General features: G+C 45.5%; 5 protein-coding genes across 16 annotated transcripts in view; 3 read left to right on the top strand and 2 right to left on the bottom strand.

The window, feature by feature from the left end:
* Positions 1-7,801: 7,801 nt before the first annotated feature.
* Positions 7,802-36,643, top strand: CNGA3 (cyclic nucleotide gated channel subunit alpha 3). The gene is made up of 9 exons (XM_046663501.1): positions 7,802-7,902; positions 17,015-17,128; positions 19,360-19,539; positions 22,700-22,750; positions 28,139-28,141; positions 29,010-29,078; positions 30,389-30,496; positions 32,579-32,685; positions 35,150-36,643. The coding sequence occupies exons 1-9, from the start codon at positions 7,802-7,804 to the stop codon at positions 36,553-36,555; spliced, it is 2,139 nt and encodes a 712-aa protein (XP_046519457.1). The 3' UTR covers positions 36,556-36,643.
* A 61,665-nt stretch (positions 36,644-98,308) lies between these two features.
* Positions 98,309-230,814, top strand: INPP4A (inositol polyphosphate-4-phosphatase type I A). 10 transcript variants are annotated; one of them, XM_046660889.1, is made up of 26 exons: positions 98,309-98,553; positions 168,397-168,467; positions 169,411-169,619; positions 170,281-170,325; positions 176,720-176,838; positions 179,102-179,218; positions 179,502-179,581; positions 181,201-181,312; positions 182,193-182,283; positions 182,738-182,885; positions 185,706-185,836; positions 187,991-188,095; positions 188,625-188,733; positions 191,010-191,027; positions 193,664-193,847; positions 195,126-195,344; positions 196,474-196,612; positions 200,399-200,431; positions 204,911-205,083; positions 206,131-206,254; positions 207,767-207,893; positions 208,190-208,330; positions 210,693-210,790; positions 214,939-215,051; positions 218,735-218,889; positions 228,104-230,814. In XM_046660889.1, exons 3-26 carry the CDS (start codon positions 169,514-169,516, stop codon positions 228,234-228,236), a joined length of 2,820 nt encoding a protein of 939 aa, XP_046516845.1. In that variant the 5' UTR covers positions 98,309-98,553; positions 168,397-168,467; positions 169,411-169,513; the 3' UTR covers positions 228,237-230,814. The 10 variants fall into 10 exon arrangements, with proteins under 10 accessions (XP_046516845.1, XP_046516841.1, XP_046516843.1 ...); XM_046660885.1 differs by having other exon boundaries at positions 196,474-196,729; XM_046660887.1 differs by lacking the exon at positions 228,104-230,814 and adding an exon at positions 223,096-228,097.
* Positions 230,815-235,240: 4,426 nt separating this feature from the next.
* Positions 235,241-244,311, bottom strand: LOC124238868 (cytochrome c oxidase assembly factor 5). Its single transcript, XM_046660060.1, has 3 exons — positions 244,128-244,311; positions 238,293-238,376; positions 235,241-235,727 (listed from the first exon to the last, which is right to left on the bottom strand). Exons 1-3 carry the CDS (start codon positions 244,224-244,226, stop codon positions 235,686-235,688), a joined length of 225 nt encoding a protein of 74 aa, XP_046516016.1. The 5' UTR covers positions 244,227-244,311; the 3' UTR covers positions 235,241-235,685.
* A 74-nt stretch (positions 244,312-244,385) lies between these two features.
* Positions 244,386-264,384, top strand: UNC50 (unc-50 inner nuclear membrane RNA binding protein). Of its 2 annotated transcripts, XM_046662375.1 has the most exons (7): positions 244,386-244,523; positions 245,620-245,903; positions 247,156-247,276; positions 262,055-262,194; positions 262,283-262,384; positions 262,887-262,927; positions 264,039-264,188. In XM_046662375.1, exons 2-7 carry the CDS (start codon positions 245,624-245,626, stop codon positions 264,051-264,053), a joined length of 699 nt encoding a protein of 232 aa, XP_046518331.1. In that variant the 5' UTR covers positions 244,386-244,523; positions 245,620-245,623; the 3' UTR covers positions 264,054-264,188. The 2 variants fall into 2 exon arrangements, with proteins under 2 accessions (XP_046518331.1, XP_046518330.1); XM_046662374.1 differs by lacking the exon at positions 262,887-262,927 and having other exon boundaries at positions 264,039-264,384.
* A 13,383-nt stretch (positions 264,385-277,767) lies between these two features.
* MGAT4A (alpha-1,3-mannosyl-glycoprotein 4-beta-N-acetylglucosaminyltransferase A) overlaps positions 277,768-287,132 on the bottom strand; it is a 112,351-nt gene continuing 102,986 nt past the window's right edge. Inside the window, exons 12-13 of one of the 2 annotated variants that reach the window (XM_046662373.1) lie at positions 279,623-279,735; positions 277,768-279,492 (exon numbers count right to left, since the gene is read on the bottom strand). In XM_046662373.1, the coding sequence (XP_046518329.1) occupies positions 279,466-279,492; positions 279,623-279,735 (140 nt within the window). In that variant the 3' untranslated portion in view covers positions 277,768-279,465. The remainder of the gene's footprint in view (positions 279,493-279,622; positions 279,736-287,132) is intronic. The other variant, XM_046662372.1, reaches the window with a different exon arrangement.

Genomic DNA, 287,132 nt, shown 5'->3' with positions numbered 1-287,132 from the left:
TAAGAGTGGACCTCTTTGTCTTGTTTCTGATCTTAGGGGGAAAGCTTTCAGTCTTTTCACCATTAAGTATCATGTTAGCTGTAGTTTTGTCATAGATGCCCTTTATTAGGTTGAGGAAGTTCCCTTTTAGTCCTAGTTTGTTGATTGTTTTTATCATGAAACCATGCTGAGTTCTGTCAATTGCTTCCGTGTCCACTGAGATGATCGTGTGGTTTTCACCCTTTGTTCTAATTAATATGGTGTATTACACTGATTGACTTTAGATGTTACAATAACCTTGCATTCCTTGAAAAAATATCACTTGGTCATGGTGTAAAATCCTTTCTATACCTTGCTGGATTTGGTTTGTTAGTATTTTGTTGGGGATCTTTGCATATTAATATAATTTTCAAAGTGCTCTCTCACATAAGTTCTGGTATTCCAGTAGTTTTTACTTATATTGTACCATGTCCAGAGAATATTAACATTATATAGTTTTTTCCTTTCCCATTTTTTAATCTCAGGAGTATTTTCATTTCCTCCACATAGGATCACATTCACACACAAAATATGAGAGGACCATCAGGTACAACATTTGCACTGTAGAATTTTGTCCCATCGTGGAACTTCTGGAATGGAAGGACCTTTAACTATTAGTTGGACCTTCATTTTCAACTTTGTTCCACAGAGTTCCCTAGGGTGTTCTGTACACGTTTTAAGGGAGTTTTTTAAATATATATTTAAATATCTGAAAAACCCAAATAAAGACAGCATTGACACATATCCCATACCACACATTAATCATCAAAATTAACTTGTGTCTCACTGAATCTCTTTATAAAAGTTATCAAATGCACTTAAATAAAATATACAAGTAAATGTTTTATGCATTGGGTTTCTGTGGAAGATTTCATTTGCAATAAGTCCATGTCCATCATTGGATGAAGAAACTCAAGTGCTGGTTCACTTGCCCAAATTGGAGGCTGAGCTGAGAAGAGAATCCAGCTCTTCTTTTTCTCACTACAGTGCCCTCGACCACCCATATTGTCTTTCCAATGTTGTTTGTCTCAAACAAAAGATATTTTACTCAGGGTTTTCCCCGTACATAAGCCTAGGATGGCTTGAAAACACACAACCGTCACCAGTGGGCATAGTTATGCCTGTTTTGCTCCTTGTGTTTGCTCTGTGAGCTGCCTCTCAGCTCTTGGAGTGATTAAGTGACTTAGAGTTGAATATTTTCCCTCTACCTTGCAGTGCTCAGATGGGACAGGGGAAGAAGGGAAAGGCGATTAGAAGTGGGTTTTAGAAAAAAGTTCCAAGGCATGTGGACCTTATGGGAGTTATTGACTTATCTTTAGAGTTTAATTTGACAAAGTGAACCTGTCCAACCTCATATGTACTGAGAATTTGTTGAGTGCTTTTGCCCAGAGTGATGCTGTGAAAGTTGAGTTGTGGAGGACAGAAATGGAAGAAACCCAGAGAGATATTCCTTCTGAGAAGATCAAAGACCCCAAAGTGGTAAAACTGATTCGTTTCAGCAGCAGAAAATGGAGGCCTGGGTCAAGCATGCCTGTCCATCAAGACAGGGGGCTCTCCGGAGCCGGCCCAGTAGCTGAGTGGTTGGGTTTGTGCGCTCTGCTTCGGCAGCCCAGTGTTTCTCTGGTTCGGATCCTGGGCACGGACATGGGCACTGCTCTTCAGGCCACGGTGAGGCGGTGTCCCACATGCCACAACTAGAAGGACCCACAACTAAAGAAAAAAAATTATATATATATACACACACACACACACACACACACACACACAACTATGTACTGGGAGGATTTGGGGGAGAAAAAGCAGGAAAAAAAATAAATAAAATAAAAAATTTAAAAAGACAGGAGGCTCTCCCCTAGTTGGGGTTTCGGTTTGTTTGGCATGGCTTTGTGTCCAGACTTGGTGCCTCACTAATGGGACCTGCCAGCCCCTGGCTGAATAGGCGTCATAACCAAGGACAGTGATAATTCAGAAAGGCCTCCAGTGGGCTTGAGGAGCATGCATATTGGGCTGTAGGCACCTCTTTGTTGCCTAAGCTACATTCAGGGCTCAGAAAATGATAATGTTTCAAATGACCCAAATTGAACCAGGACTGGTTTTCATGTTTAAGCCATAATAAAAAAAGAAGATAGAGCATAGACAATACTCTTTTTAGTATAAAGAGTTAGTCATCATGAGTGGGACCAAAACTTTTTTCCAGAAGCACATTTTAGTTTAGAGCAAATGGCTTCACATATTTTGATCTTCTTTGTTGTCACTTGCTCTCTCCCTCATAAATTCTCCATTTTGAAGCAGGATAGAAATGTTCACTGTGACTCATTCATGGGAGCGTTGTGGAGGTCAGATGAGTTAACACACATTTAAAGCTATTAGAACAGTACCAGGCAAAGAGTAAATGCTCAGTGATTATACTGTTGTTATTATCAGTATCATCATTACAATTACCTGTCCCTCCTCCATTTATGCCACCTACTTTTTATTGCCTGCCATTTGTATATGCTGGGTGTTTGGGAGGATAAAATATTTTTTAAGTGGAAGGAAATGCTTCTTGCCTTCAAGGCTTTTGGAGTTAATAAAGGAATGAGAAAAGTACAAGAATAACTGGAATGTAGGTGAGCTGTGATAGAGTCCTGGTCTTCCTAGGTGTCCAAGCCAAGAATAATGAGATAGGGTTAAAGACATGCACCAGAGCACAAAAATCACAATTAAATCCTGGAAGGTGCTACATGGCCAATGCGTGCTAAATGTTGAATAATGTTAAAGAAAAACTGTGATTGCTCCTCACCTGGGAAGCCTCCTCTGACCTCAGTAGCCCCTGAGGCAGAGTTAGTCCGCCACTATCCACATTGCTCCCCATCATGCCTCTAACTGTGTTTCAGCACCTCTCTATCCTACCCACTGTTTATGTGCCTGGTTTCCCCATGCAATTTTGTGCTTTCAAAGGCAGGGACCTAGCTCCTTCATCTTCATAATCCTCAGGGCCAGGTACAATATCTGCGACATTGAAGGAGCCAATAAGTGTGTCGGGCAGAAGAAAACATATTGGATTTAGTAATGTTGTAAAGAAAATGAGAATTGTCTGATATGGTATGTTCTTAATTCCCCAATCAAGCCCTAGGAAACACACACTCATCTGGGAGATGCTCATAAACCACTCCTCTCCTCCCGCCAGGGTCCACTTCAAAGTCACCCTGCTAGTTGGCAGGATGCATCTTCTGCCTGTGCTTGAAAATTAAAATTATATTTGTGCATTTCTAATTTCCTGCAGTGAGTGTGATAAACAAAACACACACAACGTGGACTTCAGGGTCAGACAGACCCAAGCCTCCGTTTCCTCATCTGCAAAATCAACATCACTATTACCTCTTGGGATTCCTGAGGATTAGCAAGTAATGGATATGAAAATGCCTCATACTCAGGGGGCCCTGGCTGGACGGCGGTTTTCATTTTCAACAGAGCCTCAGGATGGCTGATTGTAACTTCATAGTCTCATTTGTTAGTTCTCCTAGAGTTTATGGGGGCGAGGAGATGTAGAAACGCATAGGACAGTAAGGGAATCTTTTAGGATGTCATGACTTAAAAACTTAAAGGGAAAGAATTAAATGTTTATCCGGCCTCTCCTGTATGAACTGCACCACTGAGCAGCCAAATAATAAGTAAAATTTTCTTTTTTAAGAACATTTCAGCTAACTGATGAAGAAGGAATGATAGACTACCAACTGTTTGCAGCTCCTAATGAATTCATGGATCTAGGCAATGATCATCAATGGCTGTGAAAATCACCCAAAGAAATATTCTTGCAAAAAAAAATTGAACAACAACAAAAAATTGAACCCAAATTTGACCAATTCTCTGAGTACAACTGCCAATTCACAGGAAACACTGTAGAGTTGGAACCGGCAAAAATCCCCATTATGGGAAACTATAGTACAAACAATTATGTTTCTTACACAAAGAGAAAGAAGAGAAATGCACAGAAAATTTTAGATGAAAAAATACCAATGAGATACATCAACCAATCAGAATATATGGAACTTATTTGGATCCTGATTTTTTTAAGCAATTTTTTAAAAAAGACACTCGTGACATTTATGAAACGACTGGGGAAAAAAGATTTATGACTTATCTTAAACTAATGTTTCCCTTTAATCGTGTACATTTTGCCCTGTACTACCCAACATCATTCTCCTGGATTAAGAACACATAATTCACAAGGAAATTAGATTTACTTCTAACTCTGGATGAGCCTGGGTCAAGAGCACACGTGGCTCTCTTACCATGTATCTAAATATCTAAAAAATGTTCTCTAAACTGAGGTAATCCCCTCCCCCACCAAAAAACAGAAACTTGGACAAGGGCATGTGGCAGGCAGGCTATTTGGGGAGCGATTCCAAGGAGGAGTAGAGGCCTTGGAAGAAAGAACAAGGGAAGAAGGGAAAACTACCCCAACTGTACATTGTCAAACTGATCGCCACTCTGGGCAACTGTCTTGACCCTTGATCCTTGATCCCTAGGGCTTCTCCAAAAGACCATGTAGAATGTGCCTCCGAATTATCTTTGTGAGAAATAGAAGAGGGAAACAGTTACTCATGGTTCCTAGATTCCGTTAGTCAAGGGTTGCCCATGGTAGGTTAACTCCCAGCATTTCTAGGTATGTATGTGTGTCAGATTGGCTGACATGGTCCCAGCAGGTGCTCCCTGGGGGAAGCAGGGAAGCTCCAGGGAAGAAGGTGGACAATCCACAGTGTAGCTGAGGCAAGGTGCTACTGGGCTACCCAGGATGCAGCTGGTTACCATAGTAACAGCTGGACTGAAGGATGGGCAGGAAGGATGTGAGGTAGAGGGCAAGAGATGCCCATTACAGATCCCGAGCCGGCACATTGCTAAGTCAAACATACCCTATCTTCCTATCTTGCACATCACTTCCACAAAGACTTGGAGACCAGGTTCAAATTGAGACTTCTCAGCCCACTTTGAGTTCGACCTCCGAACGTGATGGCATCAGGAGATTTGATCTCTCCTCCCCGACCCGTGACCCTTCTCTGCCTAGCCCTGGGTCTACCTCATGTCATAGGGGCGTTTCACACATGCATGTGGACAACCTGCCTACACCTCCAAGTTCCATTCACCCCTCCCTCACAAACAGCTGCTCCTGGGCCACGTGAGGCCTAGAGGAGTGCACACTAGGGCCACTCTCAGGAACACACGCCTGTGAAGAGGCCTAGGCAGGCTCTAGAACCAATCCAGAGCCTCCTGGGCAGAGAACTGGGGGTCCTGGGCACTCAGAGCATAGTCTAGAGCAGGGGGCAGGGTTCTGGGTGGGCATATACCTTTGGCCTCATGAGTTTCTCAATCCGTTGTGAGGGATGTGGCTGGAGGAGGGCCAGAGTGTGGCCCATTAAAGCACGGGGGCCCCAGGCAGAGAGGGACCACTCCTGCTCAGGCCAAAAGGCAGTGCCAGTTCTTTGCCACCTGTTCACTTTAGATCATAGGCCACGGAGTCAGACAGATCTTTGTCAAGCTTACTACTCACCTGTTCAGTTTCTTCAGTTGCAAAAGGGAAGGTTGTGAGGATTAAAAGAGAAACTATTCCACAAACAGCTGCCCCGTGCCTGGCATACAGTGGCCCTTCACAGGAGGCAGGTCTGTGAGGGGCCAGAAGTGCTGCCTCTGTACAATGATCTGGGGCCAGGTTTTGTGCCCAGGGTGGAGGTATGACCAAAGAGACTGAAGGAAGGGGCACAGGTTGGAGACAATGAACTTTTTCTCTATCTGGTGCAATTTTCCTGGAAATGTACAAAGAAGAGCAATTTGATAGTTTTTCCACACAGTCCCAAAACTTCTTTAAAGCTTGTTGCAGATCCCGCTGGTCTGTGAGCTCCTTAAGTACAGACTGCATATTGTTCTCTGATAAAACCCTACCTCTTTGCTCATTGCCTGGCACTATTATGGTAAGTGCTCTCTAAAAAAGTGTAGGATGGATGATTTCAAATTGGGTTTATTGCTTTTAATGGAAGACTGTCATTGACTCTCAAGTTGGCTCTCAAGTTTCCATGGACATCTCAGACTGGAATCATTCTCTTCCTCCAACCTGCTCCTCCTCCCAGTTCCCTGCCTCAGTGCGTGGCACGACCACCTACCCAAGCCAGCAGTCAAGACATCATGCTCAGCACCTCCCGCTTCATCATCCCTTATACCTGATCAATTACCATGTCCTGGAGATTCTCTCCATTTGGTAGTTTTTTAATGTATCTGATTCACTATCACAAACCTAGTTCAGGCAACTATTCTCTCTCCCTTGAAATACTGCAGCAACATTTTAGTGCTCACTTCACACCCATTCAGGTTCCCTGGATATGTCCTCCTCAGTGCAGCCAGGGTGGCCTTTACACATCTGATCACATCCCTCCTGGGCTCAGGGTAGAGCCCAAGCCCCTTGGCACAGCCTGCAGGATCCTCTGGTATCCATCATCTGCCCCACTAGCCTGTAAGATCCTTGAGAACAGTCTTTGTCTTATATTTCTTTGTATCTCCTATAATCAACCAGAAACTCACTAACTGTTACATAAATAAAATTTTTAAAAATCAAAACCATTTTTGACCTACTGAGAAAATTGTAAAATTTAAATCATAGACTTGTACTATCAAACCTCAGATGAAGCAGGACCTGATGATCCAGGGCAGCCACTGAGTAACTCCTGGTGAGCTGATCTTGGTGAGCAGGAACCATACCTACTTGGTTGCTTGGGTTCAGGGCTCTAGGCCCCTTGCATTGACCTTCCTTTGGATGTGAAATTAATTTAGTCCTGGAGTGAGTCACTGGGCTATTTCTAGGACTCACCATCTTTCTCTGGAGTCGTCTCTGCTGACATCTGACACATTTACGCCATGTGGCTGCTCGACGCAACCTGTGCTTGTCTGTTGCAGAGAATCCATCCTCAGGGATTTATCTCCTACCGGGAAGATTTTGATAGGAAATCATTGAACTGGCCAGTCTTTGCTTTCGTTAAACGAGCCCCGCACTCGCATCAGCTTTCTTTTCTCATCAATCACAGGGGCCCCTTCTAACGTTTGCTGAGGGCAAAGGATTCGTGGTCTGATTTCTAGCACAGGGAGCATGCCATCAACAGGTTTTACCTATTTCTTTGGCTGGACAAACTGCTTAACACCTCTGAGTCTCAACTTGGTCATCTTTAAATGGAATAAAAATCATAATTATCTAATGAGGTTATTGTGAGGATTATGAGATGAAATGTGTATTGGGTTTAACATTGCATTGTAAAGGTTCTATGAATGCCAAGTATTATTCGTTTTTGTATGCTTTGTTTTAAAACAGGATTTGGGGAGCTACTAAAACATGCAAAATTATAAGATAAAAATAAGTAAGTGAGAAAACCAGAGTGACAAGGGACATTGCGTCATTCCAGAGAATCATGAGGATTTTAGCTTTCTTACATAGGGTACCAATTTGACCTTTCAGTCATTCGTTGGCTGGATCAGCACTTACTTTGAGCAGCTCTTCGGCATGGCAGCCTATACAAAGGAGGAAAGGACCTTGTTTGTGTTTCAGCCTGGGACGAAGAGCCCAGAGACACCCAACTAAAACACAGTGTGGCAAGAACTGTGAGAGAAGTTGGAGGAGGGCATGTGTGCAGGGCTTGCCTGGGGGAGTAGCCCTTGCATACAGCAAGCTGGGTTTGCAGCTACTTCCCTGTCCTCACGACATGTCTGCTTTGCATTCATGTTTCAGCAACCACTTTGTGGCTGAATGTGACAAACCAAGAAGATGGCCAAGATTAACACCCAGTACTCCCACCCCTCCCCAGCCCACTCTGCAGTAAGCACCACGGACAGAGATCTTGATCACGTTGAAAATGGCCTCAGCAGGTAAGATGGGCTTTTCATTTTACACCTGGAACAAGTTATTCCCATAGCTGATCCCGACTGTGGGGGAAAGAAAGCCTTTGGAGGGCGAGGGCTATTCACAATGCTCCTGCTAACTGCATTTTTCATCTCACTTAATCTGCACAACCCACACTGAAGCAGTTTTTATTCTCCTTTTAGAGATCTGGAAACATGAGGCTAAAAAGTTACATAACTTCTGGAAGGTGACAAATTGAAGATTCAAATGCAGCAGATTAAATTCTACTGCAAAGATTTTAAAGTGCCACACTGTCCCATGTATACATCAGACATTTATTGGACTTTCTCTGAGTGTGTTCTGCGCACTAGGGACGTAGTACAAACCAGACGTCCTGTCTCTCACTTCCAGGGGAAGATTGGGATTCGTGCCATGCTCATGGGCCTGTAGGCAGTGCCATGCCTTGCCAGCAGAGCCATCAGCCCCATCAATGACATGCCAACACAGGCAGCTGTCTGGAAATCTGGGTTCTGATTCTAGCCCTGTTCCTAACTTACTAGTAGACCTGAGAAAACTCACTTAACCTCTCCATGCCCCAGTGTCTTCGACTGCAAAAAATGGAGCAGCATTCTTTTCCAAGCTCCTGGCATAATAGTGAGTGAATGGGAGAGGACCTATTTGGTGCAAATGGACTTAGGTTTTATGTTTCTTAAGTTCTCAGTGAGTTGATTGAGTTGAACCATAGGAAACTTTATTTCCAATAATTATGTTATTTTTGTCTTACATACATAACACTGAAATCCTCTCCCTCCCATGATAGCTGCATATTATCTGATGGCTGAAAAATGCAATGACAGTCCCTCAGTCCCCACATCCCTATCACTGGACCCTCCTCCATCATTTCTCCTCATTCGCTTGTTACGTCACTTCATCTCTCAGATGCACATTTGTTTTTGTTTTTGCTCTGTCTCGGTTCTTGGTCCCAGCTCCTTAGCAAACTCTGCTAATAAGTGATGGACAACAATTTCCGAAGAGATTAAATCCCTATTATTGCAAACTTATACAGCCTTGGACCCCACCTTCTGGGATTCGGGCAAAGGAAAGAAAAGCTCAAAGCATCCCAACAGATATTTATTCCCTCCAGCCATTTTAACTTGGTGCTGGGGCCCCGGGAAATTTGATATGGCTCAGAGGTATCAGAAATTCCCACCCTACTAACATCTCTCTCTCCTAACGGGCCTACTGTCAATACCGTGTCCCACTGCCAGGGACTTGCTCCTTCAGGTTAAGGCATTGCCCCTTATTTAAAAGGAAAAAAACACTATTATGACAGCTATCTGCTATGAAAACTTTGGTATGCATTAGTAGTTTCTTTCCCACATCAGAGCTAATAAAACCCCTTGAACGGGAGGCTTCAAAGAGGGTTGGGGTGGAGGGGAGAAAAGGCCCAAGCTTGGACGTATCAGTAAAGTCAGTCTCTCTGAGCAGAATTGGGCTCCTGAGATCTCGGGCCCAATGGGAGTAGGACAGAGGCTGGCAGGATCAGAGAGAACTTGAAGCAAAATGGAACTTTGCGCCATTGCTTCCTTTTGCTTCAATGGGGCATGACCCAAGCATCTCACGGAGCTTCCAGACTCCCTGCAGCAGAGAAGGCAGCAACGGGGTTTCAATCCGACTCCTTCCAGTGAGGTGCTCAAGAGGAGAAGGCAGCCCAGTTGGTGGGCTGGGGCTCCTCCCCAGAACTCCTGCTTGATCAGACAAGGCTGAGACAAGACCCCAGCCCAGCTGACTTGTCCTGGCTCTGCCTCAGCCAGCGACCTACACACCCAGGCTGACTTGTGGGCTCTTCAAGAGAGCTCACGAGGTCTCTTGGAAGACTCTTTGCAAAATGAATTGCTAGCTCATTAAGCCACACAGACACCTAGCCGTGGGCATCTAGCTTCCAGGAGACTCTCTGTGGGCTCACACTGGTTCATGCACACTCAGGAGGTCAGTCAACCACACGATCAGGGACTCTGAATTGATGCCCTTTGACAATGCTATTTGCTGTCTTGGAGGGTGAGAAAATGCCCTCACTTCTCCTTTCTATCCCCTACTTCCTGAGCAGAGTGATGACTAACAGCACAGGCTCAGGGTGAGAATGCCTGGGTTCGAACCCTGACTCTGCAACTGACCAGGTCCCAAAAGTTGTTCAACCACTCCAAGCCTCTCCGAGTTTTCTCATCTGCCGAATGTACTAGTGCTGACCTCAGAGGCTTATAGGGAGGTTAAAGAGGTTAGAGCTCTTGGCACAGCCCCTGCCATGTAATAAGTGTCAATCACCACTCACTGTCAGTCTTGGTATTGATTCCTCTCCTGTGGGCCTTCTCTGGTCACCCAGGCGGGAAGATGTCTCCTCCTCCTTTGACCTCAGGTAGCCCCAGCTATCTCAACATCTGGAACTGGCCATTTTCTCCCTGTGTCCAAAACATGCTTTCTCAGCCTGACCACCAGCCAAGTCTCACCAAGCCTCAGTTGGGGCCTTGCCTGACCATTCACATAGTGAAAGCTTGTTGACAGATTAATGCAGAATCCTGTGGAAACACTACAGAGATTTCACAAGCAGAGTGAGAAAGAATGCTTCCTTCATGAGAGAGATGTGCTTTATCTTATGGAGGCAGGAGTGGGTGAAGAGATGGAAGTTTCCAGAATGGGTTCCTTAGCGTCACCAAGGATTGAGAATGCGTGTTCAGGCTGGGGATGGAGCAGCCACAGGCCGGGAGGCTGGGTCCAGGCCCCTCCTCTGCTTCCCAGCACAGCCCAGCATCTGTCTATTCACCAACTAGTTTTCCCTGTGAGATTTATTAGAAAGAAGGACTCTGGCACATACATATCAAACTTTAAAGTTTCCAATCACTGTTTTAGAGGAGGAAATGGTTTTTGAACAAACCATAGATCTTTGCCTTAAAATTCCAATCCTTTTAGAAAGCTCTTGGGAGAAATAATTGAGAATGTGTGTCCTTAAATATCAATCACTTTTTATTTATTGAAGAACAGCCTCAAGCAGTTGTGCTGGGAACCTGTGTGTTGGTGTGGCCCTTTGCTGAGTGCCCCAAGAGGGAGGAGCTACCATGTCCCCAGCCCCAAGGCATCCCTGCCCCCCAGGGCTTTCACCAAATTGGACATCCAGGTTTTTGTTTCTCTTTTTAAATTATTGGTATCATTTTCCTAGTGAAGAGTCATAGGAAAGGATGAAAATGTCTCATACAAACAAAGAATTGTTTACACCCTGAAAATACCAGAAATAAAAATGTCTTGCATTTTTCCTTTCTATTTAGATCTGTTCAGTTGACTCAATTATTTAAGAGTTGTCTGGCATATTTTTGAAGATAATGCAATAGAGAGAGACTTGAGAATCTGCTACAGAGAATTGCAGCTAGGACCCAGGGCACCCCACATCCCAGAGTAATCTCCTGGTGGAGCTATTTTGGGTGAGATTTGCGGCATAGGGATTTGTGTCCTGCAGAAGAGAAGCATACTTCTTCTTACTACTACTCCCTTCTTCATACTACTCCCTGAGCAGAGCCCAAAGCAATTATTGCCAAAGAAAACCACTTTCAGCCTGCTTCCCCAGGACCCAAGACAAAAGCGCACTGACTTCAGCGCCCTGGCCACATGTGGCCAATGGCAATGTACGCCAATCATTCAAGTCCCTCAGGACTTGGGAGGAGGAAAAGAAAAATAAGGTATCTATTCCCCACACTTGTTCTAGAAGGTCACTTCTGTTTACCCTCATGTCCCCAAAGTCACCAGAGGAAGACACCAGCTGCTCCACAGAGTGCAAAGTTAATTACCACTTCCCATTCTGATGAGAACCTCTGTCCTCTCCCAATGACAGGAGAAACCTTACCTTGTGGACATGAACTCCTCTTCATAAATAAACTTAGAAGATGAGCATTACAAGTCGAAAATTACCTTGTCTTTCAAAAAAGTCTCTTCATTGTGTTGCACTAGTTGCTCTTGTTCTTGGTAATTGCCACTCCCCGGGCTTCTTCTTGCAAAGGCCTCCTCACCACCCAGAATCAAAGGGGGCTCGAAAGTGGGAGGGCAGCTTCAGGGCTGTCCTGGCCTGACCTGCGCATCTCACAGAGACCAAGGCCCTGGCGAGTCTTTGCCCCAGCCCCTCAGCCAACTCTGGGCAGCACAGGGCCTGGCCTGCCGTCTCTCCTGCCCCTGTGTTTCCCTGAGAGGTTCTAGATCCCCATTCTTGCATTGATTGCCAAAAGTTCCTCCTTTTTTCAGTAGTGCCTGTGTGTTCTTGGGGACTCAGAATGTCACCTCAGACACTCAGTTCCTCTCCTCTCTTCCCATCTCCCCCTTCATCTGCTTGGTAAAATCAGTTTCCCTGAGGAGTAGCTAATTGGATTTACTATTTAAATACCCATGGGCATTTAACGAGGGTAAAGACTGGTAGTGGGTAAGATTCGGTGCTCTCATTGCAGTGACCTGGGTTCATTTCCCCATCACCACACCACCTGTCTGTCGATTATCATCGTGCGGTGGCTGCGTGTTGCTGTGATGCTGAAAGCTATGCCAGTATTTCAGATACCAACAGGGTCACCCATGGTGGGCAGGTTTCAGCAGAGCTTCCAGACTAAGACAGCCTAGGAAGAAGAACCTGGCCACCCACTTCCAAAAAAATTAGCCACAAAAACCCTGTGAATAGCAGTGAAGCCTTGTCTGATACAGTGCTGGATGGCGCAGAAAGACTGGGTAGGGTTCCCTCTGCTGTACACAGGGTCGCTAGGAGCTGGAATCGACTCAAGGGCACTAACAACAACAAGGACTCTGGAGCAAGAAGAAGGACATCGATCTGGTAGAATTTCAGGCATCCACAAACAAGTGGAGAGATGCTCGTGGAAGAAAAGTCGCCCCTGAGTCCTTTGAACTGACGTCATATAAGGCTCTCCCTATTCAGCAAAATGTGCCTTTCTGGGCTTGGGTCTTTAAACAATACTTAAATAAATATGTAATCAACAATTTTTTCTTTTTCCCTTTTTGAAGACCAGGAAACTTAAACTCAGGGAGGGTAAGAGACCAGCCCAGAGAACACCTAGCTAATAGGTGCTGGGGTACAGATTTGAACAAACCAGGCCTCCCAGCTCCCTACTCTACCGCCTTCTCCTCCAGTGGGCTTCGTAGATCCAGCCCGCCTGTGGCAGCTCTCACTACTGCCCGTGGCAGGCCTGCTTTGGGATCCAGGGTGAGTTTTGCTCCCCTGGCCTGCCCACCAGCTCTGATGTCACGGGCGTTGATTCCTTTGCTGCTAATGCAAATAAATCTGGTCTCAGGATATGCCCTCATGTAACTAACAGAAAGCAGGCTAGGCAGAAATGCTGAGACGACGGCTTGGTGTCTAGAGTTCCGTGAGGAGCTACTGGTGGGAAAGAACACCTCTATCCTCGGGATTGCCTCCAGATATTCCGGCACACATGCTGTGACAGAGCGCCAGTCCAGCTGCCAGTTGCTTCCCACATACAACGGCTAGGATCCAGGGACTGTCCCCCTGCCTCCTCCTCCTATAACTGACCCACATGCCTTGGAACATGCATTCCACCTTTATAGTACAGGCATGTGCCACGCAACGATGTTTCAGGCAATAATGAACCACAGATATGGTTGTGGTCCCGTAAGATCAGTACCATACAGCCTAGGTGTGTAGCAGGCTATACCATCTAGGTTTGTGTAAGTACGGTAGGAGAGGAAGAGATTTTCCTGTACCCTTCTAGGTTCTTCTGGCTGGTCTAGGAATTAAATGATACAAGACAGATTAACAGGAGAAAAACAAGAGTTTAATGACATATATATATGGGAGAAACCCAGGAAAACCAAGCTCACCAAAATGGCCAAAGCCCTCACCTTAAATATCATCCTCAGCTGAAGACAAGAGGAGATGATGGGGGTGGGGAGAGTCAGGGACTTCAAAAGGAAGGAAGGTAATTCGTAGGCTGGTGAAAAGGAGCAAACATTTGGAAAACAAGCACTTGTTTGGCCACACAGAAACAAGAGAACACAGAGGGGAGCCCAACAAACAGGCTTTTCTAGATTCCTCCCTGTCTGCCACCTCGTTCATGTTATGCCAAGGTGAGAGCTCATTTCCTGAGACAGGAGCTTTTATCAGAATTCTTTTAGGCAGTTAAGGGGGATGTAACAAGAAAAACTTTCTGAGTCTTTTGTTTCTTAAAAATAATCAGCCTAAAATAATCTTCATGTTAAAGAGGCACTTTTTTTTTTTTTTTGAGGAAGATTAGCCCTGAGCTACCATCCACCACCAATTCTCTTCTTTTTTTCCCTGCTGAGGAAGATTGGCCTGAGCTAACATCCATACCCATCTTCTTCTACTTTATCTGTGGGACGCCTGCCACAGCATGGCTTGAGAAGCTGTGCCATGTCTACACCTGGGATCCAAAGCAGTGAACCCCGGGCTGCAGAAGCGGAGCATGCGAACTTAACCACTGCACCACTGGGCCGGCCCCAAAGAAGCACATTTTGAGGTGGCAAATTTTGTTCCCCTTCAGTAGGCTTTATGATGCTTGCACAACGAAAAAAATCACCTAACGATGAGTTTCTCAGAACATATCCCATTGTTGGGTGACGCGTGACTGTACACAATATTAGAAGGCCAGGGGATTGTAGCTTCCTGAGTGTGGCAGGGCCTCTGCCAGGGTCTCTTATATGTAAGATGATGAGATGTAAGTGGTCTCTTATGGGATTAGAGGAAAAATTCAGTTAGGTGGTTTGGAAATAAAGAGCCATGCCCACATAGTGCGGCCAAGGGGAGCAGAACCATGTCTCCAGTGGCATGAAACATGACTCAGTCCTCAGCCATGTCCTATTCAACTGTAGCTTTAATTGGTGCCATACATGAAAATACAGAGGGCAGCTTCACGGAGTAGATGAAAGCAGGCTTTGAAATGGGACAGAATGACATTCTAATCTCAACTTTGCCACTTGGCTGTGTGACCTTGGCAAAGTTACTTAACCTCTCTGAACCTCGTTTTCCTCTCTTATAGGGTTATTGTGTTGATTAAGTGATAAAATACATGTGACGACATACAATAAGCAGTCAATAAATGGTATGCGGTTTGTGCACTGCATTTGTGAATGAGATGAGTCAGGAGGAAAGGCTAGTAAGATGCCACTGCATACTGAGGGTCCCAAAACATCAAGTGACTCACATGAATGTTTACCTCCAACAAATCAATTATACATGCACGAGATAGGGCCTTCTGGCGTAGCAGCAGCCCATGTTATAAAACTTTGGGTTTTGGCTGGTGGTCACTGGAGATGGAGCCACCAAAAGCACACGAACCCGCAAACTACAAAGACTACTGGCTTGGGCTCCAGTAAGAGCAGGGTGGTCTCGGTCTCCCTGTCTAGTCAGTCAAGAATGCAGAACCTGCTCACAGGAGCATGACCATGATGGGGAAGAGAATGGAACCTGCAGAAGAATGGCTGGGTGAGCTGGGGTCTCTAGCCTGGAAAACCAGCTGCGGCACAGGTATGAGAGCTGTCCCATCATTGAAGGCAGTCATGGAGAAGATGAAGTTGCCTGATTCCATAGGGTTCCAGAAGAAAAAGTGGCACTGATATGGGGAGGCTGAGGGTGGAAGAGCCTGGTGGCAGTCGGGGCTGTGCAAAGATGGCCTGGATGGGCCACAGGATGGTAGTGAGCTCCCCGCTGCTGGAGATGCAGGGATGTTGTAAGAAGGAGGAGGCTGCAGCTCACTGGCTGGGGTTCAGGACCGCCTTCTAATCACTCACTGGGGAGAGACGGAGCCTTTCCCTGGCATTAATTCTTGCCTGCTTCTTGCCACCTTGTTAAGAAGGCTGATTAGGCTGGATCGGTCACGTGATAGACTTAATTTGTCTTGCCTGGGCTCTTCAAGATTCGTAGAATGAAGTGCAAGTTTCTGGAGGCCAATGCCTGGAAGACTTTTAATCAGGCCAATCAAACTTTAACTCTATGATGTTTAAAAGAAAGGGAAAGAAAGGAAAATATGCCCAAACACTTTGGCTTATCCAGGCGATTCAACCCACGCCAGGCTCTGCGGAGCTGACTGGCGCTCACCTTGAGTTGTGAGCACCTGTCCAATGTGTGCTCGTGCTTCTCACCCTGAATTGCACAGGTGAGGTCACCAGCCCAGTCACCTCTGCATCACAGGGGACAGAGGTTAGGGTGTGGTATAAGGACACAATAGAGAGGCTGGCCCGTGGCGCAGTGATTAAGTTTGTGCGCTCCACTTTGGTGGCCCAGGTTCATGAGTTCAGATCCCAGGCACAGATCTACATCACTCATCAGGCCATCGTTTCGGTGACCCACATACAAAAGAAAAAATAGAGGAGGACTGGCACAAATATTAGCTCAGGGCTAATCTTCCTCAAACAAAAAAAAGGAAGATTGGCAACAGACGTTATCTGAGAGCGAATCTTCTATACCAAAAAAAAATAAAAGGACACAGTAGAAATGGATTTTCATTTGAAAGCACTGTACAAATGCCCATGGCGGGCTGGGTCAATTCCACACAATCTTCCAGGACCCTCTGCTTAATCAGTAGGCTCCTGACGAGGCTGCCTGGCCAGCAGGCCAATAACTGCCCAGGTCATGTGACTGCAGCGCACAAAGTGGAGGGCAAGCTAAGGAAGGCCTCTTGAAGGAGGCGACACTGATCTTGCCTTCAAAGGTAGAATTTCGGTATGCAGAGGTGTACTTAAACCCAAATCCATGTTCTGGACTCACTGTATGGAAATAGCTGCTATGGCTCTGGATGGCAGGCACTGGGACCCCCCCCCGCCGGTGCTCTGAAGAGGACCATTCGCTGCTGCCTTGCTCCCTCTCCCCCAGCCCATGGGCAGTAGCTGGGCATGAGCCACCTTCCTCAGTCAGGCTTACTATAAAGGAAAGGCCACATTTATCCTAAAAGCCGGGATCTGCTGGATCCTACTGGAGAATGAATGGAAGTGGGAGCCCCCAGGTTGGGGATCTGTGAAGGCGGCTTTCCTCATTAAGCAGGGCATCTGGCATTCTCATTTCTGAGTGTGTCCAGGAGGTAGATGAGCTTGAAATCAATTTAGCTTGCTGCATATTTGATTTCCTAGGACCCACTCGCCATGCCAGGAGACATCGTCAGAACTGCAGCAAGGGATTGCCATGGAGACCAGAGGACTGGCTGAACCCAGGAGACTCTCCTCCACTGGCCACGGGCCTTCCAGGTAACTCACCATTCTGGGCCCTCACCTTGGGAAGCGGGAGACTGAGGCAGAAACCAGGTAGACACGTCTCAGGGAGAAATGGTGGGTACAGTGGGGTTGAAGATTGAGAGAAGAAAGGGGCAGGAGAAGAGTGGTCAGAAATCTATCTGTCAGTAATTTCCTCTTGGGTCAGGTGTTCTGAGCTCAGAAAAGTTTAAGAAAAACTGCATTTATCTGAAATTGCTTTAATAAAAAGTGATATTGAGGTCTGGCTCAATTCTGGAAGAATTCAGAAAAAAAGCCAACCAGGGAAGTTTCAGAAAAGAATTCAGAAAAAAGACCAGCCAGACGTGGGAGACCATCGGGTGGACCACAGTGGCACGCAGAAGACAATAGTGACACTGTCCCAAAGAGCCTCCGGTGGTCCTCACTCCTGCATGCACCATAGCATGCACCCTTGCAAAAGCATTGGGAAGATTAACTAGGCTCTGTCTGCCTTCTGATGACAGCTGCACGCCGCCTTCCGTAGCTCTGCCACCTCGAGGAAGTCTCTGCACCTCTTCAAGTCTCATTTAGAAACGCGTCCAACAGTGCCTACCCCTCAGGCGGCTGGGAGGGCTGCGTCAGAGCCCAGGGCCGACTCACAACAGGTGCTCAACACAACAGGGCTCATGATTTCCTTCCACCAAATTTTTTTACCAATGCCATAGTCATTTTACATAGTCATCTGTTCTATGGTTTTTGATTAAGGTTATTGCAAAATATTAATTTATCTATTTATTCTTCATATTTTTCACTGTGGAGGATGCTACCATTATTTATTTCACTAGTCTCATTACAGCTGGGCATTTATGTGATTTCCAGTGTTTTTGTCTTACAATGCTGTCTTAAGGTTCTTTGCAGGGAAGAGAATGCCTTCAAACCAGCTCAAGTTAAAGGGCCCAGGGCAGGGCTTGTAGAAGCTAAGATACAGGCCACCTCATGGAAAGGGAGCCAGTGGGGCTCATGATGGGGAGCTGGGAAGGTAGCTGCCTTCTCCCTCTCATTTTCTCACAGAGTTTCATGGTCTTTGCACTTTTTTTCTGCATGTCTTCTCTGTTTCTGGCTTTCTCTACTCACGCATCAGCAGGCACAAGCTGAAAATGACCTTTGCCATATGACCTTGAGTTGAAACGCCCAACTCCATCTTGGAGTGGCTCTAGTTCAGAGGTTTGAGTGACTCCCTGCGAGTCAGGTGACCATCCCTGAGCCTGTTGGCTGAGGCTGGAGCAGGGAGTATGACTGTGGTTCCACATCCTCAGCAGAGGGAGGATGGGGGGGTGGGGCGCATCCGGAGCAGACAGCTTGGGCTGGGCAGCCACCCCATGTATGCCTGCAGCATCGGCTCTAAGCATCTCTGTGCATGGGAAGTTTTCCTGCTTCAATTTATTCTCTTTGGCTAAGGTCACGGTAGTGTGACTAGGGTCAAAGTGTGTAACAATTCATGACATTGTTCCAGGTTACTCAGAACTGATTTTATTGGGGACGGGGCGTCCACTGAGGATGCCACATCAGGGAAACCAGGCCCCGAGATACAGGGTCAAGTCTCTCTTCCGTTCCCCTCGGGCAGAGGCAGGGATGGCAGGAGGCAGGGCTGAGGGAAGCCTTCCCACAAAAGCTGGAGCTAAGACGAGCTCTGGGGACAAGGCCTGCGGGGTCTCAGAGCTTGAGGCCTTGGTGGGGTCTGGCTCTGGGAGAGGGGTCAGGGCAAGCTGCAGAGGAACTTCTGTACAGGTCTAGGGGGAAAACGAGAATTTGTATGAGAAACAGTAAGACAAGGGTTGGGGAAAGAATCTAAATTGTATCCGGGTGCTTGTGCATTTAAACCCCGCTCTAAATTTCCTACCATTTGGAAATGCATTTTTACTCTTCCTATGCTTCCTGGTCATAACAGAGCCCTACACGGGGCAAAGAGGATGGACAGGCAGGAAAGCTGGCTAATGCCCTGTTTGAAGGATCGTGCCTTTGGTAGGGTCAAGATGTTAAAAGGACAAAGCCATAAAGAAGACAATGTCTCTTTTCAGAGAAGCTCGGTCTCAGGCCGCAGGTGACAGAGGAGAAGGGAATAATGGTCCGGCAGAGGGGAGGTGCAAACCTGAGCCCCCAGGGCCCCAGGACCATGTCCTGCTGGTCATCTCTGCTTCTGCTCGGACCCTTGAGGAGAGGGTTTCCATCTCCTTCTCTGTGCCCACTGGCTGTCTGTGCCCTTCCAGATTGTCTCACCTTATCATCTCGCTGCGCGCCTGGGTCTCCAGGCACTTACACCGCCAAGACGGGAGACCTGACTCTTTTCTGGAGCGTTTTGGTGGAGCCGAGCTCAAGGAGGTGTCCAGTAGAGAAAGCAATGCCCAGTCCAACGTGAGCAGCCAGGAGCCACGGAACAGAGGGAGAAGGTAAGAAACCAAAAAGGAGCAAGAGCTGCCTGCACCAGACAGGGCGGGGCAGGAAGCATTTGCCTGCTCTGTGCAGCCCCGATCCACCACACCCGAGGGTGACCCTGGAGCCCCACCCCCTCAGCAGTTCCTTGAAGAAGAAATCTGTCTTGGAGGAGCAGCCACACTCTAACAGTCCCTGTCCAGATCCAAGAAGCCCTGACGGAGAGGAGACCCTTTAACCAGAGCCCCCAGCCTCATTCTACCACTGACCCCGTCCTACATGGAGCTCCCTGGAATTAGTGTTCTCAGAAACCATCTGGGGATACTGGCTTCACCAGTCCGTTAGACCAGGAGCCTCAAGGAGTATCTAAATGGAATCCACAATTTTATGCCTAGGGATATGTGCATTTTTTTGGGAAGAAGGTCAGAATTTTCAAGGGGAATCATCCAGGTCCCAGATCAGGTTAAGAACTATGGGGGGCGTTGGATGGGGGATGGCGAGAGTGTTTGCTTTTTGGTAAGAGAAGGATCTGCAGAGCAAGGATTCTGAGCATCTTCTTGCATGGCCCCCCTGCCCGACTGGGAGCTTGTGGCTGATGCCCTCGGCACAGAGAGGTAGAGAAATTGGCAGGTGCTGGACTGACACCTCCCAGGACCCGCCCCACACACACCCCACACACAGAGCTGCGGCCTCCCCCTTCTTGTTCTTGAGAAGTCTCCCCACCCAGTGGTCAGCCGGGAGACTGCTGGGCCACCACAGGTTGAATCAGTTGTCTCTGAGCAGCCGAGGTCTCTTCAGGACGGTCAGGGCAGGTGGAAGGGACGAGGAGGGGAAGCGAGGCCTCTCTTTAGCCTCACAAAGTCCTCTTAGCGAGGACTTTGGCTCAGAATCTGCTTTCTGAAAAAGGGGGTTTAAAAAGATCCTGCGGCCGAATTCCGTAGGTAATGCCAAGATTTACAAGACGTAAAGATGAAAATAAGCAGGAGTGTGGCAGAACAGACGGTCTCTATAGAATTTGCTAGAGAAAATGCCATCTGTCTTTGTGTCAAAGAGCAGAAGAAGGACTCAGGTGTAGGCATCTGGGCCCCTGGGGAGTGAAGGTCCTGACACCTCAGAGGAAACAAGATGGATCTTCCTGAAGCTTCCATCTTGCTTCCATATTTGTATGTGTATACGTATGTGGGGGGAGCATATTTTTATTAAGGTTATGAATTAGATTGCAAAATGTACAGGCGTATTTAAGAAAATACGAGACTTCAAGGAGATTTCTTGCTGGTGGCCACATTAGGAGACCCCCGTTTAGTCTTCTTTGCAGGGGAAAGGTGTGAGAGCTGCTGGCTGAGCTCCGAGGGTCCCCTGGAACAGCATTCTCAGGCTCACATTTTCACACAAGCTTCGGCTACAAACCCTCAGACTCCCTGGGCTGCGGGAAAGGGACCGTGGAGGGCCTGGGTGCCGGCTTGGACATGTGCAGGGTCATCCCAGGTTCCCAGGGCCAGACATCCCAGACGGTGAGGGAGCTCCATGACTGTAAAGCCTGTGTGCTGTTCACTACTGAGCCAGGAAGATGGGGAGATGGCAGCTAAAGAAAAAGAGAAGATGGAGAGAGAGGGGCAGGAGGAGAAAGAGGAGGGGCGGAGGAGAAAGAGGTTTGCTAGCAAGCCAGCCAGACTGGTTCAGTCCTCTTGGGAAAGCAGAGACTTCCTTGGCTTAATTGATCAAATTCTCCTCTCCACAACCTTAGACTAATGGAAATGAACATTAGATTCTTTGTTTCCCGGTGTGATCAGATGAGCAGAGGCTTGAGCTAGGACCCCGTCGGGGCAGCCCTGACTATACCACAGATGCCTGGCCACTCACTGGAAGGTTCAGAGTGAGTAGATGAATGCAGTGGTGCAGAATAATAGCTGATCAATCAGGGAGGCCTCCTTAGGGAGGAAGACTTTGAATTTTCCAGGCCAAGTCCCTTGGCAATGCAAAATGCGTGCAGAGATGGGCCTTAGTTCTCCTGTGGGTTTTGCCTTATGAGATTATGGGCACAGAAGCGTGGTAAACGTGGGCCACTGCACCCCAGGAGCTAAACTTTCCTTCGCGATCTCCCAGGGGTTTGATTCCTCGAGGGCTTTCCGATGATCAGAACCAATCCTGAAACACGCAGTTGGAGCCACGTGCTGGTCGGGGAGAGGGAGGCTAGCGCAGGGCGAGCAGAAGGAGCAAAATGGCATTTGGCGAGATGTTCAGCATCGTGGAAGAGGGGCCCTGAGAGTCGGGCTTGCGTGTCACTGGCCACTAGCTTTGGTCCCCAGGGTCTCCAATGAGCGGTCTGCAGTGACCACAGACAAGCAAGCCACCGCCCAGCTCTGTGAGGACAAGCTGGATTTCTGACACCAGCTGTGTCAAAAACGTGTACCGGCAGTTGAACACCTGGAGATAATACTCTTTCCTATAGAGCACCATGGGGTACTGAGCGACTCAGCTTTAAATACATGTCCAGTTGGGTGCAAAACTAGCCCCCACCTTCTAGCCAATTCTCCCACAGATCAGGTGGCAGGGCCTGAAGTTTTAGGATTAACATGGGGGCAGGGGACACAGCGAGGACAGACTAAACACTGGGACAGTTCTGCCCATGGTCTATGTTTTGCTTTGCAAATTGGAAGCCGCTGCTGTGATCGAGTTTCCAGGGAGCCACCCTTGGAGAGCCAAGCCTCTACAGATGAGGTAGCAAGTTGTCGCGGCTGCCGAATGTGTCCGTTCTGGCAGGGAAGGCCCTCGACGTGCTTCACCAGAGAGCACCCACAGGGCAGGTTCCACAGGGGGTCCATTTCTGTGCCCCTCATAGAGCCTGGCACGCTGCCCGGCGTATGGTTAAACTGAAGGAAATCGAGCGGAATTCGAGGCCAGGAGGCAGGATGGGATTCCAGCGGTTAATCCCTGTTTATTCAGAAGCCTCTGTTTAGCCAAGCGTTCATCCTCTCTCCCCTACAGCTTTTACCACAGCTAACTAGTCACAGAAAATTTTGCCCCTGACAATAACAACACCCTCTGTTCTTCAAGCTGTGTGCAAAGGCCCAGGAGACAGGGGGTGGGGGCCCCAGAGTAGTCACCTGGGGGCAAATGGTCCCCACGATCCGAACTGAGTTCAGACTCCCATGCTGCGTTCTCTCCGCCTCCCTGCAGCGGCTGGCCCCTGGCCAGAAACAATGTCAACTCCAGCAACAACTCAGAGAAGTGAGTACCTCTGCTCGCCGCAGGGCCCCGCTTGCCTCCCCCGTCTCTGTGGCCACCCTCCTCCCCATGGAAGCCCCAGCTTTGCCTCCCTCCTTAAGTGCTCCTGCTTCCCACCCACCCAAACACCACTAGATTAAGCTAGAATCCTGTTCCTTTTATTGGAAATCTGTCCCCATGGACAAACAGGGGGAAGGGACCTGCTCTGTATGACTTCTTTGGGCAAGTCATTTTATCTCTTTGTCTCTGATTATTCTTATCTATAAAGCAAAGGGTTGGATCGGATAAATGTTTTAAGTTTTAACACCCTCTACTGCTAGATATTCCACAGTGGCAAACTGGGGTTCCTTTACAGAGCAGTGGGTCTTCTCCTTCTGATGAGAATGCATTTTCTGTTCTACAACCTCAAGCTCCCGTGTGCCAGTGAAATGCCCTTGTCTTAAGGCCAATTTGGGCCAATTTGAAGGGTATAATCGGGGCAGTGGAAAAAGGAAATTTAAATATTTCCAGAGATTAGCCTTCTGAAATCGTGACGCGCTGTAATTGTTTTCCATCACCAGATGCTGAACCGGCAGATCAGTTTGACGTGTGATTCTGACAAGCGCCACCCAAGAGCCCAGGGAGGGCGTGTGCATGTGTGTGTGAGCATATACGTGTGTTAGCGTGTGTGCGTGTGTGCACTGTTCTCCAGTCTCCCTTTATGGAACACCGTGGGGGTCTCATGAGAGGTCTCATCTTAGAGAGAAATCCCTCAATATCCACAAGAAGCACCAATTTCTTGACTTCCAATTGAAAGAGAAACGTGCCAGGGCTTTTTCTTGTTATTTCCCTTTGTTCTTCTGATAGAACTTTTTTCCATTTCCTTCCATGAACCTCTGTTGCATTTTGTTTACATAAATTTGGACATCAAATTCAGAGACCTAAATGCCAGCAATCAAGAAAAATGATTTAACTACAAAATAATGGTTATTGCACTATGTGTTGGATGTAAAGCCAAACCTGATATTGAAACCCTGGTGCTGAGTCTCAAAATCAGCAAAGGCTCAGGGTGCTGGAAACCACCGGTGGAGGTCCTGTGGGTCTCTAGGCTTCTCTGTCCTGAGGCTGGGCTGTGGGCAAGGATGGAGGCGAACGGTGTTGGTTGCACCAGGCTCTTATAAATCCTTTCAGATGAGCTCATATCATGGGTCCATACTGCAGCCAAGGACCGAGGGACAAAATGGGAGGCTGTCCCAAAACGGGGCCACCTGGACACAGAAGATACGGAAATAATTCTTATGGACACCCTCCTCCATTCTTCCACCACATTTCTGGCATTTTCACTTGGTCTCATGGGTCCTGAACAATTTCTCCCTGCTGGATCAAACTATTCCTAGCCAAAAGCAGCATCATTTCACAGCTCTGAGTAGGTCTTTTGGGGCAGTGCTGGATGGATCTGAGGACGCAGCTGGATGGCACTGGGTCTTTCCTAGGCCCTCAGCAGGTTGGTAGCCAGAGGAAAGGCCAAGACCTGGATAAATCCTGGACCAAAAGCCCTGGGCAAGGGTGGCTGAGCCTGGTGTCATTAAACTCCCAGCAGGGCTAAATGTGCCGACAAGCTTGTGGGCAGTGCCCTCTGCCGGTGCCTTGACATTAAGACCAGAGGCAGGAAGCAGACTTCAGGGGTCAGACCCCAGTAGACTCAAGACGTCAGAGGATGGGTGACTGTCCTTACTCTTCTCATTTAACGATTTTAATAACTTCTTATTGTTACTCAATTTATTAATACACTCATTGTCAAAAACTTTTAAAACACAGAAAAGCACCCATGAGCATACACCCACAAAAAGTGCACTTCATGTTAACAGTAGAATTCCATCATCAGAGACAACCCCTCTTAATGTGTTGGCAAATATCCCAAGTTTTTTCTAGGTATATATACTAGACAGATAGATAGATAGATAGATAGATAGATAGATAGATAGACAGACAGATAGAAAAATAGATAGAATGTATTTAATATAGATCCTGGTTAAGAACATTTGTATCCCAACTTGGCCACCTAAGAGCTTTGTGACCTGGGCAAATTACCTGACCTGTCTGTGCATCAGTTTCCTGACTTGTAAGACAGGGCTTGGAATGGTGTCTTAGTTACAGGGCTGTGTGAAGACTAAATGTGTTAATATATGTAACATGCTTAGAACAGTGCCTGGTGCATAGTAAGTGCTCAACAAATATTGACCAGTGTGGCAAGCAGAATAATTTCAGCCCCCTCCCCCAAAGATGCCTATGTCGTAACCCCTGGACCTGTGAATAGATACCTTATATGGCAAAGGGGACTTTGTAAATGTGATTAAATTTAAGGACCTTGAGATGGGGCGATTATCCTGGATTATCAAGGTGGGCCCAAGGTCATCACATGAGTCCTTAAAAGCAGAAGCGGGAGGTGGAGGAGCGGGTGAGACACATGAGACGGAAGAAGGAGGAGGAGACATTCGCAGTGTGAGAAGGACTCAGCCCATCGCTGCTGCCTTCGGAGGAAAGGGGGCACGAGCCAAGGAATGCAGCAGCCTCCAAAAGCTGGGAAAAGCCTCCACTCACAGCCAGCAGGAAAACAGGGACCTTGGTCTTCAGCTTCAAGGAACTGAGTTCTGCCAACAGGCCAAACGAGCAGGAGACAGATTCTCCCCAGAGGCTCCAGAAAGGAGTGCAGTCTGGTGACGCCTTGATTTTCGCCCAGTCAGACTCATACCAGACTTCTGATCTCCAGAACTGTACGATAAAAAAGTGGGGTTGTTTTAGGCCCCTAGGTCTGTGGTATTTGTTATGGCAGCTATAGAAAACTAATAACAGAGCTTTTGATGCCAGAAGTGGGGGCTGCTGTGACAAATACCTAAAAATGCGGACGTGGCTTTGGAATTGATCACTAGGAAGAAGGTAGAAGAATTTTAAGGAATGTAATTTTTTAAAGTCTAGATTGCTTTGAACAGGTTGTTAGAAGAAATATGGATGTTAAAACTCTGCCAATGAGGGCTCAGAAGGAAATGAGGAGCACTACAGAGAGAACCTAAATTGCCTGAATACCTAATACCTAAATGGTCATAAATGGACTGTCGGCAGAAACCTGCACTTTGAGGATGCTGCTGGTGAGGGCTCAGAAGGAAATGAGGAGCAGGCTGTTGGGAACCAGAGGAAAGGAGAGTCTTGTTTTGTGACGGCAAACCACTTAGCAGAATTGTGCCTGCAGGTGTGTGGGAAGCAGAACCTGTGTGCCATGAACGTCAATATTTAGCTGAGGATATTTCCAAGCAAAGCATTGAAGGCGGAGACAGGTTTCTTCCTGCTGCTTGTGGTAAAATTGAGAGGACAGAGATAAATTGAGGGAAGAACTGTAGAATGAAAAAGAAACAGGACTTGATGGTTTTGGAAATCTCAGTTTACTCAAGTGACAAAAGATACTAGATTTTAAAAACTCACTGTCAGGAGACCCGAGGGTATGGCTGAACAACCTTTTGCTAATAGCTCAGATAGATCAGAAGGTCGAGCACTGAGTCACACCAAAGACTCTCGGAAGAGACTGAGGGTGTGGCGCATAGCTCCCCGCAGCCATCCCAGCTCGAGCCAAAAACAGAGATGAGATTTTTCAGAAAGATCTGTGGATGAGTCTCTGGTCTAGCAGAGAGCATCCTCCTGGTGTACATGACTCACAAAGTTCTGGAAGATTTTATACCAGCACAAACACTGGCAGCTTGGACCTGAAGGGACAGAAACAGTACAAAATGAAGGAATATTACTGGACCCCCTAAATTCTAGATGCGGGAAACAAGCTAATAAGACCACTCAGCTACAAACTATCTCTCATGAGAAAGGGTGCTTACCTCTCATGAAAAAGAGAGCATGACCCAGAGGACAGAGGCGTAAACCACAGAGGAGCATTCTCAAGCCTTGAAAAGTAATGGTGATCACCCTGCTGGATTTCAAAATTGCTTGGGACCAGTGACTCCTTTTGTCCTTCCATCTTCTGCCTTTTTGAGCTAGACTATCTAGCTCTGTTATCTCTGCCTGCCCTTCCATTGTATTTTGGGAGCAAGTGATTTGTTTCTTTAGTGTCACAAGTCCACAGGTGGAGAGGACTCGTGCCCCAGGTGATTCACACCCCGAGCCTCACCCATACTGATTCAGATGTTGAGATTTGGGACTTTTGAGCTGATGAGACTTAGATGATATTTTTGGATGCTGAGTTGATCTATAATGGGATGAGACTTCGGGAGATCTTGGAGTGGGAGTGAATGCATTTTGCACATGGAATGCATGTAAATCTTTGAGGGCCAAAGGACAGACTGTAGTAGGTAGAATAATGGCTCCCCAAGATACCCATGATCTAATGCCCACATCCTGTGACTATGTTACCTTACACGGCAAAAGGGACTTTGTACTAGGCATTAAGTTTAAGCACCTTGAGGTGGGGAGAGTACCCTGGATGATCAAGGTGGGGCCCAATCTAATCACATGCATCCTTTAAAGTGGAGAACCTCTCCCAGCTGCAGAGAACCAGAGAGATGTCATCTTGAACCTGCTGTTGCTGGCTTTGGAGAGGGGGGTCGGGTACCGTGAACCAAAGATGGAGCAGCCTCTAAGCGCTGGGAATGCCCTCAGCTTACAGCCAGCAAGAAAATGAGGATATTGGTCCTATAATCACAAGGAATCGAATTCTGCCAACAATTCAAGTGAGCAGGAAATAGATTCCCCCCAGAGTCTTCAGAAAGGGTCACAGCCCTGCCGACACCATGACCTTAGTCTGGCAAGACCCAGACCAGACTTCTGAACTACAGATCTGCAAGATGATAAATTTGGGTCGCTTTAGGCCGCTAAATTCGTGGTAATTTGTTCTGGCAGCAATAGAAAACTAATACAGCTATTATTATGAACTCTTTTGTAGTCTGCTTTTTTTTTTTAAAGATTAGCCCTGAGCTAACATCTGTTGCCAATCTTTTTTTTGTCTTCTTCTTCTCCCCAAAGCGCCCCAGTACATAGTTGTGTATTTCAGTTGTAGGTCCTTCTAGTTCTGCTATGTGGGACGCCGCCTCGGCATGACTTGATGAGTGGTGCCATGTCTGCGCCCCAGATCCAAACCAGCGAAACCCTGGGCCACCGAAGCAGAGCACGTCAACTTAACCACTCAGCCACAGGGCCGACCCCCTGCAGTCTGCTCTTTAACTTCGTGAAATATTAGGAAAATTTTCCCATGTCACTTAATATTCTCCCGCAATACCATTTCAAGTGGTCTCATCAGATTCCATCATTGATGATGAAGGTTGGGTGATTAGGCTGCTTACACTTTTTGACTATTAGACAGAATGGTAGTGATTCTTCTCGATGCGTGTTCACACACGTCTTGGATTATTTCCTGAGGAAGTTCTGGGTAAATCATATTGGTCCTGTTCAACAAGGGTTTAATTTGCAGACACTTATTTCTCAGCCCGCGCCTTCCTCTGGGATGTGGAATAGAGGAATCCGAGGGGCCCGCGATGATTCCAGTGGATGCCCCATCGGGCAGACTGGGTCTTTTACCTTTCACCTTGGTCTCCTCAACTGTTCCCTGGGCAATGATGCCTGCTTGCAGAACTACTATAACTGTTAACGATAACCTTTAGAACCATGCCTAGCCCACGAAAGACATGCAATAAAGAAGACGAAGCAGGGCCAAGCCACATGCTGAGGAGACACTGCACCTGGGGACCTTCCTGCAGATGTGGGCGGGAGGGGCGCTGTTCCACCTACCGCCTCACAGTCCGCCAAGGGCCAGGTTTTCATTTGATCCACAACAAACAACAGGCCACACCTTTCCCTCAGATCTGACGGCTTTACATGTGACTTCCAAAGCTCCAAGTGACTTCTCCGCCCTAAATGTGTGGTTTGGGGTTTATTTCCCTTTACCTCAAAATGTCTCCCGTCTCCAGCTGTCTGTGAGTTCCTAGGGGCTCATGAACATAGGTCAGGAACGGTAGAACGTTAGACTTGACCCCTGTGCATGTATACCTCAGTGTATACAGCGTGTGCTTCCGGGGGTGGCTTACCTCACTCCAGGAATAGAAATTATAATTATAACAAAGATATTATTATAATTATAATGTTGAAATAAATAACCTCATTTCATCCCAGCGTGCTGGAAACGTCCTTTCCTACACCACCCCCTCTCCTCCATGTTACCATAGCCTGCCCTCTCCACTTGGTAGTGTCCTTGGCATATGAAAATTGCTAAATGTCACCCTGTATCATCCAGTGACAAGGCGAAAAAGGAGGAGAAAGAGAAAAAGGAAGAGAAAAAGGAAAACTGCCCCAAGCAAGAGGAGTAAGTACTGAGAAAAGCTGCCTCCAAAGGGGGGGTTCAGAGGTCACCGCAGGCCTGCCGCTCCCGGGGCCCAGGGCTGGGGAGTCTGAAGGCCATGCGGCTCAGTCAGAGGGGGCTGCTTGGGGCTGTGGAAGAGGAGCCGGCCCCGGCAGGAGTCAGGCGTCCTGAAATCACGTGAGGGGCCTGTTCTACAGGAAGAGTCCTGCCCCAGCTCTGGGAGCCCAAAGGGGGCTGACAGGTAGACCAAGTGAGCAATTCGGGGCTGTCCCCGTGGACCTGCCCCGTGTCCTCTCCCCAGGTATTCTGTTTGTCCACACAAGCGGCCGTCCACACAGTTGGGGTAAGTTGAGGCCTCCTGGGCACTAGAAAACTCTATTCACGAACTTTAATCCAAACCCCATGGTGATGAGCGTCAGGAACATTCCAAAGCCCTGTCAGTGAGCAGTTGATCTGTCACTCACTGAGTTGAGGCGAAGGCAGGAAGGCGCCCCAGGGTCTCCTCTGGGGCATAGGAGCAGCCCGGCAGGCCTGGGCCAGCATGTGGGGGCTGTGGAGTGGAGGAGGAGAACATGGACGCAGAGAAAAAGAAGACTCTCCCGGACAGCCTGTAAACTGTAATCCTCAGAAAATCCTGAAAATAAAACCGGAAGGCACCCTGAGCTGCTCCTTCCATTCACTGTTGGCCCGTGTAACCTAGATGAGTCCCAGCTTGGTGGTTTTGATGGACAGGCAGGATCCAAATGCCTGGAAATGAGTCTCTAGAATGTCTGCACAGATGCAGTGAGCCAGATGGAGAGCGTTCCCAAGGGAATGCCCCAGGGCTCCCAAATTCAGCCCAGAGAGGGGCAGCCTCAGAACCCCCCTAGGGCAATGTTAAAATGCACATTTCCAGGCCCCAGCCCTGGATGGTGGTCCAGGTGGGCCCTGGGAAATGGCATTTTCACAAAGCTCCCCCAGACAGTTCCCACATCACGATGCTGCATGTTTGTTCTCAGCATCCTGAAGGGCATGGAGGACACCCCAGGACACAGGGGAGTGACATCACCATGATTTTATAGTCGACTGCGGCTTCCTGGGGAGCTGAGCAAGGAGGGAAGGAGCAGAGTCTGCCCTGTTCCCAGCCTGTCTTCCCATAAAGGGACACCCTGTGTGACCTCTTGAGACTGACAGGACACTGTCCTTGGACTGCCATCTCTTGAGCTTCAGCCTGCAATTGCCCCAGGGTCTCTAAGCTAGGCCAGGTCTCTAAGACCCTCCAATGCTGTGGTCTTCCAACACACTGCACCGTTTGTGTGTCTCCGTGTTTCCAGAAAGAAGAAGGAACCCATTGTGGTGGACCCCTCCAGCAACGTGTACTACCACTGGCTGACTGCCATTGCCCTGCCCGTCTTCTATAACTGGTGTCTGCTCGTGTGCAGGTATGGGTGTGGGGTGGGGCCTCCAGCCTGGGAGGGGCAGCGAGGGAGGGGCGGGGAGTGAGGGCAGACAGCCCTCCAGACTGAGCTCTGAGTCCCACTCAGGAGGCTGGACTTCTGGTCCCCTCACAATCACCATCCAGCTATATGTGCCTCGGTTTCTCCATTTGTAAGGAGGATCTAAAAGAGGACCATTAGAGTTCTCTGAAGCACTGATGGGGACTGTGCTTGAGATCAACAGAGGGTCCTGGCACCTTGGAGCCCTGTTAATCCAGTTGTAGGAGGAAGATTCAGGAGCGAGTTGCTGCTCCTCGAGGGGAAGTGGGTGGGGGTTGGGGCATTCCTGAGCAGGGGAGGGCGCTGATCTCTGATCGTAAGCTGGGCTTTGGGCTTTCCCAAGCAAGATGCAGTTCCGGTGTGCAGGGCGAGCCGCTGCTGCTTTGTGAGGTTAGATGTGGGCTTTGGGAAGTTCCTGGGCAAGTGTGTACTTCTGGGATGAGGCCAAGCTGTTGCTCTTGTGGGGATAAGTGGCAGCTCTGGAACTTTCCTGAGCAAGCTGCAGGACGGGGATGCAGGGCGAGCCGCTGCTGTCTGGGCACGCGGGGGTTTCTGGGCATTTCTGAGAAAGTCTACAGGAGAGGCATGGAGGGCGCCTTGTTTCTCCTCTAATGTGGCAGGCGGGGGTCTGGCTGGCATTTCTGAGCAAGGTGCGGGCGGGGATGCAGGGACAAGACGCCGCGTTTCTGAGAGTAAGCAGGGGGCCGTGGGGTATATGTGCTCTTCCCAGGGTGGCCGGGGCTGTGGGAAGTTCCTGAGCCAGCGGTTCAGGAACAGAGGGGCAAGGTGCTGCTCCTCTGGAGGTACACAGGAGCCTTCGGGGCTTTTCTAAGCAAGCTTCAGGGTGGGATAAGGGGTGAGCTGCTACTCTCTGAGAGTAAGCAAGGGGTTGGGGGCCTTCCTAGCGGGCCTGTGGGACCAGGATGAGGGTGAGCTGCTGCTCTTCTGAGGGTAGATGTGGCGGTGCAGGGGAGGCAGGGGGCTTGGGTGCATTCCTAAGCAAGCCTGCAGGACAGGTAGGACTATTTCCGGGGGTGAGCAGGGGCTTTGCGACTTTGCTGAGCATGTTGTAGGACCACAACGTGATGCCGGCCAGAGGTGCTGCTCTGTGAGGGTAAGCGGTGCCTTTGGGGCTTTCCTGAGCCCGACTGCAAGATAAGGCTGCAGGGGAGGCCCGCTGTTCTGAGAGCAGATGGTGGGCTCTGGGGCGATCCTGAGCCAGCCCGCAAGACGAAGCTGCTGCTCTTGAGGCTGAGCGGTGGGTCTGGAGGCCCCGGATCCTGCTGCACGTCAGGGATGCAGCGGAGACGTGCACTGCTGTCTCAGTGTGAGCAGGGCTCTCCGGATCGTCTGGGCCAGGGGTGATCCCTTGCTCTCCTGAGGGTAAGTTGGGGTGGGGAGTGAGAAAGAGGAGAAGTTGGGGCCTTTCCTAGCACACCTGCAGGAGGGGACACACAGGCAAGCTGCTGCTTTTGGAGTGTCAGCTGTGTGGCTGCAGGGACCTGTTGCTGCTCTGAAGGGGCAGCAGGGGACTTTGCGGTTGCTGAGCAAGCTGCAGGATGGGGACACAGGAGCAACTGCTACTCTTTTGGGGCTGAGAGGGGTCTTTGAGGGTATTGCCTTTATGAGGAATAGCGAGGATAAAGATCTAGGAGGTAGAAAATATTTACTGGCTTGTTCAGTTGTTAATCTCTCAGAAATTCTTATATTTTCGTTGGCGTTTGATCCCAGAAAGGGCAAGTCCTGAGCCTCTTCACCTGACTCCATCGGTGAGGCCTAGAAAGTTTGCCACTCCCGGGGTCTCAGAGCTTACCGCTGAGAGGCCACAGGGCCCCGTCTTTGGGGTTGATCCCAGCTCTCTGTGACCTTGGGACAGAAAAGCTCTTCAGAGCCTGGAGTGATGACACGGGGTACAAACCCTGCAGCAGGGCTGCCACCAGGATGGACCAACCCACTGTGTGCAGCACAGAGCAGGGGCCACATTGGTCCCTGTCCCTGACATGCCTGCTCCTTCCCGCACTTGTTTAGGGCCTGTTTTGATGAGCTTCAGTCTGACCACCTGATGCTGTGGCTGGTCCTGGACTACTCAGCAGATGTCCTGTATGGCTTGGATGTGCTGGTGAGAGCCCGGACAGGTGAGTGTGCTCCAGGCCTGGGGACTACTCTGGGCCGGCCCACAGACCACACAGAGTGCATCAGGAGGGGGACCAGGGGCACATTCAGGGAGATCCAGAACAGTAGGGTGGACATTACCTACCCTGGACCAGGAGAGGCCAGGCAGGTCTGAGGAACCCCCAACAGTGAGCGTGGGTGGTGCCACAATAACCCCTTGGATGAGACCCTAAGCAAGGGTTAGGACACCTGGGTCTCTGCTGTCCCAACTAGTTGTGTGACGTTGAACAAGTCGAGCTGTCTCTCTGGGCCTCATCTGTATCAACTTTGAAATAAGAAGGCGGCCAACCCGTCATCTCAAAGGACCCCTCCAGCTGTGACTCTTGGACATGGCAGGAAGCAGGAGGGAGAGCTGGCTCAGCCTTGGAGTTCCTCTTCTTGGACAGTCAGTGGATCCGGGACATATTACTCTGTGGCTGCAGAGGAGTTTTAATATATGGAGAACTAAAATTTGAAGCAGGGCCTAGGCAAATGACGACTTTCTTTCGGTGACCTCCGGTTGTAAGTAGGGGCTGAAACCCCACCCATGCCTTAGGCTCCAAGCTCTGCACCCTTGAGGCACCTTTTTCAAATTTGCTCAGAGACATCACATAAGCTGGTGGAGGCCATGCTTGTCACTTCCGAGATTTTTGAACTAAAAACCATGCCATGGTTGTCGATATAAACACCACCAGATCACAGCAAGAAACCTCGGTGTGACTGCACAGTGTACGAAGCATTTCAAGCACGTCTTCTTTTCTCGTTAGAACTGCTGCAGGAGACGAGAGGTGCTGGCGTGATTATCTCCATCTTGCTGATTTAGAAATTGAGGCTCAGAGACACTGAATGACTTGCCCAAAGTCCACAGTCACTACCCAGCAGGACCAGACTGGCACCCCATCTGCTTCCATGTTAGTGCCCAGCATCATCACTTAAAGACCTCAGGCACACAGCTTGAGGCTTGCATAGGTGACTGAGCCAGTCCTGGTGGTCAGCCACTCCATGGTCACATAAGCCCACTGAGACAGAAAAGCCCCGTGAGTGGCCGGACTCATTCGGCCAACTGTCCCTGTTTCAACCAAGCTTCAGTGGGACAGGTCACCCTCACTCCGGCATTGACTCCACCCCTTCTTGTGCTTGGGTACTGTCCTTGGCAACTTAAGATTCAACAGGAAGCCAGGGAAGCGGGGAGGGGGGGCGAGGGGGCAGGTGGGCATAGAAACCAAGTGGTCATGGATGATCCTTCAATGGGAAAAGTTGTCAGAGTTAGAGAAGACGTAGTAAAGAAGTATCGAGGAGTTCCAAGGCACAAGATGTACCACATAATGATCTAGGCACTCAATTAACACAGTGTATGCAAAGAATGATAGAGGGCCTGGGAGCCAAGAGGGAGGGTGTCCCTAACATGTGACAACAAACTTGATGTTTGCTTTTCACAGATGGAGCAGTCCTATCTCAGTCTAACCCTCAAAGTGTGGCCCTGGGCCAGCACATCACTTGCATTTTGTTAGAAGTGCCCCAGACCCATGGAACCAGAGTTTGGGGATGGGCCTGGCACTTGGTGGTTTACAGAACCCTCAGGATGATTCTGATGCTTATCAAAATTTAAAAAGCATTCATATATTATTTTCTCTACTTTTGTGCATATTTGAAAATATTTTAGAAAAAGAATGCAAGTCATGGTCTACTTGATTGATTTCACCAGTACAAATGCCTCACAGCTTCCAATGGCCAGCCCATCTCCAGGCAGGCGGGTCCCAGGGGGTGGGTCCCAGGCTTCATGTGTTTTAAAGGCCCCCTGGTTGACAGTAATGTGCAACCAGGAAGGAGAACAACTGTGCTCTTGGGCAATGTTTTACAAAAACGGGTCATGCTCCATTAGTGACTGGGCAAATCAATTTGACAGGCCATGACCTGTGTTTTTAAGATTTTTATTGTTAATGTTTTCAAACTTGCACAGAATCATAGAGAGTAGTATTATGCATCCCCACGTCCCCTCATCTAGCTCGACTGTTATCAACATTTTGCTAATCTTGTTTCATCTCTCACCCACCATCTGTTGGTGGCTGGAGTATTTTAAGGCAAATCTCAGACAGTAACCACTTAGTGTGTATCTCTAACTTTAAAGGACACATTTTTTAAATATAACTTCCATTTATCTTTTAAAACTTAATAATCATTCTTTGCTATCATTGAATAACCAACCCACAATTAATTTTACCCAATTGATCTATATTTTTAATCAAATAAAATAGATTAGAACATCGTAGAATAGAAAGTAACCAAGTGCATTTCCTGTAGTAATGGTAAATGTGGTTTTTGAAAATTGTTTCTGTTATATATGTATAACTACGTCTTCTGTAGTCACAAGGTAAGATATCTTTCTGTGGACCACGGTCAAAAAAAGGCAGACCCTGTTGCCCAAGTGACCTCCATCTTTTTCTTTAGGCTTCCTCGAGCAGGGCTTGATGGTCAAGGACACCAAGAGGCTGTGGAAGCATTACACAAAGACCTTGCAATTCAAGCTGGACATGTTGTCCCTGGTCCCCACGGACCTGGCTTATTTTAAGCTCGGCATGAACTATCCAGAACTGAGGTTCAACCGCCTACTGAAGTTTGCCCGGCTCTTTGAATTCTTTGACCGCACGGAGACGAGGACCAACTACCCCAATGTGTTCAGGATTGGGAACTTGGTCTTGTATATCCTCATCATCATCCATTGGAATGCCTGCATCTACTTTGCCATTTCCAAGTTTATTGGTTTCGGGACAGATTCCTGGGTTTATCCAAACATTTCAAAACCTGAGAATGCACGGCTCTCCAGGAAGTACATTTACAGTCTCTATTGGTCCACCTTGACCCTGACCACCATCGGTGAGACCCCACCCCCTGTGAAAGATGAGGAGTATCTCTTTGTGGTCGTAGACTTCCTGGTAGGTGTCCTGATTTTTGCTACCATTGTGGGCAATGTGGGCTCCATGATCTCAAACATGAATGCTTCACGGGCCGAGTTCCAGGCCAAGATTGACTCCATCAAGCAGTACATGCAGTTCCGCAAGGTGACCAAGGACTTGGAGACACGGGTTATCCGGTGGTTTGACTACCTGTGGGCCAACAGGAAGACGGTGGATGAGAAAGAGGTGCTCAAGAGCCTCCCAGACAAGCTGAAGGCCGAGATCGCCATCAATGTGCACCTGGACACTCTGAAGAAAGTCCGCATCTTCCAGGACTGCGAGGCGGGGCTGCTGGTGGAACTGGTGCTGAAGCTGCGACCCACAGTGTTCAGCCCTGGGGATTATATCTGCAAGAAGGGGGACATTGGGAGGGAGATGTACATCATCAAGGAGGGCAAACTGGCTGTGGTGGCCGACGATGGGATCACCCAGTTCGTGGTCCTCAGTGATGGGAGTTACTTTGGGGAGATCAGCATCTTAAACATCAAGGGGAGCAAATCAGGGAACCGCAGGACGGCCAACATCAGGAGCATTGGTTACTCAGACCTGTTCTGCCTTTCCAAGGATGATCTGATGGAAGCTCTCACTGAATACCCTGATGCCAAGAAGGCCCTGGAGGAGAAGGGACGACAGATCCTGATGAAGGACAACCTGATTGACGAGGAACTGGCCAAGGCCGGGGCGGACCCCAAGGACATCGAGGAGAAGGTGGAGCACCTGGAGTCCTCCCTGGACATCCTGCAGACCAGGTTTGCACGGCTCCTGGCCGAGTACAACTCCACCCAGATGAGAGTGAAGCAGCGTCTCAGCCAACTGGAAAGCCAGGTGAAGATCTGTGGGACAGATGTCGCATCCGATGGGGAAGCTCCTGGGGATGCTACAAAAACAGAGGCCAAATAACAGTAACAATGCAGATGTCTGTCTTCTGTCTCCCACGGTCCTGTCAGTGGGATGCTCTGTGGCCGCAGGTAGACAACACGGGACGTGGCCAGGGTTGATTTCCAGCTCTCCTTACCCTTTGCAAGCTGTGTGGCCTCAGGAGAGAGGCTCAGTTTCCTCATCTGGAAAACAGGACTCATTACCAGCTAGGTGCCAGGCTGTTGTGAGGTCCACATGAAACACTGAGTGACACAGGGCTTCTTAAAGTATGAGGTGTCCCCAACCCAAACATAGGCAAGGGTGTACACAGAACTCTTATTTTTTTATCCACAAGGATTTCTTAGACTTTTGGACTTCATTTTCTCGTAAATGGAATATTGTAGTCACCCTCCGCCTCCCACACGTCACCCCACCTCCTCTGATAAGGGAGACATATCAGAAGCTGACAATACAACGTCGTCACTCAAATTCAACCTTATATGAGACAGTTTGGAGCATCTTTCTGAATCTGGTATCTCCCCAGGTGCTCTTTAGGACCCCAGAAACTCTGGCCTTTGGTCGTTCTGTGACAAGTACAAGGGATAAAGCGAGGCCACCCCATTTGAGGTCACGCCACGTCTGTGGAGCAAATCCAGACTCCCTGCCCTCCAGCCCCTCTGAAGCCAGAGTGTGTTTCACGGAAAAGAGCATCTCGGTTAGGAAAGAGACCCCTCCTTCTCATCGGCCAAAGAGATTCGGAGACAGCCTGTCTCCCGGTCCAGGGACAGGGCCTCTGGGGCGGCCTGTTCTGGCTGCGGGAGGAGAGCTGTGCTCCAGGTGAGCCCTTCAGGTTGGAGGTTGGAATGGGGTCCTAAGCCAAACAAAGCTGACGACCAGAACTTTTAGAAGACAAGACTCTGAGGCCGTGTCTTTGCAAACTGCCCCTCCACCCCCAAAGAGGAAGCCCCACCCTCCCTTGGAATTACATCCCCAGACGAAGCTCTTAGCTAGCCAGAAGCGTGCAGAGTACAGAAACTAGCTTTCTTTTTTGTAACCCAGTAAATAGAATTCCATTAGCATTTTACAAGACATTTATATATTCAGGTTCTATGATTGTGAATTATGACCTCAATGGTCTATCCTTTGCTTAAATACACACTGTAAATTACCCAAAAATGAATCATTTTCCTGATGCAGAGAAGCCATATGTGCAGGGTTTCCCCTTCTCTTCTCTTCAATCTCTCTCCTTCCTTCCTTTCCTTCTTTTCGTCCTCCTCTTCCTCTTTCTTTTTCTTTTCTCTTCTTCTGGGACAAAATGGCCCACTTTGCTCCAGCAGCTTTGAAGTCTCTGTGGTCTGATGTCATGATCCATGTAACCGGACCCTAGTATAGTTCATGTGAAAGGTGCTGCACTTTCAAGCATGTGTTTTGGGTTCATATGAATCTCTTCTGGTTTTTATTATGGATCATTTGGCCATTTTAATTTTTTTAGGTGAATTTAAGAGGTCTCTTAAAGGAAGGTGTGATCCAAGCTCACATCAACTGCAAAATGTAACTAGTGATGTATTCTCAAAATGCACATATTTTAAAAGCCTTAACTATTAATTATGCCTATATTCATATTTGCACAGGAAAAATAAAGACCTACATTAAAAAAACATTGACTGACTCCTGCTTCAGATTTTGTCAAAGGGAAGGTTCAGTCCTGGGTATGTTACTAGGCCAATGAAGCTGGCTTCCCTAGAAAGAGCAGGCGCTGGTGAACAGGACACGGCATGTGCCCCGTGTGGGGATATGCACAGCCAGAAGCAGGTAAGAAAATGTAACCGAAGCTGCAACATTAGTCAAGAGTAACGAAGTCAAAGCATTCAAATATATAAGAAGTGTATCCCAGCACGATGCTAAGTTTTCTGGCACCATTTGTCCAGGCAGTTCAGGAAGGCATGGTGGGCTGGAGGCGGGGGGCAGCCTGGGTAAGCGTGTCCCAGCTTCTTCCACTGCTTATGCCCAAAGAGTTTGGGTGGGAAGTTAGAATGTGGGCTTTGGGGAGTCAGGCCTCTTCTGGTTCAAGTCACAACCCTGCCATTCAGACAAGTTATTTTACCTCTTTAGGCCTTACTTTCCTCACTCGAAAAATGGCAATGATACTGCCCAACTCACAGAGTTGTTGCGAATAAACTTTTAAATAACACAATATAATGGGGATGGCCTGTTAAACTACCCAGGTGCAGAAAACATCACATTATTTTCCTAGAGTAATAAATGAATACAATTTCCTCTAGTCAGCCTCCAGCTGCCAAGATGGCTGGAAGCTGAGTCTCAGGTTGGTTTTTTTCATGACTCCTATTCACCGTCTTGGAATCTGAGACAGGGTTTGTGGTCTCCCAGCCATTGTGGCTGGAGGTCGCCCCTCCCACTGGACCAGGTTCAACCGTGGGAGACAGCTTCTCTTTGCACCTTTTTCAGGAATCTAAGCTCAGGGAAGTCTGTGTGTGTGTATGTCTCTGTGTGTGTCTGTATGTGTGTGTGTCTCAGGAGAGAGAGTTCCTGAAACAGGAAAATGTTGGTGAGTCCATTTGAGGTACACACTGATTCAGGTTCCCTAGCAGAACTCCAAGGAGATGGGATGTGGCAAGACCTCAGATGAGAGGGCTGGAGCTCTGGGGAACCCAGCCAGGCAAAGATTCCAGTGCCTCAGGCTTGTAAAGTCCCAAAGCTGCCAGACCTCAAGGAACCACACAGAGTTGGATAAAGTGTACCTTGGCAGTAACCAGTATAGTGTCTGAAAATACTTGTAATTCAACTGAAGCATCAAGAGAGAAGCTTGCTCCATCTTCCTGAGTGTTGGCCCTCGCAGATCTGATGCTACCAACTATCAAAGTGAAACAATGCCAGGGATCTGTTATTGCCTTATCAGCAAACTCTGGTTTATAAAATCCATCAGGATTTTATCAAATAGAAGCCAGGGCAGCTTCCTTCTCTGGGTCTTGGCGCCATTAGTAATACCCTGAGGAAGGAGAGGTGAAATGCAAACAGTGATGAACAATATGGAGAATAAAAACGCTTCTCTAAAGTGCAGAGAGTGATTTTGTCTAGTAATGTTGAAGATGCTTGTACCTATGACCTAGGAACCCTGCTTCTGGCTCCACATTATAGAAAAGCCTTTACATACATGTACCCAGAGACATGTACAAATATTGACTGCAGCTTTGTTTTTAATATAAAAGAAGGAAATAACCTAAATATGAGAATATGAGGACAAATATATAATATGGTAGGTAATTCACCAAAAAGAATTTAATACAGGGAATTGATCACATGGGCTGGATGGAGGGCTGAAAGAGCAGAAGTGGAGCACTGAGGTTGTCCAGAGAGAGTAACTGCAGGAAGGAACCATTGCCCCTAGGGCTGGGGGAACACAAGGGAAGGGATGCTCAGAGGACAGCCCCTCAGAGCTGGAGCCCAGAGCTCTGAGGAGGGGTTGCTGGCTGTTATGGGTAATTTAGGGGCTCAGAGGAGTTTGGCAAAGATGGAGATTTGGACATTATCTGAAGAGGAGCATTGCAGGGGAGTCTCATAGGAAGTCCCAAAGGAAGTCTGGAATCAACTGCCACTGCCAGGATAATCTGTGGCTGCTAGGGCTATATAACCAGGACAGTAGGCAAACAGGAAAAAGGAAGTCCCTTCTCCCCTCCCCTTGCCTTACCATCTTCCTCAATTGCCTCCTAGTAGAGAGTTCTAGAAAAGTGAGGGCAGAGAGTAGGACTTTGGACTTGACCAACAGAATGTCTTCCACAGACTTGAGGCCCTACCTTAGATGAACTTGGAATAAGTGGTGAAGACCGAGTGTCTAAATTAATGACCCTCTCTCCAGTGATTGATATCTGAAAGTCTACTGTCAAAGCTTCCTTGCTTGTCTGGAAGCTTTTTCCTTTTGAGAATGCAGAAATCTCTGAGAAAAGACAGGATGGGGATGAGGGAAAGTATCACTCATCAGCACCTCCTGTGTGCCAGGCTGCTTTTCATACTAAAATATAAACTTCCTCAGTTAGTATCACACCTATTGGGGAAAGCTTTTCACTTTCTTTAGGCATTTGTTCTTTGAACATAATTAACTTCATTTATTAATTGATTTTTTTTTAATGTACGCCTACTCTGTGGAAAGAAAAGAGCTTATGAATTTCTTTCCTAAAAAACATTTATGAGAATGGCTAAATCCGAGAAACTGACAACGCCAAGTGTTGTCAAGGATGTGAAGTAACCAGAACTCCCATTCGTTGCTGAATGGATGCCAGTTCATGCATTGGTATGCAAAATGGTACAGCTACTTTGGAAGACAATTTGGTATATTTTACAAGGTTAAAAATACACTTAATATATCATCCAGCAATCACGTTCTTAGGTATTTACCCAAGAAAATTACAAACCTATATTCACACAAAAACCTGATTATAAATGTTTATATCAGATTTATTCATAATCACCAAAAACCTGGAAACAATCCTGATGCCATTCAATAGGTGAATGGATAGAAAAACAGTGGCACATCTGCACATTGGAATACTATCCAGCAATGAAAATGAACAAGCTATTGATTCATACAAAAGGATTCCATTCATGTGACAGACTGGAAAAGGCAAAATTATAAGGATGGAAAACAGATCAGCGGCTGTCACAGGTTGAGGGAGGGTGGAGTGGTTGATTACAAAGGGGACATACAGGGGAAGTTTTAGAATGATGGAACTGATTTGTGTGGTACTGGGAATAATGGGTGGATGACTCTGCATTTGTCCAAACTCACAGACATGTACATCAGAAAAGGTGAAATTTAACTTGTGCAAATTTTAAAATATCAACCAGGATATGGGACAATCCCAGGATGGAAAGGAGATTGTGACTGATGAATTTAACTGTATTAAATATATGACATATGGGGCCAGCCTGGTGGCATAATGTGCTCCACTTCAGCTGCCTGGGGTTTACAGGATAGGATCCCAGGTGCTGACCTACATACCACTCATAAACCCATGCTGTGGTGGCAACCCACATAAAAAATAGAGGAAGATTGGCACAGATGTTAGCTCAGGGACAATCTTCCTCAAGCAAAAAGAGGAAGATTAGCAACAGATGTTAACTCAGGGCAAATCTTCCTCACCAAAAAAGACCCCAAAAAACAGCACATTTCTAAATAACACGTGGGTCAAAGAATAAATCTCAAGAGAAATTTAAAAATGTACTGAACTAAATAAAAATGACAACAACCTGTGGGCTGCAGAGAAAGCAGCATATAGAGGGAAATTTATGGCATTGAATTCATTTATTAGAAAAGAAGAAAGAACTAAAATCAATCATCTAAGCTTCCACCTTAGGAAACTAGAAAAAGAAGATAAAATTAAATCCAAAGTAAGCAGAAGAAAGGAAATAATAAAAAATAGAGCAGAAATCAATGAAATAGAAAAGAAAAAAATCAACAGAGAAAATCAATGAGACTAAAAGCTGGTTATTTGAAAAGATCAATAAAATCAATAAGCCTCTAGCCAGGTTATCAGTTTTTGCCTCCTTTCTTGAATGAATCAGTCTCATTTCATTTTCACAGCAATGGAGAAACTCTATTAGAAAGACTCATAGAACTTCAGTAAAATGCCTCAGGCCACAGGACTCTGAAGAAGCACAACACAAGCTTTAGAACTCGTATTCTTGACATTACACTGATAGACTCCGCAAAGCAAGCAGGAGTGTTAGAGATCCCTATTTCTATCTTTTACATCTTCTGTAAATAAACGGAACTCTTTAGCATAAATGTTAGTCCTTGTGTGTTCCCAAATAGTGTAACAGGAACTTTCTTGTGAGCCAAAATTTGAACTTACTTCCCATATCTGAGGAATAATTCACTCTGAAACTTAAGGTAAAGCAGTACTTGCATCCTTTTACAGAATACTCAGTATTTAGATAATTGCTTCTCCAGTCTTCCTTGCAGCCAAGCCTGCAGATATATGATCTAGAAAAAATCTGTAGATATATGATCTAGGCTTAGCCAATCAGGCTCATCTATCCTGATTTGTACGAGGAGGTTGTGATGAAATGAAGCAGTAATAAGAAGTTCTCTGGTGGAAGGGTATGCACGGCAACATCACCCATTTTCCATGGGCAGGGGTGGCAGCTGGACCAATATTGGCCTGCAGTGTTTCTTGCTGGCATCAGCAGTGCGTTCTCTGTTCAGTGGTTGGTGAGGTAGCATTAGTTCATCACTGCTCTTTCCATGGCATCATTTTGGCCCTGGTGCTGCCTACTTTGCCTCTTATTTTTCTTGTCTAGCTCCCTAGTCTTTTTGGAGTTTCTGAGAGTTTCAACAAATTCATTTCTTTGCTTAAATTTGCCAGAGGAGATTGTAGGCACCAGGCACTTAGGGAAGTCGAGAGGATCACCAGCTCTGGCTTGATGAGTGCTGAAAATAGTGACAAGTGAGCTGTTATGGTGCTATGAGATTCTCACAGGCATGTTTTGGGTCAGGGGGTATGTGAGAAATCTCTGCAGTGGGTAAACACCTAACCTCAACTGTCATGTGTGGAATAAGTGCCACTTATTGTCACTGCAGCCTTAGTAAAATAAGAAGGCAGGAGGAATTCAAGGAGTGTGGGATATCTCCCTCGCTACAGTTGTGGACATGGTAAAAAGAGATTCACAGTGAAATTCCTTAATTATCAGCATGAGGCTTATCCTGAAATCCCAAAGTCCAGAACCCTCAAAGCACAATTTCCACTGATCCTTTGCTGCCAGCTAAGGCAGCCGCTCATTTTATAACCCATGAAGCTGCTTCTGCTGTGCTTTGAAGGCTCTTGAATGATATGTGATGCATGACAGAATGTCACCTCTGAACGATTTCTTGCAATTTATGCTCCTACAATCAGGAGGAAGGCAAAACGCTTGGCAAGACTCTTTGGATTTTGTAAGAAATATTTACTACATTTAAGAGTAAATGTGATCTCTCTGATTTTCTGGGTGACCTCAAAGGCTGCCAGCTTTGAGGAAACCTGAGAAATCTAAAATTGGTGGTGAAGAAAGAAGTAATACATATGGGTTAAAACCCTCAGACAAGAACAAAAGAAGATCCAAGGTCCATGTTGAAGGTGTAGGTCCAAATTCCAGCTGAAGGTCATGTCCAAAAAGCTAGATAAATGCAAGTATGTCAAGGTTCAAATCCAGGTCCAGATGCAAAGTCAAGGTCCAACACGTGTGAACAAAATCAGATCTATGTTGGAGTCAAATGTCCAAATCCAAGGTCCACAACTGAGGGTAGCCATCCATGTCCAAAGTATATATATAAGTTCCAAGGAATAAATAGAAGGTCCATGTCCTGGTCCAGGTCCAAGGTTCAGTTCCAATTCCAGGGTCATGTACAAGGAACTAGACAAATTCAGGTTGGACAGACTCACCTTGAATCTGGAGCTAGAGCTGACCTTGGACATAGGTGTTGGACCAGAACCATGGATCTTGGACCATGGACCTGGACTTTGGACTTTGATGTTGGATCTGGACCTAAGACCTGGATTTGACCTGGAACTTGGACCTGATTCTTAGAAATGGATCTTGGACCTTGGATCTGAACCACTCAATTCAGATCTATACCTTGAACCTGGACTCCGGATGTGGACCTGGATATTGGGCCTGGAAATGGACTTTGATAGCGGAAGAGGCTCTTAGATTTTGTTTCTAAACCTTGGATCTAGGCATTGAACCTGGTATTCAGACCCAGACTTGCAAGTTGGATCTGGCTTGTAGATTTGGACCTCGGCTAGTCCTTATCCTTGGACCTTGACCTGGACCTTAGATATGGACTTGGACTTTAGACTGGACAACAGACCACAAACAGAGACCTAGATTTTTCCAGGATCTTTGACCTCAACTGAGACCTGGTGCTTGGTCATGGACGTAGACCTAAAACCTCAAGCTTGGACCTCAGATCTGGACCCTGAACCTCAGATCAGGACATGGCTGTGTATATAGATCTGTATACCAGGATCTAGATCCTGAATCTTGACCAGGGACCAAGACTACAGATGTGGACCTTGAACCTGGATCCTGACCTCGTGCTAGACATTGAACCTGGGACTTGGGCTTGAAATTAGACCGGGAAGCTGGACCTGGACCAGGAGCTGGTCTTGATAACTGTACCTGGGAACTATGCCTTGAAGCTGGACCTCTCATCTCAGATGAGGAACTAGACCTGACCTTGGTCATAAATGTTGTATCAGGACATGGACATTGAGCCTAACCTTGGAATTATATTTTCCTAGTTTTTTGGTCAGGACACTGAGATGGAATTTAGACTTTTCACTTTGCACTTCACTCAGAACCTGGACCTGGATCTTTGATATGAATTCGGACATTGGACCTCAACAGTAAGCTTCAGTAGTTGACCTGGATTTGTCCATGATGCTGAACCTAACCTCAGTCTTCAATCTTGGCCGTCAGCACAGTGCCTGGACCTTCGCTCTGGAGCTTGGACCTGGACCTTGGACTTAGACCTGGACCTAATCCTGGATATTCATTTGACTAGGACCTTGGACCTGGATTTGACCTACCACTTAAATCTGGCAGTAGACTTTTCTTTGGACATTATTCTGGACCTAAACCTAGGAACTGTACCTTAGAATTTGGACCTCGTTCTCTCAAATCTGACCTACCCTTTGTCCCTCAACCTTGAATGTGAGCCTGGTTGTAACACGGACCTCAAAAACAGTTATGGGCCTTGGACAAAACCCTGGACTTGGACACTGGAAGTAAACCTTGGCCCTTGCACCTGAACTTTGAGCCTGAACTTTGAACCTGAAACTCAGACATAGGCCTAGACCTTGGACCTCACCTTTGGACTAAACCTCAGATCTCAACCTGGTCGTTGGCGTTGGATGTTGATCTTGTCTTTGAACTTAGACTTGGACTTGAAAAATAGACATCAGGCCTCGGCCATGAATTTAGATTGGTCCTGAATCTTGGATCTGATCTCAGACCTGGTTTTAGTTATGGACCCGAACCTTGGTACATGGACCTCAAATCTGAACCCTAGACCTCAGTTCTGGACCTAAACACAGACTTTGAACCTGCACTTGGAACTTGGAGCTCCGTGTTTGATCTGGATTTGTCCAGGAGCTTGCAGTTCACTAGACCGAGGGCAAAGGTCAGGATAGAAGAAAGCTAACTAATTATTCATTGTTATAATAACATTTTCTTTATCTAACCTGATAAGAGAATGTGGATTCCAGATGGAGAATAATCAGGTATTTAAAACGTCAGTCCATTTCAGGGTTCTGGGTTCTGGGCATTGATTTTTGTCCCCAGTGTTATATTATGAAAAATTTCAAATATGCAGCAAAATAGAAGTAATTCTACAGTTGAACACCAATATACCCCCCCCCCCCATCTAGATTCTACCATTTACATTTTGGTGTATTTATTTTATCACATGACTATCCAGCTATCCCTTCATCTATCCATCCATTAATCTACCTATTTTTTGATGTATTTCAAAGTAAATTGCTGCCATCGGTACACTACCCCAAATACTTCAACATGCATATCGTTCAAGTTCTGTTAACAGTTTTTTTCTTTCAAGGCAAAATGCATGTGTGAACTATGAAATGCAAAAATATTAAGATATGTCCTCTGAGTTTTGGTAAGTGCATACCCTGCAACACACCCTTATCAAGGTGTAGAACATTACCAACACTCCAGAAAGTTCCTCATACTCCTCTCTAGTCAATCCACCTTCCATCCTCAGAGGCAACCACCATTCTGATTTTTTTCACCATAGATTATTGGGTTTTTAAAAATCTAACACAGGTTATGTGTTGACCTTTCCTAACAAATGGAGCGAGCCTATATGTCAGTGGTTAGGGCTGTGAGTGGCTTTTGGTAAATGGTGGGGGGAAGTGAGACCTCAGGATAGGTCAAACCCTGACAGTTCATCAAGGGTATCCTGCATTTGCAGATGGAAAACCTAGGATTGAGGAATGGAGTCTCGCTTATGACCATAAAGCATTAATTTGCCATCACAGACAGAGAACTGGGATTTCCCAGACCCAGGCTCTAATCAGTTGAGCTAATGGCAATAGACTTGGAGATGTGCAGTAACACTCCCCGGCACTGTCTTGTGTCTGGCACAATACCAGATGCTCTGCATTTCTCTTATATTCAACTCTTGGAGGCAAATGGTAGAATCCCATTCTACAGCCTTGGAAACCAAAACTCAGAAAAGTTAAATGTCACATCTAGTGTCAAATCAATTGAGATGGAGGACAAAGCACCAAACACTGGAGTTGAGTTGGCCCATACAAATTATCTGTGATCGCAGGATAAACATTTATTACTATATATTTTGTGACCAATTTTGGATCCATGCAATTTTGTCTAGCAGGGTAGCAGAATAGACAAAAGTGAACTTAAATGTAGCTCAATGAAAACCTAAACAAACGACTGCCTCGCAATATCTTAATGCTTTACTGAGGATAATCATAGCGTAGAACATAGAAGTTTGTCTTAAATTTTAATCTGATTCTGGGTCTGGTTCTCTCCCTAACCTCTAAGTACTTCTGTATGTATTTTTTAAGAACAAGAACATTGTCCTCCATAACCACAGGACAGCTATCAAAAGCAGGAGGTTTCACACTGATGTAATACTTTTATCTAACCTTCAGTGTGTGTTCACATTTCTCTCATAGTCCCAATAAGCCATCCTCTTTCCCCGTCCAGGATCCAATCCAGGATCACAAACTGCACTTACTGTCACATCTCCTTAGCTTCCTTTAATCTGGAACAGTTAGTTCCTTGATCTTTTTTGGTCTTTTGCTCCTTTGACAATTTTGAAGCCAATTCTTTTGTAGAATCTTCCTCAATTTGGGTCTGTCAGATGTTCCACATATTTAGATTTAGGTTGTGCATTTTGGGCCCTAGGATTTAAATAATTAAAGATTGAGCATCAAATTGGGCTCTGAGCACCCTAACAAGAAGAGGAAGAAGGCAAACATTATAAGTTTCATGGCTCCAATTATCAAAACCAAGGAAACATGCCATTCTTCTTTCACACATTTAGCATTTTTATCCACATTGTCTGATTCTCCTCAGAAAAGTTTTTTAGTGCCCACTCAGACCAGCAATCTGAAAAAGCAAATTCTCCCCACTCTTGCCAGTAATGAACATGGTCACTCTTTTTTTTTTTAATTGAGATCACATTGGTTTATAACACTATATAAATGATCATTATATTTCAACTTCTTTATAGAGTGCATCGTGTTCACCACCAAAAGTCTAGTTGCCATCTATGACCATACACATGTGCCCCTTTACCCCTTCTGCTCTCCCCGACTCCCTCCACCTCTGGTAATCACCAATCTGTTCTCCATATCTGTGTATTGTTTGTTTGTTTATCTTCCATATAGAAGTAAAGTCATATAATAATTGTGTTTCTCCATCTGACTTATCTCACTTAGCATAATACCCTCAAGGTCCATCCACGTGGTCACAAATGACAAGATTTCATCTTTTTTATGGCTGAGTAGTACTCCATTGTATATGTATATACCACATCTTCTTTATCCACTCATCTATTGATGGGCATTTACATTGTTTCCAAGTCTTTGAGATTGTGGATAATGCTGCAATGAACATGGGGTGCGTATAGCTTTTTTAATTAGTGTTTTCATGTTTTTGGATAAAGACCCAGAAGATGAATAGCTGGGTCATATGGTACTTCTATTTTTAATTTTTTGAGAAATCTCCATACTGTTTTCCATAGCAGCTGCACCAATTTACATTCCCACCAGCAGTGTATGAGGAGGGTTCCTTTTTCTCTGCGTCCTCTCCAACACTTGTTATTTCTTGTCTTCTTAATAATAGCCACTCTGATTATGTGAGGAGATATCTCATTGTAGTTCTAACTTGCATTTCCCTAATAATTAGTGATGTTGAACATCTTTTTATGTACCTGTTGACCATCTGTACACCTTCTTTGGGAAAATGTCTGTTTATACCCTCTGCCCATTTTTTTATCTGGTTGTTTGTTTTTTTTGTTGTTGAGTTGTATGAGTTCTTTATATATTTTGCATATCAACCCCTTATCAAATATATGATTTACAAATATTTTCTTCCAGTTGGTGGGTTGCCATTTTGCTTTAGTGATGGTGTCTTTTGCTGTGCAGAAGATTTTTAGTTTGAATGTAGTACCATTTGTTTATTCTAGGAGACATGATATTCAAAAAGATATTGTTAAGACCAATGTAGAAAATCATACTGCCTATGTTTTCTTCTAGGATTTTCATGGTTTCAGGTCTTACATTCAAGTCTTTAATTCATTTTGAGTTAATTTTGGGATATGGTGTAAGATAATGGCCTACTTTCATTCTTTTGCATGTGGCTGTCCAGTTTTCCCAACACCGTTTATTGGAGAGACCTCTTTTTCTCCATTGTACACTCTTGGCTCCTTTGTTGAAAATTAGCTGTCTGTAGATGTGTGATTTTACTTCTGGGGTCTCAGTTCTGTTCCATTGATCTGTGTGTCTGTTTTTATGCCAGTACCATGCTGTTTTAATTACTATAGCTTTGTAGTATATTTTGAAATCAGGAGTGTGATACCTCCAGCTTTGTTCTTTTTTCTCAGGATTGCTTTGGCTGTTGGAGGTCTTTTGTTGTTCCATATAAATTCTAGGATTTTTTGCTCTATTTCCATGAAAAATGTCTTTAGGATTCTGAGGATTAAAGACACACAGGGGGCTGGCCCAGTGGTGTAGCGGTTAAGTTTGCATGTTCAACTTTGGTGGCCTGGGGTTCTCAGGTTCGGATCCTGGGTGCAGACATGGCACCACTTGGCAACCAATGCTGTGGCAGGTGTCCCCCATATAAAGTAGAGGAATATGGGCATGGATGTGAGCATAGGGCCAGTCTTCCTCAGCAAAAAGAGGAGGATTGGCAACAAATGTTAGCTCAAGGCTAATCTTCCTCAAAAAAAAGAAGAAAAAAATTTTAAAAAAAGGATTTGAGAGAAAGTGATAGACATAGAGGCAAGCAATGAAGACTTAGTATGTTAGTAAGAACCCCCAAAGAAGTAATTCAAAACTCTGACCTAAAACAAACAGTAAAACCTATAATTTAAGGAAAGTTTCCTGAAATAAAAGTCAGCTTGAATTGTGTATTGAAAAAGCATCCTGTATCCTAGCAAAGTTGACCCAGAAAGCGGCACTGAGACATGTTCTAGGAAATCTTATGGACTTTAAAGGAAAAGAAAAAATATTTTAGGCACTCAGGCAAAAAGACAAAGTCACCTATAAGGGAGGAAGAGAATCAGGGAGGACTTTTAGAAAATAGTACTTGATGCTAGAAGAAAATGGAGTACACATGTAATATATTCAAAAAAGAAAATTTGAGCCATGAATTTTATATCCAGACAAACTGAGCTTGAGGTATAAAGCCCACAGATGAACAGTTACAAACATGCGAGAACTCAAATAATATTGTTTCCATGAGCCTTTCTTGAGTAACCTACAAAACTACAACCTTTGGAAGATCAAAAAGACTGGGAAGATATTGACATCAGGACTGTCCATTGAAAAATCTCAGAAGCAAAGACAACTCAGTAGCACGGGGACCCATAACTCCCAGATCGTGATCTCTAAGTACAATTTCACATTTAAAGAAACCAAGATGAACCTAGAACATTTATTTTTGCCAGAATGTAAGGGAGCTATCAAAGACTACTGGGGTTATGTCAGTAGGACGTAGGAGCCAACCTGAATGCACTTCCACTGGCCAAAGAGAGAATTTGAGCATCAAAAAGTAGCCGCAAATATTTGAACTAAATCAAATTCATTTATTAACATCTGTGAGTTGGTAAGAATACTAAAAAATAACTCATTAGTCACCATTGCAGTTCAACATTCTGAAAACTGTCGAAGCAAAAGAATCAAGCACTTATCCTGACTTTTCCATAAAAATCATAATTCAGAGTAACCCAAACAGTGAGAAAGGAAGGTTCTTGTTTATAGAAGAATTTCAACTGAAAAATATCCCCTCATGAAATATTGGATCCAGTCAATGACATAAAATGGATGTCAAAACTACTAGTTGAAAAGTTGATGAGGAACTTTATCATGGAAGGATCAGGCTGACAAAGCTGAATTCAGTGATCCCTCTTCACATCACTAAAGGGGAGCAATTGGGCATTGTGTGCCCCTTCATTTATTTAACAAAACGTACACACCACCAGCTTCGAAACATTTTTACCAAAAATGAAAGGAAGGAAAGAAAGAAGGAAGGGAGGAAGTAGAGGAGTGAGGGGGAGGAAGGGAAAAAGAGAGAGACGGCGAGGAAAGAGAGAGGGAGAGAGAGAGAGAAAGGAAGGAAGGAAGAAAGAAAAAGAAGGAAAGAAATATAAATAAGCCTCTAATCAAAGGACCAATTTATGAAGGACAGAAGAACAAGACAAAACACACCACAAGGACACAATTGGCTAAATCCATAATATGAGATGTTCTATAGAAAAAATGGCCCGCTTCCCTTAACAAATAAATGGCATAAAACAGAAAAAGAGGTGAATGGTTGTAGATTAAAAGACTTAAGAGTAAAAAACAGCAAAAGCCCACTCTGTTTAACTCAAGTTACAGGAACCACTGAAAGTATTTATTGGATAAATTTTCAGAAGAAAACCAGAACAAAGTCACGGTTAATTTGGATTTGACATGAATGGATCACTCCAGAGAAACAGTTCCCCTCTGTGTGGCTTATCCTGAGAAGGGTCACACCATACCAGCCGCAGAGTGAAGGGGTGGGGGGAGCGGAGCGAGGGGAGGGCAACATTCTTAGTTGCCGTTTCTTCTCTCCCCATGGTCGTCACTGCTTGTCCTAGGTCAGGGATGTCCCTTGCTATCCATCATTGTCTTTTAACCCCACAGCTGTGTGTGACTTCTTCACCTCAACTAACAAAAGCCAGTCTGTACAACAGACTGCATTAGTCTGCCTGCTAAATTTTACAGAAAATAAACTTTGGGCTCATAGAACTTCTCCCCAGTGTACAGAGCCAGAAGCTACTCTGTAGAAAATTCTTCCAGCCACCAGACATCGAAAACTATAAGCAGTTCTCATGAACATCTAGTCATGTGGAACATATGTCAGGAATACACTTGATAGTGCAATGAGTGCAATTTTGAGTACATCACAGTAGTTTTTTTATGAGAATCACAGGAAATTAATTGGAATTCCTGTTTTTGGAATGTCACAAACCTGGAGGACCAGTAGCAGGTACAGCTATGCTCATTCACATAAGAAATAAACTTGGTAGAAGCTTCCTCAAATTTGATGGCAATCCTAAAAATGTACATGAATTTACTGATAACAAGTTGTATTCCACTAAAAGAAAACTTTCGGGAATATCACTTGTGAAAAAACACAATTTGGATTCAGTCATGCTACAGAAAATACAAAATTGCCTCTTTTTTTTCTTTTCTTTTTTTTTTTTTAATTAATGTTATGATAGATTACAACCTTGTGAGATTTCAGCTGTACATTTTTGTTAGTCATGTTGTGGGTACACCACTTCCCCCTTTGTGCCCTCCCCCCACCCCCCCTTTTCCCTGGTAACCACCAATCAGATCTCCTTATCAATATACTAACTTCCACCTATGAGTGGAGTCATATAGAGTTCGTCTTTCTCTGACTGGCTTATTTCGCTTAACATAATACCCTCGAGGTCCATCCACGTTGCTGTGAATGGGCCAATTTTGTCTTTTTGTATGGCTGAGTAGTATTCCATTGTGTATATATACCACATCTTCTTTATCCAATCATCAGTTTCTGGGCATGTAGGTTGGTTCCACGTCTTGGCTATTGTAAATAATGCTGCGATGAACATAGGGGTGCAAGGTTTCTTGGGATTTCTGATTTCAGGTTCTTAGGATAGATACCCAGTAATGGGATGGCTGGGTCATAGGGTATTTCTATTTTTAACCTTTTGAGAAATCTCCTTACTGTTTTCCATAGTGGCTGTACCAGTTTGCATTCCCACCAACAGTGTATGAGGGTTCCTTTTTCTCCTCAACCTCTCCAACATTTGTCGCTCTTGGTTTTGGATGTTTTTGCCAATCTAACGGGTGTAAGGTGATATCTTAGTGTAGTTTTGATTTGCATTTCCCTGATGATTAGCGATGATGAACATCTTTTCATGTGTCTCTTGGCCATATTCATATCTTCTTTTGAGAAATGTCTGTTCATGTCCTCTGCCCATTTTTTGATCGGGTTGTTTGTTTTCTTGTTGTTAAGCAGTGTGAGTTCTTTGTATATTATGGAGATTAACCCTTTGTCTGATAAGTGGCTTGTAAATATTTTTTCCCAATTAGTGAGCTGTTTTTTTGTTTCAATCCTGTTTTCCCTTGCCTTGAAGAAGCTCTTTAGTCTGATGAAGTCCCATTTGTTTATTCTTTCTATTGTTTCCCTCAACTGAGGACTTATAGTGTCCGAAAAGATTCTTTTGAAACTGATGTCAAAGAGTGTACTGCCTATATTCTCTTCCAGAAGACTTATTGTTTCAGGCCTAATCTTTAGGTCTTTGATCCATTTTGAGTTTATTTTGGTGTGTGGTGAAAAAGAATGGTCAATTTTCAATCTTTTGCATGTGGCTGTCCAGTTTTCCCAGCACCATTTGTTGAAGAGACTTTCTTTTCTCCATTGTAGGCCCTCTGCTCCTTTGTCGAAGATTAGCTGTCCATAGATGTGTGTCTTCTTTTCTTTTTTAAAGTTATTCATGTTTTATCTTCTTTTTCTCCCCAAAGCCCCCGGTACATAGTTGCATATTTTCAGTTGTGGGTCCTTTGAGTTATGGCATGTGGGACGCCACCTCAGTGTGGCCTGATGAGCGGTGCCGTGTCCGTGCCCAGGATCCCAACCAGTGAAACCCTGGGCCGCTGAAGCAGAGTGTGTGAGCTTAACCACTCGGCCACGGGGCCAGCCCTCAAAATTGCCTTTCTCTTCTATCAAAAATCATAATATGGAGGGGCTGGCCCCGTGGCCGAGTGGTTAAGCTCGCGCTCTCTGCTGCAGGCGGCCCAGTGTTTCGTTGGTTCGAATCCTGGGTGCGGACATGGCACTGCTCATCAGACCACGCTGAGGCAGCGTCCCACATGCCACAACTAGAAGAACCCACAACGAAGAATACACAACTATGTACCGGGGGGCTTTGGGGAGAAAAAGGAAAAAATAAAATCTTTAAAAAAAAAATCATAATATGGATTGTTGCTATGTGAAGAAGTGATCAGAGTAGACAGCCAAAAATATGTAGCCAACATATTGTATCATCCAGTTGACTAATAAAATATTATGGTATTGTTCTGGATTTTGTGATGTTTGTGGAATTTTTCATTTGCACTATGTCGCGATTTTTCTCATTCTAAATAAATATTTTCTTTTGTTCAAAGTTTTGAATTTGTAATTTGGTGTCCTTTTATTAAAGACCCTTCTCCCATGTATAAGATTGAGCGTCTCCCCCACCCCCGAATCCTGGATCCTGCTCTGATCGCTAGCACGTTCTTCTGTGGTTTCTCACAGTGAATTTATTGTAATGAAATTAGAAGGTGAGTTTCCCATGGTGCATTTAAATGCTTGGGCCAGGTGTCTAGAAATGAAAACTAAGTGTCAGGCAGGTGTCTGTGTTGGGATCACCACTTGGATTTGGTGGTTTTAAATGCTGGTGCAAGTGAGAAGTTATACCACAGAATGCAGTAAAAGGTGATCTTAACATTGCTAACCGGCATCTTGAATTTAGTGGGTGGAGACTGAATAAGTTAATAAACAGTGAAAGCTTGCCCTGGCTGACTGACAATAATGGTAACCAGGGCACGGAAGCTGGAGAATGCCCTTAACCAGTCACACACAAGGAAAAACTCCATTCTGAGCTAAGAAGAGGCTGGATATCTGGGTGGAATGTAAGCACCAGGACCCGTGAACACGGGGATGCTGAGCCAAGATTTTATTGAAATTTCATTTCAATAAATAAACTCCCATTTTTTAAATTAAGATTCCATTTTTCCTTGGCACATCCTCCCTGAAATAAGACAGTCATTATAGAAGAGATAGCTTCGGAGAGGTTCTGGACCCTCAGCTCTACGCCTGCACTGAGTGAGTGTGAGCACATGGTCACAGCAATGAGGTTAGTCTGGGTGAGGCCTGGCCAGGAACACGAGGGCATTCTGCCACCACATGTACCCGCCACCACAGGGCCCTTCTGCTGAGAGAGTGAGGAGAAAGCAGCCTTCCAAAAGCCTGTCCAGGGATTCTCAAAGCCATGTTCCCACAGACCATATTTGTAAGCTACATTAGTATTTTTCTCTGAAATTTAGGAAGGGTAGTCTTTTGCCAATTAACAGAAAAAAAGTAATAGCCTTCTTTTTAAACTTTCCCTCCATAAAGATTCCTGAAACTTCTGCTCCCTGGTATCACTTGTCAGCTATTAGCAGCAAAAATGCATTAACTAATAGTAAATCATATTAATAAAGGTAATGCTAGCCACTGTGATAAATAAACTCCCAAAGTTTGGTGGCTTGATGCCATATACCTTTCTTCCTCTGTACCAGTGCAATGTGGCTGCTCCCAGCTGGCAGGGACCCAAGCACTGTCCATCTTTAGGGTCTGCCCTCTCCTCGGGTTTCAGAGCTCTGAAGCCTGCAGATGGAGCAAGGGAGATGCAGAAGTTACCTCTGCCTCATAATCACCTCGGCCTAGAAGAGACACACATCACTTCTGTTGGTGAAAACCTGTCACCTCTAGATGCGAGGGGGAGTGGGGAGGGGAAGTGGAAACTCTGATCCTTGACCAGGCAGTTCCTTCCCCATGACATCTCTATACTCTGGAAATGGAGCACAAACTTTTCATAGATATAGAGTTGTCCCTGCAAACTAAACTTAGCTGAAAAAAACCTCAGAATTTATGTAGTTCAGCTACTGTCTTTTATGTCCTCATGCTTGCTCTTGAATTTGACAATATTTTGTATACATATAATAGAGTCAGTCCTATTTCCTGCTGGCTAAACATGCCAGGGAAACAGGGTCACTCTGTATGTAAGGGCTGAGTAAGGAGAAAGTCAAGTGCAGTCAAAAGGAAATCTCTTGCAATGCCCACTGCCTATAGTCTAGAACTATCTGTTTGCTCCAGTATAGCCAGTATGCCCATCGGTGGGGCAGATTGCTCACTTTTTGGCTGGGAACCAGAGCAAGGAGTTGGCTTGTTTTTAGTGGCTATGTTCAGGGCTGGCACATATGGTTGCTTCAGGTTTGCACTGCTCAAAATTGTCCCTTCTAAAGGAGCATCCTGCCTTGTCACTGTCATGGATTTTTGTATTCATTTTGACTGTTTTCCAGCAGATGGCAGTAGAGGGTGTTGTTCTAATATAGTCAGCGTAGTATGACAATTCTCCAACAGGGGGAGATAAAGAGTCGTGTCTGGACAGTGCGGCTGTGTATCTTTCTCTTTCACATGACAGGGGAGAGGTGGGTTAAGCAATTTTTTGACTTCAGTGTTGCAACATACTTGGCAGCAATGTTTTACTGGATTCATTTCTGAGTTCTTTAGTATATATTTACATACAAAATCAGTTAGCCAATATCAGTTGCCAGTGGAGAATGTAGCTTCTCCTTAGAGATTTACAGTGTCACAAGAAAAACTGGCAAATGCAGTGGTCATTTTTATAGAAAAAGATAATGAGACACATAAGCGTTAAAACTATCAGAGACTTTCATTTTCACAAAAGCGATGTATCTATTTTATTAAAAAATTAACATATCAGTGATTTTGAGATCCTGTGACAACTCAAAATTTCTATTTTTATGTTTGATAATTTGTCTCATATAATTTTAAAGAATGACTTTATGTTTGCTATAATTGTTCATATTGCCAAATAAAAAATCTACTAACTGAAAAAAAAAAGTGTTTGCCTGGACCTGAGGTGTCGAATGTCAGTGAGGTGAGCTGCTCACGCTCTGAGATGCTCTGGCATCTCTGCTCACTTCAGCAGCAGAGTGGTGAGCAGAGTCTCCCACACGGGTCAGATTGCTTCCTCCCCTTCAGCCAAACTCAGACAGTTGGATTTGCAGAAGTTAAATGAGCAAATGGTACAGCTCTACCATGTTTCAGGATGCTTTGTCAGCAAAGAGTACTGTGTTCAGGGCTCTGGAGCCTCTGTGGGGGCTTAATGTTGCTGCCAACAGGGTGACATCAGGGCTATTGCATCTCTCTGCACCTGAGGTGGGGCCAGGAATGTGGGGTCAGCCAGTTTCCAAGGCCGCTCCACCTCTGCCTTTCTCTGATCCTGCCAGGAGGAAAGAGGAGGACAGTGGCCCTTGTGTTTTATAGATGACTCTGGTGGCCACTGGCCCTTTGACTAGTGCTGCCCTGGCAATTAAAATGGACCCAAGAACAGTAAAAACAGTTCATGATGGAAGGAAACAGCAGTTGTAAGTGGCTGGTTCTAAGTTATTACTGTCATGGGTTGTGCAGTCATTGCCTAGGGCAGGGCAGCTCCTCTTTGTGTTGGAAGCATCACACTGAGGACATTGGCATCGGGCCCCCGTCCCCACACCCCAACACTAAATGCCATTAGTGACTGACGTCACCTTGACAAGCCAGTAGCTTTTCCACATACTTCCCAGAGCCCCCCAGGGAGGGGGCTGGTTGAGAGCCACTGAAATTTATTCTAATTTCAGAAATTAATTAGGCTTTTTAAAAATTCATTTTTGGGGAAAGTTCTATTTGCCTCTACATTTTAAGTTAGACACATGTTGTATAATATAGAGTGCTGTCCTTGTAATTCATTTTCATTTTCTACAAGCCATTCAATAATTTTGGTCAAATGTACTTAAAAGTAATACCATTTTCAATTTAAAGCTCTCTATTTAGACAGGTTGCTCACTGTTAGATCAACGCCCACTTATTTTGAGCAAAAGGCAAATCCACAGGTTTAGGAGTGGGTGAGAAGAAAGGAGGAAAAGCTGCAGAGGGAGCCCCATGTCTAGCCTCCCTTCCCCTCCCCTTGTGCCTGCCTGGGCCAAGCTTTGCTCCACGCCCTCCTAACTTACAGCCCTGATGGCACCCCTACCACCTCCATCTGAGGAGATGAGGTTGCCTATCTTCCCAAGCCTGACAAATGGGTGCTGGCAGGGGCAGTCGTGGACAGTGCAGAGGAGATGGCCTGATTGCAGCAGAGAGCTATCTGATGGAACTTTGGTTTTGTTTTCTTAAGGAAATGTTGTTATAATATCCATTAAACAGAAATCTGTAGGCTCCCTGCAAACTTTATCCCCATTTGCAACACTGATTCTATAGGGGAAAAATGCAACTCCAATTCTAAACAACTTTGCAAACTAATTGTTCTTTTTGGCAACTCCTTTTATAGGATTTATTTTTATTTGGGGCAGTGAAAAAGAAGACTATAATGAATGACTCCTTTTTCTCCCCTATTAGTCAGAGGAAACACTGATATCTATGCAGACATCAGTTTTGCAGTGTACTCGGGAACAGCTTACATGTTTTTAATGAATGCATGATCCTACTTTTACTGCGACCTGGGAATTTACATTTGTATGCAATTTCTTGGGTGAGTCATGAGTTTTTCTGGTCTGTTCTTTGCACTCAGAAGCATGCATTAGCATATCCTCAATAATTGTGGAGAGGGAAGTCATCCCACTTGTCCCTCTGCCACCTTTACTACTTCCTCACCTAATAAAAGTCCAGCACCCTTCCACACTGTGATTCAGGACCCCTTCCTCCAATGCCTTTCTGGATCAGTTTTTAACTCAGACCTGAGCCGGAGCTCAGTGCTGCTCATTGAAAGGGCTACTAAATTAAGCTCCAGTTAAAGAGTGAAAAGGGGCTGCTGCCTGCATTGCGCTGAGGCTGTTGGCTTTCTGGATCCTCATCTCCTCTGCGGATAAGAGATGCTGGGACTACGGACATAACTTACTGAAAGCTCAGCATCCTTATTAAGATAACACCTTTATTTCAGGCTACCACCATCATTCATTCATCTATTCATGCATTCTACATCCTATAGCCAGCCCTGGTGGTCTAGTGGTTAAGATTCAGTGCTTTCACCACTGCCCCCAGGGTTCATTTCCTGGTCAGGGAACCACACCATCTGCCTATCATCAGTTGTCATACAGTGGCAGCTGCATGTTGCTGTGATGCTGAAAGCTATGCCACTGGTATTTCAAATACCAGCAGGGTCACCCATGGTGGACAGTTTTCAGCAGAGCTGACAGACTATGAAGAAGGACCTGGCCATCCACTTTGAAAAAAAATTTGGCCATGAAAATCCTGTGATTAGCAGCAGAGGATTGTCTGATATAGTGCCGTACGGTGAGGGGACAGTGCTAAAAACTGGGCAGGGTTCCGCTCTGCTGTACAGGGAGTCGCTGGGAGTCAGAATCAACGAGACGGCACTAACAGAACTTCTTATATTGCTAGAACATAAATGTTGGGAGCGGTTTGAGACAAAGTAGGAGAGACAGACCAGAGCTGACCCCCTCATTTCATGGTACATTTTCCTTCTTCCATCATCCTTCTCCCTGGCATGGGACAGGAAGTCATCCCATTGCCAACTTTATCTCCTAAAGATATTTGCTAAGGCGTTTGCACTTTACCCGTGGCAAGAAAGAGACACTGTAGGGTTCTGAGCTGCCTCTTAAATAGACCACTCTGTTGTGGGAGTTGGATTTGAAGGTCCAGGATACCAGTTGGGAGGCCTTAGCAGTGGTCCAGGTAGGGGAGAAGGCAGGCTGAACAGTGGAGAGGTGAAGATAGAGTCAAGACACATTTAAGTGGCCAAATAGTAGGCTTTTAAAGCCTGGGAGCATCAATCTTTTTAAAGCGTAGAAGAAAGAAGACACACTTACAAAACCTTCAGCGAACTGAGGCGTGCAAGTGGTCGCGGTGTGGTCAAAGTCAAGGAGATGGAGATCGAAGGAGGAGGGTGTGATCAACGATGTCACGATCTGGCAAGTGTTGAAAAGTGTGCATTGGATTTGGTGATGAGGAGGACGGTGGTGACCTCGGCGAGTTCTCAGGTGCTCAATCTCATTCTCTCTTGCATTCCATAAGAGGTAGGTGTGATTGGAAAAGAGTGGAAATATACACGCACTAAACCCTTAACATTACTGTCTCACGGGAGAGTTGTGAATGATCTTTATCTTTGCCCTTCTTCGCTTATCTGTACTTCCAATTTTTTTTAAACCACAGCATGTATTACTTTTGTTATTAAATTATTTATGAAAAAAGAGAGAAAAGACACGAAGGAGGCATAACCTGGTGCCAGGGGCTCCCAGAACCTTTGGTGAACATCTCTAGTCCTCCAAGCCATCTTGGCCAGAGAGGACCCTGCATGTCTAATATTCCCGATTCTCTCACTTTTGTTTTAATGCTTGGCTTTAAGATTGCATTTGCTAAACTTCATCATGAACACAAAGACTAGATAAGCAAGTAAACATGAATGAAACCATTCCAATTTAAATGATGGAGTGTTATTATTTGTTTCTATACACAGGCATTTCATGATGAATAAATTTTACAGGACCACAACAAAGCAAGATCTTTTACCAAAAAAAAAAAAAATCCATGCCCATGGCATTGCACTTCAAAAGTTGCCTGTCCCCAGCACAAGACAGTTATACAGAAACCAGGCGTTGTAACTGCAGTAATTGCTATACGGTGGCACCTGCAGTCAACAAGAATCTGATGTCAGTGAGCTTGAGTGTAACCATGTAACGTTGGAGCTCACTGGCTCCTCAAGCTGGGCAATGATGCTTTAGATATCAAAGATAAGCTTCCCTTAAAAAATGAAGCATCTGTCTTGAAAGAGTGGGATATGAAAATTCAAAGCTCTTTTGACAGCTCCTTTGGAATAATTTGAGCTCTGTTTCACTAAAACAATGATTTTAAGATGAAAATTTCAAGATGGTCTTTGTAAATTTTGTAAATTTCAGATATATTTTCAAGTATTAAAGCTAAATTTTGATTAATATGTTAATAGACATCTTATATTCCCAATGAAATTGCCTAAAATTAGCCAGCTATGAATGACACATTATGAGTCATTTGGGTAACATTTCTCCGGGGGGCTGGTATAGCTGCGAAAGCAAGCGGACACTCTTACCCAGCTCATCATGGAAGCTGGCAGCAGTGGTTAACCCAAGACCAGACGAAAAGTCTGCTTTGACAGAATGATTTCCTTCTTCCATCCGTTTCCAAATGGTTTGCAAGATCCATACTGTTAATAGAAATCAGTGTTCACGGATTTGGTGGCAATGTTGGACTCTCTCATGGTGTAAGCACAGCCCATATCTTCCCTAAAGGCATTAGAGAAGAGAAATCTTGTGTGATTGTTGTGTACAAAGTTTAGGTTAATAATCAGGGGAGGGAGGGATCCAGAGGGCGCTTCTTCCAGTACTCAGAGTGGTTTTCCAGGGAAGGAGAAGGCTGAGCTATGCACACATCCCCGGCCAGAGGATACGCCGAGCAGAGAACACGCTTCAGCGACAAACAGGTAAGAGTGGGAGGGAACAGCTCTTCTCTGCAAACGTCAGCTTTCAGGGCTGGCAGCAAGGTATGGTCTGGTCTTTTTAGCACACTGCAGTAACTGAGCCAAGATGCCAAAGTAAGAATGTGGTTGACATCATTTGTAGGATTTAAGATCCAATAACAATAACAAATAAGCACTTAGGTGTTTGTCCCTCTTGGTGGGTGGGATGGCTTTTGATGACGACGGTAATGGCCACAAATGTCTTCCCTCCTACCTAGTCTCTATGGTGAGGTGGTGAGGGCTCACCAGTGCCGTGGTCCCCTCTGCCTCCCTTGCCGTTAGGCTGACCAGGTGACCAGTCCTGGCCAGAGATGTGTGAGTGAAAGTGGTGTAAATGTCCAAGTGTGCCCGCCCCATGCTCTCCTCCTCATCTTCAGTGACTGTGCAGGCCTCACATTGGATTTCCAAGCCATTGCTACAGCCCTCAAGACTGTGATATGGGTGAGAAATAAAACTTCACATACAAAGCCAATTACATTTAGTGTTTATTTGTTTATTTTATGACATCTGTCTTTGAATAAGGAGGGAAGCATTTTCCTTCCTGTGCCCGTCACTAGGGGTTATATTTCTATATATATCGTTTCCAAACATTCTTCCAGAGCTGTGATGCTCCTGAGGGTGCCTGTCCTCATCCCCAGGCTCCTGCAGTGCCACTCTCCCATTTCTGCACAGAAGGCCCTGGATCCAGAGGTCCATCATTTATGGCTACCTGCAAGACAGCCAAGGGTGAACTCAGTTAGGGGAGAGATTTAGGGAAGAGGAAGTGGCAGGGGTTGGGGAGACTGTAATTACTCCCATTTTCAAATGGGGAACTGAGTCTTAGCAGGATGACGTTACTCATCCAGAGCATACAGCTTTGAAGCCAGGCAGCGATTCTGGAAGCCATGTATTTAACCATTATGCTAAACTGTGTTTCAGGAGTTGGGTCATCCCAACAAGTTCAAGGAGAATGTGTCCAAATGCTTTTCTTGTAAATTTACTATGATTCTGTGGAAAATATTTTTTTTTTATTGAGTTATTGATAGGTTACCATCTTGTGAAATTTCAATTGTACATTAATGTTTGTCAGTCATGTTGTAGGTGCACCACTTCACCCTTTGTGCCCACCCCCCACCCCACCTTTCCCCTGGTATCCACTAAACTGTTCTTGGTCCATAGTTTTAAATTCCTCATATGAGTGGAGTCATACACAGATTATCTTTCTCTTGCTGGCTTATTTCACTTAACATAATTCTCTCAAGGTCCATCCATGTTATTGCAAATGGAATGATTTTGTTCTGTTTTGCAGCTGAGTAGTATTCCATTGTATATATGTACCACATCTTCTTTATCCATTCGTCTGTTGATGGGCACTTAGGTTGCTACCACATCTTGGCTATTGTAAACAGTGCTGCAATAAACATTGGGGTGCACAGGACTTTTGGGATTGCTGACTTCAGGCCTGTGGAAAATATTTTTATTCAAATTGTGGGTTGCAATGCATTTTTGCGTCATGAAATCAACCTAATGAAATATTTTTTTTTTTTTTTTTAGTGAGGAAGCTTGTCCCTGAGCTAACATTTGTGTCACTCTTCCTCTATTTTGCATGTGGGACGCCGCCACAGTATGGTTTGATGAGCAGTGTCCAGGTCCACACCCATGATCTGAGCTGGCAAACCCCGGGCTGCCAAAGCAGAGCGCACAAACTTAACCACTATTCCACCAGGCCAGCCCCTAATGACAAATTTTAAAGTAATATAATAGAAAATAGCAGACTGCATTGGCACCATTCATAGAGTTATTGCTCCATAAAATTTGTATTTGTTCAACCCATATATCATGTGTTTGATTGAGATGTAAAACTCAATGCCTTGCTACAAAATTAACAGTCTAAAAGCACACAAGAATTAGGCCTTAAGTGTTTGTGAAGTTAATGGAACAAAAAAAATGTTACATTTGTGGATAACCTGTGACCCTCAATGGGTCAGCCCTCAAAAATGCCCCACTTTATCTTTATCTCAAAAGCACGAGGTGAGCAAGGGGGCTTTATTTACCCTGTCAAGAAAGGCATGAATGCCAGTGTGCCCCCTGGCAACCAGCTCCGCTCCAGCCCTCCAGCACACAAGGCCGCAGCATTCCCCCCCACACACCTGGCTCATTCCCAGGAAACTGGCAATATCAGAAGCAGGAGTCACCCCTTCTGAGCAACCCATCCCAAAGGCCTCCCTTACGTTGATCCTCAGTGTGCCAAGAAATGCTTCCATCTTTCCAAGGGCCAACCACATCTTCCCCCTTCCCTCCCACACTCAGGGGATCTGCTGTCCACTATCTCCTCTCACTTCTGTCTGGTCTCAGCTATGCTTTGGACCAGATGTTCCATTTTAGCTGGAGAATAGAATATTACATGACACCCTTTTAAAGGAAAGCAAAGCAGAGTGAATAAGAAATGAAATACAACTCACATTGAATAAGCAATTTGACATTTGTGTGATATTACAGCACTGTTTCTCAGACCTTAACATGAGTGCAAATCACCTGGGCATCTTGTTAAATGCAGATTCTGACTCAATAGGTCTGGGTGGCACCTGAGATTCTTCATTTCTAACAAGTTCCCTAGTGATGCTAATGCTGCTGGTCCACAAAACACACTTTGAGTAGCAAAGGCCAGTCTACACAATGGCTGGCGCAGAGAAGGCACTCCAAAGTATTTGCTAAACTGAATTATATTGCAAGAGAAGTTGGGTTTTATGGCAGGCTCATCTGCAAGAGCAAGTGTGATAAGGCAAAGCAATCAATTAGTCCAGTGGTTTGAAACCCCGGCTGCACATTAAAATCACCCAGGGAGGCTTTCAAAAATCCCAATGCTTGGGCCCCTCCCTCAGATATTCTGATTTAACTGGTCTTGGGTGGAGCCTGACAATCACGATTTTTAGAAACTCTCCAGGTGATCCTAATATGCAGTCAGGTTAAAGAATTCCTGAAAAGAAAACTTTGTTGAGTTCCTGCTATGTGTGCACTGAGTGAGGCACTGGACATACAGAGCTGAGTGAGACGAGGTCCCTGCCCTCAGGGGACTTTTCAACTAAGAGGGGAAATAGGTCTATGTGTGACTATCATGCAAAAGGTGCTATAGTATATTGATATAAACTGTTTTGGGAAAACAGATGAGGGAGGAACTGATTCAGTCTGGAGGAAATGGGAGGAAAAAACGACAGCAACCAAGAGGTAATGATGTTTGTGTCTTAAAGGATGAGCAGAGATTTCCCAGGCAGACAAGGGAAGTAGCTGTCCCAAACCTCTGTTCGTCCCCATTATTAACAATGGAGAGATGACATTTGGCCAGGACACATCGTCCCAAAATCTGGACCAGGTGCCTACTGTTGCTTATGAGATTTATGAGGAAGATCTATGCTCAGAGAGGGGCAATCCGACGCATGTTCTTTCTTTTTACCAACTGGGGATATTTGGAAGGCCATGTGTAAGCTGTCAGCATATGTACACAGTCAGAGTGCAGTCAGGAAAACAGCCCCCACCAAATACTCAATAGAAGGAATTTAACAGAGGAACTAGTTATATAGTAAAGTTGCTGAAAGTCCAAACAGGGAACCAGAAGGCAACCCAGAGGTTAGCAACAGCAGGAAGCGCAAAAGCTGAAGGGTTTCAAAGAGGTAGTGGAATTACCAGAACCCAGGGGTCAGAGTTGTCTAAAGGGAGCTAGAAACACAGCAGGACCCCGCAGAGGGAGCTGACTGACCAAGGAGATGCAGCCACTGCCAATGATGCAAAGATGACACCCACTGGTGGAGGGGGATGGGGATGCCATTTCCTTTCTCCCCCTCCCCAGTCTCCTGATAATGCCTGCCATTGGCCAAACTTAGTCAGACGTCAGTTGGCAAAGGAGTCTAGGAGATGTAGTTTTCAGGGGTTAATGCCTGAAGGGTGGGGAGTGAATCTAGGTGCTTATAGGCTTAAATGATATATTCTGGACTCCTAGTCCAAGACCTGCACCTAAAACAGGCTGAACAGCCTCCTTGTTCCTTTCCCTTACACACAAAATTTTATCCTGGCCTAGAGCAGAGCTGCTCAAATGGGGTACTGGAGACAGTTCCCTGACAGGGCCTAGGGAGGCCAGAATCCCCGAGCAGTTTACCTCTAGCTGCAAGTGGCTTTTTTCATTTACCCCAGGGTCCTAGAAAAATATATGTTGTCTGTGTGCCATGGAGCAAAAATATTTCAGGAGCAATGCTATAGGAAATAGCAAAGAAAGAGAAGTGTTGGAGGAAGCCCACACCTAGAAAAAGAAGGTTCTTTTCCTAGAGCAGAGGCCCACCATGAGGGGCTCCACAATGAGGCAGTCCCAGACTCATCCAATTGTACTGCAAGGAGAGAAGCACACAAAGGAGGGAACCAATACCAAGAAGGAGAAATATGATAAAAATCCCTTTTCTTCACATAATCCTGCAGATGGAAGACTTAAAATGAGATCAAAAGTTCTCCTGGCTTCAGGTTTTGGAAGAAGTAACAGGACACTGTAGAATGTCCTACATCTTAAGCAGCTGTTCCTCTCAGTTCCTACATGCAAAGAAACAGAAAAGTGACCCATACACAGGGAGAACAAACCAGCCAATGGAAACTGCCTAGGAGAGGGCCCAGAATGGATTTAACAGACAAAGACTTCAAAGCTATCACTATAAATATATTCAAAGTACTAAAGGAAACCACGCTTAAAGAGATAAAAAGAGATTACGACAATGTTTCATGAAATAAAGAATATCAATAAAGAGACAGAAGTTACAAAAAAGAACCAAATAAAAAATACAGTAACTGACATGAAAGATTTACTATATGGGCTCAACTATAGATATGAACTTGCAGGAGAAAGAATCAGCAAACTTTAAAATAGATCGATCGAGATCATGCAGTCCAAAGGACAGAGAGAACAAATAATGAACAAAAATAAATAGAGACTCTGAGAAATAAAGGACACCATTAAATACATCAACATACACTTAATGGGAGTAACAGAAAGAGAGGGGAGAAAGAAAGGAGCAGAAAAGTGTCTACACATCCAAGAAGATTAACCAATTCCAACAAGATAAATGCAGAGATCCATACACAAACATGCCAGTGTAAAAATACTAAAAACAAAAGACAAAGGGAAAATCTTGAAAGCAGCAAGAGAAAATGACTTGTCACATACATGGAAACCCCAATAAGATAAACAGCTGACTTCTCATCATATATGATGGAGGACAGGAGGCAGTGAGTTAGCATATTCAAATTACTTGAAGAAACAAACTGTCAACAAGAATCTTATATCCAGCAAAACTATCTTTCAAAAATGAAGGCAAAATAAAGACATTCTCAGATAAACAAAAGCAGAGAATTCATTGCTAGAATAACTGCCCTACAAAAAACTACTAAAGCAGTTCTTCAAGCTGAAAACAATAAATACAGTAATTCAAATCTACATAGAGTGCCCATAAAGTGCCAGTAAATACATACTATTAAAGACAATATAAATGCATATTTCTTCTCCTGTCTTCTATTAACTTATTTAAAAAGCTCTTGTATAAAATAGTATGCATATTATTGCATCATTAGCCCTATACCACGTAAAAATGTAACGTATTTGCCAAAGCAGCAAAAATAAGGTGCATAGGAACAAAGCTGTATTGGACTAAGAAAATGACATCAGTAACTCAAATCCACAGGAAGAAATAAAGTGATCTAGAAATGGCAGATTAAAAGGTTAACATGACAAATGCTATAGAAATGTACTTGCTCTCCTTTCTTCAGTTAGCTTATTTAACAGATATAAAATTACATAAGACAATAATTATAAAAATGAAGTGTTGCAGTGTTGGGTTTGTAATATATATTCCTGTATGAGGGGAAGGAAGACTACAGCTATATAGGAGTAACAATTCTATATCACTATATCTGCAGAATAGAGCAGATAGAATAGAACAGAATAGATATATCTATAGAATAGAATATCTCTATTCAATATCTCACTGGAGTTAAGTTAGTATAGATCTGAAGTAGATTCTGATAACTTAAGCTACATTGGTGAGTGCTAAACCAGTAAGAAAATAACTCAAAAAGATATAGTGAAAAAATCATTACAGGAATTAAAATAATGTACTAGAAAATATTAACTTAATGCAGAAGAAAGCAATAAAAGAACAAAGAAAACACCAGACATAAGAAAACAAAAATAAAAACAGCAGGAAATAATCCAGCTATATCAATAAAAACATTAAATATGAATGGATTAAACAATCCAATCATAAGGCTGAGATTATCAGTCTGCATTTTTTAAAAAAGTCCAGCTATATGTTGCAGACAGGAGACACACCCAAAGCAAGAAGAAGGAAGGAAATAATAAAGATGAGAACAGAAATTAAGGAGGTAAGTTGTAGAAAAACAACAGAGAAAAATCAATGAAAATAAAAGTTGGTTCTTTGAAATGATCAACAAAATTGATATACCTTTAGCTAGACAGACCAAGAAAAAAAAGAGATAAAACTCAAATTACTAAAATCAATAATGAAAGAAGAGATATTACTAATGACCTTAGAGAAACAAAAAGAATTAAAAGAAATACTGTGCACAAATGCATGCCAACAAATCAAACAACTTTGATGAAATGAACACATTCCTTGAATGACACAAACTACCAAAGCTGACTCAAGAAGAAATAGAAAATCTGAATATATCTATAATAAGTAAAGACATTGAATTGGTAATTTTAAAATTACTCCCAAACAAACATCCAGGCATAACTTACATCACTGGTGAATTCCATCAACATTTAAGGATGAATTAATACCATTTATTTATAATTTCTTTCAAAAATAGGAGAGAAGTTAACACATCCCAAGTCAGTCTATGAGGCCTGTGTTATCCTGATATCAAAGCCATACAAAGACATAAAAAGAAAAAAATCTGTGCACCGATATCTCTTGTGAGTATACATATAAAAATCTTCAACAAAATACCACCAAACCAAATCCAACAATATATAAAAAGAATTATGAACTATGACCAAGTAGAGTTAACCCCAGGAATGCAAGGATGGCTTTACATCAGAAAAAAATTAATATAATACATTCTATCAACAGAATAAGGACAAAAACCACATGATCATCCCAATATCATTTGACAAAATTCAATATCCTTGACAATAAAAACACTCAAAAACCAGGACTGGAAGGAAACTTCCTCAACCTGATAAAGGGCATCTACAAAAAAATCTACACCTAACATTATACTTACTGGTGAAACTCTAAAGATTTCTCTGCTAAGATCAGAAATAAGAAAAAAATGTCCAGTCTTACCGCTTCTACCCAACATGGTACTGGAGCTTCTAGCCAGCACAGATAGGCAAAAACATAAATAAAAGGCATCCAGATTGGAAAGGAAGAAAGAAGTCTCTGTAGACAGATGACATGATCTTGTGTGTAAAAAACTCTAGGGAATTCAGTAAAAATCTATAAGAACTAACAAAAGCATTCAGCAATGTTTCAGGATACAAGGTCAATATATAAAAATTGACTGTATTTCTATGCAATGCGAATGAACAAACAGGAAATGAAATTAAGAAAAAAGTTCCTCTTACAGTAGTACAAAAAGACTAAAATAGGTGCCAGACCAGTAGTGCAGCAGTTAAGTTCACATGTTCCGCTTTGGAGGCCCGGGGTTCACTGGTTCGGATCCCGGGTGTGGACATGGCACCGCTTGGCAAGCCATGCTGTGGCAGGCGTCCCACATATAAAGTAGAGGAAGATGGGTACGGGTGTTAGCTCAGGGCCAGTCTTCCTCAGCAAAAAGAGGAGGATTGGCAGCAGATGTTAGCTCAAGGCTAATCTTCCTCAAAAAAAAAAAAAAAGAGTAAAATAGGAATGCATTTAACAAAAAAAAAGTGCAAAGGTCATATTCTGAAAACTAGAAAACATTATTAAAGAAATTAAAGAATACCCAAGTAATTGGAAAGACATCCCATGTTCATGGATCAAAAGACTTAATTTTTTAGATGGTAATATTCCCTGGATTTATCTACAGATTCAACACATTTCTTAACAAAATTCTACCCAGATTCCTTGAAGAATTTAATAAGATGATCCCAAAGTTCACTTGGAAATTCAAGGGACCCAGAAAAACCAATGCAATCTTTTTTTTATATATAACATTTTTAATGCTATCTCTGGTTTTTGGTAAGGAAGATTGGCCCTGAGCTAACATCTGTTGCCAATCTTCCTCTTTTTTTTTCCCTCTCCAAAGCCCCAGTACGTAGCTGTATATCCTAGTTGTAGATCATTCTAGTTCTTCTTTGTGGGGTACCAACACAGCAGGGCTTGATGAGCAGTGGGTAGGTCCACACTCAGGATCCAAACCAGTGAACCCCAGGCCACTGAAGTGGAGCATACAAACTTAACCACTCTGCCACGGGGCTGGCCCCCACCAATGCAATCTTGAAAATAAAGAACAAAGTTGGAGGACTCACAATTCCTAATTTCAATTTACTACAAAGATAATAGTAGTCAAGACAGTGTGATACTAGAACAGGGGTAGACACATAGAACAATGAAATAGAACTGAGAGTCTAGACATCAGCCCTCACATTTACAGTCAACTGACTTTTGGCAAGGGTGCTAAAGCAATTCAACAGAGGAAAGGCTAGTCTGTTAAACAAATGGTACTAGGACAATTGGCTATGAAGAATAAAGTTCTCCCCCTACCTCATACAATATATAAAAATTAGTTCAAAATGGATCAAATACCTCAATATGAGAGTTAAAACTATAAAACTCTTAGAAAAACACATGGGAAAAAAATCTTTGTGATCTTGGAGTAGGCAATGGTCTTTTAGATATGACACCAAAAGCACAACCAACAGCAAAAAAAAAAAAAAAAAGATAATTTTGACAGTAGCAAAATTCAAAACTTTTGTTCTTCAAAGACACCATCAAGAAACTGACAAAGCAAATCACAGAACAGGAGAAAAAATTTGCAAATCATATCTGACAAGGGACCTATATCCAGAATATATAAAGAACCCTTATAACTCAATAATAAAATGACAAATTATTAAATAATGGGCAAATAAATAATGGATCTGAGTAGATATTTCTCCAAAGAAGATAGACAAATGCCCAATAAGCGCATGAAAAGATGTGCAATATCACTAGTCGTAAGGGAAATGCAAATCAAAACCACAATAAGATACCACATCATACCCACAAGAATGGCTATAAATAAAAAAAAGAAAAGAAATTAACAGGTGCTGGCAAGGATGTGGTGAAATTGGAAAACTCTGACACTGCTAGTAAGAATGTAAATTGGTACAGCAGATTAGAAAATAGTACGGCAGTTCCCCAAAAGGCTGAACATAGAGTTACATATTACCCAGAAATTTCACTCCTAGGTAGATAGCCCCAAATAATTAGAATTTATGTTCATTTGACAGCTCGTACATGAATGATCATAGCAGCATTTTTCGTATAGCCAAAGAGCAGAAATAACCCAAATGTCCATCAACTGATCAATGGATAGATAAAATGTGATATATCCATACAATGAAATACTTTTTAGCAACAAAAAGGAATACCATGAATCTTGAAAACATTATGTCAAGTCAAAGAAGCTAGTACAAAGGATCACTTACTGTATGATTCTATTTATTTGAAATAGCAAAAATATGCAAATCTACAGAGATAGGAAGTAGACTAGTGGTAGCCTAGGGCTGGACAGGATCAGAGTTTGGGAGATGACGACTAAGAGATAATAGTGACTTGTTGGGAAGATGAAAATATTCTAAAATTGATTATGACGATGGTTGCATAACTCTGTGAATATTCTAAAAGCCATTGAATTGTACACTTTTTATTTATTTATTGTTTTGTGAGGACAACTGGCCCTGAGCTAACATCTGTTGCCAATCTTCCTCTTTTTGCTTGAGGAAGATTATCACTGAGCTAACATCTGTGCCAATTTTCCTCTATTTTATGTGGGATGCCACCACAGTGTGGCTTGACAAGCAGTGCTGGGTCCATGCCTGGGATCTGAACCTGCGAACCCCAGGCAGCCGAAGCAAAGCATGGAAACTTAACCACTATGCCACCAGGCCAGCCTGAATTGTACACTTTAAACAAGTGAATTTTATGGTAAATGAATTGTATCTCAATAAAGGTAAAAATAGCAATGAGGAAATGGAGACACACTCGAGATCTGGTAACTTATTTGAAAGATGCAAAGAACCAAGAAGGGACAAGACTGATATTTAAACCCAGGCAGCCTGGCTCCAGAGGGTCTTTGCTCTTAAGTGCTACTCAATGCTGTCCCTTTACAAAATTGAGAAAACAATCCCCACTTCTTTAGGTTTTTATTAGGCTTGAATAAGAAAAAGTAAGTAACACACGCAGTACCGTGCCTGGCCCAAGGTCAGTGTTCAGAAATGTTAGTTCCCCTCCATCTATTACACTCTCATTTAATCAAGGATGGAATACAGCAGTAGCAAGATGCCAAAAGAAGACATTGCTTGGAGAAAGAGAGAAAACAGGGAGAAGGAAAGGCAGTAGGGGGATTATTTCCCCATTTTTTCCATGGGACAGCAATAAAGGGAGAGAAGGTCACTCTGTGAAGAGGCTCATCATGCTGTGTGTGGGTCTGTCAGGGTCCATTATAGCTCATCAAAGATGTTAAGATCCAGCAGAATTCATCAAGATCCACCATGATCCATCAGGATGCAACATGATTCAACAGGGTGTATTATTAATATATGTCAAGATAAAGATGCTGCTCTATTTTGCAAAGCCAGTGTATAGTTTTAAAGCAGTCACCCTTCTTCAACTCCACATAAGGATACAGAGTTGCAATGGGATAGAAGTGTACAATATATGTACAGATAAAGGTCTCCAAATTATGTACAGATAGTGATTGGAGACTGCATCATGAGGCATCTCCCAAGTCTCCATCCTTCAGCCAAGTCCCATTAGACTCTTTAACAAATGTTGCTTGAATAAATGCACTCTGCTCAGTGTGATAGAATAGTGAGTACCCAATTTCACATAGCATGTGTCGGTCCTTAAAAATATATACCTAGGCCTACATGCCCAGAAACTGATGATTGGATAAAGAAGATGTGGTATATATACACAATGGAATACGACTCAGCCATAAAAAAAGACAAAATTGGCCCATTCACAACAACGTGGATGGACCTCGAGGGTATTATGTTAAGCGAAACAAGCCAGTCAGAGAAAGACGAACTCTATATGACTCCACTCATAGGTGGAAGTTAGTATATTGATAAGGAGATCTGATCGGTGGTTACCAGGGAAAAGGGGGGGTGGGGGGAGGGCACAGAGGGGGATGTGGTGTACCCACAACATGACTAACAAAAATGTACAACTGAAATCTCACAAGGTTGTAATCTATCATAACATTAATAAAATATATATATATATACCTAGGATACGATTCAGCATTCTACTCCTAGGTATTACTCAGCAATAAAAGGAAAGTATATGTCTATATAGATATTTCTACAGAAATATTCATAGAAGTTTTATTATTAACAGACAAAAACTGGAAGCAACCCAAATATCCATCAACAGGTGAATGGATAAAAAATTGTGGTATACCCACACAACAAAAAATTACTAAGCAATAAAAAAGAATGAACTACTGATACATTCAACAACATGGATATGTCTCAAAATATTATTCTGAGTGAAAGAAATCAGGCAAAAAAGAGTACCCACTGTATTTGTATGATTTCATTTACATAAAACTCAAAAAAATACAAACCAATTTATTGTGACAGAAAGCAAATCAGTGCTTGCATGGGGAAGTGGTGAGGAGAGGCAAAAAGTAGAGATTATAAAGGAGCCTGAGGAAAATTTTAGGGGTGATAGATTGGCTCACTGTGTTGATTGTGCATCTCTAAGATCCACATCTCTAAGAATAAGATTGTACACTGGTCATTTACACTTATGGTCAGGTCCATCTCTCTCTTAAAAAGAATGCTCCTGTCCTCTCCAATACCCAAGACCCTGTAACTTTCTATGTCATTTCCAATCAAAGAAGAAAGAAGCTACAGTAGGTCCCCCTTATCCATGGGGGATATGTTCCAGGACCCCCAGTGGATGGCTGAAACCATGGATAGTACTGAACCCTACATATACGGTGTCTTTTCCTGTACATACCTACCTATGATAAAGTTCAATTTACAAATTAGGCACAGTAACAGATTAACAATAACTAATAATAAGATAGAAGTTATAACAACATACTGTAATAAAAGTTACTGTAGATCTCAGCAAGCTCAGCATATGAGTTTTTCTTTCCTTATTAAGGAAAGAACTTTATGAACTTAACTTTATCAAGGAAAGTCAAGAACTTTCACCTTTTCACTTAAAGGAAGCACTTTATGGCTTCTCTTTGGCAAATTGCCAGCATATCTACTCTTGCGCTTTGGGGCCATTATTAAGTAAAACAAGGGTCACTTGAACACAAGCATTGTAAAACTGCAGCAGTTGATCTGATAACCAAGAGGGCTACTAAATAACTAATGGGTGGGTGGCATATACATTGTGGATATGATGGACAAAGGGATGATTCACGTCCTGGGCAGGACGGAGTGGGACAGCACAAGATTTCATCATGCTACTCAGAATGGCATGCAATTGAAAACTTATGAGTTGTTTATTTCTAGAATTTTCCATTTAATATTTTTGGACCATGGTTGACCGTGGGTAACTGAAACCACGGAAAGTACAGAGACTAGAGACTAGACAATGACACCCCAATAGACAACCAGATGTACTGAGCCTCCTAATAGAATTACACAGTACTAGGGAGTTCCACTTCTGGAACAACAATGTGAGAAGCTCTGCTGACCCACTACCCAGTGAACGTGGTGATTATTATCTTTAAAAATTAATAATTGTCTCTGGAAGTTGTTCTAAGGGCATAAAGCAAATGAAAAAACATTTATTCAAGAAATCTATTAACACTTAATAAGAACAGCAGAGTCTGTGACATTTGAACTATTGCCCACTCCTTCTCCACCTCCTCCCTACCCAGTGTGATGGAAAATCCACTCCAGGTGGGTACAGCCAAGAAAACAGAGTGCCCTCTCTCCCCTTATCCCAGGAGAGGACTGTGGTATCTTCCAAAGAGGGCCAGGATGTCAGCATTTCTTGTCACACTTCCTACGTGCTTCAGAGATTAAATTCTGGGCAAACTGAGGGACTCTCTTCTTATGTCCCATCCCTACTCATGAAGCAGAGGCTCTATCTTAGGCACAACGTGCTGAAAATATTGGGCCCTTAATTACCCCTGCCTCAGTTCATTAGTAGGGTGGAGTTTCCACCCTGGGAGAGGCAAACGAGAAGAAGAGAGGCTGTCACTCACCACTCATCTCTGAAAACAGGTGTGCCATGCAGGTGTGTGAAACACAAACAGGTGTGAAAACACTCAGAGAAAAATGTACCACTGTCCCCATCCTAAGCTCTGGAGCCTTGGCTCAGATATTTTGCCCAGGGGGAGAGGCAGGCTTTCAAACACTGCTCCAAAGCTCTTTTGAAAGAAACAAGCTTTATTAGAAACAGAATACTGGGAAGTTCAAACCTAATAGTCATGCTCAGAAACAATGGAGGTTTGGTGGAAAACAAGAGGAGATTGGTATAGTTTCATTTGTAATATAACTTAAACTGCAGGACAGCTAGTTTACCATCAAGAATCAATAAATACAGCTACGAAGAACCCTCCTGGGATTGGAATAAATCTCAAACACTAACTATAAACTGAAAAACTATCCCTGTAAAAAAGCCCAAATTTAATCAGATTTGTCTGTGAAGCAATTTATGCCCCAGAACTTTATTGAAAACAATACAGTAGTACCCAGAGTTCCTACAATATATTACCTAAAATGTCCACTTTCCAGCAAAAATATCATAAAAATACAAAGAAACAGGAAAGTGTGACCCATACATAGGAGAAATGCAAGCAATGGAAACTGCCTGTGTGAGAGACCACACATTGCATTTAACAAACACTTCAAAGTAGCCATTATAAATATGTTCAAAGAAATTTTTTAAAACATGCTTAAAGAACTAAAGGAAGTATGATGACAATGTTTCGTCAAATACAGAATATCAGTAAAGAGATTGAAATTATAAAAAAAGAACCGAATGGAAATTCTAGAGTAGAAAACTATAATAATTGCCATGAAAGATTCACTAGAGGAGCTCAACATCGGATTTGAATTCGCAGAAGAAAGAATAATCTAACTTGAAGATAGATCAATAGAGATCATGCAGTCCACAGAATAGAGAGAAAAAAACATAAGGAAAATTGAAAAAAGCCTTGGAGAAATATGGGACGCCATTAAGCAAACCAACATATGCTTAACAGGAGTAACAGAAGAAGAGGAGAGAGAGAGAGACATAAAAAAGGATGACTGTAAATTTCCCAAATTTGATGAAAAATGTTAATTTACACATCCAAGGACTAACCGACTCCAGTAGTATAAACACAAAGAGATCCACACTCAAACACACAGTAAAAATGCTGAAAACCAAAAACAAGGAGAAAATCTTACAAGCAGCAAGAGAAGAATGACTTGTCACAGAAAAAGGAACTCCCATAACACTAATGACCAACTTACCCTCAGAAGTAATGGAGGACAGAAAGCAGTGGAATAACGTATTCAAAGTGCTCAAAGAAAACACCTGTCAACTAGGAATTCTGTATTCAGTAAAACTATCTTTCAAAAACAAAGGTGAAATAAAATTCTCAGATAAACAAAAACTGAGACAATTCATTACGAGCAGAACTACCTTACAGGAAATCCTGGAGAAAGTTCTTCAGGCTGAAAGTTAGTGACCCTAGGCAGGAAATCAAATTCACATGTATGAACAAAGAGTAACAGTAAAGGCAATTAGCTCAAAAAACTAATTAATTAGTATAAATAAAAGTAGATTCTGATATTTTAACATGTGTATGGTAAGAACTACAACATCCAATAAGGGAAACACTCAACAAAATATAGTGAAAAAAATCATTAAAGAAATCAAAATGTTATATTAAAATATTCACTTAACACAAAAAAAGCAATAAAGGAAAAACAGAGGAACAAATACAACATGAGACATACAGAAAACAAAAAGTAAAATAGAGCAGACATCAACTACATGAATATATAAAAACATTAAATATGAATGGATTAAACAATTCTACCCAAAGTCAAAGATTGTCAGATCCAACTATATGCTGTCTGCAGGAGACATACCTTAGATTCAAAAATACAAATAGATCGACAGTGAAAGAAATGAAAGAAGCCACTCATAAAAGACCACCTATTATATGAGTCCATTTATATGAAATGTCCAGAATAGGACAATCTATAAGACAGAAAGAGATTAGTAGTTGCCCAGGGCTGGGTGGGATGGAGGCCTTTGGGGTGATAGTTAAAGGGTACAAGGTTGCTTTGTGGGGTGATGAAATGTTCTAAAATTGATAATGGTGCTGGATGCACAACTCTGTGAATATACTAAAAGCCATTAAATCATACACTTCAAATGAGTGAATTGTATGGTGTGTGAATTATATCTCAATAAAGTTTTACAAAAAAATCTATTAAGGAAATTGAGTCAATAATTAATAACATTCTAAAAAAGAAAGCCCCAACTCAGACAGTTTCACTAGTGGATTCTACCAAACACTTAAGAAGGAAATAAGACCAATTCTCTATAATCTCTTCCAGAAAATAGAAGCAGACTAACCACTCCCAACTCATTCTATGAAGCTAGCATTCCCCCAATACTAAAACCAGATGAAGACAGTATAAGACAGGAAAATTATAGACCAATATCTCTCAGGAAAATATAGGCAAAATATAGGAAATATTATCAATTTAAATCCAACAATGTAGAAAAAGAATAATACACCACTACCAAGTGAGGTTTATCCCAGATATGCAAAGCGGATTATAAAATTAATTAATGTAACCCATCACATGAAAGATAAAAAAGAAAAACCATGTGATCAAACCAATTGATTCAGAAAAAGTATTTGGAAAAAATCCAACACTCATTCATGATAAAGACTCTCAGCAAACTAGGAACTTCCTTAATGTGAAAGAACATCTACAAAAACCCTACAGCTAGCCTACATCATAACATCAATCAATTATGAGAAAGTGGGTGCTATCTCCTAAGATTGGGTACAAGACAAAGATGTCCCCTCTCATTGCTCCTATTAATATTGTACTGGAAGTCCTACCTAGTGAAATAAGACAAGAAAAGGAAATAAAATGCTATACAAATGGGAAAGAAGAAAGAAAACTGTCTTTATTCACAGGTGACATGATTGCCTATGTAAAAAATTCCAGAGAACTGAAAAATAAGACTCCTGGAACTACTGAGCATTTATAGCATGGTTGCTGGATACAAGATTCATTTACAAAAGTCAGTTGCTTTCCCGTGCACCAGCAGCAAGCAGTTGGAATCCAAAGTTAAAAGCACAATACCGTTTACATTAGAACCAACAAAGAGAGAAATACTCAGGGATAAATCTAACAAAATAAGTACCGAATCTATATGTAGAAAACTACAAAACTATGCTGAAAGAAATCAAAGAAAACCTAAATAAACAGAGAGAAATATTCACGTTCATGGACTGGAAGACTCGATATAGTTAAATCGTCAGTTCCTCCCTCCTTTATCTACAGATTCGAAACAATCACAATCAAAATTCCAGCAAGGTATTTTGTGGATATTGACAAACTTATTTTAAATTTTATATGGAAAGGCAAAAGACCCACTATAAGCCAGACAATGCTGAAGAAGAAAGTTGGAAAACTGGCCTTACCCAACTTTGAGACTTACTATAAAGCTCAATAATTAAGACAGTGTGGCATTGGTGAATGAATAGACAAATAGGTCAATGGAACAGAATAGAGAGCCCAGAAATAGACTGACACAGATATAATCAATTGTTCTTTGACAAGAGTAGAGACAATTCAGTGGAGAAAGGATAGTCTTTTCAACATATGGTGTTGGAACAATCGGACATCTATATGAAACAAATGAATATAGACACAGACCTTAATACCATTCACAAAGGTGAGCTAAAAATGGTTCATGAGACCTAAACATAAAATGTAAAACTATAAAATTGCTAGAAAATAACATTGGGGAAAATCTAGGTGACCTTGAGTTTGGGGCTGCAACACCAAAAGTGTGATTCATGAAAGAAAAAAATGATATGGTGGACTTTAAGACTTCTGCTCTGCAAAAGGCAGTGCTTAGAGAATAAAAAGACAAAAAGTGGAGGACACTCAAATGCATATTGCTAAGTGAGAGAAGCCAGTCTAAAAAGGTTACATACTGTATAATCCCAAATATATGACCTTCTGGAAAAGACAAAACTATACAGACAGTAGAAAGATCTGTGGTTGCCAGGGGCTGGAGGGAGGGGTGCAAGGATGAACAAGTGAAGCAAAGGGTATTTTAAAGCAATGAGCTTATTCTGTATGATACTGTAATGGCGGATATATGACATTACGCACTTGTCAAAACCTATGTCACTTTACAACACAAAGAGTAAACTTTAATGTGTGCAAATTTAAATAATAATTTAGGATGTCAAGGGATACATACAAATAATTTAATTAAGTAATAAATGGGGGTGAAGAGATAAATGTCCAGTGCAGAAGAATTCTGAATAAATTATGTAGATACTCTGCCCTCAAGGAAGTGGAGCATAAGTCCTCACTCAAGTGCGGGCTGCACATAGTATCTTCCTTACAAAGAATATAGTATAGAAAGGGAGAAAAAGAGTAGCTTTACAGTAGAGAAACCTGACAAACACTACTTCAGCCAGGCCATCCAAGGTAACATCAATAGTCATAAATCACGTTGATTGTACATACCCTTGATATGATGTAATGAAAATGACACTTTTGTGGTCTTCCTCCCTCAAACCTATAACCTCAGTCTAATCTTGAGGAAAATATCAAATTCCAATAGAAAGACATCCTACAATATGCCTGACCAGTACTCCTCAAAACTGTTGAAGTTATCAAAAATAAGGAAAGTCTGAAAAAATGTCACAGTCAAGAGGAGCCTAAGGAGACAAGAAAACAAAATGTAGTGTGGTGTCTGGATGGAATCCTGGAAGAGACAAAAAGATATTGGGTGAAAACTAAGGAAATCTGAATAAATTATGGTTTTTAGTTAATAGTAGTGTATCAATAGTGCTTCATGAATTGTGACAAATGTGTCATGTTACTGTAAGATGTTAATAACAGGGGACACTGTGCAGAAGTATAAGATAACTCTCTGTTTTATCTGTTCAATTTTTCAGTAAACCTAAAACTATTTTATAAAATAAAGTCTGCTAAAATTGTAATTGACCAGTTATGAGCTGGGAACATAATAAATGTGTTTTGAGAATTGTTCTAAACACAAAGATTGGAAATGTTGTTATTTTCAAGCTTGACTCTTCAACCAAAGGGCGCCATTTGTACATCCTTTGTGAATATTATGAAGGCCACTGATGGGACTGAAACAATCGATAACACAGAGCCTGGTGAGAAAATTTGTATCTGGAAAGTTTAGGTTAAAACACTCATTTATTTTATTCAATCTTTCCTATCTGGTTTTAAAATAAAGTAAATTGTGTCTGACTCCTTGGAGAAGAAATGCTTCATTTGCGCTGCTTCACTGAAGCAATAATCCCAAAACCTTAATAACCTACATCAAGCAGAGCTTGATGCAAAGCCTTGAATTATGTTGCCAGGGCTCTTTGGTTCCATCTCTTGACTGTTTTTCTCTGTTTCCTGGCTTCGTTTTCAGGCTGGCTCTCTCTAAATAATGGGAAAGAGGCCAGTGTTGGCCAAAAGCACACATCCTTAAGATCCGTGATCCAAAAAGAAGAGAGAGAAGTTCCTTTTCTGGGGTCCAGTGGTCAAATCCCACAAAACGACTGTTGTCTTCCTTGGGTCACCTGCCCTTCCATTGGATCAGTCCCTGTGGAAAAAGGGATGAGGCCCTGTGATCAGCCAGGCCGGGGCCATATGCCTGTCCCCATTGCACTGTTACTGATAACTCCCATCAGAATCACCTTGGAATGAATGATGGGTCTCTCCTTAAAAAGAAAAAGGAATTCAGAGCAAGCAGAAACAATTGATGTTCACTGCTGAAAGCAAAAGTGAAAAACAGGCAATGCTTGAAAAAAGTTTGGAAATGGTAATTACATTTATTCTGATTACTTATTACAGTAGAGGAAAAAATACGAATCCAAGTTTCCAACTTATTTTCAGTATTGAAGAATAATAAACTACAGCTTTTATATCCTTTCAGAGTTCCTTGGAGTCAAAGATATCAAGATATTCTGTACCCCACTTAACGATGTGAGAATTCCACACTGCCACTGGTCATTGTTGTGGAATATCATGAGGTCTATTGTATGTAGCACTTTTCACTGGGAAAGGGAAAAAAAATGGATGTAACTATTGCATATCTATTTAAATGCTCCAACTTTTATTAAAAGTAACATTGATAAAAATCTTTCTACAATATATTTTGTAACTGTGTAGGAAAGCGTTAACTCAGTAGGCTTGGTTGCTCAACCCTTGCACGTTCCAAAGAAGGGCCTGTTTCCATGACTGGTTCTTGGCTGGCTTCTGGAAACTAAGCTCTTGGAATGTTCTGACCAATAACACTATTTTGCATGCCTAAGTCCTTTAGCCAGGCTCTATCAGTTTGCTCAGTTTATACTAACAACGTGATTTAAAGTGAGTACCTGATTTCCCTCGAGGGATCTGGACTTCAGTAACTAAGGTTAGTCACGCAGGTGCTGTGTGCCTGCATGAATGACCTCTAATATAAACCCTGGACAAACAGGCTTATGTGAGCTTTTCCTGCTTGGCAACAGTTTACACGTTGTCACATGTCGTTGCTGGAGGGATTAAGTCCATCCTGTGCCACTCCATTGAGAATGGACTTTTGGAAGCTTGTGGATGATCTCCTCTGGACCTGGTCCCATATGATTTTTCCCTTTGCTGATTTTACTCTGTATCCTTTCACTGCAATAAACTAATCTTGAGTATAACACCTCCTGGGCCCTGTGGGTCCTTCTACTGAATTATGGAGTTTCAGGATGGTCTTGGGGATCCCCAAACACAATAATACCCTATTTACTTTTTAAAATAACAGCTTTATTGAGATATAATTCACATACCAGAAAATTCGCCCTTTTAAAGTGTACAATTCAATGGTTTTTAGTATATGGAGAGAATTGTGCAACCATCACCACTATCTAAATCCAGAATATTTTCATCATCCCCAAAAGACTCCTTTACCCATTAGCAGACACTCCCCATTCTCCCCTCCTCCAGTCCCTGGAAACTACATTTTTACCTTTGTCTCTGTGGATTTGCTTATTCTGACATGTTATGTAAACAGAATCACAGAATGTGTGGCCTTTCATGACTGGCTTCTTTCATTTAGCATGTTAGCAAGGCTTATCCCTGTATAGCATGTATCAGCACTTCATTCCTTTTTCTTGTAAATAATATTCCACATTTTATTTCTCCATTCATTAACTGACAGATTTTGGGTTGTTTCTACTTTTTGGCTATCATGAATAATGCTGCTACAAACAATTACGTGAAAGTTCTTTCCCAAATATGTTTTCAACACTCTTGGTTATATACCTAGGTGTGGAGTTGATGGGCATATGGTAACTCTTTGTTTAACAGTCTTGAAAATTGTTAAAGTGGCTGCTCCATTTTACAAAACTATCAGCAATGTGTGAGTGTTCCAATTTACCACAATTTTACCAATACTTGTTATCGTCTGACGTTTTGGTTGTTCTAAACAAATGAAAGCATTTTTTTATTGAGTTCATAATAGTTGACATCATTGTGAAATTTCAGTTGTACGTTATTTCTTGTCTGTCACCACATAAGTGTTCCCTTTCACCCCCTGTGCCCACCTCCACCCCCTTTACCCTGCTGTTTTCTTTGTCCATGTGTTTGTTTATATTCCACATATGAGTGAAATCATATTGCATTTGTCTTTCTCAGTCTGGCTTATTTCTCTTCGCATAATTCCCTCCAGGTCCATCCATGTCATTGCAAATGGGATGATTTTTTCTGTTTTTACGGCTGAGTAGTATTCCATTGTATATATATATACCACATCTTCTTTATCCAGTCATCCGTTGATGGGCATTTGGATTGTTTCCATGTCTGGGCTATTGTGAATAGTGCTGAAATGAACATGGGGTACATATGCTACTTTGGATTGTTGATTTCAAGTTGTTTGGGTAGATACCCAGTAGTGGGATAGTTAGATCATATGGTATTTCTATTTTTAGTTTGTTGAAGGAATCTCCATATTGTTTTCCATAGTGGCCGCACCAGTTTGCATTCCCACCAGCAGGGTATGAGGGTTCCCTTTTCTCCACACTCTCTCCAACATTTGTTATTTTTGATCTTAGTGATTATAGCCATTTTAACAGGCTTGAGGTGGTATCTTAGTGTAGTTTTGATTTGCATTTCTCTGATGATTTATGATGTTGAACATCTTTTATGTGCTTACTTGCCATCTGTATATCTTCTTTGGAAAAATGTGTGTTCATATCCTCTGCCCATTTTTTGATCAGCTGCTTGGTTTTTTATTGTTCAGTTGTGTGAATTCCTTATATATTATGAAGATTAACCCCTTGTCGGATATATGATTTGCAAATGTTTTCTCCCAATTGCTGGGTTGTCTTTTTGTTTTGATCGTAGTTTCTTTTGCCTTGCAGAAGCTCCTTAGTCTGATGAAGTCCCACTTGTTTACTTTTAATTTTATTTCCCTTGTCTGAGAAGACATGGTATATGAAAAGATCCTTTTAAGTTCAATGTCAAAGAGTGTACTGCCTACGTTATCTTCCAGGAGTTTTATGGTTTCAGGACTTATCTTCAAGTCTTTGATCTATTTTAGGTTTCTTTTTGTGTATGGCATGAGATAATGGTCTACTTTCGTTCTTTTGCATGTGGCTGTCCAGTTTTCCCAACACCACTTATTGAAGAGACAACTTTTCTCCATTGTATGTTCTTGGTACCTTTGTTGAAGATTAGCTGTATGTAGATGTGCAGTTTTATTTCTGGGCTTTCAGTTCTCTTCCATTGATCTGGGGCCTGTTTTTGCACCAGTACCACACTGTTTTGTTTACTGTGGCTTTGTAGTACATTTTGAAATCAGGGATTGTGATGCCTCCAGCTTTGTTCTTTTTTCTCAGGATTGCTTTAGCAATTTGGAGGCTTTGGTTGCCCTGTATAAATTTTAGGATTCTTTGTTCTATTTCTGTGAAGAGTGTCATTGGGATTCTGATTGGGATTGCATTTAATCTGTAGATTGCTTTGGGTAGTATGAACATTTTAACTATGTTTATTCTTCCAATCCCTGTGCATGGAGTCTCTTTATGTCATCATCTGTTTCTTTCAATAATGTCTTATAGTTTTCATTGTATAAGTCCTTCACCTCCTTGGTTAAATGCATTCCTAGATACTTTATTCTTTGTGTTGCAATTGTAAATGGAATTGTATTCTTGAGTTCTCTTTCTGTAAGTTTGTTATTAGAGTACAGAAATGTAACTGATTTTTGTAAGTTGATTTTGTACCCTGCAAATTTACTGTAGTTGTTCATTATTTCTAACAGTTTTCCAGTGGATTCTTTAGGGTTTTCTGTATATAAGATCATGTCGTCTGCAAACAGAAAGAGTTTTACTTCTTCACTCCCTATTTGGATTCCTTTTATTCCTTTCTCTCGCTTAATTGCTCTGGCGAAAACCTCCAGTACTATGTTGAATAAGAGTGGTGAGAGTGGGCATCCTTGTCTTGTTCCTGTTCTCAGAGGGATGGTGTTCAGATTTTGCCCATTGAGTATGATGTTGGCTGCGGGTTTGTCATACATGGTCTTTATTATGTTGAGGTAATTTCCTTCTATCCCCATTTTGTTAAGAGTTTTTATCATAAATGGCTGTTGGATCTTGTCAAATGCTTTCTCTGCATCTATTGAGATGATCATGTGATTTTTATTCCTCATTTTGTAAATGTGATGTATCACATTGGTGAACCATCCCTGAGTCCCTGGTATAAATCCCACTTGATCATGGTGTATGATCTTTTTGATGTATTGCTGTATTCGGGTTGCCAATACTTTGTTGAGGATTTTTGCATCTATGTTCATCAGCGATATTGGCCTGTAGTTTTCCTTTTTTGTGTTGTCCTTGTCAGGCTTTGGTATCAGAGTGATGTTGGCCTTGTAGAATGTGTTAGGAAGCATTCCATCTTTCCTAATTTTTTGGGATAGCTTGAGAAGGAGAGGTATTAAATATTCTCTGAAAGTTTGATAGAATTCTCCAGGGAAGTCATCTGGTCCTGGGCTTTCATTTTTGGGGATGTTTTTGATTACTGTTTCAATCTCTTCACTTGTGATTGGTCTACTCAGATTATCTAGTTCTTCTTGATTCAGCTTTGGGAGGTTGTAAGAGTCTACAAATTTATCCATTTCCTCTAGATTGTGCATTTTGTGGGGCATATAGTTTTTTGTAGTATTCTCTTATAATCTGTTGTATTTCTGTCATATCTGTTGTTGTTTCTCCTCTTTCATTTCTAATTTTATTTATCTGGGCTTTCTCTCTTTTTTTCTTTGTGGATCTGGCTACGGGTTTCTCAATTTTGTTTATCTTCTCAAAGAACCAGCTGTTTGCTTCATTGATCCTTTCTATTGCCTTTTTTGGTTTCAATAGCCTTTATTTCTGTTCTGATTTTTATTATTTCTCTCCTGTTGTCTTTAGGCTTTGTTCGTCCTTCTTTTTCTAATTCAGTTAGGTGTATTCTGAGATTGCTTATTTGGGATTTTTCTTGTTTGTTAAGGAGAGCCTGCATTATGATGAACTTCCCTCTTAATATGGCTTTTGCTGCATCCCATATGAGTTGGTATGGTATGTTTCCATTTTCACTTGCCTCCAGATATTTTTTGATTTCTCCTTTAATTTCTTCAATGATCCATTGGTTGTTCAATAGCATGTTGTTTAGTCTCCACATCTTTGTCCCTTTCTCAGCTTTTTTCTTGTAATTATTTTCTAGTTTCATGTCATTGTGATCGGAAAAGATGCTTGTTATTATTTCAACCTTCTTAAATTTATAGAGGCTTGCCTTGTTTCCCAACATACGGTCTATCCTTGAGAATGTTTCATGTGCACTTGAGAAGAATGTGTATTCTGCTGTTTTTGGATGGAGTGTTGTATATATGTCTATTGAATCCAACTGGTCTAGCTTTTCATTTAACTCCACTGTTTCCTTGTTGATTTTCTGTGTGGATGTTGCCTGCAGCCGCAAAGGGCAGGAAATGACAGGTACTGCCAAGGCTACTTGGTTGTTTAAGCAATCAAAGTTTATTGATAAAGGGAGACAAAACAAGGAGCAGGGATAAAGGGGAACAACAAATCAGTACTTACAACATCCACACCACAATCAGCTGGGGAAGTCCCAATAGTTTGTATGGCAGGTGGGAGTGCTGATTGTCTGGGTCTGAGGCAAAGTGTCCTTTCCTCAGTGAGACTTCCAATTATTCTATGCCTGTGACTCCCTTTTATCCTACGGTTTCTCTGGGTTCTGACTCAGGATTTCAGACATTTTAATATTTTGAGTTACTTCTTCTTGTTCCCACAGATGGGGTGTTTTTATATTTTTTGTTCCCACAGATGGGCTTTTTCTAAAGTCCTGTCAGGTGCCCATTGGGGTGGCCAGCCCAGACAAGGAACATGACGCAGGACGTATTTTTTGTAACTTGTGCCTTAGAGTCAAGGCCGAAGTGGCCATCTTTGGCCCCCAGTCCAGACACATTCCTTTGTGTGGAGCCCAGGCCCAGCGTCCTTGGAAGGTTGGGGGGGGGGGTGGTCAATGAACTCTGTACACTGGATGATCTATCCATTGAAATGAGTAGAGTGTTGAGGTTCCCTATTATTATTGTGTTATTATTAACACCTTCTTTTGGTGTGTTAATAGTTGCTTTACGTACTTGGGTGCTTCTGCGTTGGGTGCATAGATATTTATAAGTGTTATGTCTTTTTGGTGGAGTATCCGTTTAATCATTATATACTGCCCCTCTTTGTCTCTCTTTACCTGTCTTTTCTTGAAGTCTACTTTGTCTGATGTAAGTATTGTGACACCTGCTTTCTTTTGTTTGCCATTAGCTTGGAGTATCGTCTTCCATCCCTTCACTCTGAGCCTGTGTTTGTCATTGGAGCTGAGATGTGTTTCCTGGAGGCAGCATATTGTTGGGTCTTGTTCTTTAATCCATCTCACCACTCTGTGTCTTTTTATTGGAGAATTCAATCCACTTATGTTTAGGGTGATTATTGATATATGAGGGCTTAATGCTGCCATTTTATCACTCGTTTTCTTGTTCTTCTGCATTTCCTTTGTTTCTCATCTTGCGTACTTTGGTCTACCAATTGAGTTATGTAGTTATTTATGTTGCGTTTCTTTGTTTTCTCCTTATTTATTATTGGTGTCTCTGTTCTGCTTTTTTGTTTAGTGGTTACCATGAGGTTTGTGTTCAAAATCTCATAGATAAGATATCCTACTTTCTGATGGTCTCTTATTTCCTTATACTAAACCAATTCAGTCCCTTTCCTCTTCCCATCCTAAGCTGTTTTTCTCACATCTTATTCCATCTTGTGTTGTGAGTTTGTGATTACGATAACAAGATTATCTTTGTTTTTGGCGTTTTCCTTCTCTTTATTTTTAATGCTATTCTTGAGTATTTGCTAACCTGTTCTGATGTATAGCTACAATTTTCTGATTTTTGTCTACCTATTTATCTCCTTATTCTGTGCTTTGTAACCCCTTTATCCTTTTTTTTTTTTTTTTTTTTTAGGTATGAGGGTCTTCTTGAGGATTCTTGTAGGGGCTGTGTTGTGGCTACAAACTCCCTTAGCTTTTGTTTGTCTGGGAAAGATTTTATTTCTCCATCATATATGAAGGATATTTTCACTGGATAGAGTATTCTTGGCTGAAAGTTTTTATCCTTCAAAGATCTGAATATGTCATTCCAGTCTCTCGCAGCCTGTAAGGTTTCTCCAGAGAAATCCACTGAAAGCCTGTTAGGGGTTCCTTTGTAGGTTACTTTTCTTCTGCCTTGCTGCCCTTAGTATTTTTCTTCGTCATTCACTTTTGCAAGTTTCACTACTATATACCTTGCAGTAGATTTTTTTACATTGACCTATTTAGGAGATCTAGTAGCTTATTCCACGTGGATTTCCACCTCCTTCCCTAGCTTTGGGAAGTTCTCTGCTATTATTTGTTTGAACAAGCTTTCTGCTCCATTCTCCTTCTCTTCTCCCTCTTGCATACTTATAATTCTTATGTTGCATTTCCTAATTGAGTTGTATATTTCTCAGAGATTTTCTTCATTTCTTTTTAGTCTTAGTTCTTTCTCCTCCTCTGTCTGGAGCATTTCAACATGTCTATCCTTGATTATGCTAATTCGCTCCTCTATCATGTCCAGTCGAACATTCAGGGAATCCACGTTTTGTTTATCTCTTCCGTTGTGTCTTTTGTCTCCAATATTTCTGATTGATTCTTCTTCATAGTTTCAATTTCTTTTGTGAAGTAGCTCCTGAGCTCGTTGAAATGTTTCTCTACATTCTCTTTTAACTTGTTTTGTTTTTTTATGGTAGCTATTTTGAATTTTCAGTCATTTAGATTACATATTTCTGTGTCCTCTGGACTGATTTCTGGGTACTTGTCATTTTCTCTCTGGTCTGGAGATTTAATATAATTTTTGATACCGTTAGAGAGCATGGCTGTGTTTTTGTTCATTGCGGTTTTTGTTCATTGGTCACAGTTACCGCCTATTGCCACTGGATGGAGGTCAAGAGCCGCGTATTCTGAGCCCTCTGCATTCCACTGAGATCCCAGGTACTGGAGCTGGGGCTGGGCAGGAGGCGGTGGGGCTGGGGGGAGCTGGGGGGGGGGGGGCACTTTCTTCTTCATGCTCTAGGGGTTGTCTCTGCCCTTGCTATTTGCTCTCCTGGGGCGTTGGCTTGATGAGGTCACACATTTCTTAGCTTTCACCTGGGCAGGGGCTTTCCCCTAGTCTGCAAGAGCCCTCGGGGATCTTTGATGTTCCCTCAAATGTCCCCTCACCCATTCCTTCCATCTCAGAGGCCACCTGAAGTCCCAGATCTCAGTCTTTTGAGGAGGAAACAAAGTTTTCTCTTACCTTGTTCCACCTCCTCTGAGGGGGGCTCTAGCCTCTGCTTTCCATCATATGGCTGCATGGGTCTCCCAGATATCTTTTGTGTTTTTGGATGTCCTTTGTTGGAGTATGAATGTCTTTTTCATTGTATGGTGGAGGGGAGAGATCACTGGGAAAGCTCACTCTGCCATGATGCTCACACCACTTTCACTTGTCTGACTTTTTAAATCTTAGTCATCCCAGAGGGTGTGAAGTGGTACCTCACTGTGATTTTGATTTGCATTTCCCTAATGACTAATGATGTTGGACACGTTTTCATGTGCTTATTGGCCATTTTAATATCTTCTTTGGAGAAACATCTGTTTAGATCTTTGGTCCATTTTTCAGTTGGGTTATTTGTCATTTTATTGTTGAGTTGTAAATGTCCTTTATATATTGTGGATACAAGTTCCTTAAATATATATGATTTCTTAATGTTTTTTCCATTCTGTAGGTTGTCTTTTCACTTTCTTGATGGCACTCTTTGGAGCATAAAAGGTTTCAATTTTGGTGAAGTTTGATTTATCTCTTTTTTGTTGTTGTTGCTTATACTTTTGGTGTCACATCTAAGGAGTCATTCCACAAGCCAAGCTCAGAGAGATTTATTCCTATGTTTTCTTCTGATAATTTTACAGTATTAAATTTTACTTTTAAGTCTGTCATCCATTTTGAGTTAATTTTTGTATATGACGTGAAGTAAGGGTCTGATGGTATTCTTTTGCCTGTGTGTATCCAACCAACTCAGGACTATTTGTTTCATAGACTATTCTTTCCCCAACTGAATTGTTTTGCTATCAATAAAATCAATAAATTATAAACGTAAGGGTTTATTTCTGGACTCTCAATTCTATTCTATTCATCTTCTTATCTATCCTTATTCCAGTATACCACACTATCTTGACTATGTAGCTTTATAGTAAGTTTTGAAATCAGTCAGGATAAATCCTCCAACTTTGTTCTTTTTCAAGATTGTTTTGGCTATTCTGGGTCCCTTCTATTTCCACATACATTTTAGATTAGCTTATCAATTTCTGAAAAGAAGTCAGCTGGAATTCTGATAGGGATTGTGTTGAATTGTAGATAAATTTAGGGGAATGTTACCATCCTACAAGTATTAAGTCTTCTGATCCATGAGCACGAGATGTCTTTTCATTGATTTATGTTTTCTTTAATTTCTATGAACAATGTTTCGGATTTTCAGCATGCAAGTCTTGGACTTCTTTTATTAAATATATTCCTAAGCATTTTATTCTTTTTGATGCTGTTATAAATGGAGTTGTTTTCTTAAATTTCATGTTTGGATTGTTCATTGTTAGTGTATGAAAATATTGATCTTTTATCCTGCATCTTTGTTGAACCAGTTTATTCTAATTCTTTTAATGGATGCCTTAGGCTTTTTTATATACAGGATATGTTACCTGCAAATAGAGGTAGTTTTACTTCTTCCTTTTCATCTGGATGTCTTTGTTTTTTCCTTGCATACTTGCCTTAGTTAGGACCTCCAGTACAGAATTGCATGGAAGCAACAAGAGGGAGCATCCTTGTCTGGTTCTCAGTCTTAAGGGTAAAACATTCAGTCTTTTATCAAGTAAAATGTTAGCTGTGGGTTTTCAAAAACATTCTTTGTCAGTTTGAGGAAGTTCTCTTCTAGTTCTAATTTGTTGAGTTTTGTCAAATTGTTTTTCTGCATCTAATGAGATAATCATGAGGTTCTTGTCTTTTATTAATATGGTATATTACCTTAATTGGTTGTTAAAATAACCTTATATTCCTGGGATAAATCCCACTTAGTCGTGGCATATAACCTTTTCCATAAGTTACTAGATTCAGCACACTAGTATCTTTTTTGGAGGATTTTCATCTGTATCTTCATAAGGGATATTGGTCTGTAGTTTTGTTTTATTCTGATTTCTATGTCTGGTTTTGGTATCTGAGTAATACAGGCCTCATAAAAAGAGTCTGGAAGAGTTTCTTCCTCTTCTGATTTTTCTAAGAGTTTTTAAGGACACTTTATTTTATTTTATTTTATTTTATTTTTTTATTCTTTTTTGAGGAAGATTAGCCCTGAGCTAACATCTGCTACCAATCCTCCTCTTTTTGCTGAGGAAGACTGGCCCTGAGCTAACATCCCTGCCCATCTTCCTCTACTTCATATGTGGGACGCCTGCCACAGCATGGCTTGCCAAGTGGTGCCATGTCTGCACCTGGGATCTGAACTGGCGAACCCCGGGCTGCTGAAGTGGAATGTGTGCACTTAACCACTGCGCCTCCCAGTCGGCCCCCTAAGGACTCTTTAAATATTTGTTAAAATTCATTAGTAAAGACATCTGGGCCTGAGGATTTTTTTTAATGGAATGTTTTAAATTTATTAATTCAATTTTTTATTGCTGTAGGTCTATTTTCTATTTCCTTGGAGTTTGTTTCATTTGCTTGTTTCTTTCCAGGAATTTCTCCATTTCATCTAAACTCATAGAGTTTATTGAAATAAAGTTGTTCAGAGTTTTCCTTTATAGTCCTTGTTATTTATACTAGGTCAGTAGTGATGTCTCCTCTCTCATTCCTAATTTTAGTAATTTGAACCTTCTCTCTCTCTCTTTCTTGGCAAATCTAGCTAAAGGTTTGTTAAAATTGTTAATATTTTCAAAGAACCAACTTTTGGTTTTATTGCTTTTTCTCTAACTGGTTTTCTATTCCATATTTCATTTGTTTCCACTCTAATCTTTATTATTTCCTTCCTTCTGCTTCTTTTAATTTATTTTTCTAGTTTCTTAAGAAGGAAGGTTAGGTTACTAATTTTAGGTCTTTGTTCTTTTTTAATATAGGTGTTTCTAGCCATAAACGTTCCTCTAAGCACTGCTTTAACTGCATCCCAAAAGTTTTGGCATGTTGAGCTTTCATTTTAATTTTTCTCAAAATATTTTCTCCCTTCTCTTTTGAGTTATTCTTTGACCCTTTTGGTTATTGAAGGTTCTGTTGTTTAATTTCCACCTACTTGTCATTTCCTTCTGTTGCTGAATTCTATTTTTAATACCATTGTGGTCAGGGAACTTACTTTGTATGATTTCAATCCTTTTTAATTTGTTGAGACTTTTTTATGGTCTCCCATATATTCTATCCTGGAGAAGCCTTCATGTATAATTGAGCAGTATGTATGTGTGTTCTGACATTGTTGGGCAGAGAGTTCTATAGATATCTGTTAAGTCTAGTTGGTTTATAGTGTCGTTCAAGTCTTCTATTTCCTTCTTAATCTTCTGCCTCATTGTTTTATCCATTATTCAAAGTGGAGTATTGTCATCTTCAACTACTACTCTTACGTTGTCCACTTCTTACTTATTCTGTCAGTTTTGCCTCATGTATTTTGGGTCTCTCTTCTGGAAGCATTATCTTTATAATTATTATATCTTCCATATGGATTCACCCTCTTATAAAATGTCCTCATTTGTCTGTAGTAATAGTTTTTTGTTTCAAAGTTTGTTTCGTCTAATGTTAGAATAACTCCCCACCCCCACCGTGCACTCTGATGGTAACTGTTTCCATGGTATACTTTGTCCATCATTTTACCTTCAACCTATTTATACTTCTGAATTTTAAGTTTGTTTCTGTAGACAGTACACAGATGGATCATGTTTTGTTTTTTTAATCCATCTGCCAATCTCTGCCTTTTAATTGGAGTCTTTAATTTATTTACAGTTAATAAAATTTGCAATAAGGTAGGACTTATGTTTGCCATTTTGCTATTTGTTTTCTATATATCTTATGTCCTTTTTGTTTCTCTCTTCCTCTATCATTGCTTTCTTTTGTGGTAAATAAATATGTTCTAGTATACTATTTTAGTTCCTTTCTTTCTTTTAATATCTATCTCTATCTCTATCTCTGTCTACACTTAGTGTTTGTCCTGGGAATTACACTTATCACCTTAATTCAAAACAATCTAGTTTGTGTTAATATTAACTTAATTTCAGTGGTATATGCAAACTTTTCTCCAATTAAGCTGTTTTCTCCCCACTCCTTTGTACTATCGTTGAATACATATCTTTTATACATTGTGATCCTATCAACACAGATTTATATTGATAGTTTTTGTAGCTGTCTTTTAAATCAGAGAGGAGAAGAAAACCTTTTTAAATCAGAAAATATTTTTTTAAATCAGAAAAGAAGAAAAAATTACAAACTGATTTTTACCTTTGTATTTACCTTTATTTTTTATTTCTTTGTGTGAATTTTAGTTACTCTCTAGTGTCCTTTCACTTGAGCCTGAAGGACTCCCATTACTATTTCTTATAGGGTGGGTTTGCTAGCAAAGGATTGTCTCAGTTTTTTGTTTATTTGGGAATATCTTAATTTCTCCTTCATTTTTGAAACTGAGTTTTGCTGAATACAGAATTCTAGGTTTATAGCCTTTTTCTTTTGGTACTTTGAATATGTCATCTTACTGCCTTCTGGACTCCATGGTTTCTGGTGAGAAAACAGCTGTTAATTTTGTTGAGGAGCCCTTATACATGATGAGTTGCTTCTTGCTTGGTGCTTTCAAGATTCTCTCGATCTTTGGCTTTTGATTGTAATGTGTCTAGGTGTGAATCTCTTTGAGTTTACCCTAGTTGGAATTTATTGAACTTCTCTGATGTGGAGATTAGCACTTTTCATCAAATTTGGAAGTTTTAGCCATTACTTCTTCAAATATTTTTTCTGTACCTTTCTCACTTCCCTCCTTCTGGGACTTTCATTATGTATATGTTGATATGCTAGATGGTGTCCCACAGATCACAGAGGCTCTGTTCACATTTCTTCGTTCTTTTTCCTTTATGTTCCTTAGACTAGGCAATATCGATTGACCTGTCTTCAAGCACTAATTCTTTCTTCTGCCAGCTCAGTCCTGCTGTTGCACCCCTCTAACAGATTTTTCATTTTAGTTATTATACCTTTTAATTGTAGGATTTCTGTTTGGTTCTTTTTTTTTATAATTCCTATCTCTTTATTGATATTCTCTTTTCGGTGCTTTCATATTTTCTTTTAATTTTTGCTGTACGGCTTTGTTTGGTTCTTTGAACATATTTTAGTTCATGAACATATTTATAATAAGTGAATTAAAGTCTTTGTCTGCTAAGTCCAACATTTGTGTTTTCTCATGGATATTCTATTGACTACCCTTTAGCCTGTGTTCTTTCCTATTTCTGTATGTGTCTCATAGTTTTTTGTTTAAAACTGGACATTTTAAACAATAGAATGTGGCAATTCTGGAAATCATATTTCCCTCTACCCCAGGGTGTTGTTGCTTTTTGTTAGTTTAGTGACTCTCTTGGAATAATTCAGTAAAGTCTGTATCCTCTGTCATTTTTAGCCACTGAAGTTCTTCCTTGGTTAACTTAATGATTTGCTCAAGATTAGACAAAGATAATCGCAAATGCTGGAACCAGTATGTCTTCCCGTCTTTGTGGGGGGGTTCTGTGTGTATTTCGAGGCATGTCGTCAATGCTCAGGCAGGCAGTTTACAACTCTGCCTTAGCCTTCACTTGCTTGCTCAAAGCCTCAGGGTCAGCCAGAAGTGAGGGATTATGGCCTTCTCAAGTCTTTCCTGAGTGTTTGCACAGTTGTTCACATGTGTGTGTCCTTTACATTTTCAGAAATATGTCAGATCTTTCCAAAGACCCTCTATGGACATCTATTCCTCATTATTTCCTGTTAAGCTATTTGGTCAGCATTTTCTTAGCTCCAAATGGTGTCACCACCTGAGGCAGCTGCAGTGTTAAACAACTGTTGCTTATAGCTTTCACCAAATACCCTGGGGATAGGGCCATTTGCACAGAGTAAGCTCTGAGTCAGGTCAATTAAAGACAAGCCCTGAGAAAGGAGCTTTTCCAGTGAATTGCCAGACCAGTCAAATAGTGACAAAGTCTCTGGTGGTAGGTCTCACTGACATGCTCCAAATCTTTTTTGCTCCTCCAGTGGCTGCTAGGCTGCTGGTCTTCACAACTACTATGGCAGTAGGGCTATTGGTTTTCAAAGTTACGTATATTCTCCAATGAAAACACGTACACATATAAATAAATCATGTTTAATGGCCCAAAAAGAAATTCTCATGTAGGTTATTTCTAGTCCCCAAATTAACTCTGCTCAGCTCTTAGTTATCATATGTAGTCACGTGTCACTTACTGATGGGGATATGTTCTGAGAAACGTGTCGTTAGGTGATTTTGTCATTGTGTGCACATCATAGAGTGTACTTACACAAACCTAGACAGTCTAGCCCACTACATGCCTAGGCTCTATGGTATAGCCTATTGCTCCTAGGCTACAAACCTGCTCAGCAAGTTACTGTACCAAATACTGTAGGCAATTGTAACACAATGGTAAGTTCTGTGTACCTAAGCATATCTAAAGATAGAAAGGGTGCAGGAAAAATACAGTATAAAAGATGAAAAGTGGTACACCTGTATAGGGCACTTGCCATGAATGGAACTTGCAGGACTGGAAGTTACTCTGGGTGAGTCAGTGAGTGTGAAAGCCTAGGACATCACTGTACACCATGACAGACTTTATAAACACTGTACACTTAGGCTATGCTAAATTTGTAAAACAAGATTTTTCTTCTTTCAATAATAAATTAACCTCAGCTTATTGTAACTTGATAAACTTTTTAATTTTTTAAAACTTTTTGACTCTTTTGTAATAATACTTAGCTTAAAACACAAACACATTGTATGGTTGCACAAAAATATCTTATTTCTTTATATCCTTATTCTATAAGCTTTTACCTATTTTAAAATTTTTTATTTTTATTTTATACTTTTTAAACTTTTTTATTAAATACTAAGACACAAACATGCACATTAGCCTAGGCCTACACAGAATCAGGATCACCAATATCACTGTCTTCCACCTCTGCATCTTTTATTAAAAAATTATTTTATTGAGGTCATATTGGCTTATAATGTTATATAAATTTCAGGTGTATGTTATTATATTTCAGTTTCTGTGTAGGCTGCATTGTGTTCACTACCAACAGTTGAGTTTTTATCTGTCACCAGGGAGGTTTCATCCATATCGAATATTTGCTCTGACAAGTGATTTTCCTCCACAACCAGCATATGTAGAGTTTCCAAAAATGCTTCAGCTGCCGTCACATCAGCACTCGCAGACTCACCGCTCACTTTCACATGATGTAATGAGCAATGATTCTTGAATTGTTTAAGCCACCCAGAGCCGCAGTAAATTCAACATCGTAGTAGGGTCCAGTCTTTTCTTTCAACATCACTAACTTTTTGCCCTGGCCGTGATCGTCATAGCACTGAGAGGGGTACACTTCTGTGTCTGGTCTTCAATCCAGGTCATTAGAAGTTTCTCCATGTCTGATGGCCCTTCTCTAATTTTTGTTGTTCTTGTTGCCTTCAATAAAGCAGATCCTTTAACAGCTTCTATCACTTTGTTCTTGTTCTTCAGGATCACAGCTATGGTGGACCGGGGCATGCCTGACTGGAGAGCAATAACCATCACTGATCTTCTATCTCCAGGGTCCTTAATCATTTTTAATTTTGTTACCAGGTCAATCACTCGATGTGGCCTCTTACTAGTGACATTAGCAGTGGATTTTTTATGCTTAGGAGCCATGATGAACAGAACACTAGATTAAATCAAGCACAAGAGAAAATGATGCAATCGAGAAACAGTAAATATGAGATGTATGAGGCTGCTGCTAGTGTAACACAGCATACTGTTTTACGGTAAACTTTTTTTATAAGTAGAAAGAGTACATTCTAAAACAGTGATAAAAAGTATGGTATAGTAAATACATAAACCAGTAACAGTCTTTTATCATCATTAAGTATTACATACTGTACATAATTGTATGTGCTACGCTTTTATATGATGGCAGCATGGTAGGTTTGTTTACATCAGTATCACCACAAACACGTGAGTAATGTCTCGTGCTAGGACATTAGGATGGCTATGGCGTCGCTAGGCCATAGGAATTTTTCAGCTCCATTTTAATCTTATGGGACTACTGTCATATATGCAGTTCTGTTGTTGACCAAAACATCGTTTTGTGGCTCATGACTGTATAGATTACCTAAATCAGCTTACTCAGTGTACATAGATTAACTAGGTCTGCTTGTTTATCAGAATCTCCTGGAAAGCTTGTTAAAATATAGATTATTGGTGTCATTTTCAGAGTTTCTGATTCAGCAGGTCTGGCACAGGGCCTGGGAATTTGCATTTCTAGCAAGTTCTGAGAGGATGTTCATGCTGCTGTTTGGGACCCCGTGCTGAGAGCTTCTATGGGGATACCTTTCCCCCAGCACACTTCTAGGATACTTTCTTCTATCATGCTGGGATGCTTACGGAGTACACAGCACCACGTTTACTAGCAAACTTGGCCCCCTTTGCTCTTGATGTTTGCTCTAGAGCGGAACTGGGCTCCCATTCCTTGCCACACTGAAAATGTGATTAATCTTTTAAGACTATCCTGATTTACACAGCAGTCAAGTGACAAATGTTATTGGACGCCTGACCCTCATTCAGTGTTTGTTACTATGCTAAAGGAATGAATCGTTGAAATTAGACTGATGTCTATTTTTAAATGTTTGTGAATTTAAATTTGTTTCTTTTTTTAAAGCTAATGATTTAAAAACTCTCTTGGCTTGATTAAAGCTAGCATAGCCATAAAATGTATTGTCTGAACACTTTTGAGAGTGAACAGGGCCGCAACCAATAATTTTGCTGGATAAAAGATATAAATTTGGGCTGTCTCAGGTACACCATGTATATTGTTCATCTTAAAATTTTGGAAAATAAAATATAAAAATATTTTTGCATTTCCACAAGTTTGTTTGATTTCCTTGGCGTTAAGTTTATGCTATGGTTAAAGTTCTGCCAATATCTCTTTCCATTTATCTGACGAAATAATAAAAAGTGTTTCGTTAATAAATTACTTTTCAGAGGATAAATAAACTAAAAAGTCAGAAATTGAACTTTAAAAATAATTTTATATTTGCTTATTGTTATTCCAGACTATTGTCTGCATTTGGTTTTTGGTGACACGGGGGAGGTTCAGATCTAATTCTAAATGAGATCAGAGAATTCTTGTTTAATTTTCATTTCTAACAGGTTAATAGCTTTTCTTTTTTAAAGCAAATTATAAATGCTTGTTTTTATACCTGAGGGATGTGACCTCTGACCTAGAAGTGTTCTGGCATATTGAATTAAAGTAGTTTTCATTTAAGAATTTTTAAGGAGAAATTTTTTTCTGATAAAATTTAACGTAATCAAGACAAATGTTTATATTCAGTCCAGTATTTACCCTTGCTTAAGCAGAAATATTAAGGTTTAAAGTCATATTAAAGTGAAAAATTTCTTCCAAAACTTCTGACGACTGTATTTTTTTTTTTCCTATGGAAAAACAGAACTTTGGAGGAGAAGCGTAAGCAGCTGATATTGGGTGAAGGTCTACAAATGTATATCTATCCAATCTGCCAGCTTAGGTATGGAAGGATGTCAGCAGCTTCTCTCTCCTTTTTGCTCATCTGTATTTTCAAAGCACGACTTTAACTGGGCTTGTTTCTGGGCTGAACGTTCAGTTTCCTAAGCGTCTCCCAGGGACTGCGTATATTTGCATCACGGAAAGCGCGCTGACCCTGGGGACAAACGGCCTGGTCGCGGCTCTTCCATGGAACCTTCTTCCCCAGGGGTGTGTCAGGGCCTCAGCAGCCTCAGTTTGCCTGATAGGCGAAAGCGCAGACGACTGAGCTCGAGCTGACAGTCGGCTCTTGCGGGAGCCCGGGAGTGGAAGCCCGCACCACCAGCCCGACAGCCCGGGAGGCGGAGCCACGGAGTGGGGGCGGGCCCGGGGCGGGCGCTCAAGGAGCGCGCATGCGCGGCGAGGGGCCGTGGCCGGGGCGGGGCTGCGCGGGGCCTCTGGAGCGGGAGCGGCGGCGGCGGCGGTGGCGAGGTTGGGGCTGCGGCGCGGGCGGCGGGTTCGCGGCCGGGGCGGGCGCCGCGGGCCGGAGCAGGAGGACCAGCACCTGGAGCCGGGGCGCAGTCCGCGGCTTCGGCACCAAGCGGCAGCTCGGCTGAGGCGGGGCGCGGGCACGCGGCCCGGCAGGACCGAGGACGGCGGGGCGGCAGGGCGCGGGCGCCGCGGGCCGGGGTGCGCCAGGTGGGTGAGCCGGGCCGGGCCGGGGGTGACGCGGCGGCTGCGGGAGCGAGGGACCGGGATGCACCCGGGCGGGGCGGGGCTCGGCGCGCATCCCAACACCCGGTGCGCCCGACGGGGACGGCGCCCGCGGTTGTCATGGAAATCGCACAGCCTAGCGGTTCACCTGCGGTTGCGTCTTTGGGGAACAGTCCGACCCTGGCCGACCCCCAGCAAGACGAAGACGCGGGCGGGCTCGGGCTGAGGGTTGTGCAGAGCTGGAACGGGTGGCAGCGAGCCGGGATGCTGGACGCGGCGCCCAGAGGCCGGGTCTTGGCGCCTGCTTGGTGCGTCTTGGGGGCTGGATGTAGGCACTCCAGACGGTGGAGGCCTCGCTGTGTTTCGGCTGCAAACATAACCGGGTTAAAAAAAACCCGTGCATCTCGGTGTAGGAAATCTGGTCTCCATTCTCTCAACTCTTCCCTTTTCTGCCGGCCCATAGCGCCAGACGATATTCCTGGCATCTTTGCTTTTTGTGTATATTTTTTTCTGGCTTTGCTACTCCATTAATTGAGGCCTGAGAAATTTGCAGAGATCTGTGACCGTCTGTGGAAAAACCAATTATGCATGTGTCGGCCATAGAAGACTGAAACACTCAAAATGTCAAGCGTAAATTTATGTCTCTGTGGGCGAACGGAACGGTGATGGCTTGGCTTTCCCTCCCCCTTGTCGCCTGCCCTCTGGCATTACATAATGATGTGTTCCTCCTGCCCCGAGTTGATCCGTAATGACAGATCATGAAAATATTCCTCTGGGTAAGAAAAAAGTATAGGCAGTTGTAAAGCCCATCTTCTTGTCTTTTGCTTTGAGATGGAGTGTTTTATGTTGGCAGGCTGCTTAAGAGTAGAATTTGATTTGTCACCTGCCCCTTAGGGCATCTAAACCAAGGGAATAGGGGGTGGGGTGGCAGTTTGAATGTTGCAGTGAAATTCTGCCTGATTCATCTCTGTTCACAGTGGGTTGTGTGGACAGTGGGCAAGCCAGTGGGTTTGGGGACAGAACAGGCTGACTTGGGTGTGAATCCTGGATCTGCCACTTGCTCACACTGGTTCTCAGTTTTCTCATCTCTGAAAGGGGAGAACAGAACCTACTTTGCTGAGTTTGTTTTGGAATCTTGATGCTCTTGGCATTGGTAAATGTGCACAGAATAACTGTAATTCTGATTTTTCTTTGGTTGAAAACAGTCTTTCTTAACAGGGATTTTGTCTTTGGACCTAGGCTAGGGCTTTTGTCTTTGGGGTTCTTTGCTGAAATGTTTGCTCCTGGACGATTCAGTTCATTGGTTTCTTTGAAGCAAGGTGAATGATGGTGCCCACGTGGGAAGGTCACATGGTGGTTCTCTTGGATGTTTGGTGTCAGAATACCATGATGCTGTGCAGGGGTGGCGTTGCTGTGAATGGAACCCCACAAGGCCTTGTTCCCTGAGGGGTCTCGTAGACGCGCCTCTGTAGCAACAAGCCAAAGTTACTGGGAGGGTTTGCCCTGAAGACAGGGGCTAAACGAATGGATGCCAGACAAATTCACAGAGAAAGGAGGGCTGTATTTCTGCTGAGCTCAGCAATGGAATTAGTGGTACTATTTGTACTAGCTAATTTACTTATCTAACTGTTTTTCATTAGGCTTATGCTGTCTCAGAGTGTTTATCTGCTCAGGTACAAGTCCTGTCTCCCAATTAGACTCGAAGTCCAGGGTAGACTTTGTAGTTTATTTCATTGTTTTGGAAACTAGATATTTTGTCCAATTGCCATTAAACTGAATATTGATACTTTTTAAAAGTCACTTTAATAAAAGGATGAAATAAAATAATATACACGAAAGGTTGTTGTAAACTTCGAAGCACCAGAGAGGTGGGATGTATATGACAGAGAGGACTACTGACCCTGCAAGTCCCTTCAGCCACCTGCCTACCTGGGAGCATTCTCTATGGCAGGCAAATCTGCAAATGCCCCAGAGGAATGGAGTGGGAAGGCAGGTGGGACCAACCGATCCCCACCTCGTGGCTTTAACATCGCAGGAATCCAGTAAGACAGAGTGGAGGGGAGACTTTGCATCAAAATTATTTTATTCTGGTTTCTTATGAAAAACTCCTTTGTGGATTACATAGTCCAGAAGAATCCCCATAGCATCATCACCTACTCATGGTGTCAGGATGCTTTGGCTTTCTTGGAGGAAAAAATAGCACAAATCTGCAGTGAAGAAAGCTTGATTTTGTTGTTGCTTTTTTTGTGGGACTTGATTAATGAGCTGGTCTTGAGAGAACCTTCAAAGCAGCTTTTTCCAGTGTCCTGGAACAAAAGCTCTGTGAGGAGAACGTATTCTTGGGAGACCAGTTTTTTTCTTTTTTTGAGGAAGATTACCCCTGAGCTAACTGCTGCCAATCCTCCTCTTTTTGCTGGGGAAAACTGGCCCAGAGCTAACATCCATGCCCATCTTCCTCTACTTTATATGTGGGACACCTGCCACAGCATGGCTTACCAAGTGGTGCCATGTCCGCACCCTGGATCTGAACCGGCGAACCCCAGGCGGCAGAATGTGTGCCCTTAAGCGCTGCACCACTGGGCCGGCCCCAAGGGGAGACCAATATTAACACCAGGGCAGGCCTGCTTCATTTTGACTCTCTGTGCTTTTAAGGAAAATGCCATAATGAACCTAATCCCCAGGAATTTACCTGTATTTCTTTACATATGCACTCTTTGCTCTGTTTAAATTTTTTTAATATTTTTTCAGATTCACTGAAAAGCTGCAAGAATAATCCAAAGAATTCCCAGATACCCTTTACCCAGATTCTCCAAATGTTGACATTTCCTGCATTTGCCTTATCCTTTTCTCATATTTGTGTGTGTGTGATTACCTTTTTCTGAACTGTTTAATGGTAAGTTGCAGACTTGATGCCCTTTTACCTCTAAATACTTTGTGTATTTCCAATAAACAAGGGCATTCTCTTACTTAACAACAGTACAATTATTAAAAATCAGGAAATTAAATGTTGCTACACCTCGATTATTTGATCTCTTGCCAGTAGCCCCAGTAATGTCCTTTAGAGCAAAAAAATAGCTAAGATTATGTGTTGCATTAAGTTGTCCTGTCCCTTTAGTCTCCTTTAATCTGGAAGAGTTTATGAGTCTTTCTTTGTATTTCATGACCTCGACGTTTTGAAGACTTCTGCCTGATTTTTGGATAATGGCCCTCAACTTGAGGTTGCCTGCATTTTCCTCCTGGTTTGGTTCACATCATGTGCCTTTGGCAGGAGTAGCCCAGCAGTGATGCTGCAGGCTCGTTGGTGAGTGCCCTCAGGGGCGGCATATGCTGTCAGTTAGTCTGTTCGCTGGGCTTGTTAACTTTGATCACATGATTAAGGCGGTGTCTGCCAGGTTCACTCCCAGAAAAGTTACCATTTTTCCTTTTGTAGTTAACGTGTGTCGCATAGTAAGGTAACTTGAGACTATGTAAATATACGTTACTCCTCATACCTTCACCCACTAGTTTTAGAATCCATCGATGATTCTTACCTGAATGGGCTATTATGATAATTGACAGGTGGTGATTTTCTAATTCTATACTTCTTTCCACACTTACCAGTTGGAACTGTACTGAAAGGAAGAACTTCTCTTTCTCCCGTATTTATTCTTTGATTTGCTTCTCTACACTCATGAATTTCCTGTTTTATGCATATAGATGATAGTCTGTTACTCTCACTCTTTGCTTTGTTGCTTATATTGTCCCACATGGGTCCTGCAGGAGCCCCATCAGGCTATCTCTTATGTCCTTTTGACATGTCCTTCTCATTCTTTGAGGACTTCTTTACTTTCTGGCACAAAACCTTCAAGATTCAGCTTGTACTTTCCAGCCCTGCAATCAGCCATTTCTCCAAAGAGTCCTAGTTCCATTTAGTGGAGAATGGTATTTAAAAACCAAGATCTGGGTGCTGGGTGTGCTCATTGCTACTGAGATGACGTTGCTTCTATGCCTTTTCAGTGGACGTATGCTCTCATTGTAAGCATAAATGTAGACACATTATACGAAATTTTCTCTGATTTGCTTTCTAAATTTAATGCTGTGTCCTGGAGACCTATATGTACTGACATGAAAAGTTTGCCTTTTTTGGGTATGTATTCCAGAGTATGGGTGTACCGTAATTTATTTAACTATCCTTCATCGATGGGCATCTAGGTTGTTTTCAATTCTCTGCTCTAAAAATAGTGGGAAATCTGTGACTTATGTCATTGTTTACACTCACAAATATTTCAGTCTTCTACATCCATAGAAGTAGAATTTCTGGGCCAGAGAGTAATTTTAAACAAATAGCTTCGCCAAATTGCCCCCCACTTCCAAGAGGCTTTATCAGTTTGTACTCCTTCCATTAGTGTGTGAAACTGTCTATCCCTTTAACTTGGCCAACACTGAAGAGTATACATCTTGTTAATTTTTGGCACATTAATGGATAAAGAAGACATTATTGTTTTAATTACATTTCACAAATTACCAAAAATATTGAAAACCTTTTCTTGCTAGTTTGTATTTTAGCCTCTGAATTATCTGTTCATATCCTTTGCCCATTTTTTCTTATTAGGTTGTTTTTCTTTATCTTACTGGATTGTGGAAGTTGCTATAACTTTGGACATTTATTCTTGGCAGACTTAGAAGTCTCTTTTAAGTGTGATGCATTTTTCATCCTAAAGACAAGGAAACTAACATTTTCTGAGCACCCCCTGCATTCCAGGCCGCTGGCCAAGTGTCCAGATGCATCCTCTGCAAGGTCTTGTGAGGAGGGGAGTTGTGGGATGGAGGAGGAAGCTGAGGTCAGGCGTGGTTAAGGCATCCACCCAGGGGGGTTGTCAGAGGTGGAACTGGCATTCAGACCCAGGTCTGTCTGAATCTAGTGCCATTTCCATTAAATCACATAGCTTCCTTCACACGATTTTAAAATACATGCTTTACTTTATGTATCAATGTAACTATGAAAAATAATTACCTAGAGTCCTCAATATCAACTCTTTCTGTTTTTAGTATTTTGATTTATAGGTAAGGAACTTTTGTATTCGGCTCTTTTTGTTGAGCATACACATTTCTCAAGGCTATTTATTTTGTTCCTGGAACTATTGTGGACTCTGGAGCCAAACTCCCTGTGAGCCTCCAACTAGCTGTGTGGCTTTGGACAAGTAGCTTAATCTTTCTGTGCCTCGGTTTTCTTATCTGTAAAACTGGGCTCATGGCAGTAGTTACCTCAGAGGCTTGTTGGGAGGTTAAATGAATTAATGCATGTCAAGGCTTGGAATGGCACCTGGTACCTGCTGAGCACTCTGGGAGGTGAGCCTTTATGATGAGTTCGCTTGTAGAGCACGTGTGGGCAGTGTGGAACTTTGAATTAGAGCAGCGTTATCTCTGTGGGTTTAATCTTTTAACCATCCCTTTTGTCATCACTTGGCTGGGACATGGGAAACCAAGGCCCCTAGGAGCTGTGCGCTCATCTCCTCCTTGTGGTCTCTGCACACACCTTGCTCATGCCCTATAACGTGCCTGCCAGCCCGCCCAGCTGGCCCTTGTGTTTGCCCACAGCCCCTAACCTGGGGCAGGTGAGACCCTGCAGGCCTTTCAATATGGAGTCTGTTCAGTGAGGTTCACCGGGTGAAGGCCTTGGAAGCAGGAAGTGTCCAGTAGGGGAGGGTCATGCTATGGTGATAAAGATGAGGTGTCCATTTTCTGGAATAGAGTCAGGAAGACAGAGGGGTGTCCTCTGGCCTCCAGAAGGAGGGGAGGGTGCCTCTTGAGGAGGAAAGCGTTCAGCTCCTCTCAGTGCCCTTCCTGGGCCCCTCTCTGAGCCTCCCCTCAGATACCTAGTAATTCTCCCCACCTCACAGTGCCCCTTGGCGCCCTCCTGTTGCAGTTACAAGGCAGGATTCTGAGGTCTCCTGAAAACTCCCTGCCTCCCTTCCTGCTCCCTGTCCTCACGCCTCCACTATAGCCCCCGTACAGCTGCTCTTAGAGCCACTGTCAGATAAAATTAATTCACTCTTGGATGTGGAGCACCCTTCCTTCCCTCTCCTGTGTTGCTTGCATTTCAAATGGTGCATTCTCTAACCCATTAATTAGAGTTTTCAAGAAGGATGACCTAGGTGTGCAAATTCTGGAAGTGTGAAGGAAATACATTTAGGCAGGTGGGTGTTTGTGGAGAAGAGGGTCCTATGGACACAGGGATGCCCAGTTCAAGAGTCTCCCTGGATTATGGGATGTGTCAGTTGGGGTGGTTTGGGTTGCCAAGTAAACAATAAGGACATTCATCATCTCACAGAAGTGGAGTTCTGCTCTATCAACAGTTTCACAGTTTCATGAGGATCTAGATTCTTCTCCCCTCTCCAGCCATCACTGCTGGTTTCATCCCGGGGTCAGCCGCCTCGTGATTATGAGTGGTCCTCAGGGTCAGTGGACCTGCATGTTCCCTGCTCCTGTCCATCCCCGGCCACAGTGTCTACCAGTCCTCCCTCTGGTCTGTGGGAGCAGGGAGGATCCTGTGGCCTCCCCTGGACCAAGAGCTCGACGCTGTGAGAGTGCTGTGTGCTGATTGACCTGAGTGCTCCCCCACGTGTGACAGCATTGATGTCACCTGAGACTTGCTAGGACCACAGTCTCAGGCCCCACCCTGACCTGCTGAGTTAGAATCTCTGGGTTGGGGCCCAGCAGGCTGGTTTTTAACCAGCTCTCCAGGTGATTCTGATACCAGGCAAGTTTGAGAGTTGCTCTCTTAGTCTAATCCAGACCCTTCTCCCCCAACTCCCCCCAGCTGGAGATGGGGCTGGCTTTTCCTGAATCGAGAGAGGATAGTTCCTGGAATAGGGAGAAGGGAAAGTGAATGTGGGGTGCTCAGTGCACACTGTGAACTGAGGGGTCTGGGAAGTGTTTAAGGAGCCTGTGGACACCTTTGCTCTGCTTGGCTACCCCTGTCCTGTGCCCCAGCTGAGTTCCCCAGCCCCACTGCCTGCAGCCTCTCCAGCTCCTCTGAGTGTGCCCCGCATCCTCCCTGCAGGACTCGGTGCTAGAGGAAGCAGCACTGATGACACCGCAGCCCCAGGTTTCATCTCTGGTCCACTGGGCCGGGTGGCCCTTATGACTCACCTTCTGAGGCCATCCCGAAGTGTGTTCAGCTGTGTGGGGTTTGCATACTCTGCTACTCCTTGCTCAATTAGAAACCGTTGAGAGCAGTACAGTTACCGGGGCTTGGCAGATATTTAAGGAATTGGCCTGGAGACAGCCTGAGGGACTACTTTTAAGGGCAGTTTGTAGTTCTCTCTGGCTTTGCCCCGTATGACCTGCTTTACTGTCCCCTTTGGCAAGTACAGCTCCAGCTTTATGTTTGGGTGAAGTCAAATAGCCACCTCCAAGGGGTAATTTGTGAGATCAAAGTAGCCCACTGTTCCAGAGTTTTCCTGGAACTAGTGAGCTGAGGTATTTCTAGATTTTCTTGACTTTGCAGGGTTTTAAGGGTCTTGATACATAAAAATGATGTTTAGAAACAGTCTCACGCTGAACTCTCTACCATATCAGTGCTAACTGCTGAGTTGGAGACAGCCTGAAGGGTCCAGAACAGTGTTTTTCCAACGGCAGTGGTTTGTGAAATCAATTTGAGGTTGTAACAAGCATTTAACATTTTTTTTGAAATAAAATAGAAAATATACAAGTATATTTCCTACAGGAAGGCTTAGCATTTTTTGGTAAAACTTAGTCATCTGCATGTGGTATACGTTTGGGTATTGTCACAATGTGATGGTTTCTTACTGTGGGTTTTGGTAAAGATGTGTCAAACCCAAGGGTTGAGCAGAGGGAGGAGGGGGCACACGGGCACACTGGACATGTATACACACCCGGGGACTTTTCCAGGGGAGAGGCCTGTGGCTGTGTCAGAACCTCGCGGGCCTGTCACTTGCCGTAGGTGGAGAACCAGTGATCTAAAGTGAGAGAGGCCTTTTAGCAGTGTGGGCCAGCAGGCATGGAGCCGGAGCCCACGAGGACAGCAAGAAAACGGTCCAAACCTTGTGGTCTTGCTCTGGTTTGTTGTCTGTGGTATTTGACCACCTGGGCCAGATCTTCCTGAAGATATTGGGGGTCCTTATCATGGCCACTCTGAGAGATGGGGTGGCAATGGCAAGGAGTGTGTCGATTTGTCAGAAGTTTAAAATTTAACTCCAGATGCTTGACCCATCCTTCTCCTCATAGGGTGGGTCATATATGTCTGCCTACAGAGAGAGAGAGAGAGAGAGAGACAGACAGACAGACAGAGGGGTATCTGGATCCGCCATTGTTGCTTGTGGTTCTTCCCTGCAATCCTGTGTGGCTTAACTATAATAGGACAACTCCTAAGTCACCTTTGGGCGACTTTGGGACAGGTGTGGTATGCATTACTTAGTGCAGGTGTTAGTCTGGTTTGTGTCACAAAGCGTATGCATTAATGGCTTTGGGGTGTCTGTGTCTGTTTTTTGGGGGTGGGGGTAAGTTGGATTGTGGGAAGCAAAAGTGCTGGACATGAACCTGAGTCAACGTTCTCATCTGTAACATGGGTAAAGTGCCCGGCTCAAGGAGGGTTGTGTGGATTAAATAACATAAGCCAGAGAGGTCTGTGAACTGTGGTGCTCTGGACCAGCACAGGTGGGAAGTTACCGTCTCGCAAGAGACTCAGTGTCTCCTCACTGGACTTGATAGTCTTGATGATTCCGTTTTCCCAAGGTGCCCCTATTGAAAAATGTACTCTAAAGGCTGAAGTACATCCCATCTCTGACTCCTGGCCAGGGCACCTTAGAGGGGAAATATTGCAGAAGAAGGAGGTTGTGAGAGGCAAGGGACCGCCAGCAAAGGTCAGAGAAGGATGTGGGTAGAGGGGGAGAGGGAAGTGGGAGGGGTCTGGGCTCAGAAACTTTAAGTTGGGCAGTCACTGGCCCAGCTAAGTCTTCTACTGACACTTTTTTTTAAAGCGCTTAAAAACTTGTGATTGTATGTGGTGGAATGTTGAGTATTTTCACATTTCTTATTCATTGCTTTTCCTGTGTTCTGCGTGTACAGATGTCAAACAAAATGATCACGTTACATTTAGAGTGATAATCAAATGGCTGATAAAATGGAATAATTGACAGAGCCCAATTAAGGTTGGGCTATCAGCAAAGAAATGTCAAGATACCCCAGAATCTTCCTGACGTCGTTACTCCTCTGGTTTGGAAGAGGAGAGAGACGTGGGTGAATGGATCGGCGTTAGGGAAAAATCTTGCTGGTAGACAGTGGTCTCCTCAGGTTGAAGAGAAGGGCATGTTTGGATTTTGCCCACCAACTTGCTGGCAACTTGGTGGAGTCATGCCCGAATCTCACCTCCTTCCTCGTTCATCCAGTGAAGGTGGGTCCCTTCTTTCCCCCTCCCTCGGCCCCCAATCCGACATGGAAGTGGAGTTGTGATCGTGCCTGTGGGCTGCGTGGGTAAAGTGTTGCATGTTCTTGATTTAGCCGGCACTGGGGTGAGACACACACACACACACAGTGTCTGGTTAGGGAAGTGCTGCTTTAGTCTGTGGCCTTGGAAATCAAACTCCTGCCTCTTGACTCTTTCACTTTCTCTCCCTCTGCAGTGATTCAGCAGTAGCTTTCTAGAGTAAAGCAGCTTAGTGTCAGAGACCCTGGAGTACCCCAGAGATGGCCATGGAGAAGTTACCAAACTCCTCCTGGTCCCAGGAGCGTCCAGCGCCTTTCCCTGGCTCCTCCATCCTGCGTCATGTCCCCACATCCTTCCTCCTGCGCCATTTGCAAACAGCCCCCCAGAACAACTACAGGTTTCACATTGAAGCCCAGATCCTTGTTGTTCTCCCACGGACTGATGGAGACCACTTTACTCCCTGATATTTCCCCCTGATAATTTTTTCACATTTGTTGTCTGGTTCAGGTTTGGACTGTCTCTTTGTTGCAGCATGGCATCCTTCCCTGACTTTTCCATCTACCTCTCTTTGACCTCCTTTTGCTCTATATTTGAGTTATTTTATTTCCTATTAGCCACTCTTGATCTTCTACATAAAGGGTGCATGGCTTTAAAGTTATTAGTTAAAGCATAAACTGATTAAAAAGAAAAAAAAAGAAAGCGCTTCAGGTGGAGACAACTCCATGAGTGCTGTCCCTTCAGGAAGAACCCTGGACGTGTTTCAGGGCTCCCGCCGTTGCCAGAAGCTTTCACCTTCTTCATTTGCGTGTCCTTCTCCATGAAACGTTACAGAGCTCACGAGAACAGAAACTGGCTTACTCAGTAGTTCAAATAGTCCTCCAACTTGTCGGCATGCTACCAGCGATTGCCCAAGACACATGTTTTGTGGTTATCATTAGAGGTGCCTTCGAGGTGTATGGTATTTGCAGTAACTTTATTGGAGGGAGGAAGATCTTTGCATTTTGAGTTAACTTAATTATTTAATCATTCTTTAATTAGTCAAATATCTTTACCAAGCTGGGTATTAACCTTGTTGGTCGAAGAGAGAAGAAGAGCCAGCCAGATGGATTGTGAAGCAGCGAGGGGCCTTTTGCGGGTTGGTTGACCGGCTCAGACAGAAAGGATGCTTCTTTGATAGCAGTACCACTCCTGTACTGACTTGGTTGTTAAGAAGCATCCAGGTTTTAAAGTTATCTCCATCCGTTTCTAACCTGGATGACATTGGCTTTTGTACTGGGGGCTTGACCATTGGGCTGTGTGCCCGTGTGTGCCTGGGATCTGATGCTCTCAGGGCATCGGGGCCACATCTGTCCGGTGTGCAGGTCCATATTCCTTACAACAGCTAGCACAGCCTCAGCCCCTTTTCTAGCAGAGTGTTCTAAGCTGGTAATGGAATGGACTCACTTCAAACAGGAGTAGATGAGATAGGATCAAATTTCAGGGCAGTAATCGCTGTGTTATTTCTTGGAAGTGGGCATCACAGGATCTGACCAGTGTTACATTCCCACAGGTTGGCCGTTTTTAAACTGTTAAGGATTGTACCAGTGTTTGTCATGGCAACTAGCTGCCCATGGCTGAGCCTGTGAACCTTATTTAATGGACTAACTGTAATGAATAAAAACAGGGGCTATTTTTACCTCATAACCTAGATTTGTCTGCACTGAATATGCAAGCCAACCTATTAAATGTTGGGGATAGTAAACGGGAATTCAGTATATTAAGGCTTTTTGAGGTTGCTACCCAGATAGACCTAGAAATAGGATTGGTTAGCTTTTTTAGGATTATAAATGTTGATTAGATTAGGGAGGCACTGTTTTATAAAATAATTCTGCAACAGAATGAAACTATGCTTATCATTTCTTGTAAGAATGTGCTCACCTTAGCCTGGAGCCCAGGGTAAATTTGAGAATGCTTTATTTAAAGGTCTCTTTCTGGAAAAATGGGACTGTAAATGTACTTACATCTAGAATAGTATCCTTCCTTATTTGTAGCTCTCAGCACTCCAAGATGGTGACATTCTCCACCGTTGGATATAAGTGGGGAATGGTAGAATTGTTAGGGTTAACATTTGGCTGTGTATAACAGAAAAAATCTGAAGGAAAAGAGGCTTAGTCAAGAGGGCATTTCTTTCTCTTTCATGTCCTGGGGTCCAGAGGTGGGTGGTCAGAGCTCGTGCCCTGCCATCCTGAGAGTGAGGCCCCCAGGGGCATACATCTAGGATGGCAGCTAGAGGTGCAGCCAACTCTTGCGCCTTCCAGACACCAGGCTGGAGGAGGGTAAACTTCCTGCGAACTCCTCATCAGACTTTGTCCTTGTATCTTGTTGGCAAGAATTGAACCCTGTCTACACCTAGCTGCAAGGGAGGTAGACAGCCCCGTGCCAACTAGGGTCAGCGTCCTGGGCCTATTACTAAGGAGGAAGAGGAGAATGGACATTGGAGGCAACTTGCTGTGTCTTTCCTGCAAGTTATCTTTTTTGGAAGAATAGTTTTTTTGCTTCTTGGGAAAATGTTGGGGATATTTTCGGGGGAGACTGTAGGCATGGGCAGCTAACTAAGAACTGGCGGGCTTGTGACCTCTCTCACTTCCGCATGTGCCTTCATACTCGAGCCTCAAAGAGGTCTCTTGATCCCTTTGTGTCTTACTTTTCTCATTTAAAGAATAGAGATGGTAGAATTTCTATCTAAATTCTCAGGGCCAGGGCTGCTTCCCACCAGTAGGCCCCTCGTGTTTCTGGGCTCATGTTGTGCCCTGGAGGGAAGGGCTGACTGGCTGGGGAGGATCCCAGGCCAAGTGCGAGATCCAGGCGAGCATCCGCGGATGAGATGCCCTGAGTGGGGAGGGGTCTGGCCTGGAGGGGCCCAGGAGAAAGCAGACAGGCTTCTTCCCACTGTAGTCTCAGGGCCTGGCTCATCCCTCCTCACCCTGAGCCCACCACAGACGGGCCCCTTCCCCTGAGTGTGGGGAGGGCTGGCCTCACCAGCTGGATTAAGGGCTACCCCTGGGCCTGTTTGTGTGTGTGTCCTGCCTCTTCCCCTCTCATCCTGCTTCGCCTTTCAGAAGGGTGATCCCAAGAGCCTGCTCTCTGTTGGGTGAAAGGGATCTAATAACCAGTTTTCTGTAGGTGTCAATGAAAGTGAATGTGTCCTTTTTGAGGCATGTGCCTTTTCAGAAGGATATATGTGTTAGCAATTCCTAAACTCAAAAGAAAGTGTCAGTGATGACGTCAGGCCCAGGAACAGGCATGGATGGGAGAGTTTGGGGCCCTCCTCGTGCCTGCCAACCATGGGGCATAAGCATTTGTCTGCTGCACATCTGGGTGAAGATGGCCGGGCCAGCTGCTCCCGGCACCTTCCCTCCACCTCAGCTCAGTGCACATGCGCACATCCACCAGTCACACCTCTCACGTGTGCTCACACACCAGTCATGGGCTTGCACACTCCATTTACATGTGCACTTACACCTGCCACTTGCACATGTGATGCACACCTTTTGTGTACACACAGCCCACCCCCTGCCCCCAACAAGGCAGTAGCCCCAGGAAGTGGAGCTCCCTGGAGGAGCCACGCTTTGCTTCCTGGCTGGCTGGAATCCCTGGGATTTATGGGTGTAGACATGCGTGTATCCAAGAGCCTTTACAGAGAAACACTCCCTGAATTCTTGCATTTGAAAGAAGAATATTTCTGATTATGTTTTCAAAACTAATGATGAAAATTTGCTTATCTGTATTAACAATTTTTCCTAGCCTTTAAAAATGTTTACCCTCACATTTTACAAAAGCAAGGGTTGTGAAATGGCTCTTTCTCCCCTTCTCTGCCCTGGGAGTGGCTCCTGCAGGCAGTGAGTGAACACTGCATCTTTCCTTGTGTCCCACCGTGAATCCTTACTGCCTGAACTGGTGATTAACTTCCACATTGTTTTGCTATCCAATTTCTCAGTTAAAAATTTTTTTTTTCATGTTTGAGAGTGAAATATTTTACTTAAGGGAGGTGACCACCAAGCTTTGTAGAAATCCCTTCCCTCCGCCTTCATGGGCGTGCTGGTCCCTGTCATTTGGGACTTGCCTTCCTGTTCCGTGGGGGCCGGGGCCAGGGGTCGGGGGGTGTCTGGCCCCAGTGAACCAGATGCTGCACGTGTTTTTCACAGGGAACAGTGACTGTTGGGACACCCTAACTATGCAGTGTGAATGCAGAAACTGAGGCCCTGGCAGGAGGGAAGTGTTCTGATTTTCCTGTCTCAGCTCCACTCTTAAAGGGGCAGGCACCATCCACGGAGGACGGCAGGGGAGAGAAGTGAGGGAAAGGCAGATGTTCTCGAGCACACTTGTGTAGCCACTGTGGGGCTTGCCAGGGACATAGCAGGCGCTGGGGAAACGTCTGAGTTTAAGGCCCAGAGACACCTGAAATTCAGGGGCTGGAGCCTCCCTGGGGCACAGAATATGGTCCTAGGTCAGCATCATGTAGTGCTCAGGCAGGGCTTTGTCCCTGGGGAATGATGCTCACTGTGAGGCGAGGTGGACTGCGCAGATCTGGACAGTCCCAGAAGAAGGAGTTACGCTGACTGGGTGGACCTGGGTCAGGTGCTCGCCCCTAAACCAGAAGTGCTGATGCTGGGCAACTCGGCACTCTGGTTGCCTGGCCTGGGTCTCTTGACCACCCCCCAAGCTGAGTGGGCTGAGAGAGGGTGGGTGGCACAGTTCCCCTGATGGTGTGCAGGGAGCTGTTGTTAGGAGGAAGGGGGTGAGTGCTGGGCAGCCAAAAGGAGAAACAGCATCAAAGTAAAATAATCTACTCTGGGCACGCTGCAGGGCTGGGGTGTGGAGTGCTGAGTAGCTGGCTCATCTGCACCCTGTGCAAGGCCCCCTCACCCTCTCCTTGGGGTATAGGTCCTTGACAATAACTCCTTAAAGATCTGGAGGAATCGCTTAAAAAGTTAAATTCTGCTTTACTGTGTTTTACGGGGAACATCATGTCCCACAGTGGCATTCACAAATGTGAAGATTGTTCTCTGGGGACATGCCCAGTGGACATAACAGATCTGGGGTGTTGTAAGACTTGTGTCCTTCAGGACAGGGACAATAGCTCAGTTTTCTTTGCATCTCCAGAGCATCCCATAGTGCCTGGCACAAAATAGGTATATAATCAACGTTTGTTGAGTGAATGGATGAACAACCCATTACATCATTGTTGAAAGTACAAAAAAAACTCCTCGGTGCCTCTTTGGGAAGATAGACTGTTTCCTGGAGGTCAGGTTGGGGTTCAGTCTAACTTAGGAGAGGTAGGTGAGACCAGAGCCCATGGCACAGCTGTCAACCCAGTAAGTTCTCAGGGTGAAACCAAACCCATCAGCTAGTCCCCCTGCACCTGTTGTGTCCTCGCTGCGCAGAGGTGTTCTGTGTCCTTGGCACACAAGCTCTCTCGTCCGGCTGGTGGAGCCTACGGGCTGCCTCTGTCCCTCTGGGAAGAAGGCGCCTCACCTTAGGCCTTGGTCATCTTGGATTATTTTCTTTCTGAGTTTAATCAGCCTGAAAGAATAATTTTTCCGTGCACACGGGGTTTTAAATGTGGTATCATAGGTACTAAAAGATAAAGAGAAACCGGGTAGCATGGGGGCGCACAGGAAACGTGGCCTCCTCCTCTCATAGGTCTTGGGGGCCATCACAGGGCTTCGTTCGTGGGTGAGTTACATGTCAAGATGGGGTGATGGCTCAAGCTGGGGAGTTTCAACAGAGAAGTGTGGGGAGGACTGGGGGTGACGTGTCAAGGGGCAGGGCCAGCTCACTGAGGGGCTCAAGGGGCCCTTTCCAGGTTTGGGACTCCATTCGTCCCACATACGAGCTTCTTCAGACTTTCTCAGACCTTTCTGTTCTGTTTTGCTTGTATCAATATTATTATTTTAAATGACAAAAGCAACTCTATTGTCTTAATGGTTTGAGGATAGCCTTTCTTAGGTTGTAATAGTTCTTGTAACCGGATCTGTGCCCTAACCAGGTTTGTAGGCCGAGATTGCTTCCTGATCTCTCTTCAGGGTTGGCCCAGCAGATGTGGGCACCACAGCTCACTGAGCCCTGCTTGGCAGTGCGTCCTGGTGCAGGGTGGCTGAAATGCCAACCTCAGGTGGGGTGTCCCCAGAGCCTGCAGTGGTGGCAGTGAAGCCCTGTCTGTGAAATAGAAATGAAACCAGCACTGGGGAAGAATATTCTAAACCACCTGTGAAAACTAGGCTAACTATGAGAAAGAGGAAGAGTTGGGGTGTGAAGAACTCCAGATATAAGGTTTCCTAGAAACGGATATTAATTGTCTCAGGGCCCTCGCCCCACAGGGAAACAGCTGAGGGGGAAGTTTCGATTGGCCCCACTTTCTCCACAGTCACGCTCTCCCCGTGACCTCATGGGGTCTCTGTGTAGTGGGTGGAGTGCAGACGTGAAACACAGTCAAGCCTGGTGGCCAGTTGCTGGGGTGGGGGAGGTTGGTGGTGAGAGATGATGGGGACAGGGCTTGGCTTGTGATTCTGCTAAAGCACGCTCCGTCTCTAAGATGCTGTGACTCCGGAACTTGGAACATACACTTCACTGTGCTGTATAACGTGATGTAGTCAGGGAGGAAAATATAGGAGCCAAGTTAGAGAAGAGGGACGTGAGGGGCAGAGAGCAAGGGGTGCTGGTGGTGGCGAGGTGGTGCAGGTTATTGCCAGCAACCAGCGTGGCCCTGTCCTCAACTCCCTCCCCTGCTGGGGTGACACTGCCCCAGAGAAGGGCCTCTTTAAATCCCCCCATCCTCTTATAAGTGGCTCTGCACTAGTGTCACTTGGTGGGAGTCCTTGAAACCTGCCTGTACTTAGCTTGAGTTGATAAATTTGATAGCATTTTATGTTATGTTTTATAATAGGCATACATTTTCATGGTTCAGAAATTATAGGGTACAGCAGGATATATGGTAAAGTCTGCCTCCTGCCGCATCCCCCGGCCACCCAGATCCCCTCCCTGGAGACAGCAGCACCATGTGCTTCTCATGTGTTCTTCCCAAGATACTCCGTGTCTGTGCCAGCAAGTATGTATGTGTACACAATAACTTTTTGTTATCCCCTGGTATCATGCTCCACGTTCACTGCGCCCCTTGCCTTCTCCCCTTACTGTGTCTGGTGCTCATTGCACATCGGAACGTAAAGAGTTCCTCTCTTTTGCCCAGCTGCACCGCACCCCACTGCCAGGCTGTACTGTGGATTCTTTCACCGGCCCTCTCGGTGCTTGGGAGGCCCTTTCCAGGCTGTGCTTGGCACTAATGTGTTAACTCTTGGAAGGAGGCTGCACCCTCTGTGCTCTGAGGTGTGGACTGAGTGTCGCCCTGGCTGCAAGGAGACCGTGGGTTTCCATGATGTTTGGAAGTTCCTCCCCGTTTATTTCAATGCTCATCTGGCCTCTAACTTTTTCTTTGGGGAGTGGACAGCAGTTAGTGAATGGTTAGATATTGTTTGTAAAATATGCTTTAATGTATTACCTTCTAGTTATGCACAGACCTTTTAAACTAACGCATAGCATCCTTGTTAAGGCCACCTTTGACCCCAGCTTCAAGAATAGTGGCTCCAAGGGTCTTTCATCTGCCTGGCCCACCGTGGGGTGAGCTTCAGGTGCTACAGATGGTTCTGGAGGAACGTCTCAGACAGCCAGGACTAGGAATGCACAGTGCTTGCAGACTCAAGTCGATTTCCAGCTGTGATGCTGTCTGGCTGAGGCTGGTTCTGGCCATGTCCTCCTGGCGCGTCAGCCGCTCCCACCATCGAGCTGTGCATCTGAGAGGGAAGGGAACAGCCTGGACACGGGCATTGTAAGTGTGTTTCGGAGTCATGTTGGATGGTCATCTTCAGCTTCTAAATCTGCACATGGGCCTGGTAGTTTATCGCAAGAGAAGTGACTGCGGGGTTACCTCACACGTTGGCGTTGTGGAGGCCAAGGTCGTCTGTGAGGCCCCACCTTCAGGCCCGGCAGGGGGAGTTGTGGTGGGCTCCTCGGAGCACACCTGCTGGTTGCGTTCCCTCCTGTAGGAGATTTCAGGCACAGGGGGAGTGACTGTTGCCACGCTGGCCCCGGGGTGCACTGGAGAGCAGGACTTGACGCTGACCGCCCGAGAGACCTCACAGCTGTGTGTGAGACTGCGTACAGGCCGTGCGGGTTTAGCAGGACAGGTCTGAGCCGGGAGGCCTCCGTGGGGAGTGAAGGGCTGGCAGATGTTAGACGTTAGCCCCCTGGGGTCTGCTGCGCCGTGCCAGTGGCCCAGGAGCACTGAGGTGGCTCTTCCTTCTGGCCGTGGCTCCCTCCAGACACACCGCTGCCCTCTGCCTGGGAGTGGCTGTCAGCCAGCTCAGGGCGCAAGTCGCCACTGAGGGAACCCAGCCCTTGTAGGTCAGAGGAGCATGGGTGCAAAGAAGACAGCTCAGAGGGCCTACAGATGGCTGCTTTCAGGAAGTGAACAGGCTTCTTCTTTTTGTTCGTTTTTTTTCTCTCAGATACTCTTGAGGTTTTGAGGCTCCGCCCGGAGCCGTTTGTGGCTGAGGGCTGCTTGGCCCGGTGAGAGGGATGGTCTTCAAATCTGGTGCAGGCCTGAGTCAGGGTGGCGGGACCCTTGAGGGCAGCACAACCCCGGCTCTGAGAGTGAATGGGGGCTGATGGGAGGGCAGAGGTCACGGTCACAGGGCCTCATCTGCGCAGAGCCCAGAGGAAGCTGAGGCCAAGGAGTCTGTACGAGGGAGGCTGCCAACAGTGGAGGAAGTGGACTTATTGCACATTGTGTTTCAACATCGGGACTCAGCCCTCAAGAAGGAAAACCGAGAGTGGGGTGCATGGAGCAAGGGCTGCACAAATGAAAGAGGGGAGCAGAGGGCCAGATGTTAACCTCCCCATCTTTTGCTTCCCCAGCGGCCCTTGCCCCGTGTTGGCCCTGTCGGGGCAGAGTTCTCAGGCCCCACATCATGGTCGTGAACTTGGCTCCACCCCTCCTGTGGCAGCTGCAGGGCGTGTGGCTGCGAGAAGTGCTCTTGCTGTGTTTGTTGAAGGGAAGGTGGCCCTGGTCACAGCTCATTGCGCCTGAGGTCGGGAGGGTCACCTTATGAAATATCTGAGTTAATTGTACTGGGTGTTTAAGACAAATAAATACCTGTGGCAAAATTATATTTATGTAGAATGAGCTAAGAGTCCCTGGGAAGCCTTGGAAACTCCCTTTGGGATGGAATCAGGTGAGACAATATAGGTGAAGGATAATTTACATGTAAGCAGGATAATTACAGTATAAGGCTGTAGCTCTTCACACAGCTGGTGAGGACTGGCTGGTGGTCCAGGGAGGGTGGCAGGAACTATTCTTCACTGATGGAGATTTCTTGAATTCCTACTGTGTGCCAGGCGCCATGCTGATTGCTTCATAGCACTTCCCATTTAATCCCCTCTATTAGTTTCCCAGGGCTGCTGTAACACGTTCTTACCGGCTTAGTGGCTTAAAACAGCAGAAATTTGTTCTCTCACAGTTCTGGAGGCTAGAAGTCCAAAATGAGTATCACAGGGCCAAAATCAAGGTCTCAGCAGGGCCATGCTCCCTCCCATAGCTGTAGGGGACAATCCATTCCTTGCCTTGGTCATCTGCTGGTGGCAGTTGGCATTCCTTGGCTCATGGCCCCCTGCTTCATCTTCAGTGCCAGCTGGGTAGCATCTTCTCTGTGACTCTGCTTCCCTCTGCTTCTGTGACATTGCCTTCTTTTTTATCTGAAATCTCCCTCAGCCTCCTTCGTATAAGGACACTTATGAATGGATTTAGGGCCTACCCTTATAATCCAGGATAATCTCCCTCAAGATTCTTGACTTAATCTCATCTGCAAAGTCTGTGCCATACAAATAATATTCATAGGGCCAGAAATTAGAACATGGACATCTTCTAGGGGCCATTGCTTGACCTGTCACATGCCACAGCAGCCTCACCAGGACGTACAGTGGACAGCGTGAGGAAGTCGAGGCTGGAGAGGCTGAGCGGCTATTGGGCGGCCATGAGCTTTTCCTCTCTGGATTCTGCAGTAGGGGCCATTTTGTGATGTTGCTGGACATGCACTCAATGAACAGATAAGCCCCTAGCATTTTCCTGTGTCATTAACGTTGGTTTGAAAAAACAAGGGCTTTGGGGTCAGGCGCCAAGGCTGCACCTTGCTAGGGACACGTTTGTTGAATGAGTGAATTCGTTTCTCTGAGGCTGGGTGGCTTCATTCTCCTCATCTGTACATTGACAATAGAACAGCCTGTGGGCCTGGTAAAAATTAGATGATATCACGTGGGTGAAATGGCCCAGCATGGGTGGCCCAGCAAGGGTCTGTGTGCTGTGTGAGTTTCCAGTCCCAACCAAGGAGAACTGAACAAGGACAGGTGACATATAGGATGGATGGTGTTAATACCTAGTGCATTGGGAGGTATGCACGTAGTTGACTCATTGATGTGACAAACGTTTGTCAAATGCCTACTTGTACCAGGCAGTCTAGTAGGCCAGAGGAAAGGAGTAGCAACAAGACATACTGTTCCTTCCCTGGGCATGGGAGTCAGAGGACAGAAGTGAAAAATCAGTTCACAGTGGTGGAACAGGAGAAATAGTCTTAAAATATGAATATGAATAGATGTGCGTATATTACAGATTCATTTATATTTATATATTATAAATTTATGTATTATAAATAACCTGATGAAAATTCATAGTATCCATATTTCCTGTTTGATATCTTCAGCTTATCCCTTTTGTCTCACCCCCCTCAGTTACTGGTCGCAGGTCCCTGAGACCCTGCAGTGGCTGGTTGTAGGTCTCTGAAGTCCCCAGTTTCTGGCTTTTAGGTCCCTGAAGGAGCTAACTAGGCCCAGTTATCTCCTTGCCCGGGGAGTGGAGCTGGCTTCCTACCTCCTCTCTATTGAGCTCCCCTCTGGTTGGGGCATGTGGTTCCTCCTGGTGCAGCCCCAACTTCTGCACAGCCGTCCAACCGACAGCCACTTGGCCTTTGGGCTCTGGTCTCCATCTGATTACCTGGCTCCCTGTCCAGGCCCTGCCTGCCCACCTTGCTCAGTCATCTGTCACTCCATCTCCCACAAGTCTTGCTCCCATCTCTCCCCACAGCTCCTTAGGAAGGGACCTTTCCTTGTTATTTCTTAAGCCAACCCTTCTGAGCACTCTGTGCGCCAGGGCCTGTTGGCTCGGAAAGGGCGATGCACGTCCCCTGGCACCCACTGCTGTGAGCTGCCACGCTTGTGGAGCCTCGCTGAGGGAGAGTTACTGTGCTCTGCCTCAGTGCCACCACTTTGTTTAGTCCTCTGAGCACCCAGAATGATAACGTGTCCGTCCTCGCATTTTACAGAGGAGAGAACTGGGGCAGAGAGAAGTTAGGTCACCCAGCTGGTCAGTGGCAGAGCAGGATTCACAGGTCTTTCTGTCCACAAAGCCACTCGCGGTTATACCACGTAGGCCTTTCCCAGTGATAGACCAGCCACCAAGCTCAGAGGACTGACTGGGGTGCCAACAGGCTGAGGGTATCCATCTGTGTTCTTTTGGATGGGGACCCACAGGTTTATTTCCATCTCTCTCTCTTTAATACTTGTCTCACCCTTGTGTGTATTCTGACAGTCCTCGAGTGACCACCCAGGCTCTGGACTCCGAGTTTCTCACACCACAGCGAGGGGAGGGCGTTACCTCGTTTCCCCTGGGATGCCTGCTGCCTGTGCCACACCTCCCACCGCACCTCCCCCCGCTCCGTCTCTTTACTGCTCACCACACTGTTAACTTGGTCTCTCCACCTCTTTACCTCCTTTCCCTGTCTCTGTTACCAGTTAAGCCTGAGAACCTGACAGCAATGTTAGTGACACCCCCCACGTGGGGCAACAGGTATAGTGACGAGCCAGTAGCATCAGTGTCCTCCATCCTTGGAAGTGAGCAGAAGTCTCTTCTCCATGGCCTGAGTTCTGTGTGCTTGATATAAGGCTTCTTTCCCTCAAGGAACAGAGTTTTTGCATGTACCCCCCGCACGTGCACTCACATTTGATTTTCTTGTTATGTAGGTGCACGTGCAAAAACACTCGATTTTCTTGTGTTCTAATAACATTTTATTTTTTTAAGTCGGCAAAAGAACAAGTGAGTTGAATAGGCATTTGGCTATTAGCTTGGAAACTTAAATACCATCTCAATGGTAATTTGACATGAAATAAACATTCTGTAGGTTCTAAATAACTTATAAATGGGCTTTTGGAGTGTAGACTATTGGTTGAAGCTCCCATAAGTTCAGCCTCATTTCTGTGGAATTCCAGGACTGAGTTTTAAAATTATTCATCGATGGTTGTGCTTTGTTTATTTCCAGTGCGCTGAGACAATGGACTCATTTAACACATGACAATGCTAAGTAAGTGGAAAAATAGTAAAATGTTGAGGTTTTACAGTAAGGAGGTGAGAGCCTTAGACACCCCAGTTTTGATGTCTCAGTAAAGGAAACCGAACATTTAAAGGTGCCGTCAGGGAGGAGTAATAAAGGAAGCACAGGGAATAAAACCCACACCAGAGTCAATACTGTGTAGTGTGAGGCTGGTGGCTCACGTTTCTGATCCTAAGACCTGCGGCATTTCCTTTTTGATGGTCTTGGGCCTGAACTCAGTGAGACTTCAGTTTTCGAAGGAGAAACAGCACACTGTTTGGGTGGTGAAGGGTCGAAGCCTGTAACGCTTCAGGGTTTGCAGGGGGTGAAGTCACCTCAGTTCAGACCAGACGCAGAGCTCACGCCTGGACGCTGAGGGCTGGAGAGACCTCACGTCACCACACGCCTGTCACGGGGAACTCCCTCCCTGGGAGGCTTGGTGGATGCCTCTTGAGGTCGTTGCTGAGGTGGCAGAGAAGGAGTCAACCCTGGCAGAACGAATGTGGACAGCCTGGGAATGGAATTGCTGGGGGCCGGGATCAGAGAAGGGAGCAGGGCAGTGCTGCAGCTTCCTCCTCTGGCTGCGCTTAGAATCACCTGGGGGCTTTTGGAAACCCTGGAAGCTTGCTTTCCACCCTTCTACCCGCACTCAGGGCCAGTGAAGTGATGTGGGGGTGGGGCCAGCATTGGCATTTGTCACCTTTTCCACTAGGTGGTTCTAGGGTGCAGTTGAGGTGGGGAATGCTGGGCCCTCAAGGTTCAGAGCTTGGGCTTCTGAACTCAGCTGACCTGTTTTGACTCCCCACATGGCTGTGTTGAGCTAGTCTCGTAAATGCTGACCCTCAGTCCTCTCCATTTCTCAGAGGCTGTGAAGATGAAATGAGGTGATGGACAGAGGTGCAGTGTCCTCTGCTGGGCACCGAGGAAGGCTCTCGTGGCAATAGTGCTGATTATTACTGATGTGAAAGGGCTGGTGGCAGATGGCCTCCTTGGCCCCTCTCTCTTCATGGCCTCACTTGGTGAAACCACAGCCCTGGTTATAGCCACTTCTCAGCGCAGTGGCACGAGGCTGGAGGAGAACATGCAGCCACACTGACAAGTCTCTAAATTCACAGCGTAGGTCATGGGTGGGACCACTTGGCACTCAGAGCATATTTCTCTCCTGTCCTAGACCAGGGGCCAGCTTTTTTGTAAAGGGCCAGATAGTTAATATTTTAGGCCTCGTGGGGCATGCAGGCTCTGTCACAGCACTATTCAACACTGCTGTTGTAGCGCGAAAGCAGTCATAGACAATAAATGACAAATGGACGTGGCTGTGTTCCAATAAGTTTATTTTACAAAAACAAATGGTGGGCAGGATTTGGCCCTTTGCTGATTCCTGTCCTAGACTATTATTTTACTTTTTTTCCTCTTGTCTCCACCTACCCCACCCCACTGCTGGCCTTGCTTCCAATTTACTGAGAAAACAGGCAACCTGGCAAGAACTTCTGTAGCCCCACTGGCCAGCATCTGCCCCATTCGCTTGGCCTCTAAGGCCTGCCTCTTGTACACTGTATCCATCCTCTCGGTGCTCAGTCCCCAGGCTTCATCTTAGGTGGCCCGTCAGCATCATTTCTTCAATCCCTCATCCTTGAAACATTCTCCCTTCAGCTCCCAGGACCCCTCACTTGGGGTCGCCCTCCTATTTCACTCAGTCTCCTTGGCTGGTTTCTCTTCCACTCCTCGATGTCACCAGGGCCCAGTCCTGGGACCTCTTCTCTTCTCCCTTCTTTGGTGGTGTCGTCCATTCTGGTGCTTTGTTTCCCGTTGGTAAGCTGGCAACTCTTAAATATACTTCTCCAGTCCAGACTTCTCCCCTGGACTCCAGGCCCAGATGTCCACTGCCTTCCTGACAGGAAGCATGTGCAAAACCAGCCTCATGCTCGCCCCCCTCCCCCGCTGCTCCTTCCTCTCCTCCGTGAATGACCACACGCTCCTGTTGCTTAGGTGTTCTCTGAAACCTCGAGTCGTCCTTGACAGCTCTTCGCTTCTCGTATCGTCTCTGTCAGGAAGTGCAGCTGGCTCCATCTGCAGAGCACACGCACTTCTCCTTTCCGAGCGCCCTCACCTTTTGCTCCATTACTGTACTGTCTGTAGTCACCTGCCCCCTGCTGCTGCCCTTGCCCCTGGCCAGTCTGTTTCTAGCACAGCAGCCAGAGGAGCTTTTCAGAGCAAAATCAGACCAGCTCACTCCTCTGCTCAGAACCCTCCAGAGGCTTCTCATGTGTGTAAAGCAGTGGTCCTGAGGTCCCACGTCGCATCGCCCCCTCCACCACCTCGTCTCCTCCTACTCTCCCGACTCTGGCCTCAGGCTGACTGCCCTGGCCTGCCCTTCTGCCTGGCATCTCTTGCCTCAGACACCCACATGGCTTACTTGTTCTCATAGCTTCTTTGGGTCTTTGCTCCAATGTCACCTTCTTAGTAAAGCCCATCCTGACAACTGTATTTAAAATTGTGAGTCCCCTGCCTCTCTCCAGCTTTGCCCAGCAGTCTCTGCCCTGGTGGCTTGGGTGCTCTCCCTGGGTGCTTTAGAACCGTGGTGTTGGCATAGGATGGCACCCTCATGAGGTCCTGTGCCCAGGCAGCTGTTTCCAGATCCCCTTCAACAGGATGTGGCCGTGTTTGCAGCAGACGTCCTGTGAGTGGCCCGGATGGGTCAGAGCTGCTGACCGTGGGTGCCTCCCACAGCCAAGTGTCCCCCGTGGTGATGGGGGACAGCTGTGGGGAAGCTATGCTTTCTTCTTGAGAAGAGAGGCTACTTTTTCGTTAAGAGCTTAGGATTTTTAGCCACAAAGCCTTCTTAATGGCATCATTTATGAATATCATGTTCATCTTAGGTATATAAAGGGGTAACGTGTGGACTGAGGCTGTGAGGTGTTAACCCATCAGGTAGGACCAGCATCAGACCAGCTGTTGCACATAGGATATGTGGCTTCCAAGAAAACTTTCCCCGATTTTTTCTTTTTTCTTTCCTTTTCATTTCTTGAGGTTTCAGAGTAGTACTTTCCACCTTGTCGCATCTCTGGATTTTAAGGAGCCCAGCTCTGGACCAGGTGGTGTGGCTGGGGAGAGCTGGCCTTTGGGGGCTGACTAAGCACAGGTGTGCCCCACCCCAGGCACCTCCTGACCTCGTGACCTACAATCCCAGGCGCTTCCTGCCCTCCTGTCCCCCTGTCCCGGGCACCTCTTGATTGGAGCCCTGCATGGCTCTAACCTCCCACTGCGTGGAGGGGAGCGCCGAGGTTCACCTGCTGCTGGCTCTGAGCTCTTAGGGAGCTGACAGCATCCTTGGGTGAGTCTGTGTCCCTGAGTGGACGGCTTCTTCCTCCCCTTCATCGGGAGGCTGGACTGGAACTGGACCCCAGAACCTTAGCACGCTGCCCCTCGGCCCTGTGCAGGGAGGTTAGAGGGGCGTTTGTCCCTTCTTGCCCAGGACTTAAGGAGCAGGAAGAGGAAGAAGTACGATTCCAGGGCCAAGGAGGAAGCTGTGGCGAGCTGGGTGGTCCCTTCCCTGGGAATTGCCTCTGGTCAGGCATGGTTCAGGGCCGTGCTGCAGAAGGAGCTAAAAGATATTTCCAGAGAAACCCTCACTGGCCTTTGAACAGGTTTCAACATGGGTTTCATTTTTGCTACAACCGACTCAATCTGAAACCAGATCGATTTAGTCTCAGAAACCAGAAGGATTTGGGCAAACATTTGATCTGAGCTCACATTAAAACAGTTTTTACCATAGGCGTTAGATGTGTACGTGTGTATGCGTGTGCTCACGTGTCTGTATGTGTCTGTGGCTCCACTGTGTATGGCCAACATGAATGACATCCTGACCTGAGTCCTCTGAAAAACACATTTCATTATTTTGCATTCATTCCACGTAGGAGAAAAGAATACATGATCCTGTCGGGTTAAAAAAATATTTGAGTTTTGAAAAGCTTTTTTCCCTCTTTAAACTTGGGAGAGTCACTAAGTTATCAGGGGAAAATGTGGAATTAAAATATATAACAGGTGGGAGTGTGTTTTTTTTCTTAACTTAGATTGAAGATTTCTATGGTATCATATCACGTGTGGAATATTTCTGTTGGGCCATCTGAGAAGTTGAACTCCTGTGGATGAAGGCTAGACGCTTTTGCACGTAAGGCCTGCGATGCCGCCGCGTCTCAGAGGCTGGCAGCCTCAGGCCGAGCTTCCGGAACCAGAGACAGAGCTCAGTGTTTGTTTGCTTACGGGGACTGTGAAGTTTTGAAATGCTTAGTCCGGTGGTCCACAAGCTTTTGTTTTTAGTTGAAGCTTCCCAAGATGTTGTTGACCCTGTTAGTGGCTTTGCCCCAGATCCCTGGCCTCTGGGAGTGCCCAAGAACCCCAGCGTGACTGAAGTCATAGACAGCAGTGTGGAGAGCAGCTCATGGATCTGGGATTCCACCCCATCCGGGCAGACTGCTGGAGGGTCCGGGTGGGCTGTGGGCTCATCTAAGCAGGAACCATCTTGGGCGACTTTGAAAGGGTGGGGTAGTTCCGCTGACTGTGGTGTTGGTAGTGGGCTTGTATCTGAGTCCTCTTTCTGGCCTCAGGAGTGTGTGGGAACCAAGAGTATGATTGGGCTGTGGTTGCTCCAGCAAGGCCCCTTTTTTGATCTCCTCTGTGGTTCCATTTTCTTTTTATCTCCATCGGCCAAGCCCATTTCTGGAGGTGATGAGTGCACGCCACGGGGTGGGGTCCTTGTGGAAGGGAGGAGGATGCAAGGTGCATGACTGGACTTGAACCCAGCCCCTCCGAACAGATTCCTCAGAGCATCTCCAGAGTGGAAGAGTCAGTGGTGTGAGCATACACAGATGGCAGCACCCAGAGCCTGATTCCTCCTGCAGGTGCTCACTGCTGTCTAGCATGCCAGGCTCTGCCCCCAGCACCGCTGGGTAATGTGGGGAGGATGGGAGTGGAGTGAAACTCCTTTGAGGAGCTTCCCGGTGGAGAAGCCGACCCAAAATGGGAGAGAGGAATACTGGCAAGTGTCCAGGGCACCAGGCCGTCTTGCACAGAACCTGATGCAGACGTCTGTCTCCCTCCTCCAGCTCCTTCTGCCGAGGTGCCCTCTCCCTTGTGTGGCCATTTCTCCCCCTCCCCTGCAGACGGTGACTTCCTGAGGGAGAGGCCACAGCAGACTTCTGTGTCACCTCCTCCGGCCCTGGCCCACACCTCACTAGTGGTCTGTGGTAGGCCTGGAAACCCTGAGCCCTCAGCGTAAGGCATCTGCAGAGAGGCAGGTGGTTAGGGATCTGAGGTACTCGTGTTGCAGAAGTGGGGACTGAGGGCCAGACAGGGCAAGTTCCTTGCACAGAGCCTCACAGCTTAGCAAGGCTCTGGAGCTGATTATCCAGCCCAGACTCCCAGCCTCCCTCTCTCCATGACATGTTCCTTGCTGCTACACTGAGCCGCTCTTCTGCTGGCCACAGAGTGGGATGGAGGGAGGGCATTGTAGGTGCAGTGTAGAGAGAGTGACAGCCAAGTTGTTGGCTCCTGCCTCCCCCGTATTCTCTGGGTGCCAGCTGTGACAGGCTGCATTAGGACCCTGAGGTGTGGTGAGTGCCCTCACCTGGACTGGGCGGTGGCCATAGGGCTGGTTGCTGCCCAGTGAGCCTTGGTGAGTTGGTGGGTGCCTGTGACAATTGCAGGATGGAATGCCCTCACTCCTGGCCCGCTGACCTTCCTGCCTTCCCCGTGTTCATCCACTCATTCTTCCTTCCTCTGTGCGTCCCAGATCCTGGAGGTGCACTAGCTCCCATCTGCGCAGTGGACGGGGTGCTCTTTGTCCAGTCCAGCTGCCCCTGGGGGCAGAGGGGTGTGGAGTTTACTTGTTTCTCAGAAGCTGGAAGTGGCGCTTTTGTTAAATGCCTGTCCAAGGTCACGCAGCATGAAAAAGCTTATCTGGGCCTTAAATTATCTGGACTTCCCAGTTCGCCAGGGTGTTGCATGAAAACGTGTTTGAGAGTTAATACGTTTTTGTGCCTCCTCCCAGAGGTAGTCTGTCTGTCACATGCAGACATGTGTGTCTATATCCTCTTCCTTCTCAAGTGTGCCTTAGCTTAACTAGGCTTATTTGGAAAGCCATACACATAGGGTGATGACATCACTTGTGGTTTTATTTTAGTCTCCCATTATTTCCCTTTTTGTATCAATAGTATCTAATATCACCTTGTTGGCCTCAAGATCACCCTGCTGCCTGCTGGGTGGGTTTGGCATCTGTGGCGCAAGTGAGGGCTGCCTCCTGGCCTTCTGGGTGCTTACCGAGTTCTGTGGCAGGTTCTGTTTTTTGAGCAGGATGCCTACACAAAAGGATGTTTGTGTGTTGTGTTCTTTGTAACATGGAAATGCGTTAGAGATTGAAGTGCTTTGTGCTCTGAAGAGCCTGGGCTGAGATGAGCCCTGACTGGTCCATCTGACTTTTACTCCACAGACATCATGTTGAGGCCACAGTGGATGCATGGCCTGCCCAGGGTCTCCTGGCTGGTGAGTGACAGACACTACTCAAACCAGCCTCCTGACCTCAGGTGCTGCCCTTCTTGTGCTGTGAGGCTGGGGAGGCTGTAGACCCACTTCCACCAGGCCACCATCACCCCCACTGTTTGCCATTTCCCTGACAGGTGACAGCACCTCTTTGCACATTGCCATTGGCATCAGCCAAAGTGACATGCAGGAAAATCAGTTTCATTATGTTACAGTCATGGCTTAAAAAAACATCTATTTCATTGATAAAAGGTACTTGCAAATAATTTTTCTTATGTACTGAACCCATCTGGGGCACTGTGGATACAAAATTTATGTTTTTCTATTATTTAATCCTTTAATAAAAGCTTATTTGGGGCTCCTTCAATAGGTCAGCTTTGTGCTCAGGGCGGAAGGATTAAAGATGAAGATGACTCAGTCCCTTAAAGAGCTCAGGGGAGACAAGGATTTACAGTGTATTAAAGGTTTTTTCTTTATGGCTGTAGACAGGGCTGTGTCACAGAGAGTAGAGGGTATTTATTTCTGGCTGGGAGAAGCTTCACAGAGGAATTGCTATTTAAATTGGTCATGAAGCATGAGTAGGAATTGTCAGGCCAAGCCTACAGGACAAGAACAGGAAGGGCATTCCAGGCGAAGGGGACAGCCTGAGCAGAGGCTTGGAGAGTGCACATTGAGAGTCTTAAAGAGACAGCCTGTGGCTGTGGTACCTAGTAAGCTCGGGAGAGGTGAATGGGCGGGCAGGTGCCCGCTGGGTGAAGGACTTTGGACTGCATCCTGTTCGTGCTGAGAAAGCCATGGAAGGGATCAAAGCCAGGGAGTGAGCCATCAGATTTCCGGGTTCCAGAGAGCCTGCTAGAACCCCGTGGCTGCGGTTCCAGTACCACAGTCGTCTCTCTCCCAGCTGTTGAAACTCAACTCTTGTTCAGCCAGGATGCTGGATGAGGTAGACAAGGGAGGCTAGGCCTTGGATGAAGCAAAGTCACAGGTAACACAAAAGGGGTCAAAATATAGTACAAGACGAGTTTAATCTGATTAAAATTACATGTAAAAGTGAGCAGCACATTCAGCTTATACAGGTGTATTGTTGTTGTACTTTGAGCCACAATATTACATTGCATGATGAGAAATGGTCATAATGGCCTGTCCTTGGCTGTGGCAGACGGGGCTGTGTATGGGACAGAGGGGGAGCCCAGCAGCCTGGGGTAGGGGCTCAGGGAAGAGCGGGGCAGCACTCCCCGTGGTGGGGAAGGACAGGCCTCTGTATAGGACCCTGTGCGTCCTCCGTGGTTCCCACTGATTCCAAATCACAGTATGGAGTGTGGTTATAATGGTTTTTATTTTTTCCCACACATGCACTATCTTCTCATTGCTTACCAAGGCTAATCCACAAATGTTTAATCCACCCACAGGTAGTCAAGATCTGATGGCAGAATCTTACTAAAATCAACTCCACATAGCTTTGTGGTAACCAGCCTTCTTTGCAATGAGATTTTGCTCACATTTCTCTCCTTAATAAAATGAGTCAGACTTGCCACTTGAAATTTTTTTTAATCTCAAAACTTTTAAAAGAATTTAACCAGAATGGGTGCAGAGGATAACGAAGATTCATATCGTAGAAACTCTTAAAGTATGAGTTTTGGTAGTTCCTAGAATGTGAATTTTGCTTATTCAGTGCCAGCTAACCCCAAGTTTCAGGTCAGGCTTTGCTAGGACACACACGCTGGTGCTAACTGCACGGAGCTCCAGGGTTCTGTATAAACTAGCGCCTGGCTGGATTCTCAGTCAGTCTAAACACAGCTCCCCAGTGAGTGGAGATTGCCCTGCTGGCCTGCCCACAGGAGGTTCAGAACAGGCACCGTCTGCAGCTGGGTTGGACCCTGGGCTCTGAGGACAAGCCCTCCCCCTCCCTTCTCCTCTCTGTCCGCTCCGGTCTAATCTAGTCCCCAACCCTGGGGTCAGCGTAGCCCTCTCCACAGTGGCCCAGCTCAGGGAGTGTGTGTGGGGAGGAAGCTGCTGCAGGAGGAGCTCGGTTGAAGGTGGGCTCCTGGGACCTCTCCCTGTTCCAGAGGAGAGGGGGCCCAGCTCTGGCTGTGTTTCTGGCTACCGGCCAGTTTCCCTCCTGCACCATCCCCCCCTGGGAATGGCCAGCGTTGCCTTGCCGCCCTTTCTGACTTCCACAGATGCTCATAGGGCTCTCTGGCTCCCTCTTCTCCTAGCCAGGTTTTTAATGGGTACTTTTAATAGATTTATTGACCTTCATCAAGGCCTTATTTCCTGTTGTAAGCTTTCCATGTTCTCTGGGTACTCAGAGCCCCTCCCCTGCTGTCCTTGATCTCAGCCTGGCCTGAGTGCTTCCAGAACCTTGTTTCTGAATGGATGGAAGAGTCCCAGGGCCTTGGGAGTGTCGGATGGGCTTGGTAGCAGTGATGGTAATGATAGCAGCAGACACGTAGCATTTCTGTGTGCCTTGTCCAGTTTACAGGGATGAAATCGTCTAGTCCTCGCAACAACCCGAGGAGGTGGATGAGTGTTAGGCCCATTTCACAGGGGGAAACTGAGAAGAAGGTTGAGCGAGTTACCCCTAGTTACGCGTAACCTGGTGAGTGGCAGAGCCAGGATTGGAACACAGATGGTCTGGCTCTAGGCTGTGCTCCTGACTGTGAAGCTGTGCGCCTTCTAGGGACAGGAGGCATGCTGTGCTGCTCCACCTGCCAGCCCGATGACTCCCTGACTGCCCACATCAGCACTCTGTGACCCTTTCTCCTGAGCAGGTGCGGTGGCACATCATGGTCGTCCTGCCTGGATTGGGGAAGCCACGGCCCCAGCAGTGTCCCAGTTCTCAGCGAGTGACTGGGCCTCATTTCCAAATTCCAGGGGCATCTTTGCTATAGCCTTTCTCCGTCTGAGGTACTGGACAGGGTGTCCCAGATCACAGCCTAACAAGAGAGGATTAACCAAAGCCTCCATGTTAGTGAGTCTCAGGCCGTTTTGGCTGGCCATCACCTCTCCCTGCCCTGTCTCTCCAGGATAGAACTTCGGTCTTGTGAGAACTGCCCTCCCTTTATGAAAGAGAATAAGACCATGGTAGTCACAGTCCCTCTGTTAGCGACTGCCCTTCTTCAGTCCAGAGTTTAGGAGTCTGATGAGTGGGGACTCTCTCCCTCCACCCCCACCCGCCTCGCGCCTCTCCCTGCCTGGTGCCTATTTCATTGAGGAGTGCCCCTCCTACCTCAGGGACCACAGTTGGGTGAGGGAGGTGAGGCTGAGGGCCCCTCTGACTTGGAGGACCTGGCCCCACAGTGGGATGAGAGCTGTGTAGGAGAGATCAGAAGTAGACAGAGTGTGAGTCAGGGGGACTCGAGCAGCCATTTTAGCTCTTGTGGTCTCAGACTCCTGGTCCTTAAAATGGGGCTGGAGTGGGAGGAGGTTAACCACCACCCACCGCCCTGCGGCTCCTCACCTTCTGTGATTACACGGTCCTCGTCTTCTAAACTCTGGGTCTATTTTGTGGCCCATTTAGGAGCTGCCTTTGATCTTCCTAAAATAGGATGTGCTATTTTGGACGTTGCTGTTTGTGAGAGGGATGTGTGTTTAAAGCTAAAATAGGGTGTCCTTTTTAATTTGTGGGTGTTTCCTTTTCCTGTCTCAGGCACACTGTGTTTAAGTGGTAGTGTGCTCCCTCCCACCCAAGAGGAGAGCCTCAGGCCGGCCCGAACACTCAGCTTGGGCTTGGGGCAGGCCTCCCTCCTCATGGCGTGCGAGGAGGCCTCCTGCTCACTCAGCCCCCAGGACTCATCCACGTCCTTGTCCACTGATCTGAGAACCGGGTCATTTACTCAAGAGCCTAAAGGATGCCAGGCACAGGCGGCTGAGAACCTTCCTTACAGTTGAGCCACTGAGTGGTTTTCTGCCAGGCTGTGCTGCAGTTGGAGTCAGAGTGGGGAGGGGGCAGACCACAGCCTTGCACCAAACGGCTGTGGTCTCTCTCCTGGCCTTTTTGATGGTCGCCGATGTGGCTGTGAAGAGGGTACCTACTCCAGTAGGGAGGGTGAGAGGTTGGGATGGGACTGCTGAGGAAGGTGCAGGTGTCTGTCCTTGCTTACTCTGCATTCACTTCTGCTGTCACGGAATGTGGATGTGGCCCACACCCTTGTCTTTCTGTTACAGCACTAGTTTTCAGTTTATAGAAAAAAAGAGGTCTGATTTTTCATGGATTGTTAGGACTTAGTTGGAAACAGTTGTGTAAAGCTTCAGGCATCTTTCTAAGACAGTAGGCTAGACACAGCTTCTTCAACTTCAGCATCTAAGAATCACCTGGAGGGCTGGATGCAGGCACATTAGTGGGCTCCACCCCCAGGGAGTCAGCTTTTATAGGTTGGGCACTTCCTACAAGCTCCCAGGTGATGCTGATGCTGATGCTGCTGGTCCATGGACCACACTTTGCATCATCCTGGAGCACTTGTCCCTGTTCCACCCCCCACTTAAGCTATTAGCTTATTTTTATCACTTTCCAAAAACTGGGCTACTTCTTTTAGTGCTAATTGATAGCACCTCTAATTCTAGGACCATAGGGAGGGTTCCTGCCCCCACTCTAATTGGCAGTGGTTCTGATGGAGGAGACAGAATCTGCTGTGCTCTGGGGAGGGTCTCCTCCTACGTGTGCCTGGTGAGATGTCCCAAGGCTGCCCCACCAAGATGAGTCGAGCAAGGTGTCTTAGAAGCCAGTAGCCCAGCTGTTTCACCATAATAATTACACGCCAGTTCTAGTTTATAGAGGCCTTAGAGATGAATGGTCTGGCTGGTGACATCTCTGCATGAGGATCACTGGTCTGAACCAGCTTGTCCCAGCCACGGCCACCAGTTGTGATCCTGCTATTTGTGAATCGATAGTGTGTGCTGCAGCAGGCTCTCCTCAAGTGTGCCAGGAGGCACAGAACCCGCTTGTAGCCTGGAGTCCACAGTGTCTGTGATGCAGGCAGTGTGGCCGAGCGGCAGGAAACCACATGGACAGGCAGCTTGGGAGGATGAGGTCCCAGCTGGTTTACCTTGTCTGATACATAAAACATCTGTCCTGCTCCAGCTTCTCTGAAACAAATAACGGTTGCAAATGGAATTTGGGGTACAAAGGATAACAACAGACTTGTTCACTGCCCCCCTTCCCCAAGGGACGGTAGCTTATAAAGAAGACTGAGCCCCGCCAAGTCTCCTTGGTTCCTGGTTGGCTGCTTGGGTTAAGCTGTTCCAACGTGATGGTATTTGGAGCCTTGGGTACCTGGCCCTTGGCTGGGTGCTTCCTCAGGGTCTTCCTTGGGTTGTACCTGGTTCTAAAACTGCTCCCCCAAACCAGGCATCCCTAGAAAGCCTCTCCCAGGGGTGCTTTTATCTTCTCCAGGCCTTGGAAATCCACCCCAGACAGCCAGGTGGAGTGGGGAGCTGCCCCCAGGAAGTCTTGCCTGAGGTTGGCTCTTCCAGCTGGAGCTGTGGGGCTTCCACATCCAGCCAAGCTACCCTTCTAGCCACTGCCCGCCCTCCTGCCCCCTCTGCCTCTGCTGAAGCAGAAACCTCTTTTTTCTCTTTCTGCAGGGTACCTGGTGGAGCCCCTGGAGAGGTCCTGGCTCTCTCACTGTCTTGGCAGGTAGAGAACTCAGCAGGTGAGAGGTCAGCTCACCTGCTGGGCCTTGTGCCAGGTGTTTTTCAGGGAGCAGTTGATGAATCCCCAGCCACCTGACCAGGTAGCTGTTTTTCGTTTCCAGTTGCAGAGGAGGGAAAGGAAGCTCCGACAGAGATCAGGTGACTTGCTCAGGTTTTATCAGGTGTCCTGTCACATGTTCTCATAGCTCGGTGTAGTTTTGCTGTAGGAAGGATCACCTGCCTCTTACCTGTTAGGAACCTCCTATCTGACTGTGGTCCCCTGCACCGTCAGTTCTGGAGAGCAGCAGCTGCGTCTGGGCTCACTCTCTTTTGACTCTGGCCTCTCGCGTGGTCCCAGGCTTTAGAGGGATCTCGGGTGCTGGAGAGTAAATGACCCAGGTGACCAGTCAGCTCCTGTGTGTTTGCATACTTGGCCCCTCACTCCTGGCCAGCAGCCTCGCCAGGCAGAATGTGCCTCATCTCCAGCCTCCTGAGTGGCTGGCAACTTCAGGGCCTCCAGGGCACTAAGTCTTCAACCAGCCTGCCTTGTGGTCAGCTGTGGCCCCTGGAGCCCGTGTGTCTGTCTCCCTAGCCAAACTCCCCTGCTCGGGCCTGTGTAAGGGGAGTGGTGGGTGCAACCACTACACACCTGAGACCCTTCCAGTCCTAGAATGAGGACTGATGTGACATGTGCCCCATCCTCACGTGCCGGTCAGGCCTCAGCTGCATGGGGAGTCTTGGCAGCCAGCCTTTGCAGCGGGAGGCACACACCACCAGTGTGCAGGTGAGGAAACTGAGGCCCAAAGAGAGGAAAGGAGTGCCTGGGAATGGACCTTGGGTTACACAGGTGTGCTGCTAGTTCACCTGTTAATTACCCTTCAACTCCAAAACTCTTTGGTGGTGGGGGTCCTAACAAAACAACTTAAGCAGAGTACCTCTGAACTTTTCCTGCATCTGACGCCTCCATCCCGAGGGCTTGGATGTCGCTGAGTGTCGTTCACTGTAAGCCTCGCCCCATAGAGAGGCCAGGGAGAGGGGTGTGAACAGGAGCGGTTGGAGAGCTTCTGGGGACCTGGTGTGACCCTCTGAATCGGGTGAAGACTTCTTCTGAAAATATTCTAGAGGGAAAGAAACTGTGTGCCTTTCCCTAAAGCCTTGAAGGGTCTTGTGTACCAGTTCCAGCTTTGCACTTGGCACGTTTGAAATGTACCACTCTTAGCCCTGGAACCCTTGCTCATTCATGGTCATTTATTCTGATTGCCAGCACCCACTGGATGACAACGTGGCGTGGCGAGGCAAGGGTGCTCTTTTCTTTAGGGAGCTGCATTTGGCTTAAGATTGCCATGTGTTTTGCCTGTCTGAAGTGGTTTTAGGTATAAAGATTCAATGACACAATTCGCCTGTAATTTAATGTCACATTTCTCATATGAAATAATCTTACTACACTGAGCCTCAGTAGCAGGTTTATGGGGAGACTTTATCATACCTCCAGGTGATCCAGCGTAAGCTGGCAGGCTTGTGTGAGGGGATAATTCTAGGCACTTGGCTGTCAGGCAAATTGTGCCTTGAGGAATCTGGGGAAGATGAGGGAAGCCACGGCAGCTGCTAAGTGTGATGCTGGCTGGACTTGAGTGTCTGGTAGCCAGTCTTCAGGGTGCACCCCTTCCCCCCCACCTCTGGGCTGGGCTTCTGTTCTCTGGTGAGAGGCTTTGTCATCAGCACTTTTCCTCTCTTTTGCACTTTATTACGAGTCTGTCACACTGGAGTTGGTGTGATAGCCGTTCCTGGCTTAATAGCTCAACACTGTGTACTTTAAAAACTGGGAAGTTTAAAAGCAGAAGCAGTGTTCAAGAAAGTGGCACAGCAGGCGATGTGAAGAGACCTGTGTTCTGGTCCCTTTCCTCCCTGCCTTTACACCTGTAACTCCCACATTATCACATTTTGGGGAAAGCCTTTGGAGACCTGGGTGAAACCACCCCCAAGAGGGGCAGCAGGTTAAATCGCTTCTTCTGACTGTCTTGGCCAGGTGGGGTTTACCTTATTAGTGCAAGTCACAGGAGGGCCTTGAAGAATGTCAAGGGTCAGTCACGCCTGGTCCAGGGTATGAGGGTCCCACAAGGAGGGCACCCTGGTGGGGGTTAAAAGTGAAAGTGGGCACCTCTGGACAGGTGTAACCAGCTCTCCTGGAAGCTAGAAAGGAGCCGGCTGTGGGCAGCTGAGAGGTGGCCCCTCCGCTTGTCACTCCTGCCTGAATGGAGGTGTCTCCCCAGTGGGCCTGTCACAGAGGATGCTGGTGACCATCAAGTAAGTCAGTGCTGACTGTGGGCAGGTGTGGTCGACATCCGGGGACCAGGGATGTGATCCAAAATGATAGGTGCATACCCCTCCCATTTGAAAGAAACACATGGCTCTGATCTAAGCTTTAAAAAATTTTAAATTATACTTACATTGCTTTTTTGAGAAGAAAAATGAAAAGACAAGTGAAAATATAATACAGATAATGACTTTTGGGTATACTTTATTATAATAAAAGTATTTGTTACGTGATTCTTTATGTGGAAAACCATAGGAAGAAGAATACAGTGAATGCCCACTCAGCTGAAGACATTTTCATTCCCAGTACAACTGAAACTACATCTGCCCCCAACCTCTCCCTGAGATTACCATCATTCTGAATTTATGTTGTGTTTCCACCCACTTAATTCTTTCCACTTTGTGACCGAGTCTTCACAGATTTTTGTCCTGGGGCTTGGGAAGCAAGCACTGCTTATTAATTCTCATTTTCAGTCTTGTGATGCTTCTGGTCAGAAAAAGCTGTTTCTTGAAATTGGGCTGGTGGCTGCCCAGCTGCCCTAGGTGGTACGAGAATGGTCAGGTTCAGGGTGGAGCCTGCTCTGATGGATTATGCTCCCTCCCTTTCTCAACCTGCCTGCCCTGCCATTGTGAAGGCATGCAGGTGGGCCTGCGCCTGTCCTGGCTCCCAGTGCAGAGCACAGGCTAGTCTGTGTTGCCCTTTGCTGCAAACTTGGCTTCATTTAGAAAGGTTCTTGCTGCCAGTGAGCATCCCTGTGGTCTCTGCTTCAAGCACCTCGTCATTAACATTGCTCTTGAGCCCTGCCTTGAAGATAGCAGCCTGGACTGGTTCTCTGTCCCCCCTTCTTCCGACCTGTCCTGCCTTCCTGTCAGCTGCTCTGCTCCCATCAGTGGTGGGACAGGGAGTGCTCTGCTCTATGGCCGTCCAGGGTCTGGTGAACAAATGGGCTATGCTTGGTAGATGGATTGTGTTTATATTCAGCCCTGTGAAGTCTTCTCTTGCCTGGAGCCGAGCGTTTTGCATAAGAAGCTCTTGCTCCAACACTGCCGCCCATCCCTTGCCCCCGCCACAGATGCCTCTTTACCTCCTCTTGTTGACTGAAACGTAGCTGATTCTCCCAGGAGAGCCAGAGGCCTCAAAGTGGAGTAGGGTCCTTTCTCTGTGCATGCTACATCTCTTCCCAGAGGTAGGCTCTGGAGTCCCTTCCTACTTGACCCATGACTGTGCTGTCCTCTCCACCTCCTGTCACTGCCCTCTGTCACTTCAGGTTACCCTGGTCTCCAGAGAGGACTGGGCATCTGCCTCTGATGTCCCGTCACCTCCTGACAACTCCCATGTCTGCAGGGACGTCTAGCATCACCAAGCCCATGACCTTCAGCTTCTCTCTCCTGGCCATTCCTGAAACTGCCCCCCTAGGTTGCCCACCCCTGGAACCCAGCCTTCTGAACTCTCACCTCCCGTCCTGCTGTGTAGCTGGTTCTTGGCTTCCTCTTTTCTCTCTGTCCGTCATGTCCACTGGAACTTCATGTCCATTGGCCCCGTGGTATCGGGATGACCAAGCTCCGGTCATTGCCCTAAGAGCCCAGAGACTGGAACGTGACAGTTTTCATGTGACTAGCGTGATGGAGGAGATGAGTGCAGAGCACTGTGAGAGACTTGGGGAGGCGGTGAGGTATTCGAGGCAGCCTCTGGAAGGAGAGCTCTTCCCCAGCAGAGTCTGGAGGCACGTGGAGAGAGGAGTTAGCCCTGGGAGCGAGGTGGGAAGGGAGTTACAGGGAGGCTGGGAACTCAGCGTGAAGGTACTAAACAGCCTAACGGGGGTACCTTTTTCCAGTTATTACAGTTTTGCATACTTATTGTAAAGGGTATAGAAAAACATGGTCCTGTAGATAAAGAAGAATATCATGCTACACCCACTGCCAGTGTTAACCTTTTAATATGTTTTTGTCTGATGTCTTCCACTTTGTGTGTGTGTTTGCTTCTGTGTGTTTATCTTGGCAGATCTTAGAATTTTACTCTTTCACCTGTCAAGTTGTTATAAACTCAGTCATTTCCATTTCAAATATCTACGTGGTATTTCACCATATGACTGAACCATAATTTACTGTTTTCCTGACAGGCATTTAGGCTGCTATTAAGTCTTGCAGTTTATGGTATAAAATACATTATGGCATAAGTAATGCTTCAGTGAACGTCCTTGTCTGAGATCCTGCCAGAGGGCAGTGACTTCAGGCTTCTAGTCTCGGCGTGACTGGCCTCTTGGAGCAAATGTTCCTCTGCCACCCCCACCACACAGTGGCCGAGCAAACTCCAGCTGCTGTGCATCTGCTTTGTGGGTGGCTGGCTGGGCCGAAATGAGTGTGACCTCATTGCACTCAGAGGTCCAGGCTTCGTGCTAATGGAGACTGTCCCGACCAGGACCACGACCACACAAGGTCCTTATGGCTTTGCTGGTCCGTGGCTGCTTAGGGGCTGAAGAAAGAGCCGTGTGTTATCTTCTTTGTAAGACATATTTTAGATTAAAATTAAAAAAAAAGAAACATGCACATAAAGATGTTGATGCAGTCTTTAAAATATGATAGTCATGCAGCCTAGCAATAGCATGAAATATGTTTACAATCTAACATTCAAGTGAAAAAGCAGGATCCTACATCTTTTGTGCCCATTGCTCTTATCTATGTAAAATATGCCAATAAAAAGACCCGATTTTAGTTAAGGTGTTGTTATGAGTGGGGTTTCCCTCCTTTATTTCCTGAGCTTGCCTTAAGGGAACGATGGTAATAATTTTTCTTTTGAGAGTGTCTCTGCTTACTGTCCTTGGCTGACTGCAGGGTCAGCTTCCTTGCAAGCCCCTGGGGTGGGTCCTGGGGTGACTTGGCTGCTGGGCAGCCGGCTGTGTCTGGTTGTCCCCCTACACTGAGGGCCGGCTGTTGCCTCGGGGCCATGGTGCAGCTCTTCTGGTGATGGAACCCAATTGCGGCTTCCTTTATTTTGTTGATTTCAGAGTATAACTATCTTATTAATTTGAAAGTATTTTGATTTTTAAATGACACTTTTGGGAAATATTTTCATTCATCAACCTTTGAATGGTTAATCCAGAGTTTTGTTGTTATAATAATAGAATACTCTTTTCTTGAGGTAAATCTATAACTGAGCAAATAGAATTCTATTGGAAACACTTCGTCTAAAGTACTGAAACGTGTTCTTTGCTAACCACCTAAATTTCATTATTTCTCTTCTTTGTAAAAATTACTTAGGTTTTCTTGAAAGGGTTACTGCTTATTGAAACAAGGGGAGGGAGGCCTCCTGATGAGAAAGTTAAATTAGAAACAGGACTGTTTGACAGTTTTGAATCACAACCTCAGTGGGAGATTTGCCACAGGCCCTCACAACGGACCACGACAGAAGAGTCCCAGGGCCCCTGGCAGGTGGTTCCTCTGCCCTGATTCCTCCTTGCAGTGGAAGGCTCAGTTCTAGCGTTTTCTTTTTTCCTGGGTATCTTCATGGGGTACCGTAACTGCGTTGACTGATTTATGTTGTCTCCGAGAGTCTTGTTAATAAATTAGGCTGTTTTATGGAAACGCACGTATGTTGTGCTCTGAGAATCAGATGTGTCCCAGTGACGCTTTGTGAAGCAGCAGAGGTGCTGTGAACTCCTATGGGTCCTGAAAGTCTAGGAAGTTTGAACAATCTTCTTCCCAGTCCAGGCTAGTGCTTCTGTGTTCTCTTGTCTTCTCTCCTCCTGTGGCTTTTTTCCCTGCTCTTGGTTGTCTTCTGAAAGAGGAAACCCTTCAGCCTTTCCTGCCTTTCTCATCAGCCCGAGCATTCCCTCCCTCTCAAGCAGTAGTGCATCTCAGTGGCCTAAAGAGGTGTGGAAACCATTGGATTCGCAGGGGAGCCAGAAGAAGGGAGACCCGGATTGGCGGGCAGGAGCCCCCCAGAGTTGACCAGAGGCGCTGCAGTTGGGGGTGGGCAATGCAGGCCCAGCTCAGAGAGCTTTTAGATCACGGGGCTGGATTCCTGCAGATGAGTTATGTCAGAGGAGTCTAGGAATAAAGTCAGTTCTTAGAAGGCTGGTTGCATGAAGGGCAAGGCAGCTGCTTCTCAGATGTCTGATTGCTCTACTTCTGATGGCCTGTGCCCAGAGGGAACTGTCGTGTGTGAGGAATTTATGTGCCTTGACCTGAAACAGTTTTATAGTGACCTCAGCCAACGGCGGGAGGTAGGCAAGGGGAGACTGGAAGCAGATGCCCCGGCTAGCCCTCAGATGTACATTGACTGGCTCTGATGGAGGTCAGAGATAGCTAAGGGATAGGTTACCATCCTTGCTCTAAAAAAAAAAAAGAGGAAAGGCTAGTTGATTCAGAGCTAAGATTATTTTTTAAAATCAACTTTTTTGCTTTAGAGCAGTTTTAGATTTACAGAAAAGTTGCAAAGATAATACAGGGTTCCTCTATTGCCCCACCCCCACCATATTGTTAACATCTTGCATTACCATAGTACATTGTGGTACATTAGTTACAACTAATGAACCAACACTGATACATTATTATTGACTAAACTCTACATTTTATTTAGATTTCCTTAGTTTTTTACCTAATGTCCTTTTTCTATCCCAGGATCCTATCCAGGACATTGCATTGCACTTACTCGGTTTTTTCTCGTTAGGGTCCTCTTGGTTGTGAGAGTTTCTCAGACTTTCTTTGTTTTTGATGACCTCGACAGTTTTGAGGAGAAACGTTCAGGTATTTGTAGCATGCCCTTCATTTTGGCTTTGTCTGATGTTTTTCTCATGATTAAACTGAGGTTATGGGTTTTTGGGAGGAAGACTACAGAGATGAAGGGCCCTTCTGGTCACATCATAGCAGAGTACATACTGTGAACATGACTTATCGCTGCTGATGTTGACCTTGACCTTGACCACTTGGCTGAGGTCCTGTTTGTCAGTTCTCTACAGTTACTCTCCCCACCTCCTCCGTATGTTCTCTTCTGTGGGCAGCCCCCACCTGAGGGGTGGGAGTGGTTCTCCCCCTTTGACGGGACAGGGGTATCCTCATAAATTATTTGAAATTCTTGTATATGGGAGATTTGTCTCTTCTTTATTTATTTATTCAGTCATTTATTTATATCAGTGTGGACTCATGGATACTTATTTTGTACTTTGGGTTATAATTCAGTACCAGGTTATTTATTTTATTGCTCAAATTGTTCCAGCTTTGGCCATTGGAAGCTCTTTCAGTTGGCTCCCGTGTGCTTTTGACATCCCTCCATTATTATGGGTTTTTGGGTTGGTTTTTCTCAGCACATCTTTTGTTTTTGGCGCTACAAGATGCTCCAGGTTCGCCTTGTATATTTCCTGCCCCAGCCTGAGAATCAGCCGTTTCTCCAAAGAGTTCTTATCCCTTTTATTGGAGAACAGTATTAGAAACCAAGCTCTGGGTACTCAGTGGCTAATGTTATTATAATTTCAATTTCTGTGTACTCAATGAGCAAGAAAAGCAAAACATATTAAGTAGCAATTCTTGCAAGAAATAACTGAAAATCTCTCTGCGTTTACCAGCTATGCCCCCTTCTTGGGCTGCACAGACACAGAGTTGTAGTTGTAAACCTGGTATGCACATCCTTCTGAGTTCTGTTTCTGAAATCGTCTCTGTAGTGATGATGTCTTTGTGCACAGGCTCTCACTTCGACTCTGAAGTCATGTTCTCTCTTACCAGCTCCTGGTGGAGATACAGAAAGTAGGTCTTGAATGAATGATTCCAGCTCCCTGAGTCCTGTACTGGCTCTTGGTCAAAAGCGATAAAGTCTAACCCAAGAAAAGAACCAGATGGAAGAAAAATTTTAGACAGATGATAAGCTGTGTTGACAGGAAGCACAGCCGGAGCTCCTTAGAGGGGTTACTTGAGGCTGGGGTTCAGGGAGAGGACTAGGAGATGGGTGGGAGCCAGCTCCTGCAGACCGGGTGGGGGTGGGGAGTGCTGCAGGAATCGTAATGTGGAAGTTACAAGTGCAGGGGACTGAATGAAAGCCTTGCACCCCGACCTAAGACTCTGGACCCTTGCCTTCAAGTGAGTGCACACATTTGTCTACGTGGGTGTGCGAGTATGTAAGTGATGTGGTCTTTTGGCTCTCAGCCTCACTGGGAGGCCAGTTCAGAGCCTGTTGCCTTAGCCTTGTGTGGGGTGGCAGGGGATGATGGAAGCAGAGGAGTCTCAGTGGAAGAGGGGGCAGAACTCAGTGACTGATCTTTGGTCGGTGGTTGGAAAGCAGTATCAGATATGTGTGCACTTCTGAGAATGGTGGGGCCTCAAAAGGAGAGAATCCAGGAGAAGCCCGTTCTGAAGATAATGTGGTCTCAAGTTTCAGTGGGTGCCTGGAGTCCAGGGCTGATGGCTAGTTGACTTGGAAATGCTGGCTTTGCCTTCAAGAGAGTCCTTAGTACCAAGGGAGAGGAATGAAGGCATCATCTGTTGGATGGCTTAGTGGATAAAATTGGCAAGGTGCAGGAAAATAGAGGTACACACTGAGGGCCAAGCCTGGCCTGCAAGCTGTCCCTGTCCCTGCATTTGTCCTCAGTGTTGGCAAAGAGAGATACACCTATCATGCTGAATGACTCCCATGGGCATTGGGATGCTGAAGGTCCAAGTGGGAGCTGTCATTTACACACACCATGTGTTGGCACCGTTGGTACCGAGTGGTTTAGGGCTTTTTTTTTAATTGAAGTCTAATTGACGTACAGTATTATATTAGTTTCAAGCATACAGCATACTGATGGACGTTTATATATATTACGAAGTGATCACCACGATGAGTCTAGTAATCGTCTGTCACCATATAAAGGTATTACGATCTTATTGACTATATTCCCTATGTTGTACATTACATCCTCATGACTTATGTATTTTATAACTGGAAGTTTGTCCCTCTTACCCCTTCACTTGTGCTCATCCTCCCCACTCCCCTCCCCTCTGGTGACCACCAGTTTGTGTTTATATCTATGAGTTTGTTTCTGTTTTGTTTGTTTCGTTTTTTAGATTCCACATGTAAGTGAGATCATACTGAGTTTATAGCCTGTTATCTTGGGGATTCTGGACCACTGTGATGGAACCCCGAGGTGCCCCAATCCTTTGACAGTCTCATTCTGAGGGAGACTTGGCCTTAATGTTGCCTTCTTGGCAGGGAAAACTCTGTTCCTCCCTTTCCTGAGGCTGAGAGGATGGACAGGAATGTGCCCCCCCTGTATCTATGGGTGTGCAATTTGTTTCTGGGAGGGGGATGGTGTGGGGGCATCTTTAACTATTTGGTCTGAGTTTTTGTCTTTGAATGGCATGTATTTTGTGGAGGGTTTTTACATCCTCCCCCTATGCAGTGGCCAAATTCTATCTGTCTCTTCCATTTCTGCTGTGTGGGATTAACATCTTCATAGAATCCATGTGCATGTAGAGTGATGTGGACAACCTAGAAAGGCTCGGGGTGATGGAGTTTATCCAGAACTCTGTGTGACCTCATAAGGTCTAGTTGCTGGGACTTAGGTGGGGCCTGTGGTGACAGAAGTGCTCTCATTCTGGGCGTTGTCACTAGGACTTATTGATGGGTTGGATATGGGGGACGGGGGAACTGATAGAGGAAGCAAGGAAAACTGTGTTTTTGGCGTGAACAACCTGGAGAAAGGTGATGCTGTTTGCTGAGATGGATAAGACTAGAGGTGGAGCAGGAGGGAAACCAAGAGCAGCATTGACAATCCCAGAAAGTGGGGAATGTCCTCTTGAAAGGCTGGGTTTTTCTGCTGGTCGTCTTCTGATCACGCTGCTCATCACCTAAAAAGAGAGAAGATGGTTTCAGAAACAGTACCTGGCTCTGGAGAATGGAGTCCCATGCGAAGATGAAGATGCCCATGGGGGAGGGACTGCGTTCATCCTGTGATGATCTTCTCATTTGGGCCTTAGGGAGGTACCCCAAGTCACTGCACCTGTGGTGTCATGGTTAATGTGGAGGCAGAGCCTGGGGTTTTGGACAAGGAAGTATACTACAGTGGTTAGATGTGAGATACTTCTGGAGGTATTTGTGGTCTGGTTTGGTTCTGACCCCTTTGTTGTCCTCGTGGGGATGCCTTCCTCCCTTTCCTTCTGTTTGAAACTAGGACTCCGAATCTCCTTGTCCTAGAATTGCCATTAACCTGTGACACCAGGGCCTCCCAGTAAACGAGGTGGGAATTTGGAGTGGCCCACCTCCTATCCATGTTGGCGACAGCCAGGTGAGGGGTGGAGAGTTTGTGCCTGCATCTGGCCAAATGACACTTTGAGTTGAAATATTCAGTCCTTTGGTTATCACAATAGATTATGAAGGGTTTGTTTGTTTTCCAAAATTATTTTACAGTACGTGGACTCTTTCTGCTTAGAACAGAATGAAAGACTTTCCAAAAACGGAAGCATTTTAATGTTGACTTCTTAATTTAAGAAAATTACAGTGGGGGAAAAATAAAGTTGCATTTCTTTGTAGTGATGGAACAAAAAACTCAAAACCCAAACTGGGTCAGATAGATAATAGTAGGAACAATAAGTTCCGTCTGTATCTAATTACAGCTGAGACCCAGTTAATCAAAAACAAATTGTATTTCCAAAAGGGAGTGGGAGGTGAGCTGTGTGCACTTCCTGGGTATTTTCACATTGTGGGTAGTAACGTAGTCAGATGGTGGACTTTTTAAGTTTGGGGTAGGTCTCTGCCTTCCTGAAAGCACACTAAGGCAGGAGGGTCTCTGAGCAGCAGCCTGGACTGTGTGGGGAGGGGCCTGGAACAGGTAAACCGAGTGCCTTTGAGCCCCTTGGGGCCTCATCCTGTGGGTGTTCTCTTTGAAGCCTTCACACGCTCTCATCTGGATGGTTTGGTTTCCAAGCCCCCAGGCAGGGAGAAGCAGCACATTTCAGTCGACAAGAACATTGAAGGCTGATGACTTGATTGCAGGTGAAGAGAGTGAAACTGTCCTAATGAGTAGATGTAACAACAGAAAAGCAGCAGCAAGCCCAGTGCGTTGAATGTAGACACGAGTGGCCCTGTGCATCCCAATAGAAGGCACCTTTGTCTACAGTCACATGCCTGAGTCGTGTTCATCATCTTCCTCCTGTTTCAGACAGGAAAGGGAGGCCCCCAGGGAAGTGACTGATTGACTGTCAGGGGCATGCAAGTTAGGGACAGGATTGGATCTGTGTTATGGGTCTCCTGTTCAAACTAGTCCTTAAAATCAGGGAAGAGTTTTCTTCTAGTCAGAATGCTTTTCTTCCAGCGTGGTTTGCTTTTTAAAAGCTGCCACCTGAGTGATATCTCACTGGCCTGAAGCAGCCGCCAGAGATTTCCCTCCTGGAACAGGAGTTGGCCCTGTTGGTATGGTGTCTCTGGGGGGCAGTACATCAGGCCCTTTATCACTCGTTCCCATCTTACTCCCAGAGTCTGTCCTGCCCTCATCGCTGGGAGGAGATCTCGGAGGGATGTGACAGCAGGGATCTGGATCCCTGTGCTACTGAGTGGCCCTTCAGGGATGACTCCTTTGGTGCGTTCATGATGGTGGGCACAGTCAGGTCCTAGGGGAAATTCAGGCAGGGGCTGACTCTGAAAGGCTGCCCGTGGGGCCTGATGGGAAACCCTGGGACCTTCTGGCATCAGTTTGATATCTGGAGGGACCCATAGGGGAAAGAGAGTCCAGTGAGGCCCCCTGTCCAGAATAACAGCAGTTTGCTAAGTCCTAACTTTGGGCTTTTGTAGGTTATTGAGGATCCCTGTTTTATAGATGAGGAGTCTGCACTGGAGGGTGTCCAGGGGTCAGTCCTGTTCTCAGCTCCTCCATGGCAGAGCCATCGTTGGATCCACTCCACCCCGCTCACTGCCCGTCAGGTGGAGATGGTTGGCTGGTGTATTCACATTCCCAGCCCCCTCCTTGATTTGGATTCTGAGAATGCTGTCTGCTACCCTTGGGGAGTGGGCAGCGCTTAACTTCCAGGAATGCTCTGACAGCTCCCCTCTCCCAGGCCTGGGTACCCCAAGCTGGTTGTTTTCTGGGATGGATCAGCACTGCATTTCTTTTGGATGTTGATTGGAACCCTCATGGCCTTCTTAGCTGAGTGGCCGAGAAGGATATGGGCCCCATATGTGTGGAGGGCACTGCTTGAGGGGAATTTATTTACACACTAGTCTTCTTACTCTGACTTCCTGCTGATCTGATCTGTGATCACACACCTCTCATGCATGGTAATGTTCCCTCACATTTTACAAATTACTTGCTTATCAGGATGTACATTTGGGTGACCATTATTTTTAACAAAAATAATGTGTTTTTAAAGGCATGGCTTAGTTCCTGCTGGAGGCAACTTTCTTCATATTGTGTAGAATTCATATTCTGCTGGTTAATGCCAGCTTTCCTAACATGGGATATTAGACTGAAAGGAACTTGCATATAATGTTTTGTTGATTGTTAGAAATTAAGGGGGCCTGCTCTGTGGCCGAGTGGTTAAGTTTGCGTGCTCCACTTGGCGGCCCAGGGTTCGGATCCTGGGCACGGACATGGCACCGCTCGTCAGGCCACGTTGAGGCGGCGTCCCACATCCACAACTAGAAGGACCTGCAACTAAGATATACAACTGTGTACGGAGGGGTTTGGGGAGGAAAAAAAAAAGATTGGCAACAGTTGTTAGCCCACGTGCCAATCTTTAAAAAAAAAGAAATTAAGTATAAATTTTATTGGCATCCACTTCTGGAATGGTAGTATTAGGAGCTCCGCAGACCTGCTCCTCAGCAAAACAACAATAATTGGTGAAAATTGTTTTAAGAAAACAATCAATTAAAGTATCTGGCAATTGTCCTATGGGCATACAGCAAATGAAGAAACGTTTAGGAAATCTACTAAATCTCAGTAACAACAGCAAGGATCTGTGATACTTGAGCCGTCATCCACTCTTTCCCTCTCTCTCCCCTCACCCCCTGACCAGCTCAGCATGACAGAAGTTATACTGTGGCCAGGCGTGGCCACGAAGCTGTGGTTCCCTCTCCCCCAAGTTTTCATCAAGAGCTACGGTATCTCCCTGGGAAGGGTGAGCTGCCAGCATTCCTCGTTCCCCCAGCTCTGTTGCACAGGCTGAATTGCAGGAAAGTGTAGCCAGTGCTGCTCACAGGGTGAGGCTCTACACCAAGCTGAGAATACTGGGGCCCCAGCTGCCTTCTGTCATGCCAGTTTGCTCGTAGGGTGGGGGTTCCATCCCAGGAGAGAAAGCCAAGAAGACCAGAGGCTACTGTCCCCACCCAGCACTCTATTCATAAAGCAGGGGTATCTGAGAGAAGTGGGTCACTGTCCTTGATCCCAGCTCCAGGGCAGTGACTCAGATTTTGCCAAGGAGGCGAGGTAGGCCATGACTAGAAAGAATGTGGGGAAGTTCAAACCTAAGGGTGCTCTCAGAAACAAGGAGATTTGGGTGGTAAGCAATTAACAAAGGCTGGTAGTTCCATGAGAGCAACAGTTGAAATTTTAGGCAACAGACAGCTAAGAAGAGCCCTTCTGGGGTCAGAACAAACCTCAAACACTGACATCAAAAATTTCCCCTCTGTAAAGGCCTGTATTTAATTGGATTGGGCTGTGGAGCAATTGCTGTCCCAGGGTATTGTCAAAAACAATAGAGCAGTCAACCAGCAATTCATGGAGCCTAACAGCTGGGTGTGATAACATCAGAGGCAGGCAGCCGAACAGAGAGACTGGGGAAGAGGCAAAGACAGCCCTGATAAAGCCATCATCCTCCCAAGGAGACTGTGCACGCCCAAGGCAGTGCACTGTGAGGAGCAGTGCCAGAGGCTGCTCACTGCAGGGGGTGGTGGGGGGTAGACTTCACTAAGTGAGTCCAGCCCATTCACTGAAGAAATAAGCAAACAAAAACAAGCCCTAGGTGGGAGGGGATCAGTATTCAGAGCTGCTACAGTATATCATCTAAAAGGTCGAGTTTTCAACAAAAAAGGGTAAGACATACAAAGAAATGGGAAAGTGTGATGGGATTAAAAAAAAAAAATAAAGCAACAGAAGCTGCCTGGAAGAGGGCCCAGATGTTGGATTTAACAGGCAAAGACATCAAAGCAGCCATTATATATATATTCAAAGAGCTAAAGGAAATCATGCTTAAAGAAGTAAAGACAGGTATGATGACAATATCTGATCAATTACAGAAAAAAGCAATAAAGTATGAAAATGAACCAATTGGAAATTCTGGGGTTGAAAAGTAAAGTAACTAAAATGAAGAATTCACTAGAGGGCCCACAACGGTAGATATTAACTAGCAGAAGATAGAATCAGTCAACTGAAGGACAGAGTGATAGAAATTATGCAGTTCAGATGACAGGGAGAAAAAAATAATGAAAATGAACAGAGTCTCAGAGAAATGTGTGATATCATTAAGCATACCATCATTCACATAACACAGGTACCGGAAGGAGAGGAGAGAGAAAGGAGCAGAAAAAGTATTAGAAGAAATAATGGCCAAAAACTTCCCAAATTGGATGAAAAACAATCTACATATCTAAGAAACACAATGAACTCCAACGAGTATAAACATAAAGAAGTCCACACCCAGGAACATCATGGTAAAAATTTTGAAAGATAGAGAGAAAACCTTGAAAGCAGTGAGAGGAAGATGACTCAGGTTGTACTGGGTAATCCCAATAAGGTTAACAGCTGACTTGTCGTTGGAAATAGTGGAAACCAGAAGGCAGTGGGATGACATAGTCTAAGTCAAGGAAGAGAAAAAAACCAAGGATTTTATATCCAACAAAGCTATCGCAAAAATGAAGGTGAAATAAAGACATTTTCAAATTAAAACAACAACAACAGAATTTGTTGTCAGCAGACCTGCCTTGCACGACATACAAAGGAACTTCTTCAGGCTGAAAGCAAATGACCACAGATAGTGGCTCAAATCCATATGAGAAGATAAAGAGTGCCAGTAAAGGTGATTATGTAGTTATAAAAGACAGTGTCAATGCATATTTCCCCCTTTCTTAAGTGATTTAAAAGGCAATTTTATAATATGTATATAATTATATTGTTGGGCCTGTAACATTTATAAAAGTAATGTATTTGACAATAACAGCATAAAGGAGGCAAATGGGAGCAAAGCTATATTGGAAAAGAGAAAGGAAATTACACTGCATGGTAACTCAGATCCACAGGACAAAATGAAGAGAACCAGAAATAGTAAATAGGAAGGTTTACAAACTCTGGCAACATATACTTGCTTTCCTTTCTTCTCTCAGCTTCTTTAAAAATGTGAAGTTATATACAGTAATAATAGCAATATATTTTGGGGTTTGTAGTATGGATAGATGTAATGTGTATAATAATAGTTGAACAAAAAGGAAGATGAAATAAAACTATATAGGAGTAATGTTCCCATATCTCACTGGAATTTTGTGAGTAAAGGATTAAAGGTTACACTAGAAAATATTCACTTAATGCAGAGGAAAGCAGTAAGTGAGATAGAGAGGAAAAAAATGACAGAGACGTCAGTGCTCTTGCCACCTTCAAATGGTTTTTATTATAAGGGTATAAACTAAATATTAGAGTTTGACTGTGTTTAATTCTACTTGAAAAGAAATTTCATCAGCCTTCTTTGGGTAGAGCCCTCAGCTGTCTCCTGTTTATTCTGAGTCTTTTTGTCAAAGGTGTTATTTTAAATGCTGTATTCCGAGCATGCCCAGGGCTGACCTGGCGGTTGTAAAGATAAAGGGAGCAGCTGCAGAGTGAGAAGAAGCTTGGGACCCAGAGTTTACTCTGGGGTTGGAGTGTCCTGGCTCTGCTGCTGTCTGCTTTGTGACCTCAAGCTGGTCCGTTTCCAGCTCTGACACTGAGTGTCAAATGGTCACCCGAGCACTCGGTGAGACAGTGACTGCAGTGCTTGTCCAAGCTCATCCTTTCCCCCTGCCCCCAGCAGGTCATGTGTGGGAAGGGGAGAGAGGGGACTCAGGTCCTCTGCCTCTGTGATGACACTGTGCCCTCTGCAAGCAGAAAGGGGAGGGCTGCTTTGCCACCTCTGGGCCTTGACTTCCTACTGGCAGCACCCACCAACTCAGATGCTGGACTGATGCAGTGCATTAGATTAGAGGATGTCAGGTATGGTCTGTAAGGCAGGTGGTTATGGACCTAATTGTGTCCTCCCCCGCCCCCCCCACCCCCAATTCGCGTGTTGAAGTCCTAACCTCCAATGTATTAACCCCCAATGACTGCATTTGGAGATAGCATCTCTAAAGAGGTAATTAAGGTTAAACAAGGTCATAAGGGTAGGGCCATAATCCAATAGGACTGGTGTTCTTATAAGAAGAAGAGAGGCCGGCCCCATGGCTGAGTGGTTAAGTTTACTCGCTCTGCTTCAGTGGCCCTGGGTTCACCCGTTCGGATCCTGGGTGTAGACCTATGCACCGCTCATCAAGCCATGCTGCGGTGGCATCCCAGATAGAAGAACTAGAATGACCTACAATTAGGATATACAACTATGTACTGGGACTTTGGGGAGAAAATAAATAAAAGAGGAAGACTGGCAACAGATGTTAGCTCAGAGCCAGTCTTCCTCACCAAAAAGCATACTTTAAAAAAGAAAGAAAAAAGAAAAGAGACACCAGGGAGGAGTGCACGGAGAAAAGATCCTGTGAGGCACAGTGAGAAGGCGGCCGTCTGCATGCCAAGGAGAGAGGCCACGGGAGAAACCCAACCTGCTGGCGCCTTGATCTTGGACTTCAGTCTCCAGACCTGTCAGAAAACAGATTTCTGTTGTTTAAGTCCCTCCAGGCTGTGGAATTTCATCACGGCAGCCTAAGCAGACTAATACACATGTCTGATGTGGGATCTCAACGTTCTCCTTGATCCCTGCCATCATTACTGCCAATTCTGCCTCACTGAGGAACTGGGAAAGCAGTCCCACTCCACATTATAGACGTGCAAGCACGCACGATAATTACAAATAAAAAGACTGTTTTGGAAATTGTCTTCTCTCTGCCTCCCTTCAGATCTATTTCATGATCAGCCTGTCGACAGAAGCCGTCTGAATGGTGATGTCAACCTGCCGAAGGGGTCTACGGTCTGGGTGGTGCACACAGCGATGCACTAGAACAGGGTTGCATGGCCACAGTTATCCCAGAAATGCCAGGTTTGCACTGGATTTTGATCCTGTCCCTGTTTTTCTTCCTAAAACAGTGGTGGTGGATAACCAAATGGTATTTTTAGAACTGCCTTGCAGTTTCTCTGTGTAAACCTTTCCTCTGATACATGGTTTAATCCTCACATTCAGCCTCGTTTAAGATTTGCAGAGTGCTATATTTACTTGACTTTCATTGAAGTTTCAGGGCTTTTCAGAATGCTGCTCCAAGAAATCTGATGAATACTGAACTCTAGAATTTATGCCTTACAAGGCTTAAATACTGATATGTTTGTAGGCTTTCTCATGACTTATTTTCCTCCTTTTTTTTCTAGACTATCTAGGGCAAAGCAGCTAAAAACTCCCTTGGAATTGGTGTCAGGAAGTTGTTTTTTTTTCATTAGTAAACTTTATTTTTTAGAGTACTTTTAGATTCATACCAAAATGGAGCAGAAAGGACAGCGAGTTCCCATGTACCCCTCAGAATGTCTTGTGATTGTGCCCTTGTAACCTTTCAAGGACGGAGGGGAGGATTCTCCTTTTTAGAGAAGTAATAAGTTTCTCAGCTGAATTGACAGCCTTCATTGATCAGATGGATGGTGAGGGGGTCACGCTGCCCACCTCAGTCTGTGTCTTGGGTGAGCTTGGGCCTGGCTCTGAGCAGAGAGTCACTGTGTCTAGGAGATGTCATTGGCAGGCCCAGATCTAATTCCTGGGGAAGACTTCCCGCTGCTCACAGCCTCAGGCTGTGTCATTCTCTGGGAAGAATGTGTAATTTAAAGATTTAAATTCTAACTCCTGCCTTTTCAAGACATTGTTGGCTTTGTATCTCATTGACCCTTAGCAAGGCCTAGCGTCACTTAATTTTAACTCAGTAACTTGTCATCTACAAAGCCTTCACACACACTCTTTCTTAATTGAGATTTGCAGCAAACTTCTAAGGTGGGCACTTCTTCCCCACTTCGTGACCCAGGACTTGGGCTCAGAGTCGTGCTGTTTGGTGGTTAGGGGTGGAGATGGGGTTCTCCATGCACTCTGCTCCAGGCCTGGTGTCTCCTGAAGGGGGCATGTCTGCCACTGGGGGGTAGATGTAAGCCTTACATCTGAAGAGTTAGATCTATACTTAAATCTTTAGTTCAACATATTATGCGTAGTAAATTTAAGTGAAAACATTTATTTAAAGGAAAACCTATCAACAGCAGTACCAGTTCATGGTAGAAGTCATGACCCCTGAGTGCCTGCCATTCAGGAAAAAATGTAGTGTCTGCGCTAACTCTGCAAGATGGCCAGAGTGGAAGTCACAGGCTTGCTGTCTGTGCAGCCTTGCTATTGTCCACAGACTGATTTGGGGTCAGATGGCCCTCTTCTCTGAACCTTGCCATCCTCACTGAGACTGGGAGTGATGCTTTCCCTGTGGCTGGGGCAGCCTTTGTGGTGAGGAGCAAATGACAGGGAGGAATACACACAATTCAGACCATTTTGGGCATCCCACCAGTGTAGCATAGTAGATCGGGGGTGAGGGGTGGGGAGGGGGCCGTATCCGGGAGAGGGGGGACACCCAAGTGCCCAGAGTTTGTGATTCGCTTGAGATCTGATAGGTGAATTAAACCCGGAAGCCAACCAAGAGCCCAAGGGCTCTGACTCTGCGTTAGTTGGGTTTCCATGACATTTCTCTGCCTCTCATTTGTGGTTGATGAATGTGCTGATGCACCAGGTACTGCTTAACTGAGCGATGCTGGGAGAGCTTTCAGCTGCATTGCTCTTATGAGCTTTGGCCCAATGCAGGATGTCTCGGCCTGATCCAGAACTTCATTTGTCTTCATATATCGTGCTTGCTTTCTTCCTGTATAGTATTCTGGAGAGAGGTGAATGTGTTCACACTTGCCTGATGGGTATGCATCTGGCCCCTTCAAGAACGTAGTCCTCACTGAACCCTGGTGATGGTGAGGCGGGCTCGGCGAGCTGAGGAGTTGAAAGAAAGATTTCTTGGACTCTCAAGGTCTGGTAGCAGTAGTCTTCTTTTATTCAGAGAATAGCATGGAGACAGGACCCATGGGCAGTGAAGGGCTGCAAGCATGGGGACAGGACCCATGGGCAATGAAGAGCTGCAGTGTGTTGAGGGTTAGGGCTAAATTTATAAGGTGTGGGTATGTGACTTATTTTTACTAGACGAAGGAAAGATCATGTAAAAAGTCATTAAAATGGTATCAGTGCAGCTGGGGTCTGGTTATTGTGTAGTCGTATAACTTGAGATATGAATCGTGTCATATAGACTGGCATGCAGGCCAGGACACCTTGAGCTTCTCTCCCTGGGGCAGCCTTGATCCACATCAGTGGGGCCGAATGATAGTTCTGGGGGTGTTAGATGATACATATCTGGGACTGGCTGAGTTCTCCAGAGGACGTTCCGTCTGGTGGAGGCCTGCCACTCTGGCTCTCCCGTTAGTGTCCTGGCCTGCACGGAAGGAGGCAGGGCCTGGAGTGGGCTGGTAACGGGGGCCTTGAGGTGGCTTGGAGGAGGTAGCTGCTACATGCTCCCTTCCAGTTTTTAGTTTTTCTACGGATTTCTTCTAGTAGAAAATGGGAAAAGTTTTGAAAAATGAATTATTTAAAATTTTATTTTATTTTTTGAAAGGTGAATTTTGAAGGCATACTTTCCCTGATCTCTTTATTACCCAGCTGCCAAGAATGTTAAAGAGATGTGAAAGCACAGTAGAGATTTTAATTAGTTTTCACTGTCACTGCTCTTGGTGATGGTGATTTTACATGTGTTATGTGACAGGGAGATGCTTTATGGGGGCCTTTGTTCTCAACGTGTTCTCTATGTTTTCAGAACTCATCTGAAAATTTTGGAGAAAAATAAATAACGGCAAAAGTACCTCTTGACATTTTTCTTATAGTTACACAGATATCCCAACTCGTTAGCATTCTTTTTCTAAATGAAAGCACAACTGGCTTAGGCATCTTTCTGGAGCAAGGCCACAGTGAAAGAAAGGGAAGATGGTTCTGGCAGTTTTTCGTGAGCGGTCCCTACTGCACAGGTTAGAGTGAGGTCGTCTGGGAAAGCCCACTTAAAGGTGAAGGAGGGCCCTGGTGTTGAGGTATTTGCTGATAGATCTGAAATTGCTTGGCCTCTTGAATTACCAAGTGGTTTTAGTTCACTTTGTGGTTGTCAGCATTGCTGGGTTTTATTTTTTATTTGCAGAATTGAATAGTGCTTCCTTCAGAGCTAGTGAGCATGTCCTGACTTTAGGTTTAGTTGTGCTGGTGACAAAATGACCTTTGGAACCCCCAGGAGACCTGCCGGGACCAAGAGAGTTGTCCTTTATGAGTTGGTTGTAGATGCTGTCTGTCTGTTCTGTGGTGGGTGCCTTCCCGGCCCAGCATTACGAGGCCTCAGCTGGTTTGTATCAAGTAAGCAAGAGGTTTGTTTTCGAAAGCCCAGTAGGAGAGTTGAAGGGAGTACCAAGACTTTTCAGATTTATTTGAACAATCAAAGTTCTAGAGAGTTCTTCATTGCCTACTAGCTGAAGCCCAGCTCTGTGGTCTGGTATCAGTGGTTACCCAGCATTGACCCTGTGCTGGCTCTCCAGCCCATTCTCTCTGTCCCTTAGAACACTGGGCTTCCCTGTTCCATGAATTAATTGTCCCTGAGCATGCCTGTACCTTTTGAAGTCACATCTGTCCACACTACATCTAGATCATCTTTGGCCAGATTTAAGGTTTCTTCCTCCCCTCCCTTATAGCCTGGGGCATGTGTTCCATTTTGTCTTGGTGTTGTCTTGTCTGAATGTTTTACTTCATTGTTATGCTGTTGGGTCCTTTCAGGCAGGGACCACTTCTGACTCACCTGTGCATCCCCTGTAAGTACTTGACTTGGCACCTGTTGAACAGATGGTTGAACAACTACAATTCCAGTTCCCATGTTCCCATGAACACTCTTGCAGGGCATTGGGCCAGGCTTGCCAGCTAAGGACAGAAACACCCCCAGAGCTGTTCTCTGTCCTCTGTGCCTCGTCCCTCCAATGTTGGCCTGGTCTTCCCAGTTGGTTGGGGAGAGGTGCCATGGCAGATGTTGCTGTTAAGTGTGAGGACACTGAGTGTCAGATAGTGCCTCTCCCTGCCTAGTTGAGCTCCCTCACTTGCAGCACTGCTGGGCAGCTTTGAGCACCGTCTGAAGAGATACATGGGCCTCAGAATCACTCTAGTGACTCTCTTTTTAAATTGCTTTTCTTGGGTTTTCATCATTCCTGGCACTGTCAGCTTTGCAATAAGAGCTGTGTGTGGTCAGGCTACCATGGGAGAGGCCCCTGGAAGGCCTCCTGTGAGGGTTCTCTTTGCCCTGATCAGGAGGACACTCCAGACCACCCTGTGAGAGGCTACCTGTGAAGGGGAAACACTGATTAGTGGTGGAGCCATGGGACCCCTCCTCACTTCTGCCCCCTCACCCCACCTCAGCTCTGACAGGGCCCCACTGGGAGGGAAGGATTGGGAACGGCTGACTGGGAGGGCGTCCTGGGGAGGTATCCTGACTTCTCCGGTTTGGCCGTGTCCTCTCCTCCTTGCACAGATGCACAGATGAGGTAAGGGAAAGAAAGGACTCTCTCCTTCGTCCCAGTCTAACCTCCCAGCCGGTTAGCCAGAGCTGGTTTCTGATATTGGTGCTATCACATCACGTCCTTGGAGAGAAAAAAGAAAAACAAAACAACACAACAGCCTAAAAAAACCCCCGAAACCAACACAACTGAGTAGCTGAAGCTCTACAACTCTCTGTCTAGAGAGGTCTCATGTAAAAGTCAGGACTGCTTGCTTTTTATTTTTATGTGAGAATGTGGAACACTGAAGTCCTTTGAGTCTCCTCTATGTGGTGCACCCAACAGTGACTGGTTAAAACGGTATTCCAGTTTTGCAGCTAAAGTAAGCAGATGGTATACCACTTTGCCAGAGATTTACATATAGTAAAGCTTGCAAAATGTGCGACCCACTTTATGTTTCCGAGGTACGTAGAAGACCAAGGCTTCACTCCCCGATGCTGGTTTGTTGGTGTGGAAGCTAAAATTGGACTAGTTGGGTGCTGCCCACTGAGGCCTTGGGCAGATTGGCTCCAGTCTCCTGTTGCACTGCCTTGTTCCAGAAATAGCTTTGTCTTCCTGGCATTTCATTGATCTGTGGTGGTTGCTTTGCACTTATTGCCCTTTATGGAATTGTGTTGCTGCTCAGAAAATTTTATATTCTCTCATGAATCCAACTTTGACACTTTTGAATTAGAAAACAAACCTTCCTGGTGATTATAAAAGTAAAGTGAACCCACCCAACTCAAGTCTTCTGAAGCCCCTGGAACTTTCAAATTATTGTCAGTCCTGCTCTGTCAGTGGTAGTCTAGAAGGAAATAACGTATTTGGAGAGAAGCTGTAAGTGCCTCTTCAGGCCCTTGCACCATCCTCTGAAGGAGCTGGGGTGAGGACAGCGAGGGGTTTGGCTGGATTGGAAACTGCATGATGCGATGCCAGCACACAGCTGCCAGAACATGAAGTAAGCCTGAGGCCATCTTACTCGATAAGCCCTAGGAGCTGGATCTCTTTTCCCAAACCTCCATTAGCATGGAGTTTTGAAAGTTGCTTGGGTATTGAAGTACTGCACTAATAATTTGTTTTCTAGTACACAAAACCAAAGCCTGGCTTCACGGTTGCTCACTGACCTCACATAAACCAGAACGCGGAGCTCCCCATTCTGAAAAGGCTTTGGCAGCACTGTGCCCATATCTGACCAACCCCTCTGGGAGCCGGTGTGGGGGCCCAGCTTCCCCTCCAAGAGTGCACTTTGCTGTTAGGTTTGTGAAAAGGTGCCAGACAGGTCCTTGGGACTGTAGGTCGCCTTAGTAGGCTGACCTTGGTCAAGGTCTGTGTTTCCTCACATTGGACCTGCCGTTTTTGTGTGTCCATCCATTGCCCAAGTGGCTCACTTTCCCTGCAGTGCTTCCCTTGACAAACCTGAGAGAGGACGTGGGAGTCTTTATAAGGAGAGGGAGGATGCTTATTTTGTTGCTGAATTGTGGGGTGTGTGTCACCAGTGTGAACTGGGGGACAAGGTGGTAACTGTTTCCCAAAGCACCTTGACACAGTCTTCACTTATTAAACCACGATATTCCACAGAATGAGTAAAACCTGTTGGAAATTGTAAAGAGAACGGAATGACAAAAAAAAAACAAAGTAGTCATACAAAAAGAGCAGAGGAACCCCTGCTAATGGGGTTAACGAGTCACCATAGAAACTAGGTCCTGAGTCATGACTTGCTGGTTCAGGGGTGGGTACGTTTCCCATTCCACCTTCCTGTTGAAATATACAGTATTTATATAAGCACTATCTCCACCATCAGAAATTCAGAACATTATGTACATACTTTTTACTTTCGTATTAGTTGGTATTTTTGACTAGGTTGTGTCTGTTTATCCTGTTCACAAATTTTTGTGTTTTTTAAAATTTTATTTTGAAATATTTTGATGAAAATATTTCAAGGTGCTTAATTTCAGCTTAGGAAAGGAAGTCAAACACGAATGATGCAAGAAAAGAAGCTGCTGCCATCCTAAAGTTCTCTCTTGTGCCTTCTCTGGAGGAGCCATTTCCTCTCTGGTGTCTCATGTTGCTTAATGTGAGAGCTGGAGATTAGGTCAGAGACTGAGGAACCTGAGGGGCACTTGTAGTGTGCGTGGGGTGGAGAGGGAAATATTGTTTAGTGTGTCTTGGATCTGAGATGTTTTCTTTTAGGGGGTCCTGAAAAGGGATGGCAGGCAGAAAATAATATTCTAATAAACCTTGTTAGATTAAAATAAGATATGTGAAAGTGCTTAAAAAAATGAACTCTACAAGTGAAAAAGAGTGTGCTTTCTATTAGCATTTGGTCGTAGCTTGAATTAACGTGCCCTGTGCTCTGTTTTGCCTGCTGGAAAGAGTTTTGGACTAGTAAGGCCTGTTTTTGGGTTCTGACTTCCCTCTGTAGCTCATGGCCCTCAAGAGCACCTCTACTCTTGTGAGCCTGGCTCCTATCTGTGAAACTACCACCCAGAAATGAGGCACGAGGACTGAGCAAGCCAGGGGGAGTGGATGTGGATGGCATTTGTGAGCCATGTTGTCATTGCTCACCTCATACTCCTCCAGTGAGGTTTTCTACCTGAGAAGATCTCTAGACAAGGTGTTCCTATGCGTGGAGATCAGATGAGGCAGGTTGAGTGGCCAGAAGGCATCTTGGGCTGGGCGGTTCTTGGTCTCCTCCTCTCTTGACCTTCTCCCATGGGTTGGAAGCATGATGAGAAATTTGGTCCTTTACATGAATCCACAGCAGATGTTGATTAAGTCGAGGAGGAGCATGACGCTGTAAGTAGACTGAGGGGAGGAGTGATGGGTGGGAAAGACAGAAGGCTGCTCTTCACAAAGGAAGTGTCAGGGGCAGCAGCTTGAGTTTGCACCTACCATGGCCCGCAGAGTGACCACTCCACTGAGGGGACTCAAGGAAGGTAATTGGCGTTTTCAGTCTTGCATTTTTACACAGCGAGCCATAAAGCTGTGTTTTGCACTGTTTTCCTGTAACTCTTGATTTCATGCAAAAGAGCTAAACATGTTGGAGGGCCCTGCCATCTGGGATCCGTAGACTCCCTGTTCACAGTCCAGGGAGGTGTTGCCGCATCTCTGCTCCTCTGCCCTCCTCGACAACTCACTTTTTTGGGGAATGGTGGCTGCTGGCCACTGTTATTTTGACAAAATAGCTGCTGGGTGGACTAAAGTGGCCATTGTGGGCATTTCTGGTTAAATTAATGTAAATGTGAGTTCATTTGTGTTGAAATTTTGTTTGTCGTTAATTTATAAATCCTTTTAGTTTTATAGTAATTTAAGAGCTCCAAAGAAAAAGAGTTTATACTTAATTTTATGTTTATATTGCCTATTTTAAACAATATAAAGAAGATTTAGTTAACTCTGGGAGTTCTTTGCCTTCTCTCTTTGAAGTATAAGAAAGATTTGCTATAAGATCTCTTCTTTTGGCTGCTACAAGTTGTGATGAATTGAGATGGTTCTTTCCAGCCTCCCCGCTGACTCTTTTTGTGGGAACTCTGCCCCACCAAGCTCATGGTTCTCATGGGAGCATGCATGCCGCGATGTGACCCCAGCTCTCCGGCTGAGGGCACCTGGCCCAGGTTAGTCTCTTGGATTACCTTCCACGGAGAAGTGGACGGGAGACTCAGAATCCATGCATTCGCCCTCTTCAGTGGCTAGAGCTGGAGAGTTTAAAGTTGGGGGCTGTCGGCTGCCTTGACGCCACCATGTGCACAGGTTCATTTGCAGGGAGGAGGGAGAATGATATGGGTGAGCAGAGCAGAGCTGAGAAGAGTTGTCTGTGCTGCAGGCATTGGGGTACAGGGCCAGCTCAGCCATATTCCTGCTCAAGTTTTGTAAGTCAGTCCAGAACCCTTATGGCAAACATGGCTTTTTGCTTAAACTCATCTGAACTGGGTTTTCCAACCTGCAGCATAAGTGTCCTGGCTGTCAAGTACAGTGTTTTGGCTTGGATAGCAGGAGTACCCAGAATCTGCCCTAACTGTGACAGCCTCGTCACTGAACCCCCAAGGTCTGAGGGGATGGAAACACTGTCAGAGCAATATGCAGAGGGAGTTCTGTATCTGGGGTGTGAGCCACCGCCCCTGGGAGGGCACCCCCCTCTTTGCACTGTGAGCCCAAGGAGCCTTGAGCAGCTGTGGCCACACTTACACTCCATTCCCTTAGTTGAAAGGACAGACCCCTCCCAAAGGCAGGCGGAGGAGAGAAGCAGAGTCTGGGGTGGTCGCTGGAGGAGGTCAGGGTCCAGCTCCCAGGTGGCCAGCTCTGGGTAGGGGGAGGTAGAAGCAGGCACCGGCCAGGCTTTACAGCCTTGGGTTTGGATGGGAATAGAAAAGGGAAGTGAAAGAACAGACTCAGGCAATGAATGGGGCACACCCAGCCCAGTGTTGGGGCTTAGAGTCCCTACCTAGCCCTGGAGGAGCCAGAGAGTTCTTCTAGCTGCATCTCCTGGAACCAAGCTTGGAGTAAGTGCCCTGGGGGTGGGTGCATCTGGATCTGCGATGACAGCTTCTTTCATTGCCTGGGGGGTCTTTATGAAGCCCCACTCAGAGATAAGCTGACCCACAGGTCAGAGGGAAGCCACTGTCCTCATCTCTTTGGCTGTTGGTCTTCTGGGAACTGCATGTCTTCATTGTCAGTGGGAGTTGGTAAACACAGGATGGTTTCCTCGGTTGTTTTACACACCTATTTGGAAATTTCTGTGTACTACTGGGAGGCCTTCCTGGCCAACATACAGGCGAACTTTCAGTTAATTATGTGAGGGTTTTGAGTGGCTGAATTGACAATGGAGCAAGGCCTGAGACTTGTGAGCATCATGGAGATTTCTGGGAGAGAGAAGAACGGTGTTGACACTGGTGTGCGTTGTCTTAGTACCAACAGGCAGCTCTTACAGTGGACAGTGCTCAGTGCAGTGTTTCCATTTCTTTGTTTGTTTGTGGTATTCTGGGAAACTTATGTGATAATCAAATGACAAAAGCAGCCTGGTGCATGGGAGTGGGAGGAGTAACATATAAGAACACTAGGTCGATTCCCCTCAAGAAACAGCCTCCACCCGGGGCTCCCCTGCCTGGGAAGAAGGGAACAGCAGGCCAGCTCATCACACAGGGGAGGGTTTCAGAAGAGGTTTCCCCAGCACCAGTGTGGCCCTCAGAGTGTCCACCATTGTTTTTTTGGTTACATTTCTTGTGATGCATTTCTTGACCAGGCCTCCATGTCCATCTTTGTGTCTCTAAGGCCTGGTCCCTGAGAGCCCCTCACTTTGGTTGAAGAGATTGTCAGTTTATAGAGCACAACAGCGTGCAGTGTAGAAGCAAGAAAGAGCAGGTGCTTGAGGAAAGCGGCTGAAGTGGGGGTGTGGGAAGGCTTGTTCTAGCAGAGGGGGCCAGAGGACCCTCCCACCTGCAGCTGCTGCTCGCACTTCCCTCACGTCACATCTGCTTATTAGTAACACGTCTTTCTCGTCCCTCAGATCTGAGCGCCCAGGCCCGGGGTTGGCACCCGTGTTGCTCAGCACAAACACTTTTAAGCACTTTTTTCAGGGCGACTTACTTTCAAACTAGTTCCTACAGAAAATCCCCTGAAGTTTCATGGACTGTAGATGAGCCACAAGGGGCTGGGCTGTGGTTTTTAGGTAGGAGGTGAGGGGGCTGCCCTCCGTTGTCCTCTGAGGAAGAGCAGCCTCACAGAGGGCGGCCAGCCAGGAGGTCTGAGCAACAGGGGACCAGGGTGGGAGCCAGAGGAAGACGCTGATGGAACAGTTCATGGGCCTCGCCAGTGTGGGGTGGAGACAGACGAGGGGGCTGCAGAGGGATTGGTCGGAAGCCAGGCGGCATGTCTCGGGTGCTGAGGCAGGTTGAAGTCTGGATCTGTGGGGAAGATAGAGCAGACAGAATTCCTGATGCATCGGGTGTGAGAGGAGGAGGAATCCAGGAGCCTGCTGATTTTGTTTCTTGGCTGGGGCGAGTGGAAGGATGGTTCTGCCGTTGACTGAGATCGGAAAACCACGGGGCTGAGGCGGGAGCTGGAACACTCTGGGCTTGTCCTGCTCAGAGGCACATGCCCCTGCCCGTTGTTTAGAGGGGTATCTGCAGGCCCACCCAAGGTGCCTGACTCCTCCACTGGAGTCGGAGATGTACATTTGCATCTGGGTTAAGGCATTAATGTTATATCAGCTACCGTATTCATTAAACTAATGAGCCAGGTGAGTTAATTAAATTGAGTGAACCCAGTGCCCCTGCTTCCCTTGTTCAGTGTCACAAGCAGAGAACAGGGCTTGGGGACACAGGAAGCAGGAGGTAAAGATTGAATGTCTCCTGCTGAGCAGAGGCCGAGTGGGGCCCTGGGTTGGGTTGTTGCGTCGTTTGTCTCTGCAGGTGAGAATGTACACCAGCTGCGGCACATTCTTATCTTCCCGGGCTTGGCTTTCTCAGGCACATTTCTTTCCTGCATTTAGACTGCGTTGGGCAGTGTTCTGGGTTGGAGCTTTACTCAAAATGAACTTCTCTCTCCTGGCCCGAGGCCCTCTGCAGATGCAGGAAGTAAGAGAGAGCTGGGTCCCGCTCCGAAGGGGAGGGAGGAAGTGGGCCTCCCTACAGGCTTTCTCCAGCCCAGGGGGAACTTGGTGCCACCTCTTAAGAACAGGATCCTAATGGACCTCCGGTCCCCAGACACAGAGCAGCCACCTTTCTTCTCTTGGGGGCTGCGACGGGATCTCCTTCCACCCTCTCCTCTCTGACTGGGGGGCTGTGGATTCCTTCCAGGAGCGGGTGGATCCTCATTTTACCCGTGAGGAAACCAAGGCCTTGAAAGGGAACATGGCTCCGCCCGGCCCGCCCCATGGCATAGTGGTTGGGTTCCTGTGCTCTGCTTTCGCAGCTGGGATTCGGATCCCAGGCTCGGACCTATACACCGCTTGTCAAGCCAGCTGTGGTGACAACCCACATACGAGATAGAGGAAGTTTGGCATGGAATGTTAGCTCAGGGCCAATCTTCCTCACACACACAACAAAACAACAAGTGCAGTGTGGGACTAGGTGCGTGACGGGTTAGGGAAAGCCAGGGAGAGAAACTCGCATATCTGCCACCTCTGTGCACCAGGCTCTCGTGGGTGTCGTACGTGTTTCTTTACATGTGTGCTTGCCCCTCAGTGCATGCCAGTGAGTAGGTGTTGTTATTCCTGTTTTACAGATTGTGAAACTGAGGCAGAGAGAAGCTCAGTAGCTCTTGCACAGTCACTTGTAGAGGAGGAGGGATCTGAGTGACTTTAACTGAGCAGGTGCCTGGACTCCACTAACTAGCAGCTCTGGGCCTCTGCAGGTTGACGCAAGGGTCCAGGCCTCAGAAGGCAGGTGTTGAGAGCCCTCTGGACAGAGTGTCCCAGGCCTGCTGGGCTTGGGGCCAGAGCATAGGAGGGCCAAGACCAAGGCCTTACCTCTGTTCCCCTTCCCTCGAGCTGCCCAGGTGCCCTCCACCCTTGTCTTTGTTCCTGGGGCGTCTGGCCTTTCCTGCCCAGTGAATATCTGAGCCTTCGAGGCAGGCAGCATTCCTTGCTTTTTGTGGTCGGGAGACATATTTGACTTTGCTTCAAAGATTAAGATCTTTCCTAGGCGGTTGGCTTGTTTGAAGCAGAAAAAAATGAAAGGACTGCTTGCTTCCACTATTCTCAGGCCTTTTAGGGTGGGGAGGGGCACAGAGGGCTGGAGCACCCAATGGGTGAAGAAGTCCCGAAAGTAGGCAAATTAAAATAAAGGAAGGCCTAACTCTGCCTGCCTCCCAGAACCTATCCCTTCGTTCTGCTTTTCGTGACTCATTCCCACCCCACAACCCCTCTCTGCTCTGCATCCGATGGCGGTGTCCTTCGTTCACGTTCTCTGCTTTAACCCTTCTTGGCAGCATTCTCAAGTCTGTCTTATTTAAGGAAGAATGGATTTTAGTGTGTTCTCCTCACCCTAGTAGCCATTCCTCTGTCCACAGCCATTCTGTCATTTTCTTTGCATCGAAAGTTGATTCATAGCATTTAAATTTTTGAGTTGTCAGGCAGAGGCACACATGCATTCATTCATTCCACATATAAGCCGGAGAGATTTTCTGCTGCCATTGGCTATTGTTCTGAAATATTTAGAATCCAGGCCTTCCTGGTCCTTGCCTATGTGCCACATCTTCCTTTGCTGGTGACTGGCCTGGGCAGATGCAGGGAGCAGGATGTGAGCGGTTGACAGTGAGTGTACTGAGCCTGCACACGAGCCGTGCTGCCTTTTCCCTGACATGGAGCCTCTGGTTTGCTGGTCACCCTTGCCTCTGGTCGTTCTGGAGATGCTGTTTCTGTTCATCTGGAGACACTTACCCATCCCTGTTACCACAGCCACCTTGGCTCTGGTCCAGTTTTCGCCATCCGCAGCTGCACCCCACCCCACCCCAGGTTTGGGCCTGCGTCCTGGAGTTGTTGTCATTCTCTTATTTGCTAGGCTTCAAGGAATTGGTGGCCCCGAATCCCAAAAGGTCCCAAAGCCCCTGTTGGGTGCAGACCAGGTCTGGGTGAAGCCCTGGGTAGCCTCAATTCCCAGCGGGCTCTAGGGGGCCATGGGAACAGAGGCTGATTTGGGTGCCATGTGGTAGAGATGTGTCTCTTTCTCTCTGGGTTGGATCGGCAACACTAGGGTTGCCTCAAAGCACCTGCTTTCTCGGCATTGAGGCCAGCTTCCACCAGAGAGTGTGTCTGGGTGGTGAGGCCCAGGCCTAGCCAGGAGATATTGGGGTGACTGGCCCGACCCAGAGTTAAAGAGAGGGCAAAAGATTTGTCTGGTTGACTGCCTGCTGAAGTGGATTTTTCACTTCTCTGTGCTCTTCCCATTTCCTGGATCCTGGCGGTAGTCTCCCTGCCCCTGTGTCTTCCTTTCTCATGAGCTGAGCGTACCTCGTTCGGAGAGCAAAGCATCGTTCTTTCCCAAGCATTGTGCAGTAAGTTTAACTGGTGGTTATAATTTTTATTCTCATCATAACCGTTTATTGAGTGCCTGGTATGTGCGACTTTAGTCAAGGTAACTAATGTTAACTGCTATAACAACCAAGTCCCTAATCTCAGTGGCTTCACACAACAAAAGTTTATTTCTTACGCAAGTTAAGCTCAGTGTAGGTTGTATGTGGAGGAGGGGCAGGGAGCGAGGACTCTGCTCCATGTAGTCTCAGGGACCTAGTTTCCTTCCATCCAGTGACTCCACCTTACCATGGGGCCTTGAATTAACCATTCCATCCCCTGCATCCAGCCAGGAATCTGGGGGTGAGAGAGGGTCAGAGGATCCTGTGAGTGGTTTTCCTATCTCCATCTAAGCTGGTGTGCATCCCTTCTGCACTGTGTCACACAACTTCACCGAACTGGAAGGGTCTGGAGAGAGTCACCTGTCAGTGTGCCTGGAAGAAGGACAAAGCCAGGCCCCGGTGAGCAAGTGTAGGCGGCCACAGACGCTGACGGTTTGTCTGCTCAGTGGGTGTTTGTCTGGAACTAGGCACCAGGAGGATATGGAAGAAGCAAGGAGTTTAAGTCCCACACTCGTGAGACACAAGGTGCCCAGCCAGTCCTCCCACGGTCACACGAGAGGTGCCTTATTGTGAGGCACAGATGGGTGGCCATGTCCGCAGCCTTGGGGAGGAAAGGCCGTCCCAGGACAGGCTGCAGGCGCTAGGGGCAGCTGTCTCTGGGTTGTTACTAGTGGAGGTTTTCGGTGCCGGTGAGCAGTGTGACGCCGCGTCGATCAGCGATTGTGGCTATCCCGGACTTGGGGTTTTGGGAGAAAACTCTTCCTCTTTCTGACTCCCGACGTAGCCTCCTCCGCAGGGCTGCCTCACACTCTGACTCACTCCAGCCTTCCATCTGACTTTCTCTCTTGTGCTGCCGGAGCTTGGAGAGCGGAGGCCGGGGAAGATTTACTCTTAGCCCCCTTGCTGCCCACCCCACAGCCGTGGGGTGGCCTGGGCTGGGGGCGGGGAGAGCGGCTCCAGTTGTGTTTGGGCTTTTTGCTTTGGGTCGGTTCTGATACTTCATCCTTTGTCTCCACGTGACCTTGAGAAAGTCACCCTGTTTGGATGTCAGTGACCTCATCTGTGCAACTCCTTTTTAAGATTATTTTCGCGAGGACCCCAGTGTATAAGACAGATAAAAGTGGAGCTCTGTGGTTAGTCCCTCCCAGCTAACTCCAGCTCAGCAGCCCTGAGAGGTCACTGAGCCGGAGGGGCCTCCAAAACCCTTCCCAGGCCTGAGATGCCTTGTTCTGTGGAGGAGGAGGGCAGGCAGACCTTTCCCAAGACTGGTTCCTTGAGAGGCTGCCGACAGTCATTGCCAGCCCTCACTAATCCCGTGAACCTGTGTGAACATAATTCCTCTCCATCTTGCTTATGCTCCCTTCCATCACCATCTCTCCTGCCCCCACACAGGTGGAAGGAACATTATTGGGTTTGCTGTCGATTTGATGACCTGTGTTCTCTTGTCAAAGGAGGTCACAGGTCCCTCACAGAGTGAGGAGAGGAGCTTCCTTCTTTCTTCTTGCCCCCAAGAAAAAAATGCCATTCCCCTAAACTCCCACACGCTCTCTGTCCTCTTTACGTGTAGTTTTTCTTCCTGATGAGCTCTGGTCTTCAAATGGCAAAAGAGGGACCTTGGGAATATAAGAATCCTTGGCGAATTACCTTAAATTAATGAGACTAATAAAGAAAATCGAATTCAGCTGTGCAAATTAGCTTTCTGTTTTGGGTCTTGATGACTTAAATTTGCAGATCTTAATTAAATTCCCCCAAATAACCATGAAGTGGCTTCTAAGGTCCTTCTGACCTAAAAGCTTCTCTGATCTGTGGACTCTGTCAAGTGTAAAATTAGTCTGTAGATGTTCCCCTTAAAGCATTTCTATCCCCAGAACCTCATCATGCCTATGCTTCCACCGGGGAAGGGGCAGGGGGGTGGAGTGGGCAGGGACCCTGCAAGGGGAGGAGGAAGGGTAGGGAAAGGAAGGGGGTTCAGGAGCCTCCCTTGGGCTAGCAAGATGGCAGAGTACAGCTGTTGCCCTCTGTTGGTGGCATGTCTCCACTGACCCCAGCGATAGGGGGTGACTGCGGCCTCACTAACAAGCTGAGCAGGGCAGCCAGGCAGGGCGATGGAATGCTGGAGACACGCTGGGAAAAGGGTCAAGAGAGAAGAGCTCCTTCCTGGAGTTAATTCATACCCAGGGGGCCGTGTCTGTCTCTGGTCAGCACAGGGTGCAACTTTCAGTGACGTGAGAGGATGGCAGTAAGCTAAGTAAGGAAACACTTCCCCATGGGCACACCCCCAGACATGGCCGTCGTCTTGATGTGGTCTCCTTGCCTCTGTGTTGTATCTTTTTAAATGACTGTAAGCAGGGAGAGGAATATTTCGTTAAAAATATGCATGATGCAGAACTGACGTGAATATTTTTTCATGCTATCTTGTCTTTATTATAGTCATTAAAAATTAAACTTTTTATTGAGGTATAAAAATCAGTCATGTACAGCTCGATGCATTTTCACACAGTGAATTCACTTATGGAACCAGCACCCAGATCAGGAGACAGACATCGCCAGAGCCCCACAACCCCCCCCCCCCCCCCCCCCCCCCCCCCCCCGCTGCCCTCCCCAGTCGGTGCTCACCCCCCAAAGATGCCACTCTCCTGACGTCTGACACCACAGACTTGTTTGGCCTGTGCTTGACCTTCATAGAAATGGAATTGCCTAGAAAATGCTCTCGTGTGTCTGACTTTTGCCCTTGACGTCGTCTCTAAGAGTCATCTGTGTTGCTTTGTCCATTCCACTGTTGATGGGCATTTGGCTTGTTTCTAGCTTTTGACTGCTGTGAATCCTGCTCTGAATGTTCTTTACACCTTTTTTGGGTGAGCATAAGTATGCACTTCTGTTAGCAATTCCGCTCTGAATTAATACCAGGTCACAGGGTAGGTATATGTTCAGCCTCAGTAGATGTGGCTGTACCATTTTACACCCCACTAGCAGTGTATCAGTGTTCCGTTTATTCCACATCCTTGCCAACCCTTGGGATTCTCTGTCTTTTTCATTTTAACTATTCTAGTGAGTGTGCAGAGGGATCTCATGGTTATAATTAGCCTTTTACTGATGACTCATGAGGTTGAAGAACTTTTCAATGTTTATTGGCTTTATTGTGATCACTTTAACAGCCATGTAATAGTGTGTCTTAGAGCTGTTACCGAAGGTACTTACCTGTAGCTGAGCATTTAGATTGGTTCCAGGGTTTGTCATTATAAGTAGTGCTAAAGTAATCATCTTTGGACTATTGGCAAGAATTTTGTTATTGTGTACAAATTTTGATAAGTAATGTCAAATTGCTTTCTGAAGTGGTTGTTCCACTCTGAAATGTTATCAACGATGTTGATATAGAGTTTCCTCTAGGTCTGCCAACAAAGCATATTCTCATTAGAAGAACAAACAAACCTCTTTTGGAGGCCTCCTTTAGGTGATTATAGGTGTATTTAGCATTTCTTTAATTATTGTGAATGGGTTTGGCTACATTTCCAGAATGTTTACCACATGTATTCCTCTTTTATGAATTCATACCTTTTGCTGCTGGCATTGTTAGAGTTTTTTGTTAGTTTGTACAAGGACTACTGTAAAATACAGGTATTAGTACTGCAAGTCATTTCCCAGTTTCTTCCCATTTCCTTCCATCTTTTTGATTTGTATGCCTTTTGATGTCAGCAAACTGGTGAGTCTTTCCCTTGGTGACTTCTGTGAATGCCTACCCAGGCCCCTGCCCTCTCTACTGAGGTGCCAGGCCAGAGGTCCCTGGGTGCCCCCCAGGGATGAGTAGGAGCACAGTCTGCACAGGAGACTGTTTATCCGGTCATCTACACTGTAGCCCAGGCCCCAGCAGCTTCAGATGCTTGTGCGCTGGGCACTGAGGTCTGCCCGCATGTCCCCCAGCGATGCTGGGACTGAGTCAGCGCCTGGGTGCCCTGCTCCCCAGAGGGTGCGGGGGACAGGCAGCATCAGCAGGGGTGTAGGAGACTGGTGGAGTTTGCAGAGCCCACTCCCGTTCTTGCACATTTGGTTCTCCCTGCAGCCCCGTGAGATGGGTGCAACTAGCCTCAAAAAGCAGGGCCTCCACTGGGCCCAGCAACTTCTCCCAGGGCCTGATGTTTGTGAGCGGGAAGACTGGCACTCAGATTCTTATCTCTTCGTTTTCCCTAAACCACATCCTAGCTGCCCAGTAAGCTCTGTGGGGCTGGCCCAGGTTCTGCTGGATCACCCCCAAAGGGAGACTAGGAATGTTCACTTTCTGTTTCTCATTCTTTTGGGCTTTGAGCAAAACCTTTGTGGTTTTTTTTTTTTTGAAGATGAAGAAGATTTGCCCTGAGCTAACATCTGTGCCAGTCTTTCTCTGTTTTGTATGTGGGTCACTGCTACAGCGTGGCTGCTAATGAGTGGTGTAGGTCTGTGCCCAGAACTGAACCCAGGCCACCGAAGTGGAGTGCACCAAACTTAACCAGTAGGCCACGGGGCCAGCCCCAAAATCTTTGTTTTTGAGCCAGAAGCTTAGATTGGTGTGTGGAACTCAGGGAAATGTAGTAGCTCTTGGCTTCCCCAAATGTCTAAGCATTGAAATTATAACGCAGGCCTTATAATATACATTCTCAAGCACTTCATGTTTGACCAGCTTGTTAAGTTTATAATTTTCCGTTTTTAGATGATGGATCTGGGCATCCTTCTATGAAGAAATGCCACGTGTCCCTACTGGTCCGAGAACAAACATGTCCAGTAAGTTGCTGGGTGAATTAACTCAAGGGCAGGAACACAGGCCCGTCAGGTGCAAAGGTGTTGACACACTTGAGAAGACAGGGGTGTCTGGATATATGGAGACCTTCGAGAGGGGCGTTTGAATCCAGCCTATTGCTCGGTCTAGTTTTCTTAACTTCTGGAGCTTGGTTCCTTCTAGAGACAGCAGGAAGTGTAGTGTGTTGGAAAAACATGAAACTCACTTCTTGCTGCTTAACCCACTTCTTAGAGCAGAATGTGAGTTTGTGCTGAGCCAGGGCATCTATCTGATTCAGCCTGCAGTGGGCACTTTGCCCAGTGACTTCCATATCCACAGCACAGCACTATCCACTGTGGTTAGATGTAGATTATCATGTATGTGTTTTGCAGGAAAGAAAGCCTGAGACCGAGACATGTGAAGTTTCTGTAGCTCTGGGAAGAAAGGGGGCAGGTTGGAGATGTGTGCCTCTGCCACTCCATTTTGCTGTAGCCAGTGGGTGGCAAACCTCTTCATGCATCTCTTATCCTTCTAATAGAAGTTGTAGTGAATTGATTTAAAATTTTAAAGATTCTGCGAAACTTGCCAATGGAAAAGCACAATAAAGCAAACAAGAAAAGCCCCAAAGCCATATTTTATGATTATATTTAAACCATCATTTAACGTGACAAATCTTTGTTGGAGAGACCAATTTCTTTACAGGATCCCATGGTCATACCATGTTGGTGTGTGTGTGAGAGAGTGTTGCGGGAGGGGGGAAGGCAGAGGAAGAGGTGATTGAAAGGGGCCTGGCTCATCACACTCTCCATCCCTGGCCCCTCACCTGCCAGAGGACCCTGGCTTCGCTGCCTCTTGCCTGTGTTAGGTCACATACTCTCTCCTTGAGAGCACAGTGTCTCTCAGTCACCATCCCAGGATTTCTTATCAGCTTTTGTTCCCGTTTCTCAGGACTACTGCCACCTTAGGGGATTAGGGCTTGGTGACAGCACTTCCCGGGGAATCAGGCGTGGTCTGACCCAGGAACAGGAAGCACATCATCACCAATGACATCATGACAGCAAGAGAGCACAGCCCTCGCCATGGTGCCAGGGCCCGTGCGATGCAACGGGCTTCCACCATCGATGTGGCTGCCGACATGCTTGGCCTCTCTCTGGCAGGTAAGCCTCACAGGGCTTGCACCAGGTTCCTGGTATGAGCTCACAGCGCTTGGGTCCCATATACTTGCCTCCTGGGACACCTGGCATCCATCCAGAATGAGCCTACTGTGACTGCTGCAGGCTGGACGGTGCCCTGGTATGGCATCCTTCTGGTTGAATCGGAATGGGGAGAGAAAAGTCAGCCCTCTTCCTGGGAACTGCTCCACTGAAACCTGCCCGTGGTTTTCCAGTTTGGGTGGGCAGCTGCAGGGCTCATTTGCCAGTAGATGATGTGGGAATGTCCACAGTGCCTCTCTGACGAGTGCCAGGCCAGAATGTAAGCCCCACCTGTTGTAGGTGTATGGACTTGAGGAAGAGGGGTTTTGGTCTTAGTGTCCAAGACTTCTTAGGAATCTCAAAAGCAAAACGTTTAGAAAATGAAGAAATCATCTTGTGTAACAGTTTTGGGGGGGGGAAGTAGAGTGTTGGGGTTTCTTCCCCTGTAGTGTTATTGAGAAATAATGGACATAGTCACTGTATGAGTTGAGGGTGTACAGCATGATAGCTTGATTTACATGTATTGTGAAATAATTACACAAATGTGTTGGTTTTTACATAAAATCTAAAAGCAGGGAAAAGTTTATTAAGGGTGATTTTTTCCTGTCATTTCTTTTTTATGTAGGAAATATACAAGATCCAGATGAGCCCATTTTAGAATTCAGCTTAGGTAAGTGTCTTTTTAATTTTTTTTAAATATATGTTGCTTAAAAACAAAAACATGACTACTGGCATGAGCTTGTCTCAGAGAACTTGCTGCTGCTGCTGCAGAAGATGAAGCCACGAGGCAGGTGTGGACTTCCTGGGGGTAGGAGGGAGCCTGGGGGCTGTGTGCCTGCAGGACTTGATCTCCAGAACACGTGCTCCCCCCCACAACAGTGGTGGGGGGGTGGGAGGCGAGCTCATGCAGAGCTGCAGGGACAGCCTCCCTTCCATCCTCCTACCTCTCTGGGAGGGGCAGGGAGGGGTGAGGAAACTGGGGTTAGGGCCAGCGTGGTCAGCCCCTGGCTATAAGGCCCTGCATGAGTGAGTTTAGCTCTCTAGCCCTCTGTCCCCTACTCTGTAAATGGAGGCGATGACACCTGCATGCTCTCCCTCTCAAGGAGCATCAGACCAGAGAGTGAACTAAAAACTGTAGTCGAATGTGCCAGCTCCAGGAACAGGAAAGTGGCATTACCGTGGCTTACCCAGAAGGTCGGAGAGCAGAGTGGGTTAGCCACAGATGATGCTGCTCCAGAGCCCGATGCTCTCTGGTGTTCCTCTCCCCTCCCTTCATCCCCCAGATGGTGGGCAGCACTGGTTAGTGGCCTGGTGTCAGTGTCTAGGAGATGGTGTGACATCTTTCATGTCACCTCCTGGGGAGTCACGTGGTCTGGAATCTAGTCCAAACTCTGCTGCAAACTAACTGCACAGCCTTGAGCCTGCTGCTTGACCTTGCTGGACTGCTTTCCTCATTGCTATGTGGCTATACCGCTTGAGAGACAAAGAAGCTCATGGTGGTTAAAACAAAACAAAAGGACTTTGACAAATTGCTAAACCCATAAAAATGTAAGTGCATTTTTCTCAAGTTAATATTGAACTCTGATTCAGATGGAATGCTCCTCAGCAAGTTCAGAGGGTTTCCCCAGCCCTGACTGACGGCTGGTCTGCCGTGGGCAGTGAGTATGATGCTGTGTCCTGGAAAGGGAGGTTGCAAGAGAAGAGCCTTTAACCCTGCTGGGGCTCTCACATACTTGCACGCCCCCAACCTAGAACTTTGCTGCTCTTTACAAATTATGATAAACCCAAGAACTTCCAGTTTCACAGCAGAAGAGTGAACCTATTTCTATCCCATCATCTCAGACATCTGGAAGAATGAGAACAGAAACACTGAGATATGGTTGGAAACCCCAAAATGTAACCTGGAAGGAGGAAGTAGATGGAGAGGAGATTGATCACACCTCATATCTGTGGGAGTGGTGGCAGTCAAGCAGAAGATTTGTCCCAAAGGCACTGGAGAGATAAGGAGACAAAAGCAGGAGCTTATTGGAAAGTTTGTTAAAGGAAGAGTTTGTGTTCAGGTTTCCACCATTCTCCCTCAGCCATGCAGGAACCAGAGGTTTGTTCTCTCAAGGAACTTCAGAAGCAGAGAGGCTCTGGGCCGGGGTGCATCAGCACACAGGAGAGTGGAGTGAAGGGCCAGACAAAAACAGGGTTAAGTGTAAGTCTGTTGAATAACAAGCTCCCACTTTCGCCCTCCCCAGCCTTCTTCCTCTCGTCCTAATTCTGCCAGGCTCATTCCTCCAGGCAGGAGGCTCTCTCTGTAGAGAAAGTAAGCTGCTCACCCCGATTCCACCCAAAGAGACAGAGAGATGCTGGCTTTCTGGAACCCAACCAGAAGCAGGCTGGCCAGCCACCCCATCACTGTCGTGGAGCCCACCTAGCCCTCCCATGCACACTCACCTTCTAGTACCTCATTCTTAAAAGGGTATGGACATTTATTTGTGCACACACAGATTGGCACATGCATGTTGATTGCAGTTTTATTCATAATAGGCAACACTGGAAACAACCCACATGTCCATCAGCAGGAAAATAAACTAACTTTGGTACGTGCATACAATGGAATACCACTCAGCAAGGAAAAGGAATGAACCAGTAATAGACACAACCACATGTATGAATCTCAAAAGCATTTATGCAAAGTGACATTGGAAACGTGAATTCAGTGAGGCACACCTTTAATATGAGCAGAAAAATATTTTCCACCTAGAATTCTTTACTCAAGCAGACTATGAATCAAATGTGAAGATAGAAAGTAACTTATCTCAGGTATACAGAGATTGAAATTTACTTCCCCCACAGCCTTGCTCTGGAAGTTAGCGGAGGATATGCTGCACCCCAAAGAGGGCATAAACTGAGAAAAAGGAAGACATGGGATCCAGGGAACAGGGCCCAACACGGGCAAGAAGTGAAAGAAATCCCACTTGACCCATAATGTAGCTGTGAATACATAGCTTTAATAATGCAGAATATGGATTTAACAAAACAAAAAAGGTGAGCTAAACTAAATCAGTTTAGAGAGAGGATGAGAGTTGATGTAATTGATTAAAAATCTCCCGCCTATACTAGAAATCAGGACAGTTCTGAATCTGGCAAATCAAGAACGGTAATGTAGTCACCTTAATTAGGTACTCGGAGAAAGAAATAGCTGTAAAAAGTGGGAGCAAATTTTATGTAAAATGAATTTTGCCACAATTTTTTAAAAAAGGAGAGGAGCAGGAGCCAGATGACTGAATGGTCAAATGTTCTGTTTTAACGTAGAAATCAATTAAAGTTTAAAATTTAAAAAGTATTTATTTTAAAACCTTTAATACAGAAAATGTTAGAGGAAAAGGAAACTCTTATCAGAGAGATCATCACAGTTGGCATTTTGGTATATATCCTTTCACACATTTTTTTCTTTTTTACACCCACACACAGCTATACAGAAATTTTTAATGATTTTTGGTTGTGGAGGTGATGGAATTATTTACAAAAATGCCATCCTAGTGTTCTTAACATGGAGTTTTTCATGTAGCAAAATATCACTGGCTTCTTTTCGTTTTAATAAACGTGGCATCTGCCTCATCATTGTGGATGCCTATATAGAATCTATTGTATGGCTGTGCCATATTTATTTTAACCAGTCTCCTATCGATGGATATTTAGTTTTTTCAAATTTGCCATTATAAACACCGCCACAGTGAACATACTTGTACATAAATCTTTCATACATTTTGCTGATTATTTCCTTCTGATAAACTCTTGTGTATAGAATTGCTGAGTCAAATAACGTGCATTTGGAATTTGTTTTACCAGTTTACCTCAACAGATTTATTCAGCTGGGATTACAGATGATCTGGTTGCAGAGACAAAGCATACATATCAGAGATTAATGGTTTCTATGGAAATATGCCAAAAGAGTGGTGTAAGTGATAAACAGAAGGAGATGTGACTGTGGGCTGCTGAGAGAAAGCTTCCTTGGAAGCTGTGGAACTTGAGATAGAAATTAAACATTGGGTGAGATTTAGATAGACTGGGTGGGGGATGAGGCCAGGAGAGAATATCACTTATAGGAAGGCATGTTCTGAGGGTGGCAGTTGGCCCATCAGCCCTTAAACATATCAGTCTTCCTAGCCCTTGGCCACCTATTCTATCTGCCACCACTTGGCTTGAAAGATTCAAATAGTCCAACCTTGCCTAGCTGTGAAGAACCCACAGCTGATGAAAGGGCAAGTGAAAGAGACCAGGCCGTGGGTCACTGAAGGGCATAACTTAAAGGAGGAAGAGCAAGAGGAACAGTCAAATTCCTGATTCCCGCTGAGGCAGACATAGTAGAAGAAATAGAAGAGAACTTTAAAAAATAGTGAAACCTTGAAGCTTCTAAAAGAAAACAAAGGCTAACTCACTCTATGTTTTAGTCTGCTATTGCTGCCAAAATAAATTACCACAATTTCAGCACCTTTAAACAACACAAATTTATTATCTTACAGTTCCCTTAGGTCGCAAACCCAATGGACTCAGCTGGGTCTCTGCTCAGAGACTTAACAGCGATCAAAGTATCAGCTGGGCTGCATTCCTTTCTGGGAACTTGAGGAGAGGATCTGTTTCCTTGCTCATTCAGATTGTTGGCAGAATTCAGTTTCTTGTGGTTTGAGGACTGAGGTCCCTATTTCTTTGCTAGTTGTCAGTTGAGGCTAGTTCTCAGTTGATAAAGGCTGCTCACCTGGGCTTGTGGCCACCTTCCTCCATGTTCAAAGCCAGCAGTGACTGCAGGTCGAGTGCCTTTCATACTTTGAACCTCTCCTGCCTCTTCTTCCATTGTCACATATTTCTGACTCACCCTTCCACCTTCCTCTTCTACGTTTAAGAGTTTATGTGATTAGATTAAACCCACCCAGATAATCTAGAATAATTTCCCCAGGTCAGGATCTATGACCTTAATCATATCTATGAAGTCCTTTTTGCCTGTAATGTAATATATGCACAGGTTCCAGGCATTAGGACGTGGGTATTTTTTTTGCGAGGGTGGGGAGGGACATTTTTCTGCCTACCACTCTCTAAAATTAAAAATGGGATAAATTGGACTTCATCAAAATGAGAAATTACTGTCCGTCAAAACATGCCATTAAGAAAATGAGTAGATAAACCCAGACTGGGAAAAGAATATTCACAACACATGTACCTCACAAAGGACAGATCCAGAATAGAATGCTTACAAGTCAACAATAAAATAGTTAACAATCCAGTTTTAGAATGAGTAAAAGACTTGAGCAGACTCCTGACAAAAGAAGTTATAAAAATGAATAGTAAACACGTGGTGAAAAGATGCTTATTAGTCATCACGGAAGTACAGATTAAAGCACATCCATTAGAACAACTAAAATAAAGACGAACCCCGCCCCATTCTTAGGTGCTTATGCAAAAGAGATAAAAACCTGTGTTCCCAAAAAGACATGAACAAGAATGTTTATGGCACCTTTATTTATAACGGTTCAAAACTGGAAAAAACCCAAATGTCCATTAACAGTAGAATGGATAAATAAATTTTGGTACCTTCATACAATGGAATATAACTCATCAATTTTAAAAAAAATGAATTATCAATACATATAGCAATATAGATGAATCTCAAAAACATTCCGTTTATATGAAATTCAAGAACAGACAAAAGTGGTAGAAATCCGAAAGTGGTCACAGAGGTAAGAGAATTGACGGGGAAGTACGACGGAGAACTTTCTAGTCTGATGGAAGAAGTTCTCTACTTTTTTGATGATGGTTACATGGGTGTATATGACTGGAAAAACTCATTGAACTGAAAGCTTGAGCTCTTTGTATTTTATTATAACCAATAAATAATGAAAATTTGTACAGATACGTGAGAAGATACTACGGAGATAATCTGAGAACCAAAATTAGTATTTTGAAGTAAAAATCAATTTCTGAATTTTAAGTCACCAGTGAGCATTTTAAAAAATTGAATGAGAATGGTGAGGGCAGGAATGACAGAGTGAGGACCTCCAGAAATCCTTTCCACCATTAAGGCGTTGAGAACACTGGCAAAAGTGGTCAAAATCCATCGTTTCAAAACTCTGGAAATTCGCCAGAGGCTTCCTGCCCTCTGGGGAGCGTTTACTGCCCCTCGGAAAAGGCTAGTTATTTCTACTGGTATTGAGCTTTGATTTGCCATATATTTCATCAACTCCAAGATGAAAATTTCTATGTTTTAATATGTTTAATTAGAAAGTGTGTTAAAATCCACAGCATATCATGGTCTAATGGTAGTGGATCTTTTTTTTTCCGTAGTGCATTTTACAACAGGTAGCATGTTAGATTCAATGAAGTTCGATCATTTTTCCTGTGGGTCACTTCTGTGATAGAATTACCTGAGTCTTATAGTCTATTTCAGAATGCTTAGTAGGATAAATTCTCCAACTGAAACAGTTCTACAGAGTACCTTTAGTTCTGAAAAGTAACATTTTTTGTAATCTTGCATTGGATATGAATCTCATAAGGAGAAAAAATGAGCAGTGACTTTGTTTTTTAAAAAAGCTTTGTTTATTTTGCTATAGAATTTTACTTTGCTCCCAACATCCATCCACACAGAGACCTGTGGGGCACCATAAGCTTAGGGCTGTCCCCGCAGTCATAGGATACAGGCATGTGTAGCCGTATCTTGATTTCATAGCCTGCGCAACTGCTTAGCTCAAGTGGCCATAAGTTCAATTAGTTACTAAGGTCAAACTTTGTGGGTCAGACCCTGTTGAGATTGTTGGCTTTGTGCTCCGTTCCATGGACGTAGAAATCCCCCTCCAGCCATCCACAGGCAAGTGTGGCATGGCTGTCATGAGGAATGGGGGAAGGAGGTGGAAGAAGACACTGTTTCTTATTTAAAAAATCACCTCTGTGTGACAGCTGACAATGTGATCGTCTCATCCCTTTGTGTGTCATTTTTTTTTGCTGTCTTTGAGTATGTTTGGAACAGAGAATTAACCAGAGCTTGATTTTGAAGGATTCATTTCTTTCCCATCTTGATTCTCTAGCTTGCAGTGAGCTGCATACTCCGTCACTAGATCGAAAACCAAATAGTTTTGTAGCAGTGAGTGTAACCACCCCTCCTCAGGCATTCTGGACGAAGCACGCACAAACGGAGATCATCGAGGTGGGTGCTGCCGGCCCCGTCCTCCGGGCCCTGCATTGGGCTCTGGTGGTGGGGTGGCCTGTGGGAGGGCTGTTCAGGGACCTGAGCACCTGGAGCTGCAGTGATGTTTATGTGAATTGTGTTGCTGTTTTTCCGCGGGTTTTCAGTACACTGATATTTTTCATCACACTTACTCATCTGGATGGCATTTATAATTGCCATAGCCTTTACAATTATTGATTAGCGAGTGGCTAGTTATTTTTGAAAAATGATTCTGTAAGGTTGATTGCATTTTAAGAGGTAAGACCTAATTCTTCCTTGTCACTTCTGGTTAGCTGCTACTTTTAGAGAACTGTTCTTGTTAATCAAAGTTTGGAGAGTATTAACTATTAACCATCCTTCTCACCAGGGCATACTCTTATTTGTATTGGTTTTTATCTTTAAAGATTTTTGAGTTGTGTGTTACATGTTTACTTTTTATGTTAAGTTACATGATATACCTTCACTGAGGAAATTTTATAAAAATCTTTTTAGATAATTGAGCACATTACATAAGTTATGAAACTAAGGGTAGGAGTTGCTGGTGTGAGATTCTGCAGGGTTCTATTTGTGATGTGAGCTTCTCTGTGAGTTAGGTGTCTCAAGCACACTTAAACTGAATTTCCACCTCTTCCCTAGATTTACATTTTGGAGGATAGACCATCCTTTTTCATTCTCTTGGAAACTTATTTCCAAGTTCAAGCCAACAGTTCTGTTTTCTAAGCCTTTGTTGAGTACTGCCTACACATCAAGCACAGTGCTGGGCGCTGGGGATGATACAAAGACCGCTGGGGCGCAGTCCCTGCCCTCGAGGAGTTTACCATCTGTGGGTGGGGAGCGTAAGTGAACGTGGCTCCATCTCTACACTGCAGAGTGTGGGAAGTGTTAGAGAGATGAGGATAGCACCAGGAGGCTGGGATCTCATCCAGCTCTGAGGATCAGAGGAAGCTTCCTGTGGTGGGGCTTAGTGAGATTCTGAGAGAATAGGTCTGGGGTAGGGCCCAAGACTCTGCATTTACACAAGCTCCGAGGTGATGCCCATGCTGCCAGTCTGGGGACCACATGTGGAGGAGCGTGCCAGAGTTCTGTGGTAACTATGCGAAGGCATGGCAAATAGGAGAGTATCATGTGCGTTTGGAGAAGAACTTCATCCTGTTCCGTGTGTGCAAACGCATAAGTGGGGGAGTGGAAGCCTTGAATGTCAGGCTAGGGAGTTTGTAATGGGCTAGTGCAGGCTTTTATGTGGGGGAGTCACCTGATTGGCTGTGTTTCAGAGAGGTCCTAACTCAAATGGTCAGACAGTCTTGAGGGAGCCATGCAGGACCTGGCTGGTGGTGGAAAAGAGTGGAAAGAAAGGGTGCTTGTGAGAGAGGCTCTGGAGGTGGCTCTTGCAGGAGGAGTTCATCCTTCCTGGGGGTTGAGAGCCAAGGAGAAGAGGGCAGATGCTCAGGTTTATAGCCTCCTTGGTAACCAAGGGTGGATGGAGGGAGAGGTTCAGCCCCAGCAGGCCACTCAGGAGGGGCTGCGCAGCAGGTGCTGAGAGACTGGATTTGGAGCTGCAGAGGGAACATAGCCAGAGGCATGGACCCCAGGGCAGGTGCAAACAGGAACCGTTAACCGTTTGGCTGAGGAAGTTAACCACTGCCTGAGAAAGAGAATATGGTATTATAGGCCTCTGTAGGAGGGTAGGGCTAAGCTGCTGGGAAATGGCCACCTAGGATCGAGAAATTAGCAACTGGTCCTCAGAAAAGGAGAGCCTTACAAAAGTCAGGCCTTAATTATTCCAAACCCAGGAGTCTAGGAATAAGAAATGACTTAAGCCGTTCATTTCCTCTTTCATCTGCCTGTTTATATATCTTAAAGAAACAACCCAAAGTAGAAGGTCCAAAAACATAACTCCTCTAAAGTTGTAAGACTAAGAATATATGTGGACATTCATCTTGCTTCAATTTTATAACATCACTCCTACTGAGTGAGAAGCCCTTAGAATGAGCCCTTGGCCACAGCTTGTGTGTTGGGCCCATTTGTTGTTCCGGGATCTGGAAAGGTCTGTGTCAGACAGCTTTGTCCTTTTTGGAAAGTAGGTGTTGGGTTGTATACATCCGTTTAAGCCGTCTTTAGCATTTCTGTTGATCCCAGTTTGTAGGAATGTTAGTTTATCATTCTGAAAATGTTGATGTATTTTAAAAGCATTTACTTTAAAAAATCCAACTATATATTCTGGTTATTTTCTTTTCTATTCTAGGGAACCAACAATCCTATATTTCTAAGCAGTATTGCCTTCTTTCAAGACTCTCTTATCAATCAGATGACGCAAATCAAACTCTCCGTGTATGATGTCAAAGATAGATCTCAGGGAACAGTTAAGTAACGTGGTTTGTGGGATTTTCCTCCCTTTTTTAAAGTTCTGTGATCATTTGAAAGAGAGTTGAACACAAGATAGACTTCACTACTGGCTCACAAATTAACAAATGTCCAAACATGTTTGTCTTTAGGAATTTCTTTCTGAGTGTCTCTGTTGGGCTCCTGAGATGAGGGTCAGGTGTGTTGTGGGACCCAGCCAGCTGGACTCCCCTGGGGCCTGGTAATTGGAGCAGAGACAAAGTGAGCACACTAATGCTGTCTCTCTCCTCCTCCTTCCTCAGATGTATTTACTGGGCTCTGGAACATTTGTTGTCAAAGATCTGCTCCAGGACAGTCATCATAGGTTGCATTTAACACTAAGGTTGGTATTTAATTTTGTTCCTTTGAAAGGATCTGCAATTGTGAGGTTCAGGGACAGGTGGGGAAAGGCTCCATTTCCTATACGGAGAGAGCACCCTGCTACCTCCCAGGGGCCAGTCTAAGCGGGGAAGGTGCTTGTCCATCGAGGCAAGATAAAAAACTCAGCCTGTCAGAGGGCCTGATGGAAATGTGGGGCATCCGTGGGAAATAGGAGCACACCCTACTCAGACCGAAAGGAAAACCTAGACACCTATCTGATAAGACTCAAGGTATTTGTCTGTTTTGTGTCCCCTCCCCAGCAGAATGTCATCTCCTGGAGAGCAGAGATTTTTGTGTGTTTTGCTTCATTGCTGTGTACTAAGCACCTGGAACAGTGCCTGGTGCTCAGTAAATATTTGTAGAAGGAAGAAAAGGATGGAGGGGGACCCCCCACTGTGTCCCTGCAGGGAAGATGAAAGATGTCAAGATGTCAACCCTTCCCACATTCATTTTAGGGGCAATTCCCACCCAAACCCTGACATGGTGTTCGTTTTTTTCCAAAATAATGTAAAAATTGGAACAATAGTCCAAAGTAGCAAAGAAAATTTTGACAAAGGTGGTGAATTCCCTGCTAGATAGTTCAACATTCTGAAGCTGCGGTGATGACAATGTTGCAGGCTTTGGACAGGCGAGAGCCCTGCAGCATCCTTTGTGTGTGAGAGCCTCACTCAGCCTGAAGGAGGAGTCTGGGGAAAGGAGAGGGTCGCACGGTGAGGGGGGCTGTCAGAGAAGAACACTCAGGTGCAGCACGTGCCAGAAGTAATTCCACTTGGATTAGAGTTAAGTGTGAGAAATGGACGTTATCCTGTTTAAAAGGAGCTAAAGATGCCTATTGAACAGATAGCATGGGAAGGACTTTTCCGCGCATGAGAACGATGAGAGAAAGTCACAAAGGAAATGGTCAGTAGATGTGACCACCGAAAAATTTAGAACCTGGCTAAGGCAGACATCTTAAATAAAAAGCCTGAGGCTTCAGGGTGTCCCTGGGGCTTCCCTGGATGAATCAGATGGGCCTGGGCAGTGTGCAGCCACCCTGAAGGGTCTCAGGTGAAGCTGACTGGGGCTAGAGTAGCATCAGCTGTGTCATGTCAGGATTCAGAGGCTTTGGGAAACTCTGGGGACCTTGGCTTATTTGGGGTCCAGGCCTAGGCCTTGAAGCTAATCAAAGCTTGAAGGTGAGGTGGGAAGGAGCAGAAAGGGGTCCAGTGGCAGAAGAAGGTGCCCTCCAGTTGTCATTCCAGGGTATGTCCCCATAACTCTCTGGGGCAGGGGTCAGCCCAGGGCCTGAGGGGCGCCTCCCAAGCAAGCATTGACTCCTCCCCTCCGACTCCACCAGGCACGTCCATACTTCTCTGTGGTGGTTGATCCCTTCTCAGATGCAGTCCTCCTCTCTGCCCCCATGGTGTCCTTGTCTGTGTCCCCAGAGCTTGTGCATGCAGTGAATGCTCACTGACTGACCAACTGGCTGGATCCTGGTGCCCACAGGACCCCCCAGTACCCCAGGATGGCTGAGCTTTGCATTTAAGCAGAAAATGAAGCACCGTCACGCCACCGCTTGCTAAAGCACATTGCTCGTTGCAGGTCTGCAGAGAGTGACCGCGTGGGTAACATCACTGTGATCGGCTGGCAAATGGAGGAGAAGTCAGACCAGCGGCCCCCTGTGACCCGGTCTCTGGACACCGTCAATGGGAGGGTGAGCACACCGCCTTCCTGCTCTCCATTAGGAGTGGGAGGAGTGGGTGGACTTGCCTCTGTGCTCAGGGAAGGGCAGGGCAGGGCCTGCTGCTTGATGCTGCCTCCAGAGGACGTGTCCTCCAGGCACTTCTCAAAGTAGAGAGGAAGCAGCCCCTCAGGGAGCAGGCCCCTCTGCTCTGACCATGCTGGCCACCTCCAGAGAGCGGGCGGAGCGAGTGGGCGGGCACCTGGCCTCAGAAGCTGCAGTCAGGCGGGGAGGGAGGGCTTGTGGGGGTGTGAGATGGGCCCCAGAGCATCTGTGATGTTTTGTTAAGATGTTCCTCCCAGACAACAGGTGCCACGCTCGCCTTAACGCACACTCAGTGCTGCACCCCTCCTCTCACACATCCTCTTTTCCTCTCCACCTCCCTCACTCTTTCTCCCTCACCCTCTCTCCCACGCCCTCTCTCACACACTCTCTCACACACATACTCGGTGCTCTCAAACTAGAATTCTAATTTAGGAGCCTGAACACTGGTAAGTAGTCATTATTGTAAAATACAGAGGTATCTCATTTTACCCAAAATAAGCACAGAACGTCAGCTCTGGAAATACTCCTGGGCGACGTCTGTTCCCGCCCCTTCGTTTTACACATCAGAACCCTGAAACACAAGGTGAAGAGACTTTGTCGAAAGACACGCATTTCTAGAAAATTCTGTGTGCGTGGAACGTGTTCTGTATACCGGGAGGTGGATTGGTTTGTGGCTGGGTGGAGTGTTTACTGCGGAGTTCGGGGTGGGTGGTAATTTGGAGAGTTCTTTTGTGGTGTACTCAGGCCACCCTCCTCCTGAGTGCTCTGCTCTCACGGGTTTCTTGTGCCCCTCTGTACGTGTTATTAGATGGTTCTGCCTGTTGATGAGAGCTTGACCGAGGCCTTGGGAATCCGATCCAAATATGCTTCTTTGCGAAAAGACACTTTACTGAAATCGGGTGAGCAGCTTCCTCTGTTGGTACTCGTGCCACTCTTGTGAGTGTCCGCTCGGACCGTGGTCATCCTTCCTCCCCTCCCGTTCTATATGTCACCTCCCTACTGCCTGCGTTCTTTGTGCCAGCATATGGAGAGTTAGGAGTACTCCAAGGAAGGGGGCCCCTCCCTCTTTTCACGCCCTGTTGTTTAGTGTTGGGTTTGGTGACTGACAGCCTCCCAGCCCCTCAGACTTTAGAGGTCGTTACACATTCTGGGCAAGAAGATTGCATATTATGGGGGAGAAGCGTTCAGGCTCAGTTGATTGGTGGGTTTTTGGTTTAAATGTCTTAATTCCATTGAGATGAACAGTAAGAAGACTTGAAGGTGTCAGCACCACTGAGGGCCTGGGGAGGAGGCTGCACGTGCAGGTCTGCCGCCAGCTCTCACAGCCCCTGTCTCCCCTGAATTCCCCTGCAGTATTCGGTGGCGCCATCTGCCGCATGTACCGGTTCCCCACCACCGACGGCAACCACCTGAGGATCCTGGAGCAGATGGCGGAGAGTGTGCTCTCCTTGCACGTGCCCCGGCAGTTTGTGAAGCTCCTGCTGGAAGAAGATGCGGCCAGGTGAGTAGCCGACCACCCATCACCCCCACGTCATGTGCCCCTTCCTTTCTTGAAAGCTCTGAGATAAGGTGGGTAGAGCCCTGGCCTCAGTCCAGGCTGCAAACCCAGCCTGTGCCACTTGCCTGCTCTGTGGCCTGGGCCTGCCAAAGCCTCAGATTGTTCATCTGTATCCCGGCATCCCTGTGTGAGGACTTCACAAGATAACATGCCTGAAGCACCAGATGTGTGCCCAGCACTCAGTACCTGCTCCCTTCCCTTCTCTCCTTTCCCCTTTCACCTGGCCTTAGAAAGTTAGAAATACAGTCACGTGCCTCATAATGACACTTTGGTCAACGACAGACTGCGTATACGACGGTGGTCCCATAAGATTAGTACCATGTAGCCTAGGTGTGTAGTAGGCTACACCATCTAGGTTTGTGTAGGTGCACTCTATGACGTCCACACAATGACAAAACCACCTAACAACGCATTTCTCAGATTATATCCCATTGTTAAGTGATGGCGTGACTATATCTGGTCATTCTTTGGTTATAGCTGCCTGGGTCACTGCTTTCCTAGGGTACCACAGCGAGCGATACGGGCTCCAGAAGGCTAAGTGTGCACTCTGGTCCTCCACATCTCTCAGCCCAGGGCGTGTTTCCTTGATCCTGAGGCAGAGAAGGCCTGAGAGGTGGGGCCGGCATTGCAGATTATGTCTCTCATCGGCCTCAGACTCTCATTTCTACTCCTTGTCATAAAACGATGTTAATTGTAAACAGAATATAATAGAAGCATGAGAGGAAACAATGCAGTCAGAATTCTGCTGTTTTAATAGAGCTATTTTGTTTTAATTTTTTGTCTTAAAAAATATTCTAACTTAGAAAAATGACAAGAATAATGCAATGAGCTGCTTTCTCCCTCTCTACATAGTTTATAGAGTGATTTTAATTTTTAAAAATTCCCCTTCAGCTTTTCCATATTTGTATGTATTTATCTGGCTACCATCTACTTCTCCATTATCTTCAGTTTTGTGTTATAATTTTTACTTATGGCCTAATTTCCCATTATTCAGTGTACTCTAACTTTGAAGAGTTCATTCATCTACCAAGTGCTGTGGTTCTGAGGGTTTTGTTGTTGTTGTTGTTTTTCACACCCGCCGTGTGGCTGGTGCTGTGCTCAGCGTGGGAGGCTTCTTGATGAGCGACACAGACCGTGGGAGACAGTCAGTAACGGAGAACTGGGGGCCACATGCAGCGCCCTGATGTGTTCAGTGGTGTGCGGAAATTAAAAGGGGGCTGTGAGAAGGAGGAGGTGGTCTGGGCAGGCCTCCGTGCGACTGTGACATTAAGCTGACACCCAAAGCGTAAGAAGGAGCCACATGAAGCGGACAGGCAAAGACATCCAGAGAGAGGGGTCAGCAGTAGCTGAGGCTGGCAGGCCTGTGTGCTCACGAGCAGACCCGGGGCAGTGGGGCCAGTTGGCTACGGCGAGCAAGGACGTAGATCTCACCGCAGCCTTGCCTGTCCTTGGCGTTCTGCCACATTGATTTTGCTAACTTAATAAAATGGTGCAACTCTTTTTTAACTTCAGACAATTTGGTAGAGTCCTAAAAACTTTTCTAAAATTAGCTTTTTTTTTTTCCTCAAAGGAAAATGTGCATAGTATAAAAAGCCAAATAGTGCCAGAAGGCTTTTAACAAAAACATGAACCTTGGAGACCTCTCCTTTCTGATCTACTTCTCAGAAACAGCCACTTTTAGCCATTTTAGTGTTTACTGCTGTGTTTTTAAATATATGGGTGGCGTACTCTCTTCCTTAATGAATTTCAGGGATTAGCTGATATCTTGTGATGAAGCTTTTAGGTCCTTTGTACTTTCCATTCCCCATTTTCCTAATATGGTTATCCTTTTTTTTCCCTAATCCATCTTGTGTTTTCATTATTCTGATTATGTCGCTATTTTACTGCTGAGCTAAGACGTTTATATTTCACTTCTTACACAGCTTTTACTTTTCTGAACATAAAGCCTCTTTTTCTTTCTCCTCTTCCCCCATTCCCTTCTCCTCCCCCCATGACACTTTTAGAGTTAGTTCATTACTTACGTAGACGGAGAAAAGAAGCCTAGCTAGAGTCACCAGCTCCCCATGGTCCTTGTCCCATACCTAAAAAGGACAACATTGAAACCGAAAGGGCCAGATGACCGTGGCAGGAGCTGTGGGCCCCCGTTGCTGAGCAGCCAGCTGTAGACTGCAGCCGAGCAGGTTATGTTCTGCAGCTGTTCTTAAGGGAGGCAGGGAGCCCCATTCCTCACCAGAACCAGGGAGGCAGTGAGAAACTATCTCATGACAGCCCCCGGGGGAGATTGAGAGGGGAGGCGGGGATGGCCCGGTAGCAGCTGCTCACAGGCCTGCAATGCTCTCATGTCCCGGGAGGGTCCTATATCATTCTGTCCTGCCCATACTCAGGCGGGCTGTGTTGAAGCCTTCGCCTATGCGGCCTTTGTGGACACAGGCAAGGGGCTGCTCCCCTACAGCCTCTCTCCCCTCCCCTCCTCCACTTAGTTTTCCTTGAACGTTTGACTGAGTTTCTCTGAAAAGCTTCTTTCTGCGCTTTTTCACACAGTCAGTGGTCTCCCTTTCATAGAGCCATTCCTCCTGGAGCAGGCTGTCCCCCTGCCCCGCTGCTCGCCCTTTAGACTTGCAGGGTGGGTAGCCGTTGTCCTGGGCCCTCCCTGGGCGTCAGTGATGCTTCCGTGCACGTGTTGTTCTCTGGGGTGCCTGGGACTCCTGTGGCTCTCCAGGGCAGCCAGCCGGCCCCACGGCCTGACATGTGGTCTTCTTGCAGGGTGTGTGAACTGGAGGAGTTGGGGGATCTGTCCCCTTGCTGGGAGAGCCTCCGACGCCAGATTGTCACTCAGTATCAGACTATCATCCTCATATACCAGGAGAACCTGACCGACCTCCATCAATACAAAGGTGGGTGCCGGGTCTTGTCCTCATCACGGCACACGTGCACTCCATTTTCCTGGCTAGGAATCTGCAACCCAAGGTCGCTCAAATACTCTCACTGACAGACATGCTAATGGACTTTTAAAAATAGATTCTTGTGTAGGTGTGAATTCTTTCCAATATGGATTTTTCAGATCTTAATGAGGAAGACATCTGTGAATTGCCTTGACAGTTCCTTCTGTGGTGTCATCTGCCAAAACAACCGCCGTAGGACGAAATTTAGGGACACAAAATCACAGGTTCTTGGTTCCTTTGATTTCTTCATCTTGGTCTGATATCAGTGAAATGACCAAAAGGATGTAGGCCATTTACCTTGAGACAAAGCAGTTTCCTAGATTTTCCAGTTTAAATATTCAATAGTCCTTTTATTGAACATATAAGTTGTCTGAATGGGACTCTCCATTTTAAGGCTTAGAAGAGAAAGTGAAGTGCAGACACCTCACCTTTTCTTCTTGAAAGATGCCATTTGATTTTCAAAACACTTTTCTGGGTAGATTTATTTTTTTATTTTTATTTTTATTTTTATTCTTTTGAGGAAGATTAACCCTGAGCTAACATCTACCGCCAATCCTCTTTTTTTGCAGAGGAAGACTTGCCCTGAGCTAACATCCCTGCCCATCTTCCTCTACTTTGTATGTGGGATGCCTGCCACAGCATGGTTTGACAAGCGGTGCCATGTCTGCACCTGGGATGCGAACCAGCGAACCCTGGGCCGCTGAAGCGGACCGTGCAAACTTAACCCCTGCACTACCAGGCTGGCCCCTCGGTAGATTTTGAAGACTGTTCATAACTCCATACCCTTTTTATTGCCTTTTTACTTTTCTTATTTTGTTTTTTCGTTACTTCATTCTCTATCTTTAGATTCTTCCCTCCTTCTCCTCTACATAATGGAATTTTAGGATTTAAGGAGATTAATATGGTTTTGACACGGAACATAAACCTGTCCATGAACTTGGCTGGGCCAAATACAAGCATGACAACAAGACAGGGTGCCCTGGTTTTGGTTTGAATCTCAAGAATGGCTCTAAGTGCATTTCTAAGAGAAATGGCAGTGTTTGCCTGAAGGAACTTAGGGACCCATCCACGCTTGGATGCCTGTTATCTGAGAAAGTCTGAAACCCACACACTTTGAGTTTTCTGGAGCAGAGCTTCTCAAATGTCAGTGTGCACCTAAATCCCCAGAGAATCTTGTTAAAATGCAGACCTGGGATTTTGCATTTCGAACGGGCTCCTGGGATGCCCAAGCTGCTGATCGATCTGTGGGCCACCCTTTAAGTATTAGGCTCTAGAGAACGAGCTCATGTGACAAATGCCAGACAGACGCTGCTGGTCTGCAGTTTGTATACTGACAAAATAAGTGGATCTTTTTCACTAGAGGGAATGTTTATTTTTTCTATTCTTCTGTCAGTTTAATTTGTAATCCCTTTCTTTTCAAGGCAGGTGGTTCTTCACTTTATTAGTTATGGATTCTGATTATAGAGATAAAATTGTGGATGTATGTTACAAAACATCATCCAACCTCCTTAACTCCCTGGTTGTAAAGAAGGGAACAAGTGTGAGTGTGTTTCAGAGGGCCAGAATCCCTGCTGTGTAGCATTTATTCACCTTGATAGACCTGGGTGATGAGCAGACCTCTTCATCATGTTTCAGAATTGAGATCTGTTGCTCTGGTTGAACCAATTTCTTAGATCTTGGATGATGGCAGTCTCTGGAGTTGGAGCAGGCACTTCCTGGCATGGACCCGTTTGCTCTTTATAGTTGTGTTGATGTCGTGTTGCACAAAATCAAGTCTTTGTGTTAGACCTCCCCATTGAGAGCTGAGTCGTGGTAAGGCACAGGACCATTGCCATAGCCTCCTGAAGCTGCTTCTCCCTGGCTCCACTCACTACCTAAGCACCCAGAACCAGTTTCGTGGCCAGCGAGCTGCCCTCCCTTCAACATTTCACCCACCTGCTCTCTGGAAATGAAATGTGTTCATGGGAAACTTGGAATTTTCTGGACCACTCCCAACACGTATCTGCTCACCTGCAGCAGCATCCTCAAATATCTTTTTGCTCCTTGCCGTTCATGAATGCAGGATACATGTTGATGATCTTTGTTTTCTCATGCTTTGTTTCTTAGGTCCCTCCTTTAAAGCAAGCAGTTTGAAAGCAGATAAAAAGTTAGAATTTGTTCCCACAAACTTGCACATACAAAGGATGAGAGTTCAAGACGATGGAGGATCAGGTAACTATTTTTCTGCTCCTCTCATTGAATCACGTTTCACTTCTTTTCTTCCTGTGTACTTGGTCTCTGTGCTGGCCTGTGTCTGCCCCAGCCTTTGCTGTGTGTTCTTCTGCTGGGCAGCCTGGATAAGAGATGTGTCACAAGGACCTTTGTAAAGTCTTTGATAAAGAGCTCAAACCCCTTCCTCTTGTCTCGCCTCTTTTCAGCTTCCCTTTGTGTTTCTGTGGCCGAAAGTTGCCCGTCAGTCATCCTTCTGAAAGAGGGATGGATGCAACTGAGCGTTGCCGGGTAGTTGTCTCCGGCCCTATTGTAGCTCCCCCTTGAGACCCACAGAACCCCCTCTCTGCTGGGATGATGGTGCTGGGCTCCAGAGGCCCTTGGACAGCCCAGGCTGTGCGACTAAGGGAGCCACAGGCTGCTTGGAAATGGGCTGGAGGGGCAGGGTCCCAGAGTTGTGTGCATATCCCTGTAGCTGGCTTGTCCACAGGCCTGAGCCCAGAGTAATGGAGGAGAGCTTTCTGTCATTCAGATCAGAACTACGACATCGTCACCATCGGAGCGCCAGCAGCACACTGCCAAGGTTTTAAGTCAGGAGGTCTCCGTAAAAAGCTGCACAAATTTGAAGAGACCAAGAAACAGTAAGTTCTTGGAGGGTGTTTGTGGTCCTTGTACAGTTGTCTGGTGCTTCCTAGGTTAAAAAAAAAGAAGTCAAAATATGACCGCAAAAACATCCAGCCATCCAATCTGCTTTTGCGCGGCTGGAGGAGCTGCCCTATGGACTCTGTGCTGCTCTGTATGTGTGCGACTGAGGTGGGTGGGTGGTGAGGGCACCTGATCCTGCAAAATGAACAGAAAATTGAAACCCACCTTGAAAGTGGTGCTTTCAGCGGCTGCACCATGTGGATTCTCCACTAGCTTGGTTGTCCTTTAGAGTCCCTGGTCAGTCAGTTGAACACCACAAAGCGTGAAGCCTGGAAGAGATTGTTTCCTTTCCTCAAGGACTGCAGGGTAAGCATTCCAGTTTTAAAAAGGCTCAGGGAGCTGCATGGAGCTACCGTCTTGAGCAGGAAGTTTCCAGGTAGGCAGGGTGAGGAAGGGCGTTGCAGAGTGCAACATGAGGTGCAGCTGGCGGCCCAGTGCCTTGGGGAGAGGAGCTGAGCGGAGAGCTGGCCCCTCGGGCAGCCTGCTCAGTGTGAGGCTGTGTGTCGGTGACCAGGGATGCAGGGCTGGCAGATCTAGGCCTGATCTGAGGAGCTCTGCACTTTGCCTAGGAGCAGAAAAGTCAGCAGCACCGTTTGGAGCGAGCAGTGCCATGTCTGGAAACAAGGCAGAAGGTGCTGCAGAGCTGGAGTAGTGGGAAGGGGAGAGAGTTGTAAATCAAGGCTGTCGTGTTGGACATGCGGGAGGCACTGGTGATCTTCCAGAATGTGGCCCGTCAAGATTTAAATAGATGGAGGGATGCGAGTGTAGGAAGAGGAGGTGATAAGTGTAGATGATCCTGTAAGCTCCTGGACTGTGAAATAGAGGAAGTAGCATGAAGGTCTCAGGTTCGGGCAGGGTGATTATGACTTGAGCATGTGTTTAGACTGATAGGAAAGATGGAAGCGAAAGAGGGAACGTAGAAGAGAATGCTGATAGAGCGAGGTTCTGGAGACCATAGAAGAGGCAGGGCTAGGCAGTTAATCCTAGAAAGGACAAGAGAAGTTGATGGGGTTGCAGAGGTTTTTGAGGTGGTGAGGAATAAGCTAAAGGTAGGATGGGGCCGCCTCTGCAGAATGTGGGCGTGAAAGGGTCAGACTTACCAGTTGAGAATGGAACCGTTTGAGGGAAGGTGAAGCAAAAGCTGTGGGAGTCTCAAAAGAGCCCAACAGGTCGGGTGGAGAGCATTAGCATGTGCCAGGGGCCGGTGGGCCATTGCCTGGGAGTCAGGACATGACTTGAGAAGATGGACCAGGGACTAGATCAGGACGGGGGGGATGGGTCAGGTCCAGTGGTCAGTGATTGGGCTGAGGGGATCAGGGAGGCAGCCAGGAGTGTCCCTGACTATGGGGTGGGGCTGGAGGCGGGAACAGCAGGCAGGAGAGAGGGAGAGCACTGTGAGAAGTCCCCATTCAGTTGTGTGCACAGGTTGCCCTGGGGTGAGTCCTGGAGACCCGAGGAGGAACAAGAAAGGGCTAGGTTAGGAGCGGAATTTCAGCCTTCAGGGTGGGGCAGCATTCTCTGGGAGGCTCCCAGACTGCCTCCTTGACCTTGATTCATCCCCACCAAGGGCGCGTCCGTTGACAAACCAGGTAACCAGACCTGCCTGAGGATTCACTGACTCCGGTGTTCCTCGGGGAATTATGGTGAAGACAAGGCTTCTTGTGCCCACCACAGCGCTGCACAGCCAGCCCGAGATTGTGTGTCTGCCGCTGCATTGCATGTGGCTGTGTGGAGGTGTGAGCGTGATTTGAGGATGGCGTGGGGGCCCTGGAGGAGAAAACCAGTCAAGAGGGGGCGCCAATGGCTGTCCCTGACCCAGCAAGGTCGCCATGTTGATACCTGATTACTCTGCATGTTGGCTTCAGAGCTTCTTATTCCCAAAATGCCTCTGTAGTATTTTCCGGATACGTAATATACATTTTTATTTAGTTTCCTACTAATGTCATGAAGCTACTTGTAGAACTGGTCTCATCGTTTGAACTTTCCTTTAAATGCAGAGCCAGTGGAATGTGTCCCTGGGGCTTGAGCACTGATGTAGCTCTGATGAACAAGCACATTGGGCTCACAAGTTTAAATGTCCCTGTCGTCGGGGCCTCAACAAATGATTTCTAGTATTTTGACAAAAGATAACTTGGCTTCTTAATTTTTTAGTTTGCATTTCATGTTTGCTAACAAACTGTTAATATTTCATTTTGGTTCTTTTTTTTTTTAGCAGTTTTGAGGAGTGTTGGTGAGTTTTCTGTCTGTGGAGAGAGTGTCTGTTTGGGCCTTGCTCTCATGCAGAGAAAGCCTGTGCCGTCCCTCCTCTGTGAGGTGCCTGCCCCCTTGGTACCACCGTGGGCTCCTAGTTATAGACTCGTAGACAGAATTCTCCCTTCCAACTGCAATGTTCTTTGATAATGAATAGCCGATATCCAGTCTGCTGGTTTACCTTTACAGTCTGGCAGCGGTTCTTTCTTGCGCTCACTCTGAGAGAAGACCCGGTTCTGTCTCTCCCAGAGTGAGGAAGAGCCTTGGCCGGGCAAGGCCCTGGGTGCTAGGGTTTCAGGTCAGCCAATTTGTGTGGTTGGGAATCCCTTTCTGGCTTCTTTTACAAGAATCTGGGGTTTTTCAGTTTCCACTTCACCGTCACCTCTTGTAGGAACGAAGCAAGTTTACGTTTTCATGATGCTTAATAGTTTATGCAGATTTTGAAAACAGTGGTACTAGGGTCCGTTTTATCCCTGGAGGGCAAACCAAGAATTAATATAACCAAGTGGCTTTTTCCACCAAAGAATTAAGTGGCAACCAGAAACCACCGTGACTGCTGCCTGGGGGTCCCCACTGCTGCCCCCAGGCCCTCCCCAGTCATGCCCGAAGTGCTTACCTAGGCCCAGAGTCGGGGCTCTGCAGTGGTACCGCTTCTGGCAACAGGTCCAGTAGGACCTCAGCCCTTCAGGATTGCTGCCACCTTGGAGCTGCTGAGGCTCAGGAGCCGTGGCTGGGCCCTGCCTAAGATGTCAGGGCTCTGCTGGGGACATGTGACAGCAGGAAGTCCTGAGAAACACTGCTTCCCCCCTCCCGCACCCCCCGGGGCCTCTTCAGCTTTCCCCATTTTTAGGACTAGGTTGAGCACATGTGCTTGTATATTCATGATCATTCCCGAACAGCAGCTCTTTGACATTTATTCTTTCTCACCCCGCCATATACCTCCCGTGCCTAAGTCCCCGATTGCTGTTACTAGAGCGTGAGCTATAAGAACACGGTGTAGGGGATGCTTTTCTCCCGGACTTGGGGCAGGGTGTGTGTTTGTTGAAGTATACACAGCCAGCACATTCACACATGTAGATCTACATGCAGTTCACACTGGGGCCTGGGAAGGAATAGATTTTTTAAAATTCTATTTTGGGATTGTATTTTTAAGACTGAATTGTCTTAAATGGCAGCTATTCATTTGGAAGAGTGATTGCAGGTTGGAAAGTAGTTGTGTGCACATCGTGCTGTGGAATGACTCTTGTCAGACCACTCGGGCTTGATCGCGGTCTGCTGCATGGGCTTCTGGCAAATCCATCGTCTTTCATTGTGGTGTGTGGGCTTGGGTGTTGTTTCTCTCTGGGGTGCTTTGGTTTTCGGGTTTTGCATGTTCACCCCAGAGTCCATCAAGGGACAGGGCAGGGCAGTTTCTTGGTGACCCATCTTGGGAAAGAGCCCAGCAGGGAAGGGTCTCAAGCCCTGACCGTGTGACCTTCAGCTCCTGGAGAAGCGATGGAGGGTCTGGTACTCCACTTTCTCACTCTTCCCCAAAACCCAAAGGACAGCTCTTTGAGGAGACCAGTCAGGGCCCATCATTCCATGAAGGATGGGACACCCATTCCAGCCAGAGCTCACAACTTCAAATTGCAGGAGGAGACATGCTCATTGGTGTCTTATGCTTTCCCTCCCTACTTACCTTGGCTTCCTCAGATAGTCTGAAAAAATAAATTTATAATATTGGATTGATTTGGGACCTCGGCTGAGAGACATGCAGTTTATCATCTCCGTCTAGAGGAGTCAAATGTGCTGGCCAGGCCCCACGCAGCCAGGGATGTGGAGTCGGTTCTCTGGAGGCTGGTGTTCGTGCCAGGCAGTGGCTGGGCTGTAGCTTTGAGATCAGATTCTGAGATAGACACGCTGCTCGGTGCCAAGGAGGTTGAGGGGGAGGAAGCAGTAGGTTTTCAAAGCCATTGAGGTGTCCGGGTCTGGCCTCTCACTTGGCACGTTCTCCACCTCCTCTTCATCCCATGGGATGTTATTTTTCAAAGTAGGGAGGTCCTGGAGCAGGGCAGAGGGGAAGGAGGCCCAGTTTTCTGGGGACTTGCTGGGGTCGGATGCGTGACGGAGGAGAACTGTGGTGTGTGCACAGAAAGGCTGGTGTCCTGATTGACCAGATGAGAAAACAGGTTTCTTTGCCAAAGTCCGGCACCCACTGCAGTCTCCTTTCATGGGATAAACTGACCCCTTCTGGTATTAGCAGACTCTATGTCTCCACTTAAGTACTGCTGAGAAGTCGACAGATGCGGTTCCTAGGTGAAAGATCATGAGGATTTGGGTAGTTATTGGCTCAGTATCTGTACACACATGTACATACACATGGTAAAAATACAGATACATACAAATACAGATAAAAGACTTAATTGTATTTGAATGTTTCAAGCCTTCTACCATATAGACAGAAAGGATCCCCTGGATTTACTTTTGCCCATCAACAGCTAGATAGACTAGCTAGGAAAACATCCCTGAGTATCAGAATGCTTTATTTTGTGTTGGTTGTGGGCTGGCGTTGGGAAGATGCTGCCATCCTCATTGACTTGAGAGAACCCCTTAAAAATCTGATCTTATCCTTTTTAGTACATCATCCAGCTGCCAGTCCATAATCTATATACCACAGGACATCGTCAGAGCCAAAGAGATCATTGCCCAGATCAACACCCTGAAAACCCAAGTGAGTTACTATGCAGAACGGCTCTCAAGGGCAGCCAAGGACAGGTCTGCCACTGGCCTCGAAAGAACACTTGCCATCTTGGCAGACAAGGTAGGAGGGGCTGCCCTGTTACGTGTGGGATGGGGGGACCTTGAGTGTCTGGAAACTCCTGGACACCTTATGTGTGTCTAGAGCTGTCAACACAAAGGGTGACATTGGGATGACCTTGAAGGCCTAGCTTTAGGTCCGGTTCCCACAAAGGCCCAAGGAGGTTTGGTGATTTGCCTGTGATCACAGAGCTGGATGGGGGCAGGACAAGGTCAGAGATGAGGGCTCATGACTCCCAGGTGCTGTTTTGTCCAGATGTGTCTTCCACCAAGTCCACGGGGGTCATTGTTGAGGCTGGGACAGTTCCACAGCTTTCATAGTAACCACCTACTCAGTACATGTTTTACCACATTTCTATTGATTTGGAATTCAAAAAAAGGAACTGAGTTATTATACAGACATATGATAAGAAAAATATTGTTTTATTGGCTTATATATAATCAGTAAACCAGCTTCCAATTAACCATAATTTCATCCTGATTAAAAATATATAAATATTGGTCCATACTGGGGGAATAGATATATCAGATCCTTTTGATGGATGTTGCTTTTTCAAATTACTCAGTCTGTCTCTCAACACACACGTGCATACACACATGCACACACACAGGTTCGGATCACACTTCCCTGCTCACACCCACTTTGCTGGGGTGAGGTGCTGTTCCTGATCTGAATGTGTTATATCCTTCACACATGTTCACCAAGCAAAAAGAGTGAGTGCTGGGGATTAGATTCACTTGGAAAAGAAAGATGATGTTGTCAGAGGAAAATTTAAGAGCCATAGAACTCGTGTGGCATACAGAATTCCCCAGAGCCAGAAATGCTGTACCAGGAATCCCACTGCCCAAAGCCCAGGGCTTTGGGTATTAGATGCAAAAGATAAGCTTTGGTGATTGAACCAAAGTAGGGTCTGCTCCCTGGAACTAGAGGGGACAGCCCAGGAGGTCAGCTAAGGCTGGGACACTGGGCTCTCTTCAGGCCCTTCCTCTAGTGATGTTAGGCTAAGAAGCAGTCAGGGGTCAAATAATGTCAGAGATTTCTTGACCTCCCCTCATCCTCCTTGAGTTCTCCAGTCATCTTGTGGATGACTTAGTAAATACTCACTAAGGTTCAGCCCATCTGGTCACGTGGCAGCCCATAAACTCAGATGTCCTGAGGCTGCAGCTCTGGAGTTGTTTGTGCTGTGGAGAAGGGCATACATACCACTGGGCCTCAGAGAGGACAGCCCTTGGCGGCCCCTCACCTGGGGGCTCAGCAGCTTGGGTTTGTGTGTGCCTGCAGACCCGGCAGCTGGTCACCGTCTGCGACTGCAAGCTGCTGGCCAACTCCATCCATGGGCTGAACGCGGCGCGGCCGGACTACATTGCCTCCAAGGCCTCCCCCACCTCGACTGAGGAGGAGCAGGTGATGCTCAGAAACGACCAGGACACCCTCATGGCCAGGTGGACAGGGAGGAACAGCCGGTCTTCTCTGCAGGTGGACTGGCACGAGGAGGAATGGGTGAGTCTGCTGCAGAGCCGTCACCCTGCTCCTGAGCTTGGGTTGAAAAAGGCGGAGCCTCTTTTCTCCTTGGAGGTGCCTAAAGGGTGGGCCGCTTTGCAGACAGGCTCCAAGTCTCCTTCGTGGATGGCTCTTGGGCTGCCTGATTTAGGGAGGGAGATAGTATTTCACACCTTGTGTCCAGCCGAAGGGCAGGGCTGCTGTGGGCTGGGCCAGTCTCAGACCTGGTTGTAAAGGGGGCGATTTTCTCCATGGAGCCCTTTCCCTGATGGAGGCCTCTCTCCTCCTGCTGGCGTCAGGGCCCACTCCGGCCCCTCACTACTAAGACCAGCCAGACCTCTCATTGCTCAGAGCAGTGCTCTGCTTGCAGCTGGTTCTTGAGGGCTGTTTGTTTTTTTGGAGCTGTGGGAGCTCAGGTGCTGGGCAGCCAGGTGAGGATCTTGGAGAGATGCTAGGCCTGACGTTGCATCACGTTATTGCTTCCTCAGAGTTGGCCCTGAGGGCAGGATCTGCGTCTCCTGTGGGAGTGACATATACAACTCATTTTTGTCATTTGTTGGAACTGCTGTTTAGAGGGGTTGTTCTGGGAGGCGCTGAATTGTTAGTCAGCAGTGAAGTGCTCCTGCAGCCCTGCCCTGGCATCCTGCGTCCTGTGTGGGTTTCTGCAGATCCCTCCTAGTCCCCCCTCACCTCTCTCCTCCTCCCCCATCTTGAGAGGTCAGCTCTTTCCATTCTCTTCCATCCAAAGAGACCTCAGTCCCCTCTGTGTCTGATGGCTGTAGGAGGCCTTCAGTGGAGGAAGGAGGGGGTAAGACTGGCTCTCTGGGCCAGGTGGCCCTTCTGCCAGCACGGGAAGCCACTGGGAAGTCCTGTCTGGCCTCCATGACAGTTACCAGCAAACGCCTCCTAAACTTTAAAAACAGTGACCACAGGACACTGATGTGTCTTTCGAAAAGCAAATACACCTTTAATGGGGAATTCTGAATTATCTTGATATTTCTAAACCTTGTGGTGTTTTAATGAGCACGGTAGCTGGGCTGGGGGATCAGTGAGAGGCGGTTTGGTTTGTGTTCTGTTCTGTTTTTCCCATCGGGAGAGCTGACCCACTTGGGCCCTTTTGATCTGGAAGGAGAAAGTGTGGCTGAATGTTGACAAGAGCCTAGAGTGCATCATCCAGCGGGTGGACAAGCTGCTCCAGAAGGAGCGCCTGCATGGCGAGGGCTGCGAGGACGTCTTCCCCTGCGCGGGCAGCTGCACGAGCAAGAAAGGTAAACGGGACAGCCACGCCTACTGGATCAGACCGGAGGACCCCTTCTGCGATGCCCCTTCCTCGCCATGCCCCTCCACCATGCCATGTGCTGCATGCCATCCTCACCTGACCACACGTGCGTATGCATCCATGCTTCCACCCGCCCCACCTCCACCTCATGCTGCGTCAGTCTGTCCGTTTGTGTCTCTAACTCCATGACCTCCTCCCCCACACAGACTGCAGGGAGGGCCGTCACCAGAATAGGGGTGTGGCAGTGCAGTAGTAGTGGGCAGTCAGTCAGGGCGGAGACCCCCGTAGTCTTCGTGCCTGTGGAGCCCGCTGTGGATCGGCATGTCTGGCAGAAGCAGACTCTCAGGGCCCTCCTGGGTCACACTGCCATGGCAGTGAGGGTTGGGCTCCTGGGCTTTCCTGGTTTGTAAAGCAATCTGAGGACCTAAAGGGGGCCAAAATGCAGATTCTGATGAGATTATTCATTGCGTTAGGAATTGGCAGAATCAAGGAAAAGGTGAATGGTGCAGGGACACGGGCTGGATGAGAGCTGCTGGCAGGCCCAGTGGACTTGTCTAAAGGCTGCTTGTCATTGGCTGGGTGCTCTCTTAGCCAGCAGAGGCATGGTGCCTTGTGACTCAGTTGGATGGTGGAACCCACTCTTGTGCCCCCCGGGGTGAGTTAGGTTCCTCTCTTGGGCACCACCTCTAAGGAGGGGCTCTCAGTAGGTGCTAGGAGGTTGGCATGAACTGGCACGCTTCAGAAACAGTCCTCTGTCTGCAGAGATACACAGCATAACCAGACGCCCTGCCCTGCTTGTAGCCTGAACGCGGGATGGTGCTCTCTGAACCAGCGGATCCTGGGTCTCTGCAGCTCAGGGCCTTCCGCCTTTTCCTGTAAGAACTGCAGGGCTACAGCCCAGGCATCTGAGACCAGCTGCAGACCTAGCTTCTGCCTCCACTTTGCTGTCCTTGGGGAGTGTTAAGTCATAGTGAGTAAGGCCTAGATGGCCAGGGTAGGCTTCATACAGCGAGGACTTTTAATTTTTGAATTGGTCAGCTTTTGTTCAAGGCAGAATTGTGCTCCTTTATCAGAACCTCTTGATAAATCCTTCTTTGTGTGTAAGACCTTTTTAATCTGCCTGCAGTCTGTCTTCAGGGCACTGTTCACTGGAGTGTCTCTTTCAACCGTGTTCACGTCTCCACTTTTCCATCTTTGAGAGAATTGTAGTGTCAGTTGCCCAAACCTGTGATTGGTTCATGGAGCTATTTTGTCTCTGTCTGTGTTCTCATTTTTTTTAATGTGAATCTTGTTTTTAAAAAATTCTGAAAGTTTATTCCTCATTTCTCTTTAGTGTTGTCTTGCTTGTAATTTAAAATTTTGTCTGCAGTTATAAAAATTAATTTACTGGATTTTTTTAAATTCAGGAGATGGTTTATTTAATCAGATATACTGTTATATCTGTAACTTAAATGTCATTTTTTTCTAGGTATATCTTGTACTGTTCAAATACTGACAGATTGAAACACAGTTTTGAAGTTATTTAAAGGAGCATTTACTTGTGGTATTTGGGGCATGACTGGTAAATGTGTGTGCCATAGAAATCAGCTCAGTTGTAATCCTGGGAAAATAAAGCATACATTTGAGAGAGTCTAACTGCTGATCAGGACTCAAAGAAATGTGTGAAACCATATGCCACAAAATTATCTGTGTATGGTCTTTAATTAAGAAATCTGGAGCATAGCCTGGAAGCTATTCAGACCTCAGCATGGTCAGGAGGATCAGAAAGAACCAGACTCTGAGCCATGTATTTTACTCAATCTCTTGTCCTCACTGGCCAGAGTTGGGCTCTGTCATGACTTTTGATACCATTCCAAGTTCCTAGGCCTGTGACTTTGGCCTAATGAGCAGGTTAAGTTCACTCCAGCATATTTATTACGTATGAAAAACTCTGTGGCTCTTTGAAAGGCACTTTTCATTCCAGTTCTCAACCCTGTCCTGGCTCCTGGTTTTCATCCTTCACCAAGGAGTTGCCCTGCCTCTCTGCTCACCCTCTTGCAGAACTGATCAGAACTTGTGGGCAGGGACCACACAGCCCTGTGGCTCTGCAGGACCCACTGACAAGTCCCCACCAGCTGGAAACACTGAAGCTCCATGAGCCTCTCTCTCCTTCTCCCCATTTTCCCCACAAGTGCCCCACACCTCTTCTGCATCACTACCCACTTGCCAAGATTTGGTGGCTTCCATTACCTTCCACACACACACACTCTTGCTCTTCTCATCCTGGAAGAGTCATTTAAACCCCAAACTAGGTTGTTCTTAACCTGAGGTCTGTGGGTTGTACCCCAGGTTCGTGTGCCCCTGAGATTATATGCTAAAATTTACATGTTCATGGAGAAGATGTCCATAGCGGTCAAATGTCAAGGGACTCCATGACCTAAGACAAGTTGTAAGCCACTGGTCCAGGAGTAGCAGAGGAGACCTCACCCTCTCCCCTTTGATTAAAAGATTGACGTTACCAGCCGGGTTTAACCCTGATGCCTTCTCAGGAATGGTACCAACCCAGCTGTTTGGGATCACCATGGAAGATCATAAAAATAGGCTCCTGGACCTTCCTCCTCATTCAGACTCAGAATATTGGAGGAATGGTATTGGGGAGGCGGAAATCTGTATTTTTTTCAAGGCCCAGGGTAATTCTGATTAGCCAGACAGATGTTTAAGAATCAGTGCTCTGCATCACACCACACCACTATGGGTTTCCCTCTTAGGTAGGTGGTCTCAGGATATTTGGGCTCTAACAAAGAGGCTGAAGTCTTCGGCTCACAGAGGCCTTTAATTTTCCTCTATTTCTATCCACTTTGCCAGTTTAAGAAGTCAATGCCAAAGATAGCTAGAGAGGAAGGGTCCCTTGCCACCCCTTTCTGGACAATCCAGGTTGTGAAAGTCTCCATAACACTGGTTCCAGCTATTCTTGAGGATCGGAAACTACCTAATTCCATATCCCAAAGACATTCTTTGAACTGGAAAGTTTAGACATAAAATAAACTTTTACTCAAAATGATCCATTTTCAAACTTGTTTTCTTTCAGGTGGCACACCCAGTAAACCAGAGATGTTAGAGTTTTTAAGGGAAATGCGAAATTGAAATGAATGCTTCCCAGTGTGACTCAGTGTAGGTGAAACTGAATTAACATTGGGGCTCTTGAGGACCTGGAGGGACATCCTCATTCTAGACTTCTCCCAAGTCATAAAAGTTTTGTCTGGTTTAAATTTTGAAGATCGGCCCAGATGTTTTTTGATGTGTTGGTTTCATCACTGGATCCTAACCTTGTGGATCTCAGCGGCTGACCTTCAGCCCAGGTTCCACCAGTCAGTGGGGGCAGGGGCTCCGAACTGGGGCTGCTCAATTTACTGGCCAGTCTCTCTCGTTACAAGTTTGCTTCCAGATGTTGTGAGCCAACATGGGGCTCTGTCATGCACAATGTGATCGATGTGGGTGCGTTATCACATTGTAACACATTAGTTTGCTCATCTTGAAGAGCATTTCACGTTGGAGTATGAGCAACATGAATGTTCACGCTGGTGAATCGGGCGGTGTTTACCACCAAGAGGGTTTGGCTGCCTGGGAGCGCCTTCGTGTGCCTTCTTGGGGAAGAGGCAGGCAGGCCCTGACCTCTTCTGTCAGTTTAGCCGCCTTACTGACAGCTGCTGAGGCAGTTGCTGTAAGCGTTGAGTTGTTCGTGTTTGAACTGTGTGCTGCTCCTTAATCATCCATGTCGCCCTCCGTTTCTGTGCAGATTGCAGCCCCCCTCCTGAAGAGTCCAGCCCAGGTACGTGGTTTCTGTTCAAGGCTTCTCCAGTTGTCTTTTTACTACTCAGCTGGCATTTGTAGCTAAATGTCAAAGATTACCTTGTGCTCCCAGAGTTAGGGAAATATTTTGGAATTTCTTCGTTGTGAGGTAGCACCTTTCCTTAGGTTTGGTGAGGGACATTTGAGCTGGGGATTGTGGCCTGAAGCAGGTTACCACATGTGTTATTTTCATTTTCCCATCCTAAAACCTTTCAGACGATTAATTTCCACAAGTGCATTGGGCTTCCTGGAGTGGGGACCTGATTTAGAGAGATCCGTATTTGTAGATGATGCTTCCTGGATTTCACCTGAACTTGTGAGCATTACATGGCTGGAATGGTCAGATAATATGTAGCCACCCAAATATTGTGACATTTGCAGTCACACAGCGTCCTCTCTCCTGAGTCTAGATGCAGCTTTAGAATTCTTAGCAGGCACTGCTATGTCTTTGGTTGGAGTTAGCACTAGAAATGGAATCTTTTTGCCGCATTTGCATGTAGAAATCAATGTTTATGTCTCTAGTTCAGGGGTTGGCAAACTGCAGCTCTGAGCCGAGTCCTGTCCACTACCTGCTCTTGTAAATAATGTTTCATTGGAAACTGGTCATGCCTATATGTTCACTTATTGTTTGTGGCTGCTTTTGTGGGGCAATGTGAAAGTCTAGTAGTTGCGACAGAGACCCCATGGCCTTCAAAGCCTGAAATATTTACTCTCTGGCCCTTTACAGAAAAAGTGTGCCGACCCCTGCTCTAGTTCACCCCGAACTTCCTGGATATGGCTTGCTGTTTTCCCAGAGTGAGCATGAGACCCCCAAGTGATATGTTTTTTCCTTACACTCCGAAAAACAGCTACATAATCAGTCTGATGATTACGTATTCCTGCCTGGATATAAACATGAGATAGCAGGACCCCTGCTTTATGTCCAGAGTGCAGCAAATCAGTGATTGTGGGGTCTACTGAACTCTTCGTGCCGGCTGTTAGTGAACCCTCTCAGCTCTCACAGCACCGTGGTTTCTCCTGGCAGCAACCCCGAGAACCCATTCGAAGTGAGCTCATCAGCGGGCTTATCTGATTTGGTACATCATGCTCCCCACCCGCCAATTTCCTTTCAGCCGCTTTATCATTTCTCTTTCCCAGAAAAGTCAGTGTGGGGTCTCGGGCCCCCATCTGCTGCACCCTCCGGGCCACTGAGGCTTGGTAGATGCACAGGTAGTCACCAGTCCCTTCCTCCCCTTTGCCTCTCCTGGCCCATGCCTTCTCCTCTTTCATGTCTGTCTCCAGCTTCCAGTCCTCAACTTTCCTCCACGGCAGGTCGGCGCCTTCACGCTGAGCTGCTTTCCCCGGAGCCTCAGCGGTGGTGAAGTCTGGGAGTGTACCCAGCAGTTAGGAGCCGGAAAGGGGGTAGCTGCATCTTGAACCCGTCCTATAGAAGCTCAGGGGTTCTCCTCTGCTCCCGGTGTCCTGAAGTTCATGGAACTAATGGGAAAACTAGTGGGTTCCCAGGCAACACACAAACCACACCTGGCTTGTAGAAGAACTCTCCTTGTTTCATGTCAGCTGTGTCATTTCCAGGGGCATTGGTGGCTTGTCCACCGTTGATGTCAAATGGACTTAAATGGTCCCCTGCCAGGAGTTCCTTTGGCATTTCCCACAGGGCTGTATTTGATCTGGATTAAAACACATACACATTTTCTCTTTCTCTTTCTCTCTCAATCTTCTCTCTCTCTGAGTCCTCCTCCCTCACTCCCTTTTCCCTTCCCCTGTTAATGAGAAAAAAATGCAAAAGCAAAGCATGGACTTGAAAGAGTCCCTCAAAATTATCTAAAGTAGTGTGGTCCATGGATTGGCTACCAGTCAGCAAATGTCAACATGTCAAATGTTGCTAGGTTAGCAACTAGATAAGGAGCTCACCCCAAAAAGGCAATCAGCTGCATCACCAAGGACACTTGTTTGGTTGCTGGTATTTTTTTTCATAGTGAGACTTTCTTGGTGAAGGAAGCAGGGCATGACCCTTCACCAACCCTAATATTCCAGGTACCTGTGCTTAACTAAAGGTCTCAGGTAGAAATCTCATTACTGTCCCTGAAATTCATTTTGTTTGGAAGTTTTTTATTTTCGTTTCTCCTCATATTGACACAAAATATTTTACCCCCCACCCCTTACTCTCTACCAGCAGAAACACCTGACATACTAGAAGTAACATGGAGTTTAGAGTCACTCAGACATGTACAAATGACGGCTCTTTGTGTGTGTTTGGGAAGACACTTGACCTCTCTGGGCCTGTCTCCTTACCTGTGTTACTAACCCTGTCCCTGTGGATTAAATGAGAAAGGAGTTATAAAGTACAGCTCTCGCAGGTCTTGCCTAAATGGTGGTTGATGCTCTCGTTGACTCAGCCATCCAGCCGTGTCTGAGCCCTTCTCTGGGCAGATGTAGCGCTGCCTCCTCCTGCTCCACACTCCTCATCTCCAGGACACGCTCCTCATGCTTTTTAACTGTTCTTCCTATATGCCAATTTTTTCAGTGTTTTTTTTTTTTTTTCCTAATGCAGCAAAACTGAGTCATTCTTATATGGATTTTTTTGAAAGAGAAGTAGGCAAAGTCAAAAACTGTTTATGGAGAGGGTTTGCTTAGTCAAATATGACCACTTGTATATTCTGGTCATTTTCAGGTTAAAATGATCATAATTTGCATACTAATTACATATGTATGTGCATGTTTGGTGGAAAAGCAAAGTATATTGGCAATATTTGCTCTAAGAGCATTTACTTCTTAGTGAAAAATAGTCTTAATAACTGCCTGCCTTTCCCCAAACTATTTGAATACTATGCCATTGGTCTTTTTTGAGAGTTGCTGAATATAATTGGCATGCATTCAACAGAGTTCTTCAGAGAAACAAAAACATGGTCTCTAAGAATTTTAGAGGAAGAGAGAGGCTTGGACATTATCTAGCACAGCACTCCATTTTACCGAGAAAGACCCATGTGGCTGAGGGGTCGAAGGACTTGCCCACGGCCCACCACTTCTTAGCGGCTTCCTGGGCCTGGGACTCACATTTTCCACTCCTCAGTCCAGTGTTCTTTGTCACCATGATTTATTTGCTAAGACCTTTCTGCTGTAGACTTTCTAAATTTGAGCCTCGTTTTTTCCATTACAGATGGAAATCCTTGTCCGCATACAGCGTGCCTGCATATACAGTTAGAGCGTGTCCAAATTTTGAATTGCTATGTATACTTGCAAATCTGCATTAACCAAACACTGAATATAGGGAAGTTCTTCTGCAGGTTTTAGTCATTTCTCTAAATTTGTTTCTCAGCAAAGTGCTGAGCCTGCAGTTTGAGCCAGCAGAGCCATGTCTCCCTTCTCTCTGTTTTTTAGATTCTGTTGATCTAAGACAGAGCTGCCCCTTCTGGCAGCTGCACTGCTCACACACCCTGTGGCCTTCCCGGAGTGTAGTGACGTTTGTGGGCATTCTGTGGCTTGCACCCTCATCCTAAGAGGGCGTGCACAGCCCAGGCTTTACTTCCACTGCCTCTGCAGCTTTTGGTGTGGTGAGCTCACCCAGTGGTGATGGTCAAATCCCTGTAACCTGTTAGAAATATAACTGGTGAGGGCATCTTCTCTCTTTTAAATGTCTTCTAAATAGGAAGGGAAAAAAGACCAAAGCCAAAATACCTTTCACTCTGTTTTTCTCTGCTGAGGTTCTATTTTTAAGAAGTTTTTTTGGTACAGGGTCAGAGTTTCCTTATTCCTGAAAAAAACAACAACAACAAAACAAAGCTAGAAAAAGATGGCAACGGGCAGGAAGTTGGGGGGCGGGGAAGAAAGTGAGGGTAGAAGCAGGGATGTTCTGAGAGCTGAAAATACGGGAACTGTGAGGAATGGTCTTTCCTCCAGACATGCGAAATGAGAATTTAGCACAGTTTCACAAAGTGGGACAAGGATGGAATTGTCCTTTGCTCCAGAAGGACAGGGGTCTCTGCCTTCAGGACTGGGTCAAGGGAAGCAAGAGAACAGGCCACTTTTCTGGCTCTTCTCTTCCTGGTGGAGGAACGGTGGGGCTGTGGAAGGGGATTGGACCCTGCAGACAGCATAGTTTTCTTGCTCAGTCCTGACTTGCAGAAGCTTTTTTATTACTTTCCTCAAAAGGAATAGTCTTGAGTATTTATGTGTAGAGTCCCCAAGAGTTTCAGGAGACCGGGCGCGTGTCAGTGATCTGGGAGTAGGACTGACGTCTGAGTTTGCTGGAAAAGCTTCAGGCTGGAAGGTTAGAGACTGGGTTGCTTCCAGGCAGAACTTGGTGCCAGTTCTGGGCCAGAGCATGGGCCGAGCAGAGTTAGAAGATCCAGAAGGGGGGCGGGGAGCACAGTACAGGGGTTAGGGGACAGGTAACTTGTTAAACTTCCAGAACCTAGTTCCTAAAATCTTCCCTCTAAAATGATGCCCTCCCCGTGCCCAGGTGAATGGAGCGAGGCCCTTTACCCCCTGCTGACCACCCTCACAGACTGCGTGGCCATGATGAGTGACAAGGCCAAGAAGGCAATGGTCTTCCTGCTCATGCAGGACAGCGCTCCCACCATAGCCACGTACCTGAGCCTGCAGTACCGCCGCGACGTGGTCTTCTGCCAAACCGTAAGCCCCTGGGAGTGGCACGCGGGAGGCCACAGGCACCTCCTACCTCCAGGAAAACAGCTTAGGAAGCCTTTCCCTCTGGCTGCACAGTGAAAACACCATAGATGGCAGTATGTTCTCCTGCCTGTTGCTTTTAAATTTACCTACTAGAGAAGTCTAGATTCTCTGATGGAGAAGTCTACTCGATCGGCGTGTGTTTAGGAGAGCGTCTGATTCCACACTTGCTTCTCCCTGGAGAGCTGGCGCTGACGTAGTGCACACGTCTGCCGCTTGTGCACCAGGGGGGTGGGGTTGTGGTGCAGGTCTCTTTGCCACCTTTTTTTTTTTCCCTACGAAGGAGTCTAGTGAGGGAGACACGGATGTTCGCTGTCAGTGCAGTCTGTTTTCTTGTTCGTAAAACAGCAGGTGCCTTAATCCTGCAGCTCGTGGACAACTCTGTTCTGATGATTTCTGTTATCCTTCAGAGACGGGGAGAACTGAAATGAATGTCAGCAGTCTAATAGATGCCAATAATCTAATTAGCAAAGTGGACCATTCTCTGCAGTGTCCCCCGCCCGTCCCTGTGAGGCCCGTTTTCACCCCACAGAAAGTGTCTGCTGAGGAAACTTGTAGAGTGACCGTGTTATCTCTCCCTCTCTTCTTTGTGGTGATCACCTCAGTTTCCAGCTAGGGCTAGTATGGATCTGCAAGTATATAGACTCTTTCATTGTGGGGAGTTAATTCTGGGCTTCCAGAAGGTTCTAGCCCAGGAGTAACCCCAGGCAGGCCAGGTCAGAAGCTGAGCCAAAACCAAACAGGCCTTTGGGAGCAAGAGGAGTGGCAAGCCTGGAGTGCTGCACCTCCTCCCCGTGGCCTCTGGCCTCCATGACCCACGAGCCCGGGCGCTCCCCACCTCCAGGTTCCCCCAAGGGAGAGGGGCTGCTCTGAAGCCCCATTAGAGCAGTGGAAACAGGGGATCTCGGGGCCCAGGGCACGGCACAAGCCAGCTGCTGTTTGGCAAGGAGGTGTCTGTCCCCTGCAACCCCTTCACCGCGTGTCCCCCCACAGCTGACCGCTCTCATCTGTGGCTTCATCATCAAGCTGAGGAACTGCCTGCACGACGACGGCTTCCTGCGGCAGCTCTACACCATCGGGCTGCTCGCCCAGTTTGAGAGCCTACTGAGCACCTACGGTGAGACCCCGGGGCTCCCACGCCTCCCCTGGGCCCAGGCTCCCGGGCAGGGTGGACACGTGTGATTCCCATCCTTCCTTCCTGAAGGTGTTTCTGATTATGCAAGTAATGCCTGCTGGTGAAAGGAAATCCAAAGGTCACCACAACGTGTAACAAAGAACCAAATGGAAGTCCTGTATCGTTACCCACACTTCCCTTAGTTTGTGTCGTTGTCGATGTTGTTACGTGTCTTGAAGATCTTTCTAGTTGAGGATAGATGATAATTTCTTTTTTCTTTTTTTTTTTTTTTGAGCAAGATTAGCCCTGAGCTAACTAACTACTGCCAGTCCTTCTCTTGTTTTTTTGCTGAGGAAGCGTGGCCCTGAGCTAACATCCGTGCCCATCTTCCTCTACTTTATATGTGGGACGCCTACCACAGCATGGCATGCCAAGCGGCACCATGTCTGCACGTGGGATCCGAACTGGCGAACCCCGGGCTGCTGAGAAGTGGAACGTGCGAACTTAACTGCTGGGCCACCGGGCCAGCCCCCTCTTTTTTTTTTTTAAAGATTGGCTCCTGAGCTAACATCTGTTGCCAATCTTCTTTTTTTTTTCTTCTTCTTCTTCTCCTCCCCAAAGCCCCCCAGTACATAGTTGTATATTATAGTTGTGGTCCTCCTGGTTGTGCTATGTGGGACGCTGCCTCAGTGTGGTTTGGTTAGCGGTGCCATGTCCGCGTCCAGGATCCCAACTGGCAAAACCCTGGGCCACTGAAGCGGAGCACGTGAACTTAACCATTCAGCCACAAGGCTGGCCCCGATGATAATTATTTAAGCAATGACTTCCTCTCGGACACTGGACCTTTCTGAATTGGTCCTGGTAGGGCAGGGCTGCCGTCCATCTCTGCACATGAGTCTTTGTGCGCTTGGGGGCCATTTCTGCGGCCACTAAATTAATAGAAGGAAAGTCGCTGGGTCAAAAGGTAGAAATGTTTTTAAATTTCATAGAGATTTCCAAATTGCCTTCTGAAAAGGCTCTCTTCTCCATACCTTCATTTTCTATTTATTTCTTCTGAGGAGGTAAAAGTGGATAATTTGTACAAGTACTTGTTAATCTTTGGAGTTATAAGACATCAAATAAATGTCAAGTCCTGTGTAATGGAAGGATCTGGCCACAATGCGCTGTTTCAGTCTGTCTCTGTCCAGTTCTAAAGAGCCAGCTTTGCCTTCGAGGCTCCATCATGTCTGTTGCTCTCCCCACACTTTCCTTGACCAGATAGGGCTGGAGGCCTGTGTGTCTCCCAGCTGCAGTTTAATGCGGCCGTGGAGCAGTGTTTACTCCAGGAGAAGTGAGTCTCCCAGGGGGAGGCGCAGGGGGCCCTCCCACACTCCTGCCCCTCTCATTGCAGTCTCACCTGATCTCGTCTGATCTCGTCACCTTCCATCTGCGCCCAACTCTGTGACCCTGCTGAGTCCACGGGGGAGTGGCAGGCCCCCTCTTCCTGACAGCCCTCCTTCCCTCTCCTGTGTCCAGGTGAGGAGCTGGCCATGCTGGAGGACATGAGCCTTGGAATCATGGACTTGAGGAATGTGACCTTCAAAGTCACTCAGGCCACTTCTAATGCCTCAACTGACATGCTGCCCGTCATCACTGGAAATCGGTAGAAATATTTTTTTAATTCTCAGAATTAGTGTAGTGTTTTAATTATGTTTATTATACGTGATGTACTCTTAGTTTTTGTTTTATTGTATTTCATTCAGTTAAAAATGTTGATCCACTTTAATGTCACATCCTTGTAAAGGTTCATGACCAGCAGTTTGGAGACCACTGAGCCGGGCGGCCAGTCCACACTCTTGAAGGGAGACGAGCTTGGTCTTCCTCTTCCCACACGCCTCCTCCCTGGTCTCTCCCATGACAGGCCTAACCCCTCCTCTTCCTCTCTCCTCGGTTTTCCAGTGACGGGTTTAACGTGCGGATCCCCCTGCCGGGCCCCTTGTTCGACGCCCTGCCCCGGGAGATCCAGAGCGGCATGCTGCTGCGGGTGCAGCCCGTCCTCTTCAATGTGGGCATCAACGAGCAGCAGACTCTGGCCGAGAGGTGCGTGCCCAGGCCCCTCGGGGGCCACAGTGGCTGGAGTGGCCATGGAGATGACGTAGGAAATGTACTTGCCCTCTTCAGGCTCTGAGAGCTGTAGTGGCTTTATCAACTCTGCTTTCCTTTGGCTAGCCTTCTCCAAGTGCAGCCATATACCCAGCCCTGTCTTTGGTGCTGGGGACACAAAGATGAACCAGATGACATGGTCTATGTCCTCAAGACTTGGGCAGGTAGGAGAGAGATGTGGGTGCAAGGATGAAGAAAAATGCAGGGAGTAGGGGCCCAAACAGTGTCTGAGAGGGTCTGTGAGGACTTCCTGGATGGTGACGGCCGAAGTGGGTTTAGAAGAGTAAACAGGAGTTGGTCAGCTGAGGAGATGGAGGAGGGACCTGGTGTCCCAGGCCAAGAAGCCTGAGCAGAGGCAGGTGAGGAGAAAGCACGTGGGGGCTGGAGGCCCAGGTCGCAGGACAGTGGTGAGGTTAGAGAGGCCTGTGTGCGGGCTGTGAGCTGTGCCTTGATCCTAAAGGCCTGTGCCTTGTAAACTCCTTCCAGGGTCACCTGCCAGGCGGCAGGGAGGAGTCACGTGTGCCCATGCGAGCAAGCGTGTGTGTACACGTGTGTTTGTGTGTTGGGGTGGAGGGGGCTTGGGTGTGTGTGGCCTATAAAGGCCTTCCACTAGTACATGAAAATCTTTCCTGTTTTATCATTACATTCATGTGATATGTGTGTTTTAGGAAAAAAGAAATCTTAGAGTACTTGCAGTTAAGGAAATTTGGTCTCCAGCATGATATGTCATATTCCTGCTGGGCCTTTTGAACCCGATGGTCAGTGTGCATGACCCCTAGATGTAGTGTCACCCCCACTTAGCAAATGTGGTGTGGCTGAGGGGAGACATGGAAGATCTTTTAAGCAGGGCAGGACACAAGTAGATTTACATCTTAAGTAGATGATTGGCTGGCCGTGTGCTGGAAAGATGTGAGGGGGACGAGTGTGATGAGGAGGTTGTTGGAGAGAGTCCAGGCCAGAGGCAGGGACCGGGACCAGGCAGGGGGAATGTAGATAGAGAACTGTTTTGGTGGTGAAATGAAAGATTTGGTCTTCAGTTGGGCAGGGTGTGAGAGAGACAGGGAGGAGAGTGGATAGACCTAGCTTCTAGATTGGTAGTGAGCAGGTGGTACCACCCTCTGAGCTCAGGAACCAGGAGGAGGGTCATGCTCAGGGGCAGATGGAGAGCTGGGCTTGAGGGCACCAGCCCAGGAAGCAGAGACCTGTAAGGTGTGAGAGAGCTGAGGAACCCACTTCAGGGAGGGTGGGTAGTGTGGGGGGCCCAGCAGGGAGGTGTCCCGGGGAAGAAGAAGACATCCCCTGCCTCTGGCAGCTGCTGCTCCTGATGACTCTGCAAGAGTGGTTTCTGGAAGGGGTTGAGGCTAGCCCAGATCACAGTGAGCAGAGGCCCAGGTCAGGGGACGTGACAGTGGGGATGAGGGGGACTTGGAGAGGGCAGGCTCTTTGCTTTGCTGTTTGTCTGCTCCTGGGACACTCTCCCCTCAGCTCATAAACAAGCCCAGCTCACCCGTGTCCCAGGGGTGACCCCCCAAAGGAACAGGTGTCTAGAGGAAAAGCTGTCATGGGCATCAGGGGTGAATGGGCTATGGTGGACCCAGAGGAGGGAGTCCTGCCCTCTGAGGGATGACGTGGAACTGCAAAGAGGCTGAAGTGCAGGGAGGTCACTCAGCAGGGAGGTGGTGGAGCCGGACTGGGCATCCAGGCCTTGGACTTCAGAGCCAGCATGTTTTAATGGCTGCCTCACCCCTTCCTCGTGCGTGGCTTTCCACTGCTCCTCTCTTACGCATCTGGCACATCCTGCCTGCCTGTGAGGTGTGCACAGGGTGAACCTGGATGGTGAGACAAGAGCTAGTGCCTCATGCACAGTTGCGGAGGAAGAACCAGTCACGTCTGGTCATTCAGCAGGCAGAGGGACTTCAGATTCAAGTACAAGACTGTGTCCTCACTCCCTAGCCATAACTCCACTGCCAGCCCTCTCCTAAGCACCTCAAGGATGAGAGGACCTGGGGACCTTCAGCTAAGTGTCTGTGAGAGGGGTTCCTGTGCTGCAAGAGAGTCTGGTATAGATAATCTGGTTCTGATGAGTAACGATTATGCATAGTGCCTGCTAATGAAATGTATTTGAACTTGTCATCAGCAAGTACAGATGACCTTATGCTTGGGAGGGCGAGAGTGGCTTAGAATTTAGATGTGCACAATAAATGAGAGAATCAACGTTGTTAGCTTCAATGCAGTTATGTTTTGTGCTAGAAGAAAGCGACATTAGCCAACTAATGGCATCCCCTTATGACCTCTGAAGGTTTGGCGATACATCTTTACAAGAAGTCATCAACGTGGAGAGTTTGGTGCGGTTAAATTCCTACTTCGAGCAGTTTAAGGAAGTCTTGCCTGAGGATTGTAAGTATTTCTTCTCTCACGGTGGGATTCACCTGTTGTGGTCTCTTGTCACTTTCGGTGTTTGAGCCCTTCCTGCCATTGGGCTGTCTGCTCACCGACCTTCCAGATGCTGCCTCCGCGCACTGATCCTTCCTTGCTTCCCTGCCCCCGACGGCCTACTGCGTAGACTCTGCCTGGCCTGAATTCCCACCCAGAGAAGCTTTCCTCAGGCTGCAGCCCTCGCTCATGTCTTCTGGTTGGGTCTCTTCTCACACACTGTCTTAGTCACTGGCGTTCACTGATGCATTCAGTGGCCTGCATTGTGCTCCTCCTGGCAGGACAGGTGGGATCACAGAGGCAGGACCCCCACTTGGCCTGGGGGTCGGCTTGCCCCGGCTGGTGTGAGTTCCCCATGTGCCTCCCGCCATGGTTAGTAGAGAGTAAGATGCTGGGCAGACACTTATTGCTGGGTATGGGGGCAAGAGTGTTCCTGTCCTGGTGTCCCTGGAGGCAGTGGAGAGGTGACAGCAGCCATCCCTCCGCTGACACACAGCCCTCCCTATGCCTGATAGTGAAGATGCTGCCACCGCCGAACTAGGCAGGAGCCCAGGGCCCACTGCACTCATTGTGCTTGGGGAATTCTCTCCTGAATTCAACCTGGCACATGTTCACTGAGGCCTCGCCTGTAGAAAGTGCCACAGGACCCCGTGATGAACAAGGTGTCGACCCTGCCTGGGAAGGAAAGCCAGCTTTCAGACTGGCTCTGCCTCTCTGCTGGCACTGCTGCAGCCACCAGCCGGCACACACAGGTGAAGGAGGCAGAGTCCCACCCTCATTCCACCAGCATCCTCTGATGGGGGTTCCCAGGGAGGGCAGGTGTGGAAAGGCTTCGGTTGTGTTCACAGGTCACTGATGTGCCTGGCTCTGTGCTGTGCTGTATACACATTTCTGCACTGAATCCCCACAACAGCGCTATGAGGTAGGTTAGCGTCCATCGTACAGATGGAGAAAGGGGTTGGCCTGGCCCTGAGGCTGTGCGCTTAGACAGTTGGCAAAGCCGTCCTCATGGGAGACACTGGCAGAGACCTTGGGGGCCGGGCTGAGGAGCTGATGTTCATTTAGCAGTTTTATTAGGGAGGCAGTGTGGACAAAGCTGACCTTCAAGGATTTGTCTAGAATCAACAAGAGTGTGCTGCCTGGGTTGAGGAAGGGGTGCAAGCCAGTGGTGGACTGAGGGTGAGGCTGTGAAACCTTTGTTTGCTTTGTTCTCCAACTTTGACCTGCTGGTGTCAGTGGGCGGCTCTTTGGATGCTGCCTCTGTGTGCTGATCCTTCCTTGCTTTCCGGCCCCCCACGGCCTCCTGTTCACCTGCGTAGACTCTGCCTTCCTGAGGAGGATTCGGAGGAGATTCAGCTCCCTAGTGGCTACTTGGAGATGATGCTGGGGATGCAAGAGAGACAATGATAGGACGGGTTGAATGAAGGGCCTGTGCTGGGCAAGGATCACTAGAGCTGGCGGCAGCAAGAATGTGGCCCATTGATGGGCAGAGGAGCGGGACTGGGGAGACAAGGAGCACAGCCCAGGCCCCAGCTGCCTTTGTGACCTGGGGAAATGGTCCATGAGAGGTGCAGCTCCAGAGCCACAGAGCGAGGCCTAGCGAGGCTGTGATCAGCTGCACAGGGTGACGTGGAACCCTTTCTTGGCTGAGGTTACTGTGTGCCAGACAAGAAGCGGCTGAGGATGACTTTGGGAAAGGCCCCTTGTGGAGGTTGGTTGGGAAGAAAGGATGTGACAGAAGGGCCAGAGAGAGAGTCGTTGGAGAGGCAGGAGGAGAGCAGCAGTGTTTCCTGGAGCCCAGGGCAGGTGTGGACGGGGAGTCCACAGTGGCCCATGAGGGGGCAGTCTCAGGGTGGTGAGGGGCGCAGGGGAGGCAAGTGGGCAACCAGATGGCGCTGCTTTGGGACAGACTGCTCTATCCCGGAGCCTGGCAGAGATTGAGGGGTAGGGCTGTGGGAAGGTTGGAAACACACCTGGAGCACTATGGGAGATGTGTGCTCAAGGCCTGAGGGAAGGAGCTAGAAAAACAGGGGCTACAAGATGGAAGAGGATGACATTACTATAAATCAGGGTCCTGGGAGCCCAGGTGGATGGCAAGCCAGCAAGGAGGGACAGGGGTGGGGAAGGTAGGACATGCAGGGATGTTGGTGTGGATGGGAGGAAATACAGGGAGCTCAAGTCAGGTGGCCTGAGTCTCCCAGTGAACTGAGGGAGGTGAGCACAGAGCTGGGGCCTTGCATGGGGTGCATCCTTGGAACGGATGCCGTTGGAGCCATTGAGGTTCCAGCCCTGACTACACATTGGAATTCACTGGGGAGCCTGGAAAAGTCCTAATGCCAGGGCCCCACCCCAGACTGTGGTGGGCAGGGCCTGGGCCTGGGGAGTTTCAGAAACTCCCTGGGTGATCCCCATGTGCTGCAGCCGGGGCTGAAAACAATGACATGAAGAGGTAAGGAAAAGGATCCCCTGAGGACTCTGCTGAAGGTCTTTAGTACCTAGCTCTTGGGAACACAGGTACTGAGGCGTCCTCATGTTCTTCAGGGGTGATCATAGTTAAAAGTGACAGATCGGTCAAGCCCTTGCATGTGCCAGGCCCTCTACACACTTTCCATGAATTTTCTAACATGATCCTCACAGCAGCATTGGGAGGTGGGCCTGGTTTCACACCCATTTGACATATGAGGACATCGAGACGTGGAGGGCGAGTCCCGCAATGAGCCCATATCAGATGTAGGCAGCTTGCCACCGCTTGTCTTCCAATGCTGCAGGGGGCGGGGCCTGTGCGGGCTACCCAGGCTTGGACTGGAGGGCCGGTCCCCACCCAGGCACCATGAAAGTGAGTGGGGGGAGAGGGACAGAGGACAGATGAGTGGGAGTGGTGAGCGTTCTGTCAGGAAGGGGGAGTACTGTGCTCAGCATTTTGGAAGGCGGCCAGCCCCAGGTGATGTGAACCTAGCCTGCTGAGGAAGGCCGAGGAAGGGCGTGGCCCACAGCAGCGAAAACAGTGAGGCGTGGGCCTCTCCAGGGTGGGGCCAACAGCACTGGACCACGACCCAGGAAGCTGGGGGAGCAGTGGACCATTTAGCCTTCAGCCCCAGGAGACTTGCTGATCTTTGAGGCTGAGAAGATGGAGCCCACCTGGTGAATACCCCCTAAGTCTGCTTGGTTCCTCAGTGGGCAGTAATCACTAGACAGGGTGGCGGGGAGGCCAACAAGCTCTGGTTGATCTTAGGAAGTAGATCAAGCCATCCCTTCCAGGAGGCTGCATTTTCCTGACCTGGCTCAATTTGCCTTCTCTGCGCTCCCACAGCCTCCATCACAGACTGAGCCCTTCACAGGCAAGAGCCTTCTTTCCATTTCCATTTGGCATGGCACTGAGCATGTATCAGGAGCATGAAATAATTAGCATAGGATCCTGTGTACACCAGGGTGAGGTTGTATGGTGGAAACTGTGTGCAGCTAGACCCCAGAATTCCATATATTTGGTTTTGATTTGGGGGCTCAGGTGCCACGGCTGTTTTCCTTAGACATAACCTTGAGGCTCTTCTCTTTTTCTCTGATGATCCTGATGTTTGAAAACTCCGGGGTTCTTAGGTGAGGCGATCTGACTAAGCTTCCGGTGAAGGGTCCTGGAAGGGCCTGGAGACTGTCCAGAGACTGTCCCGGTGGTGGAGGGAAGCTGTCAGAGCATGGGAGGAAGTTCTCCACGTCCCCCTGGAGGGGCTGCACTGCCCACGTCCCCCAGGGATGGCCACACCCGTTCCATGGTCAAGACTCACTGCCCTGAGCATCCTCCATCCCTGGTGGTTGTTTTGAAGCCCAGATGGATGCTCCTCACTCCTTCCCACTCTTGGTGATTCGATGTCCGCTCTCCAGCCCCTTGGAAGAGCTGAAAGGAGACTAAATGATTGCTCTTTGCAGGTGGAACGGAAGCGGCAGTAATTAAGTGCTCACCAGGTCCAGCGCCTAAGCACACCCCTCCCTTGTGTAAATCACACTAAACTTCCAGCTTGGGCCGGGAATTCATTTTGCCCTTCCTCTGCCTCGGTGGCTTCCTTGGGCTGCATTCCCAGGTGTGGCACCGACTCCCACAGACTCCCCCTCTCTTCCAGGCCTCCCTCGATCTCGGAGCCAGACGTGCCTGCCAGAGCTGCTGCGCTTCCTGGGTCAGAACGTACACGCCAGGAAGAACAAGAACGTCGACATTCTCTGGCAGGCTGCTGAGGTGCGCGTTGGAGTCAGGACAAGAACGTTGTTGTTGCGCCTGCCGCCAACGATAGTAGTAATAACAAATCAGAGTCTCAGCCAGGGGTGGAGAGAGCAAATGTCTCCATGTGGACACAAGAGAGGGTCACTGAATATGTTCCACACCCCCAGAAGATGCTGAAGGTTGCCTGTGAGTTCGTTACTTTAGGGCTGCCTGAGTTCTGATAACTTGGCCCAGAGTCTATCCTCTGGGGCATTTAATAACCAGGCCGATGGCAGTTGTCACCTTCTTAAGCCTGTGCAGTTGATACCAGCTAAAACTTGCTGCCTACTGCATCTTTTAATAGTACAAAGGGAGGCCGTGGTGACCTTTACAATCTCTTTAAATAGTACTTATCGTGCGTTATGGTTCAGATCTCCTTTTTGCCCCAAGTACTCATACTTCAAATATTTTTGCATAAATTTACTTGTGGAGTTCCAGTCACTGCTCTGAGCCTGGGTCTCAGAACAGTCTCTAGTCATTCACTCACCCCTGATGAGGGGTGAGTTCACCTCCTCCCCGCGGCAGCACTGGGACCTGTCCGGCACTGGGCCTTGCACACGTAGACTTAGGACACAGCGGCCCCCAGTGGCCTTCCCTCCCCCGCAGCCTGCGCACAGGGGAAGGACGGCCCCATGCCCCTCTGCCCCGGGGAAAGGAGTTGGCACTGCACTGCCCGAGTGGGCACTGCCACGCCCTGGTTCCCAGAGCCTGAGTAGCCGTTAGGGGGCTGTCTCCCCACAGCTCCCCCGAGCTTCATTCCAGAACTTTACTGCTCTCCTTGTCAGGAGAGAGTTTCTCTCAACCCCCATCTCTTCCAGTGCAGCAGACGCTCTCAGCCCGTCACGGTGCTGGCCCGCCATTTAGGTTGTTTATTAGATGTTGTGTTGAGAGCTGTCTTCAGGAAGTGCCTCTTTTGAACAGCCATTCGCTAATGGCTGTGGCCGCTGGTATCTTTCTGTCGAGAAGCTTTGAAGAGTGAGCATTCCCCTCTGTATATCAATCTGTTCTTTTAGCCTTTCAAGTGCCCCGGCTGGTAAGACTTCCTCCTCATGGAAAATGTGGGGGGTCAGTCTGAGGATCTCCCCTCTGTGGGCCAGGCTGCCCCTGGAATCTTTTTACAACAAAACACATTCGGAAGCACTGAGTGACATGAAGCTCAGTGGGAAGCTTGGTGGGGTTCACGCCCCATTTTTCAGGTGTCTTCCTGGTTCTGGGGCCTCATCTGCCATTGCTTGCTCAGGCCGAGCCCAGCAAATGGGGTGTCGGGTGGGACTCGTGCATGCTGGGGTGTCCCTGCATCAGGGCCCTCAGGCCTATACACTCTGCAGGCACAGGGGCTCCCCTGCTTTCTTTTAGTATGTTCTTTTGGGGTATGCTAAGCACCCCTTGGCTGGCTGTGCCCAGTCTCTTACACAGGTACTTTTGCAAGACTTCAAAGAGCAAGCCTTTCCCCACATGACACTGAGAGGCCAAGGGGTGACAGCCAGATCCCTCTGCGTTGCACCCTCTGATGCACTCGCAGAATAAACCTGCAGACGGCTTTATGGACAAGAGCGGATGCAGGGACCTGTGTACCTTGTTTGGGAACTGGTACTCTGTATGACAGAAAAACCATCAGTCATAGTGCTGAGCGACCATCCCCTATAACCAGGTCAAGAAAGCAGTCCATCCAGCCCCATATTTTTTGTTCGCAGCAGAGGCCCCAAGGTGTAGAAGCATAGATTCAGAGGTAGAAGAATCTCAGAGTCCCTTGGATGCATCTCTTCTCGTATTGTCTACCTGAGGATCCCCTAGGGGGCAGGTGGGTGTGGGGGCAGTAGCACCAAGCCTCTCAGGTACCGAGCCCTCCTGTCCCATTGGACCAGAGCTGCCCTCCTTTTGTGGCTCTTACTTATTTTCATTTCCATGTCTGCACAAGGGGACCCTGGCTCAGTAGTTGGAATATCGTTAGTCAGGTCTAACGCCTCATTTCACGGATGGGGATGGGGAGACAGCAGAGCCTGGCGCTGCAGACCACCCTCTTGGGGAAAGATGCACCTCGGCCACCCCTGCCTGCCTTCTGGAACCTCGTGTAGGTCTGGCTGCCCCGTCAATGAATGTAGACTTTCCTTGACTCTGTTTGTAGTCCCAGTGTGTGCCATGTGTCTGGGGCACGAACTCCACAGCCTGTGGCATTTAGTGAGCATGTCCGCATTCACCCTCGCTTCGTCAGTTAGGGTTTTACAGATCACCCAGCTTAGGGGCTGCTTAGGGTCTTCTTTTTCTTTCTCTTTTGAAAAATTTTTGGTGTGTTCTCCATAGAAGCCCATCTTCCTCCTGATGGTCTTGGCCGAACTTGTTTGGGCCTTTTCTGTTTTGTCTTTCCCTCGACATGGTGCTGAGGACTGATGTGCTCTCCACCCAGGGGCATCCCCGTGGTGGCCGTGCCGTCATGTTTGCTGGCCTGAGGAGCGCTGTGACGCTGCCTTCAGGGCAGTCTGCAGTGGCTCTGGTATTTTTCTGGAGTACAGGTTTCTGGAGCCCACCACTGTTTAACTTGGATGATGTTTCGTTAAACACCAGTGTCGTTCTCACTGAAGCTCTCGTGGCCAGATGTTTTGGAATTCACAGGTTTCCGGGTTTTAGAAAGGTGATGTGGTATACAGTTGGTACACTTATGTGTAAAATGGTGTGCATCACCTGTGTGTGACGTGGTACACATGTATGACTTAACATCCCCAGGGGACTCTGGGGCGGCAGTCTGGAACCAGGCTCAATACTGCTTCACTGAAAAGTCTGAATATTTGTACAAAATGGGAAAGAGAAAGATTATAGTCTCACATCAGCTCAGATCTGGTCATACTGCCAAGTGAGATTGCCACAAACTTACCAAAAAAATCTTCTGTTTTAGGACTTTCTGGATTTAGGATGTGTGCCTCGGATTGTACCTAGTGGTACAGAGAAAATGCCCCAAAATGTCTTCCCCATGGGGAGAGAAGGTGCCCTGAGGTGGTTCTTCCCCAGCCAGGAGGCTGCCCCATGGTGGAGCCCTGCCCTGTGAGGGGGAGGTGCATGGGCACCTCATTGTGTGCCGAGTCCCCATGAGGTGGAGGATGGCGAAGGAGCTGTGGGTCAGAATGTGGCTAAAGGGAAGTGGGTCTTCTGAGCTGTTCCCATCTGTAGGGGTGAGGAGGAGAATAGAGACCAGTGGGTCTGTGCTGTACATTCCAGAAAGGCCTAGAGACCTGGCCAGGGGCTAGGCATCCTGTGAGCTGCTCTGCCCTCCCTGAGCTGGTGTTCATTGCCCTCCTCCCCGGAGGGGTCAGTAACAAAGGGCGGAGCATGACAAGGGGACCCAGGCATAGTTTGGAAGGAAGAGGGTAGCTGGTAAGGGTTAGGGAACGGATCATGATGGCTCAGAACAGAAGGGAGCCTGGACTGTGAAGGAGTGTCCCGTGGGAGAAGGCACGTGAGGGACAGCTAGGGATGAGAGGCAGTCCCGCAGGCAGCGACTTTGTTTCCATTACCGGCTTTAGCAGGCCATGGGGTTGGGGAGCGGCCGGAGAGGGACTGGCGGGCCCGGGTGCCCGCGCTGACCCTTCCGAGCCTCTGTCTTCCGTGAAGGGTCTTCCATGCTGCAGCGTCTCTCCTCTCAGCGCAGCCTGTTCTCCCGTTGGCAGATCTGCCGCCGCCTTAACGGGGTCCGGTTCACCAGCTGCAAGAGCGCCAAGGACCGCACGGCCATGTCGGTGACGCTGGAGCAGTGCCTGATCCTGCAACACGAGCACGGCATGGCCCCGCAGGTCTTCACCCAGGCCCTGGAGTGCATGCGCAGGTGAGTTGCTGCCACCCGCCACTGCCCCGTGCCCCTGCCCGCCCGCCCGCCGCCGTGTAAACTGCAGATGAGCTGCTCGCTGCTGCCTCCCCGTCCGGGGCTCCCCCGCACAGGCCCCGGCTCCGGCCGGCATGCTCTAGCTTGACGTCGGAAAATCCACTCCTGGCTACAGAGTCAAACCATTGGCACCCCCAAATTGAGACAGCGTTCTCGGTTAAGTCGAGGAGCAGAAAGAGCCGGCAGTCTCTCTGAGTAGGACTGCGCTGAAACCAGGTAGACCCAGGCCAGTGTGGGTGCTGGGAAGGCTCTCGGGCCCCTCCGCAGCCTGTGAGTCCTGGCACAGGGCGCTCCCGCGGCCACCTGCCTTGCTGTGGGTGTGACTTCGAGCCAGAGCCTTCTGGGCAGGCATTGCTCTTACATCCTCCATAGATCTCTTTTCAAATGTGCGCGAAGAAAACGCGTCTGCAGGTTGCACTGGTTTGCCCGCTTCTTCTCTAGCCCTGGACACAGTTTGCTTTTATGAGCAAAGTGTCACCTGAGTGTTTTATGGTATCGGCAGCAGCCCCGCCCACCTGTCCGTGTGCCATGGCGACCTCACCCTAATGATGTTCTGATTCTGAGGCAGCAGGCCGGTTTGGAGAATGAACCCCGGGACTAAAATCTCTGGCCACTGTTGATCGATGCCTTGTTTCGAGCACTGCTGGGGAGCACCTAACCTCACATACCAAAAGAAAGGATAAGAAACCTGGTTTCCCGTCTTCTTCAATGTAGTCACCAATGCTGTTCAAGTCTCGTTTCCAACAGTCCCTTCTACTCAATGTTCTGTATCATTTGTCCTCTCACCAAATTCTTTAAAGCGTTCAATTCTCTTATCCTTTCTGTATGTTTCTGCGGTTTGACCTTCTCACAATAGTGCACAAAGGCGATGCCTGAGCTCCTGCCTCTTGATAATGGCATTTTGTAAAAATGGACTCGTTTTGTCCCTGTTTTGTCTTTCCAAATTCGTGTAAACCTCTCTGTTATCTCAGGGCCGAACGTTCATGCCCTTTTAGAAAGTTTACTGTCCTCCCAGCCCTTAGCCTTGGGGAAGCAGTGGAGGCTCAGAGACGCCTGCCCAGGGCACCCTTGACTAAGGGCCTGTCCTCATGGAGCTTCAGGCCCTTCAGGCTCCGTGTCCCTGGTGCCATAGGGGTGGCAGCCACACTTGCACCCTGGTCACTGCAAGGTGGTGAGAGGGGCTGCTCTGGTGAGCTGCAGACCTCCACCAGTGGAGAAATGAGGGAAATGGAGGGGGGCATTCCTGGGGTGGTTGGAGCAAATATTACAATCAGTAGAGCAGGCCCTGAGTCCAGAGTACAATGGATACATAGACCTGTGTTCACTCTTGGCTTCTTGAACAGATTCAGTGAAAACAATTCACTCTGACTCTGACACAGAGGTCTCAGGAGACTGGGGAGGAAGTAGATCCTTAGACACGACTGGGGCCTGACAACGTCAGTGGCCCCTTTGCCGGCTGTAGCCTGCTGTGGGGGCATGTGCACAGCACCTACACGTGCACAGGCTACCTGTGATGCTTTACAAGGCACTTTTGTAACTGATATCCCCTGTGGGACAATTAGAAAATACAGATAAGCCCCTACACCAGTTGTGCCCACACCCCCCACAAAGCAATCCTCCATATGGCTGCGGTCGACAAGTAGCAGTGCGAACCTTTGGATATGTATGGGTGTGAGTGTGGTAATCCACACAGGGGTTCACCAGGCCCTGGATGACATGCGAGACAGAAGCACACATGTGCACACACCAGTGCAGTTATGTGTGCAGTTCTCCCTGCTGTTTTAACCCGCTTTTGTTCATTTAACTGTCTTGTGAGCCTTTTTCAGGTTAGTAAATATAGAGCTTATCATTTTTAGCACATCCTAGTTTATCCAGCTTGCTGTCAGGGAATGTTTAAGCTGTGTATGGTTTTCCAGCACTTTAACCGGGGTGTGGTGAATATCCTTACATATTATTCTCCTATCCACGCTGCCCGGTGACTCCTGAGGTTCTAAGCACACACCTTTGCAGGGCTCTCATACAGACTGCTCCCATACCACGCCCACTCCCACCCAGCCAGTGTCCCCAGGCCTGCTCGCCTGTCCTCTGGGTGTTGTCATTCCTGGCACTGTTCGAGGGCTCTGAGTCTGTAAAGTCGGCGTGGCTTTCCTGCATCCCGGGTCAGGACCCCGGGCCCTGAGCAGGGAAGGGCCTTCCTCTCATGGGAACAGCCCCATTCCTGGTCTCCCTCAGCCTATCTAAACCCCTACCCGCCTCCAATTATGGATGTCTTTTTAAAGTTTCCTAGTTATGTTTTTCTGAATTTTCTAAAATCTCTGCAGTGAACATGTATTACCTTAGTGATCGTTTAAGAAGTTACTAAAACAAAACCAAGGCTCGATCCCTTTTCACCTCTGTCACCCCCAGAATCCTCGTAGCAGAGCCCAGGGTGCTGTGCTTGCTGCCCCCTTGTCCCCTTGAGCTCGCAACAGCTCAGGCTCCCACCACATGCATTTGTTTTCATGTGATGCCATTCCACCTGACTTCTGTGTTTTCTGGATTATCCCGTGTGGGGAAGACATGTGTCTGTTCATAGACCACAAGCCCCAGGTGGCTGGGCGACTGGCCAGTATTTCTGGCTGCAGTGGTGGCCAGGACCTGTGGTTCTGCCAAGAGCCCTAAAGAGGCAGCAGTAAATACTGGCCATGCCCTTGAGTGGGAATGCATTTTGGTTCTCTTGCTTTCTCGCTTGCATCTTACCAGACAGAGGAGTAGAGCATGCAGGCAGGGGCGCTGGGCAGGGGAAGAGTGGGGTGGGGTAAAGGGGCAAAGCTGACACTCAGGCTCTCTTTCTCCTGGAGGCCCAGGGTGAGCAGTGGCCAGTGCTGTGCTAGCAAATGTTTAACAACTAGCTGTCTCCCCCAAAAGAAAAAAAAATACAACCCTGCTCTCTGTAGTGTTTGCCGGTTTCTGTGGCATCCGTACTCCTACCAGAGCCTATTTCAAGCTCCCACGGCCACACCATAGAATGTGGAGTTGGGAAGAGATGTGTACAATTGGCTCTTTCAAGCTGTCTGAGACAATTCCAGCTCACCACTGGTGGTACCCCTCTGTCCCCAAGTCAGGGGCTGAAACACTCCAGGAGCAGGCCTCCTAAGTAGCCCTGGTGACCCCCAGACTGCCCTGGCTGGGAATATAACAATTTGTCAGTGCTCGCAGCGTGAAAAGGGTCCTCTCTCAAAATGGCACATCCCAGCATGGCTATTCCAGGGCTTCCAGGTTCCTCTAGGAAGCCCGGGAGAACCTGGCTTGAGGAAGGAACCCTGGACCTCCTGCCTGCCCATCTCCAAGAGGATCCTCATGGGCACCTGCTGTGTCCTGGCACCTCTGACTGTGCCACTGTTGCCACTTTGTTGTATATGCATGGAGGATGTGGTTCTAGAGTCCTGTGGTTCTAGCTGCCGTCTCACCTCAGTACATTTCTTCTATAGCACGAAACGGGGGAAAGTCCCCGAATTTCCAATGTGAGCTTGGGGATCATCTTATAGAACAGTAACTGGAACAGTGGAGACACCAGTAGTTCATGCCCTGCCACTGCTTAGCCTGAAAGCCAAGAGAGTCTGGTGAGGGCTCTGCCTTTGGTTGGTACTTGAGGTAAATGGTTATCATCTGAATGGTGAATCAAGAGGCAGCTTCCGGCAAAATCAGTTGCCACGCTCCCTGCTCAGGCATCTGTGAGAAGGTCACACCCCCCAATGGTTCTTCATGTTCAGCTTGCTTTGAGATCCATGTCTTGGCAGCATGTGAGAGCATGGCAGGGCAGCATGGACTTGTGCTTGGCCAGCCGAGAGAGAGTGAACATGGAAAACCATTTAATCAACCAACATGTGTTTGTTTTCAGTAGACTACAGTATTTTTTCTTATTTTCACTTCTCTTTCTCTCCTTTTTTCTTGTAACTGTGCTGACTTTGTTTTTGTATTTCTTTCATACCCTTTTCTGCATATCATCTTTTCTTTCTGTTGTGGCTTCATTCCATTTTCTTTTAATCTTATCTTTTGGTTCTCCTCTTTTTTCCATCCTTTTGATGAATTCCATTGCATGTGTCTCTTTTTTTTTTTTTTTTACTTCCTTTCCCTTTTCCTTTCTCCCAAACTTTTTCCTTTTCACAGCATTGGAACACGGGAGGTAGTCACCCAGAAGAACTTGAGCGGCCTGGTCCCCATCCGAGACTTAAGACTAGACCCCAGCCTCCTCTGTTCCATCCCTTTATTAGCTCTGAGCCCCAATTTACTGATTGCGTGGCTCTGTCTGAGCATAGCATACCTGGTGGCCAAATTGCGTTGCAAATGAGTATCATTACAAAAAATTAGTAGGAAGTCACAAGAAAAACAAAAGTGCCAGAATATGTACAGCCACCGGGTACCTAACTGGACAGAAGGAATGTGCCAGAGCGTGGTCTGCCGAGAAATATTTCATGCCTTACAGTTTGATGTTTTGTTGTTCTGAACTGTATACACCTGCCAAATTATTTCACCAAGAGGACTTGTTCGTTTATATTCTGTAGAGTTTTCAGTGCTTGTAACATGTTTCTACAGTGCCCTGTTACTGCCTTGTTTAGCTGGCCTGGAATTACTTGTACCAAATCTCTTTCCTTCTGATGTAAAACTATTGATTACCTGTATATCTCATGATGTGCCCTGTTTCCAAGAGAAAGGAATTCTGTCTGAAAAGTATTTGTATATTTGATACTATTCTTTAAATGTACTACTAACCTTTCCTTTCCTTTTGAAGAGAAATGAAAAGGATAGACGCTTTCTAACTGGCTCATCTAGAGAAACCTATTTAATAGGACATGTACTTTCTGCTTTCATTTCAAAGCGTAGTCCCTTAAATTACAGTAGCAAACAGTTTGCAGAATCATAACGTTTCCTTGCTTATGTTTATTATTTCCAATTTGGGATGACACAAAGCTGTGAATACCAGAGCACATTGTACCAAGTGAGGCACATGAAGAGAACCTATTGCAGGTGACTTTCGATTTGCTCCTTTAGCTCTTGGAGGATCATTAAGTGATTCCAGGAATTAATTAATATAGCAACCAAAGGCTGCTGAAGTTATATACATTTACTTTTCTTTTGAAAAATTGCATCTTCAAATTTCACATTAAAGTCCAGACATCTTTTCTCTCTTACAAATCAAATGTGGTTAATAATGAAAAAAAAAACAAAAGAAAGAAAAATGACCGAAAAATGAGGCCTAACTTTTGGGCAGTTGTGCCACCCCAGATGGAGCTTTGAGACAGCGAGCTGCTTTGGTTTCTGCTGTTATCACTCTTAATTTTAACAAGGCATTGTCCTAAAATGAGACGACTGTGACCTTCACATTCACATTTGGCACAGGGGTAATTGTGCACCTTTGAAGGTAACAGAATAAATTAGGGGGAATTTGCACAGACCCTATGTAAGAAATACTCAGTGGCTTCTGCTTTCCAGTTCAAATTATGTTGTGCTTCTGTTTTTGACCTCCAGCTGCTTCTTCATACACTGTATTTATGAAAGTGGATTTCTTTTTACCAATCTAGAAAAATTAGAGTGAATTTAGAGAAGCTGTCTTTTCCAGAAACTTGACACCCATGCATGCACACAAACTCAGTCCGGCACAAAATCTGGGCTCTCCGTCCCCCTCCCAGGACTTCCAGAACTTCCTCTGGATCCCTCTGGTTTGGCATCAGATCTGAGTTGGGTATTAGGAATTGTGAAGCAGTCAGCAATGAATGACAAATGCTGGGCTCAGACTTTAAGCTGTGACCTGGAAGCTGCCCTCCCTACACCCTGGGACCCCCTTCTTGCCTGGACTTCTGAGCCCTGCAGGAGCCTCAGGGCAGGTGTCACACCTGTGGGTGAATCCAGCCTTCCCACAAGAGGTGCTGAGTGGTCGCTCTGTCTTTCCTGGAAGAAATGAGGTGGCTGATCTGTGCACAGCGCCTGGCATCCTTCAGTAGGGAGTCTTTCACTGAAGGCTAAGTGATCGGTGATGTTAAGTCGTGGCAGTGTGACACTAGTCACTAGTGAGGTCCCGTCCAGTCTGTGGTTCTCTGAGAGGTGCGTTCACACTGGCCCTCCTTTAGATCGAGGTGCACGCATCAAGTCTCTAAGACTCTTCTGTTTACTTTATTTGAAGTAGGGAAGGTAGACTCCATAGTCCATTCAGTTCCTGTCCCTGCTCGGGGTAAAGTGCTCCTGACGCCCTACAGTGGTGACACGTGCTTGTGGCCACATCTGGGCCAGGCGGACATGCACAGATGAGGGAGGCCTTTCTGACTACAGACAGCACCCCCTCCTCTTCTCCGGGCCCACGGGGGCTTCTCTGTCACACTCCAGACACTCCTCCCAGAACCCGACACACAGGAAAGGGAGGCTGTGCCAGCTAGAGAAGCCCCTCCCGGGGGACCTCATGGACACCATGGCCTGTTCCTTGGCTGTCGCGGTACAGCCAGGCCTTCCTGCCCGGTGTAGGTTTGGCTGTCAGGTCGAGAGAGAAATGGGATGGAAGGGAGAGAGAGGATAAGGTTCTTTTTCCTCTTCAGGGCCAGGTCAAAAGGCAGTCGATTCTAACTCTGCAGGCATGAGGGGCAGCCCGAGAAAGGACACCGTGAGATCAGTCTAGGCTGTGGGTGCTGGCAGTGGTTTTCTTTAGAATATCCCAGAAAAGAGACTCAGTATGCTTGCCCCTTGTGGCGAGTTTTAATGTCACTGAGGCCTTTTACTCATGAAATCAGGCTAAATATATATCCAAAATCTTTTCTGCTTTAGTGAGAAATAGGCAGGATGAAACAAAGATGGAAGGATGATTCAAGAAGGGAAGTTGTTGATGTTTGGTGATGGTGTTCTGGTTGCTTCTAGGCTCATGCTAGTGCTGAGACCTTGTCGATGGCAGCCAACTCTAGATGCTCAGGATCACTAAGACACCAATGCATCCAGATGAGTTCTAAGGTGGAAGGGTCCTGCTGGAAAGGGAAAACCAGAGTGTCCCTAAAATTAATTGTCATTTGGGTTTCCCTTCTAACTTTTATTTAAAAAACATATGTCCTTCAAAAGAAATAATTTATTGATATAATAAAAAAATAACCTTATAGCTTTGAGATAATTAATTCCCTTGTTCTAAAATCTATCCACAACCTTCTCAATGTGTGTAACTGACTCCCCAAAATTACGCAGCCAGTGTGCTCCATGGGAGCGTTCTCCTTAGCGCAGAAGGCCGCCTCCGCAGCGGGAAGCGCTGTGCCCACAGCACGCCCTCTCCTGCTCTCCATCCCTTGGTCCCAGCACTGGGCAGAGCTTGTGGAAACAGAAACACGCGATGATGGTGTCAGCGTGCCATCAGCCCCACCGGGCAGATTTTGTAAATTCAAATCATTCAAACGTTTGAGGAAAAGTAAATACAATTTGCTTCAAAAATTAAATTGAAATAAAAGTGTAATCTGGATTATAACTTCATGTATAATGTATTTAGCCAGCTAAACCAGTATTTAGCTTCTTTAACACATAAATAAAAGATAATGTTGAAGTTTACAAATTATTATTCTTCGCTCCTCAAAGCAGTTTGGCATTTACTGGTGGTAGGTGGTTTTTGAGAAGTGTGTACATTTATATATAAATGGAAAAGCCATATCTGAAATAGTCCAATAATGTGAGCGCTTCCAAAGATTAAACAAGACTAACTGTGCATAGGAACCTATAGCTTCTGCTTTAAATGGAATTATATTTTTATCCAGTTATTGGATGTTAGACAGACGTGGTCATTATTTGCTCCAGGGGCTGCCTGCTCATATGACATAGGCGTTCAGCTCAGATGATACACATCTAGCTGAGGGCCTGAGGCTCTGGTGACAAGAAAGCATTCTTGGGTTCCTAAATTATGTAATAACAAGCAGGTGGATACTTTTCTAATACCTGAGCTTATCTTTTGAATAAAATTAGTCTTACCAAAAATATTTTACATGTTCTTGATAATGAGACTGTCGTTTTCACTTGAAAAGCCTTCAGCAATTGCCACTGATATTTTTTTAAAATGCATGACATATGGTCTTCATACAATGTGAAATATTTTTTTTAAATCACTGTTTCTTGGTAACTGCAAATTTTACATCTCATAAGGGGGATTTTTTACTAAATTTCATAACTAGTTGATTTAATTGCTAGTCTTAGAATAATATAAAAATATAAAGTTATACTATGCTATAGGAAGTCATTTATATTTAGAATCACTTTTGCCTGTTAATTTTATGTCTACACCAGAACATTTCCCAGAGAACTCCTCTGATGCTCTCATTTGGGAATATGAGGCCTGCCTGATGGCTCATCCTCCTCTTCAGCATTTGCTTTGCCTACTGGGTTGCCATGACAACCCTCCATCAAATGCAGCAGGAGATGATGCTGGTAGCAGATTCTCTAGGGAAGGGCACCTGTGGGCTCTCACTGGCTCAGTGGCATTCTTGTGAAAGGCGACCACAATGAGGGCAGCCCATCTGGAGAAAGTGGGAGGTTGGCTGCCACCAGGAGACCTCGGTGGGGCCACTCCTTCATGACACTCCAGTCCTGAGAGCCATGCAGGCCCACTGGATTGCTCTGCACCCAGCACAGCTGGCTCCTAGGTGGAGACAGCATGTCAGAGCAGCGTTCTCAGCCAGATGGCTTGGCCACACGTTGAATCCTACAAGGAAAACCAGCATTTTGAATTTGAGGTGATTAACAGCTGTTGCTAATATAGAAAAATGTAGCTCTTTAAAGGCTTTTCTAAGAGTAGTGCTATTTAATTTGCTGTGTAACAGAACCTTTGAACCACTAGTTATAATAGAATCCTCAATAACTAGACATAAAATACATGAAACCACCAACTTAAAAAAAGAAGTTTGCTTCCACTTAGATCCAGTGCTGCGTTTGGAAGTGCACAGCTTGCAGTCCCGTACAGCATGTGTCCATGTCTGTGCTGCTTGCCTGCCTTGTCCAGAAACCCCACGTCACATGTGTATTGTTGTAAATGAGTCTGGCACCCATTAAGATTAATCAGCCTTTTTTTTTAATGCTATGAAAATAATCAGTTCATTTCATCTTAGTTTAAGTCTTTTCTTTTTTCCTTTTTTACTGCTGTCATTTCTTGTGCTTGTTTTTTCCCCAGTGAGGGTTGTCGAAGAGAAAATACAATGAAGAATGTTGGAAGTCGCAAATATGCATTTAATTCCCTGCAGCTGAAGGCTTTCCCCAAGCATTACAGGCCTCCCGAAGGGACTTACGGGAAAGTGGAAACGTGAACACACGCTGCCCTCTGTTAGCTGTTACATAATAAATGTGGGTACCCTCTAGTGTCATATACGAATTCTTCAAGAAGACCTGAAGGATTGGTTTTTATTTTTGTGTTTTTTAAAATATTTCACTAAAGAATCTCTGGAGCATGTTTTTTTCCGTTGGAATCAATAGGAGGTAATGTTTGGCTCAGTAGTGTGGATAGTAACGACCGCCCATCTCAGTAGCCGTCAGCTGTAACCACACAGATGTCATCAGTAGTTACCTGTACGAATCAAGCTAGGTATGTCTGAAACGCTCAAAGACTTTTTTAAATGCCCACTTAGGCAGCTGCTCACTTCACTTATTTTTCTACTGAGTAACTCAAAATTGAGCATTGAATTACAATCTACTTTTTAAAAATCTGAATGTAAAACAGTAAATAATATATTAAATAATTGGATTCAGGACAGACCAACAAATGTTAAATGTTAACCCAAGTTTTGGGGAAGAAACTAGCTCATGCGGCGAGAGCAAGTGTTTTCTCATGAAGTATCCCATCTGTACCACCACAGTGAGGCCAGCAAGGGGGAGCAGAGGTTGTCACATCAGCCTGAGGACTGTATTAGGGGACAACACTGCAGAGCCACTCGCAGTGGGGGCCACTTCTGTCCCTAAGTTATAGAACAGGGTGTCTGCTTGAGAACATGAAGCCAGGGTCTCCTGTCCTCCTCAGCTCCATGTCTGTCCCACCGCGCCCCCAGGGCACGTCTCCCCTTCTCTGGATGTCGAGTTCTGCCACTCCAGGGCCTCACATGTGGTCTGTCTGATGCCTCTCTGACAACAAGGGAGGTTTAATGCGTGTGGATAGTGGAAGCCTAAATATTTTCAGAACAGATGTCCTTTTGTGGGTTCCCCAGTTTATCCTCTCCTAAAAGATAATACAATCATGTTTGAATGTCTGATGAAAGTGTTTTAGGTTTGCAATAATTGTTACTGTCCTCTTATTCTGTTATGTAAGATGACTATTGAGAAAGTTGAAATTATCTCCTAAAATGAGATTTTGAAAGGGATTAATGGGCCATAAAACTTAGGAATTTCATAGAAAATTATGTCTGGTCATCTATTATAAGATGATAATGAGTCTTATCTGCACATAGCAGAGTTTTTCTTAGTTTATATGTTTTATCAATTCTGTTTATCATAATTATTATGTTTACATGTTATTTAAAAGGCTGTAAAAAAAATATATGTGGCACATATTCACAATGCTGATCCTAATGGTTTGTGAACCCTTAGGAAATTCCTGTATCTAAAATTCTAGATATTATTCTTTCAGCTCCTTTAGAAAACCCACTTGGAAACATGTAAGAAACTTGGGCCTGGGGAGCTGAGACCCAAGGCAAGATCACCCCTTGGTAGGGACAAGGGTGGGCAGCCGGTGAGGCTGGAACTGGATGACCTTCCAGAACCCTTCCTACTCAGAAGTCGGTGCTCAGAGCCTGCCATCTCCTGATGCCCGCTGCGGGGGAAGTTCCCACTGGTCGAGTGTGAACTGGTGTGGAGGATGCGGCAGTAAGGGATGGCTGCAGCTCACTGTCCCTCTTGTAGCCAGAGTTCACTGTGGAGGGGCGAGGCCGAGAAACTCTTGTCCACCAAACCCGTTGCAGAGGTGGCAGCAGCTGGTGTTGGAGCTTCCTGTTGTAAATGTCAGTCCCTGTTCAAAGACAGTTTGTTTCCAACATGGCTGGTTAACCTGTAACCTCTCCACCATTTTATTTAATTCGTAATTTTTTCTAGTATCTATATATTTCCGTCTTTTCTCATTTTAACATCACTACCTTTTAAGAAATTCCCTTGTTTTTTAAAATTAAATGTTACACATACTTTATTCAGAATTTTTTTGTCTGAAGAGCATTAAATACCTGCATTTATCAAAAGGGGATATAGCCATTGGTGAGTCATCTGTTGGCAGTTTTGCATGTGGCACATTTATGTGAATCTTCTCCCCATTTTGGCTTCATATTAGGGATCACCATAAAACTCTAAGACTTGGCTAATCGTGTAGAAAATATTCAGGTTTCAGTATTCTGTCTGAGCATTACTATCAGGCTCCAGTGTGACAGTCTCACAGGGCGTTGCACACGTATACGCTCGCTGGGCGGGGGCGTGTTGTCCCCTCGAGGGGGCCAGCAGCTCCTCGGGTCACCTGGGAGCTCTGTGTGTTCAGGTGCAGGAGGAAGGCAGTTTTACAGGTTACCAGACAACAGAGGGTCCATCTTGTATCCCCTGTGAGGCCCATTTAAAAAAGCGTTGAGACATTCTGGAAACCCGATGGGACGCGGATTCTGCCAGAGCGCCTGTAGCACAGTTGCCTTTGGTTTCCTTGAAAAATGTACAAATATTGTATAATACAGTTTGTCCCTCCACAATTGTATTCGCCAAGCTTAGTGCATTAAAGTACTTTTATTTATTTGTTTGGGGCAGTATTAATATATATAAACATATAGTTACTGTTTTATATATTCTGAGCTCATTCAGAGCCATGTATGCTGTAAATGTGCTCGTCTTTAGAATGACAAATAATAAATAACTGACAACAGTAAACTTGGCTTCACCTGATTCATTCTGTTACGTTAGAAGGGCTCGTTCCGTGGCCGGCACCTGACTGGACCATCATTAATGGGCACTGCGTTGAGCGCTCGGGGCTTTGTACACATGGGACTGAGAGAGATTTCTGTTTTATAACCTTGTTTCCACTTCATTTGAAGTGGAGGGGCAGCAGGGTGTGGGATTAAGAGCAGGGACTTCAGCTTCAGACAGACCCACCTCCCAGTCCCATTTTGCCACTCACTAGCTGGTGACTCTGGGCAAGTTGTGTGCCCTCTCTGAACCTCCATTTCCTCATGTGCAAAGTATAGACTCAATGGTATAGTCATCTTAAGGCAGTTGTGAGCTGTCTTGGCATTAAACGTTCATAAAATGTTAGCTGTTGTTACTTTCCCACGTCCATAAATACGGGTCACGTCTTCTCCGCACCGTTGCCTGGTTGTCTGTTGTGTGACTTGTTAAATGTGGTTCCGTGAGTGATGAGTGACTGTTGTAACAGGACTGCATCCTGCACCTTTGCACCTTTTCTAGGCACTTGTACCCAATGATTTCCTTTGGATAAATTCTTGGCAGTAGAAATGTACAATTAAAGGATAATTTAAATGTTTTAAAATTTTTAAACTTTTACTATTACCAAAGTTCCCCCAGAAAGGGCACCGGTAGCATGCGCCTTTTCCCTTCATTCTCGTTGATGCTGGAAATGGCACCTTGTTTCAATTTCTGTTCATTTGATTCCTGTGAAAACTGAACATCTTTTATACTTTTACTGATATTTCTACTTTTGTGACCTCACTGGAATGTTGGTCTTTTCCATATGGATTGATTTTAATAGATAATATAATAACCCCTTTTCATATGTTGCAGGTTTTTTTAAAACCATTTGTCGGTTGTCTTTTTTTTTTATGGCAGGGGGTATAGAGAAGTTTTAAATTTTTATCTAGTTAAATACATTGGTCTTTTTCTTTTTGATGCTTGTTCTGAAATCATGTCCTGGCTTAACCACTGAAGGTGACACAGCTGGGGCACCCCGTCCTTGCCCATGAAATGGGCCCACGTGGTGCTGTGAATTCGAGGAGGGACGGCACTAGCCTGTGCCAGCCTGGGTAGAACGCCCCCTCCCCATTCTGTGCTGGGATTTGGCAGATAGGTCATAACTTTGTCTTCTTTTTATTAGAGCTGTCACTACGCAGGCTATGACACAGATTGCTGAGGGTGGAGGAGCAGAATATCTACACTTCAGATTCCCCCTGGGACCCTTCTGGCCTCAGCACTATTTGTAGTGATTCCTGCCTGCGCAAGGCTTGCAGTGGGCCTTTTCAGCCAGGCCAGGCAGTCAGCATTCAAATACAGACCGTTATGGTGCTATCACTCTCTGTTGTACCACTTAACAGACAAAGAAAAGCTGAGACAGGTTAGAGAGGATGGGAAACTTGCTTGTTTCCACAGCTAGGAAGAAGATACCTAGGTTAGAGAGATGGATGTGGAAAGACAGAGCACTTCATTGCTTCCTCCTCCTTGCCATTTGCCTCTCCCTTGGCTTCTGTGGATTCACTCACTGTCCTGGTTGTCCCACCTCGACCATCCCTCCTCACTCTGATTTGCTTGTCGTCCTCCACCCACCACTACATTGTGGTGTGCCGCAGGTTTCCGCCCATAACTTTCTTCTATCTCACTTTGGATGCTCTTCCTGAAAAGTCTTAGCCAGCCATTCCTATGGAATAAATTACCACTTATTTGCTAATGACTCCAAAATTTCTAGGTCCATCTCAGACTCTCTCTAGGTTCAGAACCATCTGCACATCCAACCACATCCTAGTCATTCTACTTGAGTGTCTGAGGGTATCTCAAATGCAGCATGTCAACACCAAACTCATGCAATCCCTCCTCCAAGCTGGCTGAGCCCTCTTCTGATAAGTGACCCTGGGGTCCACCCTGGGCTCGTCTTCTCCCTTCCCCTCCATATCCCATCGGCCACTAAGATCTGTACCTCTTCAGAATCTCTTTAACACATCCCATGATTCCATCCACACACTCACAGCCTGGTCTGTGTCTCCTCTGATCTGGACCACCACCCCTCGGCCTTCTCGTTCCTCCTTCAAGGTCCGTCTCAGTCATGCCCTCCTCTATGGAAATTTCTCTCCACAGAGTGAGTTGGCCTTTTTAAAAAAATATTTTCCCACATTCAGTTTGGACTATATGACTGTTATGTGTATCCTGTCTATCATGTTACCTTTTACTCTATCCAGCATGTTGTTACTTTGTGTTCACAGCAGCAACTGTAATGCTTGTCACAAAGGAGCTACTCAGAAAAGTTTATTGAATGAAAAGATGAAGAAATGATTGTTTTTTGGTGTTCATTTGAAATCTTTCCTATTTCAGCACTAGACCTTGTTGCTTTTCTCTATATATAATCCTTTATTCTAAACACATCACAAGGAGCCAAATTCAAGAGGCTCAAGGGAGAAGGCAACTGTAGGAGCAGAGTGTGGCCAACACCAGGACAATGGTTTTCTCTCAGGGGCAAGCAGGAGGGTCTCTGAGGAAAATCAGGCATAGCAGGAGGTTTGTACAATGTTCTGTTGATCTGAATGCTAGTTACAGGATGATTTATAGTTGTTTGTTAACATGATACAAACTTCCTATGTACTTTTCTGTACGTCTGCTACATTTAACCATAAAATGTTAACCTATCACTCAATGAACAATCTGAAAAGAAAATTAAGAAAACAATTCCATTTCCAATAGCATAAAAAAGAATAAGATACTTAGGAATAAACCTAACCAAGAAGGCAAAAGTCTTGTACGTTGAAAACTACAGAATGTTCCTGAAACTAAAGACGAACAATTAACGGAAAGACATCCTGTGTAAATGAGTTGGAAGACTTCATATTATTAAGATACCAGTGTATCCAAAGTGATCTGCCAATTCAATATGTTCCCTATCAAAATCCCAATCGTGTTTTTTTGCATAAATAGAAAAATCCATCCTAAAATTCATATGGACTCTCAAGGGTCCCTGAATAGCCAACACAATCTTGAAAAAGAACAAAGTTGGAGGTCTCACACTTCCTGATTTCAAAACTTAGTACAAAGCTACAGTAATCAAAACAGTGTGGCACTGGCTTAAAGACCAACGCAATAGAATAAAGGGCCCAGAAATACACACCAGCACACATGGTTGAATGATTTTTGACAAGAGTGCCAAGGCCATTCAGTTGAGGAAAGGACAGTCTTTTCAACAAATGATTCTGGGAAAACTGGATATCCACATGCAAAAGAATGAACCTTTATCTTACACCACATACAAAATCAACTCAAACTACATCAAAGACCTAAATGTAAGAACTAAAACTATACAACTCCTAGAAGAAAGCTTAAGGGAAGAGCTGCATCGGCTTGGACAATGATGATCCAAAAGTACAGGTAACACAAGTAAAACAGATAAATTGGACTGCATCAAAATGTAAAACTGTGCATCAAGGAACACAATCAACAGAGTGAAAAGAAATGGGAGAAAATATTGGCAAATCTTATTATCTGGTAGGGGCTTAATATCTAGAGTATACAAAGAAATCCTAGAACTCAACAACAAAAGAGCAAACAACCCTATTTAAAAATGGGCAAAGTACTTGAATAGACATTTCTCCAAAGAAGGTGTACAAATGGCCAACAAATGCATGAAATGAGGAAATGATGCTCCACATCAGAAGAATGGTGGCTGCCAGGCGGTGGGGGGACAGGGTAACAGCGAGTTGTTTAAGAGAGTTATAGTTTTGTAGACTATCGTTTGTAGACTGTAGTTTGTTTAATAGAGCTATAGTTTTATAGAGTTCAGTTTTGCAAGATGGAGAGAGTTCTGGAGACCGGTTGCATAACAAGGTACTTAACACTACTGAACTATATACTTAAAAATGGTTAAGACAGTAAATTTTACATTATATTTTACAACTAAAAATTTTAAATATATAGTTACTAATAAAGGTATCAAGTTATTTTTTTAAATGGATCATAGACATACATGTAAGCTAACACTATAAAATTCTTACATGAAAACATAGGAATAAATTTCCAGAAGCTTGGATTAGGCAATGGTTTTCTTAGGTACATCAAAACAAAGAAAGAATAGATAAACTGGAATTCATCAAAATTAAAAATTGTGCTTCAAAAGGCAGCATCAAGAAAGTGAAGACGGGCCGGTCCCGTGGCTGAGTGGTTAAGTTCCCGTGCTCCGCTTCGGCGGCCCAAGGTTTCGCCAGTTCGGATCCTGGGCGTGGACATGGCACCGCTCATCAGGCCACACTAAGGTGGCGTCCCACATGCCACAACTAGAAGGACCCACAACTGAAATATACAACTATGTACTGGGGGGGAATTTGGGGGGAAAAAAAGCAGAAAAACAAAAAATAAAGAACTAAACAGGACAGACTGAATAAAAGAAAGTTTTATTCTAAACTTTCCCAATAGACATTTTCTCCCCAGGCTCCAGGTTATTGATTTTAACAGTCCCATCAGTGGCCTTCATAATATTCACAAAGGATGTACAAACTGTGTCATTTGGTTGAGGAGTCAAGTTTGAAAATAACCATCTTTCCATTCTTTGTGCTTTAGAACAATTCTTAAAACACATTATGCTCCTAGCTCATAAGTGTTCAATTAAGAATTTTTTCTAAAAATAACTTAGAGCAAGAAAATCACTTACTTTATACATATTCAAAAACAGAACCCATCGTTTTCTCCAGTGTTCCAGGGAGGGAAAAACTGGTCCAACGTAACAGATGTAGCAAAAAGTATGTTTCCTATTTTGGCTTCTCTGTTTAAATGAAGAGAAAATCCTTTGTTGATTTCATCTTGGTTTGAACATAATAGCATCAATATCCTTTTCTTCCTCTGAATCTTGATCTGGCATCCAACTAAAAATAAATGAAGAATTGAATCAGATTTTGTTAACATAATTAAATAAACACAACTTTGGTAAGGGGTGTCACTACATGAGAGAAATAAAACAGTTTCCAGCACAATCAAAAAGTCAATTGTCAGAGCCAGCCCTGACGGCCTAGTGGTTAAAGTTCAGCACTCTCACTGCTTCAGAAGCCCAGGTTCACATTCCGGTCAGAGAACCACACTGCCTGTCTGTCAGCTGCCATGCTGTGGCAGTGGCTCACACAGAACTAGAATGACTTATAACTAGGATATACATGTACTGGGGCTTTAGGGAGACCAAAAAAAGGAGCTAACAGATGTCAGCTCAGGGTGAATCTTTCCCTGCAAAAAAAAAAATCTAAAGCTCCTTGCCATTTGCCTTCAAGGGAGCTAGTAATTAAAAAAAAAAGGCAATTGTCACAGCTACCAAAAAAACCGAAAATAATAAAGATGGCATTAAAAACAAAAGTTCCATTAAGGTCACAATAAGGATTTTCTTCTCAAGTAGAATCCAACTTACATTTATCTTTTTCTCTGAACTACACTCAATGTACGTTCTTGCAAACAACTTTCTAATTCAGTTTTGTGTGGGTTAACATTTAAATGTATTTGAAATCCTTAAATAGCAACTGAAAAAAGAAGAGAGAGCCCTGAAAAATGTTAAGTGACACATAGCCATTTGGGAATTAAAAGTCCTTAAATTACCTACTTATAGGATGACAGCATGTTCTTTGACTTAAGCCTCACGGTGAGGCTGCCTCCTAAGGGTAGTGCCATAGGGTGGAGGGTCCTAATGTCAGTATATAAGGCAAAACTGCACAGAGTCAATATCACTCCCTAGAAATTCTACAGGAAGGAGATAGATTATTTGGATAGGTTATTAATAATAGATATTATATCTATTTATATATCATTATTAATAATAGAGTATTTTGGAGATAGACGCTATTAATGAATCTAACACAGCCAGTGTAGGACAGACACCCATTTCTCCGATCACTACACGAAGTAGCTAAAAGTATATTTTCAAAAAATTAATAATCTTTAAACACAGGCATCATAATCAGGATGATGAGATGCTTATACTACGACGACACAGCTGACTCAAACTTCCTAGCTCACCATCATTCTGGGTTATATACTCATTGTTTGAAATATTAAGCAAAATTTCTAGCACGATTTAATTTGTTTTGGGTTTTTGCCAACCACATATAAGTGAAGTTGCGTTAGCTAAGTGTGACATGACTCCACTACCTTGGAGGACTAATTGTGAATCACAGTCTTGGTGAAAGGCTGTAAGAATGTATTACTCTGCTAGAAGGTTCCCTAGACGGCTCTCTCCAGCGTCAAAGTGTAAGTGGAGCTCTACCTTATACTGATTGTTAGAAATGATCAGAGGCACTTTTATATTTTATTCAAGATTATTATAAATTTCTGCAGAAGGTAGATAAATTGTGAAAAATTTTTAAATGTTCTGATTTCTTATTAAAGTTTTTGGAGATCAAAGACAGCTTTCAGCAGGGAATTCCAGGGAGTTAATTTACAGTCACTGGATATGATTGGATCCATCCAACATGATTAAAACTCATCTCCTACACTATTCTTTATGACTTCTCAGTTATCTAAACAGGATTTGAAATTCTTGAAAGATCTAAAGGCTTGCATTTTACATGTGGTATCAAAACTATGTGAGAGAAGACAAGAAAATCCCTCTTTTTTACGATAAATCATAGGAAAATATGGCAGAGAACTGTGTCATTTGAAAAAGGACAAGACAGCATGGCCACATTTAATCTAACTTCACACCTCCCTGGATCTGATGAGACAGCAAACATGCTCAAGTTCTTCGTGTGGCCTCCTGGGTCATGAATGTCCTGTATACTTGGCTTCTCCTGTCAACAAAGGGGAGGGATTTGCAGTGCAATTCCTAAACAAACAAAGCAGGTTTTAAGTTCAGATTATGGCTTTCCTTAAAGGGATGTTCCTTTTCTCATTTCATACTTTCTTTTTACAAAGAGAAGGCTCTCAGTTTCCATTCCAAACATCTCTGTTAGATCTCTGAAATCAAAGAATGTCAGAGCAGAAACTTTAAAATTCGTAATGTCCTCTTAGGCTCTCCTTCCACTATCCATCACTCTACCAATTCAAACACAGATACTAACGTTGTCTCCTAGTCACATCTACACATAAGGCACAGCGCCTACACCTCAGACCTCCACATTATGGGTTTGTGTACAATTGCCAAATGACCTGAATTCACAGTGACCAACACCAACTTCTCCCCATTTAGACTTGCCAAGACTTGATTCTCATACTTTCAGAAATTCATAAAGATCAGCAGCTGCTGTTAGCATAGTGGCAGAATAACAGAACAATGAGCTCTGGTTTTTCATGAATGCTACCTAACCTTAACTCAGTGGAGGAAGAAATAGCATCTACATCCTTTCTTCCAAATGATGTCACTGCAACCTATTTATAATTACCAAGTCATGCACAAATTTAACTCCATACAGCTAATTTTTACCCTAAGCCTTTAAACATCTTAAACCACTTACCATTGACCTTTTACATTCAAAAAATGAGTATTTCAGAGCTTTGCAGTTTCCCTCCTTCAGACACTGCCGAGGGGACTTTCCTTCCTACAACACACAAAACAATATAAATACTTTGGAAATTTTCTCAGTACAAAATAAATGTCCTTCTAAAAATAGCTCTTTTAAAAATAAGTTAAACAAAAGAATAGTAAATTATATAAGAAATAGTTTTAATTCATTTTGACTGTTGGTGCTTACGGAGAAAAGGACAGAATAAAAAACAAGTAAAATAATTTGGGGGCCCTGAAAGGTGATCTTGGGTTCTTGAAAACACTGGTTTCCATGGGATACTTTTCTTTAAAATGTTATATAAAAATCTAGACACTATTATCTTCAGCTCCTTATGGGGAAGAAAGGGAAAGAGTAAAGGTGAAAGTAGTAACGGGGTTTCATCAGTGTTTTTAAAACTTTTACACTCAAGAACTCCTAAAGACAGAGAAGAAAGTAGTGTGTGTTGGAGGAGGAAGTGGGCAGAGCACAGCAGGGAGTAGGGGGGAGAGCCCGACAGCTCTGCAGCTGCTTGTATGAGAGGTCAGGCCGCTGTAGTGGTGATTGGGAGGGTTAGTTCTGGAAGGTAGTGTCAAGTGGCTTTAAAGTCTCCGTTATATCCTTTTAATGCAAGCAATTTAACTCCAGAACATCTCTGCATTTTCCCACCCCCTACCCCCAGAGTCAAGTTCTCTCTTCTGAGAAGCTCAACTGAGTAAGAACTGGAAGAGGAAAGGGAGATACGAAATGAACTTACATGCATTTGTGACAGGAGATCTGCTTGGGCCTGATGTGAAATGAACTCATCTTTGAGCAGTGAAAGCTCAAAAGGAGTTTAAGAAGAAAATTGGATTAAACCATTCCCTTTCTGCCATGAAGGCAGGATGCTGCCACAAGAGTGTTCACAGGAGAAATGCTTATTCTGACTCTTACCAAATAAGATTTCTTAAGAACTGTAACCATTAAAAATCAGGCTTCACAAAGTACAACTGTGAAACGAGGCAAGAGCTAAAATTTAGTCGTATTTTTTTTCAAGGTAAAATGAATGGAATGAAAATGCTAACACTACCTCTTCATTATTTTAAAATATTTTGAATATACTGCCATAAATTTAACTTAACACAACAGCACTTAAAATAATACTAGCCGCCTGGAAGCGCCGACACCGTCTAGTTCACAGTCCAAAGAGGCGAGACTAAAACTGAATTGCAGCGAAATTTGTTTGAACACCCTACTAATCTGTCTAGTAACTAAACCCTTACAAGGACTAATTTATATTAAAAATTCAGAACAGTCCTAGGTCAGTTTGTAGGAGGTTAAAAAATAGCTACTGGATATCCCTGCCTACACTGGGCTTTAACACCAGGGAGGAAAGGGGACGCGTGCAAATAGGAACTGGCAGCGTGAGCTCCTCACAGAGCAGGGGGACGTGCCAGAGGCGTCACAGGGAGAGGTGCTAAGGGGGCTCGGCTTCCGGGAACGTAAATATATAAAACAACATCTGGAAAAGTGGATAGAACTTGGATTTTTTGAATCACCTGAGGCTTAATGACATCAAACTATGATTTGCAATTCATGAGAAAACAAGGTCAAAATCTTACATTATTACTACTATTAAAGAAACTGCTTATAAACATTAGCCTTATGCAGTGCCTGACAATATAAAGGAAGATCATGAAGTCGTTCCACTCATGGTGAGTTCCAATGTAAAATCAGTTAAGCAATTCTGAGAATAAAAATGACCCTGTTCAGTGTTAACTTTAAAAGCTCAAACAGCCAGAATTAGGTGCCCTAAAATCAGAAGATTTTTAGTGCTGGTACTAAACACTTTAGATAGATGTTAATGACATAGGCTAGAGTACTACTTAAATAGAAAGATCTGGTGCGTTCATGCACCAGGAAAGATTTAACCCAAATTTCACCTGCTCTTCATCCTCAGGGACCTCCTCTCAAGCAGATTTTGCCACGTCGATCCCACCGCTGCAACTGCCTCCCAAACCTCTATTTTGCAAGTGCCAGTCACCCTCCTAGTTTTTACTGTGGAAGAAGCTGCAAGGTACCACATCTGGGACATTCCTGATCCCCGGGGATCTTGGCCCCTTTCTAGTCTTTATGTCTGCCTTGGTCCTAGATTTCAACTGCCATATGCATCAGTGAATCTCAAAAGTGAATCAGAACAGAGCAGTAAGCTGCCTTGCGCTATTGGGTTCCTCCCCCAAACTCTGGAACGAGGAGCTGCTGATGGGGTGTGTGTTGTGTTGCCCACATGAACAAGAGGAGGAAGATTTTAAAAGACTATAACTATACAAAAGATTATAAACTGATGCTTCCTCAAAATGTATCTAAGATGCCATCTTTTTCACACGCTTTAACCCATACTGCCAACTGCATAGTGGGAAGATCCATCTAGATACACTAAACCTAAGAGACAAATGTTAATTCATCTTCCTCTACCTCCACTCCAAATGGCAGACTGCTACTTGTTGCTTAATATCCACTCTTCCTTTTTAAAAACTGGGGCATGGCGCCGGCCCAGGGGCACAGCAGTTAAGTTTGCATGTTCTGCTTTGGCAGCCCGGGGTTTGCCCATTTGGATCCCAGGTGCGGACCTACACACCGCTTGGCAAGCCGTGCTGTGGCAGGCGTCCCACATAAAGTAGAGGAAGATGGGCATGGATGTTAGCTCAGGGCCAGTCTTCCTCAGCAAAAAGAGGAGGATTGGCAGCAGATGTTAGCTCAGGGCTAATCTTCCTCCAAAAACAAAAGGGGGGGGCATATGGCTGGGTTAGACTTTCCAGTCACCCTTGCAGCTGGGTGTGGTCATGTGACTAAGTTCCAGCCAACGGAATATGTGGGGAACCAAAATGTAAAACTTCTGGTTTGGTCCTTAAAGAAAAGTGGCTTGACCCTCTTCCCCACTTTACTCCATCACGTTACTAGGCCCGATGATGTGGAAGCAAGGCAATCTCGGACGACGAGTGTGAGAGTAACATCCTATCTCCCATCACAGTGCCTGAAACCACAACATCCATGGTGTGTGGGTCCATGGAAGACGGAGAGGAGCTCCCCCAGGCCCTACTTATAGGCCCAAGAGCAAAAGAAAGAATTCCCTCTCTTGTTTAAGCCACTGTTACTCTGGGCCTCTGTAACATGTACCTGAACTTATAAGCTAACTAATACTCTCCCAAGCTTATTTGCCTTCTGAGGTCAAGATCAGTGATTCCCAAACACACCTGTGCCCAAGAATCAACCTGGGATACTCTTAAATTATTGGGGCGGGGGTGGGAGGTGGGGGGCAGTGGAGTCTGTACTTCTTAAGCTCTCCGCCCCCATCTCCAGGTGATTCTGATGAAGAGTCAGCAGGTCTGGAAGCTGTGAATAGTCACAAAGGAGATAACTTGTGACTGAGGTTCCCTGGGCAGAGTTTCAAGCTTTTTGACCCCCCAGGAGTTATAAAATCCTAAGAGGTCTGTCCAAGAGATGCCTTTTGAATCTCTTCCTTGCTTCTCCTCTCCAGCTGCACTGGAGTTTAGCCCCTTATCACCATTACCCTGAGTCTCTCTGAGCCCCTACACTTTCTTGACTACCTCCCATCCCAGCAGCTAGAACTAAGTATTCGTTTATGTTGAATTCCTCCCCAGAGTGAGGTCCAGCAGCTTTTGAGCTGAGTTAAAAGACTGGCAAGGAGAGACTATAGCATCCACCTGCCAAAAGATCAGATTAACTTCTTTATTCAAGGAGCTAAGGAGTCAAAAATCTTATCAAAAATGAGGTTGTCACACAGAGCAGGCACAGATCTCAGCAGAACTTCCCTTGGTCTTCAGGGACCCTCTGGGGCACCGTGGGCTGTAGCTGCCAGTAACAGCATCTGAGGAGGTAGGATATTGTCCTGAATCTGCAAAACTCAATGTTTTGTCTCAGTACTGCCCTTTTACACTCCAGCTGAAGTCACAATCCAGGACGCACAAACAGTATGCACTTCCATTTAAGGGACTGTTCATAAACATAAGGTTCTGCTAGTGACCAAATTCAGCATCAATAGGGCCACCTACTCAATGAGGGAAAAGCAGAGTTTGTGCCATGTGTCCTGGGCACTCACTCTGCCTACAGCTTTCTGGCTCTTCAGAGAACCAATTTCTACACAGGAACGAATGTGTTCCATTCATCTGTATGTCCTCTAAATTAGGCTTAGCATTCAAATGTTTGCTAAACAAATGAATCAATCATTGCAAGACCAACTTGGTACTCTCCGTGCCACCAGCATCCTCCTCCACTCCCAGAGTTTCTCTCCTCAGTCCTACTCTGTGAACTTTATTCCCTTGATTGCTCACCTCCATGGCCTTCCTGATGCTGAAAGTCAGGATAATATCCAAGCTCCTCACTCTGACAAACAAGAGCCTTCACACATGGCAACCTTCCTCTCGAGCCTTCTGTCAGGTTCCCCTTCCTCCAGGCCCCCATGTCTCCCTCACTCTGCACATGCTCTTTCAGCTTCTCCCAAAACCACCACAGCCCCCACTCCTTTACTCAACCTTTAAGACTCAGATCAAATGTCACCTCCTCTGTAAGAAGTTTCCAAACACTCAAGCAAAATAAGTTGCTCTCCACTGGGCTCCCCAGGCATTCTGCTCCTGCATCTACTCATTAAACAAATATTTACTAAATGCTTACACAGCCCTTATCACTCACAGGAATTTAGCCCCTGTTTACATCTATTCTTCCCATCAGACCAAGCTTATGCAGGCAGCGACTGTAACCGATACATCTTTCTATCACCAGTGCCTGGCATCACGCCTGCCACGTAATAGGCATTAACTAGGAGCTGGCTGAATATGAAGCAGCAGACTGGAAACAGCCCTGGACAGGGCACCTCGGTGTCCGCATCTGTATAAAGAAGTTGGATGAGATAACCTCTTAAATTCATAACAACTCTGAAGTTTTACTAGACCTGGGAGGCCAGTCGGGCTGGCTGCTAATATCAGTGAACCAAACGTAAATCGTGAATTAGTAGAAACAGTGATATAGCCTCATGGTGGATGTCCACTTTGGGGTAGTTGTCTTTTCTTTGAAATAATAGCAACTTCCTGAAATTACATCTCCAAAAGCAAAAATAACTGCACACAATCGATGGCCCTCTCATCAGGCCTTTGCGATTGGAAACTTGTGCTTCAGTTGGGCTCCAGGACAGAACCCAGGGCTCCAGGCAACTCTGCACCTCAGCGCGTGCCTCAGGGCGTTCAGACGCGCTCCTGAGAAGTCCTGTGGCTGCAGTGAGGGAGGAGTGCAGGGGAAGCAAGAAACAAAATGGTGAAAATACGAGCTGCCTCATTTACACCTTACCCAAGAATGTACAGAACTGCAACTGAGAAACAAATTCAAACCAACACAGGGCAGAGTACACGTTTAGCCACAACTGAACAGGGAAAGGAGAAATTACTAGCCAAGAGTGTACCAGGTTTATGTAATTCTCTGGTAATTCACTCTACAGAGTCTCATTTTCTAGGGCGCAAGAAACCCATTATTCTCCTTTACATCTCCAGAACCGAGGAGAGCGGCAGCATTCAATAAACCGAAGTGATTGAGCCGGAGTGGTTTACTCCTTACAGAAAACCCTACGGGGCGGTATCGTTATCTCCAATCTAACACCGGAGGGAACGAAGGCTGCGACTGCAGATCTGCCCAAGTTCCTGAAGTTGGAGCTGTGGCCGACACCTAGGACGGCTATCTGGGTCACGCGTCTTGACGGCCCCCGCGGGCCGACCGCGAGCCCTCCGCCGGGCACCGCCTCCCCGTTTCAGGCCGCGCTACCTTGAGCACACAGTCGGACCGCAGCAGACAGGCGCCCAGGTCCTCCTTCACGCCCGCGCACGCGCCGCCCTCGGGCTTGTCCTCGTAATACCGGGGCATGGCTGCGCCCCCAGCCCACGGCGTCCCGACTCGTTCACAGCCACTACAGCTGCGACCCGAGCGGCTCGCGGCAGAAGGAAGCGGAAGCCGACAGCAACAACTTCCGGCGGCCCCGCGGCTGACTACCCGGCCCAAGAGGCCGCGCGCGCGGCGGAAGTGGGCGCACGGGGCGCGTCACTCCCCCCGCGCCGGCTACGTTGCGGGAAGGGAAGTTGGCCGGGCCGCTGCTGGGCTCGCTTGCTGGGCGGAGGCGGCGGGTTAGGCTGGCCCGGGGTGGGGGCCGCAGCGGGGTTCCAGGTGAGGCCTGACGACGGCTCCGTGTGCGCGCCGCCCTGGCTCGCCCGCTGCCGTTTCCTCCGGCGACTCGCGGTCCCACGTCACTGGGCCCTGGAGTGACCATGTCCGGGGCCTGCTGCTCGGCCTGCCGTAGGGTTGCCAGATGAAATCAAGGATGCCCGGTTACAGTTGAATTTCAGATAAACAACGACTAGTGTGTCAGTGAGAGTATGGCCCATGCAGTGTTTCTGACATGCTCAGACTGAAAGTTACTCTTGTATCTGAGATTCAAACGTAACCGGGCGTCCTTTGTTTTTATTTGCTAAATCTGGCAACCCTCCCCGCGGCCCCGGGCTGGCGGGGAGCAGCTGGGCCCGGCGAGGCGCTTGCTGGCGTCCCGGAGGCCTGGGCAGTGGAACCGGAGGCCGGGCTGGGCCGCCGGGGCAGGGGGGCCGGGCGGTGACCTGCGCTCGCTTGGCTTCCGACTGGTTCGGCGGCACTCCCCCGCTGTCCTTCCCACTGCTGGACTATTCGGGGAGTAAAACGCTGTGGATTTGAAATTTGCTTTGTTTTTAATATCACATTCTAGTAAACGAGTTGCTTGCTGGTCACGCGCTGATGGACCTGTAGCAATAGGCCATTTATTTTACCTCGTCGGTAGCATTGTTTCTAATTGGCTTAAACAGAGGCTTCCCCTTAAAGGCTTGATGGTTCAGAGCACGGAATTTTGAGTCAGGGTGCCTGAGTTTGAGTTTTGACTCCATCACTGTGTGCGCAAGAGGGGCTTTCTTCACCTCCCGGGGCCTCTGTTCCCTTCCTCCCTCTCCAACAGTAGCTACCTGGGAGGGCTGTCTGAGGACTGAGGGAGGTGAAGCGTGAATGTGTGATGATGGCTCAGAAGGGCGTGGGGCTGTCCTTGCCGGAAGTGCAGCTGGCAGTTCTCCAGCCCCCGGAACAAGCCTTAGAAACATCTCCATTCGCGTTTGACCCCTGGCTTTTCTCAAGTATTGGGGCAGAAATGTGAAGTGACCTCCCTCCTAAGTAACTCAGAAGCAGGGTAGTAGCAGCGATCGGTTTCTTCAGACTACTTGTAAGAGAAGTTTTTTCTTCTATCTAGGAAGATGTTACCGAGTACTTCAGTGAATTCCCCAGCGCATGGGAACGGAGCGCTGAGTTCCCGGGATGCAGCAAGACACACAGCTGGGGCGAAGCGCTACAAATACCTGAGAAGGCTTTTTCGCTTTCGGCAGATGGACTTTGAGTTCGCTGCCTGGCAGATGCTCTACCTGTTCACGTCCCCACAGAGGGTTTATAGAAACTTTCATTATCGAAAGCAGACAAAGGATCAGTGGGCCAGAGATGACCCTGCTTTCCTGGTCCTGTTAAGTATCTGGCTCTGTGGTAAGTGTTAGTTTATCTGCGATAGAGTTGAAGAACAAATTGAGTGTTTCAGGTTGGACTTGTTATTAGGAGACTTTCCTGATAAACATATCATGGGTCAGAATTTGGGGATATTTGAAGCTATGTCTTCTTTTCTGAAGCCTCAGAAATCTTCTGACAGGAAAGAAGATTGTATTGTTTCTGGTTCTAAATATCCTAAGCAGACACCAGAGTAAACTGTTACCTCGGGACTTTGAAAAGCAGAGGACAGAGTTACTCTTTTGTTGTCCTTTTTTTTTATCTGTGGTGAGGAAGATTGGCCCTGAGCTAACATCTCTGCTGGTCTTCCTCTATTTTATGTGGGATGCCACCACAGCATAGCCTGATGAGCGGTGCTAGGTCTGCACCCAGGATCCAAACCTGCAAACCCCAGGCTCCTGAAGCAGGGCGCGTGAACCCAACCACTACACCACCATGCTGGGCCCAATCGCTCTGTCTTTTAAGTACTATGATAAATAAATCAATACCCAAATGCAAACCTACTGTGAAAAGGAATATCACGATTAGAAACTGCGTGTCACAATCAGGCAAATCCAGAGTGAGGGTTGTAGAAGTACTGACATGAACTTGAGAAACTACTTGGTTTCTCCACTAGTGTAGTGAAAGGGTCCTAACCACCTTTAAGGTGTTAAAGTGTGTCAGATTTTTTTCATGATTAACCCGACTTAAAAAAATGTTAATGCTTTTTCAGGCTAGTGGTGTTCTGAATGCTGGGGCTGCCCCGGTGACCCACAGAGAGACAGGGGCCTCGTCAGTAAACCTCAGATATCCTGGTGGCCATTTTGTGTTCCAAGGTGGTCTGCATTTTTTTTTTCTTTTTGGTGGGAAAGATTTGCCCTGAGCTAACATCTGTTGCCAGTCTTCTTTTTTTCCTCTCCAAAGCCCCAGGGCATAGTTGTATATTCTAGTTGTACGTCCTTCTAGTTCTTCTATGTGAGCCTCCACCACAGGATGGCTACTGACAGATGAGAGGTGTGGTTCTGCACCCGGGAACTCAACCCAGGCTGCTGAAGCAGAGCATGCTGAACTTGAACCACCAGGCCATCAGGGCTGGCTCTACGTTTCTTAATCAGTTACACAGAACACATCTTTGGGGTTTGGTTTACATGTCTGTGTCCCCCACTAGACTGTGGGCATCTGGAGGGCAGGGGCTGTGCCCCATATCCCCAGAACCCGGCAAAGTGCCTGAGTGAATCTCATAAATCTTTTTCAGTGTCCACTATAGGATTTGGCTTTGTGCTGGACATGGGCTTCTTTGAAACAATCAAGCTGCTTCTTTGGGTTGTATTCATAGATTGTGTAGGCGTGGGTCTTCTCATATCAACTTTAATGTGGTAAGTACCATAATGTGGTTTTTCAGATGCTGCTTTGAGCCTTCATTTGCTTGCTTCAGAAGTATAGTAGCTGATGGAAAGTGAAACAAGATAAATGAATGAAAACATGGGTTTTGACTGCCAAGATTATTATAACTTGTCCTGCTGTGTTGATGCTTGTATCAGAAAGTACTCTAAAGGATGGTCTGGATTGTCAAAGTGCAGCAAATAAGTAAATTGAAGTAATGACTATATCATAATAATAAAATCCCTGATTTTGCAGAAATATTATGCAGTTAGCCAATTCTGCTTCTGTTGTCTGGATCATGACATACTTTGCTGCTGCGTTTGTCAGTGGGTCACTTTTAGGTATGTAAAATCTAGGGGGTTATTTCGTGGAATCTTTGAATCTTTGGCTTTTAATGAAGTACCCTTGAAAAAGGATTTTTTTTTTGTTAAACTTTTGGTGCCTTCCTGCTGAGACACACACACACACACGCAGAGGTTTTACTGGAAGAGTTCTCAGCGGGACTTTGTCTGGGTTTGCTTTAACAACAGTGGTGTACTGAATACAAAGCTCATGTTTGTTTTTCAGTTTCTCGCAGGAACAGTGCTCCTGTGTGGTTGGCGTGCTGGGTGAGGGAATGGATGTGGGGAGTGAGCTCAGTCGGGAGCCCGTGCTTGAGTCGTTTGGTGGTCATTATATATCAGAGAAAACACTATGGAGCATTTTAATCACAGAGAGGCCTGGGTTTGGGTGCCAATTCTGTGGAATTCTCAGTCCCAGTCTCCTCCTTTGTAAAATGGAGTTAATTATCTATTTTGTAAGGTTTTTGAGCAGATTGTGCTATGAAAAGCACCTGGCAAATAGTAAGTCCTCAATAAATGGTAGCTATTAATATTTTAAACAAAATTCTGAGACTGTAACCTCTGATAATACCATTTTATTTTCTTTTATGACTTCTGACTAGTACACTTACAGGTTTTGTATGTGCTAAGTAGTCAATAAATGCTATGCATCATTAATCTAAAATTCTGAAATCTGACCTAAAAATAATACTGCTAACTAATGTCACATATTTGTTATCAAAATATCCATGGAAAACATGGTATATGAAAAAATGTTGATAGATAACGTTTTCAGAGGAATAGTTTAGTTTGTATCAAGCTTTCTGCCATAAACGCTTTGACTGTGGAGAGCCACAGAAACCAAGTCATGCTAGGGTTTAGTAACTTTAGTATGAGTCTGTATCGTAGTTTGACTTAAGTAGAGAAGGACTCAGCGTATTTTTGAGAACGTGCATTGTGTTATGAATTGTGTGAGGACCTAGGAATAGAAATCACGACACACAGTTCTGGTCATCGCAGGGGCACCACAGGAACAACGTGAGGAGGTGTTCAGGGAGATGGGGTGTTTGATTCCTGGCACCAAGGGCGAGGGCACAGAAGTGCAGAACAGCCTGCTAGGTCTGGGAGTGCAGGGTGGCACTGAGTGGCTGGGAAAGAGATGTGGCTAGAGAAATTGGCCTTAAATGCAATTCAGAAAAAAGAATTGGGCTTTATCTCAGGCTGCATTCGTGGGGTGGGGGAGAGTTAGCCAGCTTAGAGGCTTTGAAGTAAGGAAATAGTGTAAAATTCACTTTAGGAAAAGTCTTTTCTATGGCAGTGGAGGAGGAGAAGCTGGAGAAGAGCGGCAAGGCTGGATACCATTGTGGTGGTCTGTGCAAGAGTAGAGAAGGCCCAGGCTGGCGTGGTGATCGTAGGAAGAGAGAGGAGGGAGAGAGATTAGAAGCTGTCTGTGATGACAGGATGTGACGAGGATAGGGACGAGGAGGAGGCCGAGGCCTCCTTTGGGATGGCCTGAAGGTTTTAGCTTAGGAGTAAGTGGCAGGTGCCGATGAAGCACTCAGTGTCAGACATGTTGAGTCCAGGTGGCTTGTTGAATATTTAGGGGAAGTAATGGTTCAGTAGACATTGGGGTAGATGACAGTGAATCTGCAGCAGTCTGGGCCAAGACGACTACATGCCTGGCATCATTACTATGGAGGTCGGAGGTGAAAACCGCAGTTGTCTCGAACTCCCTCAGAAGAATGTCTCTGTTCTAGAGGCAAGACTCTGACTAAGGACAGAAGCCTGGAAAGTGGCTGTTTAAGCAAAGGGAGCCGCAGGAGGAGGACCACAGAATGAGAACTCTTGGGTAGTGAGCTAGATGCTTACTCCACTTCTGGTTTTTTGGTTAGTTTTTAATTGAAGTATAATTGGCATACAGTATTTCCTATTAGTTTCAGATGTACATCATAGTGATTTGATATTTATATACATTACAAAATGATCACCACAACAAGTCTAGTTACCATCTGTTACCATACAAAGTTATTATAATGTTATTGACCACGTTCCCTATGCTGTACATTACAGGCATACCTCAGAGATATCATGGGTTTAGTTCCAGACCAACGCAGTAAAGCGAGTATTGCAGTAAAGTAGTCACACGGATTTTTTTGGTTTCCCAGTGCATAAAAAAGTTATGTTTACACTATACTGTAGCCTGTTAAGTGTGCAATAGCATTATGTCTAAAAAGCAATGTAAGTACCTTAATTAAAAAATAATTTATTCCTGAAAAATGCTAACCATCATCTTAGCCTTCAGTGAGTCATAATATTTTTGATGGTGGAAAGTCTTGTAAAAAATGCAATATCTGCAAAGTGCAATAAAGTGAAGTGCAATAAAATGAGGTATGCCTGTATCCCCCAGCCTTATTTTATAACTGGAAATTTGTACTTTCAATCGCCTTCACTTATTTCACCTGCTCTCTAACCCCTCACCACCTTGGTAACCACCAGTTTGTTTCCTGTATTTATGAGTCTGTTTCTGTTTTGTTTAGTTTCTTCATTTGTTTTGTTTTTTAGATTCACATATAAGTGAAATCATCTGATATTTGTTTTTCTCTGACTTACTTCACTTAGCATAATACCCTCCAGGTCCATCCATGTTGTCACAAATGGCAAAATTTCATTCTTTTTTATGACTGAGTAATATTCCATGGTATATACATCTTTTTTATCCATTCATCCATTGATAGATGCTTAGGTTGCCTCCATATCTTGGCTATTGTAAATAATGCTGTGGTGAACATAGCAGGAATATCTCTCTTCGAATTAGAGGGATGGCTTTCAGTTTTTCCCTGTGAGTCTGATGTTGGCTGTGGGTTTGTCATATATGGCCTTTATTATATTGAGATACTGTCCTTCTATACCCATTGTATTGAGAGTTTTTATCATAAATGGAGATTAGATCTTGTCAAATGCTTTCTCTGCATCTATTCAGATGATCATGTGGTTTTTATTCCTCATTTTGTTAATGTGGTGTATCACATTGATTGATTTGCAGATGTTGAACCATCCCTGTGTCCCTGGTGTAAATCCCACTTGATCATGGTGTATGATCCTTTTAATGTATTGTTGTATTAAGTTTGCCAATATTTTGTTGAGGATTTTTGCATCTGTGTTCATCAGCGATATTGGCTTGTAATTTTCCTTCTTTGTGTTGTCCTTCTCTGGCTTTGGGATCAGGGTGATGTTGGCCTCATAAAATGTGTTAGGAAGTGTTCCATCTTCTTCAATTTTTTGGAATAGTTTGAGAAGGATAGGTACTAAATCTTTTTTGAATGTTTGCTAGAATTCTCCTGAGAAGCCATCTGGTCCTGGACTTTTATTTTTTGGGAGATTTTTGATAACTGTTTCAATCTCTTTACGTGTGATTGGTTTAGTGAGATTCTCTATTTCTTCTTGATTCAGTTTTGGGAGGTTGTATGAGTCTAAGAATTTATCCACTTCTTCTAGATTGTCCAATTTGTTGGCATGTAGCTTTTCATACTATTATAATCCTTTGTATTTCTGTGGTATCTGTTGTAATTTCTCCTTTTTCATTTCTAATTTTATGTATTTGAGCCTTCTCTCTTTTTTCTTAGTGAATCTGCCTAAGGGTTTGTCAATTTTATTTATATTCTCAAAGAATCAGCTCTTAGTTACCTCGATCTTTTCTACTGTTTTTTTGGTGTCAATTTCATTTACTTCTGCTCTAATTTTTATTATTCCTCTCCTTCTGCTGACTTTGGGCTTTGTTTGTTCTTCTTTTTCTAGTTCTGTTAGGTGTAGTTTAAGATTGCTTATTTGAGATTTTTCTTTTTTGTTAAGGTGGGCCTGTATTGCTATGAATTTCCCTCTTAGGGCTGCTTTTGCTTCAACCCATGTGAGTTGGTATGGTTATTTTTCATTTGTCTCCAGATATTTTTTTATTTCTCCTTTAATTTCTTCACTGATCCATTGACTGTTCAGTAGCATGTTTAGTCTCCATGTGTTTGTTGCTTTCCCAGCTTTTTTCTTATAGTTGATTTCTAGTTTCATAATCTTATGGTCAGAAAAGATGCTTGATCTGATTTCAGTCTTCTTAAATTTATTGAGGCTTGTGTTGTTTCCCAGCATATGGTCTATCTTTGAGAATGTTCTAGGTGCACTGGAGAAGAATGTGTATTCTGCTGTTTTTGGATGGAATGTTCTATATATTTCTTTTAAGTCCATCTGGTTTAGTTTTTTGTTTAGTTCCACTATTTCCTTGTGGACTTTTTGTCTGGATGATCTATCCATTGATGTGAGTGGGGTGTTGAAGTCCCCTACTATTATAGTGTTGTTGTTAATTTCTCCTTTTAGGTTTGTTAATAGTTGCTTTATGCACTTTGGTGTTCCTGTGTTAGGTGCATATATATTTATAAGGGTTATGTCCTCTTGGTGGAGTGTCCCTTTTATCATTATAAACTGCCCCTCTTTGTCTCTCATTGCCTTTTTTATCTTGAAGTCTACTTTGTCTGATATAAGTATGGCAACACCTGCTTTCTTTTGTTTGTCATTGGCTTGGAGAATCGTCTTACATCCCTTCACTCTGGGCCTGTGTTTGTCTTTAGAGCTGAGATGTGTTTCCTGGAGGCAGCATATTGTTGGGACTTGTTTTGTAATCCATCCAGCTACTCTGAGTCTTTTGATTGGAGGATTCAATCCATTTACATTTAGAGTAATTAGTGATGTATGAGGGCTTAATGCTGCCATTTTATCACTTGTTTTCCAGTTGTTCTGTATTTCCCTCATTTCTCATCCCCTTTACTTTGGACTGCCAGTTCTGTTTGGTGGCTCTCTATGATGGCTTTTTCAGTTTCCTCTTTATCATTTGTGTCTCTGTTCTGATTTTTTCTTTAGTGGTTACCATGAGGTTTGTATAAAACATCTCATAGATGAGATAGTCCATATTCTGATAGCCTTTTATTTTCTTAGTCTAAGCAGGTTCCATACCTATCCTCTTCCCCATCTAAGTTATTGTTATCACAACTAGTTCCGTTTTGTATTGTGAGTTTGTGGTTGAAATGAAGTGATTATATTTATTCTTGATGTCTTCCTTTCCTTTATCTTTAATGTTATAATTGTTTGCTAATCTGTTCTCATAGAGAGTTGCAATTTTCTGATTTTGACCACCTACTTATTTCCTTGCTCAAGACTTGTAAACCCTTCCTTTTTTTTTCAGATATGAAGGCCTTCTTGGTCATGTCTTATGGGGGTCGGTGGGGGTGATGGTCTTGTGGCAGTGAACTCCCTTAGCATTTTTCTATCTGGGAAAGTTTTTATTTCTCCATCATAGCTGAAGGATATTTTCGCTGGATAGAGTATTCTTGGCTGAAGGTTTTTGTCTTTCAGAATTTTGAATATATCTCTCCTAGCCTTTAAGGTTTCTGCTGAGAAATCTGCTGAAAGCCTAAATAGGGGTTTCTTTGTAGATTATTTTCTTCTGCCTTGCTGCCCTTAATATTTTTCTTTGCCATACACTTTCGCCAGTTTTACTGATATATGCCTTGTTCTTTGTACATTGATGTAGTTAGGAGTTCTATTAGCTTCTTTTACTTGTAATTCCAGTTCCTTCCCCAGGTTTGGGAAGTTCTCAGCTATTGTTTCTTTGAACAAGCCCTCTGCTCCTTTCTCTCTTCCTTCTCCCTCTGGAATACCTCTAATCCTTATGTTGCATTTCCTAATTGAGTCGGATATTTCTTGGAGAATTTCTTCATTTCTTTTTAGTCTTAGTTCTCTCTTCCTCTATCTGAAGCATTTCTATATTTTTCTCCTCTAAATTGCTAATTCTGTCCTCCAGAATATCAGCTCTGTTATTTAAGGACTCCAGATTTTTCTTTTTTCTCATTCATTGTGTTTTTCATCTCCAACATTTCTGATTGTTTGTTTGTAGTTTCAATCTCTTTTGTGAAGAATTCCCTCTGTTCATTCCTTTTCTCCCTGATTTCATTGAACTGTCTTTCTGAATTCTCTTGTAACTCATTGAGGTTTTTTCTTTTAGAGATTGGCAATTGAGCTAAGATCTGTTGCCAATCTTCTTTTTTCCCCTTTCTTCTTTTTCTTCTCCTCAAAGCCCCCCAGTACATAGCTGTATATTCTACTTGTAGGTCCTTCTGGTTGTGCTATGTGAGACACCACATCAGCATGGCTTGATGAGTGGTGCCATGTCTAGTATCCGAACCAGTGAAATCCTGGGCTGCTGAAGTGGAGCAGGCAAACTTAACCACTCAGCCACAGGGCCAGCCCCTCGTTGAGTTTTTTTATGGTAGCTGTTTTGAATTCTCTGTCATTTAGGTTGTACATTTCTGTGCCTTCAGGATTGATTTCTGGGTGTTTGTTTTTTCCTCCTGGTCTGGAGTATTAATATACTTCCTCATAGTGTTTGATGGAGTGGATTTGTGCCTTTCCCTAGTGATAGTACCTGGTTGCAGATTCCACCTGCCACCACTAAGGGGGTGGAGGCAGAAGCTGTGAATTCTGTGCCCACTGTGATCCCAGTCAGCTGTGCCTGTCTGAGCCTGGGCTACTCCTTGGGACTGGAGCAGCCCTGTGGGCTTTCCCACTGAATGGGAGAGCAATCATGTGTGGAGTCATGGCTGCTGCCACCTGTTCCCACAGTCCTGTCAAGATGCGCTCCTCCCTTTGGGGCTGCAGCAGTACTATGGGCATTCATGGCAGCCAGGAACTCGTTCACCTGGGTGTGCAGATCTGCCACCGTCTCCCCCTAGGTTGCACTGGCCATTGTGCTTGGTGGGCAGGGTCTCCCCATTGAGTCTGAGCATGGGCTGCTCCCCAGGGGCCATGGTGGCACTGCAGGCTCTCCCACCAGACGGGAAACCAATCCCCTGGGGGCTCAGGGCTGCTGTCACCTGTTCCTGCAGTCATGCAGAGGTGTGCTCCCACCCTTGGGGCTGCACCTGTGCTATGGGTGCTTCAGCCAGGAGAGCAATCACACAAGGGCACAGGGCTGCCGGGGGCACTGTAGAGTGCTTACCAATCTCCACCTCCTCCCTGGCAGTAGTCCATCCACCTTCAGATGTATAGCCACATGGGTCTCTCAGGAGTCCTGTTGTGCTGTTTGGGTATCCTCTGTTGATGCATGAATGTCCATTTAGTTGCAGTTCAAAGGGGAAGAGATAAAGGGAACAACCCACTCCGCCATGTTGCTGATGTCACCTCATCTCTTAAATTTAGTATTCTCATTTTCTTCAGATAAATACCCAGAAGTGGAATTGCTAGGTCACATGGTAGTTCTATTTTTAATTTTTTGAGTAATTTCCATACGGTTTTCCATTGTGGCTGCACCAGTTTACATTCCCACCAACAGTGTATGAGGGTTCCCTTTTCTCCACATCCTCTCCAACACTTATTTTTTGTCTTTTTTTTTATTAAGATTGGCACCTGCACTAACATCTGTTGCTGATCTTTCTTTTTTCTCCCCAAACCTCCCCAGTACATAGTTGTATATTCTAGTTGTGAGTGCCTATATCTAGTTGTGAGTTGTATGTTCTAGTTGTGGTTGTGCTATATATGGAATGCCGCCTCAACATGACCTGATGAGCAGTGCCATGTCTGAGGCCAGGATCCCAACTGGCAAAACCCTGGGCTGCTGAAGTGGAGCGCGAAAACTTAACCACTCAGCCATGGGGCCAACCCCTGTCTTCTTGATAATAGCCATTCTGATAGGTTGGAGGTGGTATCTCATTGTGATTGATTTGCATTTCCCTGATGATTAGTGATATTAAGCATCTTTTAATGTGCCTGTTGCCTATCTGTATGTCTTCTTTAGAAAAATATCTAAGTCCTCTGCCCCTTGTTTAATCAGGTTGTTTGGTTTTTTGATAGGAAGTTGTGTAAGTTTTTTTAAGTATTTTGGAAATTAACCGCTTGTTGAATGTATGATTTGCAAGTATCTTTTCCCATTCAGTAGATTGCCTTTTCATTTTCTTGATAGTTTCCTTTGCTGTGCAAAAGATTTTTAGTTTGATGTACTCCCATTTGTTTATTTTTGCTTTTGTTGCCCTTGCCTGAGGAGACTGGTCCAGAAAAATAATGCTAGGAGTAATATGAAAGAGCTTACTGCCCTGTTTTCTTCTAGGAGTTTTATGGTATCAGATCTTACATTCAAGTCTTTAATACATTTTGAATTTATGTAAGATAGTAGTCCAGTTTCATTTTTTTGCATGTAACTGTCCAGTTTTCCCAACACCGTTTGTTGAAGAGATTGTCTTTTCCCCATTGTACGTTCTTGCCTTCTTTGTCATGGATTAATTGACCATATATGCATGGGTTTATTTCTAGGCTCTCTATTCCACTTATCTATGTGTCTGTTTTTGTGCCAGTACCATACTGTTTTCATTACTAAGCTTTGTTGTATAGTTTGAAACCAGGGAGCATGATAACCCCAACTTTGTTCTTCTTTCCTAAGATTGCTTTGGATATTCAGGGTCTGTTGTGGTCCCATACAAATTTTAGGATCTTATGTTCTAGTTCTGTAAAGAATGCCATTGGTATTTTGGTGGGGATTGCCTTGAATCTGTAGGTTGCTTTGGGTGGCATTGACATTTTAACAATATTAATTCTTCCAATCCATGAGCATGATATATCTTCCCATTTATTTGTGTCTTCTTCAGTTTATTTCATCGGTGTCTTATAGTTTTCAGAGTGTGGGTCTTTCACCTCCTTGGTTAAATTTATTCCTAGGTATTTTATTCTTTTTGATGCAATTGTAAATGGGATTTTTTCATAATTTCTCTTTCTGATAGTTTGTTATTAGTGTATAGAACCACTGCCAATTTCTGCATATTAATTTTACAGTTGTATCCTGCAACTTTATTGAATTTGTTTACTAGTTCTAATAGTTTTTTGGTGGAGTCTTTAGAGTTTTCTCTATGTAATGTCATGTCATCTGCAAATAGTGACAGTTTTACTTCTTTCTTTCCAATTTGGATCCTTTTCTTTCTTTTTCTTGTTTAATTGCTCTGGCTAGGACTTCCAATACTATGTTGAATATATATGGCAAGAGTAGACATTTCTCTCTTGTTCCTGATCTTTGAGGAAATGCCTTAAGCTTTTCACCATTGAGTATGACGTTAGCTGTGGGTTTGTTATATATGGCCTTTATTATGTTGAGGTACATTCCTTCTGTACCCACTTTGTTGAGAGTGTTTATCGTAAATGGATGTTGAATTTTTTCAAATGCTTTTCCTGTGTCTATTGAGATGATCATTTGATTTTTATCCTTTTTGTTAATGTGCTGTATCACGTTAATTGATTTGTGGATGTTGAACCATGCTTACATCCCTGGATAAATCCCACTTGATCATGGTGTATCATCCTTTTAATATATTGTTGAATTCAGCTTGCTTATATCTTGTTGAGGATTTTTGCATCTATGTTCATCAGGGATATTGGCCTATAATTTTCTTTTTTTGTGGTGCATTTGTCTGGTTTGGGTATCAGGGTAATGCTGGCCTTGTAAAATGAGTTTATATGCACTCCGTCCTCTTTAATTTTTTGGAATAAGTTGAGGAGGATAGGTATTAACTCTTCTTTAAATGTTTGGTAGAATTCACCTGTGGAACCTTCTGGTCCTGAACTTCTGTTTCTTGGGAGTTAAGTTTTTGTTTTTTAGCTGAGGAAGATTTTCCCTGAAGTAACATCTGTTGCCAGTCTTTCTTTTTTTGTTTGTGAGCTACCGCCACAGCATGCCCACTGAGGAGTGGTATAGGCCCACACCCAGGAACTCAACCCAGACCACCAAAGCAGAGTGCGTCAAACTTAACCACTTGGCCACCTGAGTTGGCCCTTGTTTTGGAGGAATTTTTAAATTACTGATTCAATTTCGTTCCTTTAATCAGTCTATTCAGAATTTTCATTTCTTCATGATTTAGTCTTGGCATGTTGTTTGTTTCTAGGAATTTATTCATTTCTTCTGGGTTTTCCAATTTGTTGGCGTATAATTGTTCATAGTAGTCTCTTATGGTCTTTCGTATTTTTGTGGTGTCAGTTGTAACTTCTCCTGTTTCATTTCTGGTTTTATTTATTTGGCTGCTCTTTTTTTCTTGATGAATCTGGCTAAAGGTGTATTGATTTTATTTATCTTTTCAAGGAACCATCTTTTAGTTTCATGATCTTTTCTATTGTTGTCTTAGTCTCTATTTCATTTATTTCCACTCTGATCTTTATTATTTCCTTTTTTCTATTAACTTAGGACTTTGTTATTCTTTTTCCAGTTCCTTTAGGTGTAAAGTTAGATTACTTGGGATTTTTTTCTTGTTTTTGAGGTAAGCCTGTATTGCTATGGACTTCCCTCTTAGAACTGCTTTTGCTATGTCCCAAAGATTTTGGAATGTTGTGTTTCCATTTGTCTCAAGGTGTTTTTTCATTTCCTCTTTGATCTCTTCATTGACTTGTTTAGTAGCATGTTGTTTGATCTTTGCATGTTTGTGTTTTTTTCCAGTTTTCTTCTTGTAATTGATTTCTAGTTTCATACTGTTGTGGTTGGAAAGATACTTGATATGATTTCAGTCTTCTTAAATTTATTGACTTATTTTGTGGCCTAACGTGGTCTGTCCTTGAGAATGTTCTATGTGCACTTGAAAAGAATGTGTATTCTGCCATTTTGGAATGAAATGTTCTGTATATATCTATTAAGTCCATCTGGTCTAATGCGTCATGTAAGGCCAATGTTTCCTATTGATTTTCTGTCTGAATGATCTATCCGTTGATGTAAGTGAGCTGTTAAGTCCCCTACTATTACTGTATTACTGTCAGTTTCTCCCTTTATGTCTGTTAATATTTGCTTTGTATATTTAGGTGCACCTATGTTGGATGTATAAATACTTATGAATGTTATATCCTCTTCTTTTATTGACCCCTTTATCATTATGTAATGCCCTTCTTTGTCTTTTGTTACAGTCTTTTTAAGTCTATTTTGTGTGACGTGCATATTGCTACCCCATCTTGCTTTTCATTTTTATTTGCATGGAATTTCTTTTTCCATCCCTTCACTTTCAGTCTTTGTGTGTCTTTAGACCTGAAGTGAGTCTCTCGTAGGCAACATATAGATGGGTCTTGTTTTTAAAAATCCATTCAGCCTCTCTGTGTCTTTTGATTGGAGCGTTTAGTCTCTTTATATTTCACGTATTTATTTATAGGTATGTACTAATTGCCATTTTGTTAGTTGTTTTCTGGTTGTTTTTGTAGTTTTCCTCTGTTCTTCTTGTCTTTTGGTCTCTTCCCTTATGGTTTGATGGTCTTCTTTAGCATTATGTTTGGATTCCTTTCTCTTAATTTTTTGTGTGTTTATTATAGATTTTTGGTTTATGGTTACCATGGGTTCATATATATCAACCTACACACATACATACATGTGTATATATATAGCAGTCTGTTTTAAGGAGATAATCACTGAAGTTCGAACTCATTCTAAAATCACTACGTTTACGCCCCTCCCCATGTTTTATGTTTTTGACATATTTTACATTTTTTTATCTTGTGTATCCTTAACTGCTTATTGTAGTTATAGGTAATTTTACTACTTTTGTCTTTTAACCTTCATACTAGCTTTTTAAGTGGTTTATCCACTGCTTTTACTAAATATTTCTTTCTTTAATATGTTTTCTCGTTTCTACTTATGGCTTTTTTTTCCTGCTTAAAGACAACCCTTTAACATTTCTTGTAAGACTTGTTTAGTGGTGATGAATTCTTTTAGTTTTTGCTTGTCTGGGAAGCTCTTTCTCTCTCCTTCAATTCTGAATGATAACCTTGCCAGGTCAAGTATTCTTGGTTGTAAGTTTTTTCCTTTCATCACCTTAAATATATCATGCCACACCCTTCCAGCTTGCAAAGTTTGTGCTAAAAAATCAGCTGACAGTCTTACAATGGTTCCCTGGTATGTGACTTCCTGTTTTTTTCTTGCTGCCTTTAAGATTGTCTCCTTCTCTTTAACTTTTGCCATTTTAATTGTAATATGTCTCGGTGTGGGTCTCTTTGAGTTCATCTTGTTTGGGACTTTCTGTGCTTTCTGGACCTGAACGTCTGTTTCCTTTCCCAGACTGGGGAAGTTTTCAGCCACTATTTCTTCAAGTAAGTTTCCTGCTGCTTTCTCTCGTCTCCTTCTGGAAGACCGATAATGTGGATGTTAGTATGCTTGATGTTGTCCCAGAGGCTCCTTAAACTATTTTCATTTTTCAGAATTCTTTTTTTTTTTGCTGTTCTCTTTGGGAGATTTCCATTATTCTGTCTTCTAGATCACTGATCTGTTCTTCTGTATCATCTAATCTGATGTTGATTCCCTTTAGTGTATATTTCATTTCAGTCACTGTATTCTTGAGCTCTGATTGGTTCTTTCTTATAATTTCTAACTCTTTGTTGAAGTTCTCATTGTGCTCCTCCACCACATCCAGGCCATCATGGTGAGAGAGCTGGAGCTGACGTAGACACAGGCTGGGGGTGTCCTGGGGTGCTTCATGCCGGGGCCACCCTGACGGGATGGCAGGAGCTAGAGTGGGCACAGGCCAGAGGTCCTGGGGTGTGCTGTGCCAGGGCCACCTTGTCGAGACAGCTGGAGCTGGAGTGTGTCTGGGCTTGTGTGTATGGTGGGGGGAGTGTCCCAGGAGGGTGCCACACTGTGGCTACCCTTATTCTATTCATTTTAATGGCACACGTTCTTGGCTAAAATGGAAGATGTTTTGGTAAGTTCCAGTTTGTTCAAGCAAAGCTTTATTATTTTGACATTTTCAGATACTGAGTACAGGACTGTTTTATTAGTACTATACCATGCTCTTCCTCGTTTATTTTTTCTATTTTTATTTCCACCATAGGCATAGCATTTTCTTAAGTGTATCCTTGAAATCATACATATAAGGGTCCATTGAACTCCCACAGCTGTGTCTATAATATAAATGACCCTTTTTGTTCTTTTCCTTTGAAGATCAATTTTCCTATTACCTGCATATTTTACTTTTCATTCATTCATCGTTAACTCAATGAACAGGCCATGCTGTGTAACAGTGACATGGGCTTGAATAATTGTTCTCATGGTAGATATGTCACTGCCATTCTTTACTGGTTCCTCCTGATTCCCTGACCTCTAATAGGGGCGTGACCCAGGTCTTAGGCCCTGAACATATCCTCTCTCTACGTTCTTTCATCGGGTGATTTCATTCAGGTCCAGGGATTTTGAGTATCATTTACACACTGATGAGTTTATATCTCCAGTTAGTATCTCTCCTTTAAACTGTAGACTTTATATATACTTCTTTCTCTATACAAATAGGCATCTTCAACATAGGTCCAAATCCAAACTCCTGTGCTCTCCGTCCTGCCCCAAAACTACTTTCTGCAGCCACCCCCACCTCAGTTAATGGCACCTCAGGTTTCCATTTGTTTAAGGCACAAATCTCCCAGTCGTCCTTGACTCTTCTTTTTTTCTCATACTCCACATCCAGTACTTAAATGAATCCTGTTGGCTCTGCCTTCCCACATGTCACCACCTCCACTCCTACCATCCTGGGCATCTCTTACTCACAGTAGCCTCCCAGCTTGCCTCTCCACTTCCACTTTTGTCCCTATAGTCTGTTCTCAGATCGGCTGCCAGAGGAACCCTGTCAAACTAGTAAGTCCAACACTTCTGGGAACTCCACGGTGACTTCTTAGTTCACCAAGAATAAAAGCCAAAGGTCTTAAAATGGCCACAGGCTCTATAAGACCTAGCTTCCTATTTGTTTTCTGATTTTGTTTCTTGCTGCTCTTCTCACTTGTTCCAGACACACTGGTCTCCTCACTCATTCCTCAAACATGCCAGGCCTCCTGCCACCTTCTTTGTACTCTACCACACCTCTCTGTCCATACACAGACTGTCCTCTGCCTAGAATGCTCTGCCCCCGGTAATTCCTATCACTGCCCTTTGGCCTTTACACACGTTACTTTCTTATGACCGTCATATTTAACATTGCTTTTCAACTTTGTATTCTTTTTTCTTTTTTTGGTGAGGAGGACTGGCCCTGAGCCAACATCTGTGCCAGTCTTCCTCTGTTTTGTATGTGGGATGCCTCCAGAGCATGGCTTAACAAGCAGTGTGTAGGTCTGCACCTGGGATCTAACCCATGAACCCCAGGCCCCCAAAGCGCAGTGCATGAACTTAACCACTACACCACTGGGCTGGCCCCTCAACTTTGTATTCTTTATCCTTTTCTGCTTTATTTTTCTTCATAGTACCATCTGACATATATTTATATTATTGTCAGTCTACTCCCACTAGATTGAAGGCACAGATTTTTGTCTGTTTTGTTTACAGCTATATCTCTGGTATCTAGAATAGCGTTTGGTACCTAGAAGGTAGTCAGTAAATATTTATAGAATTAACTTTATTGTATTATGAAAGAAATTTTAACTTTTCTTCAGGTTTATCTCTAACAAGTATTTAGTGAAACGGCAAAGCAGAGACTACGATGTGGAGTGGGGCTATGCCTTCGATGTGCATCTGAATGCTTTTTATCCTCTCCTAGTCATTCTGCATTTTATCCAGCTTTTTTTCATTAACCGTAAGTAACAGTTACTTCCGAAGAGATTATCAAAAAGTCTTCATTGTACGCACTGAAAAGAGATTCATTGTATGCATCTCTTTCACAGATGTTATCCTAACAGACACATTTATTGGATATTTAGTTGGAAATACCTTATGGTTGGTTGCAGTTGGCTATTATATCTATGTAACCTTCCTAGGATACAGTGGTAAGTAATTACTTTTTTTGGTCGACTGAAAACGGTAACAGGGAGGTGAAAAGTTGTAGCACAATTGTAAAACAATTAGCTTCCTTTATTGGAGCGCTTTCAGGTACTGTCCCAAGTATTTTATATGAGTTATCTCATTTAATCTTCACAATTTTTTGATATAGGTTTACTTATTCCCATTTTTCAAATGAGGGGACAGGCCCAGAGAGATTAAGTAATTTGCCAACGGTCACGCAGCTAGAAAGTGGCATGGCTGATATATAACAAATTTTATAATTTCAAGGAACCATGTTAACCCATATTGATTATCTCCAAGTTACTTGCAGGAACTCACCATCAGTTTCCTCTTTTTCTCCCAGGCTCTGGGGTCCTAGGTTACCAGCAGCAGGTTAGAGTGAGGAAAGGGTTGGGCCTCGTGTCTGGCACATAGGTATATGAACTTGAGTATATTTAAAACCCTTGCCTTGTTTTCTGTTTTTATGATCATTGTATGGTTCTGTAGATGATCACAGAAGATCAGGCCAGACTTCTCTTGACCTCAGGGTATGTTTGCAAACTTATTGTTAAAACCTGCTCCCAGTTCATTTTTCTTAATACGAATGGGAAACATATTTACATTACTCTTCATTTATGTTGGGAAATGATCTCCATTAAATAGAGCTAAGTTAAATCTAGAGATCTGATGATGATTTGTGAGCGTTGTGTTGTTTTTAGCCCTTCCTTTCTCGTCACTCTGGGTAGCCAGGACCTCACGGTAAATACAGACCACTCGGACTCAACATAGGACTGGCTCCTCTGGTCAGAGCCCTTGTTCCCACTCCACCTCCTTGCTGCTTTGCCAGGCACCACTGAGCCCCCCTCTAATTATAATACCTCATTTGGGGCATTGGGAGTCCTTTCTCTAGTTCAGGGGAGATGTTTGTGACATGTTATGTTCAGGTTTCTACTGAGTTTTCATGTGTTTTGAGAAAGTTTTAAATTGTGATCAGCACAGCGCACCATTGTGGTTTCTCTGAGTGGACTGTTGATCACCCTCCTGGTAACTCCCTGCAGTTAGAACAGTTTCTTTGCGTACAGCTCGCGTTCAGTTTGGGGACTTGCTGGATGAGAAATATTTAGGTTAGAACGCATGAAGTAAGCAGTGAGCCGGAAAGAAACGTGGCTATCTGGGGACAGATTTTATATTTGATAGTTTTAGTGAGAGATCTCACCCCTCAAGGTGGAGGGATAACACTGGCTACCCTGGGAAATCTCAAATCGCTGAGAGTTGCTTTTTCCTATAATATCCATCTCGGTTGCTACCTGTAGATGGACTCTTAGAGGCTTTTGAAGCAGTCACAGGTTTAAATTCACTGTTTTATTAATATTTGTGATGCTTGTCCCTCGCTCTTAATCTCTTAGTCCTGGATTTGCTTCTCACTCAGCCTTTGTGGTGAAATCATGCCTCTGCTCGGTTTCTTCACAGCTGTGAATGAGGAGGAAGCAACACAGAAGAGTAGCAAGAGTAGGATAGTTCTGGCTGGCTGTCGCATCATCTTACCCAAAATACACATTCCTTTTTGGCCCCACGTGTTGTAGTAAGAGCTGTCTTTCAGAATGTTCGTTTATTAGTCATATTTCCTTCTTTTAAAAATAATTTGGATTTCTTTTCCAGCATTGCCATTTTTGAAAAATACAGTCATTCTTCTCTACCCATTTGCACCTCTCATTCTCCTGTATGGACTGTCACTAGCGCTAGGATGGAACTTCACCCACACGCTGTGCTCCTTCTACAAGTACAGGGTGAAATGAAGAGAAGTGAGAGTATTCCATCGTGACCGTGTCTGCAGTATTGGCGATGATGACGTCTTACGAAACTTGTAAATAAACTATCATTGTAGATATCTTAAAGGTGTAAAGTTTGCAAACTGGAGGAAATATATAGGTTAACACTCTTGTTGAGTACATTCCTTAAAACTAATTAAATGTACATTTCTATAATAAATATTTTTTAAACTAAAGGATGTATTTTATTCATTCTAATATTTGCTCACACAAGAATGACATCAAAAGTACTAAGGGCATGAGGAAAATAAAAAGGTAAGACTTTAATGTGAATTGACTGTTTTTGAAAGTGTCCATCTGGAGAACATGAGAATCATCATAAGCCCCCCCATTACTGACAAGGCACACAGCCTGCCCCCATTTCTAATGGGCTGTCGGTTAAACATCGATACAGGCCACACACTGCTAGTTTAACCTTCAAAAGCCTCCTCAGCCTGTAATGTAACTCAAATAGGCATCACTACAGGCCCTAAAATATCAACAGCATTTTCTATGCAAAAAAACCCCCCCAACAAACAAACTACATGAGACTCAAGAGGCCCGTGGTGGCTCCTCTTATCTTGGGAACTAGATAGTGTACGTAATACATGAAGGAGCACCTGTGTGACATTGACAATCACTGTCTACACAAAGGCTTTTATGTACAGACTTTCCAAAACCCACATAGAAGATCCACTCCTGTTTTCTAACTGAAAATAGTTCAAGAAACCATTGTATCAGTGTTAAAGAAAACTAATAAAAAACTTGCTACTCATTACGTTTTACCTATTTTTATTAGAAGGAATCTTGAATTCAACATGGCTTTTTACACCTTTATTTCAAATACACATGAACGGCTGTGGCACAGAGAAACGGTGATGAAAGGCACAGTGAACGGGACCAGTTAGTAGGTTTCAATTATAGCAGCAAATTTGAAAATAAATAATCTTCCTTTAAAAATCCAACAGGGACCTAAACTATATTACTACGGCTATTACTCATTCAACCAGTGAAGCCATTGTGAGGAAAATATGTACAATACATTTAAGGAGAAAAAACAATCTGGTACAACCTGGAAAAGCAGTTCCTCGGGGAGCTTCTCCAAGGGGTGCTTCCAGAAACATCCCCAAATACAAGACAACCTCTCCAAACAGTGTTGTCGATGAGAAACACTGTAGTTTTTCATTCCATAAAAAAGTGAAACAATTGTTACCTTCCATCAGCTGATTCCTAAATCTTTCTTAGAAGACATTCCTCTCTGGCGAAATGAAAAGTATCGAATCTGCTGGCAGTGCACCTTAGAGTGCTGTCCATACACCTGTAGCAACCGTGTGTCAGGCTCGGAGAGGATGTCTGTGAAAGGCATTTTCCCCTAATTTCAGCAAACAGCACTTCAAATAACAGAATGCTAATCAAACTAAAGAACCAAACCTTTGATTCCAGAGCAGTTTGCTAATTACTAATACCAGGAAACAACTAGGAGCAACTGACACATGAAATAGCCTCCCTAAGGCCCGAGAGTATTAAATAGTCCCCACAACAAACAATCCTTATTTGAGAACAATTTTAGCACCACTGTTCTTGACATTTTTACTGCAAAGTTAACAGTGGGAATGATGCTTGGCACAAAGTGCTTTCCATTAAACACTCAGTTGACTTTCTTGAACAATGACTTCTAACTTTTCAACTTACACACACTCTGGAGTGCCAAGTCTTTCTTGTTGGTGCCTTTGAAAATGATCTAGTTAGTGCCGAAACCGGTGGCGGGAGTGTCTCAGGTAAGGAGAGGAAAGTTTATATAGAGGTATTGGTGATGCCTAACAAATCTTTTTAAAATAATACTGTGGCGGCCGTCTTTACAGCAGTGCATGTTCACATACATTAAAGAAATAAAGCACACCAGTTAGCATGGCATATATGTTAGGATTAATAATTATTAAAAAATTTTACAACTATCAAACAATTTCACACACTATACATACTGCTACATAGCTTGCAAAAGTTTCCTTTTCTATAAAGAAATTGGCTATCTAAGTTCCCTTAGAACACTAAGGTAGGATTATGAATCAAATTTCTGACCTTTTGACAGTCTTAGCCTCATTTTCTTTCCTTCAGCTCTACTTTTCTTACATAAATGCTATGGCAATATAGTAAAAATAAGCACAAAAATTTGGACAAACCAAAATAAAAAGCTTCATGAGCAATTTATGTTTTGGAAGCAGAGAGGTATTTTTGAAAGTCGCAAACTACAAAAATTTGGTTGGCACATAGAGGATCTGATCTGTGCTCAGACAATAAGTTTTGGTTTAGAAAAAATTAAGTCCAATACAGATTATATGATTTCTACATAAAGGCAGACTTCTTTTTTTCTCTTAATATTTCATCTATAAAAAACACTGTTCATTATTCTTAAATAATACACTGACAGGCTCAGAGCAGACTGAATCAGAATAAAGTAATACCTCTTCCAGAAAAAGATCCCATATCCACTGTTGGGATGCTACTCCTACGATCTCATTCTAGCAGTTCCTTTACGAGACACTAATAAGATGCTGCAGGTCTTTGCCAACTGACTTCCAATGAAGACTGTGAGATCTCCGGCAGAGAAATCCCAGATGAGGCCCAGGGATATGATTTGCTAGTGTAACACTTTATTCGTGTGTTTGTTTATCAAGAAATGTCCAACATATGAGAGGGAATCAAGTAGGAAGACTTTTCCTCTTCACCTCTTTTAAATATTGTATTCATTTTCTATTGCTGCATAACAAATCACCACAAATTTAGTAGCTGAAAACAACACCCCTTTATTATCTCACAACTCTGGGGGCCAGAAGTCCAGACAGGCTTGACGGAGTTCTCTGCTTAGGGTCTCACAAGGCTGGAATCAAGGTGTTGTGGGGGCTGGGCTCTTATCTGCTGGAGAGAGAGAACCCACCTGCAAGCTCATTCAGACTGTTGGCTGAATTCGGTTCCTGTGGCTGTGGGACTGGAGTTCCCTTTCCCTTGACTGTCGGCTGAGGCCTCTCTCCACTCCTTAAAGCCATCTGCACTTCTTCTCACGGGGCCTCCTCCATCTTAGACCGGCAGTGGTGCCTTGAGTCCTTCTGCTTTGAGTTACTGACTTCTGCCACCAGCCTGAGAAAATTCTCCTCTCAGGTCCTCACATGATTAGATTAGCAGCCCCCAGATAATCTCTGTTTGGGTCTATAACATAGTTAGAGGTCATATTCACAGGTTCCACCCACACGAGGATATCATAGAAGGTCACTGTGACTGGGAACCAGGCAAGGCAAGGGATACTGAGAATCTGATCAATAACTAACACGGTCTGTCAAATGTTTTCCAGAGAAGCAGAAAACTAAATGTGCTGTTTTTCAGAGGTTGATGTCCCTGTTTTGTTGATGTTGCCTTCTTACAGTGAAACTTACAAGGTTGTAAGAGCCCTGCAAATTGCTCCCGCTCCAAGTGTCCAAAAGTTACCATGGACACGTTTTGTAAAGCCATGTTCCCTGACTTCGTTATGTAATGGCATGTTGCACTGAACTCGTTATGTAATAGCCTGCACATGCGCCCTGCTTGAGCCCGGTGGTTTGTACAGGTGTAACATATCCTCTGCACTCTTGTGTATAAAGTCTACACGGACACTAGGCTGGGCAGTAGGGGTTGCGGGGGCACAGACGGACACTGCTTTGGGAGCTATTCTGGGTGTTCTCCATTGCTTGTGCAAGCAATAAACTTTTTTCTTCACCCACTTCAGCCTTGGCTGTAGTTTTTGGCTCTGCACTCGCCAAGAGACAAACCCACTGAGTTTGGTTACAGTTTTTGGTGACCCAGATGGGACTTCTCTGAAGCCTGATACCCTTGTCACAGCCTCCACAGGGGAAGCAATGGGCAGCAGCAGCTGGCTCCGGCTAACTCTCTTATGCCACTAATGACTTGGAGAAGGGTGAAAGGAGGGGCTCCTCGGCGCCTGACTTGCTGGCCCTGCACTGCCGCCCCCTTGGACAAACTCAGTGGCTGCACTGGACCACTGTGTTTGGGAGTGCTCCTGGAGTGGTGACTGGTGCCAGACCCACGCATCAGCTGTAAGAGTCTTGAACTGGGTGAAGAAAGGTTTTGGGTACAAACTGTGCAGATTCTGGTTCCCAGGTTTGGTTTCTGTTCTGGCCAAAGCAGGTAAAAGTCTGGAAGACTGCAAGACATCTCTGTCCTAACTGGCAGGGCTGCAGCAGCTACAGGTCTGGGACATCTCCGTCCTGGCTGAAGGGGAGTTTGCTCAGGGACACCTGACCGAGGAAACCTCTGTAACCTAGGGAGAGATCTCCATGGGCAGCTCCGAGTTCAGGGCAGGGAGGCTCAGCAGTCCGTCCCTGAGCCCCCTGTGTGTGTGTGTGTGTGTGTGTGTGTGTGTATGATATTGCTAGAGAGCTCTGATACTGGTAGGAAAGTCTTTTAGGTACATCTAGGTTAGAAAGACAGGATTTGTGCGTCTACTAACTGTCCCTGAGGAACTAGAAACAAATCTGTAATGCCAGCATGGGCAATACAACAGCCATACCAAAGGAGAGCCCGCTAGGTACCTCCTCCATCGCTGGCAGTTATTTGGACGTACTCCCATGACTAAACAGAGGAGGATATTCTTTTGTAATACTTGGCTTGGCCCAAATACAATTTAGGAAATCAGGAAAGGCAGCCGGAAAATGGGTCACTGAAATCTAATACCATCTTATAACTGGACTTTTCATGCAAAAGGTAAAAGAAAAGGGAAGAAATTCCCTATGTACAATGCTTCAAGGCTTTACATCAACATGAAGCACTACCGCAAACACACAAATTGACCAAATTTAAGACTAAACCTGCCCCAAAAGGGAATACCTTCCTGGTGCTAGAAAATCCTCCAAACTATGAGGACCTGTTTCCACTCACTAGGACACGGGGCAGGGAAGCAACGCCATCTGCTCCCCTCGCCCAGGCTCCACTGGGGCCCCCTTACCCTCCTAGTCAGAAGTCTGCTCCTAAGGAGACGCCCCATCCACTGCCACTCCTAAACCCTTCTTCCCTCCCTTGCCAACAGCACCGCCAGACACGGGACTTGTTACGATCCAAGGAAAAGTGGAATGTTCCCCCTACGCCAGGCCTCTGCTGGGGATGGGAACCTACAAACGTGTGTGTGCCACTCAGCACCTCGGACCTTTACAACTGGAAGGCACAGTCCCAGGGTCTGCAGGCGGACGCTGGAGAGCTCCTCAATTTAACGAGGGGGATAGTCTCCACTCACGGCCCCACTTGGGCTGATGTACAGACTCTCCTGTCAACCCCCATGAGGGGAAAAGAAAAAGCAGCAGTTTTGGCTGAAGCCAGAAAAGAGGCAGATAAACAACATGCTAATCAGCCCAGTCACCAGATTTGGCAACTGGCTGACCAGTCAGTGCTGACCACAGACCCAGACCAGGATCCCAAGAGAGCGGGGGCAAGGCAGCCTTAGAACACTCTAGAAACACACTCTTGAAGAGGATGGAGGCAGCAGGAAAACCCCTGTTAACTGGAATAAATTAAGGGAAATTCAGCAAAGGCCAGATGCCTTTATGCAAAGACTGAGGGAATGCCTTCAAAATACTCCCCTGGAACCCTGACAGTGAAGGCAGCCCAACAGTGCTGGGAACCTCTTTCATGTCTCGGGTGCCCCTGGTATCCGGAGGAAACTCCAAAATTTGGCCATTGGTCCTGAGACCCACCATCCCAGTGGGTGCAGACTGCCTCTAAGGTCTTCAACAACCGGATGTGGCAGAAGAGGAAAAGGAAAGAAAGAAGATGAAGACGCAGGCAACCTTGCTAGAGGTCAAGCCGCAGTCTGCTCCAGCTGACCCGGGAGGAAGGAAGAACTCACCACAGTGAGTGCCCCGGCCCTAATGCGGGACCACAAAGGGGCCTGTAGGGCTGAGGCCTGATGGACATGGCTACTGCAGGCAGGAGGGACCCTGAAAGGGGAATGCCCGCACCCTCCCAGAGAGGGAAGAGGCCGGACAAGCCCAATTCCTTCCAGATACCCCCGACTGGAGAGGAAGACTGCCAAGGCCAAGGGGCTCCCCCTGCAGCTCTCAAACTTTCCTCCGAGGAGCCCCAGGTTACTTTACATACTGCAGGAGAGGACATCGAGTTCCTGCTTGATACGGGAGCCATGCACTCTGTTTTGATCACTAAAAATGGCACTTTATCCAAAAGGGAATGTATATAAAAAGGGTATCAGGAAAAGGAGAAACAAAGCATTTCCGAGAGCCTCTGACGTGTGAAATGGGTTCCAAAGTGTGAAAACCCCCTCTTAGATGTACCCAGAGTTCCAATTCCCCTGTTAGGGAGGGATCTGTTAGCAAAATTGGGGGCCACCAAAAGTCTGCAGCAGGACAAAATAAAAGCTCAGGTTCCCAGAAAAGAGTAGAATTTGTGGCCTTCCTCCATGAGCCAACCAACCTAACTGAGGACATTCCGGGAAATGCTTTAACTCAGGCTGACGCCAATGTTTGGGTGCAAGGGCAGGTGGGACGGGCTGTTAACGCCCAGCCTATTAGGGTAGACTTGACGCAGAGTGACCACCGGCCTCGGGTGAAACAATACCCTCTCAAACCTGAGGCTTCGGCTAGAACTCTGCATGAACTGAACAGGCTTTTGAGGGGAGGATTAATAAGGCCTTGCAGATCCCCCAGCAACACCCCCATCCCGCCTATTAAGAAAGCCGGAATGGGAGAACACCAGTTTGTACAAGACCTCGGAGCTGTGAAGGAGGCAGTCAGGGACATTCACCCAGCAGTCCCGAACCCATTTACCCTCCTGGCAAACTTGCCTGGAGATAGGAAGTACTACACTGTTCTGGACCTAAAGGATGCTTTCTTCTGCTCCCTTTGGACCCTGAGTGCCAGGAATTATTCGCTTTTGACTGGGGGGATCCTGGGACTCATGAAAAACAGCAATATTGTTGGACTGTGTTGCCACAAGGATTTAAAAATTCCCCAACCATTTTTGCAGAAATCCTGGGTAGAAACTTAAGACACTTAAAATTAAGTTGTGGGACTTTCTTGCAAGATGTGGGTGACATCCTTATTGCCAGCCCCACAAAGGAGGACTCTGACAGGAACACGGTTGTGGTCCTGAACTTTTTAGCTGAAGGCGGTTATAAGGTCTCTAGAGAAAAGGCACAAGTATCTAAGGAAACTGTGAAATATCTGGGGTTCATAATTTCACAAGGCCAACGCAGCCTTCTCCAAAAAAAGGAAATCAGCCATTTACCAATTGCCCCTCTAACCACCAGGAAACAATTATGAGGGTTTCTGGGAATGACGAGTTTCTGCTGCATTTGGATTCTTAATTTTGGACTAATGGCAAATCCTCTATATGATAAGTTGTTGGGGCAAGAAACCAGTCCCTTTGAGTGGGACAGACAATGCGAACAGGCCCCCAAAGACTAAGGAGCTTCTCATGAGCGCTCCCACCTTGGCTTTACGTGATTTAACCAGATGTTTTGATTTACATGTGCACGAAAAACAAGGAGTGGCCTTCGGAGTATTCACTCAAATACTAAGACCTCTCAAGAGAGTGGTGGCCTATTTTGAAAACAAGTGAACACCGTGTCTCGAGGCTGGTAGCTTCACCTGTGGGCTGTGGCAGCCACTTGCCTGTTCATTAAAGAGGCATCAAAACTTACTATGGGGCAGCCCCTAACTGTGTGGACCCCACAGCAGGTTTCAAATGTTTTGGAAACGAGAGGACACCACTGGCTCAGGAGCGGCAGATCACTGCAGTATCAGGTGACGCTGCTGGACACTCCTCAGCTAGTCTTAAAGCCTCACCAGGTCCTAAATCCAGCCACCTGGCTTCCTGTGTCACAGGAGCCTCTGGTGCACGACTGCTCTGAGCTAGAGGATCAGGCACGTTCAAGCAGGAAAGCCCTCCGAAGTGACCCTTTGCAGAACGCAGAGGACGTGTGGTCTGCAGATGGAAGCAGTTCTGTTGTTACTGGTCCAGGCCGAGCAGGCTGTGCCGTGGTTTCCCTCCGCCACCAGAGAAGCAAGGGCGCGCTCCCCAGGAACATCAGCACGCAAGACAGGACTTCCTGCCCTGACAAGAGCCTCAGAACTGGGGAAAGGGAAAACTGTGACCATCTAGACTGATTCCAAATACGCCTTCTCTGTTAGTCATGCTCACGGGGCCATGTGGAAAGAAACAGGTCTGTTGTCAGCCGACGGTAAAGAAATTAAACAAGGAAGGGAGGTTCTCAGGCTAATTCGGCAGTCAGTGAACCATGGAGGCCGCAGCTGTCGACTGCTGAGGACGTCAGAAGCGGGAGTCGGAGGCGGGTCTGGGAAATCACTCGGCTGATGCAGCGGCCACAGGAGCAGCCTTAACACAGCAGGTTCTCCAACCGGCCCTCATTCCCTCTCGACCCCTCTACGAATTCACCCCCAAAAACACCCCAGAAGAAACAGAGAAGCTGAGAGGGCAAGTTTCCAAACCTCTCCTCTCTCAAGGAAGCTGGTGATGGACAGCAAGGGAAAGGTCTGGCTACTCAGAGACACAGCCTGGACCACGAGAAAGGTCGCTCACAATTCCACTCACCATGGGAAAGAAACTGTGTAATTGGCTTCTGGCAGAATAAAAACTCTGGGCTTAAAGGAAATAGACGAGTTAACATAGCAATGGTACACAGCCGACAAAACAATGTACACACCAGGCCACCAATACCACCCCCGGCAAGAGCCGTACAGTCCAGGAGAACCTGGCCGGGGGCAGACAGGCTGGTGGACTTGACGGTTATGCCAATGGCACCCGGAGGGTTTAGGTATCTCTCGGGTTCTGTAGACACCGTTTCTGGATGGGTGGGAGCCTTTCCTTGCAGAACAGAAAAGGCAGGGGAAGTGATGAATGGCCTGATAAAAGAAATCATCCCAAGGTCTGGACTGCCTAGGTCAGTCCAAAGTGACAATGGCCCTGCTTTCATATCAAGGGAAGTTGCCAGAGTTTCTGGAACACTGGGAATACGATGCAAATTGCACACAGCCTGGAGACCTCAATCTTCGGGGAAAACTGAAAGAACCGACCACACCCTGAAGGTCACTTTGGCTGAGCTCTGCCAAGAGGCCCAGGACAACGGGCTGCAGCTCTTGCCCACTGCCCTGACGCATCAGGGCTGCTCCCAAAGGAAGGTTAAGCTAAGACCTTTTGAGGTGCTCTATGGAAGGGCTTTTCCAGGTGATACAGGCTCAATAACGCACCCTGACAAAGAGATCGAACCAGCTGTAAAGCGCATAATTAACCTGGGGCAGGTGATGTCGAACCTTCATAAACACATCCATCTGGACCTCCCTTCCCCTACAGGAATAAAGCTTCATCCCTGTGAGCCAGGGGAGTGGGTGTACCTGAAAACCTGAATGTCTGGGTCCCCCCAGCACCAGCTTAAACCCATTTGGACAGGACCTTATTTGGTCTTACTAACCACTCACTCTTCTCTTAAACTGCAAGGTACGGACCCTTGGATCCATCATACTCCGGTTAAACAAGCTCAAAAGTCAGAAACTGTCACCGTTCCCACCAACTCCTATCCTGTGAGCCAACATCAGACCTGAAGTTCCTGTTCAAGAAGGGTGCCAAGGACCCGGAGGTAAGTAATGCCTGAGTCTACGGGTTGTTATTATTATAGCTTATCCTTATCTACCATTATTCACAAAGGGCATTAACACAGACCCTTTTAATTCCCTGGGAAACTAACCCAATAGTGCACCTTTCTAGAATCATAGCAAAGGGTAATGGATTGTCCCTATGCTGGCTATGCCATAGGCACCCCCAAACCAAAAGCTGATGGCCTGTCACTTACCGTATACAATCAGAACCCAGTATTAGGCTCATTGAAAGAACCCCAAAGGCTTTTAGCAGACCCCCTTCTATTGTAGTAGATTGGGCTCCTCAGGCATAAACCTAAAATGTTTAAATCTTACCCTAGTAACATAGCTCACTGGCCCTGAGGGGGTGATGTATCTGAACTGCACTTCAATTAATGAAACCTGTCACCGATGTTTACCAGCAAAGGGCAACATAAACCAATCTTCTATGTACCCCATCGCTTTTAATATTACCCAATCCTGCAGCCCAAATGAAACTGACTGGTGCCCTAAAACTGAAAGGTATGTATAACGCCCAAGGGAAACCTTTCTAAACCAGCGCAAATTCTGGACAGGAATCCAAAGGCAAAGGCCACTCAGATCCTGGGATCTCACTTATCTGTCTCCACGGGTAGCTGGAACGGTACCCACAGGCCCCATAAAACACAACTCATGGGGGACCGTTATCTCTCAGGTGCACAGACAATGCCCCTGGTTGGGGCCTTACATTACTCAACTGGTTTAACAGTACCGTGCCCCGACAGGCCTACGCACCTCCAGGACACGTCTTCCTTTGCGGCTCCCCACAACACCTGGGACAATGTACAATGGGAATGATGGGTCCCACAGGTATAACAATGCACAACCACACCCAACACCATCCCAGAGAGAAAAGGGCTACTGGATTGATCTTGGCAGGAATTGGATTAACAGTGGGACTGGCCACTCCCTGGGGAGGATTCATATACCATGAAATGACCCTAAGGAACCTAACTAAATCTCTTGAAACATTGGCCAGGAATACAGGAAAAACACTGCAAAACTTAGGAGTATCCTTAGATTCACTAGCCAACATGGGGCTGGACAACAGAATGGCCTTGGGTTACCTGCTGACTGAACTAAAACTTCCTGCTGTACGTGGGTAAATACCGCAGGGGAAGTTGAGGTGAATATTAAGGAAACATTTGACCAAGCTACGTGGCTACACAGCTTTAATCAGAAAGGTAGTACAGCCACAGAGGTATGGGAGGCTGTGAAAAAGGCCATTCCCTCTGCAACCTGGTTCTTGCCTTTGATCGGCCCCCTTGTACTTCTTCTGTTACTATTAATTTTTGGCCCATGGATCTTTAATGTTAGATTTGCTAGTTCTTGGTTGGAACAATTCAAGTTACAAACGAAGGTTCTATGACGGTACCGACTATTGCAGAACTCCTCAGACAGCCCTGAAACTGATCTTGGCCTGGCAGTGCGAGAGTTTTACTCCTCTAACTCCCCTGACAACGACCCAGGTCAGCAGGAAGCAGTTATGGAAGACTGAACACCGTCCCGTATCCCTCCAGAATGAAGAGTAAAACATCTCAGGGAGAATTTGTGACTGGGAACCAGGCAAGGAAAGGCTTACTGAGAATCTGATCAATAACTGACATGGTCTGTCAAATACTTTCCAGACAAGGAGAAAACTACATGTGCTGTTTTTCGGAGGTTGATGTCCCTGTTTTGCAGATGTTGCCTTCTTACAGTGAAACTTACTAAGTTGCAGCAAGACCCTTGCAAATTGCTCCTGCTCCAAGTGTCCAAAAGTTACCATGGACCTGTTATGTAATGCCATGTTCCCTGACCCTGTTATGTAGTGGCATGTTGCACTGAACCTGTTATGTCAGGGTACCCTGACCTCGTTCGTAATGACATGTTACACTGAACTCATTACATAATAGCCTGCACATGCGCCCTGATGGAGCCCAGTTGTTATACAGGTGTAAGATATCCTCTGCACTCTTGTGTATAAAGTCTACACCAGCACTAGGCTTGGGGAGGCAGGGCACTGCTTTGGGAGCTGTCTCGGGTGTTCTCCATTGCTTGTGTAAGCAAGAAGCTGTTTTCTTCACCCACTTCAGCCTTGGCTGTGCTTTTCAGCTCCGTACTCACGAAGAGACAAACCCACTGAGTTTGGTTACAATTGGGAGTCATTCATAGAATTCTGGCTACTAAAAATATACACTGCTTTTAATTAGAGCAGTCTCTCCCAACATGCTGTTTCCATATAACCAAGCCTTTTTCTGAGGACAGCATTGCTGGGAGACAACTTTTTTCATCATTATGATGGACTTAAAAGAAGCCTTCAGAATTTTACTGAAGCTTTTTAAAATAACACCACCTTCTAATTATTTACTGGTACAACCACTGATTTGAAAAGCTATACCTTTGTTCAAAGACATTGCCAATGATTGAATTAATATACACATATGTGTCTATAGCCTGTATGCTAATAAGCCATTTGCATTCTCTTTTTCTAAAGCTCTTGAGTCACAGTACCTGCAATTGTTGCTCTTTTTTGACTAGATAGTATGGTACGGTGCATGCTATAAAGAAGGCATGAGACTTAAAGAACTGAGAAATTTTGGATCTTAGAATCCTAGAAATAGGTCCTCAACCTTTTCTTCTCACCCAAAATACTCATCATCATTTGCATTATGATATATTCTGCATGTCTGCTTTTAACCTCATAATCAGAGTTATCCTGGTTTCTAAAACGTTCATATTAGCACTGTTGCCTCAACTCTGTCAAACAGAACTTTCTGCAATGAGAGACGTTCTCTATCTGTGCTGTCTAATCCAGCAGCCACTAGCCACATGTGGCTACCGAGCACTTGAACTGTAGCTAGTGTGGCTGAGAAGTGTGTGTGTCAGTGGCTACTGTATAGGACAGCACAGCTCTAGAGTCTAAACAGTTTATGTGAAATGCACACCAGAAGCTAAACCATGCCATATATACGTGTGTGTAAATAAATAATTAGTCCCACCATTTGACACTTTTTCCCACTCGCTCTTGGCAAAAGTGGTTCAGTGTCCTCTCAAGGTCAAGTATTTACTTTCTCTCAGTTCCAGGTACTCTTCACCTCCTCTAATTTGTCCCAATACTTCACTCTCTACCACTGCTCTTAAGGGCTACCATGAGAACTTCTTGCTTGAGGAAAACATGGCTGCTTCTAATTGTCTAGTGTAGAAGTGGGCGGGAAGGAGAGGGCAACTAACAATGAGAGCATAGGAGCACCTGCTGCGGCGGAGGACAGGTAAGAAGTACGAGTTACAGGCTTGCCCTCAGGAGCATGAAGTTTGGCAGATAGAGAACACACACATACATGTGCACACAGGCACACACACACTCCTGATAGACAATCAAAAACTAGAGAGCTGAGTGTGTGTGTAAGTGTGTGGCTATGGAAGTATGTAAAGGGAGTTAAGAAAAAGAAAGAGGAATGTGGGCTGGAACAGTTGGTCCCCTCATCCAGACACAGACTGGGCTCCTGCCATGTGACAGGCACTCTTCTTGGCACTACTAGGTACTGGAAACACATTCACGGGGAGGAGTGCACAACAGAGTCCTTGAAAGATGGATAAGATTTGGCTAAAAGTATTCTCAAGAACAGGAGGGATGAGCTAAGTCCGCGAGGGGAGACTGAGCATGAACACAGGAAAAAGCTGGCTAGATAAGCTCAGTCTAAAGACTGAGAAGCCCCAACAAATGGCACGGAGCTGCAGTAACCGTCACCCCCTACATTTTCAGAGCATAGCCTTTCTTCCTGAAATGAGAGTTGGCTACTTAGGAAGCAAATCCACCTCCAGATACTTAGTGGTTATAACAGTAATTTAGTATGTTAAGCTGGTGCTAAAATTTTATATGGAAGGTTTTTCTTTTCCAATGAAATCTGCCTATAGGCACTAAGCCAAAGAATTTGAAAAGAAAATAAAAAGAAAATGAAAAGCAAATTTAAAAGCCTCAAAGAAAATTGTAACTGGACTTTGACATAAAAATCATTATTGACAATACACAACTTTCTAAGCAAGAAAAGTAACTAAAAATTATTCCAATATGGCGTAATGGAAATAATTGTAGCCTATTGGTGTTTCCAGACCTTTTCACTTCATAACACTGCAGGGAAAATGCTGCTGTTCGGAAGCTCTTTGTTCCGCATCACGGTAGCCAGGGGAAGCTCCTCCAGGCTAGCCAGCCAGCTGTAAGTTCCAGTCACCCAAGGCCTCACAACTGGCTACTCGGAAAGCTCAGGGATCAAGCTCTGTGCACACGTGAATCAGCAGCAACCCACGTGGGCACACCAGACTGGCTGGGCACTGAGGCTGATAATTCAGGATTTTTTAAAAGTGAAATACTTTTGTAAAGATCACTGACTGCTAAGGCTAATAATATTTTTGTTTATAATAGTAATATCATTTGGAATTGCATGTTTAAGACTAATAAATATTCTTTTTGGATACAAATTTACTTATAAGTTCATAAACACAATAGAATAAATCATTGTGGAAAAACATACAGCTGCTACAATGCCTTTCAACAAAAACCAGTATCACAATTTTGTTTTTCTTTAAACCAATTATGACTCATACAACAGCACTACCTAGAAAACATTTTGTCACAATTCATATAATGAGTGCAGATATAAAAGGATCAACAAGAAAAGAGATAATGCATCTAACTCATGAACTAAAGACAAAAATTAAAAACAGTCTGTCATCCTACAGATCAGAGGAAATGTCATCAGTTGCGTCTATGATAATTTGGGTTGAAAGCATCACCCTGCACATTAAAATTTATCAGACTTATTTTTTGGCTGTACATCATACACAGTTTAGTAAAATAACCCTCAAGAAGGACATTGGTCTTTAAAATCTTGGCTTTAAAGAATGGCAAATGCCTTTGAAAATATTTTGTTCACAATCACTGCAATTATAAAAGTACTTCAGTTAGGAAATCAGTCTAGAATCATTCTTAAATGGCAGTGCATTTGAAAAATGGCATTAATTTGTAACGTTCGCATTTCCAAAGAAAAATATAGAAAGAACTTAAAAAAGCAAGGTAACTGGTTTCCAAAAAAAGTATTGATTCAAAAATTTACCGCACAAAAATATGTACTTCTTAAGTGTTTCTAATAAATTAACTCCATAACATTTTTATGTATATTTATATATTTATATATATATATATAATCCCTGATAATCTATAAAAGAGGGTCCATAATAGTAAAATAAATGAACTTCAAAAGTACCCCCTTCATAAAATGTATTTAACATTAATTTTTCTCAAATTTAAGGAATGTAACAATATGTACAACTCTTATGTATTAGTATAATACCAAAATAGTACAAGTCATATTAACAGCCTGTCGTAACTGTAAAATGTTTGAGTCAAGTTAAAACTGGAGGACAGCATAGGTTCGAATGAACACAATATCCATGGGAGACTCACTTTCCGAGTGGAAATGACAATCATCTCATCTACAGTAGATTTCACAAGAGGTAGTGTTCAAGTAAAAAAAAAAAAAAAAAGGTACATGCTTAACTATCTTTAATTAACAAATTCACAGGAAAAAAATGTACTGGTTTCTTAGGAGATGATCAGTTGGAGGCTTTTTTAATATGAATCTGAAATACAAAATAGTGAAGAGTACGATAAGGCACTTAATTTTCAATTACAGAAAGGCCTTACATATGAAATCAAATGTTATAAGAAATGAGGAATCTAAGTTGTTTCACTGATTTAATATAGTCTTACCTCATTAAGAATGGCCCAAACAGCAGAATTCTGAACAACTGAAAGTCGAAAGGCTGAAATGGGGTTTAGATTGGGATCCACCATTCCTTCTGCAACACCATTCTCAAATTTTCCTTCAAAATAAAAATCAGCACTTGTTAGGTCGACTGACACAGCACACATAAAATATCACCGACTTAAAGCAGGAAAGGAAAACACCAAAATATTTCTAGTGGATATCTTTAGACAGGGCATGGGTGAATTTTTTTCCTTCTTTCTACTTTTATTCAACTTTTAAATTTTTCATGAAGTTGTGCATGCTTAAAAGCATTAGCAGCAACCCATTTAAAGAGGCAGAGCTACATTTTTCTTGTTGCAAATTAAAAAAAAATCAAAAATATATTTGTTCTTGTATCAACAATGTTTTAATATACAGAGTTTTAGCAAAATGTAACTTACCCAAATCTTACAAAATATAGTCTGTACCATCACTCAGTCTGCCCACTTTGAGGGTTAAGGCAATAATAACAAATTTCAATGCTTTAACTAGACATACATACAATGGTTGTCCTGGAGCAGGGGCTCAATCTATGTGTATGCTTCCCAAGGTCACATCTAGAAGGACTTAAGAAGTGACGCCTCCCACAGGCAGTTCTAACATTAAATTCCATTATAAACGACAAGCTAAAAAACCTCTCCTGTAAGGATAATGACCAAGAACTTCTAAAAGGTAACATGCTCTATACTCAATTTTCCTTGCTGCGAGAGATAGTACTCTTAAAACAAAACAAAAAAATGTTATTGAAAAAGACAGGAAAATGGTTTGCTCTGAGCCACACTTCTCTAAGCCAGGGATTAGAAAACTTTCTATAAAGAGCAGACAGGAAATATCCTGGGCTTCATGGGCCAAAAGGAAAATTGAGGATACTAGGCAGGTACTTATATATAGAAAGAGAGAAAACAAATTTCCAAAAAACGTTTATTGATGAAATTAAAACTATAATAACAATAACTTAGTACTTTTTTTTTGCTAATACAGGTGTGATGAAGAGAATGTAACTCCTTTTTTGGGGATAACTGGGATTCAAAGTTAGTGTTCCTTATCATCAAAATCAGTTGCAAATATCCACATCTGTTAATGTGGATCTATAATGAGCTTTTTTTTTTTTTTTTAAAGATTCTATTTTTTCCTTTTTCTCCCCAAAGCCCCCCGGTACATAGTTGTATATTCTTCGTTGTGGGTCCTTCTAGTTGTGGCATGTGGGACGCTGCCTCAGCATGGTTTGATGAGCAGTGCCATGTCCGCACCCAGGATTCGAACCAACGAAACACTGGGCCGCCTGCAGCAGAGCGCGCGAACTTAACCAGTCAGCCACAGGGCCAGCCCCTATAATGAGCTTTTATATATTTTATCTTAACTATTTCCTTTCAACAGCCTAGACACTACCAAACACTGATACCAATCCACAACACATAATTTTAATGGAGCATATTCATCACTTGGAAGGTATTTACGGAATTCTATTAGATTCTGCCCATTGATATTTGCCTTATTGCGTATCACTACATTGCAGATGAATCACTTTCAATCACACGATAGGCGGACGCCCCTCAATGAGCTTGATATTACCTGTAGTTCAAATATTGTCATCAAAGTGATGAGTGCAATGTAAGTTTTGCATATAAGAGCTGTTTTGTCTTGTAATTTGAGTTTAAATTCATTAAGAAACATTAAGTCTGCAGCAAAAACTAATTTTCAAAGAGAAAACAGTGGTTGAGGGCAGTTCTTCTCACTTGGGAAAATTTCAATTTTGTTCCTGAGCTCAAAAAAAAAAAATTACAACAAAATTTTATCATTGCTAAGCTCCAGAAGTGCTGTGGGGTAGGACACGTCAGGATATTCAGTTCCTATTTCTGACAAAAATTCACAGAACTGATGGCAAAGTCCATGAGACCGAACAAAGTTCACTGTTGACACTGCTGGTTCAGTAAAATAATGATACAGACAGATTCAAATATTTTCTGGTGATGAATAATAAAATAAATAACCATAGGCTTTAGAGACCTTACATTTTCACAAGCTTTGTAAATTTATCCATGAAGCCTTCTCCTCCACACATATTTTTACCATCATTCACTGTCACACATCTTAGGCAATTCCACTTCAGGTTGTACTGAATTTGTTTCTCCTCAACTTGTTTGAAAATGTTCTTGTCTGTACTTATTCCACACAGACTATTCGCAGAGGCCAAGTCTTTAGTCACTTTAAACTTGGCAAGGACTCCAAGTAACAGCTGGGTAGTATCAGTAACATCTGTCAACTCATCAAGAGCCAAGGAAAACTACTCAATTTGCTTTGCTTTTTGACTATTAATATCGTTCCCAGTGTCCTCAACCCTTCAAGCAATTGTTGTTGAAAGCCTAATGGTCTTAAATCATTCTATTTCTCTGGATATATACCTTTGGCTGCTGCAATTAAACATGATTTAATTAACTCCATCGGTAAATGGTTTTACTTGCTTGGCTAACACATGCGCCACTTTGAAACTCACTTTGGTTACAGCCTCATTTGAATTTTTTATTTTTGTGAAGAAATTCTGCTGTGATGAGATATTCTATCGTAAATTTTCTAATTTTTCTGACCATTGCTTTCCTGTGAGTTGGCAATATTGTTGTGAGTGCTTAGTACGGTAATGTATTCTTTAGCACAGCTATTACATCACTGCATAATAACCACAATGATCTGTCATCAAATTTTGTAAAATAATCCATATTCCACTGTGTTAAAAAGCATAACATTCAAAGTCCACTTTACTTTTCTTGTTTTGATATGATGAGTAAGCATTGGTAATTTTTTTAAATGTCACAGTATGGTGATGTGCGTGGCACTCAAGACTGTCAAATTATAGATGCATCACTGCTATGTGTAGTACACAAAGCAGCAATTTGAAGCAATGAGAGAACTACCTCCATCTCTACTGCAACTACTCACTCATCTCTGCTACCGTAGCAGAAAAGCACACAGACAAGACACAAACAAATGAGCATGACTGTGTTCCAATAAAACTTTATTTATGGGCACTGAAATTTGAATATTTTATAATTTTTACATGTCACAATATATTCTTCTTCATCTTTTTCAACCGCTTAAAAGTGAAAAGAAGAAACGAAAAAAATTTTTAAACATTCTTAGCTCATGGTCCATGCAAAAACAGGCAGTAGGCCAGATGTGGCTCCTGGGTTGTAGTTTGCTGACCCTTGTGCTGATAACTTACACAGTCTATTCTAGAGCCTTACAATACATTGATTAGTATATATCTTATAGTAAGATAAGATACATTCAAATTGAAAATCCTATCAGAGAAGGCTTATATTCATTTGTATACTAAATATTAAACTTATGAACTTCCAAAATAATGTTTTTATTCAAAAAATTATTAATAAACCTATTTCATAAAAGTATGTCCATACTTGGGGCTGGACTGGGGTAGAGAGTACATGCTACAAAAAATACTACTGAATATTGAGTTACATAGGGGATTCAGGGCTGAAAAACACTGTCAAGATTGAAACATTTTAATTAATGAAACATCTGATGCTGTCACCTGATGAGCTCATTTAATTAGAAAAATAATTACAAAATGATATAACTGGCCTCATTAAAACACTGTGACCCACCAATTTTATCCTGCAGATACACTGTCACATGTGCAAAAAGAGTATATATATTACAGCAAAAATTGCAAACAACCTAGCTGTCCATCACTAGAAGACTGGCTAATTGAATTATGAAATGCTAATAGAAGGGAATTCTAGGCAGCCAATTCAAAGAAGGGAGAAAGAATAAAAAGAATGAACTAAAGTTGAAGATAATGCACAAGACTTACTTCCATCCAAAGTATTTATTGTAGAGAAACTCTCATATGTGTGCGTAAGTGTTCAAATCAGCATTATTTATAAAAGCAAAAAGCAAACAGATAGAAACAAATTTTATGACGAAACAAGAGAATAGATAGTGATATACTCATCCACAGAAATCTACACGGCAGTGAAAATGAATGAGCCATAGATACACGCATCTACATGGATCGGTCTCACAATGGGGACAGCAAAAAACTGTAGACTACAGAACAGTATCATTTATATCAAACTTTAAAACAAGCAAAATAGCACTTTGCATTGTTCAGGGACATATCACACATATGTAGTAAAAGCTTCCTGGAAATGGTAACCACAAAATTTAGGATAGTAGTTACCCTTGGGTGGAAGGGGAAAAGGAGATATTAGGGAAGAAGAACTGAATTGGCAGATGTTAAGCTGAAACGCAGATAGTCATTACATTATTATTTCTATCTTTTTACATCTGAATTATTTATAATTTTTTTAAATGTTCATCTTCCATAAGTACATATGTATTTTGTTCAGTGAAAAAAAGAAATAACAAGGTTGTAGAGTATGTTATCATTTGTGTGTGATTGTGTGTTTTTAAGTAACAGGTTCATATATTTTTACTTGTGAATAGAACACTTCTAGAAGGAAACAAATCATTATAGGAACTGCCTGTGGGAAACACTAGGTAGGAGGGGAAAGAGGAGGGGAGGAGACTTAAGTTTACCCTTTTAAATTTGTATTTGGTACCATCTGCATGTATTAACCTTCCAAACAACAAATTTAACTTTTGTTCTTAACCCAATGGTCTGGCAGGGAAGCATTAAAAGATAGGAAAGAAGGTAAAAATGAAGGAGGAAATTACTAGTGACTAGAATCCCCAAATCCTGGCACTAAGAGGACTTCCAAGGTCATGACCTCTGTGGATCTCCAGCCACACGCTTACAGTGGTCCATTCCTTCCTCCAGTGTGTCTGTGTGAAAGGTTCTTCTACCTTCTCATAACTTTAACCTACTAATAAATCTAGGATTTCTTTCACAAGACTGTCCTTAGCTATAAGCCACACTCCTCTAAGTTACCCCACCTTTGACCATCAGGGTTCCACTAATTGCCAGCTGGCTGACTGTTGTTTTCAACAAACCTTTCAGGGATAAATTGCTGCACAAGTCTGATCCAATTAAATTCAGCCCTTTTGTAAGGCCTGTCTTTATAGCTTGTTTCCACGCAAGACGGCTCTTATTAGCCATCTCTGTCCCTGGTTCTGTCAAACTTCCAGATGGGCTACAGTTTATCTTGAATGTAGTTACCAGTCTCCTCTTAACTGCTTACCACCAAAATCTTCATTGTATTCCACAGAGCCCTTAGGCTTGAACTTCCCCAAGTTCTGTTTGTAGTAAGTCAGCTCCCTAAGGGAGAGCTACAGAGCTCTCTGTTCTTATGGCCTGCCTCTCCCCAGGAGAAAATCTCTGCACCACTGCTCAGGATCTTTGGCAAGGACTGCATTCCACTTCCCTTGGACTGATTCCCCTGCTCTATGAGCAAAGTACTGGGTTGCAGCAGTAGCCCTTTGTTTTCTTGGCTTACCCTTCCCAGTGTGTGGAAGCAAGTGAGCTGGGGCAATGGTGAGTCACAGCCAAGTATTCTCACCCTACTGTGCCTGAAGTGGAGCTTCCACCCTATGAACGGAGGTTAGGTGGAGGAAGGGAGCCTCAGATCTCTTAGCTGCTTTTGTCTGGAACATGGAGCTGGGGATGATGACAGATATTGGCAGCCTGCCCTTCCTGGTGAGATACCACAGCCCTAGAATGAGAGCTGGTGGGAGAGCAAGTCAGCGTTTTTGGCTGTACCTGCAGAGAGCAGCACTTCTGTGTCAGAGCTTGGACAGTGTGAGTAACAGAGCAGGTCAGGGCTCAAATCCCAGACTCTTAATGTTCTTACTGAGATTTATATTTTTGTGAGTAAATGTTTCTCCATTTGCTGCAGTTTTTTTAAAAATAATTTTCATCAGTTATGGTTGTTTTGCTAGGGAGAAGGTCCATGAAGCCCCTCACACACCATTCCACTAAAGCATACTTCTTAAGGGAGCAGAATTTTTTACCTTCAGTTGAAAACAATCAGTTGCTCTCTGTTTCTAATGCATGATTTTGGTACACAAGGTCCTACGTTTGATGATCTGTAAGTTCTCTTCCGGTTGTAAATAGATGAGAGTTGATGCTTTAGATGGTCATTATCTTCAAATTACTGCTGAGATCCTTAATATAAATGTCTCTATCTCCTATGCTACTTTTCATAATCTAGAACCCAACATTCTCAGAAATTCAATAATTGACAGGTAATAGGGTTAATAAATGTCTTGTAAACTCAGCTAATTTTACATACATTTCTAGAAGTGAGCTAAGATATAACCCAAATATGAAAATGATTAAACTCATCTATCCTCCACAACTACATAGAAATTAGTCAGGGTTATCGTATAAGCCTTGTAGCAAAAACTGAATGACACTCACCAAATATAAAACTGCTCCAGAGAGTTATAAGAGTGTGTCTGTCCCGTATACCTACAATGTTAATTTACCAGTATTCTCTTTCATCCACTACTAAGAAAAGCATTAATTTAAGTAAAGGAAAATATGTAATCATTCACTGAGTTGATATCCATCAAGTGACAGGCCCTCTGTAAACTGCAGGAGACACATGGAGACAAGAGCCCTCCCCTTCCATGGTGAGCACACAGGACTGAGCTATGAAACCATCTGATTATAGGGCAAAGGCACACATGGTGTGAGATGAAGAGCAGAGAAGAGGGGCAAATAAACCGGTAAATACAGGATGAGAAAGCATTCATTAGGAGGAGAAATATCAATTGATGGTTTCAGGTGGAGAAAATGGCCAGCGACTGGGCTGCACTAAGAGCATGGGGCATGAGAGGAAAAATAGTCTTAGGACTGGAGAAATAAAGAATAAGAGGGCAGGTGACATCAGCAACATGGTGGACTGAGCAGTTTTCTTTGTCTCTTCCCCTTCGAACTACAACTAAATGGGCATTCACTGATCAATGGAGGATACTCACACAGCACTGCAGGACACCTGAGAGACCTGCGCTGCTATCCATCAGAAGGTGGATGGACTACCCCAGGGGAGGAGGTGGAGATAGGTGAGAGCTCTCCAGCCACCAGACAGCCCAGTACCCGTGTGCGACTCTCTCCTGGCTGAAGTGCTCATGGCACTGCTGTGGCTCTGAGGGTAGGTGTGTGCATCGGCGCAACTGAGGAAACAGGTGACTACAGCTCTAAGCCCCCTGTGATTGCTCTTTGGACTAGTGGGAAAATCCACAGACCCACTGCAGCCCCAGGGAGTGACTCAGGCTCAGACTCAGTAGGGAGGCCCTGCCCACCGAGCACAAAGGCTGGGTGACCTGGGAGCAGACACAGCACGGGTGGGCAAGCTAACTGCCAGCTGCATTAAATGTGCATAGCTCTGCTGCAGCCCCGAGGGGGCAAGTGAGATCCAGCAAGACTGCACAAGTGGGCAGTGACAATCCAGAGCCCCAGCATGATCGCTGCTTGGTCCAGGGGGAAAATCCACGGTCCCAGTGCCCCAGGGAGAGTCTCGGCTAGGTCCTAGGGGAAAGACACCGCCTACC

The sequence above is a fragment of the Equus quagga genome, chromosome 5, assembly GCF_021613505.1.
Source record: "Equus quagga isolate Etosha38 chromosome 5, UCLA_HA_Equagga_1.0, whole genome shotgun sequence".
In the NCBI taxonomy this organism is placed as follows: domain Eukaryota; kingdom Metazoa; phylum Chordata; class Mammalia; order Perissodactyla; family Equidae; genus Equus; species Equus quagga.
The sequence above is the reverse complement of the archived record's forward strand: the minus strand, read 5'-3'. Positions and strand labels throughout refer to the sequence as shown.

Coding starts and splice junctions, on each gene's coding strand:
- INPP4A (XM_046660881.1), top strand. CDS start 169,514: ATGACAGCAAGAGAGCACAGCCCTCGCCATGGTGCCAGGGCCCGTGCG. Junction 185,837..187,990: donor CGACCTCCATCAATACAAAG/GTGGGTGCCGGG, acceptor TTTGTTTCTTAG/GTCCCTCCTTTAAAGCAAGC. Junction 207,894..208,189: donor CCCGTCATCACTGGAAATCG/GTAGAAATATTT, acceptor TCGGTTTTCCAG/TGACGGGTTTAACGTGCGGA.
- UNC50 (XM_046662374.1), top strand. CDS start 245,624: ATGTTACCGAGTACTTCAGTGAATTCCCCAGCGCATGGGAACGGAGCG. Junction 245,904..247,155: donor GTTAAGTATCTGGCTCTGTG/GTAAGTGTTAGT, acceptor AATCTTTTTCAG/TGTCCACTATAGGATTTGGC. Junction 247,277..262,054: donor CTCATATCAACTTTAATGTG/GTAAGTACCATA, acceptor ACTTTTCTTCAG/GTTTATCTCTAACAAGTATT.
- CNGA3 (XM_046663501.1), top strand. CDS start 7,802: ATGGCCAAGATTAACACCCAGTACTCCCACCCCTCCCCAGCCCACTCT. Junction 17,129..19,359: donor ACTGGCCACGGGCCTTCCAG/GTAACTCACCAT, acceptor GTGCCCTTCCAG/ATTGTCTCACCTTATCATCT. Junction 32,686..35,149: donor GCTGGTGAGAGCCCGGACAG/GTGAGTGTGCTC, acceptor CTTTTTCTTTAG/GCTTCCTCGAGCAGGGCTTG.
- LOC124238868 (XM_046660060.1), bottom strand. CDS start 244,226: ATGCCCCGGTATTACGAGGACAAGCCCGAGGGCGGCGCGTGCGCGGGC. Junction 238,377..244,127: donor GGTCCGACTGTGTGCTCAAG/GTAGCGCGGCCT, acceptor TGTGTGTTGTAG/GAAGGAAAGTCCCCTCGGCA. Junction 235,728..238,292: donor TTGAATGTAAAAGGTCAATG/GTAAGTGGTTTA, acceptor ATTTATTTTTAG/TTGGATGCCAGATCAAGATT.